The sequence below is a fragment of the Eulemur rufifrons genome, chromosome 2 (genome assembly GCF_041146395.1).
Source record: "Eulemur rufifrons isolate Redbay chromosome 2, OSU_ERuf_1, whole genome shotgun sequence".
In the NCBI taxonomy this organism is placed as follows: Eukaryota; Metazoa; Chordata; class Mammalia; order Primates; family Lemuridae; genus Eulemur; species Eulemur rufifrons.
Genome location: NC_090984.1, coordinates 25,174,435 through 25,462,792, shown reverse-complemented (window position 1 = coordinate 25,462,792; position 288,358 = coordinate 25,174,435). Strand labels below are relative to the sequence as shown.

Here is a 288,358-nt window from a genome sequence, read left to right as displayed (position 1 = left end):
GGCAGAACTCCTTGACTGGACTCAACCAGGCGTTACTTATGTCACTGGAGAACACAATTATGTACTGAAGAGACCCACACTTTGGGACTTTGGTTGGCTACCCTGGCCACCTAGGACAGCATGCAACTGGGTTTACCATGGTCACAGATCTGGTCATCAGTTTCATAGGTCCAGAAACTCAGTGTTGTTGGTGCATCCAGAGCTGATTGGACTCTTGCAAACAGACCTACAAGAACCATATTCATGAGAGACTGTAAAACAAAATGTGAAGACTTTCCAGGAATACAATTTTAATCTGCTCCCTAGACCAAATTAGTCATCAAAAAAGGCCTGGTGCTATGAAGAGGATGGAATGAGAAGAAAGACAGTGGGAAGATTCAGATGGAATATTTCACATGAGTCAGGAAAGCCGGATAGAACATCTCTGCCGCCCTCTCTCCAGCAGTGGGAAAACCTCTGACCTTAGATCCAGCACCTCTCTCCCTTGAGCATAGCTGGAGGCACACTGACCACTTGCAGACATTGATTTCTTTTCTAACATCTCTTCAGACTCCATTCCTTCTGGGAAACATGCTTCCTCAGACACACTAATATAATTGATCAGGCCATTGCTACTTTTCTGTTCAGAAACACCTTCTAGGGATTCTAACATAATTAGAATTTTGTTGTACCAGGTCCCTGACTATCCATTACCACTTTGGTTTATAAAGCATCTTACCCCTTTGAAAATATCCACATAATGCTTTGATTTTGTCCATCCATCTATCCATCCATCCTTTTATCCATTTGTTCTATTTCGTCTGTTTATTCAGTAAATATCTAATATGTACTCAGTTGGTGCTAGGGGATAGAGAGAGGAGTAATGCATGGTCCTGCCTCCAAAAAGCCTTAAATGTGAATAAGGAGACAGACTGGGTGAAAGACAAGTCCTAGGCTAGATCAGGGAAGAATCGAGGATACTCTGACTAAGGTAGAGGTAATAGGGAAGAAGGGATGCTATCAGAGAAGCAGAGATGTTAAAAACAGAAAATGGATTTGGGACTGCCTTTCTGGTGGGCAGTGATGGAGAAGACCAGGATAATAAAAATGAATGTAAACTACTAAGCGTTTATTACTGTCATCATTATTATTAATAGCTGGTGTTTATTGAGCACTTCTAGTGGGCCAGGCACTGTTCTAAGTATTTTATAAGCATGAATTCATGTATTCCTCACAACCCAATGAGGTAGGCATTGTCATATTGTATTTCAGGTGAGGAAATGGAGGCACAGGAAGATACATAACAGGTCCAAGATGATGCAGCTAGTACATGGCAGGGATGGGGTGACTCAGGTGCTTAGTTCAGTGTCCAGGTGGTACCTCCCACAAAGATAGGAGACACAGGAAGAAGACACACAGAACAGTTTGGAAATGTACAATTTCAGATGGCTTGTATCATCCCAGTGAGGAGTTCCAGCAGGGAGTCGTCTGTATAGGAGAGAGGCCAAGGAGAGCCTCTTTACGGGAAATACCAGTTTAGACACCACCATCAACTCCACATGGTGGTAGAAACCATCAGTCTGGTGTGGAACATCAAGGACAGGGCCATAGTTCACCACTGCTACAGCCTATAAAGAAGTAGCACTGAGAAAACCACTACACTAAGGATATCTATAACCAAAGCATGCATCCAGAACCTACATCATCACCATCAAAGCACCCACAAGCAAACCCAAAGGTTCTTACCCAACATATGCTGCAGATACACCCTTATAAGTGAGGGGGGGGAAGCCCCATCTAAACAAAGGAAAATCCAAAAATGAGAAGCAACAGCTACTCCAGATGAGAAGGAATCAGAGGAAGATCTCCGAAGTATGAAAAATTAGAGTGAAAGGACACCCCCAAAAGGAAATACCAGCTTTTCAACAATGGATACTAGCAAAAATGAAAATATTGAAATGACAAATAAAGAATTCCAAATATGGATTGTAAGGAAGCTCAATAAAATCCAAGAGAAAATTGAAAACCAACTCAAAGAAACCAGAAAAACAATTCAGGAAATGAATGAAAAATTCACTAAAGAGATTGATGTATTAAAAAAAAACAGAACTTCTGGAAATGAAAAATTCATTTAAGGAAATACAAAACACTGTGGAAAGTTTTAAGAATAGACTAGACCAGGCAAAAGAAAGAATCTTAGAACTTGAGGACAACTCTTTCAAAGTAACTCAGTCAGTCAGAAATAAAGAAAAAAGAATTAAGAGGAATGAACAAAGCTTAAAAGAAATGTGCAATTATGTAAAACAGCCAAATATAAGAATCGTAGGCATCCCTGAGGGTGAAGAAGAAAATGCACAAGGGCTGGAAAATCTATTTGAGGGAATAATTGAGGAAAACTTCCCTGGTCTTGCTAAAGATTTAGATATCCAGGTATAAGAAGCTAAATGAACAACTGGGAGACTCACTGCAAAGAGGCAATCACCAAGACACATCATCATCAGACTGGCCAAAGTTAACATAAAGGAAGAAGTCCTGCAAGCCATGAGGCAAAAATATCAAGTAACTTACAAAGGAAAACCCATCAGGCTTAACTGCAGACTTCTCAACTGAGACCGTATAAGCCAGAAGGGATTTGGGCCCCATCTTCCATCTTCTTAAACAGAACAACTGCCAGCCTAGAATTTTGTATGCTGAAAAATTAAGTTTCGTATATGAAGGAGAAAGAAAAACTTTTCCAGACAAGCAAACACTGAAGGAATTTGTCAAGACCAGATTTACACTACAGGAAATATTCAGAACTGCATTATACATGCATCAGCACAATAGACACCCACCAGTGTAAAACTACCCAAAAGCTAAAGCTCAGAGCTCACATAAAAACAACAGCACAAGAGGTAAGACAAAGCAATAAGGTATATCCAACAGGATGAACAGAACAGCATCCCACATATTGATTCTATCAATCAATGTGAATGGTCTGAATGACCCACTCAAGAGACATAGGCTGACAGAATGAATGAAAAAATATAACCTAAATATCTTCTGTCTCCAGGAAACATATCTAACCCACAAGGACTCATTCAGACTCGAGGTGAAGGGATGGAAAAAATATTCCATACGAATGGAAACCAAAAGAAAGCAGGTATAGCCATTCTCGTATAATATAAAATTGACTTTAAATTAACAATAGGAAAGAAAGACAAAAATGGTCATTATATAATGTAAAGGGAGCAATTCAACAAGAAGACATAGTAATCCTAAATATATGTGTACCTAACACAGAAACAGCGAGATTCATAAAACAAATCCCATTAGATCTAAGCAAAGAGATAAGCAGCAGCATCATAATTTCTGGGGACTTCAACACACCACTGACAGAACTGGACAGATCCTCCAAGCAGAAAATAAATAAACATGGGACTCTAGAACAAATGGGCCTAACAGATATTTACAGAACATTCTACCCTAAAACTACTGAATACACATATTTCTCATCACTATGTGGAATATTCTCTAAGATAGATTATATCTTAGGCCACAAAACATGTCCAAACAAATTCAAAAAAATAGAAATCATACCATGTATCTTCTCAGACCACAGTGCAATAAAACCAGGAATCAACTCCAAGAGAAAAGCGCAATTCTACTCAAAGTCATGGAAATTAAACAATTTGCTAGTGAATGATTATTGGGTCAATAATGAAATTAAGATGGAAATCAAAAGATTCCTTGAACTAAATGACAAAGGAAACACAAGCTATAAAAATCTAAGGGATTCAGCAAAAGCAGTCCTGAGGGGAAAATTCTTACCCTTAAATGCCTACATCAAAAATACAGAAAGATCACAAATTAACAATCTAATGACACATCTCAAGGAACTAGAAAAGGAAGAGCAAACCAAACCCAAACCAGCAGAAAAGAAGTAATAACCAAGGTCAGGGCAGAACTAAACAAAATGGAAAACAAAAAACAATACAAAGGATTGATGAAATAAAAGTTGGTTCTTTGAAAAGATAAACAAAATTGAAAGACCTCTTGCTAGATTAACTAGGAATAGAAGAGAAAGGACCCAAATAAGGTCAATCAGGGATGAAAAAAGAGAGATTGTAACTGATACCACAAAAATACAAAATGTCATCTGTGAACACCATGAAAATCTCTATGCACATAAACCTGAAAATTTAGAGGAAATTGACAAATTCCTGGAAATACACAACATCCTAAGACTCAGTCAAGAAGAAATAGAACTCCTAAACAGACCAATAATGAGTAGCGAGATGGAAGCAGTAATAAAAAATCTTCTAACAAAAAACAAACAAACAAAAAAACCAGGACCAGAGGGAGTCACAGCTGAATTTTACCAGACCTACAAAGATGAGCTGGTACCCATACTTCAGTGATTACTCCATAAAGTTGAGAAGGAGGGAATCCTCTCTGACTCATTCTACAAAGCCAATATCACCTTCATACAACACCAAGGAAAGGACACAACAACAACAAAAAAGAAAATTACAAACCAATATCTCTTATGGATATAGATGCAAAAATCCTCAATAAAATACTAGTAAACTGAATTCAACAGCACACCAAAAAAATAATCTACCACGACCAAGTGGGCTTTATTCCAGAGATGGAAAGATGATTTAACATATGTAAATCAATAAATGTGATTCACCACATAAACAGAAGCAAAAACAAAGACCATATGATTATCTCAATAGATGCAGAAAAAGCATTCTACAAAATTCAGCACCCTTTCATGTTCAAAACCCTCAACAAACTAGGAATAGAAGGAACATATCTCAAAATTATAAAAGCCATATATGACAAACCCATAGCCAACATCATATTTAATGGGGAAAAGTTGAAAGCATTCCCACTAAGAACTGGAATAAGACAAGGGTGCCCACTGTCACCACTTCTATTCAACATAGTACTGGAAGTCCTAGCCAGAGCAATCTGGCAAGAGAAAGAAATAAAGGGTATCCAAATCAGGAAAGAGGAGGTCAAACTATTGCTTTTTGCTAATGATGTGATCTTATATCTAAAAAACCTCCAAAGACTCCACCAAGAGACTCCTGGAATTGATAAATAAATTCAGCAAAGTCTCGGGTTACAAAATTAATGTACACAAATCCTATACACCAATAACAGTCAAGCTGAGAGTCAAATCAAAGTCTCAATACCATTCACGGTAGCCACAAAAAAATAAGTAAATAAATAAAATACCTAGGAATATACTTAACCAAGGAGGTGAAAGATCTCTACAAAGAGAACTAAGGAAAGAAATCGCAGATGATGCAAACAAATGGAAAAACATATCATGCTCATGGTTCAGTAGAATCAACGTTGTTTTAATGTCCATACTACCCAAAGTGATTTACAGACTCAATACAATCCCCATCAAAATACCATCATATTTCATAGATCTAGAAAAAATAATTCTCTGCTTCATTTGGAATCAGAAAAGAGCCCAAATAGCCAAATCAATCTCAAGCAAAAAGAACAAACTAGAGGCATCACATTACCAGACATCAAACTATACTACAAAGCTATTATATAATAACCAAAACAGCATCGTATTGGCACAAAAATAGAGACATAGACTATAGGAACAGAAGAGAGAACTCAGATATAAAATCATCCACGTGCAGCCAGATGATCTTTAACAAAGCAGACAACAACATACACTGAGGAAAAGAAGCTCTATTCAATAAATGGTGCCAGAGAAATTGGATAGCCACATGCAGAAGAATGAAACAGCATCCATATCTTTCACCACTCACAAAAATTAATTCAAGGTGGATAAAACTTGAACGTAAGGCATGAAACCACAAGAATTCTAGAAGAAACTGTTGGAAAAATTCTTCTAAATATCAGCCTAGGCAAGGAATTTATGAAGACAACCCCAAAGGCAATCTCAGCAACAACAAAAATAAAGAAATGGGACTTGATTAAATTAAAAGGCTTCTGCACAGCTAAGGAAATAATCAACAAAGCAAATAGACGACCTACAGAATGGAGTTGTATTCACAAGCTATACATCCAATAAAGAGCTAATAACCAGCATCTACAAAGAACTCAAGCAAATCAGCAAGAAAAAAACAAACAACCCCATTAAAAAGTGGGCAAAAAACATAAACAGAAGCTTTTCAAAAAAAGATAGACAAATGGCCAATAAACATATGAATGTAACTAATCTTCAGGGAAATGCAAATTAAAGTCACAATGAGATATCACCTTACCCCAGTTAGAATGCTTTTATTAAAAAGTCCAAAAACCAATAGATACTGGCATGGATGCAGAGAGAAAGAAATGTTTATACATTGTTGATGGGACAGCAAATTAGTACAACCTCTATGGAAAACAGTATAGAGTTTCCTTAAAGAACTAAAAGTAGACCTACCATTTGATCCAGCAATTCCACTACTGGGTATTTACCCAAACAAACGAAATCATTTTATCAAAAAGACAACCGCACTTGAATGTTCATTACAGCACAATTTACAATTGCAAAGATGTGGAATCAACCCAAGTGCCCATCAACTCACGAGTGGATTAACAAAATGTGGTATATGTGTATCATGGGGTACTATTATACTCAGCCATAAAGAAGGATGAATCAATGCCTTTTGAAATAATTTGGTTGGACCTGGAGGCAATTATCCTAAGTAAAGTATCTAACGAATGGAAAAACAAACACATGTACTGACCATTAAATTGGAACTAACCAATGAGCACACAGGTACACAAAGGGAAGTAAAACTCAGTGGAATTCAAGCAACAGGGAGGGTGGAGGAGGGGTGGGTGAAAAGTTACCTAACAGGTATAATGAACACTATCTGGGTGATGGGCACACTTATAACCCTGACTTGAGCATTATAAAAGTGATCCATGTAAACAAAAACATTTGTACCCCTATAATATACTGAATTTTTTTTAAAAAAAGGAAAAAAAAAATTAAGGACAGGGCCAAAGTCAGGACCTAGGAGAAGACCCAAGAATGAAAGGGCACTTGGAGGAGGAGCCAAACAGGGACTGTAGAAATGAGTGGTTAAAGGGCTACGATATGAACCAAGAACAAGTGGTGGTATATGGGGTGAGGCAGTAAAGAGTTTCAAAAAGGAGACAATACTTATGTGCAGCAAATACCACCAAGAGAGCATACGCAGAGGCCTGAAAAGCCCCCATGAAATTAGACATTCAAGAAGTTTGACAGCTAGTGGCCTTTAACAAGCACAGCTTCAGTGGCATAAACTCCAGCTCTCAATGCACCTGGGTCAGTGGTTTTCAAACTCTGGTGCAGAAGAATCTCTTGGTAGTTTATGAAAATGCAGATTCCTGGGATCTATGAACCTGGATTCATAAGGTTTGTGGTCGGGCTCAGCAATCTGCATTTTTAAAAAGATTCTCTTCTCCCCCAGGTGATTCTGACACCAGTGGTTTGTGAACAATATTTTGATAAGCATGGCCCTGAAGTCACGAGCATTTGCTTTTCTACCTGCCCCATGTTCTGGTTTTCTGTTAAATGATCCACGACCTTTCCCTGGGAGATCAACATGTGAGTGGCCAACGTTTCAGTTCACACCTTCCCCCAGGGGCCTGTCACACTGGCCCTAGTGGCACAATCATATTTCAATACTACAGTTAGCAAAACATTCATGTATCTCTCTCTCTCTCTCTCTCTCTCTCTCTCATGCACAGAATAGGAGAGAAAGCCATTTATCCGAAACATAAACTCTTATAAAACGTAAATAAATATAAATACATGTGACTAATCCAATGAGGGAGAAGACTAGAATAATAAAAATGGCTCTAAATTGTCAAGAGTAAATATAGATACACTTCTATGTACTCTTAGGGACAAAGTATGGAAGAAACATAGAGGAAAGAGTAATAAACTCAGCTTGGAGGAGTTGGCCAAGGCATCCCTGAGAAGGTGACATCCAAGTTACACCTTGAAGGGTGAATAAGAGTCCATGAGGCAGAGAAAGGGAAAAAGATTCCAGGCAGCGGAACAGCTGGTCTCAAAGTATAGAGATGTGAAGGAGCATGGTGCTCCCAGGAAAAGTGTGGCTGGAATGGTAGAGATAGCGGGTGGGGAGAGGAGGTATAGAAGCAGGTGGAATAACAGTGAGCTAAGTTGGAAAGCTGTAATACATTGGGCCACCATTTGGAGGGTCTTTGATGCATGATAAGGAACTTGGACTTGGTCTTGGAAGAAATAGAGAGCCCATATGGTTTTTAAGTAGGGACTTGTGTTTTAGATAACTAAGGATGTCAGCAGACGGAGGATGGGAGACCTCTTCCCATCTGTCTGCTACAGCGTCCGGCAGGAGGGGCATCTCTAGGAGAGAGAATCCCTGGAATTCACATGACACTTGCAGACATAGATTTTGAGTCTGTTTCTTCTAAGCTATGGAGCCTGAAGACTACAGTTTGGGAAATAGACCATGGGGAATGAAGGGAGGAGGGGGAGAAAACACTCAACTCCAATTCCTCAAATGGAAAGAAGTATAATGTTAATATAACATTTGCTTATCTAAACATGTATTTAAAATAATAACAAAAAAATAGAGTTCAGTTTTGCAGGGTGGGATAGTGGAAGAGAACCATAAATGACCAAAGAACAACAAAGTAGAAAAATAAGCAGAGGAGAAAAGAATATAAAAACAGGAAGCCAGCAGGCAGTGGTTCCCCATGAGGTCATTGGCAAAGGCCCCAGGGGCTGTTTCTCTGTAGGTCACGATGGGGCAGGGAGAGGTGGGGTGCGGGCCTTTTCTCACAGCCTTGGGTGCTAGAACAGGGCAGGACATGGGGTCAGTGCTGGACACACCTGGACAATGTCAAAATCTGTTTCTATATGGGGGTGGGGAGAGGTGGTCTCAAGGCTGCCCAAGTGGAGGCAGAGAAGCTCAGTTCAAGTCAGAAGCTGAATCTCAGCTCTGGGTCCCCTTAGGGACTGTGTGGCCTTGGGCAAGGGCCTCCACCTCTCTGGGCCTGTTTGCTCATCTGGGATTTAGTATGGTTGGCAAGGCCTCCATGCAGGGGTGGCCGAGGGGCACGCTGCAATCCCGCTGTGAACTCTGGTGGGAGCAGAGACCAGGAAGAAAGGGTTTTATTTTTCTGATTTGTACCAAAATATTGTTCTGCCAGCCAAACCCCGAGCCCACAGGGCTGTGATCACTCATAGAGGTTCCTGTCTCTCCTTCATACATAGGAGCGTCCCGGGTTAGTGGTGGCCTTGAAGTGAGGGGCACATCGGACTAGGTTGGAAAAACAGGCTGACCACCCTGGGGGGGTCTTGGATGCCATGATAAGGAAATTAAACTTGCTCTTGAAAGAGATGGAGAACCAGATTTGCTTGGTCTTTGCCTTGCCCCAACCCCCCTCTCCTGGCCAGCTGCTCCCTGGAGAGCTCCTGCTGCCACTGTCACCCCACCTCCCAGCACAGCAGGCTGCCGCAGCCACCTGGGGGTGAGTGCCGGCTTTCTGCGGGATTTTCATCATGCCTGCCGTGCTGGCAAGGAGCTGACACAGCCCCAGCACCCATGTCCAACCTGCCCCGGACCCACTGAGGCTGGCCCCACACCTGCCCGGGTACACAATCCAGAAGTAGGAGGGAGCTCATGCCCCATGGGGTGAACTTTGACCAGTGAAGCACCTGAGATAGGAGGGAAACAACACCTAGATTCCTGACTCTTCTCCCCAACAAATTGTTCCAAGGCGCAGCGGTTCCACACGTGCTCCGCCGGCTCCAGCATGGCTGGCGATCCTTTCTGTTTTATGGGGTGCCACAGCCAGCTTGTATTTGCTTTCTCTCTTTCTCTGCCTTGCCTCCTCTTCCTCTCACTGTTGCTGCCCTAGGATTAGCTCCCTCTCTTCATAAAGCTTTAGCACGTGCGTGCTGCCTTTTCTCTGTTTCTAAGGGGAATGGACGAAGACAGAGGGCACCGATAGTAACACATGCAGGCCATCTTGCTGACCCCGGCAAACGAGGGTTTGCCACATTAGTAATGTTACCTCTCTTGCTCCTGAGTGTGTTGGGACAAACACACACTCATCACCAGCATCTGGACAATAGCATCAAAAGGGCATGGGGTCAAACAGACCAGGGTTCAAATCTGGCCCCATGGCTCGCCATGTACAAGTCTTCTCTAAGTCTCAGTTTCCTCTTCTGTGAGATGGAGATGACAAAACTGACTTCACAGAGTCAGTAATGATTAAATTAAATGAGATGATGCATGCCGATTGCTTAGCATGTTGCTGGATACACAGGATGAACTCAGGCAATGACGTTTTTGTCGTAATGATTAGGAGGCCTTTGGGTCAGTGCCCTGGGAATGGCAACTAGAGAGAGGGACTGCAGGACACAGGCCTGCAGCAGGGGCGTGATGGCAGTGGTCGAGGCCAGTCTGGAAGATTTCCCAGACAAGATTCCGAGCACACGGAGTCTCTGCTGTTTAAACGTGGGGCGTGTCATGAGCAGTAATCCCGGTCTCCCCTGAAACCCACTTAACTGCAGGGCTGCATAGCCCACCCAGCCTGACCCTGGCCTGGAGTGTGTCCACCTCCCACCCCTGAACACTATCTCCACTGTGCTGCTCCTGTCCCCATTTCATCCTCAGAAAGGACAGGCTTCTTGCCTGGCTCATTTTCACTGGGGCCTTGGTCTTGGAGGCTGAAGGCATGATTTGTTGGGAGGTGAAGCCCAGGGCAACCTAGGACAGAGGCTCCCACTGCCCACAGCCTCAGCAGCCTGCGGACACCTCTGATGCCGGCTCAGATCACAGAGCCTAAACCACAAGGTCATTGTTACATGTGCACGGTGGTGCTGCTGCTGGAGCCCTGTGCTTATTTTCGCTGTTCCACTGCTACTTATGGTAACAGGCCACCAGTGGGGAGGGTGGGAAGCAGAGGGGAAGGGACTTCTATCCCCACCCCCTCTCCGTGTCTTTACACACGCCCACATCCGAGCCTGGGCGGCTGGGTTTGAGGGGACTGAGGCAGGCGGGAGACCACGCGCTACGTGACAGGCTTAAGGGAGGCTTTTGTTCTGTTTCATCTATTTGATGTTGGGGGAGCTTGCTCATGGAAAGAGCCAGAAAGAGAGAGAGAGAGAGAGGGATGATACTTGGCAGAGCAATCAAAGACCGAGAGGAAACCTGGGTGGGGCTGAAGGGGCTGGAGTCCTGGGCACTGCGAAGAGATTCTGGTCTCTGCAGGAGGGGATGTGAGGGCGGCAGACATAAATAAGTCTGCGGGAGGGAGGCTGGAAGTGGAGGCATTTCATGCCGGACGGCGTCCATGTTCTCTGGGAACTAGGAGGCAGAGCCGCCTGCTGAGAGGGGGTGAGAGAGCAGTGGGAAACGTCGGGAAGAGCCATCATGCATCAGGCAGAGGATGCTTCCTGGAGCAGGTCAGAGATCGCTCAGACGCCCTGAAGGCTGCGAATTTACGATTATCCCCCAGAAGCTCTGAGCAGTAGGGACCAGGGCCCAGGAGGGTTTGGGACTAACAGACATTATTATGGGAAGCATCTTGCCCAATACCTGGGGTCTAAACAGTTATTAAGTCCAGACTTTTCTCATTCCTCTCCTGAGAGCAGCCAGAACGTAAGAAGGTTTTGATCACTACCAGGCCATTCCCTCCCCACCCTGTGGGCCACCTCATCTTCCTGTCCCCCCGGAGTCAAGTGGCTGGTCTTGCGGGTGGCTCAGGGGCTGCAGGAGCAGATGGCCAGGTAGGTGGCCCTGCGTCTCTGGCAACGATCAGTCCCTCTCTGACCACTGCCCACGGAGCCCAGAGGTGGCACACAGCCAAGACAGAGGAGTCTCTGATCACCTGAGGTTTGGGGCTCTTTACACACTAGGGTTGGAGTCCTTCAAGCAGCTGGGCTCGGGTCAGCCTATCAGTCAAAAGCTGGTCATAAGATGTCACTCTGCCTCCTCTCCTAGGACCCAACACATGGACAAGAAATCCCACCAATCTCCCTGGTGCCAAGGCCAGTTTTATTCAAAAGTCTTATTAATTGATGTATAACTGACTGTATCTGTGTTTCCGCAAACGAGTTGTTTCCCAACACTCCCCAGGTAGGTGGAAAAGGCTAGGGAACAGGATGACTTGGAAATGTTTCCTGGAAGAGGATTTATTGAGATAAAATAGTTATATATAACTTATTTTATAAGTTATATAAATAAACTATTTTATGTATAAAATAGTTTAGTGCTTGGCTGGGCCTACCATCCCAAGACGGCGTGAGCACACAGATGTCAACCAAGAGGCTCAGCCTTCACCTTCCCCCCTTTTTATTTTTACCACTTTGAATTTTACTGACCCGCTTATTTAAAAAGATAAAGCGTGAAAAAGAACAACCCACCTTGCTTCACCTTTCATCTCCAGGTTCAACTATTCATCCTTTACATTTGGGAGGCGAGGCTTATAGTGAGGCTTGGTATGGCGCCATCTGGTGGTGTGAGAGGGTAACTGCCTGTTCGTGCTCCGGGGTAGTCGTCATCGTTTCGACAAGTACTATGTGTGTTGAGAGTCCACTCTGTATCAGGCATTGTATAGTAATTGCAGACATCTTTTAAAAATAAGGGTCTACCTATAATGCAGGGTCTTCTCCTGGGATTGGTGGTAATTGCCATTCCAGACCCTCCATAGCACCTGCCTCATAGGAACCCAATACCCTTGGTCCCCACTCCATTTGAGATTTCACCCGGAATCTTGGATGTGCAAAGGAGCCTGTTGGAACAATGCTGCCTTCGGCTGCAGAATTCATTTCAGGCGCAGCAAAACGTGACTTTTTCCAGTTGTGCTAACTTCCCAGCACTAAAGATCAGTGGTTCTCAGCCCTGCCTGCAAATGCAAATCTCCTGTAGGCTTTTAAAAACAACGATGCCAGGGCCTCATCGCCAGAGATTCTGATTTAATATTTCAGGGGTGAGGCACTCGCATTTTTTAAAGCAGTTCAGCTGATTCTAATGTGAAGTCAGGATTAAGAGATGCTGTCAAAATTAGTAAGTATGGGTCAGACCTCACCCTTTTTATTGCTACTATAACTGGAAGAATTACCTGCCTCCCCATGCACACACACACACGTACACACACACCGCTCTGCCCACTCACCACACTGAGACAGGAACTGGGGAACAGCATGACCCCATCATCTAAGAACTTCATTTGTCTCTCATGTTATAAGTGATCCTTTCCAGGGTTGGGGGGAGGGTCTTTGAGAGGCTCCACAAACTGCTACTAAAGCTGTGTGGCCAGTCTAAGGGAGTACCATTTGAAAGTAGAATGGATGGGGAAGAATTGAACAAAGGAACACATTCTGGTCACCAAAAGAATGTAAAGTAAAACTCCAAGGGGCAGCCTTGCAAAGTATGGGCAGTTTGAAAAAAAAGTTTTTGTTTTCTTCTTAACGGTCTGAAGTCTACGCTATTTCTGGGAATTAATGTTTGTCATTGGGAGGGTGTGTACATGCACCAACTACTATTCTGTGATTATTAGGAAGAATAAAGAGCTCTATTTTCAATTCAGATTGGCGGGGACAGGCGTGGGTCCCCATGTCCCCCACAGCCCATCTGGCTCTGAAGGACTTGAGGAGCCCAAGTTCATCTTGGAGCAATTTGCTGAGCAGGTGTCATCCTCGATGGAATTACCAGTACTCGGCTAAAGGAACTTCTGGGAGTTGGGTAGGGCGTGGAGACCCTTGTGTGACAGACCAGTCCCTATACGTGGGAGGTGGAGTTTCTGCACACAGGAGGGGATGCACACCTGCTTGGGGCTGCTGTAACAGAATACCACAGCCTGGGTAATTTACAATGAACAGAAATTTGTTGGCTCAAGGTCCTGGAGGCTGGGAAGTCCAAGAGTGAAGAGCCACGGTGTTCCATTGCACAGGCAGCAGCAGGATGCTGAGCGAGGCTTGCCCTGGGTTGTGGCCCACGCAGAGCCTGGAGCTGCCAGAAGAGAACAGAACCCACAAGGACAGAGGCCACCAGGGAAACTCAGATGTGGGAGAAGGGAGATAACCCCAGCCCACCACCAAATACAGAGGGAGATGGTCCTTAAGGAGGAAGGGAAAGCTGCCATTTGGGTTCCAGCATAAATTCTTTCATTACCAAGATAAAGGGGGCAAAGAAAGGTGGTTGACTGAGAAGACTGATTTTTTTTAACTCAATTAGTTTTGGGCAGTAGCGGGATACCCCAGCTGACTTCCCATAGAAATGAAGACATACATGGTAAAGAGAAGGTAAAAAATTTAAGACCAGTGATAAAAATTGAAGAGTCTGAGTGGTATGAAAATTGTCCAGGTATGACGGGGTTTGAAATCATAGACCAAATCCTAGCACTTTGTCTTATACGTGAGGAAACAGAACCACAGAGAGTGCTGAGGGCTACTGATGTCCCCAAGGTGACAGAGCTTTGCGACCTGAGGTCTATGTCTTGAACCTGACTCCCAGCTCAGGTCTTGCTTTTGTTTTCTGTTTTCCCAGGTGTCACTTTGATCCTGGTAACCTGAACATCGACTATGGTGAACACGTGAAAGGCAATTCATGGGAAGCTCTGGGAAACTCACCAGCCAATACTCTTTTATTGGGTTTTCTGGTGCCAATTAAAGGTAAGTTTTATTATCAGTTTTTAAATAAAATCATTCTTTGATTTTTTTTTTGTTGTTGTTTTTTAGTAATTACCAATATTTGTGTAGACAGAGTTAAATCTCTGAGTCAGAACTCTCCCCTTTCTTTCAGTATATTCAGACTTTGGGACTGCATGAGCAAAGGGTATCAAGTGGTTTCCAGTTAAAAGGGAACTTGACATTGAGCCATGGGACTTGGCTGCAGTCCTCATGCTCAGTGATTCCAATGGGGACAAGCCTAACCCTTTCATTAAGGAGACATTTGCCCATGACGAAGGTGACCAGGGCTTTGAAGAGGAGAAATAAAGCAGGAAAGAGGGGCAGCAACATCCCAGAAACCAAATGCAATGGCCCCTTTGGATGAAAATCAGCTACCCTGGAACAGCAGAGAGGGAGAAGTCAAGGATTCTTAGAGCTCAGGCTGAACTAAGTCTCTCTCCCCCCCTCCCCCTCCCCCTCCCCTACCCCTTCTTCTTCCCTCCCCCACTCCCTCCTCTCCCCTCCTTCCTCTCTCCCCTCCCCCTCTCCTTCCCCTCCCTTCTTCCCTCCCCACCCCCTTCCCTTTCCTCTCTCCCTCCCCTCTCTTCTTCCCTCCCCATCCTCTCTCCCTCTCCCTCCCCCATCTCCTCTCCCTCTCTCCCTCCCTCCTTCCCTCCCTCCTCTCTTTCTTTTCTCTCTTCACCAGGATTAACGTGTGCACAGCCATTTTGTGAACCTGGACTTGGGGGTTTGGGTGGGCATTTTTGCTGCTGGCCAGCGGGGTCCAGCAAATAGACACCTCCTTTGGCCTCGAGTCCCAGCCCCTTTCCGCAGCACCAGCCATCCCATGTGAAACCATCTCAGTGGTGACTCATGGGGCTCCCAACAGCCTTGACCACACTCATTTTCCAGTGTTTTCCGAGGTCAGAGGTGCTAGCCCCACCCAGGAAGCTCCATGCTCCATGGATAAGCCTCATCTGTCCACGAGGAGTTGGGATGGCATAGAAACTAGCTCCGGGAGGTGTTCAAACTTGCCCAGGGCCTCCTGAGTCGTGTGTTTATAGCAACAGGGTCCACGCTGTGAGCTGTGAGAAAGCTGGCAAGGAAGCTTCTGCGGTCTGGATCGGGTCACCCTGTACCTGGGACCCTCTGAAAAGCTTGGAGACACCACGCTTGTTTATTCTGAGACAGAAGGCCAAGAAAACACTCTGGCCCTGCCTCTGCAGCACTGGAGCTGGCCAAACAAGGACAGTCTAACCACAAAGCAAAACCGCATTTTAAAAGCCAAACTGTTTTCTTCTCCCTCCTAGTCCTCAGTCCCCGTAAAATGTTCCTGTTATTTGGACCTCCCTTCTTGAGGGGTGATGGCTTTTCTCTTTAATCGCTTTTTAAAAGTGAAAAAGCATTTTTCCATAATTCACTATTACATAACCCTCCTCCACATAGCAGCCGGAATGATCTTTAAGAGGCGTAGACGCCTTTCCAAGTGTCTCTGTGGCCTATGGGGGCCAGCCCTGCCCACCTCTCTGACCTCGGCAGTGACGCTCTTCCCTCAGCCCCGTCAGCTCCAGCCACCCTGGCCTCTAGGTTATTCATCAAGCACTGCAGGAACTTACAGGGATGGGTCAGGTCCCGACCCATGAAACCACTGATCAATCATTTTTATTATAATGCTTTTAAAAATTTATATACCGTAAACTTCACTTTTCTTGTCCAGTTCAACGAGGGTTCACACATGCATAGATTCTTGTAATCACCACCACGTTGTTTGTGATATAAAACAAGTCCAAGATCCCATAGAGCTCCCTCATGCTACCCTTTTGTAGTCAGTTCCTCCCCTCACCCCCGGCAACCACAGATCTGTTTTCTGCTCCTATAGTTTTGTCCTTTCTTGAGTGCCGTATAAATGGAATTATACAGTGCAGAATCTTTGGAGACTGGCTTCTTTCTCTGAACGTACAGCATCTGAGATTCATCCATACTGCTGTGTGTATCAGTAGCCCATGGTTTTTACTGCTGAATGGTATTCCATTGAGTGGATGCTCCATAGCTTGTTGATCCATCTATTTGATGAAAAACCTTTGGGTAGTTTTCAGTTTGGGGCAATTATGAATAAAGCCACTATAAACATTTGTGTACAGGTTTTTGTGTGAGTGTGAGTTTTCATTTATAATAAATAACTACAAATGAGATGTCTGGGTCAAATGGTAAGTATATGTTTAACTTTGTGAGAAGATATCCAACTGTCTTCCAGAGTGCCAGTCCTGTACCATTTTGCATTCCCTCCAGCCTCGTATGAGAGTTCCAGTTGCTCCGTATCCTAATCAGCACTTGGCATTATCAGAACTTTTTATATTAGCCATTCTAATGGGTACATAATGATATCTCACTATGGTTTTTAATCTGCATTTTCCTAATGACTAATGATGTTGAGCAGCTGTTCATATGTTTATTTGCCATCTGTGTATTTTCTTTGGTGAGGTGCATGTTCAAATCTTTTGCCCATTTTTAAAAAGTAGGTTGTTTTCTTATTTTTGAGTTTGACAGTTCTTTATATATTCTGGGTACAAGTCCTTTGTCAGATATGTGATTTGCAAATATTTTCTCCCAGTCTTTGCCTTATCTTTTCAAGCTTTTAGTGGCTTTCACAGAGCAAAAGTTTTTAATTCAATACATTCTAGTTTATCATTTTTTTCTTTTAAGAATCTTTTTGTGATTCAAGTTTATAAAGATGTTCTCTTTTTCTTTTAAACCTTATAAAACTAACAGTTTTAATTTTTAAAAAGTTAGTTTTATAAGTTTTAAAATTTTACATTTAGGCCTATGATTCATTTTCAGTTAATTTTTATATATGATATGAGTATAGGTTGAGGTCCAAACTTTGCATTTTAATATCCAATTGTTCAGCACCATCTGTTGAAAAGATAATCTGTTAAATTGCTTTCATACCTTTGTCCAAACTTTCAACAGTCAGTTCACAAAAGAAGATATACAGATGAGAAATAAGCACACGAAAAAGTCTTTCACATTTGGAAAAGATCTTCAATATTAGACAAATGAAAATAAAAACCACAATGAGTTACCACCACATACTGTTTAGACTGGCTATAATTAGAAAGACTAACTATGCCAAGTGTTGGCAAGGACATCATGGAGCTGGAACACTCATACAGTTCTGGTGTAAAATGGTACAATCACTTTGGAAAACAGTTTTTCAACTAAACGCAGTTACCATATGATTCAGCCATTCACCTAAGAGGAATGGAAGCATATGCCCATACAAAGACTTGCGCATAAATGTTCATAGTGGCTTTATTTGTAATAGCCAAAACAGGATACACCTGAATGACCACCAACAAGTGACTAGATAAGCAAAGTGTGGTACATGAATACAATGGACCACAGAGTAATAAAAAAGAACGAATTACTGATACTTGCTATAACATGGATGATTCTCAAAAGAATTATGTTGAGTTAAGGAAGCAAGACAGAAAAGTACATTCTGTATGATTCCATTAATATAAAATTTCAAGAAATGTAAACTAATGTAAATGACAAAGCAGATCAGTGATTGCCAGGAGATGAGGTGTGAAGTGGAGTCGGGTGGGAAGGAGGGATTACTAAAGGACACAGGACACTTTGGGGGATAATGGAGATGTTCATTATTTTGATTAGGGTAGTGGTTTTATAGATACATACATATGTCAAAACTTATCAAACCATATACTATAAATAATGTATAATTTGTTATAGGTCAATTAAATATCAATAAAGCTCTTTAAAACTGACTATATTTTATGGATCTATTTCTGGAGTCTCTGTTCTGTTTCATTTATTTCTGTTTGTCTTTGAATCAATTCCATACTGTTATGATCACTGTAGTTTTATTTTACAGTATGTCTTAAAATTGGGTAGTACGAATCTTTAATTTTGTTCTTTGTCAAAATTGTTTTGGGTATTCTAGTTCCTTTACTTTTAAATATAAATTTTATAATTCACTTATCTATATCTATAAAGAATCACATTGGGATTTGTTTGGGATTGCCTTAAATCTATAGATCAGTTGGGGAAAGTTTGACACTTTGACTATAATAAATCCTCTAATACATGAACAGAATATGTCTCCTCACTTATTTAGGTCTTTAATTTCTTCCATCAGTATTTCGTAGTTTTCAGCACATTGATCCTGCACGTATTTTGTTAGAGTTATAGCTAAGTATATCATACTCTTTTTGGAGCTACTATAAATGGTACTACTTTATAAATTTCAGTAGCTAATTGTTCATTTGTAGCTATTGAAATAGGACTGATATTTGCATGTTGACCTTGCTACACACACTTAGTCCTACAAGCTTTTTTTGTAGATTCCCTGAGGTTTTCCACATAAATAACAATGTCTTCTGTGTTAGGAGACAGCCTTACCTCTTCCTTTCCACTATGAATGCCTTTTATTTCTTGTCTTATCACACTTGCTAGGATTTCCAGTACAATATGGAACAGTTGCCATGGGAGCAGACATCCTCCACTTACCATTCTTCACATAACAAAAAGAGACAACAGAAAGCTAGTCCCTCTTAATGTGATGCAGAAGGGACACACTGTCAACCATAAAGAATTCTTGCCAAAAAAACTGAACATGGGGCCGGGCGCGGTGGCTCACGCCTGTAATCCTAGCACTCTGGGAGGCCGAGGCGGGTGGATTGCTCAAGGTCAGGAGTTCGAGACCAGCCTGAGCGAGACCCCGTCTCTACTAAAAATACAAAGACATTATATGGACAACTAAAAATCTATATAGAAAAAATTAGCCGGGCATAGTGGCGCATGCCTGTAGTCCCAGCTACTCGGGAGGCTGAGGCAGTAGGATCGCTTAAGCCGAGGAGTTTGAGGTTGCTGTGAGCTGAGCTAATCTGACGCCACGGCACTCACTCTAGCCTGGGCAACAAAGTGAGACTCTGTCTCAACAAAAAAAAAAAAAAAAAAACTGAACATGAGACTGACAGATGCTCTAGCTAGGGCCAAGAATAGGGAATGACCAAAAAATTCAATGATAACACGAATCAACTTTGGTACAATATTTTTTTGAAATCACAATAAATGCAAAAAAGATCTATGATGAACAAAATACCCAAATTTTAAATAAAGGCAGGATCAGTCTTACCGGTGTTTTCATTGCTTCTGGCTCCATCATGACTTAGCACGGAACTGTTACTGACCCTGACCCTCGTGTAAAGTCTAGATCTAGTCACCATTTTACAGAAAATACAGGGGTAGAAGAAATATAAAAGGAATCCAGTATGTGGGAAATGATAGAATGATGACTAGTTTCTCCAATAAATAAATTGCAAGGAATAAAGCAAACCTGGAGTCTGGAGTGACAGTTATACAGACGTGTTCACTTTACGATGCTTCAGCAAGCTGTACACAGTGTCATCTGTGTACTTGTCATTAGTATGTCATATTGCAATAAGGTATTTTTTAAAAGGTGGAAGAAAAAGCACCTAAATTCAGTTATTAAGTTCAAGTGATTAGATTATGGGCTGTTTATGTAATTTTATTTTTAATGTTGTTTTATAATGTTTAGTAATCATTTTATAATTTATAATTATAGTTGCATAACTCATATTTTTATAATTATAGTTATATAACTCATGTAACTATAATTAATAATTAACTCATCTAACTATAATTACTGTTAAAATGTCAAGCTATATCATATTGTCATATGATTTATAATTTTATAATTTATGTAGCAAAAAAAAGAAAGGAAGGAATGAAGGGAGGGAGGAAGGGAGATAGGAAAAGGACCCAATGAAGTAAATGCAGGAAAAATTGATAATTGTTGAATCTGGGGAACATATTAGAGTTCTTTATACTCTCTACTTTTGTATTTCCTTGAAAATTTTTCAAAAAATAAAAAATTTCAAAAAAAAAATTTAAAAAGCTCTTCACTTCCATCTACTGTCATTCTCTACCCCCTTACATTGTTTTATTTTTTCCAGACTATTATCTGAAGTCATCTTGCTTATTTGAGTATTGCCCGCCTCCTTCCAAAAGAACTAAGCACCACAAAAACAGGATGTACCTGCGTCTCGTTCATTTCTCTATGCCTGGCAACCACGGCAGTTCCTGGTGTGGGGCAGACATTCAGTTCACTTCATCAGCACCTTCCATCTAATGTGATTTCTCAAACACGTGATGTTCTAGTTGAAGGGCATTTTATTTTTGATATTATTTAAAGACTAGGATCTCAGTACACCCCCACTTTTTGTCTCACAGGGATCCCAGCTCTTTCCACCTGGCATGGACGGCAAGATTTGGCTGGATGCAGAGACTAAATCCCCTGCAGGAGTTCTTCACCATCATTTCAAGGCCCCAAATCTGGTTATTTGCCATTCAGTAAAGGCTACGAAGCCCTGCACTTTAATTTGACCTACTGTTAAGCTCCCCCGTGAGGTTGTTATTTTCTAAGAGCTTTGGGGTTTTATAGACTCCATCTTCCTTAAATTGTTTTAAGGCTATCCTAAACAAAGAACAGATGTTGCACTCCATAAATCTGTAATTACCAGCTTCTAATCAGCTCTCAATGTCAAAGTCAGCTTCTCCGTCTTGTGAAGGGGCTGTGCACCTCAGAAGAAGCAAGTTTTTGTCCCCACATTTATCTCCTTAAAAGTAATAACAGTTAAAATTTCTCACATGTTTAAAGATGTGTTTAAAGATGAAATTTCTTGTGTTTAAAGATGAAATTGATCTACTTGTCTGTCTTGTTTATTTTCTTTTCTTGACTGTGGGTTTGTAGACTCGTGCTATTAGAAGAATAATTTGGGGATAAAGAAAATATTTATGACATATTCATATTCAAGTTCATGACGGTTGCTATCTGTTCTTCACTGAAGTCTGAAGTCATGGCCAATTTGAGATGACCTATCAGAGGCTTAAGCATATTTGTATAACTGAATTCATCTGGGCACTTGTTAATTGAGTTGACCCATCAGAGGGGATTCCAGGTGCTTCAGGATGGGACCACCACTCTCATTTTACACATACGAGTGGCAGCAGAGGGGGTCTTTTGGGTTCTGACTTCCAAAGGCCACTACCGGCCCTTGACCTCCACCCCATCTGTCCCAGGAGCTCACTCCCTTTTTCAGATTCCTCAGGGGTTCAGAGCTCAGGAGTCCGGATCCCAGACTTTATTTTGCAGCATATGCTTTTCATACCTTACGACGGGAAATACAGACACTCCAAGGTGTATTTCAGAGCTAGAGTATTTCAGGACAAGGGGAAATCACCAGACAGTGCTGAATTTCAGAGCTCTTAGAATCTGCATGCTCTGCAAAAGAGGCTGCTTGGATATTGGGGAACACTAAATTTATATCACATTGTCCAGTGTTTTTAAAGGTGGGGAAAATAAGTTTTTATTCAGTACCCACTCCACAAATATTTTCTGAGCTTCTGTCACGGGCCAGACACTATAAGGTGTGTTGAGATATGCGGTCCCTTACCTCATGGTTGATAATCCAACAAGGGAATGGAGCATAAACACTCGACTATAATGCAAAGTGATGAGTGCTCTAGGTAAGTCTCTCCCGTCCTTCTTGCTTCGGATGAGTTTACGTCTGAACGTCCTAGTGACAATATATTTTGGGGAGTAATTTTTTTTATGCTAGGTTGGCGTTGTGCTCTCCATGTACCATGGAAAACCTTAATCCTTTAATCCTGACAAGAAAACTGATGTTGTAGGCATCATCATATCCTTTTTTACAGGCAAGGAAGCTTAGGCTTAGAGAAGTGAGACGACCTCTTAGTTTAACAAGTGGCAAGGCTGGAATTTAAACCAGTCTTATTCCCCAACCACAGGAGTATACCCTTCTATTGTATAGATAAGGCTACGTCCCAGTTGGACACTAGAGGGCACCGAGATAGCACAACAGCGGCAGGAATTTGCTTGGGCTGCCACTCTGAGCAGCCATAACAAATTGACCTTCCTGAATTCATCTTTGAAGCTGGGTTAACTGTGAGTGCAGTGTTGAGAAGGCAGGTCTGTACCTACTGCACTCGGGTTACAGAGGAGGGCAAGGATCACCTAGGATTCATCTTTCATCCGAAGCACTTCAGCCCGTTTGTTTGTTTGTTTGTTTGCCCTAGTAAATTGCTCAGGATTTCAATTTAATTGAATGTCTGGGTCCAATCACAAGGCACGTATCTAGCTTGCTTCGGCTCATCCCACAGCTGATTCCAAATTGGGGGTGTTATGCAAGCAGCTGCTCAACTAGAAATTGGTGCAAGGGAAGGTAGCTGAGTTCACCTACGGGCTGTATAAACACACTCCAGAGACAGCTCCCACTACCCCGTACACTCCAGCTCCCTGAGCAATGAGTGGATGGCATGCCTCCCCTCCCCCACTCTGCAGCCCTCGCCCCCTCGACCGAATCACAAAGAACTGATCCAATCAACGTGACTGTCATCCTGAGGGATGCTTCCTGAGAATGAAGTACTGAGACTGTAGCTCACAGGATTATGTATCCACTAAGGGAATGAGCGCTCACCAGAATCAGTGTCCATCTTAGGAATAAGAAGTCGACATCCTTGTTACTTCAATTATTTCCTCCCTAGATCTTTGCTGTTAGTTTCCAGGTAGCTATCCCGTCCTGTTTACAACTCACAGGGAGTAGAGTATGTGGATGAAAATGACTGGAAAAAGCTAGCTCACACTTTAGGGGGAAAGTATTTTAAAATGATCAGTGAACAACGTGTCTTCAAAAAGTACTTGCTCATGTGGCTCAGTCTTGTGTGGCAGAAACCAAACAGAGCCTTTTTCACCCCAGCCACACCCTGGAATGATGCAATAGCAAATGAGACCCAGGCATGGACACATGTTTCGGGAGGTGAAGCTGGCCTGCCTGCTCAGGAAGTTACCCTACAGTCGGAGGGGTTGCGAATCAGCGAGAAATGTTCAGACAGACTTACCCACAAGATACACAGCACAGCAGCGGACACCAGGCAGTTTGGCTCTTTTTCTCTGTACAGGAAGTGGCAGGCAGCATTTTTTTTTTTTTTTTTTTAATGTGGGGAAGTTATGTGACTGAACTCTATTTTAGCAAGATGGGTTGGTGGCATGATAGAGGCTAAGTTAAAGAGGATGCTTGGAGACAGAGAGACCTTGGGCAGAGGGTGTATGGAACTCAGTAAGCACTGGGGCGGGGGGCGGTTTGTAACATTTCAGAGCTGGAATTAGCAGCTCTGGACTGTTGATTGACTGTGGGAGTTTCCGAAGGAGAAGGTATAAAGATGGTAGCCTCACATTCATTGAGCATTTACCATGTGCATGTTACCAAGCACTTTACAGGTATTTACTCATTTAATTCTACCAAATCATGAGAGAGAGGAACTATTATTATCCACCTTTTATGGCAGAGGAAACCGAGGCACAGAGAGGCTAAGTCATTTGTCAAAAGTCACTAGGATTTTGAGTCCAGGCAATCAAACTCCAGAACATGCATTCTTCGCATACGCCACACGGTCTCATTTTCGGTCTGGGTGACACAGCAGATGGGGACACCACCGGCTGAGACGAGGAAGTCAGGAGAAGGAGCAGGTGGGCTTGTGTGTGCAGGAGGAGGGTGCACAGACAAGGTGGTGTTTGGGGCATGTGTACAGTGTGGATGTTCTGCCAGCACCTCACGTGGAGATGTCCAGAGGGCTCGGTGTCCCAACGTGGAGAGGGAGCTGGTTTTCATTAAAAATAATGAAACATCTGTAAAAATACTGCTGGCTGAGTTTACCAGTCAAGCTATTCGAGAAAGGCCTGCTATGCTAGCAAACAGGAAGACCGTGCCCTAGCTGAAGGTTTGGCCAGAGATTTAGAAGGAGCAGGTTCACCAAGGGGCTCAGGCCTCTGGAATGCTGAGTACTGCAGGGAGACCCCTACACAAGAGAGCAGGACCAAGCCTCGAAAACGGAGGAGGGAAGGAACGTGCCCCTCATTCCAAAGGGCCAGAGCTTCTCAATGCTGCCTTCCCATTAAAATCACCTGGGGAGTCTTTAAAAGTGCTCATGCCCAGGCTTCACCCCAGAACCAATTTAAATCAGAATATCTCACCGTGGTTCATGGGTCTAGGCAATTCTAGAGAGCTTTTAAAAACTAGATGTGAGCCCAGGGTTAGGATCCACAGCAAAAGGAGGGGGAAGGTTTGCGTTGGAGATGGTCAGAGAGCAGGATAAGTAAGAACTAACACTTACAAAGTACTTTTCAGTTCATAAAGTACTTATATATACGTGGCATTCCTACCCACTGGTGGGACGAGGAAATCGTGAACCAAAAAGAGAAATGATTCAAGGTCAAACAGTTATTTAGTGGAAAAGCCCTGAACAGAACTCAGATCTGCTGACCCCAAATTCATAATGCCACACAGAGCATTACTGCAGACAGAAGGCCAAGTTCATCTGTGTTTACATATAAAGGTGAGGGTGTAAGTATTGTTTAAAGTAGTTATGATCCAGCTAAAGAGAGAGCAGCAGCTTGTGTGCTGGAGCATAACAGGGTGAACAGCCTGAATATTACCAGGCCAAGGTGAGCTGGAGAAGCCCTGATGGCCCGATGGCCAAGGAGCAGGTGGGGTGGCTACAGGGAAGGACCGGGCAGGGGGCAATGGGAGCAGAGTCAGGGAGCCCTGGCATTGCTCAGGGTCAGGAGGCCTGGCAGCCTGGGGTCCAGACACAAGCCTCTGGGCTACCCACAGGTGGTAGTGGTGTATCTAAGAAACTTCTGGAGGCATTTACCTGTTCACAGGAATTCCAGTTCACAGGAATTCTCCTGGGTCTTAAGGGACATACCATCTTACTATGCACACAGTAATTGCCTGCTAATTTCCAGAGAGCTGTATAATTTAGAATACACCATTTTTATTCATTTTTGTAATTGAGGTGACTGTTATTTTCCTACCCCAGCAGCTTCAAGTGAAAACCTGGTATAATATACCTTCTATGGACACTGAGAGTAAGCAAAAGGTGTCTAACAAAATGCCTAGCACCTCTTGTGGCTATTTCTGTTTTGAATGTGGGTGGTAAGGTGCAGAAATGTTGAATACTGTGATGAATAGAGTCAGACCACTAGGTCCAAGCTAAGCTCCACCAACCCAGCCGTTAAACCCTGGATAAGTTAGTTACCCACGTAAAGTCTGTTTTTTTCTGGTATCATAGAGAGATAATACCTGAACCTTTCTCATGTGGTTTCTGGAAGGTTTAAATGAGATAATGCATAGAAAGCTCCTATCATAGTCCCTGGCACCTAAACACTGTTCAATAACTATTAATACATTCTATGAAATCCCCCAAATAGCAAGTGGATAAGCCAACACTGGGATCGAGGCCCGTGCTCTTCCTGCTGCACCAAGGTGGCTCCTGATTTTAACGACACTAACCCAAGCAAGGAGGAAGAGGAGCTGACATCTATGGAGGGCCATCTGCATTCCAGATGCCAACATCACCACAGAGCAACTCACAGGGACGTGATGAGCCTCGACTGGTGGGGGGTTAGTAGCCTTCCCAAGGTCACAAAACAGTGAGAGATTGTCCATACCAGTGGTTCTCATGCTGGCCTGCTGCAGAACCATCTGAAGTACTTGTTAAAATCCAAATTCCAGGCTCTTCTCTGGAGTTTCCGATTCAGTAGGCCTGAGAATCTGCATTTCCAACAAGTTCCCAGGTGAGGTCAGTGCTGCTGATCCTTGACCCTGACTAGAGAACCATCAGTATATACCCAGCTGCCTCTGCTCGATAAGATCAGTTGTCATGGGACACCTCTCAGGCTGCCAGGAGCCCCAAGGAGAGCCTGGGGGCTGCCCTGGGGTACAGCGAGGAAATGTGTCTCTGCTAAGCTCCTCAGAGCTTCCTGACACACACGCAAAGCCTCATCAGATGGGCACAGACTTTTGTCAGGTACAGTCTATGACCTCAAAGTCAGCACTCTCAGCTGGGTGTTTTATTATTTATTCACTTGACAGGTAACATACATTTGGTCCTATAAGACACCATGCTATTGGCTTGACTACTTGCCACTGCACAAGAGAACTCTGGGCTCCCAGGAAGCCCCTGCACGGCCTATTGAGGACAGCTCAGTCACTGCAGGGAAAAAACCGTGTCCAAAGAAGCAACCTGCTCCCCAGGGAGCCTCTGTCCCACAGCCCTTTAGAGCCACCACACTCACACACGTCAGGCATCATCAGAGTAATGGCCATGCTGGGAGCGATGAGTGTTCTGAACTAGAAGGTGGTCTTAAAACCATGGTGTACCAGACAATTTATATATATTACAATTATATAAATTAAGAGGACTACATGTATACAAAATCCTTCAAAGGGGACTGAATTTCATTCTATATCGTGCCAGGTATTTGTCAGAACCTTGAAAACAAAAGTAGCTTTCAATGGAGCTACTATTAAAAATAGAAGGTATTTATACACAGGCCCTGCTCCTCTCGTGTCCGCCGTGAAATCCCCTGGTGTTGTCAGGGCCCCTGGGCAACCTCAGCACCCCTACAGGCAACCTGTCTGCAGTCTGCGTCTTCCGAGAGAGCAGGGGACTTGCGCCAGGGCTTTTCTCCTGTGTCCCCATCTCGGCCTGGCGGCGCCTCCGAACCCAGGGGCTCCCAGAGGGAGTGATGCTGCTGTCGGAGGAGTAATCCATGCACTTGCGGAAGATCTCGGGACTGGTGCTAGAGTTCAGTCTACCCTCCTCGGCCAGGGGGGATTTTCTGGAGACACCTTTGCGTTGGGCCAAGGGGCTGCTCCAAGGACTTGAGCACGGGGAGGCGTTTGGGCTCAGAAAGAGATTCTGGTGGCCAGAAGGGCTGAGCTTGTTGGTGGCCACGTGCCGTCGGCCAGCCATAGGGGACGTGGGATTGCTCTCGGGGTCGGAGGAGCTGTTGGCAGAAGACTCGTCACCCATGTATTGAAGCTCCTCCACTCTCTTGTTGAGGGACTTGTTCAGGTGGATGCTTGTAGTGGGCTCCTCGTCATGGTTCTTGTCTTTGGGAGCTTTCTTTTTGGGTGGCTTCATACCAATCAGGACAGCTTTCATGTTCTCTTTGCCCTGAGATTCCGTGATCATGAACTCATGGGCTCTGATGGCCGCTTCTACCTCCTCAAATTCCACGATGGCACACTCCTGGGTCCCCACTTGGCTGTAGCGACTGCTGATCCTCCGGATGTCAGGAGGCAGCTCTCTCCCAGGTTTGAGGATCCGCACTGAAGAGATGACTCCAAAGGTCCCAAAGAGCTTGAGCAAGTGTTCCATCACCTTCTCCTGCACCCTTCCATTCTTCTGCGGGGTGGCCAGTGCCCACAGCTTGGAGGACAGGTAGAGATCATAGACCAGGAGCATCTTGCTGGGGAGGTTCTCGTTGGGGAAGAGTGGGACAGGAGTGGTCCTCCTCACCTTCCGGTGGTCCTCATTCAACTCAAGGGTCACTGAATACCTCAAGGCATATGCTGTGGTTCTCCAGTCCCGAGTAAGGTGTTTCACCTGAAGAACATAAAACAAATCTGAAATGGTGCCTAATGTCCTTGTTCACCTTGTGTGTACTCTATAATCTCCCTCCTTCACTTCCTTATCCCTATAACGCTAGTATCTAGAATCATACCTGGTATGTGTAAACACTCAAAAATCTAGTGAATGAACACACCACTTTCTACAACTTCAAATGAAGGCAGCACAGTTTAGAGCAGCCTTGTCCAACATAACTCTCCATGACAATGGAAATATTCTGTTCTGCACAAGTTTAGAGGTTAAACCCGCAGGCTCTGGAACAAGGCTGTTGTATACACAAATCCAAGGCCCACTTCTCACCGGTAGCAAAACTTGAAAAGTCATTCAACCTCTTAGTGCCAAAACTTCCCTTGCAAAAATAGAGATATTAATAGTGCTGACCGCATGGAGTTGTCATGAGGATGAAATGAATAAATACATACAAACACATATCTATGTACAGACACACACATTTGTACATAAAACTTAGAATAGTGACTAGCTAACAATGAGTCCTCAATAGCTATGTACTATCATTATTTCAAATATTACATGCTATCGTTTTGATAGGACGTGGAGATTTTAACATTTAAATGCTTCTCCAAAGCTGTATTTCTACACTTCTGCATTTGATACAGAGAAGGTTCCAAAAGATCTTTCACATTTCACAGCAATATCTCCTTAGAATGACGTGGGCCATTTCAACCTGGAATTAAATCCAATTTAGGCCTCACGAGGAACAAAAAAAATAATCCCTTCCTCCTCCTCCCTTGGTGGAAATTGTGTGCATCAGTGTTGCACTATATGAAAGTTATATTTATATTGTAAAACAGTAATTTTCTAGAGGCCCACTTCCGGTGAAGGGAATGCCAGGGGGGAATGAGTCATCCCAAAGAAAAGGTGAAAGTGGGTGGGGTGGGTAACCTGAGCCAGGAATGGCAAGATCGCCCTGAGTCCTCTGAGGCCAGGCCAATGTAGTGGCTTTGCAAAGGAACCAGGAACTCCAGATGTCACGGAGCCTAAAGCAGGAATTTCAGGACGCTCAAGAAGGGAAGGCTCACTGCCTGGGCAGGGTGGGGAAGCCTGCAGAGCCATCAGTGAAGGCTCCTAGGGACAGCACTGTCCACTCCAGCCTGTGGCTCTGCATGGACCGGACTCAGGCTTAGGGTGCAGGAATCAGGAGAGTCATCTACACACAATCAATGGGCTGATCACCACGACACAGGCCAAGGGCACAGAGAGGCAGGCCCAGGCAACGGGGCAGATTTCAGGCAAACAGAGTCCACTCAGAGTCCAGAAAGGGTGAGGACGATATGAATAAATGCAGGTCAGAGGAAGGTGGTGAGAAAGCCAGGCAATAGCTCTTCTGGGCATGAAATATGGTGGAGCCTTCTCTAAAAACTGCTGTGGATGGAGCACTCAGGAGAGGAAAAGGAACTACCTCCTAAGCCTGCAGCCTGAGCAAAGAGCATCTGAGAAGCAGGGTGCTGCTTTACTCAGAGGGCTGGAGACATCTGTGGAAGATCACATCCTATCTCGAGAGAAGCAGGCTCCGGCAAGGGCTGAACGTCCCTCCACAGCCAGTAGCAAGGTCCACTGGGAAATCTCAGTCTCAGTCTGAGCATCCTAGGCCTGTGTCTGTGACCCTTCACAAGGAGTGTCCAGGTACCGCCTAAGAAAAGGAGCCAGGGAACTTTGGTCCTTATGCAATCACTAGAAGAACTCTGTAAGATTTTCAGAAACTTTATAATTTCCCTACATTTGTTACCTTTGTCATATATGTTTCCTTTGTGAATAACAGGAAACCCTTTAGAGAGAAAAAGGTGTTTGCTCTTATTTTGGAGGTGTTAGGGAGTCTGTCTCTACTCTGCAGTTGGTTTCCAACAAAGAATATTTCTGAATAGATCTGTAAACGGCAGCATAAAAAGAAAAGAAAAACAGGTTGACTCCTGGGGCCCCTGGGGAGGAATACAGAAATCTGCAGGATGATTCCACCGGCTGCTCATTTTGGGATCCCCCAAAACACCTGCTCACTGTTCTCTGGACATCGAAATGCCCCTTCCCTTCTGTACCTTGAAAACTCCTTCTCATCCTCCAAGAGCCTATTTCAGTGTCGCCATCTCTGGGAAGACTTTTCCATTCTCCAGGGAGGGTTAGTTGCTCTGATCAACTAGCTCCCAACAGTACCTTATTCTCTTTTTCATTCTGTCTGTGGCCATATTGTAATCTCTCCCCGATCTCTCCCCTGTATTGGACCATGAGCTTTTCAAAAGCCAGGGGACTCCCATACTCATTCTGTATGTTCTGCACCTAACAGCAAACGGAATGAATATATCTGATGAATGAATAAAGGAAGAGAGTGAGAGAGCAGGACAGAGCACACCAGTGGGCGAGGGAGGGAAGAGCTCCAAGGGGAAGAGCTCTCCTCCCGTGCTCTCTGACAGAGTACACAGACAACTTGGCTGGGACCCACTGGTTACGCATCCCGTTATGCAACAGGCCACGTGGTGCTTTTCCGTTCTAGTAAATGCGCTTCCCTCGGGGGACACACGGAGCTCTGATTCCAACTGGTCTGTGAACTGTCTGAAAAGTAGAGAGTTCACAGCCCAGATACTGGATCTGCCCACAGCAGGGACAAGCAGTGTGCTGCCTACACAGCATCAGTCATTAGACATCTCGTATCTCTATTGTGCAGACGAGGACGATGGTGTCACACACGGCAGAGCAAGCTGGAGTCGTGGAGAAGGCTCATCTCCCAGAGTTCTGGGTGCTCATTCTCTCCCCTTATTTACTCAACTTGACAGATGCAAAGCTTGGATTTCACAGAATTCTAGGCCTGGCAGGTGTCTCCCAAGGCCTCCGAGTCCCCTTGTCTGGGCCCAGCATCCTCCTGGCCACCCACGCGCCTGGCAGCAGTGCCTGAACTTTCCTAAGCACAAATGATATTGTTTCGTAACTGCTGCCAGCTGCGATGTGTCCCTTTGCCTGTGACCCTTTTCACAGTGTGGGAGTATACTCTTACTGACAATCCTAAATTCCTTCTCTTGGCCATTTTTCTCTTTTTCAGGCCTCAGAGATTTAATTTTAAAAAACTGCTAGTCATCAGGCTTCAAGGAGGTAAAAAAAAATGTTCAGAACCGTAACCCGAAACACCCTGGAAATCCTTGAAGCAGCTTGCGAGAACCACGCCTCACCTTTTTGAAGGACGTGAGTAGCTTGACGCTCACGTATCCCAGCTTGTTCCTCCTCACGTGCTTTAACAGGAAGGCGTCCTTCTCCAGGTTTTCATCCGAAAAGTAGAATTCAATCTGATCCACCAGCTTCTTGATTAAGTCCTCGTCCGGTGGCTGCCACTCCTGCTCCAGGTCCTCTCGCTCGTTCTCGCCCCCGCTTGTCGTGGCGCCACTGGGACCAGAGGAGACACCAGGCGTTAGATGTTGAACTGTGTCCTCCCCAGACTCACATGTTGAAGTCCTGACCCCCAGGACCTCAGAATGTGACCTCATTGGGAAATAGGGTCATTGCAGACATCATTAGTTAAGATGAGGTCACACTGAAGTAGGATGCACCCCTAACCTGAGATAACTGGGGTCCTTCCAAAAACGGGAAATTTGGACACAGACCTACGCACAGGGACAGCGTCACCTGAAGACAAAGGCAGAGCCTGGGGTGATGTAGCAGTACCCAAGGAATGCCAAAGATTGCCACCAGAAGCCAGAACAGATCCGTTCCTGGTACCCTGAGAGGGAGCGCCACCCTGCCGGTGACACCTGATTTCAGGCTTCGGGCCTCCAGAGCAGTGAGACGATACATTCTATTGTTCTAAACCACCCAGTCTGCGGTATTTTGTTATGGCAGCCCTAGGAAACGACGCTGGGTCACACCTGAACGGGACTCCTCAGAGGCAGTGATCACACGGCCACAGAGGGACAGCTTTTGTCTCCAAGCAGCTAAGAAATCGAACTTTTGTTTTCAACAAGTAGGAAGGATCATTAAGATAAAATAACACCCTCTGCTAACGTTGAGTTGACGTGGTGCTCTGCCACCGGCAAAACGCTTTTCACATATCTTATTCTCCCCTCCCTGCTCCATCCCCCCAAAGCCTGATTTCTAGAAGATAGATAATACAGCAGAGTAACTTGATCTTTCAACAAGATCCTCCATCCTTGTTACAAAACAAAAGCATGACTTCTTAGCCAGTGGGTACCAAACCTATCCCTCTGTGGCCATGTGATCACTGGCTCTGAGGAGTCCCGTTCAGGTGTGACCCAGTGGAGTTTCCCAGGGCTGCTGGCTCTAAGAGTCCTGGTTCTGGAGTTAGACTGCCTGGGTTCAAATGCTGGTACAGGTTGCGCATCCCTTATCCAAAATGCCTGAGACTAGCTGTGTTTCAGATTTTGGAGTATTTGCAGAATACATAATGAGATATCCTGGGGACAAGACCCAAGTCTGAACACAAAATTAATTTGTGTCATATAAACCTTATACAGATAGCCTGAGGGCAATTTTATGCAATACTTTAAACAATTTTGTAATGAAACAAAAGTTTGTATGCACTGAACTGTCAGATAACAAAGGTGTCACTGTTTCAGCCACCCATGTGGACAATCTGAGGCATCGTGTTGGCACTCAAAAAGTCTTGGATTTTGGAGGATTTCAGATTTTTGGATTAGGGATGCTCAACCGGTATCACCTTTTATTAGCTGCGTGAATTTAGGCAGGAACTCTATTGCGCTGCACCTCGTTGCCATTACCTGTAAACTGAGAATTAGGATAGTCCCTATCCTGATGAGATTGTTGTAAAGATTCAATGAATTAATACACGGAGATATCTACAAGAGTGCCTGGTTTACCCTTAGAGCTCAGTAAGTGACATATAAATTCCTTTCCTCATTCACAAAAGGCAGATCTAGGATTTAAATTCCAACTCTCTGTCTCCAAAGTCAGCACTCACATTACGCTCTGTTTTATTGGGATCCTGCGTTGGAATCCGGAAACACAACCCATCATCGAGGCCCTTCTAAACGAAGCTGTGACCACCAGCCTCTCTGCCTGGACACACTTCCCCTCTCCCTCTCCCTGAGGATGTTAGGACAGGAGAACAAGCCAAAGCAATCCTGGGAAAAGCCTCTTTAGGAAAGCTAATCTTTCATAAGGAGATTGTACAAATTTCAAAACCATAAATATTCAGAGAACGTGCGGATTATCCACAACCTAGTTGACACCATTATTAGAAGTTAACAGAAATCTGTAAGTAGGTAGTTATAGGAGTTGGTTAAACAGCTCAATAATGTCACAGCCAATAATGTCAACAGGACCTATTACTGTGATCATTTAAAGCTGGAACATACATATATGTCCTTCAACAAAATTTTCACTGGCTCTCAGCCTCAATAAAAAAAAGCAACTATGGAATACTCAAAATGAGAGGAAATATTGATTATTTTGGCAAGACAGAAAAAATTAAAGTCTATTTAATAATTTTTCAAATTCAGAAATTATAATTAGTATAAAATATAGGCATTGGTTGATTAAAATATGCAGAGTTTTAGTTATTTGCCTGTACGCAGCCTGGAAATGGTTTTTAAAATATCTTACTGATGTATTTACCTTGATGTATCATTCTTTCTTTTCTTCCTCCCCCCATTTCTAAACACAGGTATTCCCCCAAAGTCTATCCTGATTCTTTAGCCCTTGGCAACGTCTACACTTCAGCCCCTATAAACTCCTTCAATTCAAATCTGCCTTTCTTCTCCCCACCTGCTCCCTACTTTTCTCTCCTTCCCGAGCTCCAGTCCTCAATTCATACCTGCCTGCCAGACATTTCCACTAGAACAATCTGATATTTTATCAAATTCAATGTGTCCACAATGAAACTTATCACCCTCTGCAGAACTTGACCTCAGGCAGGACTGAAGCCTGGGCCTGCCAACAGGCATTCTTTCTGGCAATCTGACCTTCCTTTCACACAGTCTCACAGTAAATCCATAATGCATCGAGGGTGACTCTGCATCAGTTATATGCATCCAGTGAGCGCACAGGCAGGTAGCCAGAGATTCCAGAACAGGTGGGTGGTACTGCAGAGGTGACATGAAACCCCTATTAAAGCATAGAGGTGAAGTTCTTGCACTTGGAGGACTCTTCCCTCCACATGGATTCTGTCGTCGGCAGCTGTGCATCTCCAAAGGGGAATGTTAGAGGAATTAGAAAGCCTCTATTGTATTTGGGAGCATGCTGCACTGTTTCCTGGTTTGTATAACAGCCTTTGAAAAGGAAAAGATCCTGCAGCCTGAGCAACAGCAAGATCCTGTATCTACAAAAAATAGAAAAATTAGCCGGGCATGGTGGTGCACGCCTGTAGTCCCACCTACTCGGAAGGCTGAGGCAAGGAGGATCACTGGAGCCCAAGAGTTTGAGGTTGCAGTGAGCTATGATGACATCACTGCTCTCTAGCCGAGGTGACAGAGCAAGACCCTTTCTCGAGAAAAAGAAAAAAAAAAAAAGAAAAAAGGAAAAGATTCTTTATCCTTTATGAACATTAAAGTATACATCCTTTAAATGAGTATTGTCAACTTTTTGTCCGTTACAACCATCCACTGATAACCATATATCTTCCCTCCCAATCCACCCAAGTACTTTCCCGAGTCACTCTTCTATGCCCTTAAGCTGAAAACCTAGGACGCATCCTTAGCCCTCTCTTTTGCCCCCACATCTAGTCAGTTATCGAGTATTGATTTCATTCTGCAGTATCTCCCATCCGTTCTCTCTTTTCCATTCCAATCATCCTCATTACTTCTCCCTTACACACTATTAATAGCTCATCAAAGAGTGATTCTAAAAAATTAAAGTAATAAATACACATAGCAAAAATGAAAATAAAATAGTAGGGAACTTATAAAGAAAGCAACAATTCCCACTCCACCCTTCCTCCCCAGAAGCAACCTCTGTTCAACCATTTAGTTCTTAGGAGAGCTGTCTCACAGCTCTATAAAATATGCTTATAGCTCTATTTTTCACTTATCAATTTTAGACATTCTCTATTGAAGTCCTATTACATAAAATAAGGACTTGGGATCACTTATGGCCCCAGACCCCTTCTTTCAATTTTTAAAATTTTCTTTTATTTTTGGTTTTTCTATTAGCTTTCTATTTGTGTTTTTAAATAATACACTTAAAACGGTTTCTTATTCCATCAATACTGAACGATATTTTTCAATTCCTCATTACATATGATGTGCATATTATTGTCCTACCTTCTTCTCCACCTCTGTTTCCATTTCCAACCTTTCAAATTCTATTAGACATACTTTTATTTCATCTTGCCATAGTTATAATGTTTCATTCTATTCTGTAACTAATATTCCATATTTTGTCTATAGATAGTGAAAATTGAAAGTTAGTTGTATTTTATTATTATGACTATGTCAACATTGTTTCCTGCAGGGTGAAGTCATTTGCTAAGATTAAATTTCTTTTCTTAGAGTCTTATTAGGTGACTGACCATCTGGAATGATGCTTATAAACCTCTGTGTTTATTTTTTCTTTCATATTATCTTTGTCTTTAGTTTACATGCTAACAGATTTCCTTCAAATTATCTTCCAACCTCTCCTACTGAATTTTTAAATTTCAATAATTATTTATTTAATTTCTAAGAACTCTTTTTGGTCCTCAAATTGTTTCTTTCTAAGAGCTTCTTGTTGTTTGGGGGATGCCATATCTTAAATTCTCTCTCAGGGTACTATAATAATTGGAATATATATTTCTTAGTCTTTTGTTTCTAATATCATCACCTCCTATCCTCTGGGATTGGTTCTTCCATTTAACTTCCATGCCACTGATTTTCTTCATGTAACTAATAAATAATTTACTTTTTTCCTTATTAAAAAATGTTAAATAAATTTATTTTAGAATAGTTTTAGATTTACAGAAAAGTTGTGAAAATAGTACAGAGAGCTCCTACCTATACCCCAGACTTGCTCTATTATTAATATCTTAATGTTAGTATGGTACATTTGTTACAACTAATGAATTAATAATTACACATTATTATCAGCTAAAGTCTATACTTTATTCAAATTTCCTTAGCTTTATCCTAATGTCCCTTTTTCTGCTCCAGGATCCCATCGAGGACACCATATCATATTTAGTTGTTATGTCTCTTTGGGGACCTCTTGGCTGTGACAGTTTCTCAGATTTTCCTTGTTTTTGATGACTTTGACAGTGTTGAAAAGTACTGGTTAGGTATTCTGGGGAAGGTCCCTCAGCTGGGACTTGTCTGATGTGTTCTGTCATGATTAGGTTGGGATTATGGGTTGTGGGGAGGAGGACCACAGAGGCGAATTTCCATGCTCAGCACATCATATCACGGTACACACTATCCACGTGAATTATCACTGTGGATGTTGACCTTGATCACCTGTCTGAGGTACTGTTTGTCACATTTCTCCCCTGTAAAATTACTCCTTTTTTCCCCACTTCCATACGGTGCTCTCTGGAAGAAAGTCACTATACCTAGCCCACACGTGAGGCCATTCATTTTGAGGACAGAAGGTCTGCACTGCTTTTTCTTGGTGCGTTGTGTGGGTTCCCTCTGCAGTAGTATATTCCTGCTGGTTTTCTCCCTCGGTGGCTCTATGTATGCGGGTGGGGCCCCTAAATTGGGGCCTATGCTCAAATGAGGAAGGCTTTACTCTGCAACTACCGGCGCTGCCTTAGCATCCCTAGATCTATCTCCGTAGTGAGTTCATTCAATTCCTTTAGAAAATAATCTTGTTTCTTTTCTTCCCCCTTGGAAGTACGAGGTATGTTGCCTGCTACTTCTCACTGACAGGCAGAGAGGCTGGGAAATTGCTCTAAAGGAAGAATTTAAATGACCTCTCAGATATTTGCATCCCTTTTCACTCTTGCATCCTTGGCATAGTTCCCAAGCAGAGCCTTTCTAGGGTTCTGTCTTCCCACCTTCTGCCACCCCCCCATGTCATATTTTGGGATACAGCCTCCTCCATATTACATTACTCTGTGCCGTATTACATGTTTTGAAGAACAGCTATAATATGCCACTGCTCTACTTTAATAATAACAATAAAAGGTTTTCTATTTCCTATTACATAAAATCGAAAGTCCTTAGCTCCTTATTCAGACTCACTTAGAATCTGGCTATAACCAGCTTCTACACTTATTTCCATCTATTTCTTTTCAAATCCTTTGCTCCAGGGAAACAGAAAGATAGTTCCCTGTTAAGTATCACAGCTTTCTGCACTCTATGCCTTTGTGTATACTGTTCCTGTCTCTATGAACGTCCTGCACCTCTTTCTCAGGTCCAAATCCTAGCCACACATCAAGGCTCATCTCAAATGCAACTCTCCCAGGAGGGAAATCACTTCTACTTCTAACACTTGTCTATATTTGTATCATGGTTACATGTGTGCATATCTTATTAGCACCCTGAACCCTAAGTTGAGAGTAGGATTCATATTGGTTTTTTTCATTCTATTACCGTCCCAGAGCCTTGCCAGTATGAATTCCTAGCAGGAATTTTAAAAGCATCATCGATATAAAGCAAATAGTTTCTGTAAGGATAAATCACACTTATCAAGATCCTTTGAGGGAGGAAGTATGGTTATGGATAAATTTGTTCTTTGTGGACTTTCAAGAAGACTTGAAAAGCTTTTACACTTAAGACTTTTTTAAATAAAAAATCATAAATTGGCAATGGTGATGAGGTCTTTGTTACAGCTATAAACCTGGTAGAAATGGAAACAAAGGGTAGAAGTAAGGGGTACATTTTATAACAGATAATTGGGTTCCATGAATCAGTGTTGAAATATTTATCGTATTTGTAAATGACCTGGAGAAACAAAAATTATTTGCACCCTAAAACCTCCCAAAGCTGCTTTTCTTGTAAAAATACCAAGCTAATCTGGATACACTGATTGAGTGGTTAATCAAACGATACCTTCCAAAAGGAAAATATTCAAACTAAAATGGTGCAGTAATGAGATCCTTTCTATGACTTTCAACCCAGGAAAGATTTCTTGGACTCAGCATCTATCCTTGCACGTGGTCTATTATGGTGCTTTGACCACAAGACCAGGAAAATAGCGGACACCAAGAAGGAAGGTACTGAACACAAAGGAGAAACATCATGTATGAAAAACACCAGAGTCCAGTCCCATCTATGTGAAGTTTCTTTTGACTCACCTCTAGAACAAGACAATGAATCCGAAATGGTTCAAACAGGGCAACCAAACTGATGATGCACTGTAAAAGCACGAGGGCAGATTCAAACGACCAAGGTTCTTGACTGAGACAGGTTGAAAACATACACAGGTATGTTCCCAACTTTGCAAAAGACATGTCTCTACTACAAAAAAAAAAAAGAAATTATACGGACAACTAAAAATATATAGAAAAAATTAGCCGGGCATGGTGGCACATGGCTGTAGTCCCAGCTATTCGGGAGGCTGAGGCAGGAGGATCACTTGATCCTCAAAAAAAAGAAAAAACACATATATTTCTTAGCTCTGTCCATTAAAGGTCCCGAAAGCAACGATGCCCCAGCAGAAGTTAGCACTCTTAATCGCAGGTCTTGGTTTCTAAATACTTTCTCCTACTAGCATTTGAAAAACCAGGGATTCCTGTGGAAATGGCCGGATTCCACGACTGGAGTAGGAAAAGTATAAGCCTGGAATATCTGGTACCAGAAAGCAAGGAAGTGCTCAACTAATGCTCCAACAGGACACACTGAAGTCAATTGAAGGGGCTCCCCTTGCTACATTATAGACATTTTGAGCATCACAGGTAATGACTGTGACTAATTATAAAAGTGAATAAATAAAAATCCATGAATCACAGAAAGAGGGAGAGTGTAAGCTTGAGGGAAGACCCTCATTTAAATTATTTGGTGTGACCATTATATCAAATGATCTCTTTGGCCTTTTTAGGAGGAACTCTTGTTCAACCCAGATAATAAGGCAAAGCTATTTTTTGTTTGGTTGGTTGTTTGTTTTTTTGGCCACCGCGCCCAGCCTGTTTTTTTTTTTTTTTTTTTAACAAAAGAATGCCTGTTAATAAATGTACAAAGAATGAGAAAATTAGAAAATCATCAATTTGCAATCCCTGATTAAGTAACTGGCTCAGGTAAGGATCATTAATGGATGCTAAAACCATCAGGTGAAAGGTCATTAGTCAAAGAATATTCACAAGAAGACTGGATAACCTGGAAGAAATGAATAAATTCCTGGAAACAGGCAACCTACCAAGACTGAATTATGAAGAAATAGAAAATCTGAACAGATTAATAATGAGTAAGGAGATTGAATCAGTAATTAAAAACCTCCCATCAAAGAAAAGCCCAAGACCTGATGGCTTCACTGCTGAATTCTACTAAATATTTAAAGTAGAACTAATACCCATCCTTCTCAAACTCTTTTAAAAATGCGAAGAGGAGGGAATACTCCCAAACTCATTTCATGAGGCCAGCATTACCCTGATACGAAAGCTGGACAAGGACATACACACAAAAAATTACAAGCCACTATGAACACAGATGCAAAAAATCCTCAGCAAAATACTAGCAAACTGAATTCGATAGCATGCTAAAAGGATCATTCACCATGATCAAGTGAGATTTATCCCTGGGATCCAAGGATGATTCAACATATGCAAATCAATAAATGTGATACATCACATTAACAGAATGAAGGACAAGAGCCCACACATTACTTATTAACTGAAAAGGGAAAGACACACCTGGACAATGGAGAAATCTCCTTAACTAAATGGTCACATTTAGTATCACTGATGGTGATGTCTCCTGAGGCGATGCAACGTGAAGTCCAAGGCATGGCCTATGAAGTGTCCGTACCAAAATGTTTAAACTCAATCCATCCAGTCCTTAGCCCTAACTTCCAGTTTATACAAAGCACATGGTATTATACAAAGGAACAAGTCAAACGAGACCACCAGAACACCAGGCCAATCCAAAATATGAGACATTCAGTGAGACATCTGGCCTCTTGTACCCAAAATAGCAAAGCATTAGGGGGAAAAATGGTGGCAATGTCCTAGATTACAAGATTCTAGAGAGACATAATAGGCAAATGCCTCAACCTGGATTGTACTGTGGTTTGAGATGGAGAAAAGAAACAGCTATGAAAGACAACTGTGGAACAACTGGAGGAAATTTGAACGTGCAACTTGGCTATTAGATTATTTTAAGGATTATATTAGGGAATTGTTAATTTTCTTAGTTGCAATAATAGTGTTACGGTTTTGGGGGAGTATCATTATTAGGAGTTACAAAATGAAATACTTAAGATAAAAGTCTTCTGTACAATAAACTTTCAAATAGTTCAGAGAGAACCAAACACATTATAAATCCATCAAACAAGTATGGCAAAATATTAACAATCTAGATATGGCTATACAATGCTCCCATACTATTTTTTCACATTTTCTTTACATTTGGAAATTTTTGTGTCAAAAAGATGAGAATAAAAGGAAAGACCTTTTTTTAATGAGTAAGATGTGGGGAAAAGACCACTGAACATTTAGAGGTTGTAAAGACTTCTCCTTATTGTGAATTTATTCCTTGTTCCCCTGTGTAAGCCAGGTATTGGGCTAGGCATGAAGATAGGGAGAGAACTAAGACAGGGCCGCTGCCTTCAAGGATCTCACTGTCTACTGGAGGAGAAACACAAATATTTTAACACAGCGGAGTTGGTGCAATGATAGGGATATGCATTCATTCAATAAATACGTATAGAGCACCTACTATGTGCCATGTGCTGTGCTAGGTGCTGAAGATACAATGAGAATGAAGCAAGCGTGGTTCCTGAATTCACAGAGTTCCTATTCCTGTGAGGGAACAGAACTACAGAATTATGACTGTGGGAAGTGCCAGGTGTAAAATCTACAGCAACACAGAGGAGAGGAAACACATCCAGCTCTGAGTGGGGACTGGGGGTGGTGGGGAAGAAGCAGTGAAGTTGTAAAGGCTGGCTAGATTTCAGTCGATCAAAGGACCTTTAGGTGGGCGTGCAGAGGCATGTAGACACCAAACAGCCCCCTGTGCTCAGGAAACTAGATGGCACTGCGGGAACAGGAATTGTTAAGCCAGGCAGGGAAGGAAGCAATGGGCTGAGGGCATGATGTGGGTGGGTGTCACATCTTAAAGAGATTTAGGAACCTGGGCTTTCTCCTGTAGGCTCCGGGAGCCAAGAACGTTCACATAAGGTGGGGGCAGCTGCCATGCCAGGCTGGGCCCAGACAGGGTACACTGTGGATCCTGCTCTTGGCTGCATCTCCTTGTGCTTGGATGCCTGCCTGTGGGGCTCTGTCAGCTCCACTACCCCAAAGGGCCCCAGGGGTTTTCTGGGGTCAACTCTATGCCAGTGGGCAGCGGGAAGTGCTTCAGACCAAATGCTCCATGAGACTCAAGCCACTGGAGCTGGGACAGAAGGGCAGCTCTAGAGGGACAGTATGAAAGGTGAAGGCAAGAGGACCACTCATATTGAGGATCAGTTTCCCCTAGACCTCCACAGGGGATCTTTTCAGGCCCAAGAAATAATTAGGGCTTTAATCCTGGCTAATGAAACAATCTCAAAAATTTAGCTCTCACAATAGGGATGGCTTTTGTCACAGTCACAGGCAAATAAAGTCACAAGGATAAGCCACTCAGGGCTACTTTTCATGAACTCTGAAATTACTGACTTAGTGACTGCCTCCTGAAGACTCTGAGCTGTCAGTGACTACGGGTTCATCATATTTATGCTCTCAGTACTTAGCACAGAGCTGAATGAATCAGGCTTTTTAGTACATAAAATGCTGATATATCTACTGTGTCATATGCTGTGGTCTAGCTTTCCTGCCCTAAATGGTTGGGCTGGACTTTTCCTCTCCAATATTTGTCTCTACTGGTCTGTCCTGAATCTCTGGGTCCCTAAGTCTGACCTTGTCAACTGGGGAAGGGTCAGCCAGTTCTGGGGAATGGCTCTGGCCCCAGTATTCTCATACCCTTGAGTTTAGTATTCCCCCTATGAAGTGGACACATGTCTGCCAAGGAATAATCCTGCAGAGCCTTAATGGCTAAAAGCGTGTGACAGAGTCCCAGAAAAAAGAGGGCTCTTAATAAATGCCTGTTGGCATTTACCAGAATTTGCAAGTTTTCATTTCCTTACTTTTTTTTTTCTTTCTTTCTTTCTTTTTTTTTTTTTTTTTTTTTGAGATGGAGTTTCACTCTGTTCCCCCCCCCCCCCCGCCCCCCGCTAGAGTGCAGTGGCCTCATCATAACTCACTGCAACCTCAAACCCCTGGCCTCAAGCAATCCTCCCATCTCGGCGTCTCAAAGTGCTGGAATTGGAATTACAGGCGTGAGCTACCAGGCCAGACCCCCTGCTCTCATTTCTATGGATACTCCACGCTGCATCTTCTTTCAACAGCAGGAATAAAACCTCAGTCCTGAAGGGCCTGGGCATTAGCATACACAAGCCTAAGGTGTCTAGGGACAAAGCTCAGGACCCGAGGGCAAGGGTAGACAGGTGCCATACCAGCTCTAAACTACCCAAAACCCAGGACCCCAAGCCCAAGCAGCAAGATGATGATGCAGGCACAGATGTCAGGTGGGGAGGGCTACGTGAAAATGGGAATCCCTCAAGGGGGAGGATGTAAAGCAGCAAGCCCTGTACCCATCCAAATCAGGGAAAGGGCGCTCTCTACACCGTGAAATCACTCCTAGAATCCCCAATCAGCAGGTGCCAGCTGTGCCTGGCCTGCTACCACCCAGAGACTGAGCGAAGCCAGCTGGACTCAAGAGCAGACAGGACGATGATGGCAGTAGGCTGGGGGACCACTCGCATGGGGAGGTGGCCCGGCCTCACAGGGATAGGCTTTGGGGGGGTCTTTAGGGGAGCTCACAGAGGGAACGTCTCCCCTAGAGGAGGGGGTGGCGAGGATGGCCCTCGAAAGTCTTCCTCCTGGATCCCAAAACATCCCCACTTTCAGGCCCCTCAGATCCCCGCCGCCCTAGAAGTCCCAGTCGGGTTACCGAGCTGCGGACGGGGGCCCCCACTACAGCCGAAAGCCGGTTCTGACTCAGTGGGACGGCCCAGAGCTGCCTCCCCGGCCGCGGAGTTGTCGCGCCCCGTGAGCTCCCCGAACTCGCGCGCGGCCCGGCGCCCCTCGGGCCCCACCTCCGCCGGGCCGCGCCGCGCCTACCTGTGCCCACGGCTCGGCTCCTCCTCGCTCGCGCTGCCCCAGCCAGGGCTGAGGTACCGGCCCGGGTCCCCGGCGCCACGCGCCTCCGCCCCCTCCTCCTCGTCCTCCAACTCCTCCACGTCCTCGGCCTCCTCGATGGCGACGCGGATCTGCACTGCCGCCTCGGGCCCGGGCCGAGCCTCCTCCGCAGGCTGGGCCATGGCTCGGGGGCTGCAGCGCCGCACGGTCCCCTCGCCGCGAGCCCAGCCAGTCGGGCGGCGGCGGCGGCGACTGCGACGGGGGCGGGGGCGGCGCGAGCGCGCCCGCGGCTCGGCCCAGGGGAGGGACGGGGGTCGCGGCGCCCCGCCCCGCGCCGCCGGCGCCGCCACCACCGCCCAGACCGCTCGCCGAGCGCCGCGCGGGCGGGGCCGCCGAGGGGAGGCGGCTTCCTCCGTTCTCCTGCGCCGCGGCCTGCCCGGGAGCGAGCCCCGGGACCCCGGATCCTTCCCTCTGCCCGCCGGCTGGCTGGGCCCCCGCCTGCCGCCTCCCTCGCGGCCGCCGCGCGGCACGTCCGACTTCTCAGTCTGTGCTTGATCCCCGGGATGGCGGGCACCGACAGCAGCGTAAGGGGCTCCTCGGACTCCTACGTGTCTCCCCGACTGAACCGCCAAGATGAGAGGCGATCTCCATCTTTAGTCTGTTGGACATAACCCCCTAGACTGTGCGTCCTACGAGGTCAGGGACTGGGATTCTACCATGCGCCGTACCAGTGGTTCTCAAAGTGTGTTCTCAGACCAGCGGCACCAGCCTTACCTGGGAATCTGTTAGAAATGCATGTTCTCAGGGGTCACCCAGACCTCTTGCATCAGAATCTATGCTTCAGAACTTTGTGTTTTAAAGTGCCCTCCAGGAGATGCTGAAGTTCACCAAAGTTTGAAAGCCACTGCCCTGCACATAGTAGGTGCTCATATATTTTTCAAATGAATAAAGGGAGCTATTGAAATATATAGCTTCATATATAGCTTTGTGTTCATATATAGCTTTGAGTTCCGTCTCAACCCTCCAAGTTTGATCCAGAAACTAGGGACAGGAGCATAGAAATGAATAAGACCTGAATCTGCTTTCATAAAGCTCTTCATTTAGGGCCTTAAACATAATTTATCATATTAATTTGTCACAGTAAGATCCAAAAGAACAGAACCCTGGACCAACACATTTGTTTTGATATAGGGACAAAAGTCAGGAGAAGTTCAGGACATGGAGTCTCTTGGAGGGCAGTGTGTCCTTGCGAAAAAAACACCATGTATAGGGACCCAGGAGAGACCCAGGAGCCTAGCAAGGTTAGCCAGTCTTCTCAAGGTTTTAGAATCTGTGTCCTTTTCTTTGTCAGTCTCTCTTTTGATAGAAGAGGTCCTAGAATGAGCAAGTGAAGGAAGAGAGAGACAGTTGGTGCTACTGCTGTTTCTGCACCAGAAGTTCACAACCCTGGGGCTGAGCTACCAGGAAGAAGAGGTGAGAGGTTGAGAATATCTTTTCCCAGCCAGCTGCACCTTCCTCTAGGGCTATAAAGGTTATAGAACCTCTACACACCTGTAATGAGGCTCAGGAGGAGAGAGATTTGCAGCAATCTCCATGCCTTCTGGTCTGATATCTTAGGTTCCTCAATCTCACAAAACAATACCTCTTATCTCATTTAAATCATCCTGTGTGGCAAAGACATCAGGGATTATTATTCCTACCCATAATAATGGTTCACATTTGTACCAACTTTTACGGGTTATGAACAATTTATACACATCATCTCAGGTTTTCCAAATGCCTGATCAAAAAAGTCCCCTGGGGACTTTTTCAAAAATATACTTTGAGAACTAATGGTAGGTAAATCTGGTCTGCAGAGTGTTTTATTTGGTTAGAGTTTTGAAAAAAATTAGTTGAATTTATATGCCCTTAGATCCAAATATATCTGCCTATATTGTTTCTGATATTGTTTATTTCTGACTCCCCATGAAAGAATCTTGGATCTAGAAAGGATATCAGACATCATCCAGTCCTGAACTCCTCCTGGTAGGGAATGTATACCCCCAAGAGTACAAACCTTTCTGCCAGGGCCCCACAAAGTCATAGGAAAAATATAGGGCATCTTTCTGGGATATTGATTTTACTCAAATATCTGAGAAGAGCTGTAAGATATATATATTAAAACAATTTGGAATATCAGTAAAATTGAATACAAAACTTGCACAAAATTTTTAAGGCAAATTCACTTAAGTTTCTCATTTGTAGTAGTTAGCTTGGCATGATGCTTAGAGGAGGGAAAGACAGAAAGCCTCATCTGCATTAGAGGTACTTCTGGGAGGAGTCCAACTCAATGATTTTTTTCAAATGAGGAGAGTGAGTCCCAGTAGGCTTGCAGGGAAGGGCCTCTTTTTCTACTTTGTTGCACCCCGCATTTTATCTAGCAGGGAGCCTTGTGTCTAGGAACACTTGCTGATTTGATTTGATTTGTCCTACCCTCACACCAATCATTTGTGTCACTGTGAAGGAATCGGGGCTTTAAAGGGCCCCTTCTGATGTCCAGCTCCTTCCTCCCCAGAGCCATGGCAGGGAAGGAGGGCACTCCCGCCCACGCCTGTCCTGCGCATCACTGCAGGGAGTTTGCATCACCACTGGGATGATTAGCAAAGACTCTTTAAACAAAATCATGACCTCAGCCTGGAGTTGGCATCATTCCCTTTCCATGGAATCTTGAGGGCTCATTTTTATAGTGAACTCAAAATGGGAAATAGCTTTTTTCCCTGTAGTTTCTGAGGATGAAATAGGAAATATATTGACAAAGCATGAAGATGGACCGAGGTTAGGTTGAAGCAAAAGCTCAACCCTGAAAGACCTTTCCAATATATAAAAGGATGTTGTTCAGAATCAATTGGAAATATTTTTGAGCATGTCTGGCACTAGGATTGGAAACCAAGAACTTGGAATAAGACATTAATGTGGTGAAATTGGGATGGGGCTAAGTGTTGAAGTGTTGTTGGGGGGTGCTCATTAAAAGGTCCGATTTGAACTGAAGGTTAGGAGGACATTTTTATTTACTCATTTAATCATTTATTTAAGGATGTACCAAATACGAGATGCTGTGCTATACTCAATTTTGTAAAATGCCTAAGACATGATCCATGAATACGAGGAGATGGAGGCAGCCTGGAAAAGACAGCCATCAATAATAAGAATATGCCTGCTGCACTAAATGCTATAACAGAAATCTGTACAAAGAGGTGCAGCCAGTGTAAACTTCTCCAAGCTTACTAGAAAAGCTCACACCTAAGCATTAGTGTATAGTGGAAAAAGCACTCACTTTGATATCAAATAGACCTGGATTCAGACCAGCCTCACCACTTCTTAGCTTCAAAACCTCTCTGCTGTTTAGTTTTCTTACCTGTAAAATGGTCTGAATGATCCATACCTAATGAGTTGGGCACACAGATAAAATTAGATTTTTTTTGTAGAAAATGTTTAGCACAGCATCTGGCCCAAATGAAATGTTCAGTATATGCTAGTACATCATGATGTGGCTTTGCAGGTACCTCCACACCAGGAAAATCTTAGCCTGAATGGAGAACACAAACATTCTGGTTGATAGATATGTATATTCCTCCATTGTAAATTCATAAATTGTTTTGTTTTGTTTTGTTTTCCTGCCTAGATGCCATACTCTTATAAATTGAGGTAGCCTTTCAGAGTCAACTTAATTCTGAGTACACTGACAAAACGGAAAACCTCTCTGGACCCAAAATCAGCATCTTACCATAGTTTATTTCTAACTTCAATGAGAACTAAGATATTTATCCATAGATGTGAGGTTTCTTATGAGACTTGTCCATTAATATCTATTCTCTCTTGTTTAATATCAATCCCCAGTTTTAGATGGCTGTATGGCCACCTGATTAGCAATTACATTTCTCAGCCTGCCTTGCATGTTAGTATAACCATGTGACAAAATTCTAGCCAATAAGACATGAACAGAAATGTTTTCTGCCACTTCTGGGTTGTGTTTCCCTGGTTTTTCCTCTACCCACTGGCTGGAGCAGCCTTGTTGGATGCAACATGGATGGAAACCACATGTTAAGGACACTTGAGCCAACAAACAAGCCCTGGACTTGTTTGGTAGACCATTATTTGAGAAAAAAAGAAACTCACACCTTGTTTAATTCATTGTTTTTTGTTGTTGTGTTTTTTTTTTTTTTTAGACAGAGTCTGGCTCTGTTGCCTAGGCTAGAGTGCCATGGCGTCAGCCCAGCTCAGCAACCTCAAACTTCTGGGCTCAAGCCATCCTTTCGCCTCAGCCTCCTGAGTATCTGGGACAACAGGCATGTGCCACCATGCCCGGCTAATTTTTTTCTATATATTTTTAGCTGTCCAGATCATTTCTTTCTATTTTTTTTAGTAGAGACAGGGTCTCACTCTTGCTCGGGCTGGTCTCGAACTCCTGACCTCGAGTGATCCTTCTGCCTCGGCCTCTCAGAGTGCTAGGATTACAGGCATGAGCCACCATGCCTGGCCTTAATTCACTGGTTTTTGAGATATCTTTGTCATAGCAGCTTAGCCTATGTCCTATCTAATACCCAATATTAATACCTAACACTGATACTAAGATTGAATGGTATAACACATGGAACTACCCTAGTTCAGGGCCTAGGATATAATAACCACTCAGTAAATTGGTGTTGAGTTTGAATTTTAGAAATTTGACAACTTCAATATTTATTGCATGATGAAAGTGTGTAAATGATATGGTAAGAATAATAAGGGATCCCAAAAGGAATAGAATATGGTCCTCCCTATTAAAATAAGAGCTTATGTTCTAATGGGGGACTTAGATTCCTTCTTCTCACCCCTTGACAAGAATAGCATTATCAGCATTATCAATGGAAGCTACAAAGAGCAAAAACAGTGGGGGATTCTTAAAGGCCTTCAGCTACTGTCTCCCGCTCCCCTAACTTTGAGGTGCCCCACCCCCGAAAGCTACAACATCCCAAGTTTGGGTCCCATCATTTAAAAATATCTTGCTGGCCGGGCGCGGTGGCTCACGCCTGTAATCCTAGCACTCTGGGAGGCCGAGGTGGGTGGATCGCTGGAGCTCAGGAGTTCGAGACCAGCCTGAGCAAGAGCGAGACCCCGTCTCTACTAAAAATAGAAAGAAATTATATGGACAACTAAAATATATATATACAAAAAAAAAAATTAGCCGGGCATGGTGGCGCATGCCTGTAGTCCCAGCTACTCGGGAGGCTGAGGCAGTAGGATCGCTTAAGCCCAGGAGTTTGAGGTTGCTGTGAGCTAGGCTAACGCCACGGCACTCACTCTAGCCTGGGCAACAAAGTGAGACTCTGTCTCAAAAAAAAAAAAAAAAAAAAAAATCTTGCTATTGTAACATTATTTTTTATAGCATATTATCAAATTGTTTTGGCACATACTTCAGAGAGTATATTCAAGTTTCACCTGCCATTTGTGCCTTGTGGAGGACTAGTTTATCAAACTGATGGTGAGTGTGACATATTAAAAATAGATGGGTTTTATTTGGGGGAGGGTGAGAGAAGGGCTAGATCTCAGAGAATGATCAGTAACCACAGGTATAAAGGTGATTGGTAGAAATGCCAAGAAGCACAGGCAAAGGTACCCATTCTTTTATTAAGGGAAAACCTAAAGAACTTACACAAACCTGGACCACACGGAGCTAGAGAGCCAGCTGCCTACTGCACTCCCTACGAGGACACACAGCAGGAATGCTGCTCCCTGGTCAAGGTGAGGGCTCCGTTAGGTCAGCAATTCTCAGCTTTGGTTGCACATCAGAATCACCTGGGCAGCTTTTTAAAATTCTGATGCCCAGGCTGTACTCCTGCTCAACTAAGTTCCGGGGCTAACACTCAGGCATCAGGCATCATATCCAGCTTTCAAAGTTCCCAAAGTGATTCCAACATGCAGTAAAAGTCAAAAACCTCTGTTAGATCTTCAAGCTCATATTTTTCAGGCACCTCTGGACAGATCTGGAGACTCTGGCTACTGGTTCACTTGATCGTCAGGTGCAAGTAACCAGCAAAATTCAACCCCAGCATTTTCCTAGAGTTTACTGAGAGAATGGGTGACTCATAGATGAATTTCTCTTGTGTACCATTTCTTAGCAGGAGGAGATGTCAGATCAGGCTGCTGTGAATAGTTGTGCAGGTTGTGCAGAAGACAAGGATGGTTGGCAAAAGGGATGAAGCGGCTGAAATTACTGCCTAAACTCTGTTCACCAAGCCATCACCCTGGCCTCAAACTTGGTGCATCTTGAGGGGGAAAGAGTATCTATTTCTAATTGTCACAAAAGAGCTAAAGTGGCCCTTTGTGCTAATAGTGGCCCTGGTTCAGTTCTGCCTAAGGTAGAGGCAAAGTGAGACTCAAGGAGCACTTACATCAGAACTACAAGGGAGCTTATTAAAATGCATATTCTCGAATCCTCACCCGAGATCTAAAGAATCAGATCTCTGGGGATGGGGCCTAGGAATCTGTGTATTTAACAATGTCCCAGTGGTTTCTATCAAGCTGAAGTTTGGGGGCCTAGGGTATAACATGGTCCTTGGATGAAAATAATAAATTGAACACCTCCCACATGCCAGGTCTATGCCACCTTTCAAGGATCTAAGAGCAAATAAGACCCCATCCCTTCCTCAAGTATTCTGGTCTAGTTGAAGACAAAAGCTTTGGGTCCCAGGAAGAGCCCAAACAGTCACCTCCACTGGGGTTGAGATGGGTCTGGCATATTCAGAGAACAGAGAACCAGTTAGCAGATTCAGAAATCTCTACAGGAGGGACCAAAGCTCCTCCCAGAATAGTCATCCCAGGGCAGTGTGAGCCAGGCACCACAAGCCTGACCCACTAACAAAACCTCTATTGTCAGAAATGACAATGATTTGGGGGACAGATTAGTGCCTGACATGTGTTTCTTTGCCTGTGGGCCAAGGCCCTGCTACCCAACCGTTGTGGCTATATATCTGAGTCTCCTGGAAAGCTGGGAGAGCTGTTTATATTAAAACTGAAAGAGCTGGTTCCCTATGACTCTATAAACTATTTGAGCAGAAGGAATATGACTTTGGGTCCCACTACTTGAAATTGAGGGAACACATGAAGAAGGGAGGCATTCTTTGCCATTGCACAGAACAACATCCACAGCTTTGGCCCCTCCTGTGCTCCTCATCAGCTGCAGGAGGAGCCTGTGGTGCCTGGTGGACACAGCTGTGCCCAGGGACATGTCAGCAGTGCCCAGTGGACAGGGCATTGTCTCGCAGAGAAGGCTGGAGCAGTAGAGGAGGGATCACCTGCAGGCACCAGGTGGTAACTAACTAGACTTGCCTATGAACACATGTGAGACACCCCCAGGGAATGCCCACAGATATGTGAACAGCATTTGGGGGGCTAGGATCATGTGTTAATGGCAGTAGTGCGTGAGAGAGGGCAGGTGGAAAGAACTCAAAAACCACAGGTGACAGACTCAGAAGACTCAGCTCCTCTTCATTTGTCATCCCTTTTGCAGCAAGGACTTGGTGCCTGGGTGACTTCTGCCCAGACCAAACACTTCAAAGACATTAGGGGGCTTGGATGGATCAGGGTTGAGAAGGAAGGATCTGGACCCTGGCGTTCTCGAGGTAGGAGGAGGAGGTGGGGGTTATTTCCTTTGCCTGGCCTGGAAGGTCTAGTGCATTCTCACTCCTGCCTGCCTTTCCACCATCATTTCACATCCGTCTCACCCTCGCTCTCTCTGCTCCAGCCATACTGCACTCTTCTCAGTTGGCTCCAAGACACCACTCTTCTGCCTTTTAAACATGCTGTTTCAGATGCTGGAGATGCTTATGCTTATTTGCCCCCTTCGCCTGGCCAACTCCTACTAATCTTTTAGGTTTTAGCTACGATGTCACTCAGGTGGACCTTTCCAGGTTCACCGGTTTAGTGTATGGGAAATTCACTGCCATACATAAACTCAGATGTGGCGAAAATGTAACTCTTTGGGATGATGGGAACTGAATCTCAGTTTTAGTTTGGGTTCTTGCCATTGAAATTCCAGGTGTCTAGTCATCAGTATATGTAGGAGTCTCTCTATTGAGATGTGCATGTCATCAGTCAGGGGCTCTCTTAGCTTGCTTCAATGCCAAGTTTGAGGCATGGGGATCTGTGCTAGGCTATGATCCCATGTACCTAGAGCCAATACCAGTGGCACACAATCATTTTCCTCCTTTTTCCCCTACTTCCATTCTGGGAGGATCCTTTTTCAGTTCATGGAGAAGTTTCTCTCATCTCAAACCCTATTCTGTTCAATGGTTGCTGACTTCTTTCTCAAAACTTTTTATTATAGTCATAAATACAGAAAGGTTGAAACAATAATAAAATGAACAGCCTTATACACTCTACTGGATTCAAAAATTGTTTTAAAATTTGTGATCAGCATTTCCTCACCTCTATGTACTTCAGCCTATGCCTTCTAGAAAGGACATACACCTACATAACCACAACCTTGGTTGCATCTGACAAAATTGTCAATAGTTCCATAAAATCATCTAATATCTAGTTGATATTCAAGTTTCCCACAAATGTTCCATTCCAAGAATGTTTTTTATGCTTAAAAACAAAAACCAGGATGCAACTGTCACCCATTCCATTTGCACTTTATGTCCTTCTAGTTCATTTTAATCTAGAACAATCCCTCCACCTTTTTATATTGTTGTTGTTGCCTCATGATATCGACTTTGTGAAGGATTCATGTTAGTTATCCTAAAGGACTTAGGCTTTTTGAAAACAAAAGTCAGAGAACTCTGCGCCAGACTTTCCTGGAGTGAAGAAGTGTAACCAACCTGTCTGGTTTGTTGGGGATGGAGGGTTTTCCCTGGCCAGGGGATTTTTATGGTGAAAACCAAGAAAGTCCCGTACAAACCAGGATGAGCTGGTTGCCCTAGAGGCAAGGAAGTACAGAATTGGATATTTGCTTAAGTGGTTGCCAGGCATAGGGTGAAACACTTAAAAAAATAGATTAATCCAGTATTACACAGCCACACTTGATTAATAAATACCCTCATATAATCCTGTGGTTACCCTTTTGCAACACACATCATATTTTTGACCCTATTTAATGTCTAAATTTCCCGATAGATAAACTCCATGAAAGCAGGGACATGCATATCTTTCTCATTACTCTAATCCTACTGTATGTATACCCATAGTCCTGGTACATATTAAGTGTTTATTAAATATTTACTGATTGAGGTAATGATTGAATTATGTCAAGGTATTTCAGAACTGAATGAATAAAGTGAAATTCAGCATCTATTTACCGAATGCCCAGCTAAGAAATTTTTAAATAGTAAGATTGCAGCCCAATAGTAATCTCCATAGCACCTATTCACTGGGCATTATTAGGTGAGGTGCCTGCTTGGAAATCTTAACAAGCATTCTGTGCAATTGTCCTGGCCTTACAGGTGAGACTCCAGAAGTTTAAATGATCTTCAAGATCAAATTCACACCTTAGCTTCTAAGTCCTCGGTGTCTTCTTGCAATGAGGGGATATAGATAAGGGTAGGGGGATATCTATTAATAGGAATCTGGAGACACTTAATGCATTGGCTAAGCAGCACTGGCTAAGCAGCACCAGGATCCTAAGGAAATCAATCACATCTTAAGAAAATTCAATTAAATCAGGTAGAAATTAACATAATAATTCCATTCAGTCCTTGTCCCCTTCTCCAGATTTGAATCCCTCAGGGTCATTAAATGATTGGTTTATGAAAGACCAAAAAGAGGTTGAGATTGGGAAGGCAGTTGAAATATGGTGTAATTCTGGACCTGGCCTGAACTCCAGGTCAACTCAAGGCCAAGGCTGGCCTTCAGGAAGTCTTCAGGGCTGGGGATTTGGTGAAAGACTGGAAGTAGCCCTGGGTACCTCACCGTAGAGAATTTACTGCGAGGTTGATCTGGGCTGGAATCTGGAAGGCCCAGTGCCCAGGACCGTCAAGGTCCATGTGGAAGATACCATATCTCAATGCCTGCTCTCTCATTCCTTTCTCTCTCCCCAGAAGAAAGTCTAGGTGAGACCCAAGCTGGCTCATGGAGGGCTGGCTTTGTGACAGGAATCCTTATTTCAGACACTCTAGGGAAAGAGGTATCATAGCATAGGCACCAAACTATCAAAGAAAGACTGATGGACAAGGGCATAGAAAAGAACTTTCTAACTGAAGGAATTTTGAAATACATGATGAGGTTTGTTTATTCTTTCTGAGCATTAACAGAATATTATTTGTGTCCCTCGCACTAGGGACACCAGAGTACAGTAAAGACGACGACAGGAATGACCGTTTATGGAGCAATGACTGTGTGCTTGGCATATGACCTCATTTAATCCTTGAAGCAGTCCCAAGTCCCAATGATCCCAATGAGGTATTGTTGGGAAACTGAGGCTCAGCAAAATTAAATGACTTGCTAGAGGTTTTATGGTTGGGGTGTGGCAGAGCATAAAGATTCATACTTATGCTGTCCAACTCCAAGTCTCACCTTTCCTACAGCACACTGCAGTCCTCTGAAGATGCAATGGACCTAACAGTCCTAAACAGCCTCAGAAATGGGGGCATTATCAAATTCAGGTAAAGAAGACAATCATTGCTGCTATGCTATTTGAAGGGCACTGGAAAGACTTTTTGCTTCCAATTTTTACCACGCCTACTACAACACCTGAAATCTTGGCATGCATTTCTTTGAGATGAGTATTGGGGTCATGCCTCTCAGAGCTATTCCAAGTGAACTAGTCTGATCTAGACGTGGTGGGGTAAGGTGCTCTGTTCTCCCTTCTGCCATCTCTACTTTGATACATCCCAGATGCTCCAGCAGCTCCGTTTCTCACCATCAGCTGTGAACTTGAGAGCATTGTGTTTTTCCTTCTCTTTGGCTTGATTGTCCTTCACCCTTGGGGGATGGGGAGGAGGTGCTAATAGCTTGGAGAGTGGCCAGACTATTCCATTTTGCAATCTCCAGCCACAGCTGCTGAAGAAACTTAAACTGTGTTTTCATTCAGTGGGGAAAACATGTTTTGTTTTACATTCTTGCATAACCGTGAAACATCTGGGGTAACTTAGTTTAAAATTTCCTTCCAGTATAACAGTTGGGCTAAATGATATAGAAAAATTTTCACTTTGAAATGTAAGATATAACAGTGTAATAAGTCATTATTACATGCATTTGGATGCATACCCAGTAGGGAGTCATCCAGTTCTTACCACTCAGGCCTTCTAAACTGAAACCCATTACTTTTATGGTATATTACATTGTTCCTTATATGTGGTCAGGGCCCAGAAAATGGTATTTGGGCACTCAAAATCAGGGAAACACTGTGAGGGCTTAGAAAGGACTCTTCAATGCTTTCAACTGGTGGTTCTCAAATTTGAGGGTGCATCAGAATCACGCAGAGGGCTTGTTAAAACTCAATTGCTAGCTCCTATCCCCAGAGTTTGTGATTCAGTAGGCCTAGGGTAGGGCCTGAGAATTTGCATTTCTAACAAGTTCCAGGTGATGCTGATGCTGCTGGTCTGGGGACCCTGAGAATCTCAGCTTTAAACTTTGGTCAGCCCAGGTGAGCAATCAATTATACAATATATAAGGGAGTGGCAAAAACTATTTACTGTAGTAATGTTCAGTTTCATGTTTTGCACTGTTCTTCTAAATAGGTAAAAGCTGGTGTTAAAATGAGATTACTACACTTAATCATTGCTGATGGGAGTACATGTTGGTAAAAACTTGCTAGAAAACAAAATGGCAGCAAATATAGGCATTGATCTAGTAAAACCCACTTCTAGGTATCTCTAAGGAAATGATCAGAAGTATGCACATAGATTAAGGTACAGAAACGTCTATTGCAGCATTATATAAAATGGTAAACATTTGGAAATCACATGAATATCCAACAGTTTATAAATTGTAATGATATCTGTAAATGGATTATTACGCCACCTTCAAAGTATTTAGGGAAAATTTTTAATGATAAGAGGAAATTCTTGTGATATGTTACTAAATGAAAAGTCCAGAACACAGAGCTATATATATAGTATATCAACTATATAATACATATATACTGCTATAAACATCATATCAACTAATGAAACACATTAAAGTGTTAACAGTGATGATTTCTGGATGGTATTGTATTTGCACTATAGATGCCTATCATTTCTTCCCTACCTAATTTCTAAAATAATCTGTCCCACATATAGCCTCCCTGCTCCATAACGTCCTCCCCCAAAAGGGGATTTTTAGGCTACCGTATACGAACCAAGTGGTCCCACCCTTCCATTGGTAGGTGACTGGCCACTGTATGGACATCTGACCCAAGGTGAACCCATCAGAGACTGTCTATCAAAAATTGGACCGTTAAACCCAGAAACTGTGGTTAGCTAGCTGTGGGTACATATGTGTAAGTAGGGCTGGTGGCCGTCTTAGGCTGTGTACAAGCAGAGGAGGCTACAGTAGAGCTGCTGCTTTGTCAGTTATTACCATCAGTACCATACGGGCTCAGTAACCAAGCAGCACATACATGCAGGAACTCATGCACACACACACAAATCCTTCTTAAAAAGCAGGGGATGGGGAAAGATTGTAGATATTAAACTGTAATACCTTTGTCCCTGTTATGCTTCCAATAATCTCCCTTTTTGCTTTGAGCTAATGAGAGTGGGTTTCTCTTCCTTATAATTATGTCCTAAATTAACAGGCGACTTTTATTTGTTTATTTGTTTTTTCTAAGTCTCCCACACTGAATGTATTTCTTATTTTATTAACAGGAAAATATTATTAAAATTAAAACAGTGAGCTGCAGCTGAAAAAATAATTATTCAGTGGAAATGATTCCTACTTAGTTACTAGCTCCCCACCTCCAGACCCTCTTATTTTTGACATTCAGAGCTTCAGAAATGGAGAGGTTTTCTTTGCTTTCTTTCAGTTTGGTACAAAATCCAGGGGACAGTTTCTTTAAATTTTGAATGTGTCAATGCAAAATTATTTTCCTATATTGAGCTAACAACAGCAAAGCCTGATGCAGAATAAAAGATGTAGAGCGTAGTTTTCTCCATTGATTTATAGACATGAAGATTGGAATAGATGAATCATCAGCAAATTGAATTGGGAGGGATTTCTGCAGAGCAGCCCACACTGTCATAAAAATACTGCTGCAATATCACACTAGCTCAACTGTGGTTTACCATTTTTAGAAATATGAGTGAATGCAGTGTATTTGGTTACCACTTTTTGGTGACATTTCAGGTTCATGTGAAGTTGTATCAATACCAAAGAGTGATACAGTTTAGGACAGGACTATTTGGAATAAGCCCCATTATGTAATGCTTTTCCCTCTCAAGGTCATCATCTTAATTTATTCCTCACTGGGAGTCAAAGTCTAACTAAAAATGGTTGTAATTTGTTTTAAAAATTTTTAGATATGCTGTAAGATATTTGAGGGAAGGGAATAATTCTGCCATGCTCAGTCTTATGCCCAGGTTGTTGCATGAGTGGGAAAAAAAGTCCGTATTGGTGCTAAAAGATGAACCTGGGGGATAAGTGCTTGGAAGTAACTTTCCAAGGGGTTCAGTTTGGGGACCCAGAATTGCGGTTTAGAAACTTGGGATGAAGTCGAAGATTAAGTTGTGATGCACTTTAGGGTTTGCAAAAGTGTATGCACTCTAAAAGGAAGAGACAATTCTTAAGAAGGAGAAAACTATTCACTTTTAAAAAGGAGGAAACTTAGACCAGAGAAGTTCCATGAGTAGTATCTAAGAAAGCTGTCACGTCCATTGAGGAGAGTGATTTGGATACAAAGTCATGGAGAGCCTGGAGAGAAAGAGGACCTTTTTTTTTCCCTAAGAAATTCCAAGACCTGTGAGAGAAATGACTCTGGCTCAAAATATATTATAAATTCGACATAAAGATGGATTGCCAAACAGAGGTAATTTAAGTCTACACCTGCAGCTGACCCAATTTTATATAACAAGTCTACTCTGCAAAATTACTAAATAAAGCTATTATGATAGAAGACTAAAAAAATGAGAGTCACCATGAGGCAGGAACAGGAAAATAGTGATTGCCATTCCCTTAGGGAGTCTTTACCACTGGTATATCAGGTCGTGTTTGCTGCATAACAATCTACCTCACAATTTAATGGCCTACAACACAACTGTTGATTCCTCTCACAGTTTCAGGGGCAGGCTTCGCTGATCTGCTGGGCTTACTTGTGCTTCTCAGTGGGCATGTAGGAAACAGCCAGGTGATCTAGGATGGCCTCCCTCGCGTGGCTGGCAGCTGGAAGGCTCCTTGGAAGGGGCCGGCTGCTTCTCCACACGGACTCTCATCATTATCAGGCTAGCCTGGGCTCATCCACATGTTAGTTCTAGCATTCCAAGCACAGCAAGAGGACAAGCCCAATGCTCTAGCACTTTTAAAGCCTCAGTTTGTATCACCTTTGCTAAAGTCCTATTGGCTAATGCAAGTCACATGACCAGACCCAAAGTCAGGGAGTGGAGAAATAGATTTTATCTCTTAATGGGAGTGGAAGAATTTTTGGCCATTTTTACAACCTATCACAACTAGATAGTAGGGTTAGTAAAGAAATAAATCAGTAGGTATGTGGAACTGTAGAGAAAGGATTGGGAAGTCAAGCGTGCAGTCCTTGACTGTAGAAACTCTCCGTTTCCTGGGTGGTGTTAGCAAACAGTGTCTGAATGTCATTCAGTCCAGCTAGGGAATCCTCTGTTTAGGGATTCCCTTGGATTATTTTACTTCAGAGCCCAATATTACTCTGAAAAGAACTGCAAACACCATCTTGGAATGATCCTGAAGTGTCCTGAATGTCTGGGATCCTTCTGTTCTGAAACAACCAGGCAGGGACAATGTCCTTGGGATACCTGCAAACCCATCCCTGCTGGTTCAGGTGGGAAGGAGGACCTACTTTTTCTTCTCAAGGGCAGAGATTAAGAGCCAGGAGGTGCAAAGGGTGGGTAGCAACGATAGGGCAGATTCGTTGTCTGTCCTGGGATCAGGAACAGGAAGGATGTGAATGGCAAGCCTGCTCCCAGAGGGAAGCAATCAAATTGATAGTTTGATAACAAGCTGGAGAATATGATCTGCAGGAAAGGTTAGGGAACATTTAAAGGGCAGATGGAAAAAGTCTGACAGTCTCCTGAAGCAGTTTGATTTTTTTTTTTTTTTTAGGTGATAAGCTAGGGAAAATTCTAAACTCAGCTCTGCCACTAACCAGTTATGTGAATGTGGACAAATCATCTCATCTAATTCTCTCATTGACAAAATGAGGCATTTTGACCGGAGGATTTTTCCAGCTCTAACATCTTCAGGGAAGCTGGAGAAAGAAAGGGACTGACATATACATGAAGGGAATGAGTCCATGTTAGGAGGGATCCCCTTCAGAGAACAAATACTGAGGAAGATTTGCAATGTCTGGAGCTTTAATAACATGATAGGTGCCTACCATTCATTCAACAAACATTACTGAGCACCTACTGTTTACCAGGTATTGTAGACAGAGCAGTCGGTGAATAATAGCAGCTTACTCCTGCCCCTGTGGAGCTTCCAGGATCATCTGGGTTTGAGCAAATGATTCTAGAGACTTGCAAGGACATGCAGCTTCACTGTTCAATCATTTCTGATGAAGAGCGGGATTGGGTTTGCCAGAAATGGAGAGACTGGACTGCTGAACAATTGCAGGCGGGGATTGCATCAGTAACTTTTCTGATCTTCAGTTTCTTCATCTGCAAAAGAAAAAGCATCAACTAGATCCTCCCTAAAATTCCATTCAGCTCCAAAATTCTGATTTGGCTGCCCAGGAATTCTTAGGTGTTTTAGCTCAGCAACCCCATCTAGTGTCTCTGTGAATTTAGTAGAAAACATCCAGTGTACTAACCAGTGACTGAAAATTAGAGGCCACTAAAGAGACTCGATATAACTGAAGACAGGCTTCAGAATCACAATATACAGGTAAGAGCTTGATAATGATTATAGCTACACTCACATGATGTTTACTATGTGTCAGGAGCAGTTCTAAGTGGTTAGCATTCATTTGATTTTCATGACAAACCTGTGACAGAGGCACTAATAACATCCCTACTTTATAGGTGAGGAAACAGGGCACAGGAAGGAAAAGGAACCTGCCTAAGCAAGTGGCAGAGCCAGAATTGAAGCCCAGGTAGTGGGCTACAAAGTCCATGCTCTAACCACTATACTTTCCCACCTCTAGCTAAGAGTTATGGAACACTTACCACATGCCAGGCACTGTTCTAAGGGTTTTGCATATTGTAACTCATTTAATCCTCTCAAAAAAAATATGATGTAGGTACTAAAGTCACAATTTTACAAAGGAGTAGACTTAGGCCCAGAGAGATGAAGTATAACTAGTCTAAGCTCATATAGCTGATAAGTGGGGGCACCTAGATTCAAACTTCAGTATTCAGCCAGGGTGAAGGGAGCATCCAAGCTGTTGCCAAGTCCCTAGAATTTTTTCTCCCACTTTCATGTCACTGCTTCATTATTCTTCATACAGAAAGGGAGGACGCAAGCATCAAATGCCAGACAGTTTGGCGTTTTTTTGAGCTGATTATCTGCAGAGCCAACTCTTGAATATTCTGAAGCTGTTAATTCAATTAATGGAGAATGCAGGCTTGTGTGCATTTTCTTGTTCTCTCTGCTTCCCATTTTGGAGCAATTGTGCCAGATAGATAATGAAGACATTAAGTGCCACAGGAGGTTTACAAGCTCTCCTTTAGGGATCCTACATCATGGTTTCAACTATCACTTTTATGTAAATGCCTCCACAGACTCCATCTCTGTGCCTCACCACTCTAATTGCCTGAGAAACACATCTGCTTTTCTGTTCCATTATCCTCTCCAACTTAACGTTAGTATTCACTTAGCAGACACTTATAAGCCTTTACTATGTGTGAAGAACATATGGAAACCACTTAGGTCCTTAGAGCCGTGCTTGGCACATAGGAATACTAGTGAGAGTTAGCCTTTGCCTTCAGGTTGTACAGAGTCCATGAGGGAGACTGGTGAACAGTTATTTACAACACAAGGTGATAAATGCTATGATGGGCTAAGCATGACATGTTTCGGTAGTATGCAATGACATTTCATCCAGTCTTAAGAGAGGGAAATGGATAGGGTCAGGGTGGGTTTCTCAGACCCTATTGTGTTTACTAATGATACTGCCATTTTTTGTTACCCACGCTGGAAAACTCAGTCACTGTTTACTCGTTCCTTGTTCACAAATCCAGTGTCTAAATTAATCATAATGTCCAGTCAATTCTTCCTTCTCAATAGTGCCTCCATTTTTTTTTTTTTTCTTTCCTCACTCTAGGTCAATTTTTTATCTTCACAAGCCGGGACTATTGCAAAAGCATGTCATGTCATCTTAACTCTGACAAATTCTCTCCTTTCCAATTCTTCCTGCACTATGCTCCAGAGTCATTTGCCTAGCATACTTTCCTGCTCAAAAATCTCAAAAGTTCATTCAATACCCAAAGGTTAAAGACTGATCTCCTTGTTCTGGCAACATTCTGATCTTCTGTCTGAATCTCTCAGAACTCCCTTGAAATTTCTGCCTTCAATCTAATCATGCCACTGTCCTTCTAGCTCACTCATCCTCTGCTTTTTATGCATTCGTGCCTGGGTTGACTTTTTATTTGCCTTCAGTTCTTTTTTCTTTTGTTTTTTGTTTATTTGTTTTTAAAGCATATTTTATATCCTATTTCTCCTTAAAGGCCCATTACAATGTTAACTATTTGATGAAGCCTACCTTAAAAAAGTGTAGAATTTATTGTTTGAACTAGTCATTTGGGCAATTGGTTATGTATTGCCTTTTCTTTAATCAACTTTATATAGGTATAATTTACATACAACTACAATGTATATATCAATGTGTGATGCTCATCATATCAGGATATAAAACATTCCATCATCCCCAAACATTTTCTTATGTACTTTTGCAGAGAGCATTTCCCTGCCCCAGTCTTAGGCAACCACTGATTTGCTGTTACTATAGATAAGATTTCTCTTCTCTAGAATTTTATACAAATGGAATTGTAGAATATGTACTTTTATTTGAGTCTGAATTTTTTTACTTACCATGTTTTCAAAATTCATCCATGTAGTTATGTGTATGTTTGTTCTATTTTATTTCCAAGGGAATTTTGTTGTATGGATATAAACAATTTGCTTATCAACTCTCCTGTTGGTAGACAGCTGTTTTCAGGTTTTGGATCCTATGAGCATTTGTGTAAAAGTGTTTGTGTGGACATATATTTTCTCTTGGGCAAATACCTAGGAGTGAGATTGCTTGATTGAATGATATGGGTATGTTATCTTTACCGAAGTTTGCCAAACTGTTTTCCAAAGTGGTTGTAACATTTTATGTTCCCACCAGCAATGTATAAAAGTTCTAATTGCTCTTTCTCTCTCCGATACTTACTTATTTTAAATCCTTTGCTTTTTCCATGTTGTAAATGAAGTTATTTCACTTTCCAATTGTTCATCATATAGAAATAAAGTTGATTTTTGTATGTTGACCTTGCTAAATCCACTTACTGGTTCCAGTAGGCTTTTATTTTTTTTACATTTCTTAGGTGTGTCTATGTACATGATCATATCACCTATAAAAAGAGACTTTATTTCTTCCTTTTGAACATTGATGCATTTTCTTTTCCTTCCTTTCTTCCTTCTTTCCTTTTTTTTTTTCTCCATTATTGCACTGACTAGGATCTTCAATATAATGTTGAATGGAAGTATTCAAGAGTCAACATCCTTACCTTGTTTCTGTTCTTAGGGATAAAGCTTTCAAGGGAACATTAACTGTGATAATATTGGTATAAACTTCCTGGCTGCTATTAGGTCGAGTAAGTAAATTCCTTTCTTTTCTTAGTTTGCTGGTAGGTTTTATCATGCATGGATGTTGACTTTTGTAAAATGTTCTTTCAAAATCTAATGAAATGGAATGATTTTTCAACTTTATTCTCAAGGTGGTGCGTTACATTGATTGGTTTTTTAATGTGAAATCAATCTTGTAATGCTGAGCTAAACTGTACTTGGATGTGATGTATTATTTCTATAATATATTCCAGGATGTTTGCTTTCACATCTATGTTCACAGGGATGTTGGCTTGCAATCTCTTTTCTTAAAATGTCTTTGCCCAGTTTCGGTAATAGGGTAATGCTGAACTCATGAAAGTGTTCCCTAGTCCTTTTTTCTTGAAAGAGCTTGTGTAAGATCTTTCTTGTTTAATCGAATATATAAGTGAAGTCATCTGGGCCTAGAGTTTTGTTTGTGGAAAGGATTACAATTGCAAATTCAATTCCTTTAATAGATATAGGACTACTCATTTTCTGTTTCTTCTTGTGCCAATTTTGATAGCTTATCTGTTTTCAGTTTTAGAATTTCCATTTGGTTCTTTTCTTTGGTTTCAGTTTCTTTGCTGAGATTCCTCCCATCTATTCATTCATTATTACTCTGTTTTCCTTTTGGAACGTATTTATAACAGCTCCTTTCAAGTTCTTATCTGCTAACTCCAACTTCTGGTCCTCTTGGGGTCAGTTTCTATTGATTCTTTTTTTGTCATGATTACAGGTCACACTTTCCAATTTCTGCACATGACTAATAATTTTAAATTATATACTAGACATTTTGGATGACAAATTCTGTTATCTTCTTCCAAAGCAGTTGAATTTTGTTCCAACAACTGGACTCAAACTCCAAACTTCATTTCCACTGAGGTGGGTAGTGGCTAAGCTAATACTTCCAGCTGTCACTTTATGCTGGTCCCCCTGTGGTCACAACACCAGGCATCACTCAGTGACTAGTCAGAGATTGGGTGGAGCCTATAAGCAGATTTTGGGCCCTCTCCCTTCTGGTTTACTCTTTTCCGTGACTTGCCCCATCACCTTTCGCTCTGGAAGCCCTGAATTCTTACCACTGATTCCTCAGACCAATAAGACTGAAGCTTTCCAGAATTCCAGTAGATGAATATTTTTGACTGAATAAACTTTACATTCACATACTCGATGTGACTCCCTTCTCTCACCTAAAGTACAATCATTCTTCATGTGTATCCAACTAAGTTTAAGAAATAAATATTGGCAAATAATTAAGCCATCAGAATACATTTAAAATAGAATTTAAGCCTAAAATAAATTAAAAATTCCTGATTGTAGCCTCTAATACCTTAGCATGGTCCGGTCCTACATACCACTCCAATATTATAATTCCCTGAATATTTCATTATCTCCAGCCACCCTAGTCTTCTTGCTGTTGCTCAAACATACCAGAGCACTTGCTGTACCTATCATATGGAATGCTTTTTCCTCCGATCATTACATGGTTGTTCCTTCTGATCATCCAGGTCTCTGATCATATATACTCTCCTCACAGAGGCCTATTCTGATTACCCTGCCTAAAAGAGCTCCTCAAACCAGGTGTGGTGGTTCATGCCTGCAATCCCAGCACTTTGGCAGACTGAGGCAGGAGGATCACTTGAGGCCAGGAGTTCAAGACCAGCCTGGGCAATATAGCAAGACCCTCATCTCTAAAATAAAAATAGGCTGGATGCAGTGGCTCACGCTTGTAATCCTAGCACTCTGGGAGGCCGAGGTGGGAGGATTGTTTGAGGTCAGGAGTTCAAGACCAGCCTGAGCAAGAGCAAGACCCCATCTCTACTAAAAATAGAAAAAATTAGGCAGGCAACTAAAAATAGAAAAAAAAATTAGCCAGGTGTGGTGGCATGCACCTGTTGTCCCAGCTACTCAGGAGGCTGAGGCAGGAGGATTGCTTGAGCCCAGGAATTTGAGGTTGCTGTGGCTAGGCTGACGCCACGGCACTCTAGCCTGGACAACAGAGTGAGACTTTGTCTCAAAAAAATAAAATTAAATTAAATTAAAATTAAAAAAATAAAAATAAAAATAAGTAAGTAAAAGAGCTCTTCAGCAGCAAACTTCTCCTTCCACCCCAATTATGCTTGAACATGTTATCCTACTCTATTTTCTTCAAAGCACTAATTACTATCTGAAATTATTCATTCATTTCCTTGTTTATTACCTGGCTCCCCTACTAAAAGGTAAGTGCCAAGAGGGCAGAATCTTTGTCTGTCTTGTCACCAGTGTATCCTTAGTGTCTAGAACAGTTGTCCGGCACAGAGTAGATGCTTAATAAGTACTTACTGAATAAATAAATGAAGAATGATATGGGGAGTGTTGAGGTAAATCTAACTTTTTCCCTATCAACTGGCAACAAAATAAATGAAGATAATTAAAAATATTTATACAAATATTAAATGGTATTATAGAAACTATAAATTCCTTACATGTCATTTAAAATAAAACCAGTATTTCATTTTACTGTATATGGCAGTGAAACATTACATCATATATTGTAAAATCATGTGAATCAACAAACCAAGTATAAATTCTTAATTGGTGGGAGAAAAAAACTAAGTGCATAGCAAAAAAAGTACGCATATGGCTGTCAAAGTTGTTTAACATGTAGAAATGAAGTAGACTCATAGGAGTGAAATTTGGGGATGAATGGACATGTAACATTCATAACAGTTTGAATGAAGGAGATGGGCTATTTCTAAGCTCAAAGCACAATAGGTACTTATTGACAAATATTTAGCTTCAGAAGATCTATATGCTTAACTTTCAAACATAATGCTCTCTTAAAACATGAAACAGTCATCTCAAATTCAAGCCAAAGCAGCAATAACAATAATAATAATAATGCTATGTGTTACACAAGCATTGTTCAGGCTCACAACTCCTATACTTTATTATTCTTTTTCTTAAAATTAAAATTACACTATTCAAATGAACTCAGACATAAAATTATCTTTGTAAGACAATCACTTTGGTGTACTATTTAAACCTTCTAGGATAAAATGCATGCAGATTCTTCCAATCATGCAGAACTAACAGGACATGTGAGGTATAAAAATGGATATTTACTTTTATTATTCTCGACAGAAGATCAGAGTTATAATAAGTTTCTCAGAAACTATTTTAACAATTTACTTCATGGTACAAGATTGCCATAGAAATTTTCCTGGTGAATGGCAGATGGCAGCTAATTTTGCATACTTATTTCCCACATGTAGAATTCAACAGAGAGGTGCTGATAAAAGAAAAACTGACTCCTACAAGGGGAATGTGTTAGAAATGTAATACTTTTTTTTGCATGATGTTAATAATTCCACTCTAAATTAATCAAGATAATTAATTTGTTGCAGTAGGAACTGAGGCAAATAGATTTCATTAGCAAGGTAATCTAAGTATGTGAAACTCTACCTCTAAATTGATTCCCTTTGAAAATTTTCTGTAAGAGCTTTACCTTCACCAGAAATGTTTACAGGGACTGATCCATAAATCTCATAGTGTTACAAATGGACAAACAAATAAATAACATATCTTCACTCCCAAATCATTTAAAGCTATCAGGCTTGGCTGTGCTCATTGTCATTGCTCTTTACCTTCAAATTTAGAAGAATAGTGACATTCTAACTGGTGAATGTCAAAGAAGTCCCATAGAAGCATTACTTCTCAACTAAGCTTAAATATTCAATGCTTAATTTTGATCACGAAATGTTGTTGCTACTATGGTTTTGTTTAATAACCTGATTTCCATCAAAGAGGTAAAAAGAAAAAAAAAGGTGAAAGTAAGTGGGTAAGGAGCTTTGTGGACAGATTACTTTCATTATCTTGGCAAGGAGGCAAATTTTTGCCTTGCAGCTAAACAAATTTTGCTGATACTCAACTGCCAAATTATCCTGAAGTGAAATATTTATAATAGCAAAGAGATAATTACGTGAGTAAAGATTTCAAAATCTATAGCACATCAAAGCATTTGATGTTGTGTTTTTAACATGTCTCTTCTTTCACCTGTACAGCTATATAAGACAAATCACTCTGCTCACTCTTGATATCTGTTTCTGAATCACTGGAGTCAATGTCAAAGAGAGAGGAAGTTCTAGACCACAATTCATCTGTCTGAGTAGTTGCATTACACAGTCGTTTTCCTAACACTTTCACTTTGGCCTGAATACCTGAAAGAGAATAAGCACAAGTACCTATGAGTTAGGCTTTGCTTTTCATATATCTTTAATATACAAAAGATCAATTCAATTGATCAATCCACTGAAGATTCAAACATACCCACACTACGGTGAGGGGGCCTTTTCAGAGAAATTTGTGTACTTTTATGCACTGGGCCTTCTTCACAGTGAGTAGGTATTGAAGTGACATCATTAGGTAGATTATCAGCATGGACTTGTGTTTGTATAACTTCATTTTCACATGCAATCTAAAAATATAAATCAGAGGAGATTTATGTCCAAGGTAAGTCTACTTTATAGAGTTTCATCTTTCAAAAGTTACAAGTAGTAAAAGAGTATATAGATAGTACTTTTCAAGGTCATATATTAGTAAGGCTGAAGTTCCAACCTCGGCAAGCTGGATCCATAGTGCAAGCTTCTATGAACTCTGCCACATTGTTCTTTACTACCTATAAATCATAAATTCTGGTCAAGCAGAAATATTCAGGCTATCTGCTTACAACTCGTTTTTTCCTCTTAAATCAATGGCTAGAAGAGATAATACTACTAGTATTAAATTATTTGATATCTTAGCAGCAATATTATTCTAGAAAGCCTAATCACCAATCCTTTATAACTTATGGAGAGCTACTTTAGTAAGATAATATGAGTGGCTTTAATACTTTCCTGAGAAAAATTACACTGTGAAATGGAAATTTTGATTTGTGGGGTAAGTAATAAGGGTTAGAAGTAGAAAGGAGGAGGGTTGAAGGTGACATAAGACTGGGTACCTAGAGATTATGTGGAAGAGGCTAAAAGATACCTAGAAAAGGTAAGAGGGCCCAAGGGAAGAGAAAATAAGAAGTGATAGAGAAATGAAAACAAAATTAAAGTGTTCAGCAATTTTACCTATAGCTGTGGTAGTAGCAACTGCCTTTAGACCATTGAAAAAATATTTAGTAGGCATCTTTGGTTGCTGTATCATGGGCTATTAAAGAAACTTTGAGAAGAAATTCTTGTGAAGAGTCCCTTTGTAACATGAATTATACCTAACATTATTGAGGTTTTAAATAAAAATTTAAAGGGCTTATCTTTATTTGTTTTTACAAAATCATGACCAATTTTTACTAGCCACATCTACATCTAAGCCAAGCATTATAAAAGTCCAGAATAAGTACATACTTCTTTACAAAAAAAGATGTATCTCTGATAATATGGAGTTTTAGGAATTTAATCAGAGTTTAAAAAATAACTTTTGTTCCCTTTATAACAACAGTATATTTTTCACTATGAAAAATTTGCACCATACAGAGAAGCAAAAAGAAACTATTATAATTTCAAAATTATCATAATTTCATAATCCATAGCTAACACTTTACATTTTAATGTGTTTTTGTCTTTTGTAGTTTATAAAAATTGGGATCATACAGTATGTTTTATAACCTAGTTTCCTCCCTTAACATATGTTTCTATGTTATTAAATATTCTGCATATTAATTTTTATGGCTGCATAGGAATCTCTTATACAGATATACTATAATTTATTTTTAAAAATCCATATTACTAGAAATATTTGAACATAAATCTTCTGTGTACATATCTGATTGCTTCTTCAGATTAAAAGCTTAGAAGCAGAATTTCCAGGTATGTATTAATCTGCTAGAACATCAGTCAAAAAAAAATCTAGAATGAGACAGAAAAAGACAAAAGGAAAATGGAAAATATAGAAAAGTTTATAAGAGACAGAGTGGATAAGATGAAAAGGTAAAATGGGGCAGAAGCAATATTTGAACAAATAAGAGCTGAGAATTTATCAAAATGGTATTAAGGCATGGTTTTACAAAAGTACTATGAACCCTTTTTATTTATCAAAATAAAAACAAAGGAAACCAAACCTAGACACATTACAGTAAAACTGGAAAACAAAGGGAAAAACATAATAACAGCTAGAGGGAAAAAGATACATTCCCTTTAAAGGAGTAAACATAAAAGTTTAGTAATGAATGGCTAAACTCTTGAGGACAAAGAAAGATGGAAAGTAAAAGGATGGAAAAAGATGTACTATGTAAACACTAACTTAAAGCTGGTGTTGCTACATTAGCACTATATACCTAATAACATAGCTTCAAAATATATACCACAATAATTGTTAGATTATATATGTACATTCAAAATCACAGTGTAAGACTGTAACATAACTTTCTCCATAATTAATCAAATAAGTAGAGAAAAATTCCATAAGGATATAGGAAATTCAAACATGAGTAATAGACATATATGGAACACTGTACCCAACTGTATAACGTGCACTTAAGTATATATGGAACATTTAAAAACTGACTATGTTGGATCTAAGTCCCAACAAATTTCAAAAGATTAAGTCCATATATTGTATTTTTCTCTAGCAACAGTGTAACTGACCTAGAAATCTGTTATAAAAATATAACTATAAAATGCCCACGTCTGGAAACTTAAAACTATACTTCTAAATAACCCATGAATAAAATATAAAATCACAATGGAAATTAGAAAATATTTTACACTAAATAATAATAAAAATGGTCCATATCTAAAATTCGTGGCATTCAGTAAAGCCATGCTTAGATGGGAATTTATAGTCTTCAATGCACATATTAATATAGAAAAATTAACTAGGCTTCATTAATTTAGATTGGGATTATTAACATCACACAAAAAAATATTCCACAAGATATTTCTAACATATCCCCATTTCAGGAGCCAGTTTCTCCTCGATCAACACCACTCTACTAAATTCTACATTTGGGAAATAAGCATGTGAAACAGCTGCCTCATCTACCACTTACCATGAAAATTCTTTAAATCAATGATTAACTTCTCAAGAAGTTAAAGAAAGAACAGGAAATAAAATTTTAAAAAGTGAGAGAAGGGAATAATAATAGAAATAAAAGAAAAAAATACCAGACAGAAGATCAACAAAGCAAAGTTTGTTCTCTGAAAAGACTAATAAAAATTGATAAGCCATCTGGTGAAGCTGTTCAAGAAAAGAAAACAATGAAAAAGGAAAAATTACTACAGATCATACAGAATTTTAAAAACTAAAAGATTATCACAAACAGTTTTGTGTCAATATATTTAAAAATTTAGATGAAACAGAAAATTTTTAAAAAATACAATATCTCAAAGAACTAAAAATAGAAATATCATTTGATTCAGCAATCCCACTATTAGGTGTCTACCCAGAGGAAAAAAAAGACATTCTATAATAAAGACATTTGCACTCAAATATTTATGGCAGCACAATTCACAATTGCAAAGATGTGGAAACAAACCATGTGCCCTTCAATACATGAGTGGATTAATAAAATGTGGTACCATGGAATACTACTCAACTACAAAAGACCATGGTGAACTAGCACCTCTTATATTATCCTGGATAGAGCTTGAGGCCATCCTTAAAAGTCACAAGCATCACAAGCATGGAAAAACAAGCACCACATGTACTTGCCATGAAATTGGTACTAACTGATCAATATTAAGGTGCTCACATGGTAGTAATACTCACTGGGTGCTGCTCAGGTGGGAGGGGGTGGGGAGGTGGGCAAACTCACAAGTAATGGATGCGGAATGCACTGTATGGGGAAGGTCATGCTTGTAGCCCTGGCTTGGGCAAGACAAAGCATTATATGTAACCAAAACGTTTATACCCCCATAGTATTCTGAAGTTAAAAAAAAAATACAATTTATCAAAATGGCTAAACATAGAAACAAAAACTGAAATTGAATCCATTATTAAAAATCTCTCCACAAGAAAAACTCCTGGACTAGGTGTCTTATCCATGAATTCTACCAATATTAATACCAAATTTATTAGTGAATATATAATGCCAATTTATATTAATATAAACATTTCCAGAGAATGAAAAAAGAAGGAACAATTCCAAATTGGTCGGCATAATCTTCATACCAAAATCTGAGAAAGGCATTTTAACAAAGAAAACTATAGACAAATTTTACTCATGCACACAGATGTAAAAATCCTAAATAAAATGTTAGCAAACCAAATTAAGCAATATAAAAAAGAATAAAACACTTTGACCAAATTTGGTTTATTTTACCCATGTAAGTTTGATTCTATATTTCAAAACCAAGCAATGTAACTCACTACATCGACAGAATAAAATATATGATCATCAATAGATTCAGAAACATCATTTGATAAAATTCAATATTTATGATTTAAACTAGGAGTAGAGAAGAACATTTCTTTTTATGACAGCAGCTACAAAAATAACTTTAGTAAAAATCATACAAATGGGGAAATATTAAAGGCTTTCTGTCTGAAATTAGGAATGAGAAAAGGATTCCCCATCACCAGTTCCCCACACTGCACTGGAGGTTCTAGCTAGTGTAATAGGAAGAGTAAGAAGTAAAAGCATGAACATCAAAAACTCTTTTCAGATGATATTTTTGTACATGTAGAAAATTCAAAAGAATTTATAAGTTATTGGAATTAATAAGTGAGTTTAACAAGGTTTCTGGATACACGTTCAACAAAAATCAATTTATCAACATATATTTATAGATTATAAAATTTAAAATACCATTTATAGTAGCAAAATCAAATACCTAGGAATAAATCTAATGAAAGATATATAAGATCTCTACATAGAATGCCATAAAATGTTTTTAAGAGAAATTTAAAAACTCACACAAATGGAAGGATATGTTCATGAATTAGAAGAAATTGATATTGTCAATATGCCATTTCTTCCCACAATTCACTGATAAATTCAATGCCGTTCCAATCAAAGTTTCAGTAAGTAATTTATGGAAATTGATGAACTAATTCTAAAATGTATATGGAAACTTAAAGAGCCCAAAATAGCCAAGATATTCATGAACATGAACAAGAGGAATTAATCAACTGAATATTCTTAATATACGCCTAAGTAATTAAGACACTGTGATAATGATGCAAAGATAGGCAAACAGATAAAAGGAACATAATAAAATATGTGGAAACAGACTTATGCATATACGGACACTTGATTTATGACAAAATTGACACTACAGGGCAATGAGGAAATAAAAGATGCTGAGTCAATAGGGTATGTATATGGGGAAAAATAAAACTTAAATTCTACCTTACACCATACACAAAATTAATTCTGAATAGATTGTAGATCTAAATGTAAAAAATAAAACAACAAAGTTTATAGAAAACAACATAGTAGAATGTTTTAAGCATTGGGCATAAAAAGATTGCTAAATTGGACTACATCAGAATTAGGAACTTCAGTACATCAAGAGACAAAGAGGCAGCCCACAGTGGGTGAAGATAAAAACATTTAACTGACAAAGAACTACAAAGTAGAATATATCAAGAATTCTAAATCAACAAGAAAAAGATAACCCAACAGAAACAAAACAAAACAAAACAGGAAAACAGGCTAGCTTTAAACTGGCATGTCACCAAAGAGGCTATCCAAATGTCCAATTAACATTAGAAAAGGTGTTTCCTTACTAATTTCATTAGTAATCAGGGAATGCAAAGTAATAACACCACTACACGCCCTGCAAATGGACTCAGATGTGAAAGACTAGCGATCTCAAGTGTGGGCAAGAATGTGGAACTATTTAAATCCTTATACAGCTGGTAGAAGTGTAAACTGGTACAACTATTTTAGAAAACTATTTGGTATTATCCATTAAAGTTTAATATAATACTATGACCCAACACTTCTACATATGTACCCTCAGAAATGTGTGCATGTGTGAACCAAAAGACATGTGCAATAAAGTTAATGGCAGTATTACTTACGATAGCCCCAAACCCATAACAACCCAAATGTTCAACAGTCGTAGATGGATAAGCAAATTTTGGTATATTCATAAGAATGGAATACTGTATAGTGATGAAAACTACTGTTACATGCAACAATATGGATGAATCTCACACACATAATGTTGAACAAAAGAAGCCAGACACAAAGAATGCCTACAGTATTATTATATTTATATGAAATATCAAAAAAAGCAAAGTTGGTTACCTTTGAGGAGAGGGGAGGGGCTGGGGTTGGGATGATATAGGGACTTCTGGGGTATCAGTAATGTTCTATTTCTTTGACCTGGATTGTGGTCAGTTTGTGACAATTTAATGACTTTTCCACTTAAGATTAGTTCACTTTTCTGTATATTTGCTATACTTCAACTAAACAGTTCAAAAATTCAGTTGGATTTTTTTAGAGGGTGTAGAATTAACAGTTATGGAAAATAATAATCATAGCTTTATGAGGCAAAATATCAGACAGGGCATAGTGGTCCTCAGAGCCCCTTTCTTTCTGTGGAGGTGGGCTCTTCTAAAGATACGAAACATTCACACTTATATTTATCTATATATAGTACGAAGTACCCAGAATAGCATCTGCAATAGCTCCTCAATAAATGTTATAGAATGACTAGAAATTTGATTTTTAGTCATTTGGTCCTGGGATTGGGAAAAAACAACATTGAGTGGGAGAGGGAGTCAGAAGTGGCACAAGCAAACTTTCTTAGTAATGTTACTAATAATAGGCCGTACACTTATTGTCATCAACTCAATATAAACTTTTTTTACCCTATATACTTTTAAAGTGACTATCATTAGAACTCACACATAGTTTCCTACTAACTCAGCAAGTATACTAATGTAATATGGATTGTTAGGAATGTTGGCTGGATACATTTACTGGAAAATAGATTTGGCATCTATTCTGGATGTTTCTTAATGATTAGCCTTTGCTGTATTATAAAATCTTTGGTTGTTTCACTAGCCTGGTTTTTCTTTTCCCAATTTTTGATTAGGTGGTATAATTATGAGGAAGAAAAATAGTGTGTGTGGCACATGTTTAGTATTTATCTCTCTTACTACATTTTCATATTTATATATATAGATGTAATATATATGTTTGAGCAAAGTTTGCATAGGTAGTGATGGTGGACAAATGGTTCAAGGAAAGGGTAGATGTCTTGACAGGTATGCAGCTTGGTGAGAAGGAAAACTAGCAGAGAAAAATTCTATTATAATGCAAAAATTGTTCTTTTAGTCACGTCATTCCACCAAATATTTATTGAATTCCTTAAATTTGCAAAATATTGTTCTAGGCACTGGCAATACAATGGTGAAGAAGTCATATATGATCCCTGCTCCTAGGGAGCTCACATTCTAACGTGAGAGACAAGCATTAAGCAGACTACACAATTATTTCATGACAATTGTGATGAGTGCTGTTGAAGAATCTGTGCTATTGAAGCAAATGGAGTATATGAAGAATGAAAGTATGTAACTAGGGGATCAAGGGGAAAGATGTTTGAATTGATTTTTAAAGGAAAAATACTTAATTGGTGATGATGTGGAATGGGACAGGCATAATTCCAAGGTATTACATGGAACAACTGAGAAAGTCTTGTTGGTAGTTAGGAATACAGCTTGTCCAAGTACTGAAAAAACCAGCATGACTGGTGCACAGGGAGAAACAGGGACAGTGGCCTTGGATAGGGCAGATGTGGCACTCAAGGGACATGCAGGGACATGTTAATTGTGTTAATAATTTTTTCTTTATTCTAGTTATTGCAGGATGCTATTAAAGGGTCTTATGCACTCACCTCAATGGAGGAAGCAGATTAGTATTATTGGATCTAGAGTAAGGATTACAGGCCCTTGAGGAATTTAATACTAACCCCCTGGATGATCTTCCTCATGCATAAATTGTGGCTTTGGACTAAATGAGCACTAAGGTTTCCTTCAGCTCTAAAATTCTATGAATACCTCTGTATATTCAAACCCAAAATGTCAATTACAGGTCACTTGACTTGTTGGTGAACTCTTCCCACTTCTAGAAATAAACATCTTTTAGATCCAATTATGAACCATAATTTAATCTATGTAATGGTGATAGGACTGAAGTTTGATTACCTCATAGAAGGTTTGGAAGTCTTTAAAATGGGAAGTGGGGAAGAACGTAGTAGTAACTAGATGCAAAATAAGTATAATAAATGTTTATAAGGATTAGAAAAGTAGGCCGAGAGGACAAGAAGTTAAAATTCAACTCACCAGGAGCATGTAACTTAAGGCAGCTAGTATGAAAAGGAAGCTTAGGGTTGGGGATTGTTTATTAGCAAGCCCCATCTTTACCTGTAGCTCCGCATTTCCTTCCCCACATCATTTTTGACATTTAAACTGACTTTTAATTTAAGCTTATGTAATACTCTGCAAACACGGTTTCAAGTACCCCAGTTCTTGAGATTTGCTCAAATTAAACCCTTTCTATTTAAAAACTCTGGAGAAGTGAAGGCAACTCAATACTCTTAAGGACAAGACTCTGTGTTTGTGTGAGTTTTGGGGGAGGCGCAGGTAGAGGGAATTGAGTCACTTAATTCCAAAGTGTTAATGCTAAATGGGACCTTGGAGATCACTTTTAAAGCAAACTCCTAATTTTGCAGGTGAGAAAACAGAAACCTTAGAGGTGAAGTGCCTTCCCCAAGGTGACACTAAGTGAAAGAACCTAGCCACAGCCTAGGGGTCCTTCCATGACCCTCGGTGGACTCTTAGGTCTCTCTTTACCTGTGAAACCGCAGCCCTCTTCCCTCTCCCGGAGGAGATTGGAGCCTGAGCAGCCTCAGAATGCCTGGCTGCCTGAAGCTTTCCACCCTTTTCCGGGCCGCCCGCTAGGTCTCCCTCTTCTTCCCCCTTAGGTGCTGGGGCGGGCACCCGGTGCAGGGTGGGCACGGCGCCCGCCACGAGCCTCAGGCGCTGGGAAAAGCGCAGGTTCTTCTGGATAACCGAAGAGACGTCAAAACAGGCCGGGGCGAAGTGGTCAGAACAGATGACGGAGCGGTCATTGCCCCCGTACCAGTCGGCGCGGCAGCCCTGCACAAAGCGGTCCCACAGCAGCCGCACCGCCCGATCTTTGGGGAAGCGGAACAGCGACTTCCCAGATTTGGTGGTGTTGCCGCAGTGGGCGGCCACGCACCGGGCGGGCATGGCGGCTGCCTTCGATGCTGGGGAGCCGGGGTCCGGGGCCCTCTGCACTCGTGCACGCTCCTCACGACAGCCTCGGCGAGACAAGTCCTCTTTTCACTTGTCGACTCCGGTTCGGGCCTGTTTCTTTCCCTACCTCTGGTCACCGGAAGTGTCGAACTGGGGCCCCAAATGAGAGAGTTCTTTGATATCTTCCTCCTTTTCGTCCTTCCTGCAATGTTACCCCGAGAGCAGGTGGACACAGGCACTGGGATACAAATTTCCCGCGGGCCGCGAGGAAGTGGGCCGTAAAGAGGAACGGACCGGAAGTGGTGGTTAGCGCAGCCACCGATGTGGCCAGCCTCTTCCCGGTCTTATCCTCCTCCCAATACTCCCGCTGTTTTTATGAGGCCGGGAAAATAGAACGAAGAAGTGCTGACGCACTAGACTCTCAAAAATACAACCAGAGGCTATAACAACTGTGTTGCCCTGTGGATTTGGGAGAGGACCACACCGGAAATGGTAGTTTCCATGGTAACCCTGAGCGGGGTTGCCTGGGAGATGACCTCTTTCGGTCTCTGAATCTCTGCTGTAGCGTCACCTCGAAGGCAGATCTAACAGATCCTGGACTGTCTCCTGCCATGATTCCCGGGAAATACCGCTCTGTTTCTGGCCGGGCTACGAACAACGTAAGCTGGGCTTCCTACTTTCTCTTTCTCCCCATTGATAGCGTCCTTTCTGACTGGCGCCTTTGTCCTAGGTGATGGGCTGTATTATTGGGACCAGGACCGCTGGGTCTACTCAAGCTATTGTCTGACCGAGGGTTGGGGTTCGTGGGCTGGAACAAGCCACTTGGAGAGCATTTAATATTGTATGATGGATATTAAAGTCTTGTCCAGGATCTGGGCTCTCCAGAAGGTGGAGCTGGTTTGCAGTAAAAAGCTCGGGTTCATTTAAATTCCTTTACCCAGTCAATTCCTTTTTCTTTTCTTTTTTTAATTGAGCAAAGAATTTATCATTAGACACTCCTACCTCCTTCACCTGCCCCATTGAGATATTTGTTTAGACCTGAAATGGCAAATGTCGAAAGCCTGAGGTACTAGAGGGTTAAATTGCTGCCGACATTTTGGAAATTAAATCAGTGAAACCTTTTAATTCTTAGACGTGATTTTATTGTTTTCAGCAAATCCCCAGAACATGTTCATTTACTTAACAGAAACAAACAAAATTCGAGCATTCTGTTCTATTCTAATTTTTTGTTATATCTTTATCTGTATCATTTTGGGGGGAATATGTGTATGTATATTTAAGTTAAGAGCAAATTTTATGGTTTAATTTTTACATTTCAGGTGAACTGTGGGCTTCATCTGGTTATTCAAACATCATCGCTTCCTGAAAAAAACAAAGTAAGGTTTAAGGAGATTGGTATTTAAATTGAAGATAAATTGTTTAATATTCGACACAAAGAGCAGCATGATTAAAGAGTAGATTCTGAACTTGAAATTTTAAGTATATATATTTTGGTTTCCAATATAAAGCTAATTTTTCTTTTCTGTCTACATAAAGCCAAAAATAGCCCTCTTTTTAACACTTAATGTTATTTCATTGTTTACAAGAGGTGAGTTTTTGACATTTAAATATTTCTGAAATGAGAATCTTTCTTAAAATTGATGGCATGTCGTAGTTTAATTGGGAAAGTTTTTTCTTTCTTAATAGTGGGCAAAATAATGGTATGTCTTACTACTGATGACACCTTAGAATGGATAAAATGTGGTAATTTGGGAGGGCATGTCTACACATCCTGTTTAAAATTAGGGAAGAAAAAATAGGTTAACAGTGGAAATATTTTAGGCTTAGTGTTATTTAGAAGTTAAGATATGAAGATGAGATATTTTGTTGCCATACTGTTGGCCCATAATATCTCTGGCATTTTCAGAATTTCTGGCTTTTGATTTAATTTTTGAGATTTTTCAGGTAAACCTGTTTTTCTTTTTCTCCTGTCTCACCTGAGCACTCACACTCAGCCACCTCCCACACAACTACATCTCAAGACACAACATGCTTTTGCCTCCTTCAAATGATCACAATTTACTTGTTTCCTAAAACGCTGTTAAATAGATGCCACTGGAGGAACTCGGAAGCGAAGGGAAGAGTTTATAGGTAATAGCATGAGGAGAGTAAGAGGGCATGAGGAGGATACCATTAGCTAAGCAGGTAGTAATTGATTACATGATATATGTATATGAAAATGGTGAACACTTAGAAAATAGACCATTTAATCAAATACACAGCAGTTAGCTAGATTAATTGAAAATATTCTTTATTATATTTGGATATAATGGATTCCCTCCAAATCTTTCCTAATTAATTTCACTGGACAAATCCTTTTCTACCATTATTATGTTTCTAGGAGCTATGTGACTTACCCAAATTCTTTTCAAACTATTCATGTTCTCTTGTGTGGACATATATTCTGAGAAAATACCTTTAAGTTATATATATCCTAAAGATGTAATGTTTATAGCATGGATGAACGAGAAGCATTATAATTCTTTTAAGTTATATATTTAGGATTTTTTGTGGCTAATCATAAGTTGTTTTAGTTTTTTTTTTTTTCAGTCCTCCTACCAGATAATTATTTTAAATCAATTTAGTGAATACCCTCTATGGACAATTTAAATATACAATTTTATTATAATTGGACATTTAAAGGGATTATACTGATCAAAACAGTGATTTTTTCCAACAACATTTTGCTTTTGTTGTGTGCTTTTTGTTTTTTATGGAGCAAATGATTCTCTCCATCACTGTATTTGTAGTGAGAGTGTGGAGAGATTGGAAATGGCTCAGATTGGAGTATGGTTTCATTTGACCTCATGAAATTGGCTCTGATTTTATGTGTGATAAAATACACATAACATGAAATTTACCATTTAAACCATTTTAAGGTATATAATTCAGTGGCATTAAGTACATTCACAATGTTGTGCAACTGTCACCTCTCTCTAGTTCCAGAACTTTTTCATCATTCCAAACAGAATCCCAGGACCCAGTAAGCAATTATTCCTCATTCCCTACTTCCTCTAAACTTCTGGAAGCTATAAATACACTTTCTGTCTCTCTGGATTTGCCTATTGAAGATATTTCATATAAATGGAATCACATAATATGTAGCCTTTTGTGTCTGGCTTCTTTGACTTGGCACGATGTTTTCAAGGTTCATCCATTTGTAGCATGCATCAGCTATTGTATATTGTTTAATAATTATCTTCATTACTTACTGTTACTGTTAAATTCATCTCCAAATATTTTTTTCTAATGTTTTTCAGGTTGAATTCAAGCTAAATAAAGAAACGCCATCATTCCCTGGTAGACTCTTACAACATGACCTTGAAAGAAACTACTCAAGTAGGCAAGGTATTATCAATGAGCAGAGATCAGATATGGTTCTGATCTCTGAAGAATATTAATTGTTTATAATGTTGAATTACTAGATCTAAATAAGTTTGAATTAAAAATGAAACGGTTCGTTACCAAATTGGTTTGACATTTGTTTAAATCAGAATTGATTTTGTATGCATAGCAAAGTAGATTATTTCCAATACAGAAAGAGCTATTGTTATTATATTTTAGTTTGAGGGTGAGCTATGCACTAGAGAATAGGAGAAGAGTGTTCTAAATACTGTATTAGAACTAGGAAAAATGGCTAATTAGTGAGAGTAAGAGTATGGGAACACAAGTCTTTAGGAAATAAGGAAACAATAGAAAGAATGGAAAGTTAGGAGTAGAAAAGATACAGTCTCTTTGTCTTACTAACACATATAATTAGAGATATATTATATTAAAGGCCTTAAACTTTGATGAATATCACTTGGGATCTTCTTAAAAATGCAGATTCTTAGTGTTTCCTCTCCATCTTCCCCATTCCCCCATTTTGATTTTATAGGTCTTTGGTGGGATTTGGATATGTGCATTTTACTAATGCCACAAGTGATTATGATGGATGTGGTTTGTGAATCTCCTGTTGACAAGGACTACCTTATATGATCTGATTATATTTCTGAAATATATTTTCAAATCAAGGAAAAATTTCCTTCAGCACATTTGAATCTTAGTTGGTTGCTAACAGCTGTTAGCTATTTGTAATGTGCTAGTTTTAAAAACTTCAAAATCCTTACATAAAGTACTGGTTCTACCTCCTAGGAGTTTGTATGAGAGGGCCATTGAATATAGGCCTTTCTAGATTGTTCATCTCATTACTGTATGAACATATGGTAAGTTTGAATATTGGCTAACTTTCCCTTTTCGTTTTGTTACTTCTGGGCCTTCCTCTTGGGCCCATCTAATCTGACATGTCTTTTCTCTTTCCTATATTCTACAATCTTGTCTTGGCCAGTTGCTGGACCTGACATCAACCTAACTACAGTTCCACAGTGCAGGAAGCATCTGTCTTGCCTTCTTTTGTTCAGTTCAATATATATTTATAAAGTGTGTACTGTGTCCCAGTCGCTGTTTTAGGCACAGAGTTACAGATATGAACCTGAAAATTCTCAACTAGGGTTTTTTATGCTTGCATTGTGAATTTCCTTCACATTTTTGATAACAATATCTTAATTTTTTTTCCCAAATCATGAATCAAACTTAAATACTTTCCCTAAGTTTTTCTTGAGTTAGAGTAGGAGTTGTTATACAGATTATTGCATGGCTGGCTAGGTAAATTTATTCAAGCAGTGAAGTATTATTAGATATTTGCTAAAGGGGAAATAGTATGGATGCATTGAATTTTGTGAACCTGAGAGATGAATAAAATCTCGTATATAAGTAATGACTCACATAATACAAATTAACTCTTTAAGGAAAAATAAACCTAATTGGTTTTTTAATTAAAAACTTTTATTCAAAATCATTTTCTGTAACAGGATACTCATTTGATATGTCTTAAATGTGTACCTGGCTGTTTCCAATGTGCCTTTTCTATCATTCTAGGAAGTTTCATGCAAAGAAGACTACATAATGTATAGCTATTTTCTTGACTTTTTTACTCAACTTTTACCTCTCAGGGTGTAAAAATTTGGGAAAATTATAACTAGCACTTTCTCAGGAAATGTTTAGGGACCTCTGCATGATAAAGTGCATCTTGATGCCCAATCATAATAGTTAATTTTAGCCTGTTTCTTATTTTTCAAAATTAATCAAACATATCATAGCCTGTCAGTACAAATTAACCAATGAGACTCTTAGTCAAAAGTAAAGAAACTTGATGTTTTATTTAAGCTGGTTAGTCTAAAACTTGATATGTGATTTCTTTTAGACTTTTTAGAATATTGTTAAGAGTTAACCCCTGCATCTTTAAGATTTTGTAAGAGTCAGATATTGCAGAGACTACTTTACAGTAAAATCTCAACCTGAACTTAATTGATTCAGTGCCTTAAGTAAGAATTTTAAAATATGTTCGCAGAGAGGAAGAGGCAATGCTTGGCTCTTAAGATCATCATAAATCACTGGAAAAATCTAGAATCAGGATTTTGCTTACCAAAACAGTCTCAAAGATAAGGCAGAGTGAACACACATATGTGGCAATGTACTTACCACCCATCCACCCGTCAGTCTATCTGCCCACCCATCTGTACATTTATCCACTCATGCATCCATCTACCCATTCATACATACATCCACCCATCCATCCATTCATGTTTCTAGGGTGCAGTGCAGTGAACATTCTTACCAAATTTAGACTTTGAGATACTAGTTATAAAAGAATTCATTCAGCATCTTTATACCAAAATGCAAGAATTTCTGATTTTCTTTTTTAACATAAATAACACACATAAACTAGATTCCCAATTAAGTCTTAGAAAACTGGAAAAACAATTAATTTATCTACTGATTGCCTACTGTATTTAGATTCTACCAAGAATATAAAGGATGTAAAATGAGGTCCATCTCTCAAGGAGATTATAAATTTAATTGGGAAGACAAGGGCTACATATATAGAAATTAAATAGTGATATGAGAAATAATAACAGGAATTATTTCAATTAAAATTTTGCCACATAGTGATATAGTTTATATGTGGATATCTATCCACCCACATATATATGGGGATATTTTAACCACAGATCCCTCTGGTTCCCATTTAGAGTGGTGGTCCCCAACCTTTTTGGCACCAGGGACCATTAAATGGAAGACAGTTTTTCTATGGACCAGGGTTGGGGTGGGGGTGGGAGTGGGGATGGGGAAGGTGGCGCTCAGGTGCTGATGCCAGTGATGGGTAGCGTCTGTAAATACACATGAAGCTTGGCTGGCTTGCCCACCGCTCACCTCCTAATGTCAGGGCGGTTGAGGGGCTTTCCTAAGTTTCATAGAATACAATTTTTCCTGGGGGGTGGGGGGGCGGTGGAGCTCTGCGGCCTGGTCCCTAACAGGCCGCTAACTGGTACCAATCAATGGCGCAGGAGTTGTTGACTGCAGATTTAGAGGATCTTGTTTGTGGTTTTCAAGGCCTTTCTACCTAATCATTCTTGTCTCTTGCTATTTATTGTAAGCTGTAGATCACAGTGATAGTAAGTTCATCATGCTGTTAGTGATTATGACTCCTGTGTAAAATAAGAGCTGAAAAGTGTTAGGATAAAATTCCTTTATTCACTGAGTGTAATTGAAATTTACTCTTTCATGATTGTTTCTAAATCCCAAGTCTTATGAATTATAAAGTTTAAGTCTGCCTCTTAAATTGAGGATTGGCTTGAACCCTTAAAATAATTCAAAAAACCAAACTCAAATGCTAACAAGAGAAATCAAAGTTGTCTATTGTTTGGAGTTTTTCCTTTTTCTTCTTTAGCTGACCAATTAATCTTTAATCAGTTAATTTTTAGACTACAGTTAATCCTTAGTATGCTTTTTATTTGTTTTGTGTTTTTTAACCATGTAACTTTTGATTTCCAAATCAATTTAATGAATCATGATTGCTGGGGTATCTTGCGAGCAGGTGGTCATGTCTTAAGATTGGTTCATTGGTGGACATGATGTCAATTCTGAATGGTTATATTCTAGATCATCATCGTCTTGATATTTCATGATATTCAGAAAAGTGAGATGTGAGCACTGATTGTTTTGTTCAAGAAACTAGGTGTGAGATACTTTGGTTTATGCCTTGCAGACCTGAAGAAGCTAGCAAATGCCATTGCTTTACTTTTTAATATGATTTGTATGGAACTTGATTTTAAGTTGTCATCATATTGTCTGATGTCCTCCCAAAGAGTATGTTAGGTTCCTAGACTTGGTTTTCATCTTTTCACCTTATTGATTAGTTTAAGCAGCAGAATTTTGTGGTAACCTCAGGTTCTATTTTACTACTTATTGCTCCCTTTAAACACTCAACATCAATTGCTGCTTTCAGAAGATTTTCTCTTTATAGAAGAAAATTTCGTAGATTTCCTCTGGAATTCAAACTGTCACTCAAATCTTACCTCGTTTCTAGAACTTCCCATCATTTCTTCTTGCCCATTCTACATTCTTCTTGTTATTTAGACTATATCTTAATATCCACCTCCTCAGAAACTCATCTGTAACCATCTTCATTAAGTGATAAATAACTAGGCATGCTTATATGCAAATATGTAAATAGGTATTATTTTTTATTCTGCATTTTATGTATGTTGTTCTGTTTAGTTTATTAATTTCATATGTGTTTGCCTGCTAGATTGGAAGCTACTTAATGGCAGGAAAACCAACTAACAGCCTATAACTGTCATAGGGGTGTCATATGCCCTGTGGACCCCAACTACAAGTGTACTGGATTTATTGATACCCACGTTGGTATTTTGGCAATATTCTCTACTAATAGTAGCTGAACATACAAAGAAAAAATGATGATGCGAGGTTTACATCTGCTATCCAAAACTACCTTTTGTGTATTTTCTATAGTAAAGTCATGTATTGCGTAGATTTGTGATAAACTTTTTGATATTTTGAAGGAGATGGAAGAGTAATAAGTCCTTCGCCTCGTAGTAAATCATCATGCATCTCATCCACAACAAATGTGACAGAACTATATGGGCTGGAAATGAAAACTGCCACGAGCTCCTTATCAGCATTTGGAGATTCTTCCATTCAGACATCTTCAAAGTCCAGAATCCGGCAGGGCTGTCATAGTGCTGGCCCAAATGTATCTGGTAATGAGGGACTATCATCTCAGTTACAAGAGAGTTAAAATTTAGTACCAAGAGTCAGGATTACAAAGGGTTGAAGATAGCACTAGAGTAGTGTTCTGTACTTTCACCCAATCTCTAAGACAAGGGAAATATTATTTGGCACACACAGAACACATAGTTTAGGTTTTAAGGAGGAAAGAAACAAACTCAAATATAGTAATTAACTTCAAATAGAGAGAACTATGGAAACTTTCTAGATAAGATATTTGTAGGTGCCAAAGTTCTCCAAATATAAGGTGACTTTAATTTCAAGATTTTAAAAGGTTTTTTTCTTAATCAAGTAATTTGTATATCATTTTTAATAGGTGATCATATTAATTTGGTGAGCTCATCAATGCCATCATTTCCTATTCTCCAACGTTCTTCTGAAGAGAAAATTCTTTACTCAGACAGGTTGACCCTAGAAAGGTGAGGACAATTTATTTTATTTTCTTTTTTTTGACTAGATAATACATAGATATGGTACAAGGTTTGAAAGATGCAAAAGTCTGCCTGCCTCCTCCTGTTCCTCAGCTATCCATTTCTCCTATCTAGATATAGTCACTTTTTACCAGTTTTTTGTTTACCCTTCCAGAGGCATGGTGAGGAATTTTATATCTATATAATGTAAAAGAGATTGAATACTATAGCAATTCTAAAATCTGACATTGACGAAAATGGATTTTAGGATAGAAAAAACTTTGCAATATAATCCTTACACAGGCTTGCTGGGCCTTTCCGTTCTAGTTCCCTGTTACCATACTGGCCTCATCTCTTCCTACACTCTCATTCACTCACTCTGCTTCAGCCACACCTGCCTCGTTGCTGTTCCTTAACCACACCAAGCATGCCTATACTTCAGGAATTTTGTACTTGCTGTTTCCCCTGCCTGGAATTCTGTTCCTCCTCATATCTGTAGGCTCACTCCCTTACCTCCTTCAGGTCTTTACTCAAATGTCATCATCTCAGGGATGATTTTCTCTGGCTGCCCTCTCCAAAATTGCAACCCCTTCCACTGTGATAGTCCTAGCCCCCTTCTCTGCTTTATTTTTCTCCTTAGCATTTATCAACCTCTAACATTAACTGTTCACTTATCATGTTTATCTGTCTCCTTCTACTAGAATATAAGTTCTGCAACCAGGAATGCAATTCTGTGTTCTTGGCACCTAGAACAGAACCTGGTACAAAATAGGCTCTTGATAAAAAATTTTTGAATAAATGAATATATTTAGGACTCTATGCCCATTTTTATATCTAGGAAGATATCCACAATAGGATGTTAGATGAAAGATCTCAACTCTTACCCTAGTGGTATAACCGGCAGAGAAAACATCTCTGCTGTACGTATCTTTAGCTTAGCTGTACACACCTGACAACAAATTATAACAGATCATCTGTGTTTGTAGTTGCAAAAAATATCTCTGGAGAGTCTAACATGTTGTTTTGTAGGCAAAGGGCAGTATCTTTCATAACATCTGTGAAATATTAATGGTTTTTGAGATTGTGATGTTAGTTAATATTTATAACTTTCATGATATCGTTTTAATGTTTTGAGGGATTTTGTGGTAATTTTTTTCTTGGTCTTTACAAGTCCAGTCAAAAATAGTACCTTAGCCTTCCAGTTTTCGTATTATTTGATATTAACAGGAGCCAGTATTTGTAAGACTGTGACATAACAAGTCAGGTGCTTCTACTGTTAGTAGCTCATGGTAACTCAGACAAGTATGATGATGGCTCCTCGGCAGCTTGGGCCTCTGGAGTGGAGAAGCAAATTTTGATCAGGTGGAAACTTGCTAATCAGGAAAGTCAGGACCAAAAGAACTGATTCTGCTTTAAAAGTTAGTTGTGAAATAGCAGAATTGCAAAGATTTCATAGGGTTAGTTATAGTTTGACCAGAACCAGCATGTATATCAAGAAAGTTGGACTAGCAGCAAAGAACTAACTTAGGGATCATTATTCGAGAGCCAGTGGGTAAAGGCAGTGAGTTCCAAAGGCAGATCTACCATGCTGTGTGGCTTCTTAGCTGAGAGACTGAGGGGTCGAGAGTAGAATCCAGCGCTGAGAAGAAATACTTGGAGGAGCTAGGCTCTGGCTGTTCAGGGAGGTAAGGAAGGCCTGCAGTATTAGGAAGGCAGCCTTTTGGCACCAAGAAGGAAACAGAAGCAAAAACTTTGTCCAATAGATGTGTCAGTAATGGGGTTAGGAGATATAGCAACTCAAGAGTTTTGTGGGTATAACAAACTCTCTCCTTGAGAGCACTGGGTCATTGATAATTATGTGTGTTTGCTTGCTTGTTTTGGCGGAATTACAGGGATTCCTGGGGTTAAGGAGTATATAAATGAGCTTTGGAGTTGGAATTTAGCCACTATGTTTGGAATCTGAGAAAGTGTCCTCATTTCAAGCTACCTACAGTAATTTATGTAAGAGGGAGATCAGAGGCTATTTATTTTCCTGTCTCAGTGAAGATTGACACAAGAATTGGATGAAATAGAAGTTAAGGGTTATCAGTAGGTTTAACTATGAGAAGTAGAGAAAGACTGAAGCAAGAAAAATGATATAATTTAAGTTTTTTGCTAAGTGTGTGTACAAAGATATAAATTTTAAACTAGAATACTCATAAATTATTAATTTATAATTTATAAACCCAAAGTACCAACTATGGTAGAATAATTGAATGCATGAAATGAATTCTAAATATCAATCACACATTAAAAAAACTATTGCCTAATATTTTTTACCTTTCCTCTTATTTTAAACCAATTTCTTCAGCACCTATATTTTTAAACATTATGTCTTTGTTAGCCATTAACATTCATTTTTTTTTCTGCTAATCATTCTTTTTTTTCTCTTTATAAGGATGATTCTGATTACTTCCATAGTTTCACTTATCCTTGTAACACTCTGGTTTATTTTCTGTAAAGCTTGATTTAGTAACTTGATTTTTACTGAACAAATTCTTTCTTATAAACCTCCCTATTAGAGTTGTTCACACTCAGAACTGTATTTTCGTTGAAAACTCCTTTTAACCTCTCAGAGTAGAATCATTCAGTACCTCCTTTCTGCTCATATTATTATACCAGCAGAATTCTTAAAAGGCCCTGCACTTATTTACTTCACATGTAATATATGTTTTTGCATAAAAGAGGCCTACTGTTTTAAATATAGCTAAAGGCATATATTTTTATGGTTTCAATCTACCATGTAGCTCTCTAAATGTTCCTCAAAGTTCAAAGTTAGTGTTGAACATGTAAACATATTTTGTTCACTAAGGACCACTTACCATTAATGGATTTCAGGATGAATTTTTTCTTTTTATCAAAATGAGCTGCAGATGACTGAACTTCTTGCTCTTTTGAAGATATCATCCAGCTCAAGAGTCTGTAATTCTATGAAAGATCTTTTTATATGGTTTTTCTCCCACAAATTAGTTGCCTGGGCAATCTTACATCAGTGGATTGATGCCAAAGGCACTTCTCTGGTTTATGACATGGTTCTTTCTACCATCTAAACTTCTATAACAAAAGGTAATTACATTGGGTGTTTTCTGATGTTAAGTCAATTTCATGTGAAATAATTGATACTTGAGATTTTTTTAATACAATGAGAACTTAGACTTAATTTTAATAATTATACTTGTCAAAATCTATTGCCTGTTTTGTGAATGATTTACAATTAATATAGGTCACTTAATTCATGGGGGTTGGACGTGGTCCAACTTATCTTTTTCTCCTCACAGAATGAGAGTACAAAGATACTAATAATATTTGTGAGAAAAGGTAGGCTGCTGAATCAGAACCTTATTAACTTTTAAAAATTTTTTCTAGGCAAAAGCTGACTGTATGTCCTATCATCGATGGGGAAGAACACCTTCGTTTGTTGAACTTTCAACACAATTTTATCACTCGGATCCAAAATATTTCTAATCTACAGAGGTTAATATTCTTGGATTTATATGATAACCAGATTGAAGAAATTAGTGGGCTTTCTACTCTGAGATCCCTACGTGTCCTTCTGTTGGGGAAAAACAGGTATTCTTTATAGAGCAGTTTTTGTTTATAGCCTAATGTTATATGTAGGACTAATGTTGAGTCCTTTGGTATGAAGATGGCAACTCAGAATTAAATAATGCTTAAGAAACTAATTGACTAACGTTTTTGAAAGAATATTTAAATGGATTAAGATTCAGTCATAATTTGTTTCATGAGATTCAGTATGATTCTTTTTCAGATGGTAGTTTCAGTATGTATTTAATATTATATCCTATGTGAACTTCCCCAGTTCCTTTTATATAGCTCTTTTATGCAGTGCAGCTACACATTCCTGACTCATTTCTTTGAGATTTATTCATGACTTTTCTTTTTATTCTCCTTGACTGGATAGTTTTTGCAATGCCTATAAGAAGGGCTGTTTAGCAAAATCTAAAAATGATTTTTATATTTTTAAATTATAAAGTTTAGATATAGCATTATACCCAGGTTAGGTTCTCCTACCCCGTCTTCACTCTGTGTGATCCCCGCCCCCCACCGCCCTTCCCCCAGCATGGATTTTGGATTACTTCTGGAAGGGGGAAAAAAGTTATATCTTTTCCTCACCCATTGCAAGGCACATGGCTGACATTCCTATAACAAACACAGGTTAACAAGGGAAAATCATAACAAATTCATTTAATATGAATTTTCTGTGACACAGGAGCTGTCAGAAATGAAGACCCAAAGAAATGGGGAAAACTGTATTTTTATGCTAAGGTTTGATGACAAGTGGACAGTTGTTTAGAAGTATGATTACACAAAAAGGGGGCATGATACAATGATAATAAACTAGGAGAACTTAGCAAGACCAGTTTGTTCAGATTCTTCTTGGCATCTCTGTGTCTTCATTCCTTTTTGGGGGGTATAGGACAGGATCCCTCTGGAATGAGGGTCTTATGACTTACTTTCAGGGGAGGTAGGTCAGAGAATTCTTTTTAGGGCTTCAGGGGTAAAGGTTAGAGAGTGACTTTCCTGCTTTTGTGGTTTCCTTAATTTCCTTCAGTTTAAATTACTCAGTACGCCTAGGTGCCATAATTTAGGGTATTGTGTTCTGAGCCCTGACAGTCATTATTCCTACCACCCAATGATAATATATTTTTTCCAAGATCATGTCCCAGAGTTCTAGACTCTTATCGTTCCTCTGTGGTTTCTTTGAAAGTTCCCAATAGTGTGGTTTATCACCCACAATTAGTTCAAGTGTTAAATTAAGCATGTAGTATGAGGGAATTTGGGGGGTGTCTTAGTCTGTGTTGCTATAAAGGAATACCTGAGGCTGGGCAATTTATAAAGAAAAGAGGTTTATTTGGCTCATGGTTCTGCAGGCTGTGCAAGAAGCATGGTGAGTGCTTCTGGATGTTCCCATTCATGGTGGAAAGTGAATGTGAGCAGATGCGTGTGGAGATCACATGGTGAGAGAGGAGGAAGAAAGTGTCAGGCTCTTTTTAACAGCCAGCTGTGGTAGGCACTAATAGAGTGAGAACTCACTTACTCCCTACCATTCCCCTATATCCTCTATTCATGAGGGACCTGCCCCTATGACCCAACACCTCCCATTCGGCGCCACCATTGGGGATCCAATTTCAACATGAGGTTTGGAGGGGTCAAGTATCCCAACCATATCAGAAGGATTATACAATCCTAAAGTATTAAAGCTTGAAGTGACCTCAGAGATCAGCTTTCTCATTTTACAGATGAAGAAATGGAAAGGTAAAGTGACTTTTGCAAAGTTACAAACTCTATATAGAAGGAGTATGCCTGCCACCAGAGAAATTCATTGAGTAAGGTGAGGAGGGAAGTTCATTTTTCATACATTTAAGGCATTCCCTACTATGTATTCCCTGTTATCTCTCCCAGAGATTTTACTAGTTTTTGATCTATGGAGTTACTGATTTCTTTTTCTAACTTACATTTATTCTTTAATACTATTGAGTTTTTGTACTTCTTTTAGTCCTTGAGTTAAGAATGTTTTCTAGTGATATTTTTAATTTCCTCTGGTTTTAAATGTAGTATCTAACAGCTGCCTCTGGTTCCTACCATTTTAATTCATCTCTCCATCTCTTCTCTCTTCCTACTTCTGCTTTCACCTTCTCTGGCTTCTCCGAAATAAATTTTTAAGTTGTTGCTTTTTGTTTTTTGTTGATAACTTGTGCCTTTAAGGCAACAGTCTGTCTGACCTTCTGACTTTATTTGAGGTCTCTGTTCTTCCAACTCGAATGGACCTAATGCCTTTCTACTATATCCTCATCTTGGTAAAGTAAAAGGAATCTAATGCTGTCTCTTCTTCCTCCTTCTACTCCTGCACCTTCTTTGTTTGTTTGTTTTTGGTCATATTTTACTTTATTTTTCACATAAAGAAAATAGCTGTTAAACAAATCAAAAGAAAAGGAGTCAGAAGATAACTTTGTACATTCTCCCAAATTGTATGTTTCTAAAGTATCAGTAAAATGCAAATCTGATCCCTAAAACAAATGCCAAGTGCTCTCCAGCCAGTAGACTTTGTTACAGCATGGAGCCTGTTAGCTTTGAAGATGCAAGTCTATCCTGAGGCAGTCCTTGTGAGCATTAGGCAAACCCAGCTGAGAAGGCTGGTGAAGAGGGAAGCACATCTGCCACCCTATCTCATGTTTGTCTTGGATGACTTGGTGCCCCCTGGTGGTAAAGTCCAGAAAGGTTTCTCCATTCCCACATTGCAAAGCACTGCACCATCTTTTAGTCCAGGACATTGGAACCATATATGGAAATCCAGAGTAACCAGATGCCTCAAGATTCAGGCAGGCTCAACATAGATTTCTATTCAAGAGCTAGAAAGACCTCTGCTCAGATTCTGTATGTGAAGTTTCCATTGCTACCAAAGAACTCCCAACTCCACTTTGCTGTTGAAGTTCCTGCCCTCTAATTTTTCTTCCTTCAATATCCCCTGCTTATCCTCTCTAGAACTTCTGGTGCCCTCGTAATTACAGACTAATGAATAGAACTTATCTACATTTTCTTCTGATCATCTAGGATTGTGGATACAAAACTCTGCCAGATCCTGGGATTCTCTGTGCCTTTCTTTCTGACTCCTTGAAGTTTCCCACTTAAGGATTTGTCTCTGACACCTGAAGAGCTGAGCCTTTGTATAGATCCTGTGGTAGAGTCTTTATCCCAGCATCAGTGAAATAATGTGGCCTGCAGAGACAGCTCCAATATATCCCTAGAGGTCTGCAGCTGCTGAGGTGATAGGCGAGGCTAGTCTTTTTCTAGTTTTAGTTTCCGTTCAGTGGGAGAACTTCTTTTTTTAAAAAATCTTTCAGGTTACATTGGTGTTAATGTAAAAATCAATCAACTATTTGGGCACTGAGTAGGATTCTGCAAATTCTTCATATCAATACCTAATCTGACAAGTGGCCCTAAAGTCAACGAAAGCCTTCATTTACCTCAGAATTCTTTAGAGTTGGATGAGTTTTTAGGTCATTTCAGGTGTGGGGGTGGAGAGAGAATTTATGGCAAAGGCAACTTATGAGAACAAGATAGCAAGATTTTTGGTTGGTCTTGAGTTTAATTGATTGAGCTACTTGTCTATTTTCTTTTCTATTCACCTGGGCAATCAGAATCTGAAGGAAGTATGAGTCATAAAGCCAATATGAGTCAAAGCTAAAAGAATGCTTGAAGACCCAAAAAAAGGGAATGAGTGTGTGAGGCATTCTGTGGGAAGACATATTGCACGTGAAGGTTTCTGTGATCGAAGTGCCTTAAAGGTGCTCAGGGTTTCTGATAAACACAGAGACAGTCTACATTGATTTTCCAGATCAGAGAACTTTAGGCTGAGATAATCTCCATTATCCTTGGTGTAGAATTTTCAAAATTTTAAAAATATAATTCTCAGATACCTAGATAGTAATCACAGGCCAATGTTTTAATTAACTCAATAATGTGGGAAGCAGCAGGATGACAAAGCTGGTTCAAAGGAGGACAAGAGAAACTGAGAGATAGTCACTGGTTAGCAAGCCCTCAGAAGTTTGAGAACCACTGTTTTAGGGAATGTGAGCTTGGGAGTATAAAGGAATTGAATAAAAAAGTCTTCTCTACTAGCTGTGAGATCAGATTGCTATCATAAAACATGACTGTCCTAAACCATTTTATTAGGGTACTATAGTTTTCTCCAACTATTCTAGATATTTCAAGAGCAAAGCAGAAAGAGGAATAATTTTGTTGAAAGTTTTGTCTGTTTTCCCATAAAGTTGGGCTAGCCAAGTAGCTAGAGATTTAAATGGTAGATAGGATAGTATTAAATGCCTGGCTCTGGATGAAGTCTAATGAAGAATTCCAATGAGTACAGAAGGATGCTGTTGGTTTGGATGAAGTGACATAGGGGTGTTCAAGATACAGGGTACTTTCTAGGAAAAGAGTAGATTCTGCCAGTGTGATGATGTGAGAGAAGAGACTGATGAAGAGGTTGTGGTCATAAGGGAGTGTGGTATCTTTGTGATAATGGAATGAGGAGAAGTACAACCACATGGTGATGATACATGGTGGGTTTATGATAAATAATTTTATAAATTAAATTGAATTAATTGGTTTGTGGTGGTATGATTCTTGATTTGGCAATGATACAGGATGGCTGAGGTCAAGAGGAGACAGATATTCACGAAGTTTAAGTTTGCATTATTTTAAATAGTGATCAACATATATATATATATATATCATATAAATATCATTCAAGGGATGATCTAGGTTCTGGAAACTTTAGAAAGATTGAAATGGTTCTTTGAGGCAGTAAGCAATGACAACAGGAATAAATAGTGATAAATATATGGTGATAAAGATGGGTTTTGTGAACTTTATTTTTTGTCCTTTCCTTGATTGTTCTCATCTCTCTACTGAATAATGGTAGTAGGAGAAAGTAAGATCTATAGAATGAAGAACAATAAAAAGTAGGTGTTTGGTTTTGTTAGAAGAGTCCAATTGGAGGAAATCGGGCAGGTAAAGTAGCCACACAAGATGGAAATGAGGGAGACAATGGGTAGGGCTAACCTTTAGGGGATATAAGAGGTGACATTTTAGAGATAAAAGTTTGAGTTTTTATTTATAGCAAAGTTCTAGCTTTTTATAAGATGACAAATCAGAAATTTCAAATAAATATGAGTGTTTTGCAAACTGAGCAGTCTAGTAGAAAGCATTTAGGTAGTGTGTAATTTCTCTCTGTAATAAATAATTCTATTATGAATGCCCTTGTACATAAAACTCATCCATTTAATAATTAATATGTTCATTTATTCAATAAACAAATAATTAATCGGGTGCCTACTTGGTACCAGACAGTGTTATGAGTGCTGGGGATAGAGTAGAGAACATGTCAAGGTTTCTGCCACCTTGAAGCTCAAATTTTGGCTTGGTAAGAGAGAAATTTTAAAAAGTAAACCCCAAAATAATATAATTTTGGGCAATGACAAATGCTTTGAAGTCAGGTAAAGCAGAGAAAGGAGAGAGTAGGGGGAACAGGAAGGAAAAGCTGTTTTAGATAGGGTCATCTGGTGGCAACTGTAAGATGTTTGAACTGAGACCTTAATAATGTGAAGGTGTGAACCCTGTGAAGTTTTGGCAGCAGAATATTAAGGCAGAAGGAACAGCAAGGGTAGATACTTTAAGGAGGAAATGACCTTGTCAGGTTAGAAATACAGCAAGTATGCCCCTGTAGCTGGAGCAAAAAGAGTGAGCCTGTAGTAAGTGATAAGGCTGGGTGGGGGAAGAGTCAGCAGCAACATAGTTTAGTGCCTTGCAGGCAGAAGTAAGGAGTTTAGATTGTATTCTAAGATGAAGGGAACTGCCTTGCATAAGTGCCTTGACCCAAGGTTCTTAGAAGTAGAATTGCTCTTTTCTGAAGGTAAACATTTAAGCTATCTTACCCCTAGTGGTATTGCATCTTTAAAATTATAATAAATCAAAGGGAAATATATTATTGTTTAAGATACAGATTGTTAAGGTGGGAATTTATATGCAGGATGACAAAGAATTCTCGATACAAAGATTAGGATAGAAAGAAGAAAGAAGATTATTTACTTTCCCTGAGAGAAAATGGGGAGGGAAAGGGCTTGGCACAAAGAAAGAAAGAGAGAAGTGCTGAAGGCCTTAAGGCAGAAGGAACAGCAAGGGTAAATATCCTAAGGTGGAAATGACCTATATAATGTGTATTATAAAAATACACAGCAGCAACAGAAGGCCTCAGGATTTTTATGGGGAAAAAGGGGAAAAAAAATTATTGTGGCAGACTGATAGCAGGAAAATGACAGTAGGAAAATGGCTGTGGAGCTGCTGTGTCTGGTTTTTCTTTCTTTTTTTTTTTTGTTTTTCTTTCCTCTTCTCTTAGAGATAGTTTTATCTGGCCAGATGGGTCTGGTGAATGTAAAGGAGGATTTATACTTCCTTTCTGTATGCTCAGCTCTTTTCAAATGCTGTGAAAACAGTCTTAGCAGGCAGTTAATTAATCTTAAAAGACAGGTGATTAATCTTAAAGACTAATACCTAATAAACTATCTAATAAACTAGTTTAGTTTTCTCTGTTAGATAGCTTATTAGCAAGGCTGTCCTTTCATATATATTATAACTATATATATATAGAGGGAGAGAGAATAAATTTAAATGAGTTACATCTTTATACCTTAGCATGCTTTGATTTACAGAGAGATGTGATATATCCATATTTATATTCTACTTACTCTATTTGTTCTGATTTTCAGAATCAAGAAAATCTCAAATCTGGAAAATCTAAAAAGCTTAGATGTCTTGGACCTTCATGGAAATCAGGTATGATAAAGCCCTTTCACTCCTTTTTTAAGAAGAAGTCCAGAAAATTGGTATTATAAAAGATATAAAAATCATACTTACATTGAATTATTTTACCGATGCACTGGAATTTCTAAGATATTAAGCTATTCATATAAGATTTGATAACTCCTTAGCAGTAAATGACAGATAAAACTTATAAAACATTGGAATCCTTAGTTATTATAATTTTATTTTTTATTTAGTTTTTTATTAACTTATTTTTATAATACACATTATATTATCCAACCAATCTGGGCTCCCTATTCTGTTCAGTCAATTTGTCTATTGCTATTCAAGAACTAGAATATTACTGACTTTCTTCTACTTAGGTGTTTCTTTTTTATTCTATCTCCTTATTTCCACCTCAGAGTTAACCGCTATTCTGGATTTCACATTTTTCATTCCTTTGTGAGTTTTTTAGTTGGTTTTATCACATGTAGATATGTCTAAATAATATATTGTTTAGTAGTATTATCTTTTCATTTTAAAAAAGTATCATACTAATTGTCATCATCTAGCGTTTGCTTTTCAGATATAGTATTATGTTACTGAGATTTATCTATTTTAAGTAGCTATAGTTTCTCAGTTTTCACTGTTATATGTTCCATGGCAAGACTATACAGAAACTTTATTCTCCAGTAGCTTATTGAGAGACATTTGGGTTGTTTCTTGGTTTGTTTTTGTTTGTTTCTTTGTTTTATTTTGTTTTTTGCTATTATGAATACTACTTCTAAGTACTTTCTTGTACATGTCTCCTCTTCTACATATTCCATACATACCATAGAGCAGTGGTCCCCAACTTTTTTGGCAACAGGGACTGGTTTCATGGAAGACAATACTGGGGATGGGGGTATGAAGTGTCATGGTAGGAGGAGGTGTGGTGCTGGAGAGTTCAGGCGGTGATGTGAGGCCTGTTTCCTAACAGGCCACGGACCAGTCACAGGCCACAGCCTGGGAGCTGGGGACTGCAGCTCTAGAGTATATATCTGGGAATGAAACTGATGAGTCATAGGCTATTTAAATGTTTAACTCCAAAAGATAATGCCAAATTGTTTTCCAAAGTGGTTATACCAGTTTATATTCCTCCCAGTAATATATAGTCAGTCCTGTTGCTTCACATCCTTTTCAACATTTGGAATTATCAGACTTCTTAATTTTTGCTGATTGAATTGGTGTAAAGTAGTGATGCTTTGTGGTTTGACTTATATTTTCCTGATTACTATACAATCTGAGCTCCCTATTCTGTTCAGTCAATTTGTCTACCTCTATGTCTGTCTGTCTTAATTTCTATATCTGGTTTATTATGTTCCCCCACTTTATTATTCTCTGTCAGAGCAACTTGGCTTTTTTATTTTATCCCTTTGCTCATCCATTTACATTTTTATCTTTGAAACGTATTTATTTACAAATAGCTACATGAGGTACATACTCATGTAGAAGGTAAAGTCTCTTCTGAAGTAATGAACCTATATTCAGGGATGATCCAGGAGTCCTTGCCTGTTGATGAACAAGAGCTGCCACTGCTGCTTGCAGTTGGTCAGGTAAATACTCAGTATGATCTTGCTAGGCTTTCTAACATCTGTTAGTCCCAATAGTTTTATTGAAAGCTAATGTAATTAATAAAAACCTTAATAGATCTAGATAGACCACATCTACTAGGTTCTAATCTATTTCCAGCCCAATGTGTGTGTCTGGATGTGCATGTAGTGGGAGGAGTGTTGGTATCCTGGGAATTGTCCAGCTCTGCAGGCTGGCTAGGGTCAGTCCAGTAGAGGGAAAGTTTATCCTATTATATAGTGGTGGAAGGGGAAGAGGAATTAAAGGGTACTGACAATAAAAGAATATCATATGCAAAAGCACTGAGATTAAAAACAATATAAGTAATTTTTACCACTAGAGAATTGAACACGTATAGAGGAACAATGAAAGAAGAGGCTAGAAAGGTAGGTAAAGGCCAGATTATGGAGGGCTTGGTATGCCAGGCTAAGGAATACGTTTTACGTATTTAATCTTGTAGACCACTGTTTTAAAATTTGTTTATAACTATTAGTGTTACATTTTATGGTAGCAATATTTTTCTCAAGTTTATTTTAAAATGTATATATGAGAAGTAATAAACATATTTATGCATTTTTCAAATTATAATATACCTTTAAGAATTCATGGGTACTACCCAAGATCTTCCAGAATGCCTGATAAATGAACACTGTAATATTTGAGCTATACATTATGTTTAGGCATTATTTACCAACCATTATATTGATGAAAAAAATGCTTTATTCCTTGTTAACTGACTTGTGTTTACATATTATATAAGTCAGCATATTTTATTCTGCATATTAAGATTAGACATTTGTACTACACAAATTATTCTCAAAGTTCTGTAACTACAAGAAGTAAGTTTAAAGTGAAAATATGAGTCTTGCTTCAAAATATATAAATCCAATAAGCAAAAATTTGGAGTATTTCAAAGCAAAGATATAGTCTTAGTGACACTAGGTTTCTAAAAAGTTAGGAGATACACTATTCAAGATGAAACAACTAATTTCTAACTCTAAAAATTTAGCATCAGATAGTAAAAAGCTAAAAGAAATTAAGTGGATATTTTTTGTCTTTTAAATTTACTACTATGTCTTTATCCAGGCAGGGCAGTCTAGGTTACTCTTATATATGAGGATAAGACTGGAGTATCCAGCTTTCCTAGGTGCATTAAGAAGCCCTGCTGTCTATCTTGGGACTCTCTCTAATCACCATGACCCATAATCAGGCTTTCCAACATTCCCATCATCTTTTCTTCTTGCTGTGAAGTATATCAACCAATCAAGAACTACACTCTGACCTTCCACTACCCTTTGCCTGAAGCTTCTGTCACCCAATCTATTCTTGTGACTTTGTCCATGGCTGCAATGAGTAACTGACTTTATCCCATAGCAGTTTACACAATTCTGGCCTTTCGGATTGCAAACCAAGAAGCCAGACAATATCCCTAGTGATTTTTTAAAAAATTACAGGTTGATGCCTATGTATAAGAATTAACAGTGTTTCTTTTCAGACATTTCAAACTAGAAGGTAATTCAAAAATACAGCCATTCTAATAGTAAGTCCTACCAGGACCATGTGAAAGAGTACTTTTCTAAAAGAACTGTCCAGAACTATTTGCAGAAGGGAGAAGACACACTATGCAGTTCATACAATTGTGCCCTTTTATATGTTTCTTGAGCTCAGGAAAGTTTTACATATTTAGACATTGTTTCTTTCCCATTTATGTTTGTTGTCTCTACATTGTTTGTCTTCTATATCCCCCTTTTATCTTTTATTCTTCCTATATGTTTTTCCTTGGTATTTTGGGAGGATTTCTCAAGCTTGCAATGACATTACTAATTTCTTTTTTTCTGTGGTGTCTACTTTGCTTTTTATTGGTTTCATACATTTTGAATTCTATCACTTATTTAGTTTTGAAATGTTTTACTCTATGTCTTATTACACAGTTCTATCATTTATAAATACTCATAACCTTCTTTTTCAACTTTTATATAATTTTATTTCACTTTACATTAGATAAATCTTAGAACTAATTTTAAACATGGTCATAGGTTGTCTTTATACATTATTATTGAATTTACAATAAACATACGTTTCTCTTTTGGAACCTAGATGGAATCTAGGTGGTATTTCTTGAATGTAAGGGAGAATCCAAATAACAACATGGAAAATAGATTATACATCTAAAAATAAGTTCTTTTAGCTGACATCTGCTTTGAAGTGTTAGATAAAAAATTTCAAATATACTGTGATGGGGTACAAATGAGCAAATTAATCTCTGGTGATTTTGAAATTCATTTTCTTAGTGTTCAGAATAAACATGTTATATGTACAACTCATTATTACTTAAGTACATTATATTAAGAGGTTGATGAAGTCTTCCACCAGGACTCCTGTGTCATGCAGAAACTCATCCTGTTGTGCTGTGCCTGCTATATTGTAGTAGTGGGGCTTAAAATCATGCTGAGCTCTCATCACTTCACGGAATTAGTTTGTACTTACCTTCATCTTAGTAGGCAACTCAAACTCTGCTGCAGTTCAGTGCTTATGTGCATATGCATATTCCATAATTCAAGTCCTCTTGTTTTAAACAATTGGTATCTACCATATTGTACCCTGACTAAACATCTATCTAAACTGAACTATCTCCTCTGAAGCATTTCCACTAATAAAAGAATATCCTCACCTTCCCCTGGGGATCCTAGTTCCTTGAATCTTTCCATTCAGACTCTTGACCACTCTCAAGAGTGGATTTTGTAGTATAAATAGAATTGAGAAGGAGAACTTGGTATTCCTTTGCCTTGCGTTTTCACTCAGAGGGCAGACTTGCTTTGTCAAAGCATTGTAAGTGTATGCCTTGGACTCACAGTACATTTCTATCTGGCAGGTAATATGTAACCTTCATAGGACCTGGCACAGTATTGGGCTCTTCGAGTTACCCCAGACAGTGGACTCATTGCTTATTTGATGAAATTTACTTCAAATATTTACTATGCTCAAATTTTTTTTTTTTTTTTTTTTTTTTGAGACAGAGTCTCACTCTGTTGCCCGGGCTAGAGTGAGTGCCGTGGCGTCAGTCTAGCTCACAGCAACCTCAAACTCCTGGGCTTAAGCGATCCTACTGCCTCAGCCTCCCGAGTAGCTGGGACTACAGGCATGCGCCACCATGCCCGGCTAATTTTTTTGTATATATATTTTAGTTGTCCATATAATTTCTTTCTATTTTTAGTAGAGACAGGGTCTCACTCTTGCTCAGGCTGGTCTCGAACTCCTGACCTCGAGCGATCCACCCGCCTCGGCCTCCCAGAGTGCTAGGATTACAGGCGTGAGCCACCGTGCCCGGCCTCAAATTTTAAAATATGATCTTTTAGTTAATTTTCACATGACTTCATATTATCTTCAACATGGAAATAAGAAATAGATTCTTAAAAGTCTGCATATAAACTTGTCACTGAATCTAATGACTTTGGATACTTTATTTTTACAGTTTTTAGGACATGCATACTGAGAGTTTTGCCTGCTAATCTCCCCTCACCCATTTTTTGACAGATTACCAAAATCGAAAATGTCAATCATTTGTGTGATTTGAGAGTTTTAAATCTTGCCAGAAACCTTTTAAGTCACGTTGATAATCTCAATGGGCTGGATTCACTAACTGAACTTAACCTGCGACACAATCAAATCACTTTTGTGGTAAGTATTAAAATGGAACTGATATGTACTTTCTGGCTTTCTTTCAAGTAAATGAAACAAATGTCATAGCATGGCTTTATGCAAAAAAAAATCTAAGGTTATTTAGTTTTTTTTCTGAATTTGAATTGTGGATATAATTATTAAGTTTTGTAGTATGTTGATTTGGAAAGTATTGAGGTATTTTCTTTTTAAAAGAATAAATATAAAATTAGAAGTGTTATCACTAAAATCAGCTAGTGTAAATGAGTACTGAATCATTTCCTGTTTTGTCATGGTTATAGAATTAATAAGAAGGAAGCTTATTGGTGACTGAAAGTTGAGGAATTGTTGTACCGAGGAGAGGTTGAGGGTTATGAAAACACAAATATATTTCCTTTGCAATTTTTAAAGAGGCAGTGGAAAGGGCCTCTTTATAGGGGGGGCATCAGAGGCCTTGTATAGGGGGACATCAGAGGCCTAGTCCTGGCTTCACCGCTTTTTAGCTGTGTGACATTAAGTAAATTGCTTTAACTCTCTGGGCCTCAGTTTAGCTTTTTCTAAAATGAGCACATTGGGCTAGTTTGGCTCTAAGGTCTTTTTTGGCTTGTTGATTCTGAAAAAATATGTAAAGATGATAGAGAACTGGCATTGTGAACAGCAGGAAAAGAGTTAGATTGTGGGAGCAAAAAATTACAGAAACAGGACTCTGGAACTCTGAGACAAACTTGGTCAGATTTATGATTTTTGCTGAAGGTCAGCAACTAAATAGCAGCTTGATTCTGAGGTATTTTATATTTGTGTATGTGTGAAGAGCACTGGAAATATAGCTGTTCAGCTGTATAATAGGATAAAGGGTAAGAAAAACATTATTGGCTCTTTTAACAAGTTTCCTTTTTCTAAAAGCCATAAAGAAACTGCATTAGGTTCTCTCTGGTATCATTTAAGTACTTTGAAAGGCACAATCTAACTCTTAACTCTTTTAGGACATTAAGTTCCTTAGTAAAAAATTAAGTGTACTGTAAATGGTACACTTGAAAATGTTGGGGAACAAGATGATGCCTTATCTCTAGGCCTCATTGTACACATTGGTTTCATTTTGAAGTTTTCCCAGAAAATGTGAACCAGGAAATACTCCTGTCTTCTAGGAGGTTAGGAAAACTTCAGAACCTTCTCCAAGGCATGGATTTATTTCAGAACTTCTAAATTATGCCAAGCCCTCCCCAGATTGGATATAAACATTAGAACTGTAATGTTTATTTAAAGAAGATATCCAGAGTCCAGACTTAATCTGTCCTTAGGACACTGGGTCTGGTAAGATTCCACAAAGCTTTGGTAGAGTGGGGAACAGAATCTAGTGGCCCTAGTATATTCTTGCTTATACTTTGGCTTTCGTTTGGAAAGTGCATAATGTATATCCAGGAAATTGCTTACTGAATTTCCCATTGAATATTATGTCTAATCATTACTGTTATGGTTTAGGTGGCAGTAAACATCTTATAGAAAAGGAAGTTGTATTAATTTCTAAGAGTTAAAAATGATACTTAATGATAAGTATCATGCATATTAATACTAGGAAATTATGAATATACATATAAGGCTAAATAAGAAACTTCATCTAATTCTTATTTATTTATTTTTGAAAGCATCCTTTTCATAAAAGATCCAAGGGACTTTTTAATCTGAGGATATAGGGTTTTTTTTTTCATTATCTTTTCTGATCTCTAGGGTCAGTTATCACACTTACTCTTTTTGCTTTTTTTTATTTCATGATTTTGATTCTCCTCAATGGCTGATAATCCTTAACTGAAGGATTATGTTAAGTAGGTGTCTTGTGTCTTGTGCTGTTGAATAGGTATTTTTAACCGCGAGATCTCTCTCTAGAATTGTCACTAGATTTGTGTAAGTAGTGATGGACTTCCCTTTAGGGTGAGTGGAAAGAAAAAGGCAGGCTTACTCCATACCAAAATAAGAAAGACTTTACTTTTGGGGTAGAAGGACTTTATTTTCATTTGTTCCAGGTGAAACTGCCATTTCTTGTTTTTCTCTGATTCTTTTGTAGCAGTTATTGATTATCACCATAGATAAAACATCCACTCTCCATCCTTCCTTGACAAATAACGGCTTTGTTTAGAGAATAGTTCCTGAGGCTCTACTTGAGGATTTCTTCAGCCGACTACTCTGTACATGTTTATGTTCATGACAAGCGTAGGAGTAGGGTGGGTTTGTTGGTGTTCCAAAAATAGCTGTTGAGTAGACAGATCTTTAGTTATCCACCTCCTTAATTCACCAGTTCATCATAGTCCATGCCTGCTCCCTGTATGCACTGACTGCATGGAGTAAGATGGAATTTGGGCAGAAAAAATTGTTGCATTTGAATGCAGCATCTCTCTTGCAGTTCTGAGCTATGGTTCTCCTCACTCATGGTAATTTCCAATTAGATCCCATCAGCTTTCCAGCTGTCTGAAATTCATCAGTAATGTTGGTCTGTTAATGACAATTCTGTTATTTTTAGGATTTCTATGAATTTACTCATTTTAGTGTATTTTTATTGCTCACCCAGTGACTCTTGGGAAAGAGGGGAAACAAATGCATTTCCTACTTCACCATCTTGAACAGAAACCTTCTCTGATGTTTTTCCTGTAGAAAGTTATTGTTTGTTTGTTTATTCACCAGTCTTTTTCTTGGAAATTTTATAAATTTGAAACCAAAGTATCTTTTTAGCTAATATGGTATCTTTCTCTTTAAAAAATTTATGAAACATTTCAGACATCCTCAAAAGAATAGTAAATAACATTACCGACATTTGTATATCTACCAATCAGCTTAGTAAATAAAAACCTTTCAGGCCGGGCACGGTGGCTCACGCCTGTAATCCTAGCACTCTGGGAGGCCGAGACGGGTGGATCGCTGGAGGTCAGGAGTTCGAGACCAGCCTGAGCAAGAGCGAGACCCCGTCTCTACTAAAAATAGAAAGAAATTATATGGACAACTAAAATATATATATACAAAAAATTAGCCGGGCATGGTGGCACATGCCTGTAGTCCCAGCTACTCGGGAGGCTGAGGCAGTAGGATCGCTTAAGCCCAGGAGTTTGAGGTTGCTGTGAGCTAGGCTGATGCCACGGCACTCACTCTAGCCCGGGCAACAGAGTGAGACTCTGTCTCAAAAAAAAAAAAAAAAACCTTTCAAATATAGTTGAGGCCTCATGTGTAACCTTCCCCCATCATATTCTCTCCCTCCTTTGCAGAGGTAACCACAATTCTGAATATGATGGTGTTTATTCCCATGAATATCTATTTCTTTTTTCCATATCTGTAGGTATCTCTAAATAATATGTAGTAATTGTTTTATATACTTCTAAATATTCTATAAATGGTATCATCGTACTGCACATACATTCTGTAAATTGTTTTTATTGACATTATGCTTTGAGATTTATCCATGTTGATACCTATAGTTATTATTTGCTAATTTTCATGATTATGTAGTCTTCCATTATATGATTATAATTAAATATTCATTCTTCTCTTCATGAATAGTCATGTTTTTCCAATTTTTGTTATTACAAAGTGGCACAAATGACATTTTCATACATTTATTTTTGTGCATGTGTGTAACAGCTTTTCTAAGGACACTATTTTAGATATTTCTGGCCATAATCTATAGTAATAGATAAAATTTACATTGGAACCCAGTTATTACATACATATTTACATGGGTATATTATATATAATAGAAACAAGCATTTCATGAAACTATATTTACCCTTACTGCGATCCGTTCCAGTATATCCTATTCTAATCTATCTCATTAAAAAATATGGTCTCAAAAATAATGTTGGTCTCAACACGCTAAACTGATTGTTTGACCAATGAGAAACTGGTTGTAACCTGCATTTGAAAAATTATGTTCAGTGGTAGATACTTGGAGGAAGCATTGTTAGGTGGTGGGATTATGCACATCATTCACTTTATCCAGTATCACCCAAATTTCTCCAAGGTGGCCATACCAAATTGCATTTCTGTCAGTATCACCTGAGAGTTCTGTAACTTCACATCTTGGTTGACACTTGGTTGACACTTCTGCCAGTCTGTTAGCTAAGAAGTTGTATTTTAATTGGAATTTCCAGTGAGATTCAATGCTTGTTATCTTTTTTCTTTTTTGATATTGAGATTGCCTTTCCTGTGAATAGCCTTGTCTTTTACCCATTTTAATGACAGTTTTTTTTTCCCTGTTGATCTGTAGTATTTCTTTTATTTCTGCTTTTGAGGAACAGTAATGAAAATTATCAATGTTTTTCTTTATTGTTTCTGCTTTTTGTTTGAAAAATCCTTCCCTGTAGGCTGAGGATATAAAGTTATTTTTCTATATTGTCTAACAAAAGCTTTAAAGTTGGTTTTCACATTTAGGTGTTTCATCTGTTTTGAAGTGGTTTTTGTCTGTTATATGAAGCTGAAATTCAATTTCATTTTTGTTTCTGGTATGGATAACCAATTGTCCCAACACCATTTATTGAAAACTGGATTATCTCTGTCCCCCTTCCCTGTCCCTTTGGCAATATCTCCCTCTATCTATCGAATTAAGTTTCTACACATGCATGGATCTGTGCCTGAGCTCTCTGGTTTAATTGATGTCTATCCATGTGACAATGTAGCACATCTTAATAACTGTAACTTTCTATTATGTCTTAGGAGCTAGTATTTGAGGTTTCTAATCTTCCCTTTCTTTCCCTTGCCTTCCTTTCTTTTTCCTCCTTTTCCCCTTTCCTCGTTTCTCCTCCCCTTCCCCTTACCTCCTCTCCCCTCCCCTTCGCTTACCCTTCATTTCTTTTCCCATTCCCCTTCCCTTCAGTCCCTCTTCTCTCCCCAACCTCTTCCCTATCTCCCTGCCCTTCCTCATCCCCTGCCCCTTGCCCTTACTCTTTCCCTTCCCCTTGTTTCCCTTTTCCCCTCCCGTTCCCCTCCCTCTTCTCTTCTCTTGCTCTCTCTTCCCCCCTCCTAACCTCAGTCCCTTCCTTCCTTTTAAAAGAAATCATTTTGGTCCTTCATTTTTCCACATACATTCTGGAAATAGCATGTCAACTTTCCTGAAAAACCCTACTGGTCTATTTCATTGGAATTTCTTTGAATTTGAAAACAGTTGACATTTTTGTGGTATTGAGTCTTCCAGCTCATTTAATGATTTTTATGCTTTTCTCCATGGATAGTGTAAGGTTTTTTGGATTGGCTGACGCCAGAGAAAGAAAGACGAGCAGAGTTGAAAAGGATAAGTAAAGAGCTTTATTGGAGCGCTCCCTAGTGAGGGTAATGGGTCCCAAGGGAGAGGGGGCCCGTCGAGGTTGTCAGGTCCGGAGGGGGGCTGGGCAGGGGGAGAGAAACCTGAGAAGTTGCCCCGCCCAGAAATCTGAGTGGGTATATATATGTTTTTTAGGGCTGAGGGGTGGGTTTTTTTTGGTGGAAAGATTTATGGCGGGGAGAGCAAGGAATTTTCCGTTGCAGTTTTAGGACAGGTGTGGAGAAATAGGAGGGGCTGGTGGTATGGGTGGACTCCAGGAACCGTGAGGGACTCCAGGAGCCGAGACCCTTGTCAGGGTAACCATCCAGGTGTGGTTATTCTTTTAACTCAGCTGGGCCTAGCAGGCATTGTTCTTGGCAGGTCTTGTGGGCTTTTTCTTTTTTTTCATTAGGGAGGGGAGGGGTACCCACCACCAGCCTTACAGATAGCTTATATGTTTTTTGTTAGATTTCTTCCCAGATATTGTATACTCTTTTGTTGCTATTATAAATTTTTTGGTCAGAAATAGATTTCTTACTGTTGCTGGTATATGGAACTACTGTTGATTTTGGTTCATTGATCTTATATCTAACTACCTTGCTCTGAACACTTAATTATAATAATATGCCTATAGATTATCTTGAGTTTTCTATTTAGACAATTATAATTTTTTGCAAATAATGACAGTTTTCCCCTAATCATTGTATATTTGTGCTATAACATGAATGTTGGTGTCTCCCAAAATTTGTATGTTGAAACTTATTCATCAATGCAATAATATTAAGAGGTAGGGCTTTAGGAGGTGATTAGGTGAATAGGATTAGTGCCCCTTAAAAGAGGATTGGGGGAACTTGTTTACTCCTTCTGCCATGTGAGGACACAGAAAGGGCCATCTCTGGGGAATGGGCCTTCACCAGACTCTGAATCTGGTGGCACCTTGATCATGGACTTCCCAGCCTTCACAAATGTGAGTAATACATTTCTGTTGTTTATAAATTACCTATTCTAAGTTATTTTGTTATAGCAGCCCAAATGGACTAAGACAATTTTATCATTTCTTCTTGTTTGACTGAGCTACACAAAAGCTCTAGTACAAGGTTGAATAGAGAAGTGAAACTGGGCATCCTTCTTGATTCCTGATGTTAAAGGAAATTTGTCATCAGCTATGTTTGCTAGATTCCATGTATCAGTCTGAAGAAATTATCTTCCATTTTTAGTTTGCTTAGAGTTCATATTAAATGATAGTTGGATTTTATTAAATTATTTTTCTATAACTCTTGGGTTGATCATATAGATTGTTTATTAAATTTGCAAATTATATTAGGAGATTTTGTAATTATAAGTCATTCTAGCATTCTTGGTCATATATTATGAGCTATATTTCATATACATTTCTAGAGTTTTTTGCTAACATTTTATTTATATTATTTACATCTTTGATAAATGAGATTGGCTTATAATTTCTTTTCCTTTTATTCTTTTCTGGTATCAATGTTGTACTAAAGTCATAAAGTAACCTGGGAATTGCTTCCTATTTTGATACTCTCTGATTTCCTATTTTGGTTTCCCATTTTTAATAAATCTCAACTTACATGAAATAAAGGTGATTTGTTCTTGAATATTTGGTAGAATTTATCTGTAAAATAGTCTAGGTAGTTTTAAGCTATTGACTCAGTAACAGTAATGGGTGTCTGTTTTGATGTTTTGATAGTTTCCTTTCATCTAAGTTCACTTTTTATTTTTTATTTTTTTTTGGTTTTGGCTGCTCTATCTTAAGTCATGACCCCTTTGTCACTTCTAATAATGTTTATTGATGCTTTTTTTCCTCTTGATCAATATTGCCTGAGGTTTGTTTATTTTACAAGTAGTTTCAGAGAATCAGTTTTTGGTTTTGTTGAACTTCTTTATAGTCTTTTAAAAATATTATTTTACTGATTTTTGTTCTTGTCTCTCTTATTTTCTCTATTTTCTGTCTCAAGTTTTGTGTTTGATATTAGATATGTTAATTTTCAGTCTTTTAAGTTTTCTATATGAGTATTTAAGGCTACAAATTTCCCTGTAAGAACCACTTCAGCTTCTTCCCACAAGTCTTGAAATTTAGTATTAATTTAGTATTTTTATCATTTAGTTCTAAATGTTTTCTAATTTCCATTATGATTTCTTCTTTAATCCATGTGTTATTTAGAATATATCTTAAAATTTTGAAATGTATGAATTTCTTATTCTACAGCTATTCTTTTCTAATTTAATTGTATTGTGGCCAATGAATGGAGATTATATATAATTGGTTCTTTGAAATTTACTAAGATTTTTATTTACTTCTTTATTTGTAGTCAAAGCTTACTATCAATACATTTGTCTAGTATTCAATCAGTATTCTGAAGCTGTGTTTCTAGGTGCATACACATTTAATTTCTCTTCCTGGTAAATTGTTCATTTTATCATTTTGTATTAACTATTACTAACTCCTTCATTGAGCAAATATTTTATGAGCATGGGCTATATGCCAGGCACTGTTCTAGGTAGTTGGGAAATATCAGGACTCTAATAATATTTATTGCCTTAATATTCATTTAATCTAATGTTAATACCAGCACCAGCTTTCTCTTGATTATTTTTTTCTTGGTATATTTTTTATTTCTTAACCTTTAAAATATTTTTTAATTTGACATAATTTCAGAAAATGTTGCAACAATAGTATAAAAAATTTCCAGTACAGAATGCACCCAGATTCTCTAAATGATAACATTTTGCTATATCTGCTTTATCCTCTCTCTCTCTCTCTCTCGCTTACTTTCTCTCTCTCTCCTTCCTTTTCATCTATCAGTTTATATATAATTTTTGTCAACTATTTAAGAATAAGTTACTGATACCATATGATGCTCTTTATTGCCACATACTTCATAGTATATTTTATAAAAACAAGGAATTTTCTTATATAACCATAGTATCATCAAAATCAGGAAATTAACATTGATATGATACCATTTATCTAATCTATAGATCCCATTTGGACTTTGCCATTTTTCCCAATAGCATCCTTTATAGCAAAAGAAAATCCAAGATCATGCATTGCATTCAGTTGTTAGGTCTCCTTAGTCTTTTTTAATCTGGAGGAGTACCTGAGTCTTTTTTTGTATTTTGTGACATGGACATTTGTGAAGAGTACAAACCTGTTATTTTGTAGAATGTCTTAGTGTCTGGGCTTGTCTAATGATGTTTCCTCCTTAGATTTAGATCATGCACTTTTGGCAGGAATACCACGTAAGTTAATTTTCAACCTTTCTTTTTATAAAGAACACGTGGCTTGTTTTTTAAACATACAGTCTGAGAATCTTTTAACCAGAGCGTTTAGTCTATTATACTAATTGTGATCATTGATATATTTATATTTATTACTTTGATGTTAGTTCTTGTTTTCTATTTATCCTGATTTTCCTATGCTTTTTTCCCCTTCCGCCTTATTTTGGGTTGATGGAGTTTTCTCTACTCTTTCTTATTCATTTTAATGGCTACTCTTAACCTTTTAAAATATAGATGTCACTTAAATCATAGAGTTAATATATATCTCAACCCTCTTCTCAGGTAAGGCCCTTAGAATCATTTAATCCAACAACCCCTCCCATTTTACATGTTTTTGTTGCCTAGTATTTTCTTTTACCTCAAAACCTAGACATTTTAATTGTGGTTTTTAGTCACTTACTCATTTGGGTTCTCCACTCCTTTCTGCATCTCAGTCTTGTCTTCTTCCTAAAATATATTATTTAGAAAAAGTTCCTTTAAGGTGACTCTGGTAGTAGTAAACTCTCTCAGTTTTTGTTTGTCGAAAAAGATATTTATTGTGCTTTTATTCATGACTGATGGCTTTACTTGATTGACGGTTATTTTTCTCCCAGATATTTGAAGATCATATTCCATTGTCTTTGAGTTTCTGTATTGTCATTAAAATTTCTACTATCATTTTTTTAAATGTGTGTGTGTAGGGTATCTTCTTTTTCTTCCTCTGGTTGCCTTTAAGTTTATAAGATTTCTTTTTGAAGTCCATCAAATTCACTATGATGTGTTTAGATGTGGTACTATCATATTTTATCAATTTGAGACGCACATTTTTCCATGTTTCTTCAAATCTGAGATGTGGATATGTCTTACAATCTATGGCACTTTATAGTCACTGTTGAACAGGCTATAGCAATTTCATTACCTAAGTATATGTGAACTTGATTATAACTGTTTTTTTTTTTTTTTTTTTTTTGAGACAGAGTCTCACTCTGTTGCCTGGGCTAGAGTGAGTGCCGTGGCGTCAGCCTAGCTCACAGCAACCTCAAACTCCTGGGCTCAAGCAATCCTCCTGCCTCAGCCTCCTGAGTAGCTGGGACTACAGGCAATCGCCACCATGCCCAGCTAATTTTTTGTATATATATATTTTAGTTGTCCATATAATTTCTTTCTATTTTTAGTAGAGACGGGGTCTCGCTCTTGCTCAGGCTGGTCTCGAACTCCTGACCTCCAGCGATCCACCCGCCTCGGCCTCCCAGAGTGCTAGGATTATAGGCGTGAGCCATCGCGCCCGGCCTATAACTGTTTATACTATTGTCATTTCATTTGTTGGTAGTACATGTTTTGAGTTTAATCACTGTTCAAATGTATTTTGAAAGATTACACCATTATTTGGCATTGAAATGAAACATTACTATGTATTCAAAAAAGCATGGAAATAGAGTAGCAAAGAAATAAGTTTTTCATTGGAAAGATGACTGCATTCCACCCCTTTTTGCTATTAACAATCAAATACTTTAAAATGAAAATAACCATATAATGGTGAAACTGTGTTACATTTTGTAACTGAGATAGGTTTACAGAGGTTGCTTATCACATGTCAAGCAATGCAACTGAAGGCAGGAGAAATTGAGCAAACTCTTTGGAATAGATGAAAGAAATTTCAAAATAACAAGAAGCCGTGTGAAAAAATCATGTTATGCCTCCTTTATCTTACAATATCAAAACATACAGAATGTGTATCAGTAGTTTGGCAGAAAATCCCAAGGACAGTAATGGAGCTCACTTTTAGGATATATTACATTAATGTTCTTAATAGCACAGAAGACAATATCGTGTGAAAAGCATGGACATTATTAATTGAAAAGTGATTCTGAAGTTTAACTCTAAATGTGAAGACTTCCTTTATATTTTATTGAGGTATAATTAAGATACAGTAAAATGCACAATATTAACTGTACAGTTCAATAATTTTTTTATCTGAGTTCTTTCATGTGAGTATCACCCAGATCAAGATATAAAACATTTCTATCACCCCAGGAAGTTCCTTTTGCTTTTTCCCATCAGTACCTTCCCCTAACCCACAGGTATTCTAACTTCTATACCTATGGATTAATTTTGCCTGATTTTGAACTTTATGTAAACTGTATATATTAATATAAAGGGCATGTACTCTTTTGTGTACTTATCATAATGTTTTGATAGTCATCCATTTTGTTATGTGTATCAGTTTTTTTAATTGCTGAAGTGTGTTCCATTGTATAAATATAATACAATTTGCTTACTTATTTTTCTGTTCACAGATATAGTGGTTATTTATAATTTAGGGCTTTTACAATTAAGCTGTTATGAATATTCTTGTAGTCTTTTATTTATATATTTTTTGGGTGGACATATGCACTCTTTTCTGTTAGGTAAATACATAGGAGTGTCATTACTAAGCCATAGGGTAGATGGATGTCTAAATTAATTAGAAACTACCAGTTTTATGAAGTGGTCGTACCATTTTACGCTCCCACCAGCAATAGAGAGTTCTAATTGTTCTACATCCCTGCCAACATTTGGCATTGTCAGTCTTCATAATTTTAGCAATTCTGTGATTCTCATTGTAGTTTTAATTCACATTTCCTTCATGACTAATGATGTTGAACATCTTTTCAAGCATCTTTTCATCTTTTATGAAGTATCAGTTCTAGTCTATTGCTCATTTAAAAAAATTGCTTTATCTTTTTATCATTCTAAATTCAGGTCTTTTAATGTATTTAGTGTTTTTTCTCCATGGCTTGCCTTTTCCCTTTATTAACAGAATGTTTGATATGTAGAAGCTTTAAATTTTAGTGAAGTACAATTTATCCATTTGTTTTCTTTTATTATAGTGTCTTTTGGGTCCTATCCCAATATCATGACTATGTTCACCTATATTTTCTTCCAGAGAGGTTATAGTTTTACTATTCTATTTAGGTCTATGATCTATCTTTAATTAAATTTGTGTATGCTGTGGTGTAGGAGATCATGGTTCTTTCTTCCCACATAGGGATACATATTTTCTTCATTACCTTTTATTGAAAAAGACCTTCTTTTCCCACTGTATTGAATTTGTGTCATTGTTGAAATTGAATGAGAATCAAATGGGTCTTTTTCTGCACCCCCTGTTCTGTTCCATTTCTTTATCTACCATAATGCAAAACCACACCCTAGGTAACTACTCTTTCATGATAGTAAGTGGAGATATTTTGGAAGTTCAATGAATTTATTTTGCCTAACTTTTCATGTATGCATAAGAATATTTGGTTAAAAAAAATCTGGTTAAGTAACTCTAAAAGAGCTCTTTTAGTAATAATGAAATAAAAGTTTTAAGTGATAGATTATACTACTATAGGTTAATCTTAAGTTTATTTTCCCCCAAGTGGTGTATAAAATAGTTGTAAGATAATAACAAATTTGATAAAGTACAATAATTTTATTAGCATACCTAATGTTTGTGTTACCTGAATGCAGATTCACATCTTTTATTAATTATGGGAACATTCTGAGTCTTTATATTTTCAAATATTGTACCTTCTGTTTTCTCTCTTTCTACTTCTTAAACATCTATTGGATCCAGTATGGACCTGGTAATTCTATCCTTTGTTAATCCCTCTTTTATAATCTTCATCATTCTTATTTCTTTCTGCTGCATTTCTGCATTCTTATTGATTCTTGGGTTCTACCTTTGAATGCACTTTCTCCTCAGTTTGATCTGATTTTCAGTCCATCCATTAAGTTTTTTATAATCACCATAATTTTTTGTTTCTAAAAGTTCTGTATGAATTTTTTCCATAAATGCTCAGGTTTCTTTATTTCTAGTACAGTCATACCTCAGAGATATTGTGGGTTCATTTCCAGACCACAGCAATAAGGCAAATATTGCTGAAATATGAAATTTTGCTTTCTCGGTGAATATAAAAGTTAGCTTTACATTACACTATTGTCTATTAAATGTGCAATAGCATTATGTCTAAAAACAATGTACATACCTTAATTAAAAAATACTTTGGTGCTAAACAGTGCTAACGATTATCTGAGCCTTCAGCAAGTTATAATCATTTTGCTGGTGGAGGAAAGGTCTTGCCTTGATGTTAATGGTGGTTGCTGAAAGGTTGGGCTGGCTGTGGCAATTTCTTAAATTAACACAACAGTGAAGTTTCCTGCATTGATTGATTTCTTTTTATTTAAAAAAATTTACGGGGTACAAATATTTTTGGTTATGTGCATGAATTGTATCATGCTGAAGTCAGGGCTTTCAGTGTACCTATCACCAGAGTAGTGCACATTGTATTCAGTTGATAGATTTTTATCCCTTACCCCCTCCCATCTTCCTCCCTTCTTAATTTCCAATGTCCATTACTGCTCTTTATGGCCATATATATCCTTTGTTTAACTCCCACTTATAAGTGAGAACATGTGGGTGTTATCTGTTTGTTTATCCATTCCTGAGATACTTCACTTAGGATAATGATATCCAGTTCTACCCAAGTTGCTGCAAAAGACATTATTTCATTCCTTTTTATGACTGAGTATACTCCATGGGTGTGTGTGTGTGTGTGTGTGTGTGTTTTCTTTATCCACTCATCAGTTGATGGGTACTTAGGTTGATTCAGTATCTTTGAAATTATGAATATGCTGTGATAAACATTTAGGTGGAGGTGTCTTTTTGATAAAATAACTTCTTTTCCTTTGTATAGATACCCAGTAGTGGGATTGCCAAATTGAATGGTAGTTCTACTTTTAGTTCTTTGAGGAATTTCCATACTGCTTTCCATAGTAGTTGTACAAAGTTTACATTCCCACCAACAGTCTATAAGCATTCCCTTTTCACCACAACCACGCCAATGTCTTTTGTTTTCTTGACTTTTTAATAATGGCAATTCTGACAGGGGCAATGTAGTATCTCTTTGTGGTTTTAATTTGCATTTTCCTGATGATTAATTGATGTTGAGCATTTTTCATATTTGTTGGCCATTTGTCTATCTTCTTTTGAGAAGTGTCTGTTCATGTCTTTTGCTCATTTTTTAAGGGGATTACTTGTTTTTTTCTTGCTGATTTGTTTGAGTTCTTCGTAGATTCTGGATATTAGCCCTTTGTCAAATGTATAATTTGCAAATATTCTCTCCCATTCTGTAGATTGTCTGTTTACTCTGTTGATTATTTCCTTTGCTGTGCAGAAACTTTCTAGTTTAATTAAGTCCCATTTATTGATTTTTGTTGTTGCTGAATTTGCTTTTGGGGTCTTACTCATAAATTCTTTGCCAGCCAATGTCTAGAGGAGTTTGTACTACATTTTTTTTTAGAATGTTTATGGTTTCAGGTCGTACATTTAAGTCTTTACTCCATCTTGAGTTAATTTTTGTACATGGTGAGAGATAGGGATCCAGTTTCATTCTTCTGCATGTGGCTATACAGTTTTCCCAGTACCGCTTATTGAATAGAGATTTTTTTACCCAGTGTATATTTTTGTCTGCTTTGTCAAAAATCAGCTGGTTGTGGCTGTATTGTTTCATTTTGGGGTTCTCTATTCTGTTCCATTAGTCTATGTGTCTACCTTTATATGAGTACCATGCTGTTTTGGTTACTCTAGCTTTGTAGTATCATTTGAAGTCAGGTAATGCCTCTAGATTTGTTCTTTTTGCTTAGAATTGCTTTGACTATTTGGGGTCTTTTTTGGTTCCATATGAAGTTTAGGATTATTTTTTCTAGATCTGTGAGAAATGACATTGGAATTTTGATGGGAATTGCATTGAATCTGTACATCACTTTGGGTAGTATGGACATTTTAACAGTGTCAATGTTTCAAATCTATGAGCAGGGGATCTTTTTCCATTTGTTTGTGTCATCTATGATTTCTTTCATCAGTGCTTTGTAGTTCTCCTTGTAGAGATTTTCACCTCCTTGATTGAGTATATTCTTTGGCATTTTACTTTCTTTGTACCTACTATAAATGATATTTGAGTACTTGATTTGAGTCTCAGCTTGGCTGTTATTAGTATATAGAAATACTATTGATTTGTGTACATTGATTTTACAACCTGAAATGTTACTGAATTTATCAATCGTAGGAATCTTTTGGTGGGGTTTTTAGGGTTTTCTAGGTATAAGATCATATTCTTGACAAACAGAGATAGTTTGACCTTCTATTTCCTCATTTGGATGCCCTTTATTTCTTTCTCTTGTCTGACTTCTGGTACTATGTTGAATAGAAGTGGTTATAGTAGACACTCGTGTCTTGTTCCAGTTCTGAGGGGGAATGCTTTCAACTTTTCCCCATTAAGTATGATGTTGGCCATGGATTTGTCATATATGGCTTTTATTATTTTGAGGTATGTTCCTTCTATGCCTATTTTTATTGAGTGTTTTTATCATGAAGTGGTGCTGGATTTTATTGAATGCATTTTCTGCATCTATTGAGATTATCATATGGTCTTTGTTTTTATTTCTATTTATGTGGTGAATCACATTTATTGATTTGCCTGTACTGAACCATCCTTCCATTGCTGTGATGAATCCCACTTGATCATGGTGGGATATTTTCTTAATGAGCTGTCAAATTCTGTTTGCTAGTATTTTGTTGAGGATTTTTGTATCTATGTTCATAAGGGATATTGGTCTGTAGTTTCCTTTTTTTGTTGTGTCCTTTCCTGGCTTTTGTATCAGGGTGATACTGGCTTCACAGAGTGAGTTAGGCAGAATTCCTTCCTTTTCAATGTTATGGAACAGTTTCAGTAGAATGGGTGCCAATTCTTTGCAGGTCTGGCAGAATTTGACTGTGAGTCCGTCTGGTTTGGGGCTTTTTTTGTTGGGAGAGTTTTTATTGCTGTTTTCAATCTTGATACTCCTTATTGGTCTTTTCAGGATTTCTATTTCTCCCTGATTTAAGCTTGGGAGGTCGCATCTTTCCAAAAATTTATCTATATCCTCTAGATTTTCTAGTTTGTGTGCATAGAGGTTTTCATAATAGTCATGGATGATATTTTGTATTTCTCTTGTATCAGTTGTAATGTCTCCTTTTTAATTTCTGATTGAGCTTATTTGAGTCCTTTCTCTTCTATTTCTGGTTAATCTAGCTAGAGGTCTATCGATTTTGTTTATCTTTTTAAAGAACCAAACTTTTTGTTTCCCTGATCCTTTGTATTGTTTTTTTGTTTGTTTGTTTGTTTGTTTTTGGTTTCTGTTTTGTTTAGTTCTGCTCTGAGCTTTGTTATTTCTTTTTTTCTGCTGGCTTGGGTTTTATTTGTTCTTTTTCTAGTTCCTTGAGGTGTGACATTAGATTGTTAATTTGTGATCTTTCTGTCTTTTTGATGTAAGCCTTCAAGACTATGAACTTCCCTCTTAACACTGCTTTTTCTGTATCCCATAGATTTTTGGATGCTTGTATCATGTTTATTGTTCAGTTTGAAAAATCTTTTGATTTCCTTCTTAATTTCCTCATTGATCCAAGAATCCTTGTGCAGCAGGTTGTTTAATTTCCATGACTTTATATAGATTTGAGAGTTCCTCTTGGAATTGATGTCTAGTTTGATTCCACTGTGATCTGAGAAGATATATGGAATGATTTTGATTTTTCTGAATTTGCTGAGACTTGTTTTGTGGCCTAACATATGATATATCTTGGAAAATGCCCTAAGTGCTGATGAGAAGAATGTATATTCTGCAGTTTTTGGGTAGACTGCTCTGTAGATGTCTGTTAGGTCCATTTGTTCTAGAGTCTCATTTAAGTCCAATATTTCTTTGTTGATCTTCTGTCTCAATGATCTGTCTAGTTCTGTCAGTGGAGTGTTGAAGTCCCTAGGAATTATGATGGTGCTGTTTATTTCTTTGCTTAGATCTAATAGAATTTGTTTTATGAATCTGGGAGCTCCTGTGTTAGGTGCATATATATTTAGGATTGTTCTATCTTCTTGCTGAATTGCTCCCTTTATCTTTATATAATTTATCTTTTTGTTACCATTGTTGATTTGAAGTCCATTTTATCTAATATGAGTATAGATATTCCTGTTTGCTTTTAGTTTCCATTTGCATGGAATATTTTTCTCCACTCCTTTACCTTGAGTCTATGAGAACCCTTGTGATTTAGATGGGTTTCTTGGAGATACCTTATACTTGGAGTGTGTTTTTTCATCCATTCAGCCAGTCTTTATCTTTTAAATGGATCATTAAGACCGTTTACTTTTAATGTTAGTATTGATATGTGAGATACTGTTCTGTTCATCATATTGAATGATACCTAGTTGCTTTGTTTTTTCCCTTGTGCTCCTGTTTTGTTAGAGTTGTGAGCTTTAACTTCTGGGTGTTTTTATACTGGTGGGTGTGGATTGTTCTGTTCCACCCACGTATAGACCACTTATAAGCATTTCCTGTAGGGCAGGTCTAGTGGTGAAAATTCCCTTAGTGTGTGCTTGTCTGGGAAAGACTTTATTTCTCTATCATTTATGAAACTCAGTTTTACGGGATAAAAAATTCTTGGCTAGTAGTTATTCTGTTTAAGAAGACTAAAAATGGGACCCCAGTCCCTTCTGGTTTGAAGGGTTTCTGCTGAAAGATATGTTTTAGTCTGATGAGTTCTCCTTAGTAAGTAACTTGTTGCTTTTGTCTTGCAGCTTGTAGGATTTTCTCCTTCCCTTTGACTTTGGCCAGGCTGACAACTATGTTTTGGTGGTGTTCACTTTGTTATGAATCTTCCAGGTGTTTGATGTCCATCTTGTATCTGGATATCTAGATCTAGAGATCTATGAGGGAAGTTTTCCTCAATTATTCTCTCAAATTGGTTTTCCATGCTTATTGCCTTTTCTTTTTCTCCCTCAGTGATACCTATGATTCTTATGTTAGCTCACTTTGCTTAATCCCATTATTTCTTGCAGTGATTGTTCATTCTTCTTTTTTCTTTTTTCTACATTTTTAACTGACTGGCTTACTTCAAAATCCTTGTCTTTAAGCTCTGAGATTCTTTCTTCTGCTTAGTCTAGTCTGTTGTTAAAGCTTTGTGCTGTATTTTGAAATTCCCTAAATGACTCTTTCATTTCTTTAAGTTCTGTTATCTCTTTTGTAATATTATTTCTCTCTTTAGCGAATTTTTTGTTCATGTCCTAAATTATTTTTTGATTTCTTTGATATGGGTTTCTACCACCTCCTCAATTCCATTTATCTTACTTGCCATTCGTAATCTAAATTCCACATCTGTCATTTCAACAATTTCCTTTTGGTTGGAGTTCATTACTGGAGAACTATTGTAATCATTTGGGGTGTTGAGACAGCCTATTTTTTCATGTTACTAGAGTTTTTATGCTGGTTCCTCCTCATCTGGGGCCTCTTCTCTCAGCCCCAAACAGATAATAGACATAGTGCATCTCTTCTTCTCGCTGGAACCTCTGTTACTCAGTGATGATAGGGATGGAGCCCTGGCCGCTGTGCTTGGGTTCTAATCGAGAAGCTTGATCAGGCTGGGCAGAGCACCTGTGCAGGATAGAGCAGGTCCATGGGACACGGCACTCACATGTGTGGGCTTGGGCAGCAGCGGTGCTGGGTGAGTGGGCAGGGAATGCATAGGGTGTGTCATGGGTCCATGGCATGCAGTCTGCCCAGTTCCAAACATGGCAGCTGCACTGGCTCTTGCCCTTTGTCCTGCTTGGGGCCTCCCAGGTGGTGGTAGAATTGGTGGCAGTGGTCCAGCTGCCCTGATGGTGGGCAGTAGGTGCCAGGGCTACAGGTGTGTACTCTGCCCGGGGCCCGAGGTATAGTTGAGCGGGATCACTCAGGCCATAGCAGCAGGTGCTAGGCCCATGGTCTCCTGTTTTGCCTAGGTCCCCTGGCAGTGGCAGCAGCAGGGGTGCAGGTCACTTGCTCATGGGGCATGCATGAGCACCGGGACTCCCTGTTCTCTCCCTGCCAGGCAGGGGCAAGGCGGGGCAGCAGTCATAGATAGATCTGACCCCTGGGCAGAAGTAGTATTCCAGGGTTGGGATGTCACAATGGCCCATCATTCCAAAATAATTATATCATGTTTTTTGGATAAGCATATTATTGAATGCTAGCTCCCCCAAAATGCCACCAGAATAATCTGTTGATAAAGCAACAGTGAGATTAATACTTATTGGCAAGTAAAAGCATACTATCTTGACAAAGTCTTGGTCAAGGGCAAAGGCAGGAGATTTATTTTTAAGATTTCTTAGAGTTCTGGTATAGGATGGTCCTTTCAATGCAGAGGCTTAATTAAAACTGATAAATTTATGTTATAAGAGATTAGGATTGGTTGACATAGGAAGGTGAGGTTTTCAAAGTGAGTCTTAAACCATGATGTTAAAGTTTTGTTTTCTCTGGGGTTAATAACTGTCTCATTTTCTCCATTAATACAGGGTTTTGTTTAACTATCATTAATTAATATTTAAACTCTCCAACAGAACTCTAAAATTCCTCTTTGTGTGGGCAAATATGTCAGGTAATCTATGTTTCATTTTCCTTCCTTGGAGATATGCCTCTTAGGGCCTCCTATCTTCTGTCTCTAATGTAGACCGGTTGCTCTTAGCCCTGCTATACAGATGTCATCCTTGTATTTCTCTTTGCTTCTCTTGAATGGTGAATCTTACTCTTTGGATCTTATGTGTTAATATTTTCTATCTTTTGTTTACTCTTTCATATTAGAGAAGCCATCCTCTAGTAGTGTTATACAAGTCCTTTTCTATAAATAATCCATGTAAATAATTGATATCATGAAAATGATGTTTTCTTTTTGTCTATTTGTAATGCTAGAATTTATTACAAAAGTATATCTCCGAATTGCTAGAAAAAGTTACCATTTTCTTACAGATGAAATTTGGAACAATAGAAAATGATTGTGGGTAATTTTGCTTTTTAAAGTTCTAGAAAGGCTATCTATATAAGTGGCTATAGGGATATATGTAGTTGAATTCCATATTTTAGTTTTTCAATTTGTTGTGAATATTTTTTGTAACTATCAGGTAATGATGTTTAATAATTTTGAAAATTTGGTAAAGACTCATAAATTTTGTTTCATAAATAAAGATAAATACAAAACATATAATTTTATCAAATTAACTTTGAAAAACCTTTTCTCAAATAATTACAGACTGATGTAATTTGAGTTTAGATTTTAATTGCAAAAATTATGTCTTAAAAAGTGTCTATAGTCTCTGAAGCTGGTGTGCTGGAGCTCAAAAAGTCAAGTGTATGTTTTTAAAAAGACACCTTGATTCAAAGGAGATCCAGGCTACTGTCTCTCAGTTTCTAACATTTGGGTGTCAGTAACAATGCTGACAGGTAGATTCTAGGAAGAATTTGGAAGAAGAGAGTCCCAAGAGTACAGAGAGGGCTCTCAGTTAGGCTATGACTTCATGTTTCTAGGAACCAGATAGGCAGCAAGCTACCATTACCTTTGGAAAATAGGGCCCTGGAATAAAGTGGGTCCTACCACTATTCCATCACTCTTCCCCAATTTTTGTGCACATCAGGGAGATGTGGCTGAAAGAAATGATTCAGGAAGTCTGTTCACATATAAAGCCTATCACCCACTGAGGGAAATTTGGCTGCCTTCCTGTTTTCTACAGACCTATTCCTTGACCATGAAAAGCTCTAAAAATCACTATCTCACATCTGTCGTACAGGCTTTTTAGGGATCGTTATGAGAATAATGATGTCCAATGAATGGACTGCATAGCCACTGTTTTGATCATGGGCAATGGTATGCATTTTACACTATTTAGGATCCGAGGGATTGAGAGAAGTTTGGAGAATAGGATGGAGAAGGCAGGAGAACATCTTAAGCCTGATTCATTTCTCCTATGCTCTCTCAAAAACCATTAAGAAGTGGCTCTGCCACAATTCTATCACTTTTATATTTTCTTTGTTCAACAAGCTTTTTAAAATGAATAAATGTAGCATTTTGGAAAAGATAGGCTTGTCTATAATTTTAATGCACTTGCCTAAACTCTTACTGAGGTCTTAGAAATAGTAATTTTTAAAGGGGGGAAGGAAAGGAGGGAGGAAGAAAGATGATGATTTATGGAAACAGTAAGACAAATTTTGATTTAGGTTTACGTATTGGTCACAATAATATGTAAATATATTTACATTTGTATTATTTAAATCATATAACTGGGAATTACTATACATGATACTATCCTTAGTGATAAAAAACATTTTATATGAGAAGTGGCGGTATGTAATATTTTAAAGAGCAGAGCACTGGAAGGCAGAATGACTAGAATCTTGTCCTGTCTTAGCCTCTAGGACAGTACGCACTGCTGGGCTACCTTCCCACCCCACCCTCCTCCTGCCCCCGCAGCAACCTCAACTGTTCACGTTTCCTCATGTGAATAATGAAGTTGTAGACTGGGTAATTGCTAAGCTTCCTCTCAAGATTATGTTATCATGTTATACATTTCAGAAGGTTTGTGTGTTTTCACTTAATGAAATAAGGTAGCGTTACTTGTATTTTGTGATTTTTAAAAAGTCATTCGGGCGTAAACATTTCAGTATTTGTGAAGGGTAACTATTTAAACAGCAGTGGTGTCCTTTTTGGGGTGCCGTAAGTAAATATAACAGGGTAGATTTCCCTTGCAAGAAGCTCTTGTATGTGCTTAGATTGGAAATTGCCCTTACAGTGCCCTTTGGTGACATTTTTTATGATCTATTTTTAGTTTTATGGGGGGAATTGTCAGTGTATTCTTTCATTTGTAACCGAGTGGCATATTTCCTAAGGTTTGAGAATAGTGAGGTAAATAGCTTTGAAATTCTCACTATTGTTTAGAAGGCTAATTGTATAGATTTAAAATTTAAAGCTTTTGAATGGCTTCTTTTTAAAAGTGATTTTTACCAAATGTTTAATCATACTGTATTTGTGCTACAGTTGAAATGCTGAAGTAGCATTTTGGCATCTTTCCCAAAAGCATGCTTAAAGCGGCTAGCAGCAGCCTCTCTCCCTGTCTCCTCAGTGCTTTTTACCTTGCGAGTGGTGCAGCTTGTTCTGCGGATGTACTGAAACCCTCCCTTTTAATCTGCAGTGGAGAAGAATGGAGTTCAATGTCCAGTAGAAATCAATCGTGTAGCAAGGTTGCAGTAAATAGAAATGACTATATATTCCAACAGCTGAGCAAGAAGACATTTATAATATTTTTTTCTTTCAACTGATAAATTTTTGCTTTCTGTTTCCTTCTAGAGAGATGTGGATAATTTGCCCTGCCTCCAACGTCTGTTTCTCAGCTTCAACAATATATCTAGGTAAGTGGAAACTCCCAACTTGTCATTTATTAACAACTTGATTGTGTGGGTTCTAGCACTTTAAATTAAGATTGTAAATACCTTGGAGAATTTTATTGACATGGGAGATTTTAAATTGTAAAATGATATGACAAAGTTCTTTGTGGAAAAACGAAGCTCTTGTGTGTATTATTACCTCTAATGCTAAAATGATGACATTAGTATAACGTGCTTTTTATTTAATTATACTTTAGAGTTATGCTTTTGTAAAATATGTGTATGTGGAAATTTCAACATATATTTTGCTGTCCTTTGTTTGACATTCACTGCACTAGTCAGTTGAATTAGAATTTCTTTCATAAATTACCATCTATAATTTCTATAGCTACTAAGCAATTTTAATACAGCAGGCTATATTTGTCACCGTGCCACTTGCTAATTAGGCCATAACTGCCTTCTAACTTAGTATCCTCACTTAGAATTAATACTGTTAAGAGACAGTATATTAGAATGTATAAATGTATAAATTTAGTTTTACAAAGATTTGAAGTGTATCATCCTTTTTATTGTGATAATGTCTCATTCAGTGTCAATGTAGAAGGTTTCAGAATTGGAGTGGAGACATACAGTCAGACTTTTCAATGTAAAAGGACCCTTACTTCCTTAATTTTTCATTTTCCTCTTTTCCTCTAAGCACTTAGTTTGTACTAGGCTTTATAATTATCCCTCAGGTCTTTATTTTCATTTCAAGGCTGTTCTTTGAACTTGCTTTTATAAGAGGGTAAAAATTAAATAAAAAGATTTAGAGAATATCTCTTTCTGAATTCTATGTCTGTGCTTCTGTATTAAAAAACAGTTTCATTTTTGTACATTTTCTATTTGCATCCTTTTTGTCCTCTTTCAGACTTAAGTTTTAACCCTATCTTCCTATATTATATCTTTAAAGACAAGAGATTATCTAAAGATGGTGAGCTTTACATATAGGCATTAGTTCAAAGAAAATACCCTTAATCTTTCTTTTCTGTGGAAAAAAATATTAAAGTTTTCTGATAGACTTTTCATATTCTTCTTAGTTTATGTTGAATGCAGTATTCTAGCTGCCTTTCTATCTTGGTGGGTGGGGAGGTAGGATTTCTTTTCATTGACAATGAAAGGGACACTCAATTTTCTTTAGGAAATTCCTCCTTAAAAGCCATTAACAACTGTTTAGAGAAGATAGTTTCATTCTTACAATATGAAATATTAGCTATTTTTAGGATGCTGCAAACCCCTAGATTTCCCCAACGTGTGGTAGAACTCATTACTTCATTTGTTTCTTATCTTGAATATAGGGAATAATTTAAAGAGCGATATAAATTTGGTATAGCAGAGTTATGGTGTTCCCACATCCCCAGGATATTTCTAAACTCCTTAACTCCTGGCTCTATAGGAAGTTGGTTTTGGTTGTCTGTATCTGGGAAATTTTCTTTCTAACCTAAAAAGGAATTTCATCCACCCTGCAAAGTAAAGTTAAGATTATGAGAGTAATACTTATAACTTTGTTTAAAAAGCATGATTTCTCAAGAAATAGAGGTAGAAGTGAGCCAACAATTTCAAGGCTTTCATTCTCTCTGCTTTCTCTGTGTTTCCACATAGACTTCGTCCTGTACCTTCCTCTAGTGTTTCCAGCTGATCTGCTTTTGAGGCAGAGTACATTTTTTACTCTGTTCTTATTGATGCTTGTGGTCCAGGAGGTTGTATAGTGAATATATTGGGTCTGAGGGGGGAAAATCAGAGAGAGCAAGCCTTGATAGCTGGGCTATCAGACAACCTGAAAATATAACCATAGTATATTTTCAGGGCCCAGTTGTTCTACTATGTCTTGGCCTAATAGAGCTGCCGGGTTTTACAGTGCCAGCTTTCTGGAACCTATCCTGTATGGATTCTAATTCAATAGTTTTAGCTTGGGCTGAGGAATTTGTATTTTTACTAAGTAATACAGCTGACTTAAAAATACTTCAAACTCAGCGATCAATTTAGTGATTTAAGACCAGGAAAATTAAGATGGACTAGAAAATATCAGAACTTGCCATACATCCTAAGGGCAAAATATTGTTTCTGTGTATTCTAAGAACTTGCTTTGGTGGGTCCTCTTTCATTTCATTACTAGGTCATTTGGATCATGTTTAAAACCTTGACCTGTGAGGCTTAAAGCCACAAGCGACCAAAGTTATCTTTGCAGTTTGGACCTCCAGGTCAGTTTATTGATTTCTCAGTAGGATCTTGCCCAGAACTTCTAGAGAAACTAAACCTTTCATTTACGTAGTGGGGCATATCAAGGGTAAGTTAGTGGGTGTGGTGAGCGCAGGCAAGGGTATAGGCAATAAGGAACTACAATACCTGTAGGGCATTTAAAAACAATAATAAAATGAACAAAAATAATGTTGCTTTTTATTATCATCATGCACTGGAATTTCTAACCCATGTCAGTGATAAAATACTCCTCCTTGCGAGGGTGGACCTCTCATACCTCCTTCCTTACCTTGGTAAGACAATATTATTTAGACTCAGCTTTCTCTATGATTTCACTGAAAATTTTAAACTATTTAATGTGTTTGCTTATGGTTCAAGGTCATTGAACCAAGCTCTGGGGTGTGACTTTTCCTTCATCACCATTCTCCAGGATAAGATTATCCTCCAGGCTATTTTCAAAATTTTACTGAAAATGGTTTATAATTTTACCTTTATCAGGAAGTCATTCTCCTTGCATTTTTCTTAAGCTATACTTCAACTTGGTAAGTCACTCTATATATCCAGAAAAGAATCTGTTTCTATTTAGGAAAGTCAGAGAACCTCAGACTGCCCTGCAGTTGTCTCATTTAGTACTAGTTAGTATTTTTTTTTTTTTTTTTTGAGACAAAGTTTCATTCTGTTGCCCGGGCTAGGGTGCCGTGGCGTCAGCCTAGCTCACAGCAACCTCAAACTCCTGGGCTCAAGCGATCCTCCTGCCTCAGCCTCCTGAGTAGCTGGGACTACAGGCATGTGCCACCATGCCCTGGCTAATTTTTTCTATATATTTTTAGTTGTCCAGATAATTTCTTTCTATTTTTTTAGTAGAGACAGGGTCTCGCTCTTGCTCAGGCTGGTCTTGAACTCCTGAGCTCAAATAATCCGCCCGCCTCGGCCTCAGTATTTTAAGGAGGAAATTATTTCACCAGCCTTCAGAATGCACTGATATCTGCTATGAGCTCAAGTTGTTACGTAGTATTCCTGTAATTGAGATATAGGGCTTTACTCTTGTACCTTCTAGGATTGGAAGTGTCACTTAAAGTCTTTTTGGCATGAAGTAAATTTATTTTCTTTAGTTCTAGTTTCTATCATACTGTTAGAATGCCTTCAGTTTTCCTTTGTTAACAGATAACCAACAATGTGCATATCTTCTTACTAACTGAACAAAACAAAGGAAATCAACTATTGACAGATTTTTTTCTGACTGCTTGCTAAGAAAAGTTTTAAATTTAAGAAATGATTACATACTTGTCAAGGAAATTTTATTATCATGACCCATTTGTCTACTCAACCCCTCTTATGAGGTATTTACTGAATGGTTGACATGTGACTCACCTTCAGACAAACATTTAATTGCATTTTTCTAAATATTATGGGCATCATCTAAAGAGGACCCATAAAAACAAGTTCTAAAAATAGGGGCATTTTTTTTTTTTTTTTTTTTATCCATTGCTGATTTACTCTTTTCCTGTGAGCAAAATCCCCTGAGTATGGTAAGACACATAGTTCCTTAGTAAGTCTGACTGTAAAGTCTAGCTCTAGCTTTTGAATTCTTTTAGACAGAAAATAAGTGAAAAGAGATATCCATAACTAATGATAGATTTGTTCCACCCCTTAGAAAAATAGACTTTGAGATAAGATAAATTTGTTTTATCATGATCAGGGTTGATGTGATTATTGGATCTAAATTTGTTTTATTTAAAACATAGCCCTTTTACTAAAATAATTTTTATGTACTCTTCATTGTGTATCTTATTTCAATATTGCATTATTATAGTGCTGTTTTTCCTTTTAGAGATCAAAAGTAGAAATTATTCTAAAATATTATAAAATAGAAACATGTTGAGAATAAGTTGACTTCGTTTTCTTCATTGTTTTTATTTATTTAATTTTAAATCTTTTAACGGGCTCTACTTAGGATTTTGATGTTTGGCAGAAGAAGTGACAATAATGGTATTTGGTACCCAAAACAAATACTAAGTTGTGATCTTAAAGCTTTTATAATCATATTTAGACAGATAGATTATGTGCAGATATAGTATGTAGAAGCATTTTAAGGAATTTGAGTTCTAGAAAAGTTTTTTAAAGGTCAACCTAATTAAAGCAACCAGTATAAAGTAGATACTGTTATTGGAAATTCATTGCAGCAGAACAGAATGGCGTTTCACTTGCAGTTTAAACTTTTTGTTTTCTTCATTGTTTTTAGTACATTCATTTATTAGATGTCTGTGCTCTGGTTGTAATATTAATACTTTGCATATTATAAAGTCTTATTTTAATTTTTATATGCTAAGTTAAGGATTACATAGTTTAGCCAATTTCCTCTGACTACTGTTTATTTTTGTTTTGTTGTCAAAATTACTTTTTATTTCTGTTAGTTTGAAGTATGCTTGTTGAGCTCATGCTAGATGAACTACTGAGTATGGATAGGATATTATCACCATATACTCTTGTCAAGTGGCAATATTATTGAAGACATTGGAGATTTTCTTCTGATTTAAGAGAACTAGCGTTACTGCCATTTACATAATAGGTAAATGAACATTAGAAATTAACTTCTTTATATTCCTTATTCATCTTTATAGTATTTTGCATAATTATAAATTCTATAATTTTTGCTTTAAACTAGTATTTTAAAGTGACAGAATACATTTGCTTCATATCTTCTAATTTACTAAATTGTATATAGAGTTTACTGCCAAGAGAATAGTATGTAAGTAACGCAAATAGAGGTTAAAGGCTTCATTCAGATATGTTATCAGGGGGACCTAAAAACCAGGTGACTCTCTGATTGAAGCAGAGTCAGAGTTTTATAGAATATTGGAAAGTTGAGTAAGTGACCTTGTAATTTTATCTTAAGCAGCAGTTTTTACTTAAACTGCCACTCACCATTAGGAGTTTTCCTGTTTTCATGCCTCTTGCTTGAGTTCTCAAACGTCAGAACAGTGTTTTGTGAGGACAGTTTTTGCAAGCCTTGCAGTTTATCAGAGTCAAAGTTCATGGGGCTGCGGTGGTAGACAGATAAAAAGAAAGAAAAGGGAGCAAATGTATAAGGCAATGGGGAAACTGGGGACTTTCTACTTTGTTTTATTCCTTTCGCGTTACCTTTGAAGGAGAGAAAGGTAAAAAAAAAAAATCTAATGAGTAGCAGTTACTTTTTAACTATTATTATAGACCTTATTTTATTATGCTCTGTCAGCATCTATAATCATTTAAGGCATTAAATCTGTAGGTACAAATGCTGTCATGGACTTTAATTATAACATTATGAAGTGGAGAGTGATAACCATGTGTGCTCTCTAACTGCCTTTTATAAGTTGTTAAAATTAGTTTTCCCAAATCATAGTTGTTTTCAATTCAAAGATTGCCTTTCTTCAATGGACATTATTAGTAAATTGAACAGTTTCTCTACCTGTACCTTCTCAACCAACTTATAAATATACATACGATTTTGAACTCATAGGAAAATTTCTGGATACTCTTACTATAACATTTCATTTTCACTAGTGTAAAAGTTGTGTGTGTGTGTGTGAGAAAGAGAGAGAGTTTTTCTAAAAGAAGGCACCTTGAACCAAAATTAAACTAAGGCTCTGGGAGCAGGCGGTTTGCACACATTGTGTCAGTCTGGGTTCACACATGCATAGTTGAGAGGCTGATAGCTAGCTATTCATGGCAGTGAATTAGCATTTTTAAAAGCATTGACTTACCAAAGGTCCTTTTGAGTTTTGTTGATGTGAAGGTCCTAGAAGTTGCAGGAAAATTTTTGGTGCATAGTACTAAAGGGAAGGACCATGAGCCTTAAAATTACTTATGATTAAATATTGGGTGGTTGTTTCTAGGTTCAGAAACAAACATATATGATGAATTGAGACCAATATATGTTTTATGATTTCCTTTGTATTTTGTTCTACAAATGCAAGAAAATCCAAAGTATATTCAGAAGCAAACTTAAGAAATAAATTAATTAAATCCAAAATGTATTTAGAAACAAAATTAAGATATATAAGTAGTTTTCTCTAGTGCTAATTCATGTACTTATATTGTAAAAATACTCCCAAAAGGGATATAAGTAGACTACAATAAGAATCACAAATACAATAAACATAAACATTTAAAACAGAGGTAAATGAGAACAAAAGCCTAATAATATTGAAATGACTGAACAAATTAGTCAGTTAATTTCAGGAAAGAAACAAGTTAAAAATCAATCATTCCAAAACCCCCTAATGTATGCTTCTGTCTGCAAAACATTCAAGTTTGATCTATTGAAGGAACTGATGTTTATCCTTTATGATTCAATGCAAACCCTAAACAAGGGGAATTATTTCCTTTTCTACTACCTCTATAATACCTCTTAGAGTATAATAATATCTGTTTTATGTATGTCCAGTTAGGCCATGTTCAACTTATTGTAGTATATGTCGCATCTAGCACAGAGTAGGCACACAATTGTTATTGGTTTTAATTAATGAATAAATATAGTCAAAATTTAAATCTGATGTTTTTCAGTATCTGTAGATAATTCTTAACAGTTTATTCAACAGGTTATCTTATTTAGTCATCTGAGGATTCAGTTTGCAGCTAATTTATCATGGCTGTCCTTTGGAATATAAATCTGCTAAAAAGTAAATAAGACAAAGAAGGCAAAGTAAGATTGTTTTACGTTCAAGTTGGTTGATTGGTAACACCTGTCTCAAGATCCTCAAGACCAAAGACTCTCTTCAGTGGTTTAAGGTTTTAGAGGTATACTTTTTGAACAGCTAAGTAGATTTAAAGTTGCTTTTTGGAGAAAAACACAGATACTGCTTCAAGTAATTTCTAAATCATCTGATGCCAAAGATAAGCTTGCTCTCCATTAGAGCAAAAATATCTGTGTGATTTACATTTATATAGATTTTTAATCTACATATCTATGTATATATTTACATTTACATAGATTTTTTATACTTTTTAAAGTCCTTATCTACTAATTCCAATATCTGTGTCATCTGGTACTGTTTCTAGTGACTTTTATTCTTGTTAATATGTGTTAGAATTTATTGCTTCTTCCTCATCTGATAATTTTTTTATTGTATTCTGGGCATTGTGTACATTGTTACGAGTCTAGATTTTGCTGTCTTAATTTAAAGATTATTGAGTTTTGTTCTGGTAACTTCTGGAGAATAAGGTTGATACTGTTGAGGCTTATTTTTAGTTTTTTTTATGGCAGATCTATAGTGATACTTATTCTAGAACTAGAGTAATATGTTTTTATATCTATATTTATTTTATTATGACAGTATACATAAGATTTCTGGATCATAGGCAAACTGATTATTTACCTGCAGAATATCTTGCATTGGTTTCCCTTGCTCCATTTTATCCTGCAGGGCTATGTGATGAGGGCACATGTCACCTACATGTATGGGGGGATCTCTGCCACATGAGAGGAACCCCATATTATTACTCTTGGAGCTTATATAGGAACTGCTTATACAACTGCATCTCCTCCCCTCCAGAGCAGAGAGAAGGGTGTAGAGAGAGACAGGCAGAGAAAGAGAGAGACAGAGAGAAAGAAAGAGAGAGAGAGAGAACAGAGAGAAACTGAGACGTAATATATTTCCTAATGTAGACAACTGTAAACTTACTAATGTAAACAAATCCTCTGTAAGGGAAAAAGGAGGTCTCTTGGCCAATTATCTTTTGGAATGTAAACAAATGGCTCCAGATTTTCTTACCTTTAAAATGTAAATGTGTAGCTCTGAGAGATAACTTTCTATATCTCTATTAATGTCTCTATCTGTTCAGTTACCCATTAACCCGGTTGCCAATTTTCTTTGCTCAGAAAGCCTTCACCACGCAGAAATGTGAAAATGTTTACATTGTGTTTTGACATAGAGTAGCCCTACACCTAAGGCATGGCCTTTCTGGGACTTCAAATGTATAATCTGAGTCTTTGGTGAGGTCTCTTCACTCTATTTGGTTGGAATTCCAGTGTCTCTCAGCTCCATGTGTCCTATAGATCCTCTTTTCATCTCATAGCTCCTTAATAGTTATATTTTGTTAGGCTTTGTGGGGTCTCACCGTGTGCACCCTGTGTATGTGTTTCCCAATATTCAGCCGAATACTCAAGATAGTCCTATGCAGACTTCTGGAATTCCCTCTCTACAAAGTTCCCTCCTCTCCATTCTCCACCTGTGAAAAGTTGGCCCTCTGTATCCCGAGAATACTTTTGATCTGTGAGTTTGGTTGCAGGTGCAGAACCACCAGTGAAGAGAACCAACTATATTTATTGAAAAAAAGTCTGCCCGTAAATGGACCCATGCAGTTCAAACCCTGTTGTTCAAGGTTCAACTGTAATTTAAAAGCTGTGTTAACTTATTTAGGAATAAATTTATAAGGATTGTATAGTTCTTTAGAAGCTGCTGACTTTTGATGTTTGAAGGGGTGATTGATAATCACACCCTTTCCCTTCTGCTCCAAGTTTTGCGTCGTTTGAAAGATACAGGAATCAGACAAATGGAGTTCAAAATAACAGAATTCAGTTTAGATGTGTACCTACAGCCGTCCTAATACATTTCTCCTGAATTAGATTTTTGACTCACTCTGTCACTAGCAGAGGAATTGGAAAACTGAGAGCTGCTTCCCTAGGAGGAGTGGAAATGAATAGAACCACCCCAATCCTGGAGATTAACTGGTTTAAAAGAAAAAATAAGAGAATTTGGGATTATTACATATGCACAATGACTTTTTCCCAATCTCTCCAATCAGATAAATCACTTCTTCTTTTGGGAGTTTACCTTTTAAGAAGTGTGTGTGTCAAATTTTCAAAGCATCAACCTGATAAAAATATCTTACTTATTGAAAGCATATCCTCTGTTGTCAGAATTGTGGGTTTTGTCTCCAACTCTAAAATGTATATGTATGGTTGTTTGGTTGGTTGGTTGGTTGGTTAGTTGTTTGGTTTATTGCTTCTGGATACCTTGGAACCAGTTATCTCCATTAACTCATTGTGTTTTCTAAGGGTACAACAACATCTATATTTTAAAGATCTTTAAAGAGAAAGGAATTCTAAAATGACTGACAAAATATATGCTTAACAAATCTTGGGTATCAACATCATCATTATTACTATTTATTACTTACTTTTCTTTATGGTCTTTAATGTCTTCCCCATAGTCAGGGCAAGTAGGAAAAAGAAAAAAACCTACGTATTCAATGTGAAATTTCCATATAGTCATTTGTAAGAAAGAGGATTTTACTATTTGTCTGTTAATATTTTTTTTAAATCCATACTATGAATATATTCTATAAAAGGGAATTCTACTGAAGGTTACTTCTTCCTATTTTTTTTAAATTTATAGCTATTGAGTCTTTTATTAATTCTAATTATAATAAAAATTCAAGGAGGTCATTAGAGTCTTATAATCCATATAAATTTTATATAATATGTCTTATATTTTGCTTATGTACTTTACATACATTTGCATCAGTAATTATTATGTTATTACATAACACAAAATGTGCTGGTCAATGGGAATCTTAAATAAAGTACTAATTGCAGCATGAGTATAAAAAAAGAAAGAAGTGTGTGTGTGTGTATGTGCATGTGTGTGTGTAGGTTATTAGATGGTTTGAATTTGTTTCTTTCTTCACATTTGTTTTTAGTATTAAAGATGACTTTTATGGAGGGCTGAAGCTTAACTTGGTCAGCAAGGAAAATAATTGCCTGATCTTGAGGGGTACTGGAACTGGTTAAAAAAGGAAGGTATTTTCTCCTTTAAAAAATCTTGCTTACATGCAAAGGAGTTGGGATTCTCTATAAAAACGATTCTTCTGAATTCTTGCATTGAAGAGAAGTAAAACTGTTAGGCTTGTTTATACTGGGTACATATAAAAGCATCACAGTGACTTAATTTTATACCCCAAAATATCTTACAGGGTTGTTCAAAACTGTCAACTAGTCGCTATTCTCTGGGCATTGTTTTGTTTTGTATTTAAAAAATTATTTTTAAATTAACACAAGTTGTATATATTTATGTTATGCAACATAATTTGATGGGTATATCAAAATATCATGATGTATACATTATGGAATGACTAAATCAAGCTAACTAACTTTACCTCACATGCTTATTTTTTTGTAATGAGAACATTTAAAATGTATCTTAGCAATTTTCAAGTATATAATACATTATTATTGAATATAATTCCCATGTTGTACAATAGATCTCCTGAACTTATTCCTCTTGTCTAACTGAAATTTTGTTTTCCTTGACAAACATCTGCCCAATAACCCCTTTACCACCCCAGCCCCTGGTAATTACCATTCTACTCTCTGATTCTATGAGTTCAACTTTTTTAGATTCCACATATAAGTGAGATCATGCGGTATTTGCCTTTCTGTGCCTGGCTTATTTCACTTAGCATAATGTCCTCTAAGTTTGTCCATGGTGTCACAAATGACAGGATTTACTTCTGTTTAAGGCTGAATAGTATTCCATTGTGTGTGCATATTTGTATCACATTTTCTTTATTCATTTTTCTGTTAATGGACACTTAGGTTGATTCTATATCTTGGCTGTTATGCTGCAATGAACACAGGTGTGTACGTATCTTTTCAACATACTGATTTCATTTCCTTTGGGTATATATCCAGAAATGGGATTGATGGATCATATAGTAGTTTTACTTTTAATTTTTCTAGGAACCTCTCTACTATTTTCCATAATGGTTGCACTAATTTACATTCCCACCAACAGTGTACAAGAGTTCCACATCCTCACCAAGACTTACATCTTATCTTGTTGATAATAGCCATCATTGTAGGTATGAGATGATATCTCATTGTGGCTTTTATTTGCATTTGCTCAATGCTTTTCTTCACATACCTCTTGGCCATTTGTATGTCTTCTTTTGAGAGATTTCTATTCAGGTCCTTTATTCATAAAACTTCCTTCTTATGGCTTAAAAAGAAATTGACAATGTCAGTTAGAGCCCATACTTTTTAATCTAAGAATCTCCTGGGAAGCACTGACTAAAGCTGGAGACAAGTTTAATAATATTTTTCTACTAGTTTCTTTGAGTTTGTTTTGGGGACTTGCTTTTTTGCATTTCATGGGTATTGGCTTGTTATTTTCCAAAATGGCCCACCTCAGGGATTATGAGAGTGATGCCAGTTTTTTTTATAGCTGGGTGGCTTTAGGATCTAGGACTATCATAGGGATATCCAGAGGATGCCTCATTTTTACCTCAATAGTGGTAGCTAGTAACTGATCCTCCTCCTTCATATCCTTTACTATTTCATTAAAATGTCTTCTCCATCTGTTTCATCTACAGAATTTAATTTTTTTCCCACTGGTTCTTGAAGAACATTGATTATGTATCTCTTTGTATAAAACACCAAATAAGGTATTGTGGAGAGTGACAGAGGTTAAACATATGGCTTTTGTTTCCTCTGAGTGTATAATGACAAAGAAAACACAAAGACATGAGTGACAGAAACATAAATCCTGTATCTTGCAGACAAGTCAGAAGGCTGAATATCACAGTCTATCACTTAGTAGCTCCGTTATAAAGAGTACTTCATTCCTGATTGCTCTGGCAGAAATTTCTGAAGGGACTTAGTGTTCAAAATTATGTCCCTCGACCAACAGGGTTAGCATCACTGGGGAGCTTATTAGAAGTCCAGAATCTTAAGCCCTACCCTAGACCTACTAGATCAGAAATGTCATTTTAAAAAGATCCCCAGGTGATTCAAATGCACATTACAGTCTGGGAGGCAGTGCTGCAGAGGATTCTGATATAGCTTATTTAGCTCAGGTGTCCAGTTGGAACAAATCACTCTGGCCAGGGACATCCAGGACATACTGAATGCTCAATCCTGGGACATATGTTCCCTATTCCCTAGGACACTGGGGGTGGGATCAGTTTGTGGATTGGGTTTATTACAGGAAAGAAATGTTCTACTATCAGGAGAAGGGCAGCTTTGCAATAACAATTTGTCTTCCTTTGTAAACAAAAAAAGACAATAACAATAGAATCTATTAAACTTATTTCCTCTTTCACATCTTTGCTCACATTAATGTTAGAGCTAGCTGTTCCCTAGCCCCTTCACTTTTGGTCACTTCATCCCATTTCCTGGCTCTGTGTGTGTGTGTGTGTGTGTGTGTGTGTGTATTCATGTGTGTCCTACTTCCAATCTTCCCCACCCCTCAGTGCCATCTGTCTGCCTGACCTAGATATCAGAGGTTCTTCCTTCTTCCACAGCATGGTTCTCCCATCCCTTCTCAGAGAGTCATATTTTTCAAATACATATTAATACATTAAGCATAAGCACACATGTACATCTGCCTAAGTCTGACTTCATCCTTCACGCTTGGTAGAGTACGTGTGCTTCTCCCACTGCCTTTCATTTTACCACTAAGGTAATCCTTGAAGTCATGGTTTTTTAAGCTGTGAACTATCTGTTAAAATGCGTTTGTATTTACTAGAGGGAGTTATACTTTTAGCCCTCAGGAATTATAACTCCATTAGGATATTTTTGCATATAGGGAACAAAAGAGGGTTATGATCCTTTATTATTATTATTTTGATGCTCAAATTTTCACTGATTTCTCAAGTTGGCTCCTGTAGTCTTTTGATATGTCCTCATCATTCTTTGAGTACTTCCTTCCTTTCTGGAACAACAAGATGTCCCAGCCTCATCTTGTACTTTTATAGTCCTGGCTCTGGAATCAGCCATTTCTCAAAGGAGTTTTACTTCCCTTTAGTGGAGAATGGTATTTAGAAACCAAGATTTGAGTAGTAGGTGTGCTTATAGTTATTGAGGTATCCTTATTCTAGGCTGTCTCAGTGGATAAAATCAGCAAGTGTGTGTGTATGTGTGTGTGTGTGTGTGTGTGTGGTGTGTATCATATTTCTTTGTCTATCTATGTATATTAAAAGCTATGTGAGAAGGTACACAGTTTCAGCTGTAAGATGAATAAGTTCTGGAGATTTCGTGTACAACATGGTAACTATAGTTAATAATAATAGTATACTTGAAATTGCTAAGAGAATAGATCTAAATGTTTCCAACACACACACACACAAATAGTAACTATATGAGGTGATGGATATGTTAATTGTGGTAATCACTTTACGATGCATACATATATATCAAAACATCATATTGTATATCTTAAGTACAGTTTTCATGTGTCAAAAAATAAATAGAAACACTTTCTTTCCTACCAAAACCCCCCACAAAAACCGAGAAGAACCAAACCAAAACAAACAACTGTGGCTTCATACTGATACCTTAATGAATTCATCCTGAGACTTCTAATTACAATCCAACATGACAGGGCTTATTTTAACCATCCACTTCCACCCCCTTTCCATATTAATAGTTATTTTCTGACATTGACTCCCATCATATAGGATAATATATTTACTTATTTGCTCAGTCCTTAAATGTATAGAAAATAGTTTCAGAATTACTAACCCATACTTCTGTGTGAGGGGGCAGGGTTCAAAAATTGCATTGGTTAGTTCTTCTCCACCATTTTCAGTATGAACAGTAAGGTTCATTTGTTTCTGTTTGTATTCCACTTTTTGTTGTTTTTTCCTCTCAACCTTGCTAATGTGGTATTTTTATTTTTTAGTCTGTGTAATAGTAACACAGTTCTAAACTTAAGAGCTATACAAAAAGGTATCACTCAAACATCTATCACTCCCTCATTCCTTCTACCTATTTCAACCCCTTTCCTTTCCATTCTGTTTGCACCCACTTCTGTAGATAACCAATCTCATAAGTTTCTGTTTTCTCTTTCCCATCTTTGTTTTTTGCACAAATCAGGAGATACATGATTTCTTCTGGTACTTGCATGGTTTCAATTTATACGTTAATATCTGATCCATTTGGAGTTTATTCTTTTGGATGGTGTGAAGTATGAAGCTAATTTAATTTTTTTTAATGTCTATACATGTGTCCCAGAGCTATTTACTAAAAAGCCCACATCTTTGTCCCAGTGATTTGGAATGCTACCTTTAATATCAATTTGTCTAACTCCATTAAGAAGCTTATTGGTTTTTTGTTGTTTTTTTTCTTTTAAGAGACAGGATCTTGCTCTGTCGCCCAGGCCAGATTGAACTGCCAGACTCGAGGGATCTTCTTGCCTCAGCCTCCCCAGTAGCTGGTACCACAGGCACACACCACTATGCCTGGCTATTTTTTAAACTTTTTGTAGAGTTGGTACCTTGCCCAGGCTAATCTTGAACTCCTGGCCTCAAGTGATCCTCCTGCCTCAGCCTCCCAAATTGCTGGGATTACAGGCAGGAGCCATTGCACTTGGCCTTATTGTATTTTTATTGGGATTGTATTAAATTTATAAATTAATCTAGGGAAACTGATCTCTCTGTGTTAAGTCATTCTTTTTTTTTTTTTTTTTTAGACAGGATTTTGCTCTGTCTTCTGGGCTAGAGTATAGTAGCTGTGGCCTAGCTCACAGCAACCTCAAACTCCTGGGCTCAAGCAAACTTCCTGCCTTAGCCTCCCAGGTAGCTGGGACTACAGGCGCACACCACTATGCCCAGCTAATTTTTCTATTTTTTGTAGAGATGGGGTCTTGCTTTTGCTCAGGTGGTCTCGAACTCCTGGCCTCATCCTCCCACCTCAGCCTCCCAAAGTGCTAGGATTACAGGCATGAGCCACCATGCCCAGCCTGTTAAGTTATATTATCTAAGAGCAAGCAATGTATTCCCATTTAATTCAATCTATTTTTGTGTCTTTCAGATGTGTTTTAAAATTTTCCTCATGTAGATTTTGCACATTTCTTATTGTTTATTCCTATGTATTTTATCTTTTTTAATATATATTATATAAGGGTTTTTGGTACCATCATACCTTCTAACTGGTTATTGTTTTTGTATCTGAAGGCTATTGATTTCTCTGTGTTAATTTTATATCCTGCTACCTTACTTAATTCTTCTATTGATTGGGTTAGTTTTATCATTGACTCCCTAGGGTAGCACTGTCCAATACAACCTTCTGTAATAATGGAAATATTCTCTACCTGCTTTGTCCAATATGTTAGCCACTAGCCACATGTAGGTATTTGAATTTAAATTAAAAAGTTAAATAAAATGAACTATTTAGTTTCTCAGTCACCCTAGCCATGTATCAAGTCTTTAATAGTCACATGTGGCTAGGGGCTACCATATTGGACACTACAACTCTATGTGTTTCCAGGTATGCTATATATCATCTGCAAATGTAGTTTTAGTTTTTTTCTAATTCTTATACCTATAATTTATTTCTTTTATTTAACTGCATTGGCTATTACCTTCAACAAAATGTTGAAGAGTAGTTGAATAGTGAGTACACCTGCCTTATTCCTGATCTTAGCAGAAATGCCTCAAATGTTGCCACATTAAGTAAGATGGTGGGCTGGCTTTAGGGCTTTTATTTTTCTTTAATCATGTTAAGAAAGTATCCATTAACTTTTGTTTTCTTGAGTATTTTCTTCAAAAGATGGATGTTGAATTTTTTCAAGGGCTTTTCCAGTATCTATGGAGATATCTATATGATTTTTTTCTTTAGATCTGCTAATATTGTATATTGTATTAACAGATTTCCCAATATTGAACAAATTGCATTTCTAGAATAAATAGCACTTGGTCAAGGTGTATAATTTTCTTAATATGATGGTGAATTTTTTTGCTAATATTTTACTTAAAACTTTTGCTACAATACTTACAAATGACATTGACCTATCATGTCATGTTCTCTTTTATAAAAGTAGGTTTGGGTGTCAGTGTTATACTTGCTTCATAAGAATAATAAGTTTCCTTCATTTTCAATGCTCTGAAACAATTTATAAAGTATTGGTACTACCTGGTCTTTGAAGGTTTGGTAGAATTCCCTAGTGAAACCATTTGTGTGTGTGTGTGTGTGTGTGTGTGTGTGTGATGTGTATATTCAGAGAACTTAGATTGGCATCATATACCTGATTCTTTGTAGGCCAGATGGTCTCTGTTTCAAGTCCTTCACTGCTTTTGTAACACGAAAGTATTCATAGACAATACATAAATGAATGGGCAGGGATGTGTTCCAATAAAATTTTATTTATAGACATTGAAATTTGTATTTCATATAATTTTCACATATCATGGCATTTTTGTTTTGACTTCTTTTCGACCATTTAGAGACACAGAGGCCATTATTAGTTTGTGGACCATACAAAAACAGGTGATAGACCATGTTTGGCTTGTGGGCTATAGTTTGCTGACCCCTAGTCTTTCTGAAACACTTTATGTTTACACGCATACACAAATGCATATATAGTCATGCATCGCGTAATGACATTTTGGTCAACAATGGACTACATATACAACGGTGTTCCTGTAAGATTATAATATACCTGAAAAATTCTTATCACCTAGTGATGTTATAGCCATCATAACATCATAACACAACCATTACTCATGTATTTGTGGTGATGTTGATATAAACAAACCTATTGCACTGCCAGTCATATAAAAGTATAGCACATACAATTAAGTACAGTGCATAATACTTGATAATAAGTGATTATGTTACTAGTTTATATATTTACTAAACAAGTTGTCTCTCAGAATCTGTGGTGGATTGGTTCCAGGACTCCCCAGGTATATCAAAATCCACTGATGTTCAAATCCCTGATATAAAATGGTGTAGTATTTGCATATAACCTGCGTACGTACTTCCATATACTTTAAATTATCTCTAGATTACTTAAAATCCCTAACACAATGTCTACACATCATTTCATTCTTGTAGATTCAGTGTAGTACTTGTCACACATCAAATTCAAGTATTGCTTTTTGGAACTTTATAGAATTTTTTTTTCCAAATATTTTCTGTTTGAGCTTGGTTGAATCCATGGATTTGGAACCCACAGATATGGAGGGTCCTATACTTTTTATTATGATTTTAGAGTGTACTCCTTCTACTTATTAAAAAAGAGTTAACTATAAAATAGCCTCAGGTAGGTCCTTCAGGAGCTATTCCAGAAGAAGGCATTGTTATCATAGATGACAGCTCCATGTGTGTTAAAGCTCCTGAAGACTTTCCAGTGGGACAGTTGTGGTTTGTGGTTATAAGTATTCAGGAAAGAATTTTCCTTCCCTTCTACTTAGCCCGAAGTTTTGAGATAGGCAATATTTCTTGGGTAGTAGCTAGGAAAGTTTGTGATTATTTCATTGCATTTTGAGGGTCTAGCCCTTGGAGTCCCAGATTTTTGGGTAGGTGTCTAGTTAGACTCTCCAACTTGGGTGGCCCCCAGGACTTTTCTTCTGTCCTCCAGCCTTGAAGATCATGTAAACCAAAGCTCAAGTTCATTGGATTCAGCAAATGCCCTCACAACATGAAAGATCAGTTTCAACATTCTGTTTACCTCTCTGGGTTCCCACCTTTACTCTTTTCTTTTCTTTTTGTCTGTGTACTCCTCATTTTTTAAAACAGGTCATGGATGCATTTGAGGTTTTAAAAATATACTTTATCCAGCATTTTTAGTTCATCATTCTAGCAGAAATACAAGTACCTGCATTATGAACTCTTTTCTTTAACTGTGTTTCACTCCGTAATACTTAATTGTATATTACCTTATAGATCTTTCTAGTTATTTTAGGTTTGTCAGTTGTGTATATTTTAGTCCTTGTGAACACATTTGATAATTTATTCTACTGTTCCATTTCATTTCAGCTCACTAGGCACATAGAAACGATTCAGTAAAATTCTCACTGATTAATATAAAATAAGTGAGCTTTTCATTAAGATTATTTCAGAGTTCATGGTACCTTTTTGGTATGTAAGAGTAAAAAAACCCTTTTTCTGAAGTACCTAACTTAGAGGAGGCAAATTTCTAATTGGGGAAATTTGACTGATATTTGGGAATTGTTAGTTGAATATCTATGTGACATACATGCATGTATGGGAATTTTATTTCTTTCTTTGTATTTTAAGTAAGCGTAAAATGGACTAAAATATTTTCTTTTCCTTTTGGGATATGAATTTTGATCAATAGGGACAGATTGCTTCTCCATAGGTTCTTTAGCAGATAGGAAGCAGATGTGGCAATGTGAGGAGACCTCTAGGGGAAGAACAAATGTATGAGTAATCTGGAAAAAGATTAAAGTGAAATTATGAGTTGAATGTCAGCCTTTGGACCAAAGCTTTTCTGTTCTTAGTACTCTGAAGAGACAAGGGCAACTGAGTGTTCTTAACCAAAAGAGAGAGAGACTGTTGTTAAAAGCCAGTATTTTACTGTATTTATTGTTTTATTTCCAGGTTTGTTTTTTTATTTAAACAGTCTGATTTTGATTTTCTTTGGTTAGGTCGGGTTATAACCCTTCATTATCCTGTATTTGTACTTAAGAGTATTGTTTTATTTGGTTCAAGAATGTCTTTAAAATAATATGCACTTTATCAGTACGCTTCTAGGAATGTCTGGCATGTTTATTGGTCAAATGCCTTGCAGATGGAAATGAAATTTTGTGAGGAATCTTCTGGATCAAATACAGATTTATTTTTACTTTAATAAAACTATTCAAAGCATAAAGACTTTACTCTGAGTGTCAACACTAGCAACTGATCTGGGAGTAGTTGCCAGGATAGTACCTGCCGAAGATTGCAATGATTTTCCCATTCCTTATGTCTCCTTTTTATTGTGCTTGAATTACAGACATAGACCATATGGGTATCTACAGTTCTTTTTAGATCTCTGAAATACTTCATAATGACTACATTCACTGGGCATACTATTTTCTTCTATATATGCAAACATGTTTTTATTTAATTTAATTAAGATACTGTTTAGTTTTGTATGTAACACCACCCATTATTAGACCAATTCCATTGGTAATTATAAGATCAATTCCATTCCCCAAAGGAATATTTAAGAGATGGGGCTGGGAACAGTTACAATCACTTTAGTTTAAAATTATACTTAGCAATAAGTCATAGACTCTCTGCAGTCTAGCTTGTAAATAACAACAAAATTAGAATCTATCTATAATAAAATGAAGTTGTTTAGTTTTTCCATGTTTCTGGACATACTGTTTCCATTTTTCAATGCATTGACCTGATTAGTGATGTATATTGTGTCATAATGAATCTTGAATATCATGTTATTGTTTAAATAATAATTCTGAGACTAGTATAAGAAAATTCACTTACTATTTTTTTTTTATCAAGGAGAAACTCTTTGGAATCATTTCAATTCATCATATTTTTTCATTCACTTACCAAAACTTATTGCACACTTACTAAATTATAGGTCCTGAGTTAGATATAGGACCAGTGGTTATAGTACATTTCTGGCCTTCAAGAAGCTTACAGTTTCTCTCTATACAGTTAGGCTAGGCAACTGAAGGAAAATGCTTTTCAACATAGACAATTTACTGGCTCTGTTACCTGTGCACCTCACATTAGTTAATATCTCAAGGGTTAAAATTAATAAGCCCATCCTATGATAGTTGGAGAAAAACTTAATGAAAGCCCTTTTAAAACATGTTCTAATAGCCACTGGCCACCAGCGTAACAGTGTTCCAGGTAAAGGAGACCTGATAGATGAAAAGATAATCTGTCAAATCTGTATTTTTTATCATTTAATTTAAATTTTCTCTGTAAATCAGTTTTTAAGATATAATTTACATGTAATAAAATGCACTCAATTTAAGCATAGAGTTCAATGAATTTTGACAAAGTATGTACCATTGTAACCACAGCCCGTCATTCTCCTCAGAGAGAAACTTGAATGTGATTCTAGATTCCTCTCTTCATCACATCCAAATGATTACTGATTTCTGTTCATGCTATACTCTAAACTTCCTTAGAACCTATCTCCTCTTTACTCTTACAATTTCTACTTTAGTTTTTGATATGTTAGCCCCTTACTATTTTTCGTCTCTCTTGCTGCAATTCTACTTTATAACTAGTTTTTGACTCTTTTCTTTGCTTTATACTGTCCATGATGTTACTTAGATGTGATTTTTCTAAAATGCAATTCTCATTACATTAGCCACCCTTAGTTAAAATCTCTTGATGACTCTTCACAGTTCCCATTCTCAATCATTGATTTCTGAGAGAGAAAATGATATAGATGGCAACTGATTTGATGATGACGTCATTTATCAGATAGGAAATATACATAGAGAAGCAGATTTGTGGAGGGAAGGTGATGAGTTCACTTTAACCATGTGGAACAAATAAAATGTTGTCTTCACAAGCCTTTGTATTTGATTCAAGTTTTATGTAAACAACTATGGGAGAAGGAGAGAAACATCTTTTAAACAGCTGTCTCAAAGACCAGCAACTGTTCAGAGATTTTTATACTAATGAAAAAAATGAAATTTGATAATGCTAAATAGGAAAAGAATTACAATGTTTGTTCAAGTTTGTGTAAACTTGAAGTGATTATTAAGTTTAAATCTATAAATTTTCATTTTCACCTGCATATACTAGCCTGTTAAAAATGCCTTCCTGTTATAATCTAAACATCTCTCAAATACCGTGATATGCATACAAATTGTGAAGTGTACCTTTTAGATTGGTAAAGATAAGCTCTGAGGTAAAATAATTAATAGCAGGGTATCTTTTTACCTTGAGTGTAAGGAAAATATATGAGAAATATTTAAATATGACAATAAAAAACAGTGAATTTATTCTTGCTGTAGAATTTGCCTTACCTGAATTGTTAGCACATAGATTATTTTCTATACCATAAATATTCTATATCCTTTAGCTTTTCTTAACACAGGAAGAAGAGATATTCAATATAGTAACTGAATAAATATTTTTAGGCCTAAGTGTTTATATTAGTTATTCGAGTCACTGAATAAGAATAACAATCATTAGAGTGAATAGAAAACCTATAGAATAGGAGAAAATATTTGCATGCTGTACATCCAATAAAGGGCTCATAATTAAAATCTGCAAAGAACTCAAGCAAATCAGCAAGAAAAAAATCAAACAACCTCATTAAAATGTGGGCAAAAAACATGAACAGAAGCTTTTCAAAAGAAGATAGACAAGAAACATATGAAAAAATGCTCTAATCATCAGGGAAATGCAAATCAAAACCATAGGTGATATCACTTAACTCCAGTAAGAATGGCTTATATCAAAAAGTCCCAAAACAACAAATGGTGGCATGGATGCAGAGAGATAGGAACACTCTTACACTGCTGGTGGGACTGAAAATTAGTACAACCCCTGTGGAAAATAATTTGGAGATACCTCAGAGAGCTAAAAATAGAAATACCATTTCATCCAGCAATACCACTACTGGGTATTTACCCAAAGGAAAGAAAGACATTCTATAAAAAAAGACACCTGCACTCAAATGTTTATAGCAGCACAATTCACAATTGCAAAGATGTGGAAACAACCCAAGTGCCCATCAATACATGAGTGGATTAATAAAATGTGGTATATGTATACTATGGAGTACTACTCAGCTATAAAAAAAAATGGTGAACTAATACCTCTTGTGTTAACCTGGTGGGGACTGAAGACCATTCTTCTAAGTGTGAAGTATCACAAGAATGGAAAAACAAACACCACATGTACTCATCATTAAATTGTAACTAATCAATCAACATTTTTGTGCACACATGAAAATAACATACATCAGAAATCAAGCAGGTGGGAGGGATGGGGAGGGGAAGGGTAAATTCACACCTAACAGGTACAATGCACACTATCTGGGTGATGGGCACACTTATAACTTTGACTCAAATGGTACAAAAGCAATTTATGTAACCAAAACGTATGTACCCCTGTAATATTCTGAAATTTAAAAAAACACACATAATTAATTAAAAAAAAGAATGATTCCAATATAAATGAGTTTTACCAAGGTGCTTTGGGGCATTATTTAGTAAAATGATTATTCCCGTCTTTAAAAAATGAGAATACCAATCAAAATTCTAGCAAATTATTTTATAGATATCAACAAATAGATTCTAAAGTTTATACAGAAAGGCCAACACCTAGAACAGTAACATGATATTGAAGAACAAAGGTGAAGGACTCACACTAACCCATCTCAAGACTGTTTTAATATGGTTAAAATAATGAGATGACCAAAGTATAATTTCATGAATTACATGGTTTATTTCCATACAAAGAGATTCTCTTTTTTATTTACAATGCTCAAAGAGGGGGAGAATAACAGGAACAAATGTCATAGGAAATATGCTCAGTAGACGAGGTACAGTAACATAGTGAGTGAGTTCTAATTTGACCTAGAGTCTAATTATTAAAGTCTAGTTATTCAGTTAGTATGGAAGCAGACCTTTGTGGATATAAAGTCTCACTGAAGTTTGAAGAGTACCTTTGTATGAGAGAGAGGTTCTTGGGAGAGATGGTTTGATCAACACAGCAGAGATCCATGACAACACGCAAGGTCCCTCGACACTAGCAAGCAGTGCCAATGAGGCTTAAGAGAATAGTTCAAAGGCTGACAGAGAGTAGCCCTGCCAAAGCCCAAGCTCTCAATCTCTGTCAAAATCTTGTGTTTAAATGTGTTTTGGAGTCAAGTAGTTTAGGCCAGTAACTCACATGTGTGGTCTGATAAGGGGCGATGTAACATTCTGCCTGGGAGGAGAATTACACTCCCTGTCCTTATGTAGTAAATAAAACAGTTAAATGTTTAAATCATTTCAGAACTACATAACAAAGACTTACTATAAAGCTACAGCAATCAAGACAGCGTGCTATTTTTGAAAGAATAGATACATATCAATGTAATGGAATAGAAGTCCCAGAAATAGACCGTTACGAATATAATCAGGTGATCTTTGACAAAGGAGCAAAAGCCATTCAATAGAGAAAGGATATTCTTTTCAACAATGATACTGGAGCAATTGGATGTCTATATTAAAAGAATATAAACATAGGCCTTATACCTTTCACTAAATTAACTCAAAATCAATCATAGAACTAAATGTAAAACACAAAACTATTAAACTTATAGAAGAAAAGTTAGGAGAAAATCTAGGCAATGTTGGGCTTGGCAATGAGTTTTTAGATAAAAGACCAAAAATATGATCCATGAAAAAGAAAATTGATGGGTTGGACATCATTAAAATTAAAAATGTCTGCCCTATGAAAGACACAGTTAAAAGAATGAAAAGACAAGCCACAGACTGGGATAAATATTTACAAAACATATATCTGATGAAAGACTTATATAGGTAATATTTTTTTTTTTAAAAAAAAAAACCTCTTAAAACTCCACAGTAAGAAAACAAAGAATTCAATTAAAAATGGGCAAAAGAGCTGAAAACACAAAGAAGATACACAGATGGCAAACGTGCATATGAAAAGGTCTCAACATCCTTTGTCATTATGTAATTGCATATTAAAACAATGAGATACTACTATACACCTATTGAAATGGCTAAAATCCAAAATCACAAATACCAGTGCTGGTGAGGATGGGAAACTGAAAGGAACGCAAGATGATACAGCCATTTTGGAAGACAGTTTGGCAGTTTCTTAACAAAACGAAAATAACCAAGTATTACTATATGATCCAACAGTTACACTCTTAGGTATTTATCCAATTAAGTTGAAAACTTATGTCCACATAAAAACTTACAGATGAGTATTTACACAGCTTTATTCATAATCACCAAAAACTGAAAGCAGCCAAGATGTCCTCAATAGGTGAATGGATAAAGAAACTGTGGTACATCCATACAATGAAGTGTTACTCAGTGATAAAAAGAAATGAATTATGAAGCCACAAAAAGACATGGATAAACTTTAAATGGATATTTCTAAATGAAAGAAATCAGTCTGAAAAGACTAAAAATTATATGATTTCAATTATACGACATTCTGGAAATAGAATAACTATAGAGACAGTAAAAAGATAGTGGTTGCCAGGGATTTGGGAAGGTGGAGAGGACAGTTGAATGATTAAAGCACAGAGGACTTTTCCAGGCCCATGAAACTATTTTATATAATATTTTAGTGGTGGATATTGGACATTATACATTTGTCAAAACCCATAAAACTTCACAGCATAAAGAGTGAAGCCTAATGTATGAAAAATTTTAAAAATCATTTAAGAGGTTGGAGGATCCCAGAAAGGAAAGAAGACTATAACAAGAATCTAACTATATTTCAAATGTATGAAACAACCTCCCTAAAGGGGTAGGGGGAAATGCACTGACCTAAATAAGTTTGGAAATGAGTCTGTAAGGCTAAATACAAAAGGAATTACACTTAGGTGTGTGCTTCATTTGATAAAGTTGTTTCCCATTGGGTGTACAGGTTAAAAATTCCGACACTTCTATACATATATACTGGAATTGAATAATTAAGTAAATGGATAGCAGATGGTGGGAGCCAAATTTCTCCTTTTTGGGAATAGGAATTTTAGATCAAGCAAGGGTAGGAGGCTAGAATGATCCATTTAGTAATGGATTGGAGACATCAATAGAGTTGGAGACATCAGTATGAACTCATGTTTAGCTTAATGTAGACACAGATGGTTACAGAGAGAAATATTTACAGATATGTGTGTATACATAGGTTTCAATACACATATATATTTTCTTGCTGTGTCAGCTGAAAGGACCTAAAAGAAATGACACCACAGTAGCAAAATGTACACCTAGCCAGATCTTTGTTTCTAATATTCTCCAATAAAAGAAATTATGGCTCCTTGGAGAAATGGCTGATTCTAGGACTAGGGTGGGAAATATATGAGTCTAGAAAATCTTACAGTGCCAAGTGCTCAAAAAAAAAAAAAAAATCCACATTGATGAGAGTTAAAGGGACATAGGAACCAATTATAAGAGCTTCCAATGGCCAAAGCTGGAATAATTTTGAACAGCGAAGTAAGTGAAGCAGTATTGGATTATAACCCAAAGTATAAAATAAGTATCTCTGAGTCCAAACTGAAATAAATAAATAGACAGACAGACAAAAAAGACAAATCACCTGGAAAGAAGAATGCCAAATAATTTACATAGCTACTCTGTCCTCAAGGATGGGGAGCCTAACTTCCCACTCCTTAAGTGTGGGCTGCACATAATGACTTTCTTACAGAGTTTAGTATGAAAAGGAGGGGAGGGGAGAATAACTTTACATTGGAGAAACCTGAAAAACACCACTTCAGCCAGGTGATCAGGTCAACATCAACAGTGATAACTCATATTAATAGTATATACCTTAACCTCAGTCTAATCATGAGAAAAATATCGGACAAATCCTAATAAAGGGGCATCCTACAAAATAACTGATGAGTATTCCTCAAGACTCTCAAGGTCATCAAAAACAAGGAAAGTCTAAGAAACTGTCCCAGCCAAGAAGAGCCTTAGGAGACATGACAACTAAATGTAATATGATATCCTGGGTGGGATCCTGAAACAGAAAAAAGACACTAGATAGAAACCAAGGAAGTCTGGATAAAATATGGAGTTTTGTTAGAATGCATTGATATTGGTTAATTGATTGTATTATTAATAACAAATGTACCATACTAATAAAAGATGTTAATAATAGAGGAAACTGGGAGTTTATGGGAACTATGTACTATCGTCTCAATTTTTCTGTAAGTCTAAATCTGTTATAAAAAATAAAGTATATTTAAAAAGTGAAAGTATTATTTGAAGCCCTCAGAATAATGTCATGGTTTCTGTCTCTCCTGCAGTTTTGACAATGTTTCCTGCCTTGCTGACTCTGCTTCCCTCTCAGACATCACCTTTGATGGCAACCCAATAGCTCAAGAGTCATGGTACAAACACACGGTCCTTCAGAATATGATGCAGCTGCGCCAGCTAGATATGAAGAGAATCACAGTGAGAACCTTTCTAAAATGTTCACCATATTGTTTTCCTTAGTGTGGATTAAGAAATTGGGGTGCATATTCTTTGCTTGCAATGCTTCTTAATTTTAATGTACTATGACTGTAAACTTCATAATGTAATTATAGCATTTTTACCACCTGCTCCCACCCCAATTTCATTAAATAGGGCTTTTAAAATTCCTAGTCTTTGATTTAAATTAATCGTCATGCTTAGTTTTCATTCTTGTTTAATATCCAACTACTAATTTATTTTGGAATGGATGAGTGAGAATTTCATTAAGTCACATATTGTAAAATGGTTAAGAGCATGAGTGCTGGAGCCAGACTGCCCGAGTCTGAATTCTGGCATGGCCACTTCCTAGCCATATGAACTTTGGCAATTTACCTAATCTTTATATCCCTCATTTTCCTCAAAGTAAAATGGGGATCATAATGATACCATGTCGTAGAGTTATTGTGAAAATAAAATAAAGTACTGAACCTTAGAAGAGTGTGAGGCTCTAGGAAGCATTGTATGGAGTTATTATTATTATTGTTATTGTTGATGTTATAACTCCAAAAGTAGCTCTCTTTTTTTATTCATTCTGTTTGCATGTTAAGATACTCTCTATACTTAGATGTTTTGATATGCCGCTAATCTTAGTGAAATGCTGCACATGATATCCCCCTCTTTTTAGGTGCACAGTGCATATTAGCGTATAGGATCCAGGAAGTACTGTAATTAAAGAAACTTGTCTAATTTTGTTTCATTGTATCCCAATATTGTTTTAATATTTTAATTTCTTAGAAAATACTTATTAATAACCTCATTTTGATAGTCTCTGACCTAGAAAAATATCCTAAGCCTCCACCTGTTTTCTCTCTTCTAGATTCTGCTAATTTTGATGTGGATTCTGATCATCAGCTAGGTTTACTCAGTTGCCAACTGACTTACTCTTTGTATAACAGCTTCACAGAGTGTGCAGTTTTCATTCATACCTCAGCAATATTATAGACATCTAGGGTGGCTAGCAAATATTTAAAAGTGCGGATGAATTCATGAATACCAGGGATCTTCTAGGGTTCTGCCTCTCTGTCTGTTCCATGATGGAGATGTGGTTCTTTGTCCTCTTGGTTTTTTTCAACTTTATACTGTCAACACTGTTTTTTACTTTTGTGGTGACTCTTTACCCATATCTCTAGGTCTTTCTTAATTAAGCATCCTTGGTACTTCTAACTGCTCTTCCTGATAAGATTGATATAAGTGGGGTAAGATACAGAGGTAACCCATTTATATAAATTAGTACTTAATTATATATTATGTTTCTCATAGTGAATTTATATGTCAATCTTGTCTACCCAAATAATATATAGTCTTTAAGGGTAGAAACCATTCTTCTTCTTCCTTACCTGACACATATGGATATTCTATAAGTGTTTATTTCCTTTCCTTCTCTATCTTACTAACTACTGAGAAGTTGAACTTAATAACGTTCAATAAAGACTTGTTGATTGAGGCCGGGCGCGGTGGCTCACGCCTGTAATCCTAGCACTCTGGGAGGCCGAGGCGGGTGGATCGCTCGAGGTCAGGAGTTTGAGACCAGCCTGAGCAAGAGCGAGACCCCGTCTCTACTAAAAATAGAAAGACATTATATGGACAACTAAAAATCTATATAGAAAAAATTAGCCGGGCATAGTGGCGCATGCCTGTAGTCCCAGCTACTCGGGAGGCTGAGGCAGTAGGATCGCTTAAGCCGAGGAGTTTGAGGTTGCTGTGAGCTAAGCTGACGCCACGGCACTCACTCTAGCCTGGGCAACAAAGTGAGACTCTGTCTCAACAACAACAACAACAACAAAAAAGACTTGTTGATTGAGTTAAATTTACCTAACTTCCATGCCTTAAATAAAGGAGAATGATACTATATATAATCATTGTCCTTGTACATCCCATAGGTATGTGTTTGCCTGGTAAGGAAATTAAAGAAGATCACTTGGGATGGGAACAGGGCCAACCTTCTGCTGCACATAGAGCATTAATATCTACAGACCATGTAAATATGGAATATATAAGTATATAGGACATATATATTTAAGATATATAGAATATATATATTTTTATATATAGGATATAAATAGAGAACATATAAATATGAAGTGTATCTGATCCTCCACTGTTTAACTTAAAAAAATTAAAAATAAAAATATTGGAAACAATCTCAAAGTTACAGAAAAGTTGTAAGTACAGTACAAAGAACTTTTTTTTCTTGAACTATTTGACAGTAAGCTGCTGACTTGATTGCCCAACAACCCTGAACACTTTAGTATATGTTTTCTATCAGCAAAGACACTCTCCTACATAACCACAATATAACCAACAAAATCGGGAAATAAACATTGAAAAATTACTAGCATCTAATTCTCACACCACATTCAACTTTCGCCAGTTATATCAATAGGGTTCTTTATACCAAAATGACTCCGTTCAGAATTATACATTGCATATAGATGAATTTTGTTGTCATGTCTCTATAATCATCATTTTTCTGGAACAGTTCCTCAGTCTGTCTTTGATTTTCTTGACTTTGACATTTATGAAGATTACAGGTTAGTTATTTTGTAGAATAAAAATCAATTCAAATTTTTCTGATGTTTCCTCATGATTGATTTTTACTTACAGGGCTTTGGCATAAATAACATATAGCAGTGATTTTATATTCTTCCCATTGCATCCTATCAAGTGGTATGTTATTCATATTATCTCTTTGCTGATTATGCTCACTTTGATTAAGATGCTGCCTGCCAGGCTTCTCCTTTTGAAGTTATTCTAATTCCCTTTGTAATTCCATTCCTCATAAAAGTTTCAACATATCCGTTTATTCTCATGTCGGTATAGACGCATGGTATTTAGCTTCATCTTTTATTTGTAACTTTTTAGTAACTTTAATGTGGAAACAATGTACCCTAAACAAACACCAGCAAACAGCAGCCTATGAGCTGGCTGCCTGTTTTTTATAAGTGAAGATGTATTGGAACACAGTGTTGCAATGATAGAGTTGAGTAATTGTTAAAGTGACTATATGGTTTTCAAGCTGAAATATTTATTACCTGGCTGAAAAAGTTTGCTCACACTTATAACTATTTTTTCTCTTTAAAATACAATGTCTTGATTAAATTTTTGTGTAAATTTGCCATATAAACATTCTAGGTGTGGTGGATCACGCAAGTATTTAATGAACTTCTGTGCATAGAGCTGTGATTCCTAAACTATAAACCAAAGGTGCTGCAGTGAACTCACTGTGGAATATTTTTAATTTTCAAGGGAAACACAGGAGATTTGACATCTGTGAGACACTGAGCAAACTACTAGTTCAAAGTAGTTTACCATTTCAGTATTAGGTCATACTATATTAGATCATATAGTATCTTTGCAAAGCTGAGTTTTCAGTGGTTGTGATAAAAACAAATACCATACCAAAATCGGTATGGAACAGGGAATGAGGGTGGCAGTGTCCAATCTGAATGCTCTACAGTTTATACACATTCCATTGATAAGTAGTTGTGGTTATTTAAGAATGGGATAAATACTTTTCATTTCAGTTTACATGTATTATTTTTTTAAATGGTTGCTAAGTTGCTAGACTATAAATACTTATTAAGTAGTTTGGACCTAACTACTTAGTAAACAGAGCTGTCACATATTTCTTTTGGCCTAGGGGCACTGTGAAAAAACTCCTCAGACGCTTAGGTAACTTGAATTGAGTTTCTGTACCAGGGTGTGTATTTAACACTAGAGCTGACAAGAGCAGAATCACACTCCATGCCCTAAAGTTGTTTGCAGTCTACTTCAGGAGTAGGCATGCAGCCAGATTCCAGTGCAAAATTACAATCTAGAGAGAAAAGATAGCTAGATGGATCACTAGCTATATATGTTCATGTACACACACTCACACGTGTGCATGTGCGTATGCATGGCCACACAGGGCAAAGTGATATCCAAGGACAAAGTACTTGTAAGTCTACCAGAGAAATAGAAAAAGTTCCCAAGGAGAAAATACTTGACTCAAGACTAAAAGAATGGTAAAGAAGAAGGAGGATGTATTTGTGGAGAGTAAAGACATGCAAAATGTAGAGGGATGCTGAGAAAATATAGCAGCTCATATAGCTGTTCAATATGGCTAAGGATTGAGTGTATGTGTGGAGGAATAGCAGGCGACAAGCATGTCTGACAGACAAGGGCTAGGGCATTTTATGTCATAATAAGGAGTTTAGATTTTTGTATTGGACATAATAGGTGAAGCCCTTGAATCAGAGTTTAAGGTAGTTAAATTGGATTTGCTTATTAAAAAGACTATCTATGTGGGTAACAGCCTGGAGGAGAAATTGGGGAGGATGGGATGGGTGATGAGATGAGAAGCAAGGAGATTAGTCAGGGTAAGAGATTTGGGGTATCTGATCCAAAGGAATGGCAAGAGATAATATGATGCCAAATATTGCTGGCCTCAACTTGTAGTTTGCTTTTGTTATCTCTCTTAAGAAAAGTGGGTTTTAGTTTGTAAAGAGTAGAATAAAGATTAATAAGATGAAAGTGATACCTAGGGTAGGTCAATAAGCAAGTTTGACTTAAGGCCCCTCTAGAGCAGGGGTTGGCAAACTAACTGTGAAAGGCCTGATAGTAACTATTTTAGGCTTTAGGGAGCTGTACAGTCTCTATTCAAACTATTTAACTCTGCCATTGTAGTACGAAAGCAGGCATGGACAATACATAATCGAAGAGCATGGCTCTATTCCAACAAAACATTATTTACAAAAATAGGTGGCAGACTGGATTTTGGCCTGAGGGCTAGAGTTTACCATGCCTTGATCTAGAGCACTGAATAAATTGCTGGACCATTGAAAGTTGTATCAGGGAAGTGGTGTAGAATAATGGAGTAGCTGAAAGGAAAGATGAACTAATCTACCTTTTTATCATAAAAGGAAAGATTATAAATTCCACAAATTGTAACAGTCAACTTTGATTATGAAATAAATCTAAATTGATTATTAAGATGGTTTGTGAGCACTTAATGAATTGATCACTAGGAGGCAGCATTAGCTCACTAAAAACAACTCATGCCAGAAAAAACTAGTTTTCTATTTTAGAAATTATAAATAGATCTGCTTAGAGAAGAGCTATAGACAGTGTTTTGGCATTTAAGCAAAGCATTTGACAGAGTCTTTTATGATGTCATTTTGAGTAAGTAACATGGCTAAGTGGACATTTGATTCATTATACCTATAGAACATGAAGTAATGGATCAATGTCAACCTTTAGAGAAATCTGTACTGGCATGCCAAGAGGCTTTTTCCTCTGGCCCATTCTATTCAACATTTTTGTTAATGTCTAGATGAGAACTATTTGTTATTCTGATAAAGTATGTCAATGACAGAAATTGGAGATGTTAGAGATGCTGATATATTGGTTGATCAAATCAAAATCCAAAAGTAGCTCAATAGTCTAGTACAGGGTTTTGGCAAACTACAGCCTACGGGGCAAATCCATCCTGCAGCCTACATTTGTACAGCTCTCAAGCTAAGAATGGGCTTTATATTTTTAAAGCATTGTAAAAAAATAAAATAGAAACAAAGAAGAATACCAGATAAAGATCTTATATAGCCTACAAAATCTAAAACATTTACTGTCTGCCCTTTACAGAAAAAGTTTGCTTACCTCTAGTTTAGAAAAATAAGCAGAATTTAACATGATAAAAAATAGATAAATTGGAGATCCTGGACAACATATTGAAAATCCATAGCAACAATCAAACAAAACAATTCTCAGCACAAATGCAGAGTTTTGAAAGATTAGACATCGCAGCATGTGTAAAAATCATTTGAGTTAGAACTAATGAATTCAAATTGAACTAATTATAAGATGTTATTGTTAAAAGTTAATATGGATTAAAATAATATTCATTTACAGAAAAAGGGAATTCAGAAAATGGAGACAGTAGTTCCTTTATTTTTCTTCAATGGTCAGATTTCACCTGAACTATTATTAGTTTTAGAGTGGTGACAATAAACTGGAGTATTTCCAGAAAATTTGACGTGATTAGTTGACAAAAGAGAAGACATAAGGAAAGTATTACAGTGATCCTCAACTCTTTTCACAACTGTTCAAAAAAAGAGAGAATAGGTACATTTTGAGGGGCTAAAACAAGGACCATGGTATAGAAAATTCTGGGAAGCAGAATTTTCTCCTTTCTAAGGTAGGATTTGCAAATGCAGGCACTATTCTCACAATTCCGGAACAGAAACAGTGTCTAAAGTTTTCACCTCAATCCCACAGTTGGCTTAGTATGGACTTGTTTATAATTCTCTTTCCAAAAAAAAAAAATGGAATAGCACTCATCTCAGGCAGAAGTAAGTTTCCTGTTGTGGTAGACATTACTAATGCTTAGCAATATGTCTTGGTTCTCCTCCTCTTTTTGACATGTGGGAAGATGTTTGGCCAATGAAATGTGAGCAGAAATAATGGATAGCATTTCCAGACAGCATTGAAAAACCAGTGCATGATTCTCATGTTTTTTCCCATGTGGTGGTCATTGTGGAAGCATATAGTGGATTGAGCTGAAGATGCCACCAGATCACAGCACCCAGGAAAATACTTAGCCACTATATTGAAGCCAGTTGCAGATCAAGAAGTAAACTTTTCTTATCATAAGCCAGTGTAAGATTTGAAGTTGTTACAGCAGCATAACCTACCCTGTTCTGGGTTTTTTTTTCTCCCCAGTATTTAACAACTAATATCCCTAGGCCTAAAGTCAGGTGACATAGCTTATAATCTTTGCTCTAACATAGCTATGACCTTGGAAAAATCAGTTTTCTCTGTTAAAAGAGGTTGTTTGGATGAAAAATGTTGACCATCTCTTTTAGAAAAAAAATCTGTGATTTTAAAGTCTGTTTTAATATTTTATATATTCAAAGAAAATAATGTTTATAACTATTCTAAAGTATATTGTTAAAATACAGTTTGCCGTTTGATTTTTAAAATTCCACATAATAAATTGCTATCTATATTAGGACTACTATTAATATTATTTACTTTGAAGCAAAATGTTTTCTCATGTAATATAAGCATTGTTTTAGAACCTTAATAATCTACTAACAGAGTATGATCTAGGTTATCAAACACCTATTAAATCACTGCATTACTTAATTAACTGGCAATAATTTTAATTTGGGGTCTTCATGGCCAAACTGAAATAAGGAAAAAAGTAGATTTTTTTTGTCCCAGATCAATCCCTTTCTTTTGCTACATAAAGGATATGGCTTTTGTCCCAGAAATTGGACTATTACCAAGAAGGTGCCAGAATTTTACAGTTTTTTTCCTTCTTACCAACAGATTTGTAGTTTATCTTCACAATTAGAGGTTTATTTTTATTTCTAAGTTTAGTTACTCTGTAATTATTTGGGTTGAAATATAGCCATCAGATGTATAAATTCTTTAAAACACTCAATATTTGAATTGATTTGGTGTAAATCCAGTTTTCCAAGGTTTAGCTTTCCTTTTAAAGCCCTACTGCTTTTAATAGAAGCTCAAATTCTTTTTGAAAATCTGATGAAATCATGTACTAAGTATGTGTGTACGTGATCCATACAGTTTCCAGTACTGTTTGAAATTGGCTCTTTGAATAGCCAGTCTGTTTCTAGTTCACATTTTATAGATAAGTCAACAATTGAACATCAATATATTTTGCTCTTTTAAAATATTTGTTCTGAAATAGGTTTACTGTATAGATACCAAATCAGTATTTACTGAATAAAAGAATTTAATATAATTATTAAACCAGCTATTTTGTGAAGCTAGGAATCAGAGTTCTGCATTTTTATTTACTTTTTTCTCCTCATTACCTCTATTTAGTTTTTAAAAGTTAAGAATAATTATTTTCCATATTGTAAAAGATACTTTAAGTCCACCAAAAATCACATTAAATTTCCATTCCCTTCAAAACAACTAAATCATTTTGTGGCAGATTACTATGGAATTCTAACCTCTCCTTTTTTTAAGCTCTCTGAAATTAGTAAGCTAAATTTAAATGTATCTTTATTATAAAAAATACTATGAATTGAATATCTAGCAAGACATAGCTTCTGGTCCTGATCCTGGCTTTGTCACTAGCTGTGTGACCTCATATAAGTTAGTAACCTCTTAGAACAGTTTCCTCATTTCTAAAAGTAGAGTCTTCCAGTGGATACTTTCCTAGTTTTTGTTTTAACTCTGTGATATTTTATGTTTGTACATTTTTAAGTATACTTCTTTGAGTCTAAGACTTTTGTTTTTAGGAGGACATTTTCCGGCCCACCCTCTAGAATACATTTTCATAGCCTCTTTGACCTTCCTTAACTCTAACACAACATATTTTAAACATATATTGGTCAGGACAGGCTAGATTGTGCTGCAGTAACAACTTCTCTAACCTCAGTGGATTAAAGCAACAGAGTTTATTTCAGGGTCCTAATACCTTTCTACTCATAATATGTGATCTGGGACCTTTGCCCTATGTTGTCCTCATTCCAGTGCTCAGGCCTTTGAAGTACCTACTATCCAGAGCTTTGCAGATGCTGTGGCAGAGGTGAGAGAGAGAATAGTCGTATCATACATTTTATTTGAAAGCTTCCACCCAGAAATAAATATGTCACTTTTGTTCATATAACATTGGCCAAAGCAAGTCACATAGCCACATCCAGTAACATCAAGAGGGTAGGAAGTGCCTCCTTCTTACAATGTGGCTTGGGCATATGAAGACACAAGAATATTTGTTGAACAGCTCTTGTGACTATCCATTAGGTTTTAAATCAAATATTAACTTCTGGTAGGAGTGTAAAGTAGAACTACATTTATGGAGGACAATTTGCAAACGTGTCAAAAGCCCTAGAAATATGTCTACCATTTGATTTAGCAATTTCAATTTTAGGAAATTATTGAACAGATATAGAAAGCTGTATATTCATTAGTTTATTCCTTAAATGTATATTTTTTGGGTATCTACTGTGTGCCAGGAGCTGACATGATCCATACATTCACAGAGCTTAGTGTACGGGGTGGGAGGCAGAAGGGATCGGATCAGAGATAATTAACATGAAACAGGTCAAGTGCTATGATAGAGAAGTATAGGGTACTATGAAAGCATATAGAAACATTTCTCTTGATCTATTTTACAATTGGCTTATTCTCTCTTTAGCTGTGTATAATCTGCTGTTGAATCCCCCTTCATTGAATTTTAAATTTCAGTTCTTGTAAGTTTTCATTTATAAAAGAGTTATTCTTCAAATCTGCTAAAGGTACCTTTATAGTTTCCTATCTCTGAAGATATCTTCAAGCTTGCCTTTATTAAGAAATTGTTTTCTCACATTGTATCATCATTTTGAGTACCTACAAATCTTTTGGTAATGAAAATTAAAAGTGACATGGTTATAATTTACTCTATTAAAATCTGTCAGTCTTTAAGGGGGGAAAATGATCCAGATGCAACTTCTAAAAATTTGCTTATAATGAATATTGTAAGAAATTGTAATATTTGAGTGAGGGTGTTGGGATTATGACTGATTTTCTTAAATTTTCTAAACTGTAATGTTATTTCATAATTTCTATTTTTTTCAGCTTTATTGAGGTATGATTGACAAATAAAATTGTATAAGGTGTACAACATAATGATTTGATGTATATTGTGTAAGGATTACCACCATCAAGTTAGTTAACACTTGTATCACTCCACCTAATTAACTGTTTTTTTTTTTTGTAGTGAGAACATTTAAGATTGACTCTCTTAGCAAATTTCAAATTTATAATACAAGATTGTTAGTTACAGTCACAATTCTGTATTTCATAGTTTTTAGAATTTAAGAAATGAGACTGGACAAATCAATTTAAAAACAAACTAAAAGTAATGATATTACCTAATTTATTAATATCAATAGAGAGTTTTAAAAGATGTTTATTCTTGTTTTATCTTCAAAAAGCTCTGATTTGCAACCATAAATCAAATCAAAATTGTTAGAAGTATCATTTTATCTTTTTGTGTTGATGATAAAAAGTTTAAGTCTACGTCTAACCATTGGTATATGGTGTACAAAAAAAAAAATTATAGTGTACTCATCCTTTTCTTCTTTCTCTTCTCATTTTCTTTTCCTTCTTGATGAGTTGGTTCCATCTCATCTCCAAAGTTGGGAGTAGAGTTAAGAATGCATAGATTTTTTAGAATTAGGAGGGAAGAAGAAAATAAAGAGAAACAACATACTAATATTTTCTTTGAGGGGAAGTAGTATGCCTCTCAAGAAGAAAACTGGACTTACAGGACCAAAGATACTTAGCATTAAAATTGTTAAACGCTTCATAATACTTTCCAAAAAATTTCTTTTAGGAAGAAGAAAGGCGTATGGCATCTATTTTAGCCAAAAAAGAAGAAGAGAAGAAGCGGGAAAGTCATAAACAATCTTTGCTTAAGGTATTTTCTCTGATGTCTACATGGATGAGTGTGCACACACATACATGCATACACACACACACACACTCACACACACACTAGAACTAGGTAGCTGGAAAAATGGTTTCTAAACTTTGTAAATTTCTCATTCTTATCAGTAGAATATATGTACCCCTAAAACGTGTAGAAATTGTTATCTATAAATATTAAATAAATCTGAACTTAGGAAATACAATATAATGTACATTATAAAATACATGCAAAAGCTAGAAATTTTAAAAGGAAGAGATGAAAAACAAATATAATTAAAATAAATAAATAAATAAATATAATTGAAGTTATAGCATTTTTTTTTCATACCAGTGCATCATCTTGTATGTCCTGTGGCCTATGCATTTCATTTTGGAAAGCACCGTAATAGGCTGTCATCTTTACTGTTATATTTTAAAGAGCTCTGCTACATGAGTTTTTTTTAATGATAGCTTTTAATTTAAATTTTAATTTAAAATGTTTTTCTGTTAGCTCCTCTAATGTAAAAGTGGTAAAGATTTTGAGGAATTTAGGAATGTCAATTTATTTTAAACTGATTTTAACTGATTTTATATATATTACCTTCCTTAAATAAAATATTCTGTTTTTAAATATTTTATATTAATATCACAAAGTATAATAAATAAAGACAGCTTAAAGTTTATAGTTCATATTATATATCACACTATGTTCTAAAATTAAGGACATCATCCTAATTATCATTATTCATTGTTGTCCTATATATGTGCTTTTTTTTTTTAGATTAAAATGGCATTCAGAATTCAAAAAAATGATTAGCCAGGCATATAGGTGTATGCCTGTAGTCCCATCTACTGAGCAGGCTGAGGCGGGAGGATCACTTGATCCCAGGAGTTGGAGGCCAGCCTAGGCAACATAGTGAGACCCTGTCTCTAAAAAAAAAAAAAAAAAAATGACTAGTAGGGATACAAAGTAATATTTAATAACCTTAGGAAATCACAGAACTTTCTGGGGTGATGGAAATGTTCTTTATCTTGATAGGGGTATGGGTTATACAGGTAGACATATGTCAAAGTGAATGAAACAGTATACTTGAAATCTTGGTATTTTACTCTATAAAAACTATTCCTAAATTAACAACAACAACAACAAAACTTGTTTTCAAACCCTTTCAGCTCAGGACTATAACTCAAAAGTAATTAAAGCTATTACTCTATAGGCTACAATTTCCTCCCCTGCTGTTACCTATAACCTCCTAAGTCCTCCCCAACTTTTATCTGTTATCCCCAACCCGTGATTTAACTGTGCCTAAGCCCTCTCCTGACATATCTATCATTTACTGATTCAGTCAACAGGAATTTTTAATCTTTCCTGTATTGGAGTATCCCTAAGGATTGGCCAAAACCTTGTTTATAGTAAATATAGCTGTTGGCCGTATTTTAAAATTTATAGGAGCAAGATTTACCATTGCCAGGTAATGTTATTGGCAAACCATTCTGAACAGTTCATTTAGAAAACGTAGTATTCCTTATTATGTAGTTGCTGCTATCAGATATATAAGCAAATGAATAAATGAAAAATACATATATATATATTATGAAATGTCTGATTTCCTTAAGTACTAAGTTTGACAGTTGATATCGCTGCCATTTCACTTTGATACTTCTTGTTTTATTTTTATTGTGAAGGTCCATCCTCAGTCTTTCAAATACATGTTGTGGCTTGTGATTATCTTTCAAATTTTTTTTTAGAGCAATTCTTGTGAAATCATGGATAAGTCAAAAATTCATGTTATTTTCAAATATGAGTTCTGTCATGGAACCAATGCAGCACAGACAGCTCGAAATATCAACACAGTGTTTGGGAAGGATATGGTTAATGAATGCACAGTACATCAGTGGTTTGAGGATTTTCATCTTGAAAATGAACCAGGTAGGTGACCTGAGACCAAGGTGGATACTGATGAGCTGAAAGCTGCAGTGGAAGCGAATCCATCTCAACCTACATGTATGTGAATTAGCAGCAAGGTTTGACATTAGTATTCCAACAATATTGGACCATTTGAAACAAATCAGCAAGATAAAGAAGCTCGATAGATGGGTTCCGCATGAATTAAATAAGCATCAGAAAAGAAATTATCTCAAAGTTTGCCTTTCTTTGCTGTCATGACATAAAGGCAAACCATTTCTACACCGTATTGTTATACATGATGAAAAATGGATTCTTTTTGATCATCCTAAGTGTTCAACACAATGGTTGGATAAGGATGAAGTGCTGAAACACAGTCAAAAACCAAATATTCATCAGAAAAAGCTACTGGTGTCAGTTTGGTGGTCCAGTGCTGCTATTATCCACTACAGCTTCATGAAACCCAGTCAGTTGATTACAGCAGATGTCCACTGCAGCCAACTGCAATGATGAAATGAAATGATGAAATGATGAGGATGCTTGTGATTAAGCAGCCGAGATTGGTCAATAGAGACAGGCTGATCCTCTTGCTAGACAGTGCTCGACCACATGTCACACAAACTATGCTGCTTAAGCTCCAGCAGCTGGACTTAGAAACTCTCTATCATCCACTGTATTCGCCAGACCTTGCAGCAACTGCCTACCACTTCTTCCAGGCTTTGGACCACTTCTTGCAAGGAAAAATAGTCAATTGTCAACAAGCTGTGGAAAATGCCTTTCGTGATTTCATTGCCACTCATGCTCCAGGCTTCTTCACTGCTGGCATAAACAAGCTACTGTCAAGATGGCAAAACTGTGTCAATACTTTAGGCGCATACTTTAATTATACTGCTTCTTGTTTGAGATATAATAAACTACACTTTTGATTTGAAATTGGACATTTCATATTTAATGACTTTATATATATATATATACACACACACACACACACACACACAGAGAGAGAAAGCTGTCAGATCTGTAGACCACTCTTGTGTATGACAGCCCAGAGCCCAGAAGGGAAGAATGAACAAAGAAATTCCATCAATGATTTGGCTCTAGGCCTGCCAGTATAGATAGAGCCTGGTCGAGGCACCAAATCGCACTTGACTTCACCTTGCAACTGAAATTTTTTTTTTGTTGTATACCCAATTCAGCTGCTTCTTACCATCACCATTTGGGGAAATGTGCCATTAAATTTTTAGCAAATTTTTTTTAATATTTGGAAAGTTTTTTGAAAGCTGTGGAAAGTTAAAGTTCATAAAGTTTCTCCTAAAGTCACGAAATAGACTCTTTAGAGGATTATTTAGCATTTTTATTTTTAATAAAATGAAAAGCATGGGGAATCAGGAGATTCTAGTTCTAGGACTAGCTCAGAATTGGAATCATGATATAATAGAACCTCAGCATTTGCTGAGGATTGTTTCATGCAACCCTACGTATTGATCATTAACAAAATGGCTTGGGTAAGATTTAGAGGGACAGGAAGAGTGCATAGACACATATCTTCTGCCTTATTTCTTTTCTATCTTTCTGTTTTCCTTGTAACCTTGGAAATGAAGAGAAGTGATAGTTATGGCATATACTGGTATGGTCTTGCCTGGACTATGAAGAATTCACTCAAATGGCAGAAGTTGAAATTTGGCATCTTTTAAAATATTTGTCACTTTAAAACAACTTGACAACTTATTGGCATATAGCTATTAGAAACATAATTACAGCTGATATGCCAAATGCCTCTATGATCTTTAAGAGTAAACTCTTCTTTGGGTACCCCTTTCTGCCTTGCAGAATCTCTGGCATTCTCTAGGCTTTCTGCTTCTTTTTTTCTTGCTCCGCAGATGCCTAGAGCCCTCTTGTGACCTCCTCGCCAGCCAGTGATTCCCCACCTGATCCCAGCTGCACTCCTGTCTTAAAATATCTCTTCCCTTTTCCTGGACCCAGTAAAATTAACCATTCTCTTAGTCGACCTGGTATTGATTTGATTTTAATAATCCAAGTAAAGGAAGCTTAACTTTGGCACAGGTATAGGAAAGTGTTTGCATTTTCAAAGATTATTCTGTTACAAATTTGTTAACATACTCAGTGGTATAAAGATATTTTATGCCTTTTTTTCCTAAGCACTGCTATATCTACCTCATTAAGAATATTTCTTTCTGCCAGCCCCTGTCAGCCAGAAAGCCAAATGCTTGGAGCCAATATGAAAGCCGTCCTCCATTAACTCACTGCCCTCACCTCTTTCAAAGTGGCCTTGGTACTGAGTAAAAATAACAGCATTGCTTAGATTAAGAATTGGGTTGGCACAGTCATCAGCAAATAATTGAAATAGAATTCCTTAAGGTAAGATGCTTTTTTATTACAGATTAGGGAAAATATTTTTTTACAGTAGAATAGCAGATTTCTACTTGCTTTAGATAAGGGGGACATAAATAAAATGTCAAAAAGTCTCAAAAGACTTTAAGTGTAACCCACTTAATTATACAGAAAAATTTGAAATATCAAACAATAGAAAAAAAGAACCCAGGCCAAAAACATTTTAAGATAATATCTCACTATGTTGCCTAGGCTGGAGTGCAGTGGCTATTCACAGGCTCAAAGGACACTACAGCCTCAGACTCCTGGGCTCCAGAGATCTCCTGCCTTAGCCTCCCGAGTAGCTGGGTCTACAGCTATACACCACTGCACCCCCAAAAAACATTTTTAAACACAGAAATAGAACTTTAAAAAGTTTACTTTTAATTAAGCAAGCACATCACTCTTCATTCCTAATGCCATGCATACATGCTAAAATCTTAGGTAACCAAATATAGGCAAAAGGTGCAACTGAAAAGAATTATTCTACTTGTATATATGCACTGAGGACAGAGAATCTTCCTAACAGCCTTCACTGGCTCCAGAGCCAGCAGGTAAAGAGGGGTCAGTATTGCACTCAGCCGATTTGTCAAATGGAGGATTGTACTCTTAGTAAACTAGAGGAAAGGGAAAGTGTCTTATTTTCAGCATTCTGATCTAATTGATATGCCACTTAAAAATGTTAACTTTTGATAATGGAAACTATCAGAATAAGGATTACTTTCCTAATTAATATATATAAATTTGATGGAAACATTTCAATCTAGCACAATTTCTTTCAATATTTGAAGTCTTCTTTTCTCAATAGGGTTTGTCTGAGAGAATTGACCTCTGATGCCCTAAGTCAGTGGTTCTCAGCATGAGGTCCATGAGCAAATAACATTAGCAATACCTGGGAGCTTGTTAGAAATGTAAATTCTAGAGCCCTACTCCAAAAACAACGAATCAGTCATCTGTTTCAACAAGCCCTCCAGGAGACTTGAGGTACCCTAAAGTTTGAGAACCACTACTTTAAGGCATCCATTGCTTATAATGAATTAATTTCTTTCCTATTCATCTAAAATTGTATCAGTTATCTAGAGACATTTCAACCTAGCACAATTTATTTTAATAGTCTAGATAATAGTTTTTGATTTTCAGACATTACAATTTATGATATGAAACTTGGAGCACTGATCAACACTCATCAAACTCTCCCGTATTAGATTATTCCACCATATTAGTCCTAATTATTGGGGTAGGAAAACTTAAATATTATTAGTTTTTTCTTGCTATGTTTAAACACAGAGGCATATAGATTTCTGCCAATTTAAAATTTCAGATAACATTAACTAGGTAAAAATTTCTGTCAAATTAAAATTTCAGATAGTGAATTTTCACTCTCCAGTTGGTTATATACTTATTTTTAATAAATTAAGTTTCTAAGGACAAATTATTGCTTATATATAATTTTTTACATTTAGGATGATAGATCATTATTGAGATGTTTGAATGCACTGGGTAAATACAGGCCTTTTGAACCTCGTTTTAGAATATATATAGGGTAGCTACTTGTAAAGAATAGGCTCCTTTTAAACGTATTATAAAAAGGATAAAAAGGTACAAACAATATGCTCCTTAGATGTCACTTCTGCTACAAAAATTGCATTATATAATTCTTGTCACAATTAACTTTTTCATAGGAGAAGAAAAGGCTAACAATTAACAACGTAGCTCGAAAGTGGGACTTGCAACAACGAGTAGCTAATATTGCCACAACTCAAGATAGAAAAGATTCTGACTCTCCTTCTCAGGACCCCTGTCAGATTGATGGAAGCACCATCTCTGCATCTCCAGAGGAAACAGGGTATGCAATGGCATCTTTCAAGATACTAGCATCTTTAGAGAATTGAATATGGACTGGGAATGGGAAACCATTTCGTGTATGATTATATTAATAGAGTAGTTTTCTTAAGAAAATTTACTGAAATTAGAAGTTTAAATTAAGATGAAAAATTGAAAATATAAATCTGACTATAACCTTCTCCTAATTAAAATACCCTTCAGTGGTTTCCTACTTTTCATAAGAAAAAGTCTGGATTACTTAATATAGTCTTTGAGGCCCTCTGCCCACCCCATCTGTTTTCTCCTGCAGCATCAACCACCTTCTTCTGGGACTGCAGCATCATTGACTTTCTTTAAATCCAGTTACTTACTACTTCAGAACATTTCTTACAATAGTGTTTTTCTGCACTGATACCACTTCTCTGCCCTGTGTCTCTGATCCTGCCCTAGCTAACTCCAGTTCATCCCTAGAGATCTTAAGTTTAAACCTCATGTCTCCCCAAAAGCCTTCCCTAACTCTAGAGAATAGATTAGATACCCCTTTGTCTCTCAGTACCCTGCATTTCCCCTTCTTAGTGCTTACCATAACTATAAATAAATAACTAGTGTCTTACCCACTAGAGTGTAAGCTTCATGAGGAAAGGAATTTTGGTTGATTGTCTTAACCGCTGTCGTGTCCCCAACAGCCAGCACAAATCCTTAGTCCTTAACTAGTAGTAGTAAGCAATGTGGCATAAAATCTGAATAATTACCCCAGTTGTGGTCTATATTATCTGTCATTCCAGTGGCTCACAACCATTTTTCTTCTCAGACACATGTATCACATGGTACATGTCCCCAGGTTTATGAGCAATTCTCAGTACACTATCTAGACTCCACATATTTCTCTTCCTCTCAAGAAAGCGTATTGGAATCAAGTAAATGAGAGGGACAAAAAGCATATATATCTTTATAATGTATATATCCTTTAAATATATACACATACACACAGTCATCCCTCAGTATCCATGGGGGATTAGTTTCAGGACCCCAACAGATACCAAAATCTGTGAGTGCTCAATTTCCTTATATAATAAAATAGCATAATATTTGCATATAACCTGCCTGCATCCTGCTGTGTACTTTAAATTACCTCTGCATTAGTTATAATGCCTAATACAATGCTCTATATCACTTCACTCACATGGGTTCAGTGTAGCACTTAGCATGCAACAAATTCAGGTTTTGCTTTTTGGAACTTTGTGGAATTTTTATTTTCTGAATATTTTTGATTCATTTGACTGAATTCATGGATGCAGAACCCACTGAAACAGAAGGCTGGCTGTATTTAAAAATAAAGTCTAAAACTCAAAGGTAGAATACAATTCAATTTTGTTTAATTTGATGAAACCCATTTGTCTTATTACCTTAACCAAACTCTGAAACATATTGTAAACTAAATATAGTATAGCTTTTATTTCAAGTTTATAGCTAGAATTCTTTTAGCCTTTCATATATAAATAACGTAATAAAGTAAATAATTTCAGAACCATTAGAACAATGTTTTAGAAATTTTCTGGACATAGAGCCTGGCATACATTTAGAAAAACATACTTTTTAAATTTTAGTTATAGGATTAACTTATATCAATGTATTTCCTTCAGCTGCCTTGGGAATCTATACCTAGAACTTCTCAGTTCTGTTAGCTAGAAAAATAAGGGAACAAGAATAAAAATTGTGGCCGGGCGCGGTGGCTCACGCCTGTAATCCTAGCACTCTGGGAGGCCGAGGTGGGCGGATCGTTTGAGCTCAGGAGTTCGAGACCAGCCTGAGCAAGAGCGAGACCCCATCTCTACTAAAAATAGAAAGAAATTATATGGACAGCTAAAAATATATATAGAAAAAATTAGCCGGGCATGGTGGTGCATGCCTGTAGTCCCAGCTACTCGGGAGGCTGAGACAGGAGGATCGCTTAAGCCCAGGAGTTTGAGGTTGCTGTGAGCTAGGCTGATGCCATGGCACTCACTCTAGCCTGGGCAACAGAGTGAGACTCTGTCTCAAAAAAAAAAAAAAAAAAAAGAATAAAAATTGTAATAAAGTGATAATTTATATGACTCATATACCATTCTTATATGGCCCTAGAACTATATTTAATATTATGTAAATGTCAAAATATAATTTTACTTGGTTAGAACTATAATACTTTATAATGTTAAAACTTTATAGCATTGGGCTTTAGATTTATGAAATAATACACATCAGTCCTATTTCTGATTTCTCTTTTTTTTTTTTTAATTTTTTTTCTGTTTTTCCTAAAAAGATTTCCCAGGTCTGAATTTATCCAAGTAACCTTGTAAATTTTATTTAAAAATATTAATAAGGTTTTAGAAGTTAGTACTTTAATATGTATGACTTATATTTAGTATTAGGTAAGGGTCTACCTTGATTTTATTTCAATTGACTAGTCAATTTGCTAATAACTTTTCTTAAACTATTCTTTCTTTTTTAATAAGAAAGTCATCTTTATCTTATGTTAAATTTCCACAAATATGTGGATGTATTTTTGGAGTGTCCATTCCATTCTACTAATCTATTTATCTGTTTTTATGCCAATACCAGACTCTTTTGAAAATAGTAGTTTTGTAGTAAGTTTTAATAACTAGTAGGGGAAATATGCTTTCATTGTTCTTTCCAAATTTCAATTCTCACACACATATTCTTCCATATGAACTTTAAAGTTGCTTAATCTAAATAGAAAAGAATTGTTGAGGATCTTATTCAAATCACATTTAAGTTTACTTATTAATTTCAGAAGAATTGACATTATTATGACAATAACATCACTTTAAGAAATATGGTATGTCTCTCCATTTTTTCAGGTCTTGTTTGATATCCAGAGAGAGCTAACTGGAAAAATGTTGAAAGACTGAAGGAAAATTCTGAGGAACTAAATGAGGTTAGAATGAAATTATAGCACCCATAGCCAGAATTGTAGAGTGAGTTTATTCCAGGAGTACAGAGTAACTAAGTATAACAGTAGAGAAGCTAAATGTCTGATGACGAACAAAAAGATAAGGGATCAGAGAGAAGGAATAAAAAATTTCAAGTGTGATGACAAACAAAACATAGAAATGATGAGTCAGATAGTCTAGGCTAGATTTTTAAGAAATTAAAAAGCAAAGGTTGCCAACAGATTGGGAGAAAATTTTATATTTCTGGGACTAGAAGTCTAAGTAACAGTGAAGATGAGTATATAAAGTAAGAGGGTTAACAATGAGCCAGAATAGTGGGAATTTATGTTCAGAGTGAGTTTTTGAGGTTGAAGATTTTAGAGATAGATATATCTAAGTAATGACATTAAGAGCAATATGGAGGCCATTTTTTGGCTGTGGGAATGGGTTGGTGGAGAAGAGTAAAAGCGAAGATCACCAGAGGAGAGAAGATCAGTTGAAACCATTATTGTAGATGTTGAAGTTACTAATGGTGGAACTAGGTGTGGAACCAGGGGCCAAAATATTCAACAACTGACCAGCCTTTTCTCCTTCCAGTCTCTGCCTGGCATCCTGTGCTCTTGTTACAGGACTGTTCACTATTCAGGTTTTACTAGTTTTGGCAGCTGAAGTGAATGCAGGAGTATCTTTTTTTATCAAATGACTCTTTTATGTGGCAAGACTATCTCTGATAGGCAGATTCCAGACTATTAATGTGACTTTCCTGACATTTTGAACTTTTAAAGTGGCATATGGCCAAAAATTTCATGACCTTCTAAAATAATTTAAAATTATAGAGTCTTTACTTTTATGATCTCAAAAACAAGCAATCAGTTCCAAGAAAAAGAGGAAGTATCTGTTAGTGAAAATTGTTGTGCCTTATACTTACTGCCAAGAGTTTCAGAATTTTTATTAGGAGTTTTACAAAGTCAGAGGCTTTTAAACAAGGAGCACAAAAGAAGAGTTTGAGAGAGATGGGAAAAGTGATGTGTGGATTCAATGGAGAGATTGTTAAGAGTAATGATGAATCATTAGAAAAGAGATCCACAATTTCTGGCAGAAGATTTACTTTCTACAAATATAAGTTTAAAGTGCCGTGGAAACACTATGACGTTCTCTTGGTTTGACCCTTTTTTAATGACCTGAAAACTAGTAAATTGAGGAGCCACAGAAGATATTTATATATGGAAGTGGAAAAATAAAACTTTAGGGACAGACAGTGAATAATGGTAGAGACTATAATGCAAAATCAGTTACTTATAACTTTTAATGATTGCAGATTTTCCTTTAATTTCATTTGTAAATATGTGATTCCTATAAAATATCTTACATCTGAAAGTTAGAAATATTTCTATAAGAGCTTATTATCACTTGTGTTTGTCTAAACGAGGGGCTCTTAACCAAAGGATCCAAATTGGTTTTTTGAATTGTAAGTCATTGTTTTACTTGACCTCCCCACAGCATTTGGCATAGTTAACACTCTTCATTCACTTTATTTTCCTTATACTTATGTGGCTACTCTTTTTTTAAGTATATTTTACTGATTCCTTTTCTACCAAATATTTAAATGTATATCATGTGATTTTTTTTTTTTTGGTAAGATTTAGATATACTTATTGCTATAATAGATGAAGATTCAGCTCATTCACCTCCTTTCCTCCCAAAACTATATCTCTGTAGTTCTCTCGTTGGTAACTTTTATAATGTATAATTAAATCTCCATTTCTTGTTCCATCTGCTATAGATGGTAGCTCTCAAGTGTGCACTGTTCAAGATGAATCTACCCTTTTTATTTCTCCCACTTTATACATTGCAAATTATATCAGCTGTACTTTTCTAATTTTCCTTGTGATTTCTTCTTTGATCCATTGGTTGTTTCAGAATGTGGTGTTGAATTTCCATATATGTATTAATTTTCCAGATTTGCTTGTGTTACTGATTTCTAGTTTTATTCCATTGTAGTCAGAGAAGGTATTTTGTATGAATTTAATCTTTTTAAATTTATTAAGACTTGTTTTGTGGGCTTAAAATGTTCCATGTGCACTTGAGAAGAATGTATATTCTGCTGTTGCTGAGTGGAGTGTTCTGTATGTATCTGTTAGGTCTGGTTGGTTTATAGTGTTTTCAAGTCTTTTCTTTATGGCTGATCTTCTGTCTAGTTGTTCTATCCATTATTGAAAGTAGAGTATTGGAGTCTCCAACTATTAATGTAGAACGATTTCTCCCTTAAATTCTTTCAGTTTTTGCTTCCTGTATTTTAGGGGTTAGTTGCATATATGTTCATAATTATTATACCTTCCTTATGGATTCACCCATTTTTCAATATAAAATATCCTTACATGTTTCTTGTAAAAATTTTTTACATAAGTTCTATTTTGTATGATGTTAATAGCCACCCCAGCTCTCTTTTGGTTAGGTTTGCATGGAATATTTGTGTCTATCGTTTCAATTTTAATCTATTTGTGTCTTTTAATCTGGTAGATAGCATGTACTTGGATCTTTTTTTTTTTTTAAATTCAGTCTACTAATCACTGCCTTTTAATCGGAGAGTTTAATCTATAAAGTCCTGATAAGGAGAGACTTATTTCTGTCATTTTTTTGTTTGTTTTCTATGTGTTGTATATCTTTTTTTTTGTTCCTCAATTCCTTCATTATTTTCTTTTCTATTTAATTGATTTTCTTTTAGTGTACCGTTTTTTAATTCCCATTTCATTCCTCCTTAATATATACTTTTTAGCTATTTTCCTGTTACCCTGAGGATTAAAATTAACATCTTAATTTATAATAATCTAGTTTGAATTAATACCAATTTAGTTATAATATTATACATCAACTTGTTTCTATATAGCTTCCCCCCCTTTATTTTGTTATTGTCACACATTACGTCTTTATTTTTTTATTTTATTTTTTTCTAATTTACTTCAGGATATTATGGGGGTACAAACATTTTGGTTACATGTTATGACTTTGCCCCACCCAAACCATGATTTGGGGTGTGTCTTTTCCCCCCTACAATGCTCACCGGGTAAACTCATTAGTTGTGAGTTTACCCACTCGCAACCTTCTAATCCCTGGAGAATATTACTACTGTTTGAGCACCATAGTGTTGATCAGTTAGTGCCAATTTGATGGCAAGTACATGTGGAGCCTATTCTTCCGTTCTTGTCATACCTCACTTTGGAGGATGGGCTAAAGCTCTATCTAGGAAAATATAAGAGGTTCTAGATCACCATCATTTCTTATAATTGAGTAGTATTCCATTGTATACATGTACCAAATTTTAATAATCTACTCATGAATTGGTAGGCACTTGGGTTGTTTCCACATCCTTGCAATAGTGAATTTTGCTTCCATAAACATTCGGGTGCAGATGTCTTTATTATAGAATGTCTTTTGCTCTTTTGGGTAGATGCGTAATACTGCTATTGCTGGATCAAATGGTATTTCTATTTTTAGCTGTTTGAGGTATCTCCAAATTCTTTTCCACAGAGGTTGCACTAATTTGCAGTCCCACCAGCAGCGTAAGAGTATTCTTGTCTCTCCACATCCTCGCCAGCATTTGTTGTTTTGGAATTTTTTGATAGAGGCCCATCTCACTGGGGTTAGGTGATATCTCATTGTGGTTTTGATATGCATTTCTGTAATGATTAGAGATGTTGAGCTTTTTTTTTATATGTTTGCTGGCCATTATTCTGTCTTCTTTTGAAAATTTTCTGTTAATGTCCTTTGCCCATTTATTGATAGGTTTATTAGATTTTTTTCTTGTTGATTTTTTCAAGTTCTAAATAGATTCTTGTTATCAGCCCTTTATCGGATGTGTAGAGAGCAAATATTTTCTCCCATTCTGTAGGCTGTCTGTTTGCTCTAATGATAGTTTCCTTGGCTGTGCAAAAGCTTTTTAATTTGATCAGGTCCCACTTATTTTTGTTGCTGCTGGGATTGCTTTGGGGGTCTTCTTCAAAAATTCTTTGCCTAGACCAATGTCTGAAAGGGTTTTCCCTGCATCTTCTTCTAGGATTCTTAAGGTTTCATGCCTTAGGTTTAAGTCTGTTATCCATCTTCAGTTGATTTTTGTAAGAGTTGAGAGGTGGGGATCTAGTTTCAATCTTCTGCATGTAGCTATCCAGTTTTCCCAGCACCATTTATTGAAAAGAGATTGTTTTCCCCAGTGTATATTTTTGTCACTTTGTCAAAGATTAGATTACCATATGCGGATGGTTTCATCTCTGGATTCTCAGTACTGTTTCAAAGGTCTATATCTCTGTTCTTATGCCAGTACCATACTGTTTTAGTTACTATAGCCTTATAGTACAGCTTGAAGTCTGGTAGACTGATACCTCCCAGTTTGTTCTTTTTACTTAAGATTGCTTTGGCTATACGAGGTCTTCTCTGGTTCCATACAAAGCATAGAATTATTTTTTCTAGATATGTAAAGAATGATGATGGTACTTTGATAGGGATTGGGTTGATTCTGTAGATCACTTTAGGTAATATGGACATTTTAATGATGTTGATTCTACCAATTCATGAGCAAGGTAGATATTTCCATCTGTTTACATCTTCTACAATTTCTTTTCTTAGTGTTTTGTAATTCTCCCTGTATATGTCTCTTAAAATTACATCTTTAAACATTGTGTATGTATTAACATAGATTTTATAATTATTTCATGTATTTGTCTTTTAAAACATATAAAAAAAGGAATTACCAACCAAAAATACAGTAATTAATATTGGCTTTAATTATATACCTATGTAATTATCTTTTCTGCTGTTCTGTATTTTTTCATATGGCTTCAAGATACCATCTAGTGTTCTTTAATTTCAGCCTAAGGGATTCCCTTTGGCATTTCACATAGGGCAGATGTACTAGCAATGAATTCCTCAGCTTTTGTTTATCAGGGAATGTCTTAATTTCTCCCTTATTTTTGAAGTACAGTTTTGCCAGATACAGAATTCTGGATTGACAGGGTTTTTTTCTTTTTTCTTTTTTCTTTTCAGCACTTTAAATATATCATCCACTACCTTCTGGTCTCCATGGTTTCTGGTGAGAAATCAGCTGTTATTCTTATTGAGGATTCCTTGTATGTGACGAGTCATTTCTCTCTCACTGCTTTTAAGATTGTCTCTTTATCTTTGTCTTTCAACAGTTTAATTATAATGTGTCTTAGTGTGGGTCTCTTTGAGTTTATCCTAGTTGGCGTTCATTGGGGTTCTTGGATGTGTTGATTAATGTTTTCTATCAAATTTGGGAAGTTTATGGCATGTATTTCTTCAAATTTTCTGTTTTTAAAAATATTCTTTCTTCTTAGGTGGAACAGGAGCAACGTATGTAACCTGAAATTCTGTATCCCCCATAACAAGATGAAATAAAAAAAAAAAAATATTCTTTCTTCTTTTTTATCTTCATGTCTGTCCTTCTGAACCTCTCATTATGTTTATGTTGGTATGCTTGATGGTGTCCCATAGTTTTCTTAGATTCTGCTTGTGTAATTTCATTCTTTTTTCCCCCTGCTCCTCAGAGTATGTAATTTCAATGGATTTGTCTTTAAGATCACTGATTCTTTCTTCTGCCTTCTCAAATCTGCTGTCAAAGCCCTCTATAGGATATTTCATTTCAGTTATGATACTTTTCACCTACAGAATTTCTATTTACTTTCTTTTAATTTCCATCTCTTTATTGACATTCTCTATTTGGTAAGACATTGTTCTGGTTTTGTTTTGTTTGTTTGTTTAGTTCTTTTAACATATTTAAAGCAGTTGACTTAAAGTCTAGTAAGTCTAATGTATGGGCTTTTCATGATCAGTTTCTATTCATTTCTTTTTTTCCTATGACTAAGCTATACTTTCTAGTTTCTTTGCATGCCTCATAATTTTTTTTAAAGTGGATATTTTTAATACTATAACTTGGCAACTTTGGAAATCAGATCATCCCTCCTCCCTAGGGTTTGTTGTTGCCGCTTATTTTGGTTGTTCTGTTTGTTTAGTGACTTTTCTGAACTATTTTTGTGAAGACTATGTTCTTTGTCATATTGTAGCCACTGAAGTCTCCATTCCATTAGTTTAGTGGTCAGTTAGTAATTTGACAGAGATTTTCTTAAATGACTAGAGAAAAGAGAAAAAATAAACCTCTCTCAGTCTTTGCAAATTGGTTCTATGTTGGGGCACTCTTTCAGTGCTTACTTAGGCAGTTTACAACTCTGCCTTAGCCTTCACTTCCTGAAGATGAGCCAGAGGTGATTGCTTAGGGTCTTCTCAGGTCTTTTCCATGCCTATGTCCAGCCCTGGACATGCATGTGCTCTTCTAGATTCCCTGGAATACACAGGGGCTTCTCAAGGCCCTATTCCAGGTATCTCCTTCCCTAATCTCTTCTTTCTCAGGCTTTTTGTTCTGTCTATTGCTTGCTCTACCTGTCATCTTTTACCCCATGTGGCAGCAGCCAATACATTTTTGCCTTTACATGCTCTTCACAAATGCCACTCAGAAGCTACCTCAGCCCTGGAGAAGCACAAAGGCAAGCCCTTGAGCTGATTCTTCAAAGAACCATAAGATATATCAAAACATATAACCACAATTTTTTGAGAATATGGTCTATATTGCTTCCTCTATTACCAGCAACTTACATCAGGAATGCGGGCCGGTCATCTTCAAGACTACCACCAAGCTGGGGCGTGGGGAATGGTAACAGGATAAGTTAAAATGCCATAGAACTGTCTTTTTGAACTTCAGGAGTTTTTTCCTCCATTAAATGTTCTCCTGGCTATTGTAATTTTTTATTAGATTCCAGAGTTCTGAAAAAGTTGATCTGACTTTTTTTGCCAGCATATTTGTTGCTTTTATGGAGGGATGGAGTTTTGGAGTTCCCTATTCTACCATTTTTGCTTCTTCCTTGGGATTCCAGTTTTACTATATTCTTTGAGATGAGGTAAACTTTTATATGTCAAGATTAACACTGTAATAATAAAACTTTGTCAACTGATAGCATTTAAAATTTGAAAACTGATAAACAGTATTTAAGTTTCTATGATGTAACTATTTTAATATTTAAGTAGTATCCTATGATTATATCTCCTTTTGTGCTTCCTAAGTCACTCAAGGAGAATAGCTTAGCTTCAAGGTCAAATGGCCCTCTCTTCATTTCTTCAAAAGTTATCCAAATCCATGCCACATTTTAGTTTGCTTCATATTTGGGCCATGCCTTTCTTACATAGTTTGCCTCTGGAGTTTCTGATTGCCTTTTTTTTTAATTGAACAAAGAAATTTGCTGCCTTTACTACACTTCTAATTTCTAGAATCCAATTTTCTTGAAGCCTACTTTTTCCCTGATCTAATTTAGATTGATTATTTGCTTTTGGACCATTCTTTACAGTCTGTTATTTTAGATTATTAGCAGCCTTTGATTCTCTCTTATATTATGTGTCTTTCTCATATCCTCAAGTATTTCTATTCGCTCAACCTCTAGATGGTAGAGCTCCTCAGATTTCGGTCCTAAACTCTTTTCTCACTCTCGGATTTCCCTCTAAGCAATCTCATACATGCCTTTGACTTTAAATGTGATTTATATGCTAAAGACAACAAAATGTATACCTTGTCCTTTATGGCTTACCCGTTTAGATTCTGTTTAAGTAAAAAGAAAAATCCTTTACTACATTGAGATTTTAAAAATATTCTCTCATTTTGTCTTTCTAAAGGCTTAACATGTGGCCTTTCATATTGAAGTCTTTATTATACCTTGAATTGATGTTCATGTTTGAGGTTAAGGTCTGATATGTTGGGTATATTTCTTTCTCCCACAGGAACTACCAGTTACTCTAGTGCTATTTATTGAGGATTCTTTCCTTTTCTCATTGATTTGCAATGCTACTCTGCCTGACTGTTTTGTTGGCAGTGGGAGAAGTAGGTGGGAGAGTTCTTTTGCAAATCTTCAATTAATGCCCCAGTGTTCAGTCTCACTTTTCACTCCTATCCTTCACCATACCTACTATTCTTTCCTTTCTAGAGTTCTAGTGAGCACTTTGGCTGCCATCTTTTTCTTATCCCCAGTGCATATTTGAGGAGACAGCTCTTTTTTACCCTTCTTCATCACTTAACACTTTTTACTTTGCAGCTTCTAGAAATTTGCTGAAATCTCCTGTTGTTGGTAGTCCTCCCTTATGCTTGTTGTTGTTGTGAGTTTATACCTTTTCAGTTACTTTTCTTCATTGGGGTCCTGGAGGGAGTGGTTTTAAATATATGTGTTCAATCTATCTGCTATTTTATCCGAAAGTACAAAGTGAAGAATTTTAAACATTTAAAGGTTGTGTTACCATATTCTCTGTCTTTAAAAATATAATTAAATTTCTTTTTCTGGGAATGATTAAGCTTCATCTTTCTGAAGGTAGAAAGCTCTTCAGAGGCCCACAAGGTCTTTCCCTTAGTGTTTCATTTTGTTTTTTGATACCACATAAGGTTTTCTATTTTAAATAATCATTTATAGTCTTTAGTATTTTATAATGCCGAAAAAGTGGCTAATTCTTGTGTTACAGTGTCTGTGCCCTTTGGCTTTTGGGAAACAAGTGTCTATGAAAAAATTATAGGCACAAAAAGGGAAGAAAGTCTATAATGATTAATGATTCATTTATGATTTCACTGTTCACTGTACTTGGGATAGCTCTGTAGTAAAATGGTATATAGCAGGTTTCTTTTCCCTGGCAGAAAGGAGAAAGTACTTGGTGTAATGTTTTCTTTGCTTACATTGGATACATGCAGTGAAGCTGGTTTATTTTTGGACATTTCCTGTCTATGAACATTGTGGTATTTTAGCCAACACTACTATAATAAAATATAATGCATAAAATGAATTTCCACACCTATGAATGTTGTAATAGAAATTCATAAAATAAGTTATTATGAGAATCAGCACCACTTATTCATCGGGAAAAGAATCTTCTGAAATATTTTAAATCTTTATGTTCTAGCCTGTTATAAAAAGCTTGAAGGTAAAAAAAATACATAATCCTCCAAAATGTTGTCTTTTTTTCCATCTAGACATTTATGAGTATGTTCTACATTTACCCTGGTTTTTAGGGACTCATTACTTTATTGCATTAAGTTAATCATCCTGTCTTTTCTTAATGTCTTATATTAAGTGAAAAGGCATAGAATATTTTTCTGATTTGTTATTATATAAAGATAAAGTTGAATAGGTGAACATTTAGACTTGAAATTAACCACTAAAGATCTTGAAGAGAATTCTTATTTGATGTCATACTGCCTGCTGTCATATAATTAATGTTTGATTTAGAGAATATATTTGGAAATGCATGGGAATTCATAGGAAAACAAATTTTAAAACATGGATCCTCTGGAGAATACCAGCTTTCTTAGAGTGTAAATTTAGGCTAGACAGTGGTAGGAAACTGGACCGGATGACCAGTTACCCACTCTAGAAATTTCAGTCATACTTAATTCTTCTGTATCCTTCATTCTCCATAGTTAATCAACCACTAAGTTCTCCTTTTCTCTTAAATATCTGATAAATCTGTGTTCTCTTTCATTAATAGTGATCTTGAAAATGTATTGAGCTAAGTATGAGGCACAGTTTAGAATATTATTTCTAATCTTCACAGCAACTCTGAAAAGATACATATTATGATCATCTTATGTACAAGGAAACTGAAACTCAAAGAAATTAAGTAACTTGCCCCAAAAGTTATATGTTTATCAATGGCAGATCTGGAATTTGAACTAAGATCTATCTCATTTTCTTTCCAATACCATTTCCACTACAACATACCATTTTTTTGTTATGCTCTCATATGGACTAGTTGATGCTGTTGCACTGGTCTTCTTGCCAACCCCCTGCATCCAACTTTTCCCTACTACTTCTTCACAAAGTTAATCAACATATGTGTCCGAAGTGGGTCCCTGAGAGCAGAGAGCATATCTTATTCATCTTTGTATTCCCAGCACCTAGATCCATGCATGGCACTTTGGAGGTACTTAAAAACTTGCATTGAATATGGTCTTATTATTTTTTTTTTATTTCAGCATATTACAGGGTTACAAATGTTTAGGTTACATATATTGCCTTTGCCCCGCCCGAGTCAGAGCTTCAAGCATGTCCATTCCTCAGATGGTGTATACTGTACCCATTAGGTATGAATATACCCTCAGTTTTTCCATTCTTATGATACTTCACTTAGTAGAATGGGCTCCAGCTCTATCCAGGATAATACAAGAGGTGCTATATCACCATTGTTTTTTGTGGTTGAATAGTACTCCATAGTATACATATACCACATTTTATTAATCCATTCATGTATTGATGGGCACTTGGGTTGTTTCCACATCTTTGCAATTATGAATTGTGCTGCTATAAACATTTGAGTGCAGATGTCTTTTTTATAGAATGTCTTTTTTTCCTTTGGGTAGATGCTCAGTAATGGGATTGCTGGATCAAATGGTAGTTCTCCTTGTAGCTCTTTGAGGTATTTACATATTACTTTCCATAGAGTATGTACTAGTTTGCCGTCCCACCGGCAGTGTATGAATGTTCCTATCTCCCCACATCCACACAAACATTTATTGTGTTGGGACTTTTTGATAAAAGCCATTCTCACTGGAGTTAAGTGATATTTAAAAACTTCTCAGCCCTACAGGATAAAATCTGACTTTTCAGCCTCATCACCAACTCTTACTCCCCTGTATGTTTCAGTGTTCCAGCCATATTGAAGTTGTTCTTACTTGAATATGTTATACATAATCAGGCTTCTGTGCCTTTCTTCATTCTGTTTTTTCCCCTTCTATTCCTGATGAAATTCTGCTATTCATCTCTCAAGGATTAGTTCAAATGCTGCCTCCTTTTGAAACTTGGCTTTTTCCCTCTACAAGAATTAGTCATTTCTTTCTCTGTGTTCCCAGAGCATATGGTTTAAATACTCATTATATAACAATAAGCACATTGTATCACATTTGAAGTATATATTTATCTTCCTCTCCACCCCCGACCCTCCAGATTGGGAGCTCTTTGAGGGCAAATATGTCTTGATTTATTTTTATATCCCCAACACAATACCTTACACATAATAAGCTCTCCACAAAAAAAAAAAAACCTATTTGTTTAATGGGATGTTGATGTCATTTCAGTTTAAAAATTATGTCCTATGTGTTTATTAGGTTGATTGCAAAGTAGGATTAGAGCAGTTATATTCCTGAAACCATAGTCCAGTAAAGCTGATCAATAATTTTGGTATATCCAAAATCTTACATATGGTCTCAATACTGGTTCTTATCAGCACAGATGATTTAGTGGCCTGTGCCAGAATTCTTAGCACAGTGCCTTATAGATAGTGGGCTTTTAGCAATTGTTTGGTGAATGAAGGAGTGAATTGTGAATGAATGAACAAATTAATATGTATGTATTTATAACTAAAAAGATGTGGACATATCTACTAAGCATGCAAAGATAACTGGAAGGATAATCTCCAACACATGAACAATGTTTAGCAAGCTTTCTAAGTCATTTTTTGTGGAAATCAGAGCACACTTTCCCAGAGCAGCAAATTTATAAACATTGGCCAGAGTTTGAAGCTAAACTCAAAAGCCTCATTCAGAAAATAACTGAAATGAGTTAGGTATTATATGACCTATTTAACAAGTACCATATTTCCCAGTGAAAAAGATGAGCCTGTCTACAGCCCAGCAGACAGACTTTCCATTTGTTTTTACCAAATGTCCATGTGAGATGTATGTAAGTTGGAGATGACTTCTGCTTTGTTTTATAACCATCTTACTGTTTTGCTGAATATAGGCTTATCATTTCACTTATTTTCCCAACAGTTTGTTTGACAAGACTTTACGTAAAATATATAATCCCTGTCTAATGGTAGACTTTTTATTTTGGAATTTATATTAAATTTTTAATCATATAGAAAAAGAAAAGCAACACATTTTCAAATATACGGCATCACTTCACAAAGAATTTATTCATGTTTTTGATACCTAACTCTGATTTCCTATCATTTTTACATTAAAACTAAATTTATTTTGTTGGGCATCATGGCCATCAGGCATCCCTACATAAACTAGCTTTTTTTTTTTTTTTGACCCATCAGCCCAAGTCTCTTTATTGGATCCTGACACCCATGGCCTTGGCTCAGGCATTTCCATTGGTGGGACCAACCCACTGGGTGATTTGGGTATTGAGCTGCTGGTTGGTCCAGTCCTGCTGGATGTCGTCAAGGTGGCAGTCAAAGTCCACAAGATGCTGGTGTGCTTGGCCCTCCAGTAGTGCTCCCACCATCTGCCGTGACTCCCCCGAGTCCCTCCACATCACTAAGTTCTTGTCCTTGGGGACCCAGTGTAAACTAGCTTTATTTTTCCCTTCACCTTCTTTCTTCATTATATGTCTTTGCCTCACCTGGGTAAACCTTCTTGCTAACCCTTATTCTATGTCTGTATCACTGATTCTTCCCCTTTTCTGAAACCACAGCTTATGGTTAGAATAGCTTTCTTAGGATTTAATAGATACTAAAAACTCCATAATTATCTCACTTCATTAATTCATTCAAAAAATATATATAAAGCAAAGAATGTGCTAGGAACTATGCTAAATATTGAATCTACTATAGTAAGTGACAAAGTTCAAGCACTCAAGGATTACAGTGTTTAGTAAGAGAGACAGACAAGCAATAGGTAATTGCAGTATAATGTGGTAAGTGGTGTAATAGGAGTATGCACTCTTTTTTCATCAAGCCTTCTTTATTTTAGCAGCAGTGAAATGCTAACTCCTATCCTCCATTCTATTCCAGTGATGATTATATGGTCTACCTAGCTCAATGTATCACACAAAGCACAGTATATGGAACTAATTCTTATTTTATTTTTATTCTATTATCAGCCTTTACCATTCTAGGATTATCATCCAAGACTGCTCTTATATTACTACTTATTGAATGTTTGATTATTGTCATATAATAATCATTGTCTTAAGCACTAATCTGGTAGAAATAAAGCCTTTTTATATTTTCTTGCTTACATATTCACATAGAGTAGACTGATGTTATTACTTAGCCTATTATTGAATAGACAAATGTGTAGAGGGTTAACTGGTACCTCTGAAATAAGTATGATAAACCAACAGGGTGGTGGTTTATCAGTCTTATCCCTCAACATCAGCATTTAAATTTTTTTTTTATTTCAGCTTATTATGGGGGTAAGCATTTAAAATTTTGAAGATCTTTAATAATTAATTCATTCAGTACACATTGTGAAAAGCTTATTACTAGGCCTCAGCATCCCCAAAGATGAAAAAATATAATCTTTAGTTTCAAGGAACTTACTGTCTGGAATTAGAGACAAAATTGTAAACATGTAATTATTATAATACAGTATGAGAAGTGATGTGTTGGAGGAATGTATAAATGTCCATAGGAACACAAAGAGAAAGACACTAATTTTAGTAGGGGCAGGTAAATACTGTCTGAAAGCAGAAATTTCAGAATGAAAACACATAGAACAAAAGCCAAACTTTGTTTAAGTTTTGAGGTTGAGTAAAACAAATAGTTTTGTCTCTATTCAGAAAGCAGAAATTTTGAATTGGATCACGATACTTCATTTATTGTCTAGCTATTATTCAGGTAGCCTTTTATAGAAAATGTGGCTCCTACTTTGGAAATAATAACAATTACAATATTCAATAGAATGTGTACAGTGATTTTGTGTATGTATAATATAAATAATGGATTCTTTTTTCATTATTTCTTATTTCAAATTGGGGAGGAAATCTTCACAGATTTTACTAATTATAACTGTGGTATACACTTGCAAAATTTCAAAAAACATTGAAGTATTCACAAATAGAAAGAGTTACCCTTTAATCCAATCTCTAAGAGATAAACTTTTTAACATTTATGATTTGTTTTATAAATATATTTTTCTAATGTATGGTTCTTACTATAGAAATTTTTTGACTGTATTTTTTCCAGTCAGAAAATTTCATTGATTGGAAAAACCTATTTGGATTGACATGAAAAGATACCCATGATATGTTAATTGGATTGTTTTAAAACTAAATAAAATATCAGTTATCTTTCATTGATATAAATAATTTGGGTTTAGAGGGTATTTTTTGTTTTTAGTGTACCTCTTTTTTAATTAAAATATGTGATTAGAATAATACAATATTTCCAGATAGTCTATTGAAAATTAATCTTTGGTGCCCTAGTTTTAATTATTGAAATGAAAAAAATGAATATAAAATTGTAAGGAGCTTTTCTAACAGGCCATTATAACATTATAACCTTTTATTTACTTTGCATGATAAAACTTTCATCTAAAGTTATACTTTGGGTTTTCCAGGTCTCTAGACGCAGGACTCACCAGTGCTTTACAAGGTTTAGCTGTCATAGACTCACACCTGGTTGAAGTGGATGGGGACACACTTTCCCTGTATGGCTCAGGAGCACTGGAGTCTCTGGATCGGAATTGGAGTGCTCAAACAGCAGGAATGGTCACAACAGTTTCCTTCACTTTCATAGAATTTGATGAGATCGTCCAAGTGCTTCCCAAATTGAAGATTAAGTTTCCTAATTCTCTGGTAAACATTTCCTTTTAGTAGTATATTTGAGTTATTCTTAGTCATGACTTGTGTGCACAGGCCAAAGACCCATTTTAACTTTTATTTATACAGTTTCTGTCTGGCAGGGAAACTGAGTTTTTGTGTTGATTTTTCTGGAGCTGGCATTTAAATTAGTATTCATAAATGGCCTTGTATTTTGTGTTAATGTTGGAAATGATATCTCTAAAAAATGATCCTCTTTGGAGTAAAAAAGACTAATATAAATTTATTCAAATTACATATTTCTACTTTATAAAGCATTCGACTGTATGCAGCACATAGCCCTATGTATTTAGTTATTGTACCTGGTATTGATGGACATGTATATTTATTATATGATTTTTATAGTAGTCCTCCAATGGCACTGAAAATAATTTTAGTAGCTCATTAAAATTATGTTGAGAAATTGGCCTTCCCCAATTATGGTAGCATTATATTAATTAATTAGTATGCATTTGTAGAAACTGTGAGTTCTACAACAGATTCTCTCTTGAGTTTTTATTATAGTTGTGTTTTTCTCTGTTAGCCAAGTGATTTCTCTTACCCACCCTTTCACGGTGGGGTGTTTTTTTCCCCCCACTTCATCCTCCTTAAAGAAAATAGGTAGAAGTGGAGACAGTGTGTTTAGAAAAGAGCATACAAATTCACAGAGACAACATTCGCGTTAACATTTCGGTTTTAGTGATTTGATTTCTCAGTAGCCAGTTTAACTAGCCTACTTAGTATTTGGCAAGCTACAGGTAATAATGATTAACTAGTTCTTCTCAGGAGCATTGTGAGTCCTGTATTTATAAAGTTCTGAAATTTTCATTTCCAGTGTTTTTTTTAAATAAATTAAATGTCAGTGTAAAGCATATAAAATCATTGTTATGCCTGAAAGAATCTGAATTATTTGATATTTATATAACTTTAAAGAATCTTAGTTTGTTAATAAGTGAGAATGTGCTTTGTAGAAGAAACCACTCAGAATTTACTGTTGAATATATTCCATCAATGGTGCATTGGATAAATTAGTTATATATGTTTAGTACATTCAATTAACATAATTGAAAATATATTTGCTAAGCCTAAGGTTTACATATTTACTTAGGGAATGATCAGTGAAGCATTACTGTTAATATTTCAGGATGGTAAACTCAATGCTGAGATCTTTTTTTGTGTTTTGTTATTGCAGCACCTTAAATTTAAAGAAACAAATCTCGTAATGCTGCAGCAATTTAATGCACTAGCACAACTCCGTCGTATTGACCAGTTGACAATCGATCCTCAAGGAAATCCAGTTGTCAATTTTACACTCTGGAAATACTATGTGCTGTTTAGGCTGAGCCATTTTAGTATGCAGAAAATAAATGGAACAGAGGTAAGCTGAAAACTAAGTGAACTGTAGAATAAAAATGTTCTTTTTTAGGGGAAATAGGTACTAAAAATGGTGAGGAATTTAAGTACCCAGGATATAACTTTTGAGAAATGCTGGTTTTGTTTTTTTTTTAATTATGACATTTAAAACATTAAAATGAAAAAAATTCTATCCAGAAGCCTCTAAAGCACTAAACAAATTGTGAAAATAAAATAGTAACCTCAGGATGAATAGTAAATACTTTTATTGTTTCTTTGTAAGCATTCAGAGAAGTAAAATGGTAAGGTAACAGTGTTTAAAAAAAGAAAAAATAATAACTCTTCCATAGTAATATGATCTTTGTATTTTTCAAAGTGCTTGTAGATTGCCTGGCATACAAGAGGGGATGGGAAAGTAAAACTCAAGTGTCAACTAATAAGGGTCATGGTAGAGGAAGGGAAGAATAAAATGAAAAAAAAAAAAAAAAAAAGAATGTGTAAAGGGAAAGAAGAGTGACTTAAAAAAAAAAAGAAGAGATGAGAAGGAGAAATAAGAAAGAAAGGGAAAAGAAGAGAAAGGAAAAAGAAAAGAAAACAAGCATAAGTCAATGCCAGGACTGCTTTGTTAATAGTTGGTAACAGCTGCCTGTACCATGACTACATTGGATAACTCTGGCCTGGAGCTGAAGAACTGGAAAATTATTAGTGAAAAGTTATTTTTAGATTGATTGTGCTAAGCTTGTCACAAGGGTAATCTCCCAGCTACTCAAAAACCATGTTCTCTTTAAATATTAATTTGGAAAGAAGAGAAAAACCATGCTTCTACCTCTGCTGAATTTAAATAATCCTCCAAAGGAAAAAATCTTTAAAATTCAGAAGACCTCCTTATTGTAAGATGAACTATAATGAGCTTTGCTGGCACAGTAGCTGTATTTCCCTACAGCTGATACACTACAGGTAGGCACCTCTGGCCTAGAACTCTAAGAATTCTTCATACTTTTAGGAGACTGGAGGTCTCTGGATCGGTGTACAAGCAGCCATATGAAATCTGCACCAACCGTGATGTTCCCATGACCATAGTATCAGCCATCTGTTGAAGATGTTGGGCAAATCTAGAATCTTCAGATGACTTTTAATTTCTCCAGCTAGTTCTCAAGAGATGTGGTTTAGCCTTGTGTACTTTTGTGTACCCTTTGGTACTTCCCCAGAGGAGAGATCTTAAGTCCCTTATAAGACCTAATAATTAGTCCCAAAGGTTTCCAAAGTTAGTCTTGACTGGATATAGAATGGTTATTTTGACTATAGGTGGGTGATTCTCCCTTACTAATGGCCAAATTGTCATCCCAATTAACCTTAAATAGTGTATATACACAGATACGAATCATTACCAGAAGATACCCATTATTACAGAACTTTGAATCAGGAAGGAATAGTATAATTATATAAAGTAGAGCAGAATTGTAAAGAACCAATATAATCTTTTTCTGACTTGAATTTCTGAAAATGCCACTGTCAGGGATATTTGACACTTTACTAAAATACCTAAAATACATTTCTCCTTATAAAATCCTTGACAATATAGAGTAATGTCACGCTACTTTTCTACATCTCTTTGTAAAAGAGATAATGATATTGCTTGAAGTAGAATCAAATTGAATTATGACCATCAAGTAGAAAAGATGGAGCAGTGGCCTGCATTGGCCACTAGGTGACTATATTGGACCAAACAACTTAGTTTTCAGCTAAAGGAAGGATTTGAGGGAGCAGTACCCTCGTTAACTATGAAGGTCCAGGGAAGGGAAGCAATTCTGTCTGCACTGATTCATATGTATAAGGTGTTTTTGAATTATTGGTTTTTTTTTTCCCCAGAAAATGCCTGTAAAGTATATTACAGCTAGTGTTAAGAATGAATTTTTTGAAGATCCAGAATTCACCTACACCAGGCTTTCTCAACCTTGGCTCCATTGACATTTTGGGCCAGATAATTCTTTGTTGAAGGGGCTGTCCTGTGCACTGTAAGATGTTCAGCAGTAGTCCCCTCTACCCACTAGATTCCAGTAGTACTCCTCCACCAATTGTGATAACCAAACATGTCTCCAGACATTGCAAAATGTTCCTTAAGGGGCAAAATGACCCCTGGTTGGGAATCATTGGATTAAATAGACAAACCAACAATATTTAAAATGCAAGCAACCCTATTTTATATTAAAGAAGATATGCCTAGATATTAATACAAGGCCTACTTTCAGCTTTTAGTACTTTATTGGTATAGCCCTCATAGGGTATACTTATAACAAATTATTCTTTGTGGGGAGAAAGTCTGATATAAATTTAGAATGTACAGGAGTATGCTCACTAATCCTGTAAGAGTTCCATCTCTCAGAAAGGGACAAATTATCCTTATATAAATAGGAGCAAGGTATGAAAACAATACCTTGGCTTGCCTTTGACACCTTATTGAAATGAATCTATCCCATTGACACTTGGAAGTTTTTCTCTCTAAATAATTCTAATCTAAAAAGTTATAGGATTTCTGAAAAAAATTCATTAAGAATCTAAGGTACTTAAAACATAATTCTCAGGAAACACATCTTCTAAGTCAGCACCAGCTCATCATCCCTGGTCAGCTTCCTTCAACATCAGTCACATTTATACATCTTCATTTTACTTCAAGGAAGAGAAATATCAATGAAAACTCTTCTCTCTACAGCCCAGGAGAATGTACTTTCTGGGTTTAAAAGATAATATTTAATCTAGACATTTATTTGGGTTTATATTAGCTGTATCCAGCTAACAGATGGTGTCATTTTTGACCCCTGTCCATTGTATCTCTTCAGGTGACGCAGAATGATATGATAATGGCTGAAAGGCTCTTTGGAATCCTAGCACATGTAGCATCTTCTGAGTTACCCCAGTACCGTCTGATTTCGATTCTGGGTGATGCCAGGTAAACTTTAATTTATATAGTTTTTATAGAATTACTGTTGCACTAGAAAAAGAAATCAATTTCATATACCTCTTAACTGTGCCATTTATGTATTCCACAAACATGTATCCTAGATGTATTTTGTGATTGGCACTATTCAAAGTGTTGGGGATATAAAACTAAGTAAGACAAAGTCTTTGTTCTCCTGTGGCTTATAATCTAATAAGTTAAAGATACACATAAGCAATTAAAGCACAATAGTTCAGGTGCTGTAAGAGAGGGGGCTATAGAAGCATAGGAGAGACTGCATTTTGAAAGAACATTGAAGAAGGCTTCACAAAGGAGGTAACATTTTATCAAGTTCTTCCAGAATGAGTAGGAATTTTTCAGGTAGAAGATATGGCGTAAAAAGATCTGCAAAAGCACAAGGAATTATAAATAATTCAGTATAATTGGAGCATGGGATGATTATCAATAAGTGATAGGACATTAAGCTAGAAAGATTGTTGTCTGATTTTGAAGGGCTTTGCAATCCATGCCAAACAAAAATGAAAATTTGTGTGTTGTAATGAAGCACAACAATCATGTGATTGAATTTGTTTCCTAGAAAGGCTGCCATTTGAGCAGAGAGAGATTGAAAGACTGACCAATCAAGTCGTGAGTCTATAGTCCAAGAGAGAGATCATGAGGTCCTAAACTAAGGCAGTGAGAATAAAGGAGAGGATAATTTAAAAAACACTTAGAAGGTATACCTAACAGAACATACTGACTGACAGGATACAGTATGGGTAGAGGGAGAATAGTCAAGGATGGTATATCAGCCACGATTTAGTTATAGATAATAGAAGTCACTCTGGTTAGAGTAAGCAAGGTATTAGATATCTACGAAATTTTTGGAAGGGTTGAGGAAGCAGTCTCTAGACTGAGCCTCCAAAGATAACTCCCAGAATGATACCACAGAACAAACCCACCAAGGAAACTGCTACCTTTGCTGTAGTCATGGAGCACTTTGCTACGGAACAAACCCACAAGGAAACTGCCACTTTTGCTACAGTCATGGACGGCAGGAGGCTGCCGTCCTAGCTGTGAGCCCCAGGATCATGCTACTTTAACTACACTGGGGATCAGGAAATTCCCTACTCCACTCCTCAGAACCTGGCTCCAGGGCCATGTTGCCCTGCTATACTTTACACCAACAAGATGGGTGTCTTGTGTGGTATTCCTACTTCTGCCCTTAGCACAGTTCTGAATTCAGATCTTACCCAAGTGTGTCTGATTCATGGAATCTAAATCCCATCTAGAACTCACAAACTACTTTGAAAAAAAAAAAACATACTGAGGGAGGCATTGAATTCAAGAAAAGATGGTGTAGAAATAAATTAGTAAAAATTATAGTTTTCTGGATAAGCATTAATACATAATATAAAAAAATAAATAACTCGAAAATAGAAATCTCAGAAAATCCTAAGAGAATGGAAGTTAAAGTTTGCTAAGTTTCTTTCCCTGTTTAGGAGAGATAATAGGTACTAATTAACAACAAAAATTGATGGAAAAATACATGTTTGACTGTGTGTATTAAAATTTTAAGGATTGCCATTAGAAAAAGATTAGATGTATAATTCTAAATTACTAAAAGAAAAAAAAATGAGTAGCAGAAAGAAAAGAAAAAAGAAAAGCATATGAGTTATCATAATAAATGTTAATGAATGAAATTCTCCCATTAAGAGATAGTACCTCTCAGAGTGAGTTTAGGATTGAGTTACGTGTTGTTTTTGAGAAACATCCCTAAAGAAATTCCTAAAGGTGAAAATAAAAGGATAAAAATATATAATGAGCAAATGCCAACAACAAATATGAGAATATTAATATTAGAAATAATAGAATTGATTACAGTAAAAACTGCAATCTACTAAAAAAGATAATAGTTATGAAACAGCGTAATCAGGATTACAGCTTCTAAACATATTAACAAATACAGGTATACATTGACAAATTCAATTATTATAGTAGATATTATATACCTCTCACATAACTCAGATCAAATAAATCAAAATAAGAAAGAATATGGACGATTTGAATAACACAATTAACACACTTTATCAATTAAATGTATTTAAAATACTATTTCCAGAACCTTATGCACAATTCAGAAAAAAACACATATTCTATTCAAAAATCTATGAAATGGTTGTAAAACTTAAACATATATTAAACTCAAAGAAAATTTCCATGTATCCCAAAAAGCATACTCATATAGATCATATCATAAAATTGTAAATAATGAGTTAGGATAGCAAAAACATGTCTAGTTGGAACTGGGAGGGTGGAAAAAATGGGAAGCAAGTTTCCAGAAAACAAAATACAAGTGCCTTTAACACATTAACTGCCATATGAGTTGTATTTAACTTATGCTAGTTTTGAGCCCAGGGCCTCATGAAGCATATGTAACTTAAACATCTCTTCACCTTGGGAGCTGCAAGAACTATTTTTTAAGTTGCATATATTAATGACTCATGCACAGAAAACTATAAAAAATAAATTTTACATTAAATTAGAAAGGATCATTTTGTTTTTGAAGTTTTCATTCTATCTTCTTAATAAAATACCGTGGAAAAAAATTTTTTTCTAGTGCGGCAATCAATGTGTTAAACTTGAGAAAGAGGGTGTTTGACTTCAATCAAAGTTATAGCCATGCAAATTTTAAAATAATGAAATAACTTCTTGGGGAAAGACTAAAAGTTTGATGATATACAGTGTGATGAACTAGGGCTCTTATATCCTTTTGGTGGTAATGAAAGTTGCTGTAATTATTTTTCACAGCAACTTAGCAATATCTAACAAATTTTAAACATACATGCCTTTTGACTTAGAAATTTTACTTAAAGGAATTTGTTCTACAGATTTTTTTTACATAAACACAAATATATGTGTCCAAGGATTTTCATTGCAGCCAGTATTTATATTAGCAAAAATATGAAAACTTACTAAATGTCCATCAGTAGAACAAGACCAATTACTTGCGGCTCTAAAAATAATTAGATATTCTTATATGAAACAGTTACTAAGATGTCTCAAAATAAAAATGTAAGAGGCTGGGTACAGTGGCTCACACCTGTAATCCCAGAACTTTGGGAGGCCAAGGCAGGAGGATCACTTGAAGCCGAGAGTTTGAAAACAGCCTCGTAGCAAGACCCCATCTCTAAAAAAAAAAAAGGTAAGATATAGAACATTTGTATAGTATGCTTGCAATTTGTGAGAAATGGGGCATATTTTTCAGAGGTATTCTTGTGCTGTTTAAACATATTTGATTTTTAAAAAATGATTGCCTCCAAATGTTCAACTGGGCACACTAGGGTTCCAAAGTGTGTAGTTGCTTACTTTTTACTATATGTTTATATGAACCTCTTGAATTATCTTTTTGGTTTTTGTTCAGTCTTGTTTTTTGTTTTTTGTGGGGTTTTTTGTTTTGTTTTGTTTTGTTTGTTTGTTTGTTTTGAGACAGGGTCTTACGCTGTCACCCAGGCTATAGTGCAGTAATGTCATCATAGCTCACTACAACTTCAAACTCCTGGGCTCAAGTGATCTTCCTGCCTCAGCCTCCTGAGTAGCTGGGACTACAGGCACATGCTACCATGCCCAGCAATTTTTTTTTCTTTTTGTAGAGACAAGGTCTCCATATGTTGCTCAAGCAATCCTCCAGCCTCTGCCTTCTAAAGTGCTAGGATTATAGGCATGAGCCACCACACCCAGCCTGTATTCCTTTTTTAAAAAGGATATTTTTAAAAATACTTTAACTCTTTTAAATTAAAGAGGAAGTTAAAGCTGAAATAATAAATCATATATAAATGGATTTGACAATAAGAACACTATATGTCAGAACCTCTGGGACATGGCCAAAACTGAGGAAATTATGTATCTTTAATGTACTTACTGGAAAACAAAAAAGATTAGAAAGTAATAAATAAAGCTTTTACTTCAGGAAGCTATAAAAACACCAAAGTGAAGCAAAAGAAAATGCGGAAAAGAAGTTTGTAAAGATAACAGCAACTTTAAAAAAAAAAAAAGAAATTGAAAAGATAGTAATTGACCAGTAAAAGCAAAAATTGACTCTCCAGAAAATATAAGAACTGAACTTGTAAACTTTTAGAATTAATCAGAATATATAATAATGAGGCCAGATAGATACTACATCAACATATTGATATAAAAATAATTAACAGTTCCTCATAGCAATAATAAACTATTGAAAATAGTATTAGAAAGAGTATCCCATTTACAGAGGCAAAGAAACTATGAAATACCAGTAAATCCACTGGACAAGAGTGCACACAGACAATTTATGTACAAGGCTGCCATGCTTTATTGTTTGTAGTTGCTCCACTTTGGAAAGTAACTAAATGCCTAGTAATAGGCAAAGCTAAGTATATCATGATATCTCTCCATTATGGGTGCAGTATCCATATGATACAATCTACATTACAGTTGTTACTTGACTGTAAAAGGAGGAAGGGGGAAAAGATTGAGGGGAATCTCCTGTTCTGATATGAAATGATCAGAAACGTATTTAACTGAGTGAAATAAGGCATCAAATGATATTTATATTATGACTCAATATTATAAAAAATAAAATAAATATGTAGACATATAAATACAGAGACATAGAAAGGGAACTGAAAGCATGAACACCTGGAGGGATGTAGATATTGGGAGTGGTGATAGAGTAGTTGAAGAGTAGTTTTCAAGTTTTGCTCTGTGCTGGTATAGTTTGAAAAGAGTGGCTTTTAAGTTTTACTCTACATCTGTACAAAATTGGGAATATATTGACTTCTGTTTCTGAAAATGCTGAGTTTGGTTTTATTGACCATCCCTTGTGTTAAAAACCACTGAAAATGCTGGGTAAAATAAAAAATAAAAACTTCTCCATAAATGTTTTGAGGATTGAGTCCTATGCTAAGAACTGACTTACCATCATTTCGCCCATGTTGTATTGGTCAAAGTGAGTCACAGAGCAACATTTAAAGGGCCTGGAAGTAGGCCTTACATAGCTGTAAAATCATGTTGTAAGGATCATGGATTCAAGGAAGCCATAATATACCCATTAATGTAATCAATCTACCTCAATGATACAGATGCAAATATACTAATTTTTCTGATTAAAAGCCATAGATTCAGACTGAATAAAAAAATGAAGTTCAACTATATGTTGTTTACAACAGATATATCTGAAACATAAGTTTACATAAAGTTGGAAAGTAAAAAAGTGAGAAAAGATAAACAACATAAATACTATCCACAATAACAGCAGAGTAACCATTGAGGACTAAATAGACTTCAAAGTTAAAGCAATACTAGAAATAAAGAGGATCATTTCAAATTGATAATATGTTCAGTTTGCCAGAAAGCCATAGCAAATTTAAATTTGTATGCACCTATTAGCACAACCTTAAAAATTTATAACCCAAAAGTTCCAGAACTACAAATCCACAGTTTCAGTGGGAAACTTTTAATACAAAATATTATAAAGAGGATATAAAATACTTGAACAATATAACAAATTTGACCTAATGGACAGTGATAGAATGTTACCCCCAGCAACTGCAGAACACACATGCTTTTAAAGCATACATGGAACATTTATAAAAATTAACCAAATACTATCCATAAAGCAAATGTCAACAGATTGCAAAGAATTGAAATCACATGGACTGTGTTCTCTGTTCAAAATGCAATTAAGCTTTAACCCAATTATGAAATGATAACCAGGAAATCCCCATATATTTGGAAATTAAGAAACACATTTCTATATAACCCATAGGTTAAAGACAATTTGTAATGGAAACCTGAAACTGCCTTGAACTGAAATATAGTAAAAATACCACATTTCAAAACTTGTGGGATTAAAGTGGTGCTAAATGTAAACATGCTAGCCTTGAAATGAACAGATTAGGAAAGAATAAAGGCTGAAAATGAATGAGAAAAACATTTATCTCACCAACCTAGAAAAAGAACAACAAAATAACCCTGAAGAAAGTTAAAGAAAAGAAATAATGAGGTTAAAGACAGTATTACTGGAAAGTTGATTTGTGAAATGACTAATAAAGTGATAGAAAATGTATGTGGGCATTGTTTTTGTAATTAAAACATTAGATGCAAATATAGATCCTTATCTCCATTTTCTTTACTAAATGAGAAAGTTATACCACCTAAATATCCAATAAAAGTATAATTAGGTAAATTGTGATCTCTATCACAAATTATATTTATTCACTTATTAAAATTATCATTTTTTAATGATAGAGAAAATGCTTATTATATAGCATTAAATGAAAACAGTATACAAAATTGGATGTTTAGTATGATCTTAACTTTTTACAAAAATTTGTAGAAAAAGCCTACAAAGAAGTATGTTGAATGTGAACAGGTCATAGATTTAGGTTTATGACTTATGAGTGATTTTTATCTATTTATTCATACTTTTCAAAATGTATACTTCCCAAAATTTCTAAAATAATTGTGTATACTTTTAAATGAAAAAAGAAGAAATTTTTAAAAAGATATATCCCTCTTCTGCTCCCAATCTTCAGTTCACAGTAAAGTAGTAGTATTACTTCATTTAGAGACACCCTAAGTGGTGGAAACCAGAAATCGACCGTCATGGCGGATGAGTTGCAGTCCTCTGGAATTCTGGGCTAATGGCTCTGTAAGTGATACTGTGAGCACTGTGTATGTTCCTCTTCATAATCGAGTATGGCTTCTTGTTTCATTATTTAACCTCCTACTAGGGATCTTGCCATGACATGCTAACAGTTGGAGGTTTTTTTGGTTTCCACTTGTTTTGTTTTTGCCTAAACTTAAACCAGTATCCCATTACCTTTTCTAGCTCTGAGTAATATGCACTACTGAGGTGCATCATGGAATTATAAACTATTTGTGTGATTTATGAGAGGTAACTAACAGATGTTTTATGGTATATAAAGACTTTGAAATTTTGCCCTACTATATCTTTAATTGGGTTATTTTGTGCTCTGTGATTGTTTAATTTTTGTATTGATTCTTATTAAGGTGAAGTTTGTTTTTCATTTTAAAATGCTTGAAACGTGTATGTTGATGATTGGTTGTTATGGAACAGAAGGGAATTTGGGTTGAGTATTCTAATTAGTAGCAAGATTGGAGTACCAAACTGAGCTCAAATAAATAATAAATTCAAACTCACAAAACAGATGTTCAAAACAGCACGTGCTCCCCTCTAAAGTCAACAAAAATAGACATGTTTTAATAAGTCTGATAAGTAATGCTCTAAATCTCTATACTGTCTTTCTACAGGAAAAAGCAGTTCCGGTATCTGCTGGAAACCAAAGGAAAAAAGCCTGGTATTGTCAATGAAGAAAATAACGACAGCAAAAGACTTGTAGGAGAAAACACAAATCGTGCTACACTAAATTATACCACAAGAGACTTTTATAATGAAAAGCTAGAGGTAAAACTATCATTAATCTGTGGAATCTAGTGTCTGGATATATCTTACATGGCTTGGGATTTGAGGGTTGTACATTGTTCTAGAATGTTTGTCAGCTTTATATACAAAGCTAGGGGACAGTAAGCACCAAAGTATTAGGAAGAAATATAGCCCTGAGATGAAGAAGAGCCCATGGTTCCAATATCTCTATTTCAGCAGAAAAAAAATGTTTAAAAGAAATCTGTACCAAAAATCTAGACCAAAATAGGATCAAGGGTCCTGGTCTATCTGAATTAAGAAAAGGGGTCTAGGCTTGTTGTGAATACTTAAGCAGCCCATGTCAGACCAGCAGAGGACACAGCCGAACCTCCATTTCTATTCTCTTTACTTGGGTCATTGGTGTTTTAATTCATATCCTTCATTCTACACCATTAACTTCTGTGTTCTTAATCACATAGTATAATTTCAACCCATTCTATTCCCAATATAGCTACTTACCCAGGAAAACTAGAAATGATCCCTATTTTTTTTTACGTATTCAAAGGTTTATTGGGGAAATACAATGTTATGGTGCTGTGGTAGCTACAAAGAAGAAAAGCGTACAGTGCCTACCTTGATGGAGCTCATAGGAAAGCTGAAGAAACAGGTCATCTAAATAACAATAGTTAAGATTCTTTTTTTTTTTTTTTTTTTTTTGTTGAGACAGAGTCTCACTTTGTTGCCCAGGCTAGAGTGAGTGCTAGCTCACAGCAACCTCAGACTCCTCGGCTTAAGCGATCCTACTGCCTCAGCCTCCCGAGTAGCTGGGACTACAGGCATGTGCCACTATGCCCGGCTAATTTTTTCTATATAGATTTTTTTAGTTGTCCATATAATGTCTTTCTATTTTTAGTAGCGACGGGGTCTCGCTCAGGCTGGTCTCGAACTCCTGACCTTGAGCAATCCACCCGCCTCGGCCTCCCAGAGTGCTAGGATTACAGGCGTGAGCCACTGCGCCCGGCCAATAGTTAAGATTCTTGAAGTGATTTTGAGGAGACAAAAGGGCAAAAGAACAAGACAGAGATCAGACACATTTATTGAGCATCTATGACTTATGAGCAAGGCACTGTGTGAGGAGATATACCTATATATAAATATACATATATGTATATATAATTATATATCTTCTCACACAGGTTATATATAGATATAGATAAATAGATACAGTGAGAGACATATCTCTCTAGATATACATATCTCTAGAGACAGAGATAGATATAGATATATCTATATATCTCCTCACACAGCTTATATATAGATATAAATAGATATATAAAAAGATGGATAGATATAGAGATATCTACCTATATCTATATTTATATCTATTTATATCTTTCTCTAGAGATAGATATACTAATAGATCTATATATCTCCTCCCACAGGTTATATGTGTGTATATTCTATATATACACACTTTAAATTACATATAATTTAGATGTGAAATGGCCAGACAAGTGGTTTTCAAATGTTTTTTAACAGCTGTGGAATCTTTATTCCAGCCATAATTGTAGTTAGAAACCCAGTATGTCAAAACAAAGCAAAACAACAGAACTATTGTCATTATAGAGGAAAAGTAGGAGACTCAGAGTTTCATTTGATGGGATCTTTATTCTTTTCCTTTTTCCTCAGCCTACTCACAATCTTGAAGTGTCTCTTTGGGACCCATGGGGCTCTAAGGATTACAGCTTGAAAATTACTTGAAAATTCAATGCTGCAATATTTTTATAGCTTCCTTAAAGATGTTCAGATTCTGCTTTAAGTTCTTCTAGAGCAAAAAAAGGTCAATGCTTCATGTGGTAGTTGTCTATCACTGAACAACTCTGAATGTGAAGAAATTCTTGTTCATATTAAACTTAAATCTGCCTCCTAATAACTTTCACTTACTGATCCTAGTACTACCTTAAGTAGTAAAGAGAACAAGTCTCTTCCTTATGAAAACCCTCCAAATACTTGAAGTCAAGTACCCATTTCATCTTAGCCCTCTCCACATTCATACATTCACTCATTCAAAAATCATTTCTTGAGTACCTATCATACACAGTGCACTGTGAAATATATTAGGACTATAAGAAGACACTGTCTTTGACCTCATGGACTTCACATTCTAATGGAGAAGATAGACATATATTGTTATAAATCAGTATATCAAAAGAGTAGAGGAGGGATAGCTAACCCAAATCTTAATAAGAAGGAAGGCTTCCAGAAAAGAGGCTGCCTGATATGAGTCTTAAAGGATAAAATACAGCTATATGACAAAGGTAAAGGGGGCAAGTAGAATAGTAAGAATAAAAGGCATAGAAGTATAAAACAGATGAGGAGAGGCCCAGGAAATATAAGCAGTGCATTGTTATTGAAGTACAGAGACTGAGGTAGATAGTGTTAAAAGATGAGACTGGAAAGGTAGTAAGAGTGAGTTTGAGTGAAAGAGTTTGAGTATAATCCTTTGGTCAATAGGGTTTTCCTGGTCTTGCCAGAGAAAGGAAAATGAAAGCGAAGTTGGTAGAATTATGAGTCCCTCTCTTCCTGAATACAGTTGTATAAGGTGTATGCAGTCCTTCCTTGGTATCCACGGGTGATTAGTTCTAGGACCTCCTGTGGGTACCAAAATCCTCTGATGCTCAAATCCCTCATATAAAATGGCATCGTATTTGCATATAACCTATGCATATCCTCCTTTATAATTTAAATCATCTCTAGTTATTTATAATACCCAATACAATGTAAATATTATGTAAATAGCTGTTATACTGTATTGTTTAGGAATTAATGACAAGAAAAAAAAGTCTGTACATGTTCAGTACAGATGCAGTTCTTTTCCTCATAGTTTTGATCCGTGGTTGGTCGAATCCACAGATGTGACACCCATGAATATGGAGGACTGACTGTATTCAGAAAATCTAAATAAGCTAATTTCCATAAAAAATTTAGAAAAATATCAAAGAGCTACATTCAAAACAAGGACAGCTTCATAGAAAAATCTACCAACTCTTTAAGGAACAAAAAAATTCTAATGATTTTTAAGTTGTTCGAGAGTATTGAAAAAGAAGGAAAACTTTTCCATTTCTTTTTTATTTTTTTATTGATACATAATAGTTGTACATATTCATGGATTACATGTTACATCTTGAAACTAGCACACAACATACAATGATCAAATCAGGGTAACTGGGACAAGATTAACCTGAAACATTCATCATTGCTTTATGAAATTTTATTGAAAATCATTGAAGAAATACTAACTAGATTATTTTTATGGACAGAAACTTTCTACATTGTAAAGATGGCAAATCTTTCTAAATTCATTCAAAATATAAGGCAGTTCTAATTCAAATTTGGACAGAGTTATTTGTGGAACTTCACCAGCTGATCTCAAAAGTTATCTGATAGAACAAAGGACCTAAAAAATACACAAGAGTAAAGGTGGAGAGAACTTGCCTTACCAGATAGCAAGTATTATTATAATGCTATAGCAATTAAGGCACTGTAGGGATAGACAAATAGATCAGTGGACAAAACAGAAAGCCAGAACTATACCTGTATATGGGGAAACTTTATACAGATAGTAGGTATTACAAACTACTAGAGACAGACCATTTAATATTCCTCAGTAATAATACTGAGGAAATGGGATATCCAATCAGAAAAACATTGCACTCTTCTTCGCACCATACAATAAAAAATTACCTCCAGGTCAAATAAAAGCCCAAGTATGAAAAGCAAAACTTTAAAATTCTTATTTTTAAAATAGAAGAAAATCTTTATGACCTTGGTTGGGTTGGGTATGATTTTTTTCACACCACCAGTGCGCAAACTATAAAGGAAAAAATTTTGATAAATTCAGCAGTCAGGCAGCTCATCAGGGTGACTGTGCACTTGTGGCCGGTTAGAAACAATTTGTGAAATGAGTGACTTGGAAGATGATGACCCCCCAGCTTTCTGCTCACACCTTAGCAGCTCTCCATGAGTTTTACGCTGAACAAAAACAACAAACTGACCTAGGTGGGAATGATAAATATAACATCGAAATAATAGAAGAGAATTGGTGACAGGGTCTCACTCTGTCACCCAGGATGGAGTGCAGTGGTATGATTATAGCTCACTGTAACCTCAAACTCCTGGACTCAAGTGACCTCCCAGTATCTGGAACTACAGCAATTAAGCCAGTTTTGGTATAGTCAGGAAATTGCTCTGCGTCTTGCATAAGAAGCCATTGCTGCTGCTGAAGAAGGTGGCAGAATAGCATGTGTGAGTGCCCCCAGCGTTTACCAGAAACTCAGAGAACTGCACAGAGAGAGAAGACTTTTCAATATACATGCTTGAATATGACAAAAGATTTGCCATGTATGGAGAGGAGTTTATCTTCTATGATTACTATAATCCATTGGATGTGCCCGAAAAAATTGCTGCACATAATTTTGACATCGTAATAGCAGATCCTCCCTATCTTCCTGAGTAATGTCTCAGAAAAACATCAGAAACCATCAGGTACCTGACTCAGGGCAAGATTCTGCTGTGCACAGGTGCCATCGTGGAAGAACTAGCAACAGAACTCCTTGGAGTGAAGATGTGCAAGTTTATTCCAAAACATACCCGAAACTTAGCAAACGAGTTTTGCTGTTATGTGAATTATGAATCTGGGTTAGACTGTGGTCTCTAAATACAGATAGTAACAAAGCACAGTAAAGGACCCCTCGCACATTTCTCCTCTCTTTATTTTCTTAGTAGATTGAGAAGTGATAACCTCCTCCCCTCTCCACCAAACACGAGCTGTCTCTGGTCTAATTTTTAAAATAAGGACACAACCTCTCAGTATTGTTTCCTTAAGGAGGGCATCCCTAGAGCTTGGTCATCTTCTGCCAGGCTGAATCCATGGAATTAGAGTTGGAAGAAGTCTTAGAACCTACCTAATCCACTCTCTTCATTTAACATATGTAAAAACAGAAGAACAAACAGCTTTGTGGCTTGCCCAAGGCCTCCTAATTAGACAGGACCTTGGCCTCTGCCTCAGGCCATAGGTTCCCTAAAAATGCACTTCTTCTGTGTGCCTGGCGCAGTCTGGTAGCATCCTAGGGCTCATGAGGCCCCACCCCTGTCCAATTCGAGCCCCTCAAGAAGAAACAATTTGCCTCCATGAGGTAAGCTGGTAATCCAAGGAGCTGGTATCTGAGTGCCTCTGGGAATTCTCCTCCTCTTCCCAGTTCTGGGAGGGCTGAGAGGGTAATGGGAACAGAACCCAGGTGCTCTCGCTCCAAACTGCCTGAGCAGATGGAAGTGCCATCTGTAAACCAAACCCCAGAACCAAAAGGGGGGCTGGGAAATGCGTGGAGTCTCACTGTTGAAAGCATATTCATTGCACACCCACACCACAGAAGACTTCAGCGGCCAGAAAGGATGAACTGTTGGTACATGCAACTGGGATGGACCCCAAGGACATCAACTGAGTGAAAAATCCCAAAGATCACACACTGGATATTTCTAGTTATAACATTCTCAGAGGGGAACAGTTTAGTGGTTGGTAGGGGTCAGGATAGGCGCAGGGGGAGTTCTCTGGTGCTTGCATGGTGGTCTGTGTCTTACCTATCCATAGTGGTGGTTTCAAGCATCTGCACATGTGACAGCATTACATAGAACCACACACACACACACATACACACATACACTTACACACAAATGAGTGTGTGTAAAACTGGTTAACTCGTAATGTAGTCTGTGGGTTGAACCAGTATCTGGTTTCTGGTTATGATATTGCACCGAGGGAAAGTGGGAAAAGGGTATATAAGACCTATCAGTAGTATTTTTCCAATTTCCTGGGAATCTACAATCATTTTAAAAAAAAACTTTCCAAAAAATTTTCAAAAAAAATTGGCAGTCAGGGTCATTGGTTTTTAGCTTTGGGGGTTTGTTTTTTTTTTTTTTTTTTTTTTTTTTTTGTTTATAGAGAAAGGGATAGTCTCTCTATGTTGTCCAGACTGGTCTAGAACTCCTGGGCTCAAGGAATCCTCCTGCCTCAGCCTGCTAAGTGGCTGGGACTATAGGCATGCAGATTTTTAAAAATAGAAATAGCTTCAGTGAAGTTAAATAAGTAAAGTCTTGAATAAAGTGGGTTTGAGCACTAAATAAGCAATGAAAAAGTAAAGATAGGGAATGCTGACTCCTATTTTGAGAAATTTTAAAGGGAAAAGAAAGAATCTGAAGTCCCATAATATTTTGGAAAGAACACTAGGCTAACAATCAGAAGACTTGGATTTGAGCCCCTTATTCAACCGCTTATTACCTGAAAGACCTTGCCCAAGTCTCTTAATCACTCTCTCTTGACTCAGAGCCCAGCATTCCTTTGTTTATACCATGCTCCCCACATCTTGAAAAATACTTAAATCACTGCAGCACAGAGCGCTCAGTCTCTCTCTTCTGTACATCCTGAGATGTTGAGAAAATTAATCGAAGTGAGCTCCTCACAAATCAGGTTAAGCGACCTTTTCATTGTACATGTCATAATTCTGTTACTTGGTAGTTGTCCATCCATTCTCCTAACTCATCTAAAAAAGATTTAAAATGGACATAGAGTCAGAGTGCTGAAAAGCACTTTGTAAAATCTAATCGTCTTCTCAGACCAGGGACAGGGAACCTGCGGCATTAAGGCCACATGTGGCCTTCTAGGTCCTTAAGTGTGGCCTTTTGACTGAATCCAAATTTTACAGAACAAATCCTTTTATTTCTATTAATATATTTTTGTTTGTCTTTTATATTTTTATTTTATTTTTAAAATGAACATATTTAAAATACCAAAGAATAAAATCAGTTTCAATGAAGTAATTATCCCAGGTTGACTGGCACAGTTAGAACAGTAGTGAGCCATAAGGGCTAAACTGATGGCTGCTACATTCATGATTTAGTTCTAACTTCCCCTGCCTGACTGGTGCCACTACCACGAGGCTGGTTGGTGAGAGTTTATGGGAGTCGAGTACACCAGTCTGTTATCAGCTTTTGACAGTGGTGCACTGTGTTTCTATTTGAAGTGGAATTTGTGGATACTTGCACAACTCGACAGTATTTTTTAATTCTATGTGCTTAACAGCCCATCATGTCAAAGAAGACTAAGAGAATGCTGAAGGAAGAAAACAGATTTTTTAATGAGGATTGGGAATTGAAATATTATCTTATTTCTGCTAAACATAAGATGATTTGCTTGCTTTGTGGTACTGCAATATCAACATTAAAGAAATTCAGTGCTCATCATCATTGTAACACTCATAAGGACCACAAATATTTTAAATTAGAGAAGGTGCAAACGGTTGTATTGAAGAAATTAAAAGATGAAAGGCAAAAGCAAAGACAATTCCTCCAAGCAGCAATAAGACCTGGAAATAATGCCACTGAAGCAACTTATAAAGTAGCTTATATACTTGGGAAAAAGGAAAGCCATTCAGTGATGTAGAGATTGTGAAAGAATGCGTTGTCAAAGTTGTAGGATGCTTAGACCCCAATAACATTTCAAAGTACAAACAACTGCCTCTTTCAAGGAGAACCATAACTGATCGACAGCATGAATTAGCCTCCAACTTAACAGAACAACTTCATGCAGTGCTTCAGAAGAAAAATATGTCTTATTTTACTCCTTTGAATGAATCAGCTGGTTCTACTGACTCAGCACAGGTTTTATACTTCATTTGGGTCACAACAGATTTTTTTTGCTATGAAGAGTTACTAGCTTTGGGCACTCTTGCAAACAGAACATGGGGAATAGATATCTTCAACAACTTTCGAGATAAATGTTATGAAGTTGGGCTGAATTTGCTAAATTTAGTGAGTGTATGTACCTATGGTGTACCTTCCATGACAGGAAAACATGAAGGATTTATTTCACAGATAAAAAAAAAATGTATAAACAGATCCAGATGCTCCCATTTCTTTTCATTGTATCTTGCATCAGCAAAATCTCTGTGCTAAAGCTACTATTTTGAGTGACACTTTGCAACAAGTTACACGGCATCACATGATCAGTTTCATAACATGCTAAAGTTGAACGATGAGGTATTCAGTGTGGATTTGCCATATCATTCTAAAGTGCGTTGGCTATCACAGGGACAGGTGTTAGCCAAAATTTTTATCTCTGTGAGAACAGATAGTTAAATTTTATGAAGAACAGAATCAGCAATGTGAATTATTGAAAGAAGATTTCTATAGGAATGCAGCATTTCTGTGTGATATTATATCACATCAAAATGATTTGAATATTTCTTTGCAAACTTTATGCGGCAAAAAATGCAAGCATTTCAAAAAATGTTATCTTTTTTCAAAACACTTCTTCTTCAAAAGGAAATTTTGGATGAACATTTTCCCCAGTTAGCAAAGGTCATTGATGAGCAGGGTGATATATGTGAATCATTTGAAGAATATGCAGCTGTTATAGACCTTTAACAGTGAAAGGTTCAGTGACTTTGAGAATCATGAATCACACTGAAATTAGCATTTCAGCCTCACCTAGTTGATATCTCCAAGGCATCTAAAGAACTAGAGATGGAATTGATTGAGCTCTCAGTAGATTACATTTTAAAGTCATTGTTTGATGCTAAGAAAGACCCAAGTGAAATATGGGAAAATGCAGTAGAATACCCGCACCTTTGGCAACATGCCCCCAAAATGCTTTCTTGCTTCTCAACCACTGATTGCAGCAAATCTACATTCTCCTACCTAACCCAAATCAAGATGCCCTTAAGGTCACAAATGACTGATATGCATCTAGAGGATCAACTGGAACTGGGGACCTCCATGCTGCTACCAAATATTCAAATGCTTTCCAACAAAAAGCAGACAGAACAAAGTCATTAAAAGGTTAGTTAACTTTAAAATTAACAAATAGTTTTCATTTTTTGAAATTATTAAGTACATCGTTAGATTTTTATAAAATAATATACATTTTTAAGTATACCTAATTGAAGTTTCTTGAATGTGGCCTTATTTGATTACAACAAAATTAATGCGGCCTTCCGACATGAAAAGATTCCCCACCCCTGTGCAAATGAGGAAAACCAGAAACTCAGGTGAATTACTCAGGTTCACAGTGAATTATTGACTGAGCTGCCTCTCTAACTGAGACCTTCTGATTGCTGACCTTGGCCTCTTTCACAGTTTATCATGGTGCTTTCTGAAGTCTTCTTGACCACCCCAGTGCAAAGGGCTCTCTCTTCTCCAAACACTAATTATATTTGCTCTCTGACATTTCATTCAGCACTTATTTACTGCTTTATCTCTTTAGTTAGCTTTTTGTAAGTGTAAGCCATCTCCCAACTAGACTGCAAATTCTTCAAGCACTTGATTATTTTCTAGGGAAATATGAATAGATGAAGTTTAATCCTGAGCAAATCTTTCAACCTCTATAGATCTTATTTTGCATTTATAAAATAGGGATATGGATTAAATCCTAATACAAGTACCATTATAGTTAAAATTGTTCTATAACAAACCTCACCATTGACCTACCTTTTTTGCAAACCATCTTCATAACAAAATTCTAGTTCAATGAAATAATATAAACAATATTGTATAGAGTTCATCTCATCAGGATTGAACTTGTAAAATATTTGCTTTAATAATCTCACGGAGATATTGTGAGATAAAAAGGAATAAGCATATGAAAGCATTTGAGAGTGGAAAAAGCATTATTCAGAGAGCCACGACTCTTTGACAGGTCAGGGCAAGAGAAGCATCTCTCATGTGCTCTTAATGGTGTCATCCTGAACGGGCAGAGTGAGTTGTCCTGGCAGAGACCTGATGAGTTACAGGGTATACTGCATGGAGATGCAGAGAAATTGGCTTGGAGAAGAGAAGAAATAATGATGTAAAAATGCTTTCAAACAAATTACTAGATGAAAGGTTATTATAGAAAATACAATTCTGTATCAGCATATTCATAGAGAAACAATAGAAGAACCTATATCAGGAAATTTTAAAACACTAAAAATTATACTATGACAATTATGAAAAGTTTATTGTAATTTGTATTATATATAAATGATTTAACAAAATACATCATTTCATTCTTTTAATTGTTGTTATTCCTGGATTGTTATAGCAGTTCTTCATCTTAATCATATAACTTTGTCTTTTTTAAATTCAAATCCTGTTTTAAGAAATTTAGAAATCTGTAAGAGAAGCATTCACTAAATATGCACTGTGCCTTCTACTTGTATGAATGCATTGCTTCTTATAAAATGTTGCTCAGTTTAGTTACTGATCTCCAGCGATTCACACTTGTTCTTTCTAGGGGCCCCTATATAGCTCAGATTTACTGAGTGTTAAAAAGGAGTGGCTAAATGCTGTTCTCATCGACATGCTAACTTAGTGCAGGTGGCTAAGTCCCAGACTGTAGTATGGTCAGGGTTAGAGAAGTTAGGTTCATCAGAGAAATAGTCACCTGGAAACATTTGTTGTTTATCACCTATCAAAATCCATACATATTTTTATGATAGGTCAACCTATGACCTGTTGTTTTAATACATGACCTGTATCAGATCAGCATGTTGACCCCAGAATGGTGAGTGATTATTTAGAGATGTCTTATATATCATAAGAAAATTCCAAAAATATACCTCTGTTAGGGAAAGTTAGTGCAATGTAGACTCATTGTTAACTTACATTAATTAGTCAAGAATTTAAAACATATTTGAAAAATCATAAACATTTGGAAAGAGAAAAACAGAAAAAAGGAGGAAAGCACACTTACGGTCTTGCAACCTAAAGACAATGACACTTCACTATATTTTGTTCGATAGTTTCTATGTGTTCTTTTTGAATTTTTAATAAAATTTTCAAATATACAGTAAAGTTGAAAGAATTTCACAATGAACACCCATACACCCCAAACCTCCATTATACTATTAGCATCATACCTTGCAACGTACTTGCTTTATTACATGTCTGTGTATCTATCCGTCCCTCTCTCCATCCATCAAGCCACCTTGGGTTTTTAAAATTCATTTTAAAGTAATTGTAGACATGAGGAAGCTTCTCCCAAAATAATTCAGCATGCATATCATTAGACTTCAGTATTTGATACAATTTTTTAAAGTAAAATTAATATACTGAAATATAGATCTTAGGTATAAAGTTGCTGAGTTTTGACAAATGCACACATTCATAGAGCCCAAACTCTATCAAAATTTCATTTTGTATTTTTCTTTTTTCACATAACTTTATAATGTAAGCATTTTTCTTGTTATTATAAATCTTCATAGATGTAATTTAAATGACAATATCTGTGATATTTTAAATTTAACTCTTTGAATTCACCTTGAAATTATTTTGTTGTTTCAGTTTGAGTTAGAGCTATAAATGGATCATTTTCCAAGTATTAATAGTTAAATGTATTTTCTCATTAACATTTATTATTTCTTTCCTCCTTCATTTATGTGAATTACTTCCCTTGTAATTCTGATTATCTAATGTGTTGAACTGATTTTTCCATATGTATTATGACACTTTCCATGATCATGCCTTGATATTCTCCACAAGTAGCAATAGCTAAAATAATGTTGAATGGCTTACATTAAACAAAATGGCTTTGTTTTAGCCTCTGTGATGAAATTGGGGCCCAATGGCTGAATATTCTCTGGCCCAAAACTTCCCCTGTTTTGTTTAGAACCAGGTTTTTTATTTGCAGACTTTCAGACCCAGAAGTTGAGTGGGAGCACTGTTTCTTTAGAAGGCCACATTCTAGGTCCTAGGCTCATATATATTTCTTCTTTCTTCTTGTACACTTTTCCCCAACTTTGTCCAAATGGTCTAGGCCACATAGGTCGGTGTAATGTACCATTTTATGCTTTTCTATAATAGAGAGTAAATTCAGAGTGTAGGTATTTACAGGATTAAATATTATATGGCTATTAACTTATCTCATACCAATTAAAATTATCATTATCAGTACCCTGATACATTTACCACTGGAAGCCATGGGTCTGTGCGTTCAGCTGACTTGTGTGAGCTAAACTACCTAGGAGAAATAGTAGTTATGATTCAGCAATTCCAATAAAGAAACACATCTTAGAGCTATCCAACAGAAGTGGGAGTGGGCTGAGAAGCAAAGAGCTCCTTGTTGCTGCCTAGACTCAAGCAGAGCCCTCTGACAGGTGTGGCTAGGAAAGAATTCCTGCTGTGAGGGGTAGGAGGGGGAGAGGGATGGGGAATCAGAATAAAATTTCACGTTTCTGTGGTTCAGCTAATTGTTGCTTTGACTTTTGGATTAGTTATGATTTAATGCAAAACTTTCTTTTTCCTAACAGGAAATAAAGGAAAAAAAGAAATTCTGCAAGATGTATATAGAGGACCTTGTGAAGGAAGCCACAGAAATCAACATGAAAAATGAGGCTTTGCAGAAGCTTTGGCCACAGATGTTCATTGAGCTTGTTAGGGATGCAGTCATAGAAATCCGCAATAAAAATTCCTATATGAAGCTGTGCCTACAGCAGATAACTGACCAAAAATAAAAATGGCTTTTAGTTACAGGTGATTTTGGTAGTTTTATTTTTTTGAAGGCTGAAAATATGCAGGTTATACATGTTAAAACAACATCACTATCCTGCAAACTAGAAAGACTAGCATCAAAGCATTATTGCCTACTGTTCTCGTAAAGATTAAGAAGGAAAGCAGGAGAGGCAGGATTAATATTCTATATGTAATGACCAAACAACCTTTTGAAGCTAGGCAGTTTTCAGAGATGGCTTGGCACTGCATCTTCGGTTGTTGCTTTGATTGGTGCCCTGCTAGAGCCCAAAGCACGTAGCATTTGCTGATGATTCAGTATGAGCTGCTTCTACCTACTTTTCAGCTGATAATTTTCAGTTATTTGCCTTTTTATTTTATGTCATGATTTAAAAGCCAAAAATATGTTGTTTTTTATGGGTGAAGAATAAACTTATCAATAAATTAGTAAAAAAATATGTTTGCCTTCTTAATCCAGTCAGAATTGTCATATTTATTCTATGTTCCTCTTTAGCTGGGGAAGAGCCCTGCTATTCACCTGTGGAGGCCCCATTCTTCTAGGGATGCATTCTTAGGGCACCACAGAAGGTCCTGGGAGTCACTGCGGGCATAGCATATGAAAATGAGTCAAAACTGAGGTATCGTCAAAACAAGCTCCCGCATGCAGAGCAACCAAAAAAGAAAAAAAAAAAAAAAAAAACATGAGGTATCAAAAAAATGCTGTTTTGAAGGATCCTGAGTGAATGTAAAATGCAGTTACAAGTTAGCAAGTCTGCTTCTGAGAAAGGTATTTCGTTCCATTCTTAGCTACTTACTCTGGGGCTCTTTTCATAGGCATGCTTGTGTACCTGTGCCTCCAAAGTATTAGGGATGCATGGGTGAAAGGTTTTAATTTTTAAAATTTCATTTGAAGATCAAACAAGTAAACAAGATGGAAAAGGGTTTGGCCTAATTCATGCTGGTGAGGATGTTGGTTGGTAGCCTCTTACCAAGGCCAGAGATGATATAATTTCAGAAAAATAATCTTACAGGTCATAAACAGAAATTCTCCAGTTTGCTCAGGTTTTGCCTAGAAGCTGTTATGACTGCAGGACCACCAGGATGTGGGTAAACAAGAATAGAAGATACAGGACAGCAAAGTCATGCAGAGTCACTTGGAAGGAAGCCGGGTAAGCTGCTATTATGGTTCTAAGAAAGACCCACATCCTTAAGATCTCTTGGTCACCCTCCCCCCAGAAGGAGTGCTCAAGTTGAGTAGGTTAATGTAATTTTTCTGAACATGGCCTTTTAAGTCACACTGTCCTAGGTTGACGTCTTGGCACTTAAGCTACCAGTTTACCAGCTTGTGACCTATCTGAACCTCCATTTCCTCATAATAGTATCTACTACAGAAGATTATTGTTTAGGATCAAATGAGATAATGCATGTAAAGTATTTCTCCTGATGCCTGGCACACAACAAACACAATGAATAGAGCTATTATTATTATTCTTTTGGATACAGGTTGAACCGTAGTGTTGGTGCCCTAGGACAGGAAGAGCTAGCTATTGGCATTGCTTTTGATCCTTCAGTCTCTCCAGATTGAAGCATATGGACCATTTCTCATCTGGTAAACAGTAATCTCTCCTGGAATTTATATCTGTTTGGTGTAGAAGTGAGATCCCAGCTTGAGGGTGATGTTGAGAGAAGAACCAAGAATATCTTGTTGGTGGACTCCTAGTATATAGGAAAGACGTAGGACCTTCTGACTCCTCAGGAGTGTGAGAAACTGTTGCTTACTCTAGGCTTTGCAGGTGAACAGCCTAGCTGTTTAATAAATCAGCTGTCCAGCTTCCTGCATGCTGCCTCTCCTCCTCTAACTCTCCCATCCCTAGTGCTAGAGACTTGACCCTCGCATGCATTCTTGGCCCAGTCATTCTGGGAACCTGAGGAACCCTAAGTCAGCGCTCAATGAATTTGCAGCAAGCCTGCCCAGCCACTGCCGGCTCTACCTAGACTTGCTGCTTTAGGCCTAGTAATAGAGTTTCTCTCTTGTTCCTGAAACCAAACTTCCTTACTCCTCAGCTTCGGTCTCTCCTTCCTTCCTACTTGAGTTCCTGCTTGTCTGTCCCCACTATCCCATAATGATTTCTACTTCTTGAATCCTTATTTCATCTGGTCCCAAACTCCCAATGTCTGTGTCTTCTATCCAGTTCTATCCTCCAAACTCATTTTGTTCACTGGAGTTCCTGGGTGAGGATAAGGATGAAAGGACAAGGAGAGCTGGGTCTGCTGGGTCTGGGATCAAGTGAGGGTTCTATGTTGTGAATGAGTGGTGATCCATGGAATAAATTGCCCCTTCTGCTTGGGATTTTCCAAGGTTTTCAGGGAAGGGGAAGAGAAGCACCATCCCATAGTCTGAGACTGTCCAGGCTAGTGTGTGCTGAAGGATTGTTTTTTTCCCAAGAGGGATCTCAAACAGAAACAATATCGTGGTTGCCGCGAAAGTAAAAACATTCAGCATCCCCCATTTGGGAAGATCCTGTATCCCATATTCTGGTTCAGCAACTGGATGTGTAAGTGTGCTGCTAGATCCGGTGCTGGTTACTAAGTGTGCTGATGGATCTGAGGCTAGTTAATGCGCTACTGAGTCTTGAGGATGCTGCTGGTATCAGCTCGCCACTTCCTGAGCTTCATTCCACCCATGGCCTGGCTTGTAAGACAGTGAGGCCCTACCATGCTCCTCCTCATCTATTCCTGATCAGGGCAGGGGATATGCGGGGATTCATACTCTCCTCATGGAGTCACAATAATCATAACAAAGATTCATGGAGTAGTGTTTTACAACATTATAGCCTCTTTGTATGCATTCTCACTTAGTCTCCTAACACTGTGTTATACGCATGAGAGCTATCCCCATTTAAACATTAGAAAAATGAGGCATAGAGAGGTTAAAAAACTCATCCAAGGGTATTTCAGCCAATAAATAGCAGGCAGCACCCACATTCACTGTTAGTCTTAAGGATGTGGCACGTGGGAAAAACTATGATGCCCATAGTCTTTCCTGATCTGCTTTCATGTTTTGCTGTTATGCTGAAGAGTAGCAAATAAAAAATGAGAATTCTCAAATACGTCCACCTATATAGCACATTGCAGAACATTAATAAGTACAGTATAAATACTAACGTAAAATGTATAAGTACACGTTATTTATTGTTTAGTGTTAAATGTATTGAAAGTGTAAAAATATTGCTGGATTCATACCAATAATGTGTAGAAAATCAACCTGAGGAGGAAGCAAGAGCAATAATCAAATGAAGGAGGCCAGTGGAGAGGGTGCTGCACTAATCCAGGCAAGAAACAATGGTGACTCAGATCAAAGTGGTAGCCACATAAGGTGACGGGAAGTGGTTCGTTTTGGGTGTATTTTAAAGACAAAGCCAACAAGATTTACTGATAAATTGGATGTGGGGTATGAGAGACAGGAGTCAGTGATGGCCCCAGGGTTTTTGGCTTGGGCAACTGAAAAGATGAGTTGCCATCCACTAAGATGGGTGCAAGCTGTGAATGAAGCGTCTTTCAGGAGGAAGATCAGGAATTCCATCTTGCATATGTTGAGTTTGAGATAAATATCCAAGTGCAGGTGTTAAGTAGGTGTGGATATAGGAGTTGGGAGTTGAGGAGAGAAATATGGGTTGGGGCTAGAATTATAAAATTTGGAGTCATCGGCATATAGCAGTACTTGTTTATGTTATCTTTATATTTAAGAAAATAAACCTATCCCTTGTTAAATGATTATTGTAGTGTATTTGTCTTTCAATTTTGACTTATCTGTGTTTTTCTTTTTGTGTTGTCTAATCTCTTACTGTTTTCCTATATGATTTCTTTCACTGTAATTAAGCTTACTCAGAGAGTAGATGATAATTTACCTGTATCTTTCCATGTTTCAATTCCATGCTTATCTGTCACTACAAATTTGGTGACAGACCAAAACATATCCTATTTATCTCCTCTTTCGGCAAACCTGAGTTTTATCCTCTCAGCTCAAAGTTTAATATGATATTCTTGGAGAAAACAAAAAGGAAGGAGGGAGGGAAAGAAGGAATGAAAAAATGAAAGAAAGAGAGAAGACAGGAAGGGAGGGAGGGGAAATGAATGAAGCTGGCTAGTTAGTAAGGCAAAATACAAAATAGAATAAAGAGAGACTGCTCAGAAAAATATTACATTTAAACCTTGAAGAACAAAGGTTAGTTTTTGTAACCTGCTTTTATGGGTCAGCTGGAGATAGAGTGGTTACTGTTGCCAAGAAAGTTCAGAGCCAAGTTTGAAACTTGATCACAGCAACTATAGTTAAGCAGTATTGATGGAATATTTGTTATCTTTGATCCTAATTTTCCACTTATGTTTATGTTTTTGTGGTTCATTTATGTGTCTTTTGTTGCAAGCTACCTCGAATTCTTTATGGAATGAGTTAAAGCATGTTTAAAGCTCCAAAGATTAAATGACTCCTAAAAAATAAATTCACTCCTTGGGGAGTGGAATAGTTTTCAGTTTCTCTTCAGGAGACAATGAAACTATTTATTAATTCCTTACACCAGCCCTTCTAAGCCTGAGCCATCAGAGTTGACTTCTTTTCTTTGTTTATCTTGAAATATCTCAACGTGCAGCAGTGCATGTAGAAGAATATCTCAAATAAATACCCTGGATCCACCACTAAGCATTACAGATCTTAATATTCTTTCACATTTGCTTCAGATTTTGAAAATAAAACATTACAGAGATGGAGCCTCTGTGGACCCTCTTCCCTCCCTAAAGGTAATCGCTATCCTGAACTTCATGCTTACGCATTCATGTTTTCATACTGTTCCTATTTGCATAAGTGCATAGGGAGTTTATTGAATTGAGTTTTTATATTTCCAATTTCATATAAATGGTATCATGCGATATGTATTTTTCTGAATCATTCTTTTCACTGTATTATGTTTCTCAGGATTATCTTCATTGATGGGAGTAATTCTACTTCTTCATTTTCAGTGCTATTTGATATTTGGTTGTATGGCCAATGCATGAGATATGTATCTGTTTCCTGTTGGTGGGCATTGAGAAATTTCTAGTTTAAAACTAGTACAGACAGTGCTGCTTTGAATATTCCTGTTCACATGTGTGTTTGAGGGGTACATAATTAGCAGTGGAATTGCTGGGCCATATGCACACATTCAGCTGCAGTAAACATTGTCAAATTTCTTTCTAAAGTGATTTGTTTCAAGTTACACTGCCAGAAGCAGATACAAGTTCCAGTTGTTCCACATATTCTCTGACAACTAGGATTTTTATTTTTTGCAATCTAATGCATTAAAGGGAGCGTGTATATGTGTGCTTGTGTACTTGAGAGTGGCTTTTGTGTGGAGAAGAGATTGTTCGAGAATTTTTTTTTAACAAAAGGTAAATTTTATGTACAGTGAAATGTGCTTATGTGTACAATTTGATGAATTTTGAAAAACACAATCATCATCGCAATTAAGATACAAAACATTTTAATCATTTCAGAAAAGTTCTTTTAGTCAAGCCTTGGCCCTCCCCTATTAGCAACCATTGCTCTGATTTCTTTCACCATTGATTAATTTTGTCTGTTCTGGAACTTTCTATAAATGAAACTATACAGTAGGTACTCTTTTGTGTCTGTCTTCTTTTACCCAACATAATGTTTTTGAGAATCATCCATATTGTTTCATGTATCAATAATTCATTATTTTGTATTGCTTAGTATAAAGATATCACAAATTGTTTAACCAGTCCATTGGGATGTTTCCAACTTGGGGCTCTTATGAATAAAGACATTTTTGTATGAATCCTCTTGTGCAGTGGAGCTGTTGGGTCAGAATAGTAGTAAGTTTAACTTTATAAGAAACTGCCATACATTTTATCCAAGTAGTTGTACAATTTTACACTCCTTCCAGCAATGTATAGAGAGTTCTAGCAGCTCCAGATATTTGTCAACATTTATTGTTATGAACTTTTTTTTATTTTCAGCTATTCTCGTGTGGCCTTGTCAGCCATCTCATTGTTGCTTTGATTTTATTTTACCTGATGTAAAATGATGTTGATCACATTTTTATGTGCTTGTTGGTCATTTTTTTATATCTCCTTTCATGAAGTAAATGTTCAGATCTGTTGCCCATTTTTTAAAACTTGAATTGTGTTTTCATTATTGATTTATATATGTACGTTTTATGTTGTAGGTAAAATGCTTTTGTTTTGAATAATTATGATAAAGTCCAATTCATCAATTTTTATGGCAAGCGCTTTTTATGATCTCTCTAAAAGGATCTTCCTGCCCAAAATTTGCAAAGACATTCTCTTCTATCTTCCAGAGCTTCATAATTGTAGTTATTACATTCAGGACCATGATCCTTCTTCACTTAATTTTTTTGAATGCTTTGAGGTAGAGATATAAATTCATTTTCTTTTCTGCATGGAAACCCAGTGTTTCCAGTACAATTTGGTACAAAAAGTGTCTTTTCCTTCATTTAACTGCTTTGGAAATTATTTTTTTTTATTTCAGAATATTATGGGGGTACAAACATTTTGGTTACATGTAATGCCTTTCTTTTGCCTTTCCGAAGGCACAGCTAGAAGCGTGCCCTTCCCCCATACAGTGCACTGTCTCCATTAGTTGTGAGTTTACCTACCCACACCTCCACACACCTGACCGGCACCCAATGAGTATTACTACCATGTGAGCACAATTCAAAATTGCAAAGATGTGGAAACAACCCAAGTGCCCATCAATACATGAGTGGATTAATAAAATTTGGTATATGTATACCATGGAGTTCTACTCAGCCACAAAAAACAATGGTAATCTAGCACCTCTTGTATTATCCTGGATAGAGCTGGAGCCCATCCTTCCAAGTGAGGTATCACAAGAATGGAAAAACATGCACCACATGTATTTGCCATCAAATTGGTACTAACTGTTCAACAATTTTTAAAAATTAATTGACTGATATATGTGTGGATCTCTTTCTAGACTTACTGTTCTGTTCCATTTATCTATTTTTCCACAAATTTTACTGTACTGTCTTGATTACTGTAGCCTTATCTAAGTCTTGGAATCAAGTAATATAACTCCACAAACTTTCTTGTTCCTTTACAAAATTGTTTTAGCTAGTCTAAGTCTTTGCATTTCTATATAAATTTTAGAATCAGCTTGCTGATTAATTTAAAGAATGACTTTTGGGATTTTTATTGGGATTATATTGAATCTATAGATGAATTGGGAAGGATATTCCAATCCTTGAACATGATATATCTTTTCATTTATTTAGATAATTTTTCAGCAAAATTTTGTAGGTTTCAGTTTAAGATTCTGAAGTAGACTTATTGCTGATCATTTTATGTTTTTTGATATTTTAAAGCTGCAGTCCCCAACCCCCTGGCCATGGACAATACCAGTCCGTGGCCTGTTAGGAACCACACCACACAGCAGGAGGTGAGCAGCAGGCCAGCCAGCGAAGCTTCTTCTGTATTTACAGCCGCTCCCCATTGCTCCCATTGTGGCATAAGCTCTGCCTCCTGTCAGGCCAGTGGCTTCATTAGATTCTCATCAGAGGAGAACTCTACTATAAACTGCACATACGAGGGATCTAGGCTGAGTGCTCCTTATGAGAATCTAATGCCTGATGATCTGAGGTGGAGCTGAGGCGGTGATGATAGTGCTAGGGAGCAGCTGCAAATACACATTATCATTAGGAGAGAGGTTTGACTGCACAATACATGTAATGTGCTTGAATATTCCCAAACTATCCTCCCTCTCCCCAACCCATGGAAAAATTGTCTTCCATGAAACTGGTCCCTGGTGTGAAAAAGTTTGGGGGACCACTGTTTTAAGGGTACTTTTTAAAGGTATTAAAATTTCATTTCTAATTTTTTTTTTTGCTAATACATAGTAATACAGCTGATCCTCATTATTCGCAGATTCTGTGTCTGAAAATTTGTGTTCTCCCTAAAACTTATTTGTAACCCTACATTCATTTGTGCACATGCACAAAGTGATGAAAACTTTGAGCTCCCAACATACATGTTCCCAGCTGAGGTTGAGCAAGGCAACACTTTTCCTTCTTGTTTCAGTTCTCATAACATAAATAAGTAGCCTTTTCACGGTATATTTAATGCCATGTTTATTGCATTTTTGTGGTTTTTATTAGTGACTTTGCTATTTAAAATGCTCCCCAGGGGTAGGGCTGAAGTGCTCTCCAGGGCTCCTGAGCACAAGAAGCTTGTGATGTGCCTTATATCACAAAGAAATAACATGTGGTAGATAAGCTTTGTTTAGGCATGAGTTCCAGTGCTATTGGCCATGAGTTTTATGTTACTGAATCAACTATACCTATATACACACACACACACACACACACACACATGCATATATATTTTAAAAGATGTTGTTAAACAGGAACACACATATAACAAATGTATATATTGATTAATGAAAAATGTTGTCCCAGAGTCTCACAGGAACCTAACCCTGTGTTTCCCATAGGAGCAAATGTTCAGTATTCACTAATTCAGTGTTCAAAGCAACTTTTTCTAAGAATTTCCATTTCTTCCATGTTTTCAAGTTTACATGCATAGAGATTTTTATAGTATTCAGAGATGATATTTTGTATTTATGTGGTTTCAGTTGTCATTTTTCCTTTTTCGTTCCTGACTGAGCTTATTAGAGTCCTTTCTTTTGTGCTTGTGGTTAACCTAACAAGTGGCATGTTAATTTTGTTTATCTTTTCAAAGAGCCAACTTTTTGTTTCATTAATCTTTCATATAGTTCTTTTATTATCAATTTTGTTTAGTTCTGCTGTAATCTTGGTTATCTCTATTCTTCTGCTGGGTTTGGGATTGGTTTGCTCTTCCTTTTTCAGTTCTTTGAGTCAATTCTTAAGACTGTTGATTTGTGATCTTTCTATCTTTTGGATGTAGGTAATTCTGTAGAATTTTCCTCTTAGGACTGCTTTAGCTGTGCCCCACGGAGTTTGATAACTTGTGTCCCCTTTATCATTTAGTTCAAAGAATCTTTTGATTTCCATCTTAATTTTTTCCTTGACCTGAGTATCATTCAGCAGTATGTTGTTTAGTTTCCATGACATTGTGTAGAGATGACTGTTTCTATTGGGGCTGATTTTCTAATTTTATTTCACTGTGTTCTGAGAAGATACATGGTATAATTTCTATTTTTTTTAAATTTGTTGAGACATGTTTTATGGCCAAGCATGTGGTCAGTCTTAGAGAATGTCCCATGAGTTGGTGAAAAGAATGTATATTCAGTGGTTTGGGGGTAGAATGTTCTGTAAATGTCTGTTAGGCCCATTTGTTCTAGAGTTCTGTTTAAGTCCATTGTTTCTTTGTTTATTTTCTGTTTGAAGAATCTGTCATGTTCTCAAAGGGGTGTTGAAGTCCCCAGCTATTACAGTGCTGCCGTTTATCATTTTGTTTAGATCAAGTAGGATTTACTTTATGAATCTGGGCACACCTGTGTTGAGTGCATAAATATTTAGAATTGCTATGTCTTATTGTTGCATTGTTCCCTTTACCATTATATAATGACCATCTTTGTCTTTTATTACATTTGTTGATATGAAGAATTAGTTATCCAATATTAGAACTGCTACACCAGTTTTCTTTTGGTTTGCATTTGCATGGAAAATTGTTTTCCATCTTTTCACCTTGAGTCTGAATGAGTCCTTGTGGCTTAGATGTGTTTCCTGAAGACAGCAGATACTTGACTTGTGTATATTTATCCATTCGGCCAGCCTATGTCTCTTCAGTGGACAGTCGAAGCCATTCACATTTATTGAAAGAATTGATAAGTGGGGTGGATTTCTGTTCATGCTGTTGAGTAAAACTTTGTTGCTTTTTTTTTTTTTTTATCTCTTGAGCCATTATGGTGTCTGGCTGTTGACCTTTAGCTTTTGAATAATTTTACACTGATAAGTTTCTATTTTGCTGATCCATGAATAATAGAGTTCTGAGTACTTCCTGCAGAGCAGGTCTTTTATTGACAAATTACGTCAGTGTTTCCTTGTCTGAGAAAGACTTTATTTCCCCCTCATATATGAAACTTGGTTTTGTAACACTACTGATTTTTGTATGTTGATTTTGTCTTTACTGAATTTGTTATTTATTGTTATAGAACTCATCAATTCTAAGAGTTTTTTGGTGGAGTCTTTAGGTTTTTCTATATATAAGATTATGTCGTCTTCAAAGAGGGGAAGTTTGACTTCTTCTTTTGCAATTTGGATGTCCTTTATTTCTTTCTCTTGCCTGATTGCTCCAGCTATAACATCCAGCACTATGTTGAATAGCAGTGGTGAAAGTGGGCATCCTTGTCTTGTCCCAGTTCTTAGAGGAAAGGCTTTCAGCTTTTCCCCATTCAGTATGATGTTAGCTGTGGGTTTGTCATATTTGGCCTTTATTGTGTTGAGGTATGTTCCTTCTATGCCTAACTTGTTGAAACTTTTTATCATGAAGGTATATTGAATTTGATCAAATTCAATGCTTTTTCTTTGTCTATTGAGATGATCCTATGGTTTTTGTCCTTCATTCTGTTGATATGGTATATCATATTTATTGATTTGCATATGTTGAACCTATATAGCATTATTAATGTGGATTTTAAATCAATATATTTAAATCCCAGTAGATATTATCATTATTTTAAAGTCAGTAATCATTTAGAGCTCCTTACATATTCACCACTTTTTTTGCTCTTCATATTTTATTATAACTCAGAACTTTCATCTGGGATCATTCTTTTCTATCCTAATATTGTATTGCCTTTGGAAGTCTTTAGTGCTATTCTTCTGCTGGAGAACTCTCTCAGGTTTTTTAAATCTAAAAATGTCTTTATTTCACCTTCATATTTTTTTTTAAAAAAAAGCTTAATTGAAATATAACATTCATATAGTAAAGTCTACTAATGGAGTCACTACTGATCTGGAACTACCTTAAACCAGGTTCAGGGCTTCAAATTCTATTTTGTGGTTGTTGGAATTTTATTTCTGTCCCCATCTCTCTGTGATGTTATCAAAACAAAGGTCCCAGTTTTCCAGGATTGGCAAGCAGCACCAGGGTAAATGTGGCTTCTGTGCTCTTTTACCTTTTTGGATTCTTGTTTTTACTTTACTCTGACCTTATAATTCCTTATGGTCTTGTTTTGTCTTTAAAAAATTTTAATATATTTTATCCAGCTGTTTCAAATTTTAATACAGTGGGATAGTTAATTCAAATAACATAGCTCTCCATTATTGGAAACAGAAAATTCCCATATTAAGTTTTTAATCTTTTGCTATTATAATTTCTAAGAACTGTTTTTGGTTTTGTTTGCTTGCTTTCTGAACATACTTTTTAATTAGTATCCTCTACTTATGGATCAATATTTTCTCTTAGCTCTCTCTATATATTAAAGATAGACTTTTTGTTTTGTGTTCTTTTTTAGTTTTCTTATCTTTAGATAGCCTTCATATTCTCCAAGTTGTTTTTTTCTATTTGTTAGTTTTAGTTTCTGCCTTTCATGTTACAGACTTTCCTCAAATATCCTGATTCCAGAATTCTGGCAAATGACTACCAGGATTAGGGCATACTGATTTCTGACATGACCTACCCCTAAGTTTAGGGTTCATGTTCTCTCTTTGAAATTTTGCCACAGTTCTTGATTGCTTTATGGGATTTCACTTGGTAGTTCACCCTAGGGACTTTCACATCCCCTACCTCTTTTCCAACCTTATTTCGGAAGCCCGAATGTATTATTGTCTTTCTGAAACAAAGACAAGTTGAGGCATTGCAATCACATACACTGTGTTGGAAGTCGCAGTGGTCCACTGGGAGGTCACACATCTCACTTCCTTCCCTACTGGCCAAATTGGCTTATCAAGTAAGAATTGGCATATGGAAAAATTTCTGCTTCTTCCAGTCTTTGAGGAAAGCTCTGGTTTTTCTCTGCCCCTCCTGGCTTGCGCTGTTGATAAGTGTTAACTACCTGGGGTAAACAGAGCACATCAAGAGGCTTCTAATGGATCCTCCTTAATACCATGTCTCCATGCTGACAGGACTGACGCACCCCACCCTCATTTCCTACCATGCCCATCGCCACAATCTGCTCTGCTTGGTCTGCTCTTTTATCTTCTGACTTCCAGTGCCCAGGGGGCCCGGCTTCTCTGTTCCTCACACCCTGCCACTCTATTATTTCTTTGGTGTAGAGCCTCATTCCTCAAGATGAGTCTCAGTTAAGACCATTCAGGAATGCAGGCATTCTCCACATCCACAAAGCAGCTTAAGTAAAGGCGGTAGCCTAAATGGACTTTTCCTTCCTCATGCTCAGTCAGAGACATTCAGTGTCACCAGTTCCCAGGGGACAGAATCCCATCATCCTCACACCTCCCAACGTGTTACCCTTTTCTTTACATAGCATGATGAAAAGTCATATAGTCAGTGACTTCATTTTAATTATTTTTATTGTATTCTCAATACCAAGAAAATACAAGCCACCAGTGTTTTTTCTATGAATAGAGCAGGAGTGGATCTCTTTTATTAGCATATTAAAAACTTTCCTTTCTGCATACATAGCTAATAATCAATTCAATCACAACTCTCTGAATGCTTCTTTTCCAGTTTACATCATGGTTCACAAAATAGTCATTGACTAAACAAGCAAACCATATTCTGCAGCCTGAGATTTACCTGGATTTACATCTTTCCCTCCTCCCTAACACACAGATTTCCAAGTTCTGATTCATATCACACAGCCTGGCTTTAATACTGCCGTAAAGCAAAATATCTGCCCTAGGTACATGTGAGAGTAATTGCTCTCCACATTGTATGTCAGTGATAATATGCAACATCTAACAATATCAATTGATTCAGGAATTCAAACTTTCTATTCAAGCAAAATATTTGGCATTAATTTTGTGGCTAGTTTATAATTTCTAGATGATGACATGGCTCGTACCTGTTTTATTCCAAGGAATGCAAGATTAAATAATGCCTCTGCAATTTTAGTTTCTGCTTCACTTTAGCAATAAAGTAAAAAGCACTAGCTTTTACTCTGTGAAAATTCAATTTATTTACCAAACTCTGCATTGTTTGACAATTATGTCAAACCCATAGTGATTGTGAGTGTAACAGACAATAAGCTGAGAGATAGGGAACGAAAGGATCAACAGTTGTTCAATAATATTCAAATTTTATACAGTCTTAATAAAATCTATATAAAACACTTGTACTTCCTAGTCACACTTTTATTTTTCATCTCTTCATGTAAAATCATCTTGTTTGCAGATTCCATTTTCCTAGGACATTCATTTTCTCATCCTTATTTGCACTGAAGTCAGCTTACTATTTAAGTTTAAATTATTTACATTTTATTTAATAGTATTAATTTAATATGTTCATTACTCTTGATCTTCAACAAACCATTTTTGTGAATTGGGGCTAATCACATCCTAATGGAAACAACAAATATGCAGTCCAAGGAAACTCATGCCAGGCACTGTCCTATGGCTGGGGCTATAAAAGTGACCAATTATGGATGCAGCCTCTTAAAATTCATAGTCGAGTGGGCAATAGAATGTAAATGGTAATAAGCTACATCATCTCGAAGGAACTATACTAGCTGATTCTCAGCAGAAAAAACTGGAACATGCACAATCTTTAAGAATGTAAAAACACACAGGAATAAGTTCTAGTGTCTGATAGCACAGTAGGGTGACTACAGTTAACAACAATCTATTGTATATTTCAAAATAGCTAGAAGATTTGAAATATTCCAGCACAAAGCTATGATAAATGTTTGAGGTGATGGATAGCCTAAATCCCTTAATTTGATCATTACACATTATATGCATGTGATACAGTATCACAGGTACCCAATAAATATGTACAAATGTTACATATTAGTAAAAATAAGATAAAAAAAAAAGAATGTAGAAATGAGAACATGTCCCAACTTCAGTGCAAATTATAATTAAAGTTATGTTCCAAATTTGTGGGATATGTGTAAAAATAATTTTTAAAATAGTTTTGGCCCCTGAAACCACCAAACTACCTGCAGCCTGCTCATTTAGACTGCCAGGGTCCATCACCGAGGGGGTTTGTGGAAAATGGTTTGAGAGACACATATATAGGCTTGTGTTTTTGTTTTGTTTTGTTTTGTTTTGTTTTTTAGTATCCTCCTCCACCAGCATAGCAGAAATTTGGTTGGGTGGGATCAACTTTACTTCCTAGATCTAGAGACGGGCCTTGATTGACATAAGCTGGTTAACTTAGCTTCATGCCTCTTGCTACAATCATTGCGTGGTAAATCAAACCTAAGCCAATCAATACGTGGAATTTCTCTAGCATCAGCAATTGGCTCAGGTAGGTCCAATTTGAGAGAGGTGCAGAGGTGTTTTATTTTGTTTTGTTTTGTTTGAACAGATGGGAATAAGAAAGCTCTTCCTCTCTTGCTCTGAATGTGAGGTGTACAAACGTGAAGGCTGGAGCCCCTGCAGCTACTTTGATCCCATGAAAGAAACCAGACACACTGGGAAAGTGAGAACTGAGAAATTACTAAAACATGGAGACAGATCCCTGATTGACCCATGCTTGAAACCCTCCACTGCTCAGCTTTGTCTCTGCTGCATAATGTCTGGGGCCTCAGCAAGGAGGATGTAAAGGCTAAAGTCTGGAATAATCTGGTTTTACTCACTTAATATGTCTGATGGTTGATGCTGGCTACTGGCTGGAACCTCAGCTAGGGCTGTCACCCAGAACACTTACCTAACATGGCCTCTTCTAGTGGCTGCTTGGGCTTCCTCATAGCATGGTGCCTGGGTTCCAAGAGCAAGAATCCCAACCAAGTTCTATCATCTTCTATGACCTAAGCTCAGAAGTCATGTTACATCACTTTAAGATCCAAAAGCACATAGAGCCATCTCTCGACAGGTGGAGAGTATCAAGTCACAATGTCAGAAAAGCATGTGAAATGAGAAATATTGTTGCAGCATTTTGAAAATTACCATTTGCCACACATACCATGCTGTCCTTTGTCTCTATGTCCTTGGGCATTTTGCAACATTTCTTTCTACTTTTTCACTTGGCTAAACCGTACGCAGCCTGGTCTGGATGAGGTGTCCCCATCAGTGTGCACACAGCACCCTGGACTTCTTTCAGAGGGTTTACTTGTAATTTTCTATTCACCTACCTGGCTTCTCCTCCAGTCTATAAGTTCCCTGACCATGTGTGTCTCCTTCCTTCATTGCTGTATCTCCAGCACTTAGCAAAATATCTGCACGAATAATAAAGCTTTATCTTGAGCTTTCTGTAGACAAAGCAGTTTCATTTCAATTGGATTCCTGTTTCAGAGACAGTTCTCAACTTCTGACTTTTAACATCCTTACATCCTGCAGTTTGGAGCCCTATGCACCTTCCAGATGCGAAGTTCAGACTTTTATAAGCCAGCCATCAAAGAGCGTTCTGAGCTACCCTACGGTGGTCCTGCCTGGAAGCCACCCGTTCAGTCTTGTAAGCATCACCATGTGTGCACAGCAGAGCCAGCAGAAAAGGAAAAATAAGTAATTCTGATACTAGTGATAGAAGTGAAACCTCACAGGTGCTACAATAGAATCCAGGATGGAAACCATTAACTATGGTGAAAATGCCATAAAGAACAAGAAAAGAACAAAATGTAAAGAACGTGTACAAAATGCTGGAAATGTATTATCAAAGATGGAATCTAAAAGGCAAGCTACGTTACTATGGATTTTATTTCATTTTTGAGTGCTCTGGAAATGAAAATCCTCCATGATATATAAATTCCTCTGCTGAGCTTTTGGTTTCTTAGTAGATTTACAGGAACACATTGTGCACTAAAACTGAGGACCACCTATACTAAATAAAGTGTGAAGCTCGTAAAGGGTCCACATCAACTCGGCAGGTCAAGTTTAAAAGTGATCAGGTATCTTTCCTGAGAACCAATGTTGATGACAGTGACAGTAGGACATGTGGTCCGGGAGGAAGACTTAAATGCAGCTGTGCCTGAAAGAATAGGGGGTCATACAGGGTGCGTTTGCTTACATGTTAGGTGTCTTGCCAGTCCTGTCATTAGCCTGGGAAGCATTTCTCAAAGAACGGCCTGGGTAATGTGCTAATTACCCTAATTTGATCATTACACTTTGTGTACATGTATCAAAATATCACACTGTACCCCATAAATATGTACAGTTATATGTCAATTAAAAAATTAAATTAACTAATTGATTTTTTATGAAAAGAATGGCCTGGGGACATCCACCTCAGAATCACTGCAGGAGTCTTACAATTCAATTGCCTGTCTTGCCCCATCCCCTCTATTCTCTTTCCTCAGAGCAAATCTCTGTGGGTGGGTCCCAGCATTTTTAACAGGCTCCCAGATGACTCTTCTGCAGACCAAGTTTTGGGACCAGTGCTTTGGTAGATGCTGACAGAGGAGCCATGAGCCCTGAAGTCTAGAAAGGAGTCCACTTTAGCCTCACCCCCCCCCCCCAAGAAAGTCAACCTCATCAGATCCCAGGTGATATAAGCCACTATTAACATGAAGAAATGGTTTTGTGACAAGAAAACAAGAAGAATCCAAAGGAATTTTTAGTAATCACCTTCCAAAATGCAAACCTTACGCATTTCAAATGTCCAAGGCCTATGCCGTTGTCCCCAAGCTGACACTGAGGGAGAGATTTGGGTAGCCATAGCCAGTCTTCTGACAGGTTTTCATGAAGCTCTGTTCACGTGTCCAGCTGACTGTGACACTGGAGCACAAGAAGGAAAGGTGGCCAGTAGCAGAGCATTTTATTAGACTGTGATGCACATGCAAAGGGCTGAGTATTTGTAAGAATGATGTCTGTGGCTCCCACCCTGTGGAATTGGACTGCTGACAGTGGCGGAGACGAGGACGGGGTAGGACTGATCAACTGTGTGCGGAGCAAGTGAGACCTTTGACTTTCAGCTGATTCCAGCACTGAAGGGAAGAAAGCAGAGACCTTTGGGATCATGACTGGGGGGGAAGCGAGATGTAGTAGCTGGAAGTGAAAAGCCTATTACTCTACAGTGGCCAACAGTGTGGACGTGAAGATGCTGCAGCCAAACGTGAGGAGCCTGATGACCAACACCCAATAGAATCGAGCAAAACAGAAAACAGAAATAGGTCTCTCATCCCATAGAGTTCAGTCCTTCATTCATCTATATCCCATGTAATAGATTTGAGTTCAGTTAAAACCATTCAAATCTTGCTGGTTATTTCAGCCAATGAACATATAGGTTGTATTTATGGTCTAGGAAAGAGATCGTATAAACATCTCCCTTTACTTTTTTCTCCCCTTCTGTCCGTTTTTCTTCCCTTATTCTCCCCACATTGCTCTCTCATATCTTCTCATATCTTGCTGCAAATCCTCTCTCAACATCAATCATTGTCTCCATCTCTGTATTCTCTTCCTTTATTTTTTTGTCCCAAATCTCCCTGGAACCCCCTTGCCATCTTTCCTGCCCCGTCCCTTCAGTGCCCTCTCTCCCACACTTCTCATGGCAAAGACACATCCCTCTCCCTCCCATTCCCTTATTCTTTCGAGGTCTTTTTGTCCCTTTGTGTCTGAGTGTCTCCAGTCTTCAGTCTTTCTGTCTCAGTGTCTCAGGCTTCCAAGACCTGCATGACCATTTTTAAAAATCCCTGTGTTACTCTCAACTTCTATGGAGTTATTCCCAGTGGTATTGTGTGCCAAGGCAGGTGAGATATTCTGACAAGCAACAGCTAAGACCCTGTGGCAAGGATGACAGAGGCACGTATCACATCCAGCTCGCCTCCTACTATCCTGAAGCCCTCCGGGCAGGGACAGCACATGGACCATATTAGGAGCACATATGTTTATTAAACTGGACGTTGTTATTGGGGAGAAAGTCTTAGCATCAGGTGATACCATTTACTATAAGAAAAGTAGAGCTCAGCAGTGCTATAGCATCTTTAAATTTGAAAAATCATTAGAAACCATGATTTATATTTTAAAGTCACATTTTCCAATGCAAATAACTCAACAGCCTTGGTAGAACTTTTGCCCATCTCTTTTCATAGGCATCCACCATGTCCACTCTTGTAATACTATTGTCCAGTAAAAGAAACCAGGACTCTACAGAGGACAGATGACACCTTGTGCTGGGAAAGAAAAAAAAAATCAGAATGAGCATGGAATATCCCATTGTTATCAGAAAGTAAGAATCTTTCTTTTAAAAAAATGTTAAAAGCAATACCAAAAAATCCAATTTAAGGATTTCCATTGACCAAGCTGTGACAATTTAAACATAAAATATTATTGTTATTATTTTTACATGGCACAAGTTAAGTCTATGAAGGGCCATGGATTCATAATTATACTCAAAAGAGAAAAATTAGCATAATGTGTACAAAAATATGGTTGAAATGAAAAATGGATAACCAATTATAGATATGTTTCTTGTTAATGGATTTCAACAGGTGAGCACTATTTATACATGGCTATTTTGTCTCTCTCACTAAATTATTGTTTTATAAAAAATGTATATGTGCACATATTTGTTTCTGAGGAAAAATAAACTTATGGAACCAAGTAACCAATAATCCAATGTAACAATAGGAACTCTATCAAAAGAAGGAGGAGGACTGGTTTGGATCATACTGGGATTAATACATAATAATTTAGATGGACAATAGGTCCAACATTTAATCAGGATCAATAATCACACAAAATTACCGAGTAGAAGAAAGATCCTACAGGGTCATCTCAGTCGTTTGGGCTGCTATAACAAGATGCCATAAACAAGCTAACTTGTAAAAAACAGTGACTGATTTCTCACAGTTCTGGAGGCTGGGAATACCAAGATCAAGGTGCTGGTAGATTTGGTATCTGGTGAGGACCTGTTCCTTAGATGGCTGCCTTGTTACTGTGTCCTCACATGGGGAAGGGACAAAGGAGCTCTCTGAGGTCTCTTTTACATGGGTACTAATGCCATTCTTCATCTAATCATCCCCCAAAGGCCCCACCTCCGAATACCATCGCCTTGGGGATTAGGATTTCAGCATATGAATTTGGGGGAACACAAACATTTGGTCCATAGCAAAGATCTTCCAAACAGATGAATTAGTCAAATGTCCCACAGAAAAAGAATACACTACCCAGACCCAGCGTCTCATCTCACAGGAAATGAAACCCACTAGATGGCTCCACTCATTTTAATAAAACACCAATAAGGAATATATAATTCTTTAAAAAGGTAGCAGACCAAGTCAATATATCATACTGATAGGACACTGGGCTGGGAACTTGGCAAAGTGAGATTTTAAAAGTACATCATTTCCTGAAAGACACCAGGTTGTAAAAAAATAAAACCTACGCAAAGGTGTGATCTTAAAAATTGTATTGTGGTAACGCCACCAAGTTAACTCAGCCTGTGATGAGTCCCGCGCCCAGGCTGAAAGTGGGTCAGCTAATAACCCTGGTTCTGCAGCCGTGGCTGCGCCAAGCACGTATGCTTTTTCTTTGGGGCCTAATAATATTACCCCACCCCTGGGAAGAAATAAAAATATATTACTGAAACCCTAGAAAGATATTAAAATAAGTATACTAATATCCCCTAGGAAGGTATAAAACAAGCACATAAATTATCAAAGAAATGAATAAGTCCATTGTTCTGAGGCTTTAGAATAGGTTCAAGTGTAAGTATAATCATAAGCTTTGTAGTCACTGCATTTGTGAAAGTTTTATGACATTTGAAGTGTTCAAGAAAAGCCAGCCACAGTGAATTTATAATTACATTTTAAATGACTTGAGAGAATTTAATCAAGTGATAGTCATCTTAAATTATCAAGATATCTTGTTTTTAAAATATGTATTTATTAGGTATATATATGAGTTCAATAATTTGAGCATAGGATAAAATAGAAGTTTTTAGTTCCTGACAAGAAAATTAAGAAACCTAGGCTGTGAGGTTCCTTCCCCAAAATCAACCCAGAAGAAATTACAGACAGTGAATGAAAACCTTTTTGCCGATTAGAACCACCCAGGGAGCTTTAAAAATCTATTGATAATCGGGGGACTTGCTTGGGTCAATTGCATCGGAAACTTCCGAAGCAGAATCTGGGCGATGGCATTGGAAAAACACTGCTGAAGTCCTAATATGCAGCTGGGTTGAGAAATTGAAAGCGGGGAAGAAGCTACAGTCCAAGGAATGACCATAAAAACTTCGAGAAGGTCTGAGGAGATGCGAGACAGTGGAGAGCTGGTGTAGAAGCTCATAGCAGTCAGATTGGGACACAGTGAGGCAGCAGGTGCAGCTATGGGAGGGTACATTTTGTCCTTATCTGTCTCCCACATTGCTTTGGCAGAATCCTTTCTGGCCCTATCACTTCTATAGAACAGAAATTAGCATCAGCAGCCCAAGTCCCAGATGTGTGTGTGTTGGAGGCGGGAGGTGAAAGGGCTGAGGGGGTGGGGAGAGTATCAGGGCAGTGTCAAGACCCTGCCAGGTGGAGAATCTGGTGACAATATATATTGGATGACTGGCTGCCCTAAGGCACTTGCTTCCTCATTCCGTTTCTCTCCATACCCTCAGCGAAGTGGATTGCAACCTCCTCTGGGAGATAACCTGCTCCTTTCCAAGAATTGAAGGCTGATTCCCCGAAGGGAGGCGATGCCTGGTGTAGTCCCTAGGAATGATGTTGATCTGCGGGTTCTGCGGTGTGTGGTGCTCTCTCTCCTGGAGACCTTCCCCAGCCTGCTCCGTAAATAGTTCTAAAGATCAGTATCACGTAGACTATGCTCTCTGACCACGATAGGATTACGTTAGAAATAAATTACAAAAGAATAATTGTTGGGAGACAATTCTCCATGGGAGACAATTCTCCATGGGTCTGTCGAGTTTCTATATGTCTTCTGAGCAGAGACACTGTCAGCTTTGTTCTGAACTGTCTTTTCAAGGCTGTTTATGTAGCAAACAGCCTTGAAAAATAGAGATAGTATCTCCCTCCCTGGCAGAGAGCAGGTTTGTTTGCTGTCCAGTAAAATGAAGATAATATCTCCCTCTGGGGCAAAGGTTGGGCGAATTGGCTTACAGCCCCCTTATAAAAGGTTGGAGTTTCCTAAGCTCAGGATTCCTCAGCTGTGACTTAAACCCGCCTGCAGCATCCTCCCGGACCCACTTATGGATGAGACTCTTGTGGCCTTGGGGGGCAAGGGGAGCCAATGAGAAAATGAAGTAATTAAGTCCTTTGTCTCTGATCTAGGACTCTCATGTCTTCTGCCAGCATTTGGGAAACTGTGGCTGGCTGGCTTGTTAGCTTGCAAGAAGGATAAAATCAGTGCTCTTCACAGTTCCTGGTAATAATTTTTTTTTTAATCCTGTAAGTCTGGATATGAAATAGCATACAACTAAATGATCTTCAGATTAAAAAGAACTCATGAAGGTATTAAACAGAATAAACTGAAAGCATTTAAGGCAAAATTTATGGACAGAGCTAAAGCAGTATTTAGAGGGAAATTGTAAATTTAAATAAATTTATCAAGAATCAATAAAGATGAAAAACTAACGAGCTAAGTGTTCAATTAAAGAAGAAGGAAAAATAGAGCAAACTAAAAAAATTAAAAAGAAGGAAATATTAAGGGCAGAAATCAAAGAGCAAGAAACACCGTGATATAATATGTAACAACAGTAACAACAATGTATAATTAAGATCAACAATGTTAAAAGTTGGTGCTTTAAAAAAGATAAACAAGATAGTTTTTTGAAAAGGCTGTTCAAGATTTTAAAAAAAAGAATATAATTAAAATGTAGAATGATAAAAGGGAAATAATGGCACATGCATGAGAAATGTAAAAATAATAAAAGAGTATTGTGAACAGCTATATTTTAATGTGTGTGAAATCTTAGATTAGGTAGATTTTATTCTACAAAGTAGTATTTACATTACTCAACAACAGGCACTGACTAATAAAGATGGACACCTGACCCATCAGAAAAGATGCTACCAGGATGCCATACTAGTATGTACTGCCTCAATACCAGCTCTGTATTTTTGGGCTAAAAATTAAATGCACAACTGGCCCAAGAAAAAATATAAATATCAGATATAACAGTAAGCATTTAAGAAGTGAAATGGCAATCAAAGCTCTCCTTTTCCAATGGTCCAGAAAGTTTTCTAGGTAAAAGCTTTATAAATTTGATGAGATCGAAATCAATTGGTTTTATGGGAGGGGGCAAAACAGTGTAGATATTAAAATAGTCTGTGCATTCTATAAAAAAGACATCAGCACTCGAATGTTCATAGCAGCACAATTCACAATTGCAAATATGTGGAAACAACCCAAGTGTCCATCAGTACATGAGCGGATTCATAAAATGTGGTATATGTATACTATGGAGTACTACTCAACCGTAAAAAAGATGATGAACTAATATCCCTTGTACTATCCTGGATGGAACTGGAGCCCATCATTAAAAGTGAAATATCACAAGAATGGAAAAGCAAGCACCACATGTACTCACCATTAAATTGATACTAATCGATCAACACTTATGTGCACATATGGAAATAACATTCATAGGGCATCTGGCAGGTGGGGGGGGGCGCAGAAGGGGATGGGTAAATTTAATGGGTACAGTGTGCCATGTCTGAGGGTTGGGCATGCTTGTAGCTCTGACTTGGATGGTGCAAAAGCAATATATGTAACCAAAGTGTTTGTACCCCTGTAATATTCTGAAATTAAAAAAAAATAGTCTGTGGTTCTCCAAAGGGTCATTGTACACAAACAGGTATACAGTGTATCTATGGTATTAATTTTATGGCTGAAGATTAGAAAAAAAGTATCTTTTTAGATACTTTAGGCTCCAGGGGGAGGGAGAGACCATAATGAAAGGAAGGTTGAGAAACATCCCCTAATCTTATCCAAGAAAATAGAAAGAGAACAAAAGTTCCCAGCTCATTTTAGCATTTTAAGGGTCTTGGAATCTAAAACTGGATAAGAAGAATACACACACACGTATATGTTTACATACACATATATACTTAAGTATTTATATTCATGAATAAAATGTGCCTCTCTATACATACAAGTCATATTCAGTTATAAAAATCAATGCAGAAATCCTTAATATTAGTTCAATTCATTCAACACAGTATTAAAAATATATTATGGGACCAGATTTATCCCCTGCCTTGAGCAGTGAGAAAAACTGGAAAAAATATGTAGAACAACTGTCCGACAATATTGGATGACAGGGAGATCGGGACTGTGATTCAAGAGAAAAGGGGAACAAATGGGATGAATCCTACATTCCCTGTGCCTTCCTACCTGGACTGCTTGCTACGGCCTTGCTTACAGTGCGGACTGTACAGCAGAGTGAGTAGGGAGTTCCCAAGCAAAACACAGTGGTCTCTCTGAGTTGAGGAGCAGAGATTAGAGTTCAGGCGATCTGAGGTAGCTGGAGAAAGTTGTGGACCAGAGTTCAAGAGAAGAGAGAACTACATAGTAAAACAGCTCCAGTCTTTGGTTAATACTAAGATGTATAAGCATAGAGTGAAAATCTTAAAGAAATACACACACACGTACACATTTTTAGTGTATATAAGTATATGCATATATAAAATTATATGAATGCAGATTGTGATAATTAGAACTTTTTACCATTAACCCTAAAACAACTACTAAATATAAAACAAAGAGTTATAACTAAGAAGTCCCCCCAAAAAAGATTCATAAAAATATTTAATTAATCCAAAACAAGTCAATAAAATAGGAAAAGGTTTACAAATAATAGATAGGATAAATACAAATCAACCAGTAATGTGGAACCATATAACCAATTGCATTAAAGGTAAATGGTATAAACACCAAATTAAAAGGCAGAGATTGTGAGAATGAATAATAAAGCAATATCTAACTATATGCTGCCTACACACAATCCATTTTAAATTTAAAGATATATATATTAAAAATAAAAGAATGGAAAAGATACACCAAGATAACCTTGATGAAAATAAAGTTGGAGTAGGTACACTAATACCAGACAAAGTAGATTTCAGAAAACATAATGTTAGCAGAGATAAACAGGGGCATTTTGTAATGATAAAGGGGTCATTTCACCAAAGGACATAACAATTCCCAATGTTATGTAACAGAGGATCAAAATATATAAAATAAAAACTGATAAACCTGAAAGGAGAAAGAGGCAAATTTATAAATATAACCAGAGATTTCGGTATCTTCTTTCAATAATTGATAGCATAAGTAGAAAATCAGTAAAGGCATAAAAGACTTGAAAAACACAGTAAACACCATAAACCAAACTATTTTTCACAATTATATTTATAGAGCACTCCACTCCACAACAATGTAATACACATTATTTTCAAGTGCACAGGGAATATGTATTAAAATAGGCAATATTCTGTGATATAAAACAAGCCTCACATTGAAAATTGAAAACAATTCAATTAATTCAAAGTATGTTTTTGATGAAAATGAAATTTAAAAACAATAAGATAAAGATACTTGAAAAATCCCTAAATATTTGGAAGCTAGCACACATGAAATTAGAAAGTATTTTGAAATCAAAACACAACATATCAAATATTATAAGATGCTCATAAGATAGTGCTTAGAAGGAATATGTAGAACAGTCTCAAATTAGTAACCTCAACTTCCACCTTAAGAAATTGGAAAAAGTAGAGCAAATTGAACCTCAAAACCAGAGATAAAACCAATGAAACCAAACACTTGTTTAAAAAATTAATAAAATTGATCAATCTCTAGTCATTATAGGACAAAAAGAGAGACTACATAATTTAGCAATATCAAGAAATAGGAAGTGACATAATTATAGTTTCTACAGACATTAAAAGGATAATAAGAGAATAAACACTATGAATAACTCTACACACATAAATTTTAAAACTTAAATAAAATGGACCAATTGTGATACAAACTACCAAAGCTCATTCAAGAAAAAATAGATAACACACATAGTCCTATAGCCATTGAAAAAATTTAATTTCTACTTAAAATCCTTTCCACAAAGAAAACTCCAGGCTCAGGTGGGATCTCTTGTAAATTCTATTAAATATTTCAGAAAGAAATAATATTAATTCTACACAAATTCTTCTAGAAAGTTGAGGAGGAGAAAATGCTTCCCAACTCACTCTTTAAGTTCAACATTATTCTGATACCAAAACCAAAGACATTATAATTATAAAAATTTCAGTCCAAAATCCCTCATGAGCATTGCTATGGTTTGAATGTGTCCCTCAAAAGTTCGTGTGCTGGAAATCTAATCCCTAATGCAACAGTAATGGGAAGTGGGGCTTAAAAAATGGTGATTGTGTCATGGAGGTGGAGCCCTCAAAAACGGTTTAATATAGTTATCATGGGATGGGTCAGTTGTCACAAGAGAGGGTAGATATAAAAGCAAGTCCAGCCCCTGGTTCTTCTCTCTGTCTTGTGTGTTCTCTTGACCTTTTGTCAGGTTTTGGCTCTGCAATAAGGCCCTCACCAGATGCTGCTGGTTCCATGCTCTTCGATTGCCAGTCTCCAGAACAGTGAGCTGAATAAATCTATGATATCCTGTGATAGCAACAAAAAACAGACTAAGATACATTTTCTGTGGTCAGCAAGCATATGCAAACTTTTCCCAAAAGACCAAGGGAGCTGAAAGGCTGAAGAAAGAGGCTGCCAAATTCAGTTTCTTAGAGAGAAATATTTACTAGGAACTTATGAAGAGAAGCATTATCTTAGGTGGCCATGAGATGGTGGATCCCCGCACCCACTCACTGGAAAATATACTTTAGATAGCTAGCTCTTTTTTGGTAAAACATGTGCCCCTGGTCATGTCTCACGTTTTCTTGTGAAACTCATGACCACTGGGGAGGTTAGATAAGCATCTTTATGAAGGGGTTTCTATGTTATAGGCATTGTTTCTCTACAAGAGGCTATCTAAACTATAGGCATCTTTTAAAGACCTTGTTGCAGAACACCTTGGTGTGCAGGAGTCAAACACTGGTCACACGGTGGTTTCTCTTCAAGAAGGCATCCCTCTTGCCGTGCAACAGGCTATTTTCCTATAACAAACATAGACACATGAGAATCCTTCACAGTATTTTAGCAAATCAAATCACAACCAAGTGGATTTTGTCTTAGGAATGTGGGGTTGGTTTAATGTTTGAAAGATTGATCAAGGTAATTCACCATATTAAGGACTAGAAAAGAAAAATTAACCAATCATCTGATTCAATGCAGAAAAAGTACTTTGTGCCATCATTCACAGCCTCCCCTGTATCCCACAAACATGGGCAGAAGATCAGGGGACAGGGTCTCTAACAGCCGTGGGAGTGCCAACAAGAATCATCCCTCCATACAGACATCTAGATAGCTTCTGGGTTCACACATCTGGGCTGGATCCACCACCAGTGAGTGGACAGGGAGGGCTTCCCTTTGCCACATTATGGGCATCCCAGACCAGCTCTGTGTCATGGCCCCACCTGCTGTCTGGTCCATCAGAGATTTATTTCCCATTTGCAGCTTCTAGTTTCATCACCTGAGCTGAGACAACAGGATTTCTGATGGTTAGATGCTTCAGCCAACTCCTATTCCCCTTGTTACTGAGACTGGCACCCCAACACCAACCCACCACCAAGGGACTGCCCCCATCCCATTCCCCCGGTGATGGTTAAGTGCTCATTTTAGGGCTTTGTTCTGGCAGGTGATGAGTGTCTACCATTCAATCCACCCACCCTTTTCAACCCATTCCATCCCTGCCATCTTTCTATGTACTCTACCTCGTGCCAATATCTTCTTGTTTTTACTCACAAATCACCCACAATTTTTCACAGAATAATCTCTATACTTTAATAATTCCAAAGCACTCTCTAACCAAAGTTTATGGTTAACAATGGCTCTTAACCGAGGAGAGGGAGCCTGCTGGCAAGGTTGACGAAGAGGACTGCTGTTTTGCATTAAAAACCTTGGAAGCACTATTTGACTTTTTAAACTGTATGCACGTAATTCTTGGGTAAAATAAAGTTACACTGAAAAAGAAAAGTCATCGTATGCTTGCTGCTCCTCCCTGTCCAGGGCCTAATTCAGGCAGCCCTAATCCACCGTGCTGCTCCCTGCCACCGACTCACAGCCTCACAGCGCTCCTCGGTGCAGCGCTCCAAGCAGTGGGAGGGGATTGCACAGCGAGGGTGAGCGGCAGCTGATTCATTTAAGAAGCCCAACTTCCCGAACCCCTGATAGAAACTCTCTTTGGGAACAGTGGGTGCTGTTGACTGCTTGGAGGCGTCATTACTTCAGAGGTCGTTTGTCCTTCCTGTCAGTCTGATTCACCCCCAGCGTGGGGATGTGACCTCTGATCCTTCAATACTTTTCTCTCTGAGAGGAGTAGCAGCATCCTACAGCTATTCCTGCCACGGGTAATCTGACTGCGGTAGTTTAAGCCAGGTAGAGAGACCCTGCATTGTGTCCAGTGGCGGGTGTGGCGCAGGAAAAGTTACAACAGCGAAAGCTTTTACTCTACTCTCCCTCCCATCAGGAAAAGCACTACATTTTTTTTTTTATATTTCCCCTTGCAAATCTCCAGTGGAGGAAGCAGAGCAATCAATCATGTTGTCAACACAAATAGGCCTTGTAAAATTCAAAGTTAAGGTCACTTCTGACAGGTTCCTAGTCTGTAAAAGGAGGGGGGTTAGACCAGATAATCTCTAAGGGTCTTTTCATCTCTCATGTCTCATGACTTTATGGCTTCAGTCAACAGTATGAAACGAGAGTGGAAGGCAAAAGACTCCCCCTAAAACTTAGCACGGGTCCTGGAGAATCTACACGCATTTCAAAAGCAGAGTTGATTTGAAATGCAAGAAGCCCAGATGAATTCTGAACTGGGGTAGAACAACGAGAACGTGCTTGTAAAATATATCACCACCCACGTGCTTTCTAATTGGCTCCGGGTACTTTCCAAGGCTGGGTGGTTATCTGAAAGATAGGTATCATTCTTTAATGTAACCATGGTTTGTTGTTTTTTTTGCCAAAGGTTGTAAGAAAATCGAGCCAGAGCTGGAAGCCAGAAGTTCCCTACACCTGCCCTACGTATCCAGCCTCTGGGCTTTTACATTTTTCACTACACTGCAAGGCAAGTGACTTTAACTTTGCTTCTCTGTCCTCTGTCGCTGTGAAATACCACATTTCTGTGGGGATAGGGATGTATTTACCTTCACCAAACCTGCCAAAATCCTTTTAGAGAAGGATGCAGCAGGAATTGCCTTTCAGACGGTGCAGGTTTAGAATGCAGCCTCTGCACCCTCTAGCCGTAGAAAAGGTTGCTTGTTCCTGAAACGCAAACACTCCCTGAATCCACAGAGACAAGCCATCTCATGGAGGAAGTGGTGGCTGTAAAAATGCAAATGGAAAAGCCATAGGCAAGAAACACATTTTTTGGAAAGGCTTGTCTTAAGTTTGGCACAGAATGCAGGACCATTGCTTTGGGAATCAGTGACGCTCAGACGGGAACGGCAGCCTCCGGGATGGGTGGGGTGGCTCCTGGAGAACAAGTGTGTGCAGGGAGCAGAGGAGAGGAACCAGGACAGAAGGCTGGTGGGGTGGGTGCATCCTGGGTCGCTTCCAGTCTTTTCATGCCCTCATAAACCTCCACGTGGTCTGGTGGAGTGTTGCACATTCTATACCGACTGTGTGCCAAATATCGTATTAGGCACCAAATTCACCCAGATGAACAGGACACGGTACCTGCCCACCAGAGTTCACTGCCTGGGATGGAGAGGTCGGCGACTAAACAGGAAAATGCATCTCAGCATAGTGTGTGCCACGGTGAAGCAAGCATGTGACACAATGGAAGGACAGCAGAGGGCAGCTAAGTGGCCTTCCAAAGGTGGGGCCCACCTTAAGGGTGCTGAAGGGTGTGGTGGATTTATTGATTGATTGATTGAGACAGAGTCTCACTATGTTGCCCAGGCTGGAGTGCAGTGGTTACTCACAGGCACGATCATAGCACACTGCAGCCTCGACCTCCTGGGCTGCAACAATCCTTTCTGCCTCAGCCTCCCAGTAGCTGAGACTCCCGCAGGTGTGGTGCTGTTTGATGGGGGAAGAGGCAGGAGAAAGGGGCAAAGGGCATTCTAGGCTTGGGGGATGCTACCACGATGGCTCAGAGAAAGGAAGAGCATGCAGGGCTTGGAAGTGGTCAGGTGGTTGAGACAGCTCAGCTAACGAACGGGCCCCACACACTTCCTGGTGGGCGGGAGCCTCACCTCACCGACGTGTCTACTGGGCAGCTCCTTGCTTGGGCCAATGTCATGAAACGAGTTCATTTTGTTTGTATTTAATTCTATGTGTTTGGGTTCAATAAAATGTTCCCCTCTTTGGAAGGAATGCAAAGATTTTTGAACCTAGAAGGAACCTGGGGGAATTATGCAGCAGCGGATGAGGTGGGTGTCTCAGGGAAGGAGCCGAAGGGAAGGGGCTCTCGGGAGAACCCGGCAGCCCTAGAGGCACGTGGAACGGCACAGGCGCAGCAGGGAAGGGACGCAGTGACCACTGAGCATCTGCTTTGTATCAGGCACCAGGAGCAATGCTACAGACGGGTCACCCGATGTCACTCTCACAGCAGCCTAAGAGAAGTCGGTGTCATTAAACCCGCTTTGCAAATGAGCAAATAGAGGCTTGGAGTCTGTTAGAGCCACTTGCTCCGAGTCCCTGTGAGAAACTTGTCATGGTTCTCCTGACTCGAGCAGACACTGAGTGAGCTCACAGACCACCCAGCTTCCCAGAAGGAAGGTCCGTGCCGGGTGGGAGGCAGCATGACCAGATGAGCCGGAAGACGGGACAAGGAGTGGTGTCAACGTTTAGAACAGGCAGGTTGGGGCTGTTGTGGATTTTATCAGATATATTCTGATAAAATATAAAATAAATATATTTATATCTCATCTATATCTTGGAGAGTTGAGCCAACAGGCTCTGCCGACAGATTGGATGTGGGTGTGAGAGAGAGAAGTCAAGGATGACTTCAAGGTTTTGGCCTGAGGAACCGGAAATGCCTTTAGCTGAGGGGAAATAAAGAGCTGAGCAGGCTGGGGGAGGAAAATCAGAACCTCAGTGTGTCCTGTGTTACACTTGCGGCAGAAATGTAGGAGGGACAGGCAGATGGGACGGTTCCGCCAAGGCTGAGGGCAGGAGGAATGTGCCAGACACCACAGAAAGGTCAGGGGAGATGTGCGTGCGGAGAACTTCCTTGGATTTGGCAAATAAAATGGTCATGAGATCACACAAGCGGCACAGGGTGTGCTTTGTGGGTGTCCCCCAGTCCCACACTCCCCTTAATTGCGTGCGGGCTCCGTGTCGTCTTTCCAGTCCCCTCCCCAGCTCCTCTGAGACCAGGGCCGGCCTGAGCCCATCCGCTGCTCCAGGACCGGCTTCAAAGCCTGTGTAATTTAATGGCCACTCCAGGGATCTCTTGGAAACTGGTGGGAGGGTGCCCTGTCCCCCTTATGGTATTTTTATGTTCATTTTTATGGGGCATTTATTTTTCCTGCTAAAAATATCTCATGCCTTTCTGAGGGGAGTGGAGCGGGGAAGTGGAACGGAAAAATTATTTCACCATCTCGCTTACAAATCTGCTCAGTGGAGCTGAGTCCTTACCTACTGTGGGTTGGAGCACTGGTTTTCCATGCTCTTTTCTGGGTGTCCTCCCAAACACACTCCAGCCCAGGCCCTTCCTGTTTTAATAAAGAAAAGCAGTGAGGTCCCACCCACTCGTCCTAGAAACTCCCTCCGGACGGCCTGGCAAGTTTCCATCCCAGCGGATGGCATGAGACTGAGTTCATGGAGCACAGAAAGTCCGAACATCAGTTTCTACGGGTCGCCATGATGTCATTTGTCCTGAAACACCCCCAGCCCCACACACAGACAGCCTAGATTTTACATTTGGAGCAAAAAATAAAAAGCCCAGAAGGGGAATTCCTACTGAGATAAGGTTCCGGATGTGGAGGGCACCCATGTGGCGGGCACCCAAATCTGGCTTTTGGGAAGAGACTGACTGAGCTAGGTAGACACAAGAGGGGTGCTCTCCACTCGCTGCTTCCCTAAGCTCTGTTCTTTGAAAACAGAGAAGAAAAATTAGCTGAGCAAAGTCATTGCTGTGTGGCTGGGGCTGAGGATTAGGATTTCCACGGGTCCAAGAGCAGTTGAGTCATTGCCATTGCATAGACTCAAGGTTGACTTTTGGGTGGTTAAATTCACATGTCACAGAATATTTGAACAACCATCTAAAGAAAACTTCACAGTGCTCCAGCCTGAGGTAGGGCTACAGCTTGCTTCTGAAAGGCAAGAAGGAGTCAGTGATGTCCCCCGTGCAGGAGCTGGGGGTAGAGACTGGAGCGAGGAGGCAGCAGTGTGAAGGTGCCCGTGAATGGCTCGGGAGGAAGGGCTCCTGTCTGAGCTTCTCTGTGCATGGCCTCCAGGAAAGTGCCCTGAAGCACCTCTCTGGCACCAGGGGTGTGAACTCCAGGTGTGGGAACCAGGGGCTGGGGAGGCCAGGCTGGTCAATGCTGGCGTGGGGAAGGGCAAGAAAATGATAGTTTGTGAATGATATTTCATGCCCCAAGTCAGGTGGGGGGACTTAAAGCCCAGCTCAGTGAAGGCCACGGTGCCAGGTGGTGGTACAGGTGGGGGTGGGCGTCAGGGGCTGGGCAATGAGGGACGTTCCATTTTGCCAACTCAGAACGCTAGGATCTTCATGGCAATAGCACGTGGGGTCCTCTTGTTAGAAAAAATATATCCACGTCAATATTTGCAGGAATGCTCTATCTTAGGATTTTAAGAAGATAGCAAAGGATTTGTTAATACTTGAACCTCTACTTGTGAATGAGAACTTTCTAGTTCTATATGGATAACACAAGTTCACTTGCATGAAAGTGAACCGTGCAGAAAAGCGTTACTATAGCCGCCTGAGACTGCTATCTTGAGAAAGGCCTGCTTGCAAAGTCGGCCCTTGGCTGGCATGTGGGAACTTGGTCAGTAAACAGTTCGCTACACTGATATAAAACTTTCCGCCAATGATAAGGGCGGCTCGCTGCGCCTACACTGTTTGTACAAACAATGAGGTTTATGCTGAGCACCTGCCGCCTCTGGCAGTGGGATTTCGGTCCCTGCTAGGCAGAGGGTGCCTACACGACCAGGCCCCAGTAAAGACCCTGGCCACCGAGTGTCTGATGAGCTGCCCTGATACAGAACACCGCCCATGTGTAGTGAGAACCTGTCGCTGGAGGAATGAAGCTTGTCCTGTGTGACTCCCCTGGGAGAGGACTCCCCTGGGAGAGGACTCCCAGGAGCCTGCACCTGGCTTCCTCTGTGTTATTCCCATTGCTGGTTTTGCTTTGTAGCTTTTTGCTGTAATCAGTCTTAGCTGTGGGTACGACCCTATGTGGAATCCTATGGGTCCCCCTAGCAAATCACTGAACCTGCGGGTGGTCCTGGGGACCCCTGGCACAATTAAATCACCCACACTATGGGGCAGGGTTCTAAAATTAATGACCAGATTCCACTTCACTAAAAAATGTGTACAATGTCTTTGAGCAGGTTGGGCTAAAGGCAGGTGTTGATTGCAGTCTGGATAGTTCTGTCGACCCTGTGCTTGGTGTTCCTGTCCCACGCCCCATCTCATGAAGTCGTTGCTTCCCTGCACCATGGCCCCCACTCCAGGTGCGCGCCATTCTCAGTCTCAACTCATCTCTCATGGAAGCAGAGGCGGGTCAGCGGCAAGGGAGGAGTGTTCGCATCTGTCAGTGGTGGATGCCGGGGACGCCACAGGTGTTTGCATCTCACCTTGGAAGCCAGCAGGAGGGTGACTGTGACCAGCTGGCCTAATGGAGCCATTTGGGACAGACTCCCGCAGCAGGGCAGGGACGGGCTCTTCCCAAGCATGCCTTTCGCCTGAGCTCTGTCTAGATTCCAAGCTGACTACTTCTACTTGATTCCCACACGTTCTTTCCTTAGATATGCTAATGCCATCAGTTAACCAATGCCCAGTCTTGCCCTGGCCCGTCCGTGGGTCTCCAGCTTCTTCTGCAAGGTCTGCAACCCAGTATGTGGATTTTGCTCTCAAAGAGCAACTCAATGCAAGTTTGGGGGGCACTCTTTGCTCGTGGTCCCTTCCCCCCACTACAGTTATCACCTTGTACACAGAATTGCCTTGAAGCATGGTGTCCTTTCTGGACCATCCCATAGAAAAAAGCAAGTTTTTAGCTTGTATGTGCTGTCCAGGGTCTTAGAAAGCAATTTGCCATGTGCCCAGTTCTGGGTTCCCAGACAGCCACTGAGATGTGGAGGCTTCCTGGCAGGATGGGTCTATTTCTCCCCCTCGCCCCCTTATGCAGACGTAGCCGACACCAGTGGGGAGATGAAGAGGAGGCACAGGAGTCGTGCTAAGAGGAGGACACTCTTGGAAGTCTGGGAGATTTGATTATCTTATGGACCTTTGGTGACTTGTGAGGGCCGGTTTTCTAAATTTCCTCCTCTAACTGCCTGGGTCTGTAGCCCTCATTAGCTCATCCTCAGAAGAAGCGATTCATGGGTCTGACAGTCCCCCCCGAGACAGCCAAAGAGATGTGAGACTCCTGGGTGTGGAGGTGAGGGGACTGAGGGAGCTGGAGTACCAAGGTGACCACAGGGCCCAAGGGAGTGGCAAGAGTGGGAAAGACAGCGTGTCCATGGAGGAGGCAGCTTCTGCAGGGCCTGGAAAGAGGTGAGCATGTGAAACTCCGAGGGCTTTTCAGAACAGTCTTATCACCCCACCAGGCGTGGACTAGGATCAAGGGACCCCTCATGGCAGCTGGTCTAGTGTGGACTTCATGTGTTGTTGTAGCTCAGGTCCTCGGTTCCAAAGTGAGAAACGATTCAACATGTGTTTCTGCTTCTGTGTGATTGGTAGGCTGAGAGTAAGTCTCTTGGGCAACGTACTGACCATCTTTCCAGCATTATGAGATTATAGGAAAATAGGAAAATCCCACAGTTATCCCACAATTATCAGTGCAAAAGGTGCTGGATCACCAGGGGAATACCCTAGAACTCCAGACTTCCGGTATGGAAACTTTTCCTCGTTAACTTCAAAAGTCTTTTTGTCAGTGGCATTTGGGGTCCACACTCCAGGTTTCAGTAAGAATCCTACAAAGGAAATGATGTGAAGAGGGTCTCCCTTTATATCTAGGGGATCTGCTCTCTCTCTGCCAACTGTGAGCAGCGGCCCCGTGACGTCTGCGCTGACACACATTGGCTGAGTGCCTGGCGTGGTTGGGGGATGCCACCGAGAATTGAGTAAGACCCGGCCTCTTCTTTTAGGGAGCTTGCAGTCTAACACAGCTCAGATTGGTACATGGGACTAAGTAGATGCCGTGTCACTGAACAGACGCCAAGTCGGTGGACCCGTCCTGGCTCTCCGCGGTGAAGAGTCCCATCAGGACATGTTTCCCGTCATCAGACAGATTTGCTCAGAAGACTTCCGGCATTGGCTGCAGAGGCTGGGTTCACGCCCCAGAATAATGGTTTTCTGCACCATCTGTAAATATTTTTTAAGGAGATCTTCCACAAATGACTTTAGTTTTTCATAATTCCAGTCAACCCAACATTTCTTGAAGGCCTGCACAGATGGAGAAGCATGTGGTCTCTGACCTCACATCCCTGCTTTTACTCTCCTGGGGTTGGCCGTGAACCCCAAATCACCGCTTGGCAGGCAGCACAAAACCTCCAGCTCCAGTTGAGTCATTTCATGGGTGCTTAAGTTGAATTTTTGGAAATTTTCTAGAGAAAAGCCATCTCCCTAAGCACCCAGGAATGTGTCACACAGCTGTACTTCTGCCCTCTGCACTTCTCCCTGCTGCTGTCTCTGTCCCAGGCATCGCCACCTGTACCAGGGTCCACCCCTCTTTCCTATTCAAGGACTTGACATCTTTCTCTTGTATCATTGATTTGCCCATTTCTAGTGCTTCATCCCATTGGCATACCAACAGGTGGTAACATCCCATATTATATTTAAGAATTAATTTAAAAATAAGTATCCCCTCAACCTCCAGCTCTTCCTTCATCTATTACTGTATTTTGCTCTCTTTAAACACAACTCTTCAAAACAGCTGTTGCCACCATCTCCACTTCCCCCCTTCCTATTCTTCCTTTGACCATGTCCATCAGGCTTTAGTCTCCATAGTAACACTGAAGCCACGACGCTCAAGGTCACCCTCAACTCCCACCTTGCTCAATCCACTGGTCATTCCTAGCTCCATCTCCAACCACCTCAGAACCCAGTTCCTGCTTCCTCTCTCCAGGGCCCTCCCCCATCTATGCTCTCCCTGGCCACCCAAGTGCAATTTTCATAATGCAAATCAAATCATATCAACCCTGCTTCACACTTCGAATGGAATCCAGAGTCCCACCTCTCACGCTGCCCTTCTCTCCCTTGCCCTCCTTGCTCGCCCAACACCAGCCTTCTTTCTTTTTCTCAACCCACTAACTTTATTCTCACCTCATGGCTTTCGTATTTCCTGTACCCACTGCCTAGAATGCTGTGCCCAGCATCTTTGCATACTAACTGCTTTGCATTACTTAGATCTCCACTCAAGCACTTATTATTATCTGAAAGTATAATGGTTCTCAATTCACTTACTTGCTTATTGTCTGTCTCTAAGGCAACAGAACCTAAATTCCATGGTGATTTAGACTGAATCGATCTCCATCAACCCATCTATCACGGTGCCTGAAATAAGGCCTGCCACATGGAAGAGATGCCATAAATATCTGTTGAATGAGTGTGAAATAAAAATAGCTAGAATTTGTTGAGCATTTGCCAGGTGCCAGACACTGTGGAAAGGGGATCGTCTCATTCAGCGCTCACAGCGACCCTACGGGGAGTTTACTATTATTTTACCCAGTTTCACAGATGAGGAAACTGTAAAACTTCAGCATAAAAAGATGAAGGAAGTTTCAGAGGGATGGAACTGGACCGTGAGCCCAGTTTGGTCTCACTCTACACTCCTGCTCCTAAACACTAGACATACTGTCCCCAGGGACAGCAGCCTCCCAGTGACACTGTCAGAGCCATCAGTTTAAGATCCCTGCTTATGGATTCTGCACGTGGCTACCATAAATGCACTTTTCGTTGTCTCACTGTACTGAGAAAAGCCGTCATCGCTTAAGCGAGAGCCGCGAGGGCACTCTCAGCCTCCAGTTCCCCCGCCCTGCACCCTCTAAGTGGGCACCTACTGTGGAGGCGGCCGGGGGCCAGGAGTGTGAATGGAGTGAAAGAGAAGCCTCCACCCGGAAGCCCACGTTTCTAATCTCCCAGGCCTAGGCTTTGATGTAGGGCAAACTCCACGTGTTTTCCTGATGCCTTAAACTCCAGCTTCACTTTCCTCTGTGGCCTTCTCCCTCTCCTTTTCTGAAGGAGGGGTGGGACTCTCTTTAGGAGACATTCTTGGTCCCCCAACCACACCCTCTGGGCCTTCCCTGGGGGTCTCCTGCAGACAGTTCTCTGGGCCAGGGGTGCCAGTAAGTTAAGGCTATAGGAGTGATCCCCTCCCTACTGGTGAGGGGCAGGAGCTGGTGGATAAAGACCCCTGCCCCATCCTTCTCAGGGGGGCAACTCCAAGGCGTGTTCCACAGTTCTGCAGAGAGTCCCCAGGGAGACTGAGTCCAGCTGCCCACAGTGGGAACCCTCACACTAACACACCCTTGTTCGGCTCTCCCCTCCCTGCCTCACATGCCTCCTGAGCTCACCTCCCAAATAAGTGACACTTACTGAATCCTTGCCTCAGGCTCTGCCTTTGGGGAAACCAACCCAAGACGGACTCCTTCTCCTGAATCTGCACCACCTGCTGGACCGAACAAAATCCAGGAGTCCCAGCCACAGAACCAGCCCGTCTCCTTCCAAATGCAGGTTAAATTACATTCCAGTGAGCTGGAAGGCACATGATTTCATGCAACACCCTTAATCACTCTGCAGTAGACTCCTTTAGGTAGGGTCAGCCCACTTCACGTGTGTGGAAACTGAGGCTCAGAGAGGTGAATTAAGTACCTGTCTACAAAGAATCCAAGTCTGCTGAATTAAATAAGCTCTTCTCTATAATCCACTTAGCAGAGAGCCTAGCACTTCAACCCACTCACCTAATTTCTTTTTCCTCTTTTGACTTTTATTATTCCAATAAATGGTCTTAAAATCATTTTGTCAGTGCAGTTTGGCCCATAGTTCATAATCAAAAAGATCGATGCAGCTCGAGCCATCCCTTCTCCTAGGTGAGTCCGTGTACCTGGTTCAGGAATTTCCCACTGGGGTCCGTCCCTCTTCCCTTTACAGGCACCGTTTGTGAACCAGTCCGGCTGTGACTGCACAAGCTGCCCATCTCCAGGAGTGACATGTCTGCCTCTGCTGTGCCTGTCCTCTGTACCCCAGACACTGCGACACCCAGACAGCCACACTTCTCAGCCTCCCCAAGCAGGCAGGAACCCCAGTTCTCTTAAGGGCTAAAGCTGGAGCAAAACAGCCTCAAGTCAGAGCACTGGCACTAAGCTCCTGATGTGGCACAGAGACAGCTCCCCTGCAGGTGTGGCCTTGCTGTGGCCTGCAGCCCAGTAGGTTGGTCTCTCTAGTGCCACACTCTGGAAATGTGTCCGCTTCTGACTGTGGCTTCCTCAGGCGGTGGCGTGTGCGCTCTGCCCATTCATGCTGTGTTTCCCTGTGATGCCTTCCTTTGCTATTCAACATAAGGCCCGTCTGCCATGGCAACGCCCACAGCCAATGGCACCGTGCAGCTTGTTCCTTCTCAGCTGCACAGTGTTTCCTTAAAGAAACACACACCTGGAAATGGAATTTCTAGAACGATTCTTGGATGCTTTCCAGAGGAACCCTGGCAACATATGCAAATACCCTTTTATTTTCCAACATGGAAACAAATATTTCCTATCTTTCTTTACTGTTGGTGTTGGGTACCATAAATACTCAGGTGACACTTTTCTGGGATGTGGGGGTGGGTGATGGGAATGACACTAAATTAATACTTGTCAGTTTGTGTCATTTCCACCAGCACTGAGAAGGCGATTATTTTAGTCTCCAAGTGGAAATTATGGACTCAGGAAATAAAGAGATGAAAATTCTGGAATTATCTTCAGAGGGAAGGAATTTTAAGCTACAGGAACGGGTAAAATCTCCACGGAAGAGAAAAGACAGGGAGGTCAGGAGCAACAGGTGGGAGGAGATGGGGCCTTGGGTAGGGTGATCATATAATTTTTTGCCCCAACTGGAACAACTTTGAGAGTGAAATTGGGTCATGATTAATGATGACCTTCATATGTCACCCAGGATTGTCTCGGGTACACAGGCAAATAGTCACCCTAATACTAGGGCCAGTCTATTGAGGGGGCTGGTGATGATTGCCTGACCTTCGCCACAGCCCTGACACTCGTCGCATGACAGCGGGAAGTGGTGAAGAGGCAGTCACTTCGTACAGCCCAGCACAGGAGATCTTCTGATGGGGTCTTCACTGGGGAGCCACCGTCAACTCCTGCAACTTGTCTTCACGTGGCTGGCAAAGGCCTCCCTCCCTTCTCCCATCTGCCTCCTTCGTGGGGGCCGGGGGAGTATAGAGAGGACAGGACACAGATGTACATGTGCTTCCAAATGTCTTGCGAGGGAAACTATAACTATTGAAAGTTTGATAGAATTGTTGAAAGAATATAATCAGCGACATAAATTGTGTAACCAAAGTTATAGTTCTATGATAGAAATAAAAATTTTCTTTGATATTAAAATTAACCATTACCATATCCATATAATCCCCTAATTTAACTACAATATAACTTTTTCCCTACTTTGCTGCCACCCCTGTCCCTCTACTATGCCTTACTGTCTCTTTTGGGATCTTCATCTGTATTTAAAAACAAATCAGCAAAAAATCATCTGTCGACCCTGAGTCTCCCTCTCGACCTGCATCTAGAAGAGTACAGATGCAATACCCTCCATTCTCTCCCCCACCCCTTTGCTCTCCAAGCCCATGTAACTGCCCTCTACCCTCCCACACTTTTGTGTTTCCCACCAGACCGAAGAGTTCTAGCTGTTTGCATCTGAGTCAGTGCAGTTCACGGCAGGCTCGCCAAGGCTGTCATTCTGAAGGTCAGATTTCTAAGAGAAACCAACTGGTTCTCTAAGAAGCAAACTGATTCCAAGTTGGTTAAAACCAGTTTAAATTGGTTCTAAACCGGTCAAATCCAACCTTCCTGGATTGACATGGCTGAAGCTCAGACATGGCTCAAACAGGATGAAACAGTTCCAAATGGAGACCAATGAGACCCAGGGCAGTTCATGCTGACTGAGACCAGATAAAGCTGTATCTAACTTGTCCCTACCAGATAGGACCCACAGGAATTGAAGTACAGCAGTTCAGAAAGGAGGAAACTGGATCCAGCCAAGTGATACTGCTTTATACTGGGGGAAAACAGTGTGAAATCATTAGTAGAGCAAACAGATTCACAGATTCTAACGAAATTAAACCAGTTTAAAGTCATATTTGTCAAAGTAGTCTGGTTCAAACCGGATCAAATCAGCTCTAATTTCGATAGCTTTTCCCTTGCTGATTGAAACCAGCTTTGACCAGTTTAAACCAGCTCAATCTGGCAGCATTACCAGATGGCTTCAAGAATATTTTGTTAACTATCAAGGAAAAAAAAGAGATGAGCAGTTTATAGATGTTGCTCTACATTGTATCATATAATTTATTTTGCTTTTGTAGATCATTGAAAGGTATATATTTTTTAAAATCCAGAGCAAGCTCTTTCCTGACTCAGCACACAATCTGTAGTGTTCGTTGGTCTATAGATCACTCTTGGCACTAAAATTCTTTATTATTCTGTTGACTGTCTCAAGTTTTAATTAAATTGGGGCAGGTTGTTTGTCAAAACGTATTTCCCCCCCAATTATCTAGAGATGAGCTTCCCTCAGTAGAAGTGAACTTCATATACAGGTGCACACCTTCTCACAATATTTGGGGGGGAACCTCTTTTTTCATGGGGACAACATCCCTGAATTACTTCAGAGAAGCCAGACCCACAAGAGAACGCATTTTCAAAGAGAAATGATTTCTCCAGATCTATGAGGTTACTGTGGTCCCAAGGCAGTGCTGCTTTTATGGCAAATGTGTCGACTACACGAACCGCTGAACGGTCCTTCCATAATCTGAATATGACTTTCCAATAAAAATTCTTTCACTTTTTTTAACTCAAAAAATTTCTGAACTAAATCATCATTTGATTCCTGGCTGATAGACAGTGCAAAAATGAGTTCAGCATTATGTTGACTGTGTGGGAACCACTGGAACTGATACATAATCATCCCTATTTATGCAAATGGCAAACTGGTACCGAAGTAGAAGGAAAATATGTAGAGGCCGAGTGAGAATACAAGTTAATTTATCATTCAATTAATAATAAAAACTGAAATGGAAAGGTAATGTATATGAACCACACTTTTAAGAAAAATAGATTTCCCAGACAGAAAAAAAATTATTGGATTTTGTGTTTCAAAGCTAGACACCTACACACCTAAAACCCAAGTGCTGTCAGATCAAACTTGCTTAATCAATACTATGCAAATAAACATTGTTCTCAGTTGTTTAAACTGTTGCAATAGGATTAAAATGAGAACCGCCTTTTCATTTCAAAGTTGGCGTTTACCCTGGTCCCACAGCGACCTTCAGGAGAGCCAGCTCTGAGCTTGATTGTAAAGTAAGAAAATGCCTGTCCCCTACCCCACCTCAGTGACCACCACCTGTCTACTTCTCTGTCACAGATCTTGCCTCCGGCAGACTGGAGAAGAGCTATTTTGTGCATCAGAAGCCCCAAAATGTTCCATATGCACTTGAAAGAAATGAATGTTCCGCTGTTGGAGGAGTGGCCAGTGAAGATCCCTTAGATTCATTTGGTTGGCGGTGTCAGTTCTGCATCTTTGCTGATTTTCTGTCTACTTACAGTGTCAATTACTGAGAGGGGAGTTTTGAAATCTTCAACTCAAACTGTGAGTTTGTCATTTCTCCAAGTATTTCTATCAGTTTTTTTTTTTTTAATTCTGAAATTGTTGTTAGGTACACATGCATTTAGGATTACTATGTCTTCTTGGAGAATTAACTCTATTACTGTGCAATGTCTCCTCTTTATCCCCAGTAATTTTCCTTGTTCTAAAGGCTACATTAATAATAAAATAATATTCCAAGTTTCTTTTGACTAATGTTTACATGGTTTATCTTTTTCCCACATATTTTTATATCTATCATATATATATCCTTATATTTAAAGTGGGTTTCTTTTAGGAAGTATATAGTTGTGTCTTGGTTTTGTTGGTTTTTAAAAAATGTATTCTTTCAATCTCTGTCTTTTCACTGGTAGGTCTGGTAGACAGACTCTAACACAATCCTGTTGATGCTTATCTCTTGAATTCATGTTATCGCTTAATCTTCTCTCCTTATCTATGGACAGGCCCTGTGAGTTGCTTCTAACCAATAGAATATGGCAAAGGTGATGGAATGTCACTTCCTTGATTACGTTGCCTAAGACTGTAACTTCCATCTTGTAATAGAACCTGTGGGTAGACTCACTCCTTTGCTGGCTCTGATGAAGCGAGTTGCCATGTTGGCAAGGACTGAGGGCAGCCTCCAGCCAATGGCCAGCTAAGAGCTGAGGCCCTCAGTCCAGCAACCCAAAAGAAACTGAATTGTTTCAACAACAATGTAAGCAAGCTTAGAATAGGATCCTTTCCCAGGGACCCCAGCCCTGGCCAACATCATGGTTGTAGCTTCATGAGAGACCCTGGAGTAGAGGCCTGAGCTAGGCCATGCCTGGATTCCTAACTCACAGACACTGTGAGATAACAAATGCACACTGTTTTGAGCTGGTAGTGATAATTTGTTACACAGCCACAGATAACTAATATAATGTGTTTATACCATTTAAATTGAATATAACAACTGATATGTTTGCAATTGGAACACTATTTTATCATCTATTTCATGTTTGTTCCTTCGGTTTTTCATTTTTCTCCTTTCTACCTTCTTCTGAAATATTTGAATGTTTTTTGTATTCCAGAAATTATGGTATACATTCTTAACAGCTTACCTGAAATTCTGTTTTACAATGTCAAGTGAAGTATAGAAACCTTATCACCTGTAGGTGCCTTTGGCTTTCACTCTTACGGAGTCATCACAGTATTGCATCTGGATGCATTGAAAACTCCAACAATGTTACAATTTTTGCTTTCATATATTTTAAAGAAATTAAATTCTATTATGTTTTCCCAGATATTTACCATTTCAGTTGCTCTTCCTTCATTACTGTTGTTACAAGTTTTCCTCTGATATAATTTCTCTTTAGTCTGAAGAATTCCCCTTAGCATTTATTATAGAACATTTATTATAGAGCAATGAATCCTGTTCCTTTCCCTTTATGTGAGAATGTCTTTATTTCATCTTTATTCATGAAGGATGTTTCCACTGGCTGTAGAATTCGGGATTGACAGTTCTTTTCTTTCAGCATGTTGCAAATGTTATTCCACTTCCCTCCAGCTTCCATGGTTTCCGATGAGAAACGCGTAGTCACTTGAATCGTTGTTTCCCTGTATGAAATGAGTCATTTGTCTTTGGTGCTTTCAGTATTCTTTCTTTGTTTATAGCTTTCATTAGTTTGGTTATAATGTGTGGATTTCTTTGATTTTTATCCTGTTTAAGAATCACTGAGTTTTTTCAATCTGCGTGTTCATGTCTTTTGTGAAATGTGTTTTTTCTACCATTATTTCTTAAAATATTTTTTTCCTATTCAATACCTTTTCTAGTCTCCTTCTAGACGTCTAATGACATACATATTAAACTTTTGGTATTTTTTCCACAGGTCCCTGAGGCTCTGTTAGTTGTTTTGTTTTGGTTTTTTTCCTTTGTTGTCCAGATTAGATCATTTCTATTGATCTATCTTTAAGTTTATTTCTGTTCAGTTCTAAAATTTCCATTTGTTTTGTCACTATATCTTCCTTTTTTCTTTTTCTTTTTTTTTCCTGCTGATAATTTCGGTCTTTCCACTCGTTTCAAGAGTGCTAGCCCTTACTTCATGGAGCATGGTTATAATTGCTCCTTTAAAAAAAATCTTTGTCTGATAATTCTAACATCTGTATCATCTCAGGGTTGACATCTGTTGCTTGTCTCTTGTCAGTTGAGACTTTCATGGTTCTTCATATGCTGAATAATTTTGGACTATATCCTGGACATTTTCAATGTAATGTCATGAGACTCTGAGTCTGGTTTACATCCTAAGCAGGCAATCAACCAGGTCATATTCTTTTTGCAGTTTCCAACCTGCCTTTGAGGCCATGGTTCCGACATCAGTTCTGTATTCAATGTGCAGTCCTGTGTGTGCCACCCAGCAGCAGTCCTGGGCCTGCATCATGGTCTACCTTATTGTTTCAGTTCTGAAAACATGCGGTGCACGGTTCAGGGTCAGATCCACATGCGTGCAGCCTGGAGGTGAGCCCAGGAGTTCAAACATAAGTTTGTGGGATTTCTGTCCTAATCGCCTTACGCTCCATGACCTCCCCAACACCTGCTGGCTCCGCAGGACCTTCCTTTCTAGTCCTCCAGCCAGCAAGCCCAGGCTTTAGTTTCCTCTGCTGCACATTTGCCGTGACAGTTTTGTTCTGGAGGCAAGTGGCAGGACCACAGAGAGTGAAAAAGAGGAAGAGATATTGCTGCATGCTCCTGTGATCACTGTGCCTCTAGTCAGACAGAATCAGTCCCCTTACGCAGAGTTTTAGGGGCCGGCCCAGCACCCCCAACCCTCACTGCTGCCCCAATACTGCTTGTGGGCAGAGGCTGGAAGAATGGAAAAATAAAGAAAAATCAGAGGATTTCCCTTTTTCTCTCTCAGGAGTTCCCTATCTTGTTTTTTCTTTTTTTTTAGAAACAGACAGGACTTCTCAGAGCTCTTTCTGTCTGTCCCTAGTGTACATGTCTGGGTTTCTGGCTGCCCTTGAGTCCAAGCTGGGTGGTATTGGAGGGGAAAAAATGGCAAACTCACTGCTAGTTCAGTGGAACTTTGAATTCTCATCTCCTTCCCAATCCCACCTGCTGCCGTTTATATTTCAGAGCCCTCAGAGAACTGCTCCATCCATCCTGTCCAGGATTTATAGTGGCCTTTAGTGTGTCTTTCCTTGTTCCATCTTCTCTGGAATCAGACTCTCCTCTTACTTTTTAAGTCATTGATCATTTGCTATGTGGAAAATAGTATCTTAGTTTATGTACTTGGTGCTTATCAGCCCCCCCTCCCCCCAAAGGTTTCATTTTTTTAAAAAAATTTTATTGACTGGCGATAGCTCTTTATTATAGCCTGAAAGAGTTAGGCAGTCCATCTAGAGAAAACCCAGATTGTTTCTCTACACTCACACAACACTTCCAACAGCCAATGTGTGAATTTTTCTCACACCAAGCAATTCTCCAACTCCGCCAACATCAGCTGAGTGTCCTACAATTTAATTCCATTCTGACTCTATCTACCTGGAGTTAGCACCAGATCCCAGAGGTTAAAGGCTCCGTCCCTCAAGACTAACCCCATTTCAGATGCCAATCACACATCCAGGCCTCTGGTACTTTTGGCCAAGCAGGTATAAATTGGGGTTCCCACGAAACCCCCACCTCAGGTTCAGTGATTTGCTAGGATGGCTCACAGAACTCAGGGAAGCACTTTACTTATGTTTGCCAGTTCATTATAAAGGATACTTATGGACAGCCACATGAAGAGGTAAATAGGGCAAGGTCTAGAGAAGGGTCCCAAGTGCAGGAGCATCTGCATTTCCAGCTTCACCTCCCCCAACCCCTCCCTGGCACTAAAAGTTACCATCCTCTAATCACTAGGTCTTTCTGGGACCTAGGGGCTATCTAGGGGCCCTACCCTAAATTACTTCATTTGTATAAACCTCCATAGAATTGAAAGGGTCTCCTTATACATAACAAAGGACACCCCTATCACTCAGGAAATTCCTAGGGTTTTAGGTGCTCTGTATGAGGAACCAGGGACAAAGACTAAAGATACTTCTTCTTATACCACATCTCCTATTCTCTGAATCTACAATTAGAGGCAGGCCCCCAAAGACAAATTCTTAAAGGAGCCAAATTCACACCAAGATTGAACCACAAACTCACCTGGCCTGCACAATGCTTTCAGTTGTTTTTCTGGTTTGCATCTTCCGCTTTCATATTAATGGGATTAAAAAATGAGTGTTCCAAGAAGGCCATGAGAATGCTAAGATGTTGAGCTTCAGCAATCAGGAAGATGATTACTTTTGACCCGGATATGGAGTACGGAATGGGGGACAGGGCTTTGGGTGGTAGGCTGGGGAATGAGATGTTCTGTCCATACACATCACACGTGGAGAGCCTGCCAACATATCCAGGACATGGGAGCCTGGGGTTCAGGGTCAGAGTTCACACTTGGGTGGCATAAAGGATGACTCCGAATGAAATTGCTGTGGAAGCTCTGAAGGAGAAAATGATTATGGGAGGGAAGAGTGTGTAGCACAGTGAGAGAGGAAGGCCAGGGACCATGTGCAGAGGCATGCTTGACCCTCACATAGCCACAGACTTCCCTCTGTCCTTCGAGACCCCTCCCACTACTGTGCTCCCACCATTCCTGACACTCTCCACTCCCCAGAGCCTGATGGATATCCCCATGCTCCCGTTTTCAGCACATAGATTGTCCCTGTACCTGGAGCTTATTCCAAGGCAGAGTGGTATTTAGGTACTGCGGAGACCTGAGATCCCCTGGGGAGATTTTCCTGATTCTGGCCCCTGGTGGAGACAGACGGTCTGGGACAAAGTTGCAGCCTTCTGTGGCCTGCCTGGGCCATGCAGGAATTCACCCCTTAACTTGGGCCCCTCATGAGCACAATGACTTCTGAATAGTGAAATAACGAGGCTTTTCGTGCACTTTACCATCGCTCAGTTGTATTTACAAATGCCGCCATATTTTACTGTAACAACCACTGTATCAGCCATGACGTGCTAGGTTTTGCTGCAGTAACAAACTCAAAGCTCAGTGGTTTAACACAGCAAAAGGCGCTATGCTTCCCGCAAGGGGTGGGATGCCTTGCTCATCACTCTTCTGAGAAGCAAGGCTGCCACAGTCTCAGCGCCAGTGGCAAGGGAACCTGACGGTTTTTACACTGAGTCTGAAAGCATCTGCCAGCTTTTTCTTTTTAATCTTTAAAAAGAGAAGTCGTATTTCATTGGCCAAAGCAAGTCACATGGCCACATCTAGCTTTAGGGGACAGGAAAGTGAAATCCTCCTTTGCCCCTGAGGGGGGACATGGTGAACCTCAGTGATGACACCCTCAAGAATCATTATCTCCACTTGAGAGTTGAAAAAACTCAAACTATTATGTCACTTTTCCAAAGTCACACAGTAAGTTTGCAGAGCAAGAATCCAGGCACACACTTGGTTAAGTGTAAACCCGTGTGCCTTCCACAGCTTGGACGTCTCCTCTTCACAAAACCATTACACAGAGGACGGTTCTTACTAGCTTCAAGAGAACTTCCGATGCTGACAAGTAAAAAATTTGTCCCCCTCAATTAAATTTAATCTTGTGACAATGTGTTTCTTTTATTTCTCCTTTGGTAACAACCCAGTTTAAAAGAAAAAGAAAAAAAAGAGAGAGAGAGAGAGAAAAGAAAAAAAAAACTCCAGGCCTTTGGCCCACCCTTGACCCCACCCCAGTATCCGATTGCATGGCGGGGTGATTTGGTTTCTTTCCCACTGTGTGGTATTTTCCACTCAAGGGACCAGGTCAGGAGAAGTTTGTGTCTTAATCTACACGCTCGTTCTTGCTCGTATTTGTTCTCTGCTGATCCCATACCCTTCATTCATCCTTGGAATGTCCTGTGACAACATGAGAATGGCAAGGTAGCTAGCCAGACAAAAGGGACTGACCAAGCGCACAGCTACTCTTGGACTTAGAATGCTAACAGGGAACGTAGAGGACTCGACAGTGTTCTCTCCCCATTTCCCCCACTGCAGAGGGGTCAGCGGTGAGTGAGTGAGTGTTAGGGCTGCTCTGCAGAGGAGGAAACTGAGACTTAGCAAGGTGAAGTGATTGCTCAAGGTCACAGGGCTAGAACCCAGATTAAAACCAGCTGCTGTTGTTTTATTCATGGATTGTAGCTTAGTTTTCAGTCCATTCTGCTCTGCAGCCTTCCATCTTTCCTCTTTCTGCTAGGAGACCCACCCAGAAGCACAGCAGGTGATGCAGGGGTGGCTCTGCGCTGTCTGATGACTTCCACCTTCCCATGGCATCTCCCCGACAGAGGCAAGAGCAGGTGTGTCTGCATAGTGGGGACCTAAGAGGTGAGGCGGCCGCCGCACAGCTCAGGCCCGAGAGGTGGGAGCCCTCCTGACACTATAGAAGAAATGCTTCTCAGGCCTCAGACTCCTCCTGAACAGACCCAAGATCCACAGGAGAAGAGTTATGGAAAGAGGCACGAGCAGTGGTAGGGACTTGGGTCCATACTGCTGGGCTGAGCCTTGGGACGAGCCCACGAGGGAGACCCAGCAATGTTTTTATTTTAACTTCAAAGACAAAAAAAAAAAAAAAAGGAGAAGAATTTGATTAGATTAAATATGCTTCGAGTGGGGCCTAAAATCCCCAGCTTTCATGTGTATTTGAAATTCAAGACACTTTTAGTGGTTTTGATGGCAATTTCTGACAGCATAGGACCCTCAGCTTTTTCTACCCATGGACTTGCAAGGGGTGGGACAGTGGGGACAGGGGCAGCTGGAACAGCTCAGAGCCCACCAGGTTGGTTCTTGTTTCTGATCAATCACATATTTACGGTGTCAATGTCTGCCACTCAATTTTTTTTCTGGGCCTCTGTTTCTTTATCTGAGTAAGAGGAAATGCTCTCTTCCATCTCTAGAATTCCATGTGCTTAAATAGAGAAAGACAACTTTAGGAAGAAGCTGGCCACGGACACTGATCTTGTAGCTTTTGGACTGACATCTAATTTGAGAGGAATATAGGAGCCATTCCAAGGTCACCCACACAGGCATTCTCTCCTCCTATCCAAATCCACAAACACAGCAGCTCCATCAAGGAGTCTCAGTGACTCAAGACATGGGCCATGGGGAGTTTTCTCTTGAAGCCATGATGTGGCACTATGGTTGCATGGGAATCCTCTACAGGGAATGAAAGAAGCTATTTCAAATGCAGATTGAATTTTTTTTTTTTTTAAAAAAGTCACATACTTCTCTGTGTATGTCATCTTTTCCCAGATGGATCCAACACGAGCCACATGATTTTCCTGTTGCAGAGTTTCTGAGAGATTCATAGATCTGAGAGCAGAAAGGGGCTTCAAGAGATAGCGTGAGCCTGTCTCCCTTTCTTCCAACAGGTAGTATTATGTTCTTCTCATTTTATAGATGAGCCAACTGCAGTTTGGAGGTTGGTGACTTCTACAATGGCATGGCCAGAGGGTGATGCTGGCATAATGGTTGGAGGACTGACCGCTTTCTTTTACTACCCCAAACTGTTTCTCACGAGGAAAAGTTTCCACCATCACGGAGACAGTGGTTAAACAGGAAACTTTAAAAGAAAACAAGGAACCTAGGACCCATGAAAATCTTGGCAGCAAATAGTAGGTGCTCTATGTACTAAAGAGTGGCAAGAGGAAAGTGAATGAAGCAAGCTACAGCCATGAGCTTGGAGACCATGTGACTTCATGTCTGTAGGGCCCTGGTTTTATACACAAGCTATATCTGGCCAGTGTTCATTGGATATTCCGTATCTCTGAGACTTTATAAAAATTAACTTATTCAACAAGAAAGCCAGTTTGCTAAAGATGGAAGATTGCCAATGAGGCCAAGGTGACAGCAATTTCAGGCACAGTGTAAGCTGATTAGCCTCAAACAGAGAAACTGCTTCCAGGCTGAGACCTCCGACCCCGCCGGCTGTCTTGGAGATTTGCAGCACTGGTCACAAAGGGTACCAGGCGGCAGCGTGCACGATGGGTGAAGGACAAGACCTTATTAGGAGAGTCTCCCAGGAAGCAGAGGAAGGCAAACACAGGGCATTCCTTTAGAATGATGGATTTGTTTCATTTTGCTTTTATTTTTTTCATTACACAAGAATTGTGGAATGATGCTTTTGCATTACCTTTTTTCTTTTTAATAACAAAGGGGATTCTTTTTCCTTTGTCTTTTTGGAAAAACACAGATCTGGTCATGTCTGCCCCAGCTTAAACCCTCTCAGAGCCTTCCTCTTGCTCATTTGAAAATGACACAACTCAAAAAATGGCCATCAGCATCACCAACATTTAATGAATTTGCACAGGACAGCTTTCTCAATTGTTCAAAAAATGACATACTTCTGTATCGGTTAATCAACAGCCACTAACCCAAGCTGCCCCCTTCCTCTTCCACTCTGGGAACCCTGGGCCTCCCCCACATCCAGCATCCAGCACAGACGGGATCCAGGACCCTGCGCCAGCCTGTGGCCTGTATCTGTTCTGATGGGACAGGCCTGTGCCTTTGTGGATGTCAAATGACAATGAACCATGTCTGGAAGGCTCTCCACAATCAGACCCCAGGCCACCTGCCCTTCTCTCTCTCTCTCTCTCTGTCTCTGCCTTTCTCGCCCCCGCCCTGCTCCCCCCCATTCTGAGCCCTGGCCACACCGCCCTTGTCTGCTCCTTGAGAGTGCCCTGCTTCCCTCTGGGCCTTGGAAAGTGCACGTCCTTCTGTCTAGAACAGTCTCTCCCATGCTTCTCTCCTTTGACTTTGGGTGACTTCTCTCATCCACCCTTCAATCATTCAATCATTCATAGGTGGCTTCAATAAATACAGGTTGGGTGGGCGAGTGAATGATCACTGACATTTAAGAGGAGCAGGCACTTGCCAATGGACTTATTCCACCGGTAGCCATCATCTTCATCTCGTCAGTCTTCACCAGAAGGAGAACGGGGGCCTGTGACTTGGAGGCCACGGTGTCTGCCTTCTCCCTTGCTCAGTGCTGCTGCTCCTGGACAGAAGCAGCTTCAGATGCCGGCTATGCCTCTTGGCTGTGAGTACTATCATGTGCAAAGATGAAAATAGGAAATAATCTGAATATTTGGGATTCCAAAAGTCGTATTGTACCAGGTAACAAGAACTTCCCTATCTCTGGGCTGGTTCTGCGGGATGGGCTGATGGGCTGCGGGACGAGCAAGAGAATGAGAACGAGAGTGAAGCGAGAAAGGGAAAGAGTTAGATAACCCCAAGTGCAGCCTGAAGACTCCCTGACGCTTATAGGGAATCCTTGACATTCCATCTAGAAACCATTCTGCTTATGTGCTCAGAGCTTGTGGCTGCAGATTACCTCTTGCCTAGTGACAGGTTACAGGTCAAGCAGGGGGCGGCTCCTGCAGGGGCCCAGGAGCTCAGACTGAGGGTCAGCATCCCAGAACCCTGCAGGAGGAGGAGGAGGAGGAAAGACTGGGTTAAAGAGGCAAGCAGGGGGGCGACTTTACCCTGCGGTACTTACAGACAGCTTAAAACCACAAGTTTCCCAGCTCTCAAAGAGTTTTGTTTTGTTTACCATGCTTGCTTTATTTTCTTATTATTTGCTGGGCACAAGCTTGCCTTGCCTTTACAGTCTACATTAAGTTTACAACCAAGAAAATGAAAGGAACGATTTTACAACCATTGTGATGGATCCTGGTACCTCTGCTGGAGCCTGAAATTAGGGGTTTGAATGTAGGTCTATTTTCCTCCCACCTCCAAATGCTAGCTGAGTCGGGAATAATATAGTGGTTTCCTTCCCTGCTGGGACACAACCCCCTGAAATGCCATTAAGATGAAAACACTAGTGTTTGTCAAGAGCTTAGAGCCGTGTTTTTCAAAGTGCAATTTTTGGAAATCTAGCCCCAAGAAATGTTCTGCTGGTAAAAGGATTCATGGTCAAATAAATTTGGAAAACACTGCATAATCTCTTCCCTCTCGGGCAATCTCAGCGCTTGTTAGTCAAGTGAGGAAGCCGTGTTACTCATAAGTTCCCCCCCACCCAAATGTCTGGCTGTCCCGCATTGCCTTCCTGCAATCTGTTCGCATTTTGCCTTATTCCAGTTCCACATGCTTTGAAGTTCCTGGAAGTTGCTCCCAGCAGTATGCCACTCATTCCTCAGACACTTGGGATCCCTCGCCATGTGCAGACGCTGTGCTCCAGGCTGGGGAACCGCAGGAAAAACAGCTGAAGGCTCTGAGGATGTGGCTCCAGGCAGAAAGCCAATTAGCGAGGTGGGGTGGTAAAAGTCTTCTATAGGGTGACATAAAAAAAAATATATATATATATATAATTTATCACTCCAACTGGGACAACAGAGTGAAGGGGGGCACTGTTAATAATAATTAATAATTTTACTGGGACAACAGGTGTAAACTAAAACTGTCCTACATCCACAGAGCTGACACATGACAGAGGGGTTATGTTTTTTGTCTGTCATTTTAGGAGCCACCTCTAGGGCCAATGGGTAGGAGAGATAGGACAAAAAGTTTCAGTGCGAAATTAAAAGGGGATTTCTAACACAGAGCCTCTAACACTAGTATGGGCTATTTCATGGGATAGTGAGCACCTCATTGCTGCAGATATGCAAGAGAGGGACCCACTCTCCAAGATGTGTGAGAAGGCACCCAAGGCAGATGACCTCGGGTTGGCCTCTGACTGCTCTTAAGCACCTACTCCTCTTGGCCCTCTCCTTCAGTGAGGGTTAGTAGCCTATCTCATACATGAGGGCCAAATCTTGCCAATCTGATTCATGCATCCGTACACATTGCATAAAAATAGAAATGTAACAGGGCTGAAAGATTAAAACCTGGCTGTTTTAGCATAATTAATACTCACTGATGCTTATATATAATGTAAATATCTCTTCGATTAAAATGAGTATAAGCTGACTTTAAATAAAGAGAACATTCTGTGACATATAAGCAAAAGATGCTCAAAATAATTTGACCAAGTTTGAAGCAGATCAGAATCACTCTGGTCAGTTGGATCAAGTGTGGCCAATAATAATTGTACTTTGGTTATATAAGACGTTAACATTAGAGGATGAGGGTGGGGGATATAGGGGAATTTTTTGTACTATTTTTGCGACTTGCCTTTAAGTCTGAAAAAAAGCAAAACAAAACAAAAAACCCATGTCCTTTTCTCCGGAGCCCCATTCATACCATGCCCTCTCTGATGCATTCCCTTCATCCTTTGAGATTCAGCTCAGCAGAACACCCCAGCAGCTTTCCTGTCTCGAGGTAGCCACCGCCCCTCCCAGTCCTCAAATACTTCTGCATATTCCCCGATTACACTACCTTCTACTAGTATGGTTTTCTGACCATATCTCATCATTCTCAGCTTAGTCTGAGTTTCTTTGAGACTGGAACATTTTCTTCCTCTCATCTTTGTCTCCTAGCACCAAGACCATACTCAGCCCTCGATGTATGTCTCAGATGAATTAATAAACCAATCCGGTTTGAACAAGTTTTATTAGCTTTTCTTCCTTTTAAAAAAATTGTGGTCAAATATACACAACATAAAATTTTCCATTTTAACCATTTTTAGGTGTAGAATTCCATGACATTAAGTATGTTCAAATGTTGTGCAATCTTTTTTTTATCAGTTTTAAATGGTTTAAACTGGTATTTACTAGAGCTGTTAGATCTACTTAATCTGGACCCACGGGACTCGTGACACTCAGAATTAGTCTTGTCCCATTGCCACCAGGTACCTCCCATCAAAATCTGTTTGATCAAGTGTGGAATTATTTCATCCCACTTGAACCAGCTTCAGTCAGTCAGAACGGGCTCTGCCCAGGCTCCAGGCAAGTAGTCAGGCACTCAAAGGTGATTCTCTTTCTTTGGCCTAATCTCTTGGGTTGCCACTTTCCCTCCTGTTAGGTTTTTTTTCTGGGGGCTGTCTTCCCTGTTATTCTCCTTTCTGCTCCCACAAAGCACACCACACCCATCCCCTGTGCAGCCTTGGCTCTGGGGCCAGGAGTTTGCATTATGCCACCACCTTCATGGTCCCACCTGTGCACCTGCACTTTCAAAAAAAACCCCTGCAGGCAGGCTTTTGTGGCAGTGATAATCAAACAGGCTGACTCATATTTAGAGAAACTCCCTGTGTCTGGACAGCCTCTTCAAATGTTTGAGGACACCCCCACCTCCCTTCTGAGAGAGGAGGGGCATTTTTCACACCTATCTGCCCAGCTCTAAGCACCTCAGTCTGCATGTAAAGAATTCAGCACTGCATTAGGAGTTAAGAAACTGGGCTCTAGTGATTTTCCTGCCATGCACCAGCTGCGGGACTTTGGTCATGACTTCTTTGGGACAATATTTCCCAATTAGTAAAAAGAAGGGGTTGAAAATACAGATAAGAGTCTGATTATTATTATTATTGAGAGTATTTTTTTGCAGCAGGCTTTTTTTCTTCCGAGAAAGTATTACCCTGAATAAGACAAGAAATATCGCTGAATTGCCCTGGCTGTCAGGGAGCGCGTTTCTCTCTTCCCCGCGCTGTGTCACCCTTGGTGGAACTTGGAGGGTCTTGTCCTTTTCCCTCGCCCTCAGGAGGCGCCCACTGAGTCTTGTCTTGCGTGCGAGCCTGTGAGTGACCCGGAGTCCTTCTCTGTCCTCTGCTCTGCTCTGGTTTGCAGCAAAACTTTCCATGCCGGCTCCCTGCTTCAGCCTCAGTCCCACCCTGTCGCAGCCAGAATGGCTGTTCCGAAACATGAGGATGCTTGTGTCCCTCCGGTGTCCCTTTCCTCCAACAGCTCGCTGCAAACGTCGGGATGAGCAGGATGAACGCGGAATTTAAGGCTGGGTCTCACAGCCTCTTCCTTTTTCTCCACCTTACACGTCTGGCCAGCCGGCCCACTCTGCTTTCCACTCCCGCCACCCTCCCGCCCGGGTGGCCTCTGTCTACCGTCCTCCCGTCTACCAGGTGACGTCCGCAGTACTCGGGGATCAGGCTCGGCCAGGGTTGTCGGGGATCCCCCTGGGGTCGCGGGGGCGGACGGGGCCGGCCCTTCCCGAGGCGGCCGCCAGGGGGCGGCGGGCGCGGCTGCGGATGACAGCGGGAGGCCCGGGCGGGGGAGGCGGAGGGACGAGGGCGCGCGGGTCCCGGCGCTGCGGCTCGCTAACCCGGAGCCACAGCTCTCCGCGCGCCGCAGCCGACGCGGAACCGGGCGCAGCGGGAGCCCGTGCAGGGCGGGCGCGGGCGGCGGCGGCCGTCCATGCGGCGGCGCTCGGGGCTGCCCGGCGCCGGGAAGCACGCGGGGGCGAGGCCAGGCGAGGCGGCCGCCGGCCACTGCGGGACGCGGACGCCAGGTGAGCAGAGCCGCGCGCCCCGCGCCCGTGCGCGCCGCCCGCGCGGCCCGACCCTGCCCGCCGCGGCCCCGGCTGCGGCCCCCGGGCCGGCGGGGCGGGCTGGCGCGGGCGGCCGGGCGCAGTGGGTGTGTCCGGGGCGCCGCGGGGCTGCGCCCGCTCCGGGCTCTGGGGACCCGCGCGCGCCTGGTCCGTGCCGACGGCTGCGCCTCCTCCTCCCCTTCTCTTCCCTTCCTGGGAGCCTCGCTCTGTCCTGGCGCCAGCACTCGCCCCTCCGCCGCCCAACTTCGAAACTCTGTGGACGGTCCAGCTCGGCCGTCCCGGGTCGAGGCCCGCGCTCCCTGGGTCTGGTCGGAGGGGACTGGCGAATGCACACCCCACCCTGCGCCCCCCACCCCGGCCTCCACTGCCTGCCGCCTGCGGCCGGGGAGCTGGCCGAGTCTCGGTCAGCGCTCACGGAGCCCCAGCCCGGGGCCTCGGATCCGTGCCTGTCTCAGCTGAGCCGCCGCGGCGCTGCGCCTCCGGGAGCCCGAGTGGATGGGTTGTTTCCGCCAACTCGGGACACTTCCTCAAGTGCAGCTCAAGTACCTGCGGCCCCCTGGCGCACTTACAGAATTAGCTTTTGCACAGCTCGCTCACCTTAGAGCTTTAGAGATTTGGAATTTAATTTTTATTTTTCTTTGAAATAACTTTAGTCCGGACTTGGGAAAGGGATTTCGGGGCCTTCTTAGGCCCACTTAGCATCTGGAATTTGTGGGTCCAGTGAGTTTTTTAAGCAGTCCACACCCCGCACCGTGCCTCCCAGCTTCCACTACAGCCTATTAAAAGTGCACTCTTGCGTCTCTTCCTGCCTTTTTTGCGAACCCCGCCGCGCTGATCTGAAGTCTCGTATGTGGGTAGCTGAATCAATCATTGGATACCTGTTGGAATCTGGAATTAGAGAAACAGAGACCCGAGAGAGGTCTGAGGAATCATCTTGTCCAACTCTGGTTTGTTTCCCAGCTGAAGGCACCCAGGCACAGTCTAAAGAGTTTTCAAAGATCACACAGCTTTTATACCTGTGTATATATGTCTTCTACTTCATTGATACGGTTGAAGGTGATGGAGTTACTGGGCTTAATATGGCTTTATTGGGTCTCAACATATAAAGAAGCAAACATTTTAAAAATGTGATTTAAATACAGTACTACTCAATTCCTATAGCTTTTTGTTGGCATCATAGTTGAATTCCTTTAGAAAACAAAATCCTAGCCCTGAATTAATGTGAGGAAGCAGATGGGAGTCCTGGGGCTTTCCTATAAACCTCTGCAGGGTTGGAGCAGGGATTTCCCAGAGGTCCTGAACTGGGAAATGAGTTTGGGTGATCAAACTACAGGAGCCCCTTCGTCATAAGCAGCTGGGGTGGCTTCTTGTCGGAAGGCTGGCCAGTTCAACCCATGTTATCTCCATGCCTAGCGCTGGGCAGGGCACCCAGTTGACATTATCTTCTTTGCAGTCTCCTGCACCATGAAGAAATGTTTCTAACTGGCTGCTAGGGAAAGAAAAATACAGCCCAGAGTTGGGCAGTAAGATCAGCACTGGAGATTGTGACTTGGAGTTTTGCTTGGTTTTGTTTTTGCCTAGAAATGCTTGTGACTGCACTCAGTTACCCCAGAAAGAGGCTGGTGTTGTGTTGCCCTCTCGTTCCCCGCCCTCCACATTTCCCTCCATGGCACCACTCTTATCCCAGGTGCTGGGGTTCACCATGTTTTAGTTTCCCCAATGCTCCCCTGCCTGTCCCCCACATTTGTAGCCCATGCATCACAAAATCCCTTCCACATTCTTTTGTGATATCTCGGGGCATTCTTTCCCCATCTCCATTCCCTCTGCCCCCACCTTAAGCCCTGTCCAAATTACAGTAATAATCTCCTCTCTTGACTCCCAGCCATGGGTTGCTTTCTTCATTTTAATCCATCTTCTTTCATGGTGACAGATTAATATTCCTAAAATTCTGATTTCACCACATCATTTCTCTCAAGAAATCACAATGGCTCCCCAGTATTCACTTCTATTTAATTTTTCCCCAACAGATATTTTTGAGCATCTGCTGTGTGCCAGGGGACTGTCACTATGTGCTAAGGCTTACACGATGAACAAGACGGTATCACTGCCCTCGAGCCAGCCCAGGGGAGAAAGAGAAGTAAAGAAATAACCACACAACAATACAAGGGAATGTGCAAAACATCCAGGAGACACAGATGAGGGAGAACTTGATTCTGCATGGGAGGAGCGAGGACAGTTCCCGCTGGGCTTTGAAGCCTGCGGAAGAGTTCTAGGAGCTGAATGGCTGGAGGGAGGGAGGGCATGCTCGGCAGAGGGAATGACTTGAGGAAAGACTGAGAGATGGAAAAGTGCTGGTGTGGACATGGTTGAATCGAGGTCAGTCTTCAGCTGGGCATTTAAAATGTTCCTAATTCCCATCTACTTTATTGCTCCAAGGGCAGCCCAGCTCTTTCCCTGCTGAAACCCTGCACTGCACTCACCCAGTCTCTTTATCATGGTCTTTTCTGTCCTCCAACCTCCCTCTACCCCTAGCTCAGAAATTCAGATTTCCCCTTTACTAACCTAAATTTTTCCAGGCAGTGTACCCCCGTCCTCTTGCACACACTCGTCGCTCTCTTCCTTGCATTCTTTGCACTGACTTTAGATTCAGTCTGGATGTGTTGCAGTGGGCAAGCCTTGTCTCCCCACCACCTTGAAGTTTCTCCCGAGCAGGCTCCTTGGCCCTTCCCAGGTCATGGATCACACGGCCCGTGCATGTTAATAGCCCCAGGAAACTTGAAACACGTCATTTGGCTGGGTTTGACCTCCCATCTCATTTTTCCCTTCTTTATTCTCTTCTCTCCACTTTCTCTCTTTCTTTGTGTGTATGCAGAATTGTGATATTTATTTACCTATGTGCAGATATAAAGGTTTCATGTGGATTTGTTGAAATGTCCTCTCTTTGAAAATAATAGATTAAAAATGTTATGCCAGCCTGGGGTAGTGGCTCATGCCTGTAATCCTAGCACTTTGGGAAGAGGCCAAGACAGGAGGATTGCTTGAGGCCAGGAATTCAAGACCAGCTTGGGCAACAGAGCAAGACCTTGTCTCTAGAAATATTTTGAAAATTAGCCAGGTATGGTGGCATGCACCTGTAGTCCTAGCTACTCAGGAGGCTGAGGCAGGGGGATCACTTCGCTTGAGCTCAGGAGTTTGAGGCTGTAGTGAATGATCTTGCCACTGCGCTTCAGCCTGGGTGACAGAGCAAGACTTTGTCTCAAAAAAGAAAAAATGTTATGGCAGGAACCCACACATGACACAGGCTGATGCTGGGGACAGGGAGAGTCAGGCGAGGCTCTGGCTTTAGGCTGTTCTGCTGCCCCTCTCTGGAACCCCTGTTTTCACTCCCCCTCTGTGGGACCTGCACACTGAGGCTGGGAAATGCCTTCATCTTCTGGGCCTGTTTTGCCCTTTTCTCCTCCTACCCATCAAAACTGACCTCTCCTGTGCCCAGAGCCTGGCTGGTCTGATAGCCTCATGTAGGCTATGTTTGCTGGGCACTGGTGTGTGCTGTGCTTGGGCTTTCAGTTGCTTCTTTAATCCTCCCAGCAGCCTGAGCTGGAGACATCGTCATCTGCATTGTACAGGAAGAAAGCTGAGGCTTTACTGCGTGAAGTCTGCAGCTCTCTAAGTCTCGTGCTCTTTCCACTATGTCATTTTTTCCTGAAAGGGTTGTCTTTGGAACATCTGAATCAGAATTAGGATATGATAAAATATATGCAGATTCCAGGGTGGAGGCAGGGCCTTGAGAATTGGCATTTTAAGGCTACCGCAGGTAATTCTTCTACACACTCATGTTTGAGGACCGTTGCCCTAGGCTGCCTTTACAATGACGTTCTAGTGACAGGTGGCAACTTAATACATCACTTTTTCCCAGGTAGCACATTCCTTTTTAACAGAGGCCCTGACCTTGACTCGAAGGAGCGAGCGATGGAGAGTTGTGGCCAAGGCCAGGAGGACAGCCCTCTTTTGGTCAAAGGGACTCTAGTTCAGTCCTGAAAGCAAGACCCCCTCTGCCCACCTGAAGGCATGTTAGCCCAGCCCCCACTGGACTCCCGTGAATTTCTTTTGGATCCTGGACAAGTGCTGGGGCAGAAGGATCAGGGTGGGTTGGTTCAGGACCTCCAAGTTGCCCAGGGTGGGAAATGGTCTGAGACTCCCCAAATTGGACTGAGCCTGCCATGCCCACTGCTCCCTCACTGCAGGCCTGGAGAGTCGAGCTTCCTTCCCCAGAGTGGGGTCTGCCCATTGACAGGTCTCCCTCATTCAGCAGGCCTTTATTTTGCCCTGTCTCATGCCCAGCCTCAGTTTCCCTGTGCGTAACAAGGGGATAGCTAAAGGCCGGAGGGCTGATGGGGGGGACCAGTGTGCCAGTATGCAGAGCTTTAGGCAAAGCCCAAAGGCACATAGTAGGGACTCAGGGTCAGTTCTCATCCTCTTTCTCTTGTCTACTCTGTGCCTGATCGGTGTTTGAGACAATTGGTGCTCAATGTGTGTGTTATGGGAAAAAAGTGTACAATCTCAGGCCCCGTCAAGCACGGGGGATTTGTGTCTGAAGGGCTGAATATTGCAACCTTGCGTTCAAACCCTGCAAATGGACACCCCCAGCTGTGCGGTAATAACGCTAATGCATTACCCATCAGGCATCTCTGCTCTCTCTCTCCATGCTCTTCCCCAGCCTCCCTTTAGATTCCCCAAAGAAGAACCAAAAAGCAGGCAGGTAGTTTTGTGTATTGATGATTAATTGTCCTGGGAAAGTGGTCTCTTTCTGTTTATCCCTTTGTCTTTTGACCCAGTCTTTCAGCTGAGTGTACTACGCACATTGCCTTCTCCCTGGAGCCTTTCCGAAGCCGATCACTTAGGTGGTACCCCGGGCAGTAGCCCTGCTCCTCCTGGGCATGGTCTGAGGGTGGTGAGCCAGGCTTGTGCTGCCGTGTCTTGTCCCAGAAAGGTGGCACTGAGCAGCCCACAGCCGGCCGGGCAGCACGTGGCCTGCTCCACCCTCCCGGCCCCTTGGCTGGCTGCCCGAGGCCTGGCCAGCAGCAAGGACCAAAGTAATGAGTGATTAATGGGTGCCCCATCTAATCTCCTGCCAGGGGAAATGAAGGGCCAGCCATGGGCTGGGAGCTCGTCATGACCTGCTCCAGGTGGGCTTGGAATGCACCCAGCTCAGGATGGGGATTAAGGCTTGAAAGATGAGAGGAAATGAGATGTTAACCCTTTAGGCCATAGCCCTCTGAGCCCCAGCAGGGAAATGGCAGGGGAATTATCTGCAGGCATCTGATGAAAGGGGAGCATCACCTTTGATTTATGGCAGGGATGCAGCCACGTGACTACCGTGGGGAGGAGGGTGATGAGCTATGTCTTTGACTTAACCGTTTCTCTTAGAGACACAGTTAGGAGAGCAAAGAGGATTAATTTCCTATGAAAATGGATAAACGGACTGCTGGGAGGCCGCCCTACCTGCTTCCTTCTTAGAAACCTTCCGGTCATTTCTGCAAGTAACAAATTTGTGCTTGCCAAACATACTTTTCCCCCTGAAAAGTACTACCGCTCGTAATTTGAAGGACGAGGAGCCCTCTCCTTTCGCGGGTTGGGCAGCAGTGCATGGTGGTGCTGCGGGTGAGAGCACTCGCTCTGGAGCCAGCTCCCTGAGCCCACGCCTCGGGGCCACCAAGCTTTGGGCCCCTGAACAAGTTCCTTGACCTCAGCCATCTCAGGCATGTAGAATTGCCGCTTGAATGTTAGCGATCACTTTTTCCCCAGCCTGTCCGGCTGAATCCTGAGACCATATATTCCTTTGAGAAGGATATAAGCAGCCTCTCCTCCAGGGCTCTAAGGCTTGCCGTGGGTGAATTGACGACCTACTCTTTGATTGAGCTCACTCGTTTGACCCCTGACCCTCACATGCCTCGAATTCTGGTCCCGCTTGTCCCTCCCTTGCCGCTGGCTCTCTGGTCTCCAGCTGCCCCTTTGATGACGCTCCCCTGCCTCTTGCCCCCTACCTCCGTGCTAGGCAGCCAGACCACGGGTCGTTCCGTGGTGCTGCCCGTTCTGTGCTGGCTCTGCTCGTTGCTAGCTTTGCTGTGACCTGACTGCCCCGAGTGAAGTGGCCAAGGGTGGAGAAGGCAGCTGCTTTAAGAGCAAAATCAAGAGCCTCGGAGACAGTCTGTCCCGGCTCTGCCCCCTTTCCTGCTTTGTCTGACCTCTGGTTGCCTCATCCTTGATGGGGGCTAATAATAGTCACAGTTACCTAATGGTTGACAGGAGGCGCAAACCCACAGTGGACACGAGGGCCCTTGGGGACTGTGTGGGAGAGATTATTGCTGGTTTTAAGGTGAGCCCTGGGGATAGAGCTGTGTCTCCGAGTTTTGAAGTCTCATTACAGGGTGTGTGGTGACATTATAGCCTTTAGCTCCACTGAGTTTCTTTTCCAGAACAGACAAGTACCCAGGGCCTGCTTGCCTTTAGTGGTATTTTAGCTGAGCACCAGGATTTCATTGTTGAAGGTCAAAAGATCTTCTGACCAGTTACAAGAGCAGGAGCTGCCATTTATGGAGCTCCTTGTCAGGTACTGGGATTTATCTGTGTTCATTTATTTAATCCTCTCAGCAACCTGTGTGAGCTAGACATTATTATTTCTATTCTACAGCTAGAAAACTGAGGCTCAGAGAGGTTAAGGAACTTGTACAGTCTCACACAGCAAGTAGATGTCAGAGTGATGTTTGAATTCCAAGTCATCTAACTCCAAAACAAGTGTTCTGGGGCAACTAACAAGCCAGTTAGTGAGTGCCTCAGTGACAAAAAGTCTCTCTTTTTCTCTCTCTTTCTTGTTCAAGCACAGGTATGCATAGTGTACCAACTGCTCATATTGTTCTGTTTTCTCTTGACATCATCAGTTTATATTTTAATTTAGCATGTGCACCTGTGTCTTACCACCTGATATGATTTTGTGTGAATATTTCCCACTTTTGGCCTTGTCGGGGTCCCCATTTTTTAAGCATAATGCTGCTGCCCACCACTTTGCTCCATTGCCCTCTCCTGAGACATTCCCACCCTCCATCAGGGATCTAGGTTTTTTTCTAGTTTTTCCTGATTCTAAGAATTAGTACTGCCAACAATGTTCAATGTTCAATGTGCCATTATTTATCTATTTCTGATTTCATGTTTCGTTTTAGAAATTCCATTCCCGGCCATGTGATTGCCAGGTCAAAGCATAAGCTGTAGTAATAGTGTTCCGTGCCGCTCAAGGGCGCTTCAGAGAAAACGCAGCTGGGAGGCCCAGGTGAGAGTACAAGGAACAGGACCGGCACTTATGTTCTGCCCACACTTTCCTTGCCTCGTTAGTTCCTGTTCTTTCCTCAGGCTCTGATCAGAGGAACGCGATCCCTCACTCCTAGCAAGGGATGTAAGATGCACTGCTCCAGCTTGGTGACTTCCTGAGTTCCATAGAGGGAAATCGTGTCAGTGTTCACAGAGGTCCCTTGAGGTGGAAGGTCTTGGCATCTACTGCAATTGTGCTAGGGTGCGGTAGTGGTCCTGTATGGGCGTTGCTATGCAGCCATTCGCCCACCCACCGAATCCTGTCTGAGCCCCTCCTGGGCATCAGGTAGCAGCACCATGCATTGTCAAGTGTGAATTCCAGTCCTGGTGAGTGCTTGTGTGGCTTTGGGCAGCTTCGTCTCTTTAAGCTTCATCTTCCTCGTTTGTGAAATGGGCTAATAACCTCTGTCCCTGCTGCAGGCACTAGAGGAGAGAGCATGTGTGCAGTGCATGTGAGCACGCGAGCCTGCAGTGAGATAAAGGGCCTGCTATTGCGCTCATGAGCACTAGAACTTCTGTTCGTCTTAAAGGAGATGATGCTCCTGCCTGGGGGAGGGAGCGGTGCTGGTCCTACAGCCTTAGGAGGGGGCAGGTGGGAGGAAAATCACTATGAGGCTGGGGGACATAGAAGGGCATCAGACTCAGGTTGGTGGGACTTGAGAGAGACTTGAGGGCTCCCCCCCATCCCAATGGGAGGAAACGGTGTGTGGGGGAGGGGAGGAGAAAGGAAGTAGAAGCCTGTTGTGTTTTATGGGAGGGCCACATTCTTGAAGACCTCTCAGAGTTCAGATCTCTCATTATTCAGACTTTTTCCCCCTATAGAATAAATGTAGAGTGTGCGTTTACTCGATACGGTCTCAGAGTGAATAGTTTTGCTTTACTGTTGCTTCTCATATTGTCAGTGTTCTCTGTGACATTGCACAGTGGCCTCACTCATAAATTGCCCACTCGGTGTCTCGTGACAGTTATTTGGCTTTCCTAGCGGCTAAGCTGGTGGTGGTACTTGTTGCTGTTATCACCATCATTATCATGTGTTTTCAGTCTGGCGCTAGCACCACCATTTGACAGACTGTCTAGATCAGGGGTCGGCAAACTTTTTGGAAAGGGCCAGAGAGTTAATATTTTGCCTCTGTGGGCTGTGTGGTCTCTGTTGCAACTCATTAGCTCTGCCTTTTGAGCACAAAAGAGGCCGTAGACGATACACAAACCAATGGGCAGGGCTGTGTTCCAATAAAACTTTACTTATGGACACTGCAATTTGAATTTCATATAATTTTCACATGCCATAAAATATTCTTCTCTTAACTTTTGCTCAACCACTTGAAAATGTGATAAAAACAGGCAGAGGGCCAGGTTTGACCCATGGGGCAGAGTTTGCTGCCCCCCTGGTCTAGATTACTATAATAGTTGAAAATTTGTTTCAATTGTAGGAAGAGTGAATGTGAAAATAGTCCAATAGCCAACAAAATAGTTCGTACAAGTTCCAGTGCTCATAAGAGTATAGCTTAATTCACAAATTTATCGGCATGAATGGTACCAACATAAGCAATTAGTTTAACACAATCTGTAGTTCTTTAAGTAATTATTCTAATGAATTAAAAAATTTAAAATCATATGATTTCAAAATTTTGGCACCTAATGACTTTGTTAATATTGTTGTATCATTCTATTTCTTGATTCAAATTGTATATCCTAAGCTTGTTTATTATCGTGCCACCCTGGACTCCAGCAACCCCACCTGAGTCCTGAGAGCTCCGTGGCTGATAGTCAGGCATTTGGAACGTGATTCTGGTTGGAACTTTTATGGTAAAAGCCAGGGGAGGGCATGGAAGGAACACCAAGGCTTGTGTCTGGCTCACGGTGAATGTGACATAAACTTTTGTTCCCTCTTTACCCTTTCCTTTCCTCCCCACTCAGAAGTTCTGTATATTTGGGCAGCTCCAAAACATGCTGAGCCTCTTTGAAATTGTTACTTTGGTTCTTTCCACTTGCAATAAAGTCAGTAACCTTTTTAAATGGAAACAAAAACAACCACTGTTAGAAAGCACGGTTTCCCCTCCCAGGTCACCAGCTTTCCCTTACTGGAGAATAAGCAGCGCGGTGCTGAGACCACCGGCCTGTGGGGGCTAGATGAGAAGCCCCGGGTCCAAGGAAGGTGCCTCCAGCCGGGTGCAGACCCAGCTCTCCAGCCAGGAGCCGGGGGCCTGGGCTGCCGGCTGCTCTGAGTTCCACGGCTCCTGAGTGTATCTTGGTTTCAGAGATTCCAGCGGTAGGAAAGCCAGAATCCTCTCCAGATGGAAGACCACCAGCCCCGAAGGTGACTATGATGCTGTGGTTCTTGGCTCAGGAATGTGCTTTTGCTGTGTGTGTTGGATGGAAGACCCGTCTTAAGTAGACATGTGTTTGTGTTGTTTAGGGAGTGATGGCGCATAGCCACGTGTGCTTTCTGGCCTGGGGTCTGGCAGGATGTGAAGGGAGGCAGCCGCTGTCCTTTGGCCGGTGAAATTTTTCATTATTATGTTGGGCGGGGGGCTGGCATTCTTCCTGTGTGTTGGGAGCTCTTTGCTTTCTAGGCAAGTGGTCTTGCAGCCAAGGGCATGGGTCTTGAGTCCTGACTTTGCCACTAATTTGCCCTTTGACCTCCAGCAATCCATTCCCGTCTCTGGGTCACTAATGGATGGTGACAGACTAATCACTTCTGAGGGCCCATTTCTCTTTGGGGGCATGTGGGGAGCCTGGGCTTCCATTCTCACCCAGCAGCAATAAGACGTCCCTCCCCTTCCCTGCTGGAGTGGACAGAGGAGGCCGAGTGGACAGTCAGGACTCTGACTGCCCCCCAGCAGTAACAAGGCCACTCGTCCCCCTTAGCCTCCCCACTGTGGTGCCAGTGGAGGCCACATGGGGCATAGTAGTGGGGCACTGCTTCTCCTCCCAACCAGGGGGCTGTCCGTGGAGATCTACTGGGAAGCTGGAACGCCCACCTCTGCCCAGAAGTAGTCATGACTGCTCTTTCTTCCTTGGGTGTTGCTGGAGGCCAAGCGGGGAGCCTGAACTTCTATCCCCACCTTGCCATAATGAGGTGGGTCCCCCTTCCCTGCTGGAGCAGGGTCAGCGAAGCAGCTCAACAGAGAGGTCTAAAGAAGATCTAGTGCCTCTAACATAATACCCCAAAGGTGCAGATTTCAGTAGAAAATCACTCATGATACTGAAACCAGGAAGTTCTCACACTGAATGAAAAAAGACGATCACTCAATGCCAGCACTGAGTTGACAGAGATGTGAGAATTATCTGGCAAAGATTTTAAAGTGGCCGTCATAGAAATGTTTCAATGAGCAATGATGAACATGAAAAAAAAATCAAAAGTTTCCACAAAGAAATAGAAGATATAAAGAAGAACCAAATGGAAATTTTATTTTATTTTAAAAAATTTTAAAACATTTTTTGTAAATTGACAATTTTAAATTATTAATATTTAGAACTCTATACCCATACCCTTGGCTGTAAGACCACCCACCTATAAACTAAAGAGCTCTCAAAACACAGGAAGAATTTAACATACAGGAATAATTTAAGGGCTACAAAGTGATCTTATGATTTATGAATACAATGTGGAATAATTAGATCAACCTAAGTAAAATACCCTTCACCTCAAATACTTGCCATTTTTTATAGAACATCTGAAGTTTATTCTCTTAGCAAGTTTAAAATGTACAATACACTATTATTAACTATGTTCACCACACTATGCAATAGATCTCAAAAAAAAAAAAAAAAAAAAAGAAAGAAACCATACTCCTTCTGAGATTTTGTACCCTTTGACCATAACCTCCCTTTTCCCTCTACTCCCCAGCCTCTGTAACCACCATCCCACTCTCTGCTTCTGTGAGTTTGAGTATTTTAGATTCTACATATAAGTGAGAACATGTGGCGTTTGTCTTTCTGTGCCTGGCTTATTTCACTTAGCATAATGTCCTCTAGATTCATCCATGTTGTAGCATATGACAGGATTTCCTTCCTTTTTCAGGCTAATATCCTACTGTATGTATACATATACCACATTTTCTTTATCAGTTATTTTGTTGATGGGCACTTAGATTGATTCCATAACTTGGCTATTGTGAATAGTGCTGCAGTGGACATGGCAATGCAGATATCTCTTTGACAAACCGATTTCAAATCATTTGGGTAAATACCGAGAAATGGGATTGCTAGATCATTTGGTAGTTCTAGTTTTGTTTTGTTTTTTGAGGAGCCTCTATATAGTTTTCCATGGTGGCTGTACTAATTTACATTCCCACCAACAGTATACAGGAGTTCCCTTTTCTCCACATCTTCACCAGCACTTGTTTTCTTTCATCTTTTTCATAATAGCTATTCTTTTAGGTGTGGATGCTAGCTCATTGTGGTTTTAATTTGTATTTCCCTAAAGATTAGTGGTGTTGAACATCTTTTCATATACCTGTTGGCCATTTGTGTATCTTCTTTTGAGAAATGTCTATTCAGGTCCCTTGCTTATTTTTTAATTGAGTTTTTATTTTCTTGCTATTGAGTTGTTTGGATTCCTTACATATTTTGGACATTATTCCTTTATCAGGTGGATGCCTTGCAAATATTTCCTCCCCATTCTGTAGGTTAATACTGTTGTTTCTTTTGTTGCGCAGAAGCTTTTTAGTTTGATGTAATACCATTTGTCTATTTTTTGCTTTTTTTGCCTGTGCTTTTGGGGCCAAATACAAAAAAATTATTCCAGACCAATTTCTCGCAGTAATGTGTTTAAATCTTTAAGTGATATGTTTAAGTCTTTAATCCCAAATAGAAATTTTAGAACTGAAAAATATAATACCTGAAATAAAATCTCACTAGATAGCAGAATGGAAATGACAGGAAAGAATCAGTGAATTTGAAGATATATTAATAACAATAGAAATACCCAACCTGAACAACAGAGAAAAAATAGACTGGGGATAAAATACACTGGGAGAAAAAAAGAACAGAACCTCAGGGACCTGTAGAGCTATTAATATAACAAAAGATCTAACATTTGTGTCTTTGAAGTCCCAAGGGAGAAGAAAGAGAGTGGGACTGAAAAATAGTCAATGAAATACTGGCTGAAAACTTCCCAAATGGAACATAAGTCACGAACATACAGATTCAAGAAGTTGAGTGAACCCTAAACAGGATAAACACAAAGAAAGCTATACCAAGACACATCATAGTCAAACTTTTGAAAATAATTTTGAAAAAGATGATTAAAGTAGGAGGAATTGATCTTTCTGGTTTGAAGACTCACATAGCTATAATTATCAAGACAAGTGCTGTATCGGTGGTAAGACAGGCAAGTAGATTAGTGGAACAGGGTAGACAACCTACAAATAGACCCATCTGACTTTGGACAAAGATGCATAGGGAAATCAGAGAAACGCTAACTGCAATTATCTGGATAATGGTTTGGAAGAAGCTGGTGGAAGATGGCATGGAAAGGAAAGAGGTTATCTGAGAAATAATACAAAGGAAGAACTTAGAGTTGGCAAGAGATTAGGCCTATGGCATGCGGGAGAGGGGAATTACAGAGGCCCAGGTAAGCTTTGAGCTTTTCATTCACTGGGAGGATGGATGGTGATGCCACCATTGAAGTTGGAGGGCTCGAGTTGGAACTGATGATGGGTCTTTTTATTCATCTTGGGTGGGCCTTGAGCAGGAGGAAAATAGAAGTACAGGAGAGCATTCTGACTAAGAGTGCAGATCTTGAGATGTTGGGTTTTTAAGACCTTAGCATGGGATAATAATCAAAGAAGTAAGAGTCTTACCCAAGGCATGCAGTTTGTTAGTGAGGGTTGGTTATTGCTGACATTTTTCTAGTCCTAGTGTGAGTCACAGGGAGAGCCAGCCAGCAAGGCAGACAGAAGGGAAAGGAAGAGAGCAGATTTGTACGGCATCACAGCCATCGACAGTGGAGTTTAAGAAGGCTATGCTAACAGCTTTATTCTTTCTAAACCCAATTGCCTTTTATTGTCCTCCTTAACCTCTAGGTGACCCTTAACCTCCAATGACTTGCCTCTCTTGGTTTCCTTGCAAATATTTTCTAATTTATGTGATGCCTGTCTTTTTCACATTATCATAATCTTTTAATCACGGCACCCGATTTCTGCTTTTCCCAAGACGGGCCCATTACAGAATTGTGTCAAGGAAGTAAGACTAATTTGTTAGGTTTCTGCTTCCTTCTGTAAGGATATACAGAGCCTTTCAGCATACATTGCACAGTGGTGATTGGCTACAAATCATTGACGAGATTTCTATCGCTTAAAAAAATAATGACATAACTCAAACGTCTACACACAAGCCTCAGGAGCAGAGCAGGAAAAGGCAAATCCTTTCCCCTGATATTCAGAAGCACCAAAGGCCGCCTGTGTGGCTGGCTGATTTATGGTGGCCGAGGCATACCGAGCCAGGATGCGTTCTGCATGGGCAAATGAGTGGGGGCACTGGGAAAATATCCTGGACTCAAGGCCAGAGCTTGGACTCAACCCCACACACACCATCTCCCCTGGCTGGGGCCCGGGCTGCAGCCTGCATGCTATGCACCAGGTGAATGTGAACACAAGCAACTCTCCTGGAAATGTGCATTTGATCCACTGTGTCAGGAGGCCTGAGAGGCGGTTGAATGTAGTGCTATGGTGAGCTTGGGTTCAAATCATACTGCTGCCACTTACTAGCTGTGTGACCCTAGGTATATTGCTTCACTGCTCACAGCCTCAGTTTCCTTCTCTGTAAAATGGGGATAGCAATAGCATCTGCCTCATAGGGTTGTCTTGAGAATTAATTAAAATAATGTTTGAAAGTGTTTAGCACAGGGTGTTACATATTATACACTTAATAAATGTTAATTTTCAAAACCCCTAGTCCTAGCTTTGCCTCTGATGAGCTATGGTACCTTGTCATCTGATTTATTTGAAATCATCTTTGAATCGTGATTACAAAATAATGAAATTGGAGAGTTGGATTAGACTCTCAGATTTGTGTGTGTGTGTGTGTCTGTGTGTGTGCTTTGTGTTTCTGTGATAAGATGTCCATCAGAAAAAATCACAAAAGAAATAATTGGTAGATTTAAAGTCATAAAATAAAAACTTATTTACATAGGAATTATAATTAAATTTAAAAGTCAAACAGAAAAAAGGTCCCAAACTTAACAAAAAATAAGAGTTTACATCCTTAATGTAGAAGAGCTCTTAAAAATCAATTCAAAACATCAGGTATGATCCCTACAGAAAAATGGGCAAAAGAGGTTGTAAAAACTTCACAGAAGAGACCATATACATGTCTAATAAAAATGAAGATCTGTTACAACTTTACCAATAATCAAAGGAGCATATGTTAAAATGCCTTACCATGTTTTTGCCTATTGTGCCAAACACTGGCTAGTTGCTCACCAGAAGATTTCCTCCTGAGAATATAGGTGGGCCATATTTCCCACACTCCTTTGCAGTTAGGTCTGCTACCACATGACTAAGCTGGGTTAAGGAAGATGAGTGGCAATAATTTAAGCTACCTTCATGAAGCTGCTAGCTCAATCCTCCACGCCTTCTCTTTCCCCTTGTTTGTTCACTGGAAGAAAGAATCCAGTTGAGGACTCCAAGGCCCTAGACAATGGTGGAGCCACTAGATGGGAAGAGACTGGTTCACGGGATGCCTGCATGACTGTGTGGAGAAGAATGACCCGCCAACCTGCATCAGACAGTGACTTGAGCAAAAAACCTTTTATCGTGTTAAGCCATTGAAATTTGGGTATGATTTGTTACAGGGATACCCTACCCTAACTAATTGCCTATCAAATTAGGAAAGATTATAAATCATAACATTATTGGCAAAGGTGTTTATTTCATCCACTACATGTAAGATTCTAGGTTGATACCATTCTTTTTTAAATGATCCATATATAGGAAGGACCTTAAATAGTCATACCTTTAGTTTAGTGATTCCATTTCTGGGAATCTATTCCAAGGAACTAAGCAGAGAAACAGGTAAAGAATTTTATACAAAGATGTTCATCATCTATTCCATTGATAAGGGGACATCATTAGATATGCTATCTGGCATTCATTAGAGTGGACCATTATGCAGTGATTAAAAATGATTTTGACTATTGCTAATGAGATGCTTATAATGTAAGGCAAAAAAAAAGAATACAAAACTGTATATATGATTTTAAAGAAATATATGCAAAATATGCAGATAATATGTATAAGCATCATGCTTAGAAATAAACATGAGAACACCAAAAAGTTGAACACTGGTTAACTCGGATTATGAGACAATGAGTAATTTTGACTTTCCTTTTTATATTTTTCTGTAGTCCCATACTTTCCTCAATAAACAAACAGAACTTTATTCACAGATTTCTTTCTAGAAGAATACCACATTAACTATGTTCCACTCAGCCCTAGGCCTATTTTGTGACTGAATGTGATATTTGCTCTCTCTGAGTGTTCTTTCGGTGTTAGTGCACTTGGCACAACCTCCTTCTCCAAAACACAAGCACAGATGTACACAGGTGGTCGCCAGAGTGGCAAGAAGAGGCCATCTGTAGGTAGCAGGACCTGGGCCTTATATCAGAAGATAGGGAAGGTGGCCTTTTGTCCCATGGTCACCTGCCTCTGGCCAAGGCGGCTGGAGAATATATTGGTTTTTGTAATGAGATGGATCATTATCTTGGAAAAAGCCTGTTTTTTGTGGTTCCCATGCAGAGCTTGGCTGTGGCGGTCTGATCTCTTTTCCTTGGGATTATAAACTGCTCTTGGCAGAGGATGCTAGGGAAAGGTTGAGTCTGAGTGGGGAGGAAGGCTGGAATCTATGTCTAGGAGTCTTTGATTGCTAGGTAGGGAGGCCTGCGTCCCATCACAGCTGTTTATTTGGGGGTTGGGAGCTTCAGGAGTCGGGTGGAGAATGTCATCAATAGTGTGAATTTCAGAAACAATTAGCAATTATTGCAGAAGAGGAAAGTTGCTGTTGAGATGTTCAGATCCTGGCTGGGCAACAGTGCCTTGGAAACACAGCACACTCCTGCATGGAAGAGAAGGACCCCCCGGAGTGACTTTGAACAGGAGGACTTTCGGTCGTCACAGAACACCTACTGTACCCCAGGTGCTGTTCTAGGCACCAGGAATCTAGCAAGGAAGTCTTTGAGGAGGAGGTCCCATGTTGTGTGGGAGGGCAGACCAGCACAAATCATAATGATACATTGTGACAATTCCTAGAATGGAGTTCTGCATGGGAGACTTACACAGAAGCAAGGAAATTGAACCAGGTTTATCAAGTGGTGTAAATCAAATGACTAAGTAATATCGGGGGAAGAGAAAGCATTCTGACTCCAGAATTTTTTCCCCCGCTTTGATCTGTAGTAATCGTGTCATTTGAAATCAAGAAAGCAACTTTGTTCAGAAGCAGGAACAAATGGCTCATGTATTTTAAATATTTTGCCTCTGCATGATATTTCTGCCCTTGAATGTTTTCCTTAGTTACCTGGGAAACGTTTTCTAGGGCCAAAACCAAATATAAACCACACCAATGTTAATAACCACAAAAATTATGTGATTTGTGTTGAAATCCTTAACTAATCTGTGCTGATTACCTGATTTCTCAAGGTGAACACGGAGAAGCAAGGTGTTTTCCTTAATGGGTAACAAAACCCACCGCAGTGTGTTTGCTCGAAAGCAGCCAGGGAGTTTCGATAGATCTTCGCAATGTTTTTTCCTAATTCAGACTCTGGGGGTTTTCATGTTGCCCTGGGCAAGCCAGCCAGTGTGCAGCGTAGGGGTTCCACAGGGGGAACGGAGTTCTGTGGCTGAGTTTGGATATGACAGGAATAAAAAGGGTGGGCTCTGTGAGGTGGTAGGAGAAAAGATCGTGAGTCCAGGACGTGCTAGGGGAACATTCCTCTGGCTGTCCTCCGAGGAGCAGGAGGAGGCTGGAAATGTGACCAGGCCTGGGACTCCAGGGTCAACCCCCCTCCCTCCCCCAGTACCTCATGGCCTGGGGCAGGATTTCCTGAATGTGCTGTGGCGATTGATGACTGCCACCAGAGGGCTCGGGAGGGTCGGGAGGGTCGGACCACGGAGGCAGCACGCATGTGTGGCGGGTGAGTGCCATCATTCTGTTCCCAGGCCGTCTGTAGACGTTTAGTCAACAGCAAAAGCAGAGGGAGAGAAACCACACAGAGGCTCTGCTTTCTAAGATGTAAGAGTCTATAGGAAACATGTGCTGTTCGTTCTTCATCTGTTCATCCATTCATCTGTTCATCCATTCATTCATCCAGCTTTTTTTTGCATGCCTGCCTCCTACCAGGCAGTGTGTCTGGTGACAGGGCTGTTGTAAAGGTGACTAAAACAATCTCTTGCCTTTGAGAAGCTTCCCATCCTGTGAGGGGCAAACGTGAACAGCTAATGTCTAGTATCTGCAAAAAGAGAACATGATCGCTTCTCTTTCAAGCTGCTAGACCCTGTCCTGCACCTCTCATTGTTGGCTGGCACGTTTGCCCACTGTATTGTTAATGATGACCATTTAAAGGATATCCCTCCCTCCTTCCCACCTCTAGAACAGAATGCCTCTCTTGCTTCCCACCTGCTCTGGATAGTCTTTTCATTTAGGCAAGGGGTGCTTTGAAGAAATAAGAGCGCCTGTTTTTCTGTCTCTTGCGATTGGGCTGTTCTTCTTGGCAGCCTTATCCCTTCTCCAACCAAAGCTCTTTCTCCAGTCCTCCGTGTTTTCTCAGTGGGGGGGTGTGGGGGACGCTGCACACCCTTGTCCTGGGCCTGTGCCCCACTCCGTACTGTGTAGGGCAGCCTGCTCCCAGCCTCCCTGGTGTCCGTCTCCACCCGGGCCCCTTCTCCTCCTCTGCGGTTGGCTCAGGGGGCCTTGCTGGATCCCTGGTCCTCCGCCTCTGCCATCCACACTGTGCCCCTTCTCAGTAGAGTTTGTTCATTCCCCAAACACACACACCTTTTGGATTTTAGTTTTAGGTGTTGTTTGTTTGTTTGTTTGTTTGTTTTTTAAGACTCTAGAAGAGCTTTCCTGTCCACTCCATGCATCATCTTTCCCCAAACCTCATCCCTCATCCAGGTGTTGGTTGCCTGGGCTCACTGTGTGGCCTCAGTTTTGCCGTGATGGTTGTATAGCATGACCTACATACGTCCCATTGCAGGTGCTAAGGAAGAGCCGATTCCTGACTCTTTCCTAATAATGGAGGACAGAGGTGGCTTGGACATACCCTGAGGTTGGGAGCTGACATCCTGGGACTTCTGTCCACCCACACGTAGAGTGGCAGGTAGGGGGCGGTAGTGGCACTGTGCACAGCGGGTCCAGGCTCTGTGAGAAGAAAGTTTGTGTAAATGGCGGCAGGGCAGGAGAGCACGTTGGTGTTGCGGGTGGAGACAGGACGGGGCAGGGCCTGGGCCCGGCCTGGGGGCTTCCATCCTATGAGGACCCTCGGGGTGGCTTTCATAGAGAAACAGGCAGGGTCTGAGGCTTGTCCTCGCTTTGTGTGACTGGTGCTGGATTTGGGGTCTGGAACTCCCTCCTTTTGAAATCTCTGGTCCTCATGCTTTGCTGGTGAGTCACTTCCTCTCCTCAGGGACTGGTGCTTTTGTGTGCCTGGGTGGTGGCTTTACATTGCTGAGCTGCAGAGGGCAGAGGCATGTGTGTGGGAGGGCAGGAGGGCGGGAGGGAGGTGGAACTGGCGCCTGTAGTTGGGCCGTTCTGAACCCAGACTTGAGAGACTGTACAGATCCTTCTCTTCCGAAGCTCGGGCTGAAATCGGGTGGGGCTCCCTGGAGTTTTGGTCAGGCTGGGAGGAGAAGGAGCAGGAGCAGGAGAGAGACTCCAACGTGGACCTGTGAGTCGTAGTTCAGGGCACAGTGGCATCCTCGTGGGTCAGGAGAACCATGTTCTGTTCTGGGCTCGAGTCATCGTGGCCCTGTCTCTGACCCCACTGTCCTGAGCCTTGGTGCCTCCTGCCACTTCCTCCTGGTGTGTGGGGACTGTCACTTTGGCCTGAACCAAGTCAGGAGACTAGTTCAGCCTTCCTCTAGGATCTTTCTGGAACGGAGAGAAGGTGGCGCCTCCATGTCCCAGGGAGCGTATGTTTTAGCAGAAACTAGATTGTTAGATTTTTTTGTTCACTGTCAAGAAAGGTTATAAATCAACAGCAGCAAACCTCAAAAGGTGGACACAGCGCTGTAGACAGCGCGTGTGCTCGATCTGCTTGGTGCTCTGCCGCCAAACGGGTCTTCGGGAACCTTCACTCTTACCAGGTCCCTCCCTGCTCCAGAACCTACATGGCTCTTTCTTGCCCATCTGGTCAACACCGGCCTGGGGCCACTTTGCAGGGCCCGCGATACATGGTGATGCCCTGGGCTGTCAGTTCAATTCCCCACAATCGCCGTTGCAGTCCTCTGCTGCCTCTGGCCTTCCAGAGCGAGGACTTGTAAACTTCTCTGACTGTGAGCCACGGTAGCAAATGCATACCCGGACCGTGCCCGGGATGCGGGCATTTTTCTCTTCTCTTTTATTGTTTTCTACTTCATTAAAAAAAAATACCAGTCATGACCTGCGAAATTAATTCCGTGACAGACTCACGGGGGTGCCCCGCAGGTTGAAAGCAGAGCTGGTTTAACACGGTACGACTGGTGGAGGCGCAGGAGAATGCCGAGAAGCGTGGCAGAGGGGTAGGTAGCTCTCCCAGGACTCAGCAGCCGTATCGTGAGGTACAAGTGACTAGTTAAATCTGACAAGAAGTTGGTGAGAAAACATATTGGAGTAGTGGCCTCCAAAATCCTGTTTTTGATTGCACTGATTGCAAAATATTTTTACATCAGTAAAAAATGTTTGAGCATGCAACTCCAATGTATGTTTGGCTATTTATTTTTGGCTAGCCATGCATTATGTGGCCACATTAAACATACACCCAAAATATAAATTAAGAGTGAGATAAAGATGAAAGAAACCACATTTTAAATGACATGCTAATCATGATGGCTTCATTTCTCTTATCAGCAAGCTTCTGAAGGCATGGTATACACAGAGGACGGATGAGGTTGGTAGTTATCAGCAGTGGTATAAATCTGTTTTCAGATTGTTTTGGTAATGTAAGATGTTTTTCTAGCGGACTGCTGGTCAGATTTGCTTAGGCAGTTGCCTCATTCTGGGGAGCACTGTTCTACCCCAAACCTTCTTCTTTCCTTGTTGCCCTTCTTTTCTTGATGGAAGCTCCGCTAGCACCTCCTTTTGCTACCTCTGTCCACCAGGCATCTGGAGGAAGTGGTCTTTGGCACCTCTCTTTCCCTTGTCCCCCTCAACCAGGCATTTACCATATTCTGGAGACTTGACCTCTCAGTAGAGGGCAGCTCTTCCCACACTCTCCCACCACTGCTTCCTTCCTCCATGCATCCGTCACATGCGCCTTAATACTCCCGATTCCTGGCCGGGCGCGGTGGCTCACACCTGTAATCCTAGCACTCTGGGAGGCCAAGGCAGGAGGATTGCTCGAGGTCAGGAGTTCGAGACCAGCCTGAGCAAGAGCGAGACCCCGTCTCTACTAAAATGTAGAAATAAATTAGCTGGACAACTAAAAATATATATAGAAAAAATTAGCCAGGCATGGTGGCGTGTGCCTGTAGTCCCAGCTACTTGGGAGGCTGAGGCAGAAGGATCGCTTGAGCTCAGGAGTTTGAGGTTGCTGTGAGCTAGGCTGATGCCACGGCACTCTAGCCCGGGCAACAGCGTGAGACCATGAGACTCTGTCTCAAAAAAAAAAAAAAAAAATATATATTCCCAATTCCCTCCCTGGGTACCTCCCCTTCCCCACGGCACACGGCCAACTCCTACTCCCGGCTCAACCCCCACATACAACCGTCTCAGAGGGATCTTCTCTGACCACTGCCCAGGGTACTTTCTGAGGCATCTTCGACTTTCTCTCACTTTTACTTTTGTACTTATTTACGTTTTAGTGGATTTAAAGAGTATAGCTCTTTAGCTTCTAGGCTGTATTTCCTGAGGGCAGGGCCCATGCTGCTCTGTGTTTGTGTGTGTGTGTGTGTGTGTCATGCAGTCTCAGTAAATATTTAATCCTCACCACAACCCCATGAAGTAGTTACAAACAGCATCTACCCATTTTACAGATGAGGAAATTGAAAGACAGGTTAATTGCCGAAGTTCACCTGGTTAATAAATGGGAATGCTGGTCTCACACCCAGGTCTTTCAGGTCACAGTGTGCACACTCTTACCAACTGTTCTAGATTGTTCATTTATAACCTGCTTAGCGCAGGCCTGATTTTAAGTCCCGTCTCCCTTGCTGGTGCCAGACCAGCCCTCTACAGCAAGTCCCTTCTCTTGAACTAGCTTGTTTTGTACTTAGGGTCTGAACGAACACTGTGTACCTTGTGCTGCTGTGGATAACACCACCCTCTTCCCTGGTGGTCCATCTCCCTAAATCTTACCCACCTAAGCTAGATTGTAAAAGTGAAACTTGCATTCCCTTAGCACCTCAGAGAGGACCTGAGCACACCACCTATTAAGTAAATAATTATTGATTAGTTGATGGTTATTAGGAGGTTGGCAAAGACTGCATGTGACTGCAAGCTGAGTCGCCTGCCGTGATGCATACCTGCTCTGCCGCCAAGAGCAAGCGGACCACGCCTCATGCTCAGGAGTTTTTTAACTGTTCCAATTTGCACTTGTTGGCCTTCTTCCTGGTGGATCTCACTGTAAGTTCGGGCCGAGAGCCAAGAATTTAAGGGTCTTCAATACCAAGAGTAATTTCATGACTTGCTGATGGCTAATTAGGGGTGATTACAGTTAAGAGGCTTTACGTTTTTAATAACCCCTAGAAAGTGCCGGTGGTAACTTAAAATCTTGATTCTTTTCCCCTGCAAATGGAATTGTCTGAGTCTCATGACTGTCTTTTTGTGAATCCTTGTAATTTATCTTCCCACTCCCCTTTTCCAGTGAGAAGGAAGTTTGAATTCCTGGGAAGAATTCAGAAAACAATGATTTTTTTAGGAAACTCTGCTTTTATTAGAGAGGATCCCTGGCACACCTTGGAATCTGGCTTCATTTATTGCCTTTCCCTGCAAGGAAATGTGGCAGGAGAGGTGGCGAGGCCACACTCTGTTTTCTTCTCGAGCTCCATGACATTCCAACCAACCTCCCATCCCAGGCTTTCCGACGCTATTTATAACTTACCTTTACGACTATTGGCCGGCTCGACAATGTTCAGGAATTCTGTTTAGTGAGGGCTTCTGAATAAAGTAGAGTTTGTAGGCGAGGGGTTCTACCTACGCGTGTTACTGTGATAGCGTGTTTCAGTGTTGCTTGACTCCTGTGTGCACCGGTACCGTCAGAGCCACCGTTCACTGAGTGTCTCTCCATGCCAGCCACTGGCTAAGCATGTGACACGTGTCCTCTCATTTAATCTCCACCATAACCTGCGGTAGTTCTGTAGGTAGTATTTTTAAAAATGGTTGTATTGAGATATAGCTCATATACCACACATTTCCCCAAGGTAGTGTACAATTCAGTGGTTTTTAGTATATTCCCCAGGTTGTGCAAACATCTCCGCAATCTAATTTTAGAACATTTTTGTCACCCCAGGAAGAAACATTTGTTCCCTCCCATTAACTCCTCCCCACCCCCAGCCTTTGGCACCACTAATCTACTTTCTATCTCAATAGATTTGCCTATTCTGGGCATTAACTATAAATGGAATCATATAATGCATGTTCCTTTGTGTCTGGCTTCTTTCCCTTAACGTAATGTTTGCAACATTCCTCCGTGTTGGAGCATGCGTCAGTACTTCATTCTTCTTTTACAGTCAGGCAGCATTTTTACCCACACTGTGCAGTTGGGGAAACCGAGATACAGAAATGTGAAGTGACTTTCTGTGGTCAAATAACCTGTAAGCGACGGAGCTGGATTTCCAGTGCGGGTTTGGGGAGCATGGACTCCCCGATGAGCTCAGCGTCTGAGGTGGTCATTCTGATAGCATTAATTGACCATCGTCAGGCGCTGTGCTGAATGTCCTGTAAACTCGTTACCACATGTGTATACAACAGTCAAACTTCAATCGGGAAATCCTGGTAACTCTAACTGGGAAGTGGTATTTTTGTTTTAATATCTTCCATTTGCTCACCTCTGGTTTCATTGACCCACCAGAAGTGAGCAAATGCCTCCAGAATCTTCCTAAGCAAATTATGCTAAAAATAACATTGTTCGTTTCTATAGGAGTTGAGCACCACTCCCATCTGCAGAAAGTTGGCGACGTCTCTGAGAAGCCCTTGCTTCTGCCTGGACCTCCAGCATCATGGTTTCCCATTTCACGGGGTCTCTCAGGTAAGTGGAGAAACTTTTAAAAAGAGAACAAGACAATGAGAAATTTGATATTTGCATTTTACTATATAGTTTCTTGAGGTAACTGGTCTTAAGTGTCTGCAGCTCACTAATATATTTGATATAATACGTACACACGTGTAAGAGTTTGCTATTCAGAGGGGCCTCTGAGGCCGAGGGAGCTGTGTGCTGTGGGGAGACATCCAAGGGGCTTGGGGTCCAAGCCAAGGTCTGCTATTTTCTGGGAGACCTCCCCTAGGCCTCAAAAAATGTTTTTTTGAACTAAACATGGAGCCAGATCAGTGGGTACTTACCATGGTTGTGTAATAGAAATATATGAAGAACTTTAAAAAGTACTGTTCTCTGGTTGCAACCCCACAGATTTTGACCAAATCTGGTATTTTTAAAAGGTGCCCTCTCTTATCCCTTCTGAACAAAAATGCCTGTGACTTTCATCTGCATTTTAAAATTTAATCTTTATGTCAACCATGTGTGGTACATCTAGCAAGTACTGTTATCTCTATTTTGTAGATCGGAAAAACCAATGCTCAGAGGGCTTACATTCCAGTTTCCACCTTGCTTTATGTGCAGAGTCAGGTTGAGGACTCCAAACATTGGAACTGTAATCTATGTTATTGAGGTTTTTTTCCTAGCGATTTTTTAAAAGCTGGCAGATCCTTTTTAAAATTCTTCACTCCAAATCCTATGTAAAATTTCAATATGGAAAACAGACAATGACAATATTTTATTAGTATGAATCTACTTTGTGAGTTCAAATTTATGATATTTATTCATCACGAGACCAATGAATCTGTTTTGATAAACGCCAGCATTTGAAATCAGGATCGATAGATGGTAGCGTGTCCGTCTGCCTCAGCATCTGGTTTATTTTGCACTTGTTTCGTCTACACAGCGTTAAGAAAATCCTAATCCGTGCAGGCAAGTACTTGCAACTGGTAATAATTCTGTGCTGAAAGTCATCTTGCAATCTTAGGATGCTCTTTAAATAAATTGATTGAGAACCTGGAAATCAGGGAAACAAGAACTTTTTGTTTCAAAGTTGCATCATTAAGGATATCTTGTAGTCTTTTTTTCACAACTACGCATTAGCCCCAAATGCCTGGGACTTACAATAAAAAGTAAAATGGTCTATAATGTGTTATTATGATGGTGCCACATGTGATTGCCCAACCAGGGCTGGAGCATTTGCCAAGCAGATGCTCTTGGGCCCACGCCTGGCATTTAATTGAGTGTAGTGCATGTACGTGAGCTTTAGTATGTAGTTGCTTGTATAATTTTACATGAGCAGACATGTGGAGGCCTGAAATCCTAACACCCACAGAGAACTACAAACCTCTTCATCAGCGACATATTCACAAGCATGTCAGATTCGGTCAGAAAAGGCAGGAAAAGCTTCATTCTGAAGTCTGTGTACTATCTAGCCATTAGCAAGGCAGCCCAAGTTAATGTTTGGCGGTCTTTTCAGGGCAGATATTTGGTATTAATATAAATTAGCATGGCATGTTAAGAGTTTGAAAGATATTTCAAGATATGCTATATGCATCTATTAATAATTTGTGGAAACTCCAAAAGACTGTTGTAAAACCATAAGGTAGTGAGAAATACAGTTGGACCACTGGGTCACTTAAAGACCACAGCACAGTTGAACCCTTGGACCCAATGGGGGATAAAGAACTGGAGGTCACAGATACTGAACTGGATCGAAAAGAACAAGTGGAGGATGAAAGGTGGATTCCCCATGTGGTAAGCAGGTATAAGTCTGGCTGTCATCAAAAAGGCCCCTAAAAGTACTTGAGGACCCTCAAAAATGTGGTCACCCAGGCTGCACAGGAAGGGTATGTCTTGGGGGAAGTCCCTTTTGCAAAGTTTTTTTCTTAATGTCCTGGAAATTTAATCGTTGCTGCTGCCAACAGTTAACCTACTGTAGTGACCTGAGCAGACATGATATGGAGGCCATCTCTCTCTCTCTCTCTCTCTCTCTTTTTTTTTTTTTTTTTTTTTTTTGAGACAGAGTCTCACTCTGTTGTCCGGGCTAGAGTGCCATGGCATCAGCCTCGCTCACAACAACCTCAAACTCCTGGGTTCAAGCGATCCTCCTGCCTCAGCCTCCTGAGTAGCTGGGACTACAGGCATGCGCCACCATGCCTGGCTAATTTTTTCTCTATATATTTTTAGTTGTCCATATAATTTCTTTCTATTTTTAGTAGGGATGGGGTCTCGCTCTTGCTCAGGCTGGTCTCAAACTCCTGACCTCGAGCAGTCCTCCTGCCTGGGCCTCCCAGAGTGCTAGGATTACAGGTGTGAGCCACTGCACCCAGCCCAAGGCCATCTCTCTTTGAGGAAGGCACACCACGAAGCTGTGCATGGTTTTGAGGGAATTGCCTGCAGCCTAGAAGTTAGCAGGGTGGGAGTAGCTGAAAGCTAGATGTGGCCTTTCTACTCTCCTGGAGCTCTGGAAGCCTTGACAGGCCTCCAGCATTGAGGTCCTGCTGAAGGGCTTGTTTGAAACAGGGCTGCTCAGCGAGACCTTTTGCCAAGAATCCTGCTGTCAGGACTGGAGCAAGAAGGTGTGAATTACGAAGAGGGGTGATTCTTTAGGAGATCTCAGCTGGAGTTTTCCATCCAGCCCCTTCTTCACGAACCAGGTTCACTTTCATTATTTTGCGTCTCTGTTTCTAGGGCCATGTAAATATATTTTAAACAGAAAAAAACAAAACTAGAGTGCCTTTTGTTTAAATGCTTTTCAAAATGTTTTGAGGAAAAGGGCTATGGTTACTTTAAGAGTGAGAGGTCTTTGACAAAATTGGTAGATGAGAAACACACACACATATGCATTTAAGGGATCTTAAATATTTATCAAGGCAACGAAATACATAAAGATCAATTGGAAAAGCTGCAAGATTTCTCCACCTATAGAGAAAACAGGTTAAAAGTAGAAGTTAGCTGCCAAGGAAGTCCCTGAGAGGAAAAAACATTTAAGGGGATTCACAATTCTGATATGCAGAGAGTTTGTTTAAAAATCCCTCCCTAATTTTTGCCAAGCCACAGAGAAGCAGAAAGCCAGCTTCTCCCTCATTGAAAGAGACAGAGAAGCTGCGGGCATTAACATAATAAGAGTTTCTGTGCCTTGCTCAGAGTATGTTGTAATAAAAAGAATCACAGTTAAACCCAGTAGCAGAAGAGGCGCTAAGATTTTAACTCTTGACGGATCTGGTTAACAGATTATCATTGAATCTTGGACAAGCTCTGGATGCCATGAAAAATTCAGGGCAATTAAAATCCATTTAGACCAAAGGGTAGGCCAAGGCTAGATTAAGAAATGTTTGTTGGGCCGGGCACGGTGGCTCACGCCTGTAATCCTAGCATTCTGGGAGGCCGAGGCGGGAGGATCACTCAAGGTCAGGAGTTCGAGACCAGCCTGAGCAAGAGCGAGACCCCGTCTCTACTAAAAATAGAAAGAAATTCTATGGACAACTAAAAATATATATAGAAAAACTGAGCTGGACATGGTGGCACATGCCTGTAGTCTCAGCTGTTTGGGAGGCTGAGGCAGGAGGACCGCTTGCTTGAGCCTAGGAGTTTGAGGTTGCTGTGAGCTAGGCTGATGCCATGGCACTCTAGCCCGTTTAACAGAGTGAGACTCTGTCTCAAAAAAATAAAAAAAGAAATGTTTGTCATCTGTTATAAATTAGAGAGGAAATGGCACTAAATGATACAGAAGTGTTTTTATTTCTTAAACACTTGCTCCAAATTGTGCACCTTTTTGTTTACACACAGTTAGATCTTTATTTGTTTGTTCAGTGGTTGATGGAAAGGAAACACAATTTTCTCCCTAGAGGCCGTACAACAGTAAATGATGACAGCTTCCTGACGTGGCCAGCCAACCGAGTCCCTGGAGCTGCTGCCTGGTCAGGTGCTCTTCCTTCACTGCTAGGAGTGTTTAGTAGCATGGACATATTTTATGTTTCAAAAAATGTAGAAGAAAATTAAACTATTAAATGCCAACCAAGTGGTTAAATTGGCAGGAGAGAAAATTGATTCGGGGATTTTTATTTTGAACGGTAGTTTTTGAAGAAAAACAGATATAATTAGAGCGATTACAGAGTGAGATGGTGATTTTTAATAGATCTTATGAAGGAGTGTTCTGGATCATTTTAAG

General features: G+C 39.1%; 3 protein-coding genes and 1 pseudogene across 6 annotated transcripts; 2 read left to right on the top strand and 2 right to left on the bottom strand.

Annotated features, from left to right (window-relative positions):
* Nucleotides 1–27,017: 27,017 nt before the first annotated feature.
* Nucleotides 27,018–43,543, bottom strand: LARP6 (La ribonucleoprotein 6, translational regulator). Its single transcript, XM_069458196.1, has 3 exons — nt 43,344–43,543; nt 31,321–31,531; nt 27,018–28,123 (listed from the first exon to the last, which is right to left on the bottom strand). The coding sequence occupies exons 1-3, from the start codon at nt 43,541–43,543 to the stop codon at nt 27,056–27,058; spliced, it is 1,479 nt and encodes a 492-aa protein (XP_069314297.1). The 3' UTR covers nt 27,018–27,055.
* Nucleotides 43,544–66,284: 22,741 nt separating this feature from the next.
* Nucleotides 66,285–75,461, bottom strand: THAP10 (THAP domain containing 10). Its single transcript, XM_069458184.1, has 3 exons — nt 75,042–75,461; nt 66,579–66,726; nt 66,285–66,469 (listed from the first exon to the last, which is right to left on the bottom strand). The coding sequence occupies exons 1-3, from the start codon at nt 75,459–75,461 to the stop codon at nt 66,285–66,287; spliced, it is 753 nt and encodes a 250-aa protein (XP_069314285.1).
* Nucleotides 75,462–76,078: 617 nt separating this feature from the next.
* LRRC49 (leucine rich repeat containing 49) lies at nt 76,079–206,020 on the top strand. 4 transcript variants are annotated; one of them, XM_069458145.1, is made up of 17 exons: nt 76,079–76,126; nt 76,787–76,843; nt 78,767–78,854; nt 83,411–83,608; nt 83,953–84,055; nt 87,452–87,655; nt 94,372–94,438; nt 99,551–99,694; nt 121,429–121,490; nt 147,410–147,557; nt 157,945–158,028; nt 163,998–164,161; nt 181,447–181,684; nt 182,880–183,065; nt 185,878–185,987; nt 193,290–193,443; nt 205,740–206,020. In XM_069458145.1, exons 1-17 carry the CDS (start codon nt 76,079–76,081, stop codon nt 205,941–205,943), a joined length of 2,259 nt encoding a protein of 752 aa, XP_069314246.1. In that variant the 3' UTR covers nt 205,944–206,020. The 4 variants fall into 4 exon arrangements, with proteins under 4 accessions (XP_069314246.1, XP_069314263.1, XP_069314253.1 ...); XM_069458162.1 differs by lacking the exon at nt 83,411–83,608; XM_069458152.1 differs by lacking the exon at nt 83,411–83,608 and having other exon boundaries at nt 76,787–76,855; nt 78,764–78,854.
* On the top strand, nt 197,363–198,118 carry LOC138374924 (EEF1A lysine methyltransferase 1-like; annotated as a pseudogene).
* Nucleotides 206,021–288,358: the final 82,338 nt, after the last annotated feature.

Coding starts and splice junctions, on each gene's coding strand:
- LRRC49 (XM_069458145.1), top strand. CDS start 76,079: ATGATTCCCGGGAAATACCGCTCTGTTTCTGGCCGGGCTACGAACAAC. Junction 78,855..83,410: donor AAACTACTCAAGTAGGCAAG/GTATTATCAATG, acceptor GATATTTTGAAG/GAGATGGAAGAGTAATAAGT. Junction 87,656..94,371: donor CTTCTGTTGGGGAAAAACAG/GTATTCTTTATA, acceptor TCTGATTTTCAG/AATCAAGAAAATCTCAAATC.
- LARP6 (XM_069458196.1), bottom strand. CDS start 43,543: ATGGCCCAGCCTGCGGAGGAGGCTCGGCCCGGGCCCGAGGCGGCAGTG. Junction 31,532..43,343: donor GAGCCGAGCCGTGGGCACAG/GTAGGCGCGGCG, acceptor CTCTGGTCCCAG/TGGCGCCACGACAAGCGGGG. Junction 28,124..31,320: donor TACTCACGTCCTTCAAAAAG/GTGAGGCGTGGT, acceptor TATGTTCTTCAG/GTGAAACACCTTACTCGGGA.
- THAP10 (XM_069458184.1), bottom strand. CDS start 75,461: ATGCCCGCCCGGTGCGTGGCCGCCCACTGCGGCAACACCACCAAATCT. Junction 66,727..75,041: donor AGAGGGCTGCGGTTTCACAG/GTAAAGAGAGAC, acceptor TTATATTTTTAG/ATTGCATGTGAAAATGAAGT. Junction 66,470..66,578: donor GCCCCCTCACCGTAGTGTGG/GTATGTTTGAAT, acceptor ATTCTCTTTCAG/GTATTCAGGCCAAAGTGAAA.